This window comes from Pecten maximus, chromosome 4, assembly GCF_902652985.1.
Source record: "Pecten maximus chromosome 4, xPecMax1.1, whole genome shotgun sequence".
Classification (NCBI taxonomy): domain Eukaryota; kingdom Metazoa; phylum Mollusca; class Bivalvia; order Pectinida; family Pectinidae; genus Pecten; species Pecten maximus.
In genome coordinates this window covers 43,490,201-43,778,558 of record NC_047018.1, presented here as the reverse complement: position 1 = coordinate 43,778,558, position 288,358 = coordinate 43,490,201, and the positions used below count along the sequence as shown (strand labels likewise).

The following is a 288,358-nucleotide window of genomic DNA, read 5'->3' as shown; positions in this document are numbered from 1 at the left end:
CACCATGTTGCATACCATCGTCATTCAAACCCCTGACAATCCTGCACGAGGACGCCTATAACAATTTAGTATTTACTGACTTTGCTGATATGATTGTTCAAGACTGCAAATGTGCTTGAAAGGAGTGTAACCATGACAACGCATCTCGTCTCAACATTTTTTGGCGAGAACTGCATTATTTCATTTTATTTCTTGTTCTTGTTTGTTGCTGTGATATATAGTATGTTAGCATTGTTTCGCGCGGTATTCAATTTCAATCCATTCCTTGTAGTTCGGATATTTCCGACTGAACTTTGTACATGAAAGGGTTATCATTATTGAATGAACTTTATACGCAAGCAAGTCAATGATCGACACAGTATTTTTTTGTATGCTTAGGGGAAGGAATGTTGCATTTATGCAAGTGAATGTACATGTAATTTAATAGATGAAAGAATGTCAGTCAAAAGTATTCATATGGAACATATTTGTACACAAAGGGTAATGATATGAATGAAAATAGCGTGGTAGTGAGTGCTGAGAATACAGTGAGTCAGGATTCAGAATCTTTGAGAACATCATTTAATGATTCGGACCTCGTGGTAGGCGAACTTCATTACAAGTGCATGTATTTCGCATGTAAGTTTTTATTCCAATTGTGTTTACAAGGTATCTGCCTCTTTGTGTATATGTTAAGCCCATTGACTTTCAACTAATACTCCGTATGGCTAGATGGGACCAAATCCTTTGTATTGTTGGCTTGTACATTACATCATTAATTTATTCATAAATTACATTACTGTGATGATTATATATGTATATAAGATATCGTCTTTTACCAGTAATACCGATCTTGCATTTAAAAATATTTCTGCCAAAATTTCATGATTATTTTCTCCGCTTTTATAGCCAATATTTTCTTGTCAAATGAGCAATGCCATCGACAAAAAACACTTTCATTTTTATGTTTTCTATTATGAATTATGACAATAATTGATTTGCATGGATCTGATTATTTATTCCAATACGAGAATCACCTATAATGGTGAACCAATAACTTAAGAATATGTTTAATGTCCATTGATTAAAGTTAATCCATGCCTCTTTAACGTAAGTTCAGCTGAGTTTACTGCAAAAATCTTAATTTTAAACAGATTTCAAATTTATTTTTCTATGACACATGTAAATGTATTATCTGACTGTTCCGAAGAGAACCATTGGTCCTGATAGTGTTCGATGGTTTGATTGTGATATTATGTGTGGTAGTTTGTCAGGCGCGGGTATACATTAACATGCAATATTATTTTTTGTCACGTGGATTTAGCCAATATTACTTTTGTCACATGGATCTAGCCAATGTTATCTTTTCTCTTGTTGTCATCAAAATTGTATATAATGTATACTTGTATAGTTGTTAAAATTATAAATATTTGCTGGGTATTTATTTTCGCGGTATATTCAATGACCACTAATATAGCGAAATTAAATTCCTCGCAAATATTAACAACTATACAGTATACGAATGACTGCGTTTATGATGCAGAGACATCAAAAAGAATTCGTTATAATGGAGATGACCAGTTATCGACAGTCTTATGGTTAAGAGTGATCTGTGAGTATATAACTTGTTTCTTAAGAATCATTGTTAGTTATTTTTCCATTCTTATTGTTGTAACGACAGTTATATGAATGTGGAATTTGAAAAAGGACCCAAGGATTTTGAAATTTTTCATTATTGCCAAATCATTGTGTTATCGTAGATATTGTTTGAGTACCTACAATGTTGTTGTTAAATGTCACATTCAAGGAAAACTTTTGACATCCTTGGCCAGAATAGTCCTTCTTTGTTATTATTAAAATTGTTCAAAGCATATACACGATGTTTTTGTGATCTGTTGAATTCTATTTATTGTATGGCATTCATAGTTATTGTATAAAGATGATAAAAGCTGTAGAAGCAATATACATTTCGAATAATCAACAGTTGCTAGTCCTCTTTTACAATACAATAGCTACAGGCATAAATGATTCTTGTAAATCTCACTATTACAAATGAAAATGCAAACAGTTATAGGCATGGATGTAACACAGGATAGATTTAAAATACAGAACCACGACACGATTTACATTGTATATCCATTGTTTACCCTTCGAGTTCACCTATAGCTATATTGACGACATGTTATCTTAAAAAACACAAACACTGTTTTGGCAATGTCGTTTGGATATACAGTGTATGAAGTGAAATTGAACCAAAGACACTACAGACTCTTCAACACCAGTCACCAGCCTCGATTTTACTGACTATGTAACCAGCAGGGAATCTTTAACTAAGCTGCATGATAAGCGTGATTATTTCAATTTCCAATTGTTAACTTTCCTTTCTTAATGGTAACATTCCTGCTCCTCCTACCTACGGTTTTTACATGTTTCCGTTGATTCGATATAAGATGAGTTGTTGCAATTGTGTTATTTTCCGTATCAGATAGCCACTACTGAAAGCCAAATGAACAACACAAGGTTTCACGTGTAACAGGTCGATGGAGAGCATGGTAAAAGCTTAATGGACGACATCATGAGGTGATTTGGAAATATTCTATTTCCTTCTGAGATATGAAGTCAGACGTGCTCGATGCTTGGTGATGTGCCTATTGGTTTCGTTGTCATCATACATACTCTCATATAAAATGGATTGTACTTTATTCATATATTTTTATCCAATCTGTTTGAGGGAGTACACCAAGAACGTCATGAGTTAGCTCTAAGTACATGATTATGTGGATAGGAAATTGATCAATGAAAGCAAATATTGTACTTATCCCTGTCTTTTATCACATGCAGTCAAAGATAATGAATTGTGGTTGAAATCAAACTCCTAAAATGACATTTTGATTTCAGATATCCTCAAAATCCTCTTACTGAACGTTGTTGATTTCCTTCCTTTTGAACAAGTTCTTTTTTGCACAAAAAATTGAAACAATTCATATATCTGCCTGCGTTTTATTAAGGAATTTTGGTCAACTCTTCACACACCATTACAAATGCACACCGCGGGGCCGCGAGTTCGAAACCCAGGTGGGACAGTTACCTGGTATTGACCGTAGGTAGGTGAATTTTCTCCGAGTACTCCGGCTTTCCTCCACCTCCAAAACCAGGCAGGTTCTTAAATGACCCTGGCTGTTAATAGGACGTTAAAATAAATCAAACCAAACAAATGCACACGTTTTTATTAGTACTTCAACTTGCTCTTCACCTACATGTATCTTTACAACACAAGATGTGCCATTTATGTACAATAATCATCGTTAATAAAGATTCGTCAAAATGAGAATCAGATATATTTGGCATGTTTTGTTTTAAAAAATAATTCATGAATTTACAGATAATCTGACTATTCGACAATTCATATCTATTTGAGTATCAACCTTTCACATTATAAAGAGTCCTGTTTCTTCTGTATAAAAACGTTGCTGCTATACGCGAGGATATGTATGTCCACTAAAAATATTTCATATTCTTGCTAATGACTTTTAGCTCCTTACTAATGAATTCAAGTCCCTTGCTAATTACTTTTATGGTTTTACTAATGAGTTATAGTTTCTTGCTAATGACTTTTTTGAGTTTTTTGGAAATGACTTAGTTCCTTACTAATGACTTTTAGTTCCTTGCTTATGACCTTTAGTTCCTAGCTAACGACATTAAGTGTCTTGCTATTGGCTTTCATTTTCTTGCTAATGGGCTTAAGTTCCTTGCTTATGACCTTTCGTTCCTAGCTAACGACATTAAGTGTCTTGCTAATGGCTTTCATTTTCTTGCTAATGAGTTTAAGTTCCTTGCTTATGACCTTTAGTTCACAGTTAATTACATTTAGTCCCTTGCTAATGACCTTTAGTTCCTTGCTAATGATTTTTTGTTCCTTGCTAATGACTTAGTTCCTATGCTAATGACATTTAGTTCCCTACTTTTAGTTCCTTGTTTATGACTTTAGGCTCCTTGATAATGACTTTTATTCCCTTACTAATGACGTTTAGCTCCTTGCTTATGACCTTTAGTTCCTAGCTAATTTCATTTAGTCCCTTGCTATTGTTTCTTAGTACCTTGCATATGACTTTAAGTTCCCTGCTAATGACTTTTAGTTCCTTGCTAATGGCATTTGGTTCTTTGATAATGACTTAAAATTCCTTTGCTAATGACTTTGAATTCCTTGCGAATGACTTTTAGTTTCGTTTCTTGATAATGACATTTAGTTTCATGGTCATGACTTTAAGTCCCTTGCTAATGACTTGAGTGTCATGCTAATTGATTATAGTTTCTTGCTAATGACTTAAGTTAATTGATTTTTTTTTTCAAATCTCTTTTCATAGTTAAATGTACAACTGTATATTACTACAAATAATGAATATCCCTGTCCTTGTTGCCTTGGCCAATTATCGTTATATAGGTAGTTCTTTGTTTTTTTCAAATCTGTTCGATCTTATGTAGCTTCTTATGTAAAAAGAACGAATCATTGGCGACCTTAATAATCACACAATACTCAAATAAAGTCGATTGTATGTCACGGTCCCCAATAAAGTGAGAAAACCACATCAAATAATGTTACATTTCCGACATACTTTCTCGTCTTTTGACGACATCTTTTCAATCCAAGCATTACTTTATATAGCAAGGTGAACCCGTGCTTGTAATTTTAATCAATATACAATATTGGCCAAACTTACTTTGCCTTTATGAAAACCATGCCATGAGGGAAGAAATTATCAAGAATTTTCTTTCTCAATTATCTTCATAATGCGATGTTATTGAAAAAGTACCGATTTGTTAGCCCGCCTATGTTAAATATTTGTTTAAGAACACCTAGCTATAGGTTCACGCTTCGAAAGCACCAGTAGACCTTTGAAACCGGTATATAGATCTCATATAGGATTGTAAACACATTTTGATGCTTCTCAATCCTAACTCACATTATGCTTTACGTTCATTTACATATCTGCGCACTGAGGCGTGAATAAGCGTGTGCACCCCGCGCCACTGAAAACTTTTCTCTTTTTCTATTTTCCCTTTGCTTTCTAATTTTACTTTTAAAGGTGGGCAATTTGCCACCAACGTCAAAGGATAACGTGTTATTCAAATTGTTCACTGACGACAAAGAAATAACGAAATGACAAACATATATACACGAAGGTACTGCATATCACAACACTTAACCAATTGTATGTAATCACTATTTCATGGAAACAATTATTATATAATTACAAATATTAAATAAGATAATATATATGTATATTTATTTCATAATCATATATTTGCGTTTTATTTTCTCTTCTCCCTATGTGCCAATCAAACATCTAGGTACCCTTGCTCTATAAACAGAGCATTAACACCTTAATGACTATTAATAAAAGGAATATGCAAATTAGGTAATTATTGATTAAACAACAGATCAATATTTCATTGCTGTTTTTTTTAATCCCCGAGTCGTATTCTCATCCATGACAAATTAGGTTTTTTTCGAGAATAGTATTACAGGTACAGAATATACACACTTGTTATGTACAATTATCAAATATCTAAGATAACGACATTTATCAATGCGACACTATGGCCAGATTTTTCATCCGATAAGAATTGTTCTATAGCATTTTAAAAGTATGTTCTGCACGTTTTGTTAATTATGATATTCAAAAATTGTCACGTACGGTTTCTAAAAGGTTCAAAAATAGATTTAAAGAAATTCTACATCATTATCATTGGGAATAGTGTAAACAATGCGATTGCTATGCGCGCTGCGGAAATGAAGGTACCATAACAAAAATAGTGAATACCCGACCAAGTAAACGTTGACTACAGATCAGTGGATATCCATATAGGGACATAGAGATACCGATGACACTTTAACGGGTTCGAATCCTGCAAAGCTTTTTCTCTCTCTTGCATTTACTCCAACCGGACAGTCCTTTTGAAGATCCATTGTCATAAAAAGTTCAACAATTTGTTGATTAAAGTAACCAATCAGCGCCAGACATACTGACCTTTGCCCCAAGATAACATCCATTTCCTGTGTTGATATTTTTTGTGTTCTTGCAGTTTTGAAGCAAGTATGAAAGAATTTTAATCAAGAATTCAATTTATAATGACAAGACAAATAATTGTAATAAATCTTTACAGAAGCACGTATCTATTTTATTGTGATTGTATTTTCAAATCAAACTCACCTTTTACTTCACGGTGAAAAGTACATCTGCCGATTCCGTGTCAGTCCTCGTCATACTAGTATGTAAAATATGACAAACTCATCATATGAGTAATGAGTTCATATCTTTCAGGTAGGGGACAATCTGATTGAATGGCGCGTTGTCTATAAGTACAAACATTCACAAGGTATATATCAACGACAGCTTTTATACGACGGCCTTTAGCAATGTAGGGTGTGTCTGGATAGTGAATGGAAAGTTTGCCAATATATACATGTATATCCTGAAATGGATATGTGGATATTCAAGTATTGTACTCTTTGAACAGTTTCGTTTTCCAACATTATTTTGTAGAACATGTGTTTTGGTTTGTCAGATGATACACGCATAAACAAAGATATGGCGATTAATTGAGAAATTTCATTCACTATAAACACTCTGAACTGTGGCTGGTCAAATCTGCTCTATACGTTTGAAACAAATTACTGTGTGTGTTTATATAACATGTTCTTAACAATGAAGGCTAACACTGCGTGTGAATAGGAGTTAAATCGAATAACGTTTAATTCATTCAGTAGTTTAAAGGTGATCACCGCTGAGGCAAATGACCATTTAAGCTTGTTAACATTTGATATCAAATTTCATGTTGTATTTGATTCCGAAAAAAAAAATTGTTTTCTCCAACCGAACTCTTCAGGGTGACAGCCTAACAGGCAAATGATGATGTTTAGCATGGCAAACGAAAATGTTCTCATAAGAAAACAATAACAGATTTCGTCAGATAAGAGAAAACAATCATTTATAGAATATTCAGCATCACAAGATACATTAAAGCCACATACTCCCAAATAACTTAAAACTTAACTTGCACGTATGTATTAATGGCCATCCCAGATGCTCATTCACGCTCTCCTAACATCAAAATGACCACTGGCCTGGACGCTTGACCGGGGGAGTCATTGAGACATCAGTGTATAAAAATAACTCGCCTCATTTATTTTCATATTTCTATAACAACGTGCACTGCACATTAACTACACACATGGCCGTTGTTTACATATCGAGTATACGTGAACTTTGCCTAATAATGCTTTCATTTAAACATATTAACAGAATATTCGCGTGATAACCTAACAAAATAAACAAACATACATCTAAATAGTTAATTTCAAAATGTAGCAATATGCATACAACAAAACATCGATAAAATTTTAGATCGGTGAAGTTGATAATGTTTAAAAGCTAACCAGCAATCCAATAGACGTGCGGCAAAATCGGAATTCGAGTCTATTCCCTTTTCTTCTCTCGCTAAGTTCCAACGAATCACTTCTTCCTAAGGAAATACTCGGGTTGTTCTGATTCCAGTCCCTTTCACGTTACTTTTTTAGCAGAATCTGTCTGTGTTTCGGCAGGCTCATGCATTCAGCGCTCCGCCATTTTGTATAGACCGATCACCCGCCCGTTGCATTATGGGACTATTTCGCATAGAAACTTTGTCTGTCGGACCCAGTTATTGTTTTTGGGAATTTCCCGTATACTTTCATCAATACACATTTTCCTGCAGTTTTTGATTAATCTGAAAACTGTAAAGAGCTCGAAATGTAAACATTTCTTTTGGAATATGTGGCTTTAAGGAAATTAGTTCAGCCGTACAATTGATGTCAAAGAAGAAAAGGGCAGCTCTGGTGACGTTGCCTCGTTTTCGATGTACACGTCACTCTGCCAAATAAAATTTGTGCACAGTAGATCAATCGATCACTTGCGGGTCTTCGTGATATTTAACATATTTTCGAAAACTATGTTAGGCAGGATAAAAAGCTCGAATACAGCTCTACCGATAAGGCTAAAGAAATGTTCCCTCTAAAAAGAAAGCGATTATGATCTGTGTTCAAATGAAACCTGCCGTATATGATAAAACATCATCTTATAGCAGACACACACAGGAAAGACACGTTTTAAAGGATCTAGGCTTTGCCGATCTGTTGTTCAATAATTAGATTATAAATTATTCAAGGATTACACAATGAAACCTTACTCTATTGTTCACAGCTCCCCTTCACTTTTTTCTATTAGCAACGAATATCATATTTGAGAATTACCTGTATGAATTGTCATCTTGTATAAGATGGCCTTTTCAATTCAATCATTGGTTTTAATTTTATGTGGAGCATGCATAATTAAGTCATCGCACTAGCCCCCATAAAGAGGCGAACGCCATGGACTATCTACAATAACGACACGCATATCGTTATACGTCCCTTCAATCCCTATCATCATTGAAAACATTTTAGCGAAAACATCAGTGAAAGTTATGATAGTGCTATATCGGTAGAATGCGTAGGCGTTCATATCTATCACTTTAACTTTAACAAAAAAAAACTATTTGTTATGTTTTGTCATGTGAATTCAACTGGAAACATACCTGTGTCTTTTACCGCCGAGAACAAGACTTTGTTTGCCTCAGGTGTAGATGAAGTACGCCTTCCCCTGCCACGCGGTGACCTTTCGAGCGGCACGAGCTATAGAGCAGACGACACTTACATTACAGCTAAATACATTAATGGAAATGGGGAATCTTAGGTATCAATGTCACATAGAAGAGGCAGAAATGAGATGCTATTAATCATATAGGTAATTGTCGAGTACTTAGTAATTCAACAAATTCCAGGATTGGAATAACATAGGTCCAACAGTATTTGAGAAATGTAACAAAATAAGACATTTTCAGGCATTGTACAAACGCTGTATGAATAAATTACAGACAGGTGCACAGTGTAATCTCCTTTAAATAGAAGCGTAATTATTCATCCCCTGTTGACAGTTTTGAAGCATCATGATGAAAATGCAAAAAAGGTCTTTACTGCTAATTAAACCAATTTGAAGTGCTTTGTTATGATATTATCGCATGCTTCATTATCTAATTTATTCACCCCGTGACAGATAAATAAAGACGCATGACATCAAAAATGTATTTATCAGAACATAAGCAGTATTTGTAACAAATAAATAACTTTCTCTAGATTTATTTGAATGTATTTTCACATATTTACAGAAAAAATATACAGAGTGATTTAACGACTCTCATATATAGACCTACCTAAATATAAAATTAAAGAGGGAATTGGAGAAAGCTTAATATGACTTCACACTTTTTGTATTATCAAAATTTTTCCCAATCATTTTGCTAAGAATTAAATTTCAGGATTATAGGTATATCTAGATATATATCATATTCTGTGCTTTGTATAGACATTCCTGTAATTTTTTTTGTTTTTTTTTTGTTTTTGTTTACCTTCGTAAATAAATATATCCAGTTTTCATGGAAGCGACCCTCAATCTAAATAAATGAATTTAAATATGTCTGACATTGTTTTGTTTCCAGTGTTTAATCAGATTTAAGAAAATCTTCACGATTGTTTTCGGCCAACTCTTTATCATAATACCGTTGATAATTACCAACCGACATTCAAAACTGGTGTTTCTCGCCCAATATTCAAGATAAAAGAAAGCCTCACTACACATTATATAGCTCTATCAATTAAACAGGGACTTGTTTTTGTGAGGAAAAATCGTAGATCGCGTGCTTCTAAATCAGTACATGTGCTCACTTCTTTTCATGATTTCAGGGTGCGGGACAACATTCACGTCTTGAAATCAAACCATCGTAAAGATATTCATTTTTAAAGTAAATGCTCATTTGAATATATAAAGATATATCATACGTTGAATTTTATCATTTAATCTTGCAGTGTAGCCCCCATAGGCACACGCCTTGCCGCAATAACCCTACATCTGCATATATGTTCAGCTTCTGTCAGTTATTGAATTATAAGTAAGTGTTTTATTAAAATGTGACGAAGCAGTTTCCTACCTATGAGAATAGAATAAGGCGCTGTTGGTCGTTTACGATATAATGTATGATAGTAATGCCGCTTACATTGACATGTCGCTATGAAAGTCGACAGAACGTCCCATTACCTAAAATCGTTTCTATTTTTAATTTTCTCTGTTTAATTTATGACAAGAGTTTCAACAGGTGCTAAACCTTTTCACAAAGGTCAATAATGATACCTGCAGCACGTGCCGAAGTTCTCCACCACTGATCATGTGTAACACGTATACTTTACTTAGCCTCACATATCAAGTATGATCACACTCCTCGTATGACAAACATCAAACAAATGATGTTTGAATAGGACTGCTTATGACAGGTGCTCATCACAAGATAAGGAATCAGATTTTAAACTCTGTACTCGATTAGCATGTTTACTGAACACATATAATTCATTTATTTAGCAATAACGCGAAGACAAAAAAAATAGACACACCTACAAATTTACCACCTAACAAGGGGACAGGTGCAGTATACCTGTTGTCAACGAGACAGGTGTGTCGTTTAAAATTGAGCAATATCTTAGCAAGACAAAAGCGATATATTTATAACAAAAGTTATACCGGTTTGGTGTGTTAGTCAGCTGTCCGCCATTTTACGATGTTCAGTAGTAAGAATATATTAAACTTTACTCCTCAGTTATACCGTGAGCTACTTATGCTGTCCTAGTCAACGGAAACTTCAAGTTTAAAAAAAACAACATGCGATTGAAGCCTTTAGTCTCGGTTGACATTTGGATTTATCGACCCAAGAAAATATCATATTGACAGAGGCCGCAGCCTTGGGTCGATACATCTAGGTATGGACCAAAGGTAAAGTCTTTAATTGTTTTATTAGTTTAAATATTTTAAACCAAGATGAAACACAAAACAAAAACAAACAAACAAACAAAACAAAGAAACAAACAAAAACAAAAAACAAAACAAAAATGGTTATAGTTCCCGCCTTGAAAAATTTCAATCAGTAAGAATAGGTCTCTTCTCCATGTATTGATGGAAAACAATGAGGGCCGTCATAAGCCTCTTCTTAGCTTCTTGATGTCAGCAACCGACAAGATCGGAAACGACAAAAGCCTGTCGTCTGCCATCACGGAAACGGAAGTCACATGATAGTGCGCAGACGATGTCTTCGTATAGTCTTGCGCGTGTCCCAAGTTAAGATTACTTTTTGCACGTCCTTCCAAGTCAATATCACGTTTTATGAACCGCATCATAACAAAATTACAAGATAGTTGATATATTCAAAAATGAAAATATTCTGTTTTTGCCTAATCATGTATTAATTGTAAGATATTTTCTATATAGAACAACACATTTTATGGTATTGTGAAACTATGGTCGACAGAAATCAAACAAAAGGGCGGAATTCTACACGAAAATTTTGCGAGAACCGACTAGCTTCCAAAATAGTGTGCACATGATTGAGTCATAGTTTGGGTCTTCATCTAGACTTGCTCGTGTCCTAAGTTAAGATTACTCTGTGCACGTTCATCAAGTCAATATCACGTTTTATGAACCGCAAGATGAACAAAAATCAAGATAGATAAATTAATTATATATATGAATGAATGAATGTAGTTTATTTACTTCATAACTGGAAACTGCGCCGTGCAATAGAAAGTACAACAGATACAAAATATATTATCACATTTTTAACCAATTAAGAATAAGATACAGCAGAGCAAATGTAATTTAACTGTACCATAAAGCTGTTTCTTCCTTCTTGGACACGTCAGTGATGTTAGGGACAGTACACAGTGGGGAAGTGCAACGACCAATAATTCAATAGATTTTATAATTTTTATAATTTACAATATTAGATTTTTGGATATTTAAGGAAATGAGGACATCCACAATAGTTGACTGCTTTGCACAACGAGAATAGTATAATGAACCGAGTTTCAACGAAGCGGGTAACTAGAACGGTATAGGTTGTCTCATCGCTGGGCTGGCTTCATAGATTAAGACAACTTTTAAAGATTTCCTCGTCAATTAAGAATAGAAAATTGACCATAAACTTCATAAAAAGTGATCATGTCTTTATAAGAATATAATATATTATGCAATAGAAGTAAGATATTTTTATGGTTAGTATGCGTTCCATTGTTGATTTTTTTACCATGAAGAGTCTGTTGAAGCTACTCTGATATTTGAAAAACAGTAAACGTGCGATTCAACCGTAAAAGGAAAAGTTGTGAAGATGATGTTTTGCCATAGTATTGTATTGTGTAATAAGATTATTTACTTTCTTAAGTTCCGGATCCAAGTTAATAATGTTTCTCAACTTAAGGAAATTCATAAACTTTAAATTTTCTATTGGAAAGCATGACAAAATCTAAGGAAGGTTCCTTAGCTAATTTCCCTTAAATCCAATGATGGTTTCCTATAGGAAATTTTGAGTTTAAGAATTTCTCTATGTTAAAGAAGCTTAGTGAATCAGCGGACTGATTAATACAAGGAATTGAAAATAAATATCAAAACTTTCCAAGTCAAATACATTATCGATGTATTTTCAGATAATATCAAACCATCAGCCCAGTATCTTATTTAATTTCTTGGATAACCTTAGATGTCAGCTTTGTATAACTACAGGTCGCGTATAGTATCCTCTTTGAAATATGAACAGAAGTCAAAAAAAAAAAAAAAAAAAAAAAAGATGTCATATATAAATCTAAACTGCTTGTACACTGTAGATAACTCACCATTAAGCTGTGTGGAAATCGTGCTGATTTCAACGTACCTATTATAAACTTTCCATTTCCAGTGAGTAACATACCTGCTTCCCCACCCGCCTGCAGATGTCGTCTGTTGACAAAAACATAGAGTTTCGAGAGGTGCGATTTTATGAAGGTTATGGGATGGGTGTTTAGTCGACAACATGCTTTTCTAAAAAAAAAAAAAATTATTTCACTAAAAGGTACTGTATGGTGTTTATATACCTTGTAATATGACGCTTTGATGACCGGACTTTGACCTTGCTTTACGTGAAGGTCGTCATTGAAGGAGAAGGCGGCTATCCTTCCAGAACATTCGCTAGTTTCTTTTGTTAATATTTTACTGTCATCTTTTATCTAATTTGAGTTAGAATTTCGGGGCTTTTCAAGTTGGGCTTTTTTTTCAAATCCTTGATACTATACTTGATAAGTTTACTTTATTTTCCCTTTGATAATTATTAAATTCAACAAGGTTGCGTGCATATATTATTATCATATATATATTTATATCATTTAATTTACATAATTATTATTCTCAAAATGTCTAAATAAAGACATTTAACAGCACGAAATAGGAAATGGTATTCGTGCTAACATCATGATTAATTGTTTTTTAACACCGCCTGAGGCCCGGATCAATTTAATGTATTTATTTTGTTCACTGAATTATCTATATCCGTATGCCATATAGCTTATCCGTGTATTAGACTGCCTCAATGTTTACAATCACACTTCAACAAAAACATCCTCTATATATAACCTCTTCAGAGGTTTATACTCTGCGTAATATAAAATCTTATCTTTTCTAATAATATCTATAACATAATCCTTTGGGTTCATTAAGTGCGTCAAAAAATCTTCAATAATAAAAAAGATTATTTTTGTTCCGCCAATCCTGTTGACGATTAACTGACCCGTATTGGAAATCATTGGTATAATACGCACTGGTTTGTTAGTCTTCGAAAGTAGTTCCGAGTATTTTGTATTTGGACCTTTGACAAGATCAAATTGATATAAATATCTTTAAATGTCGATAAAGGTTCTTCAACTAAAGGCGATGAACTGTGGCCATCGGCCCAATGCGAATAAAAAACGTACAGTGCTTTGCCCATTGAACACGGATTAGTTAGTATCAATTAAAAAATATTTACTTCAAAAAAAAAAAAAAAAAAAACTTCAATTTAAAAAAGTTCAATTAAGATGTAAGGAAGGAAAATATATGCAGTTAATAGTATTTATCATTGTATCAAATTATCAGGTTTTTTTATGCCATTCGATGTTTGTATTTTAAACGGGGTTTTTTCCATTTGTGTAGCAGAACATCAATGTTCCATTCGTGTCTGAGACTTAGGCGAACGTTTAACGCACTGTCGTATATATGAAACATATTTCTTATAAAATGTTTGATAGGGAAACTGTTAAAATAAGAAATCTAGGTACATTATAATACTTTTACATTATCAAACATCACAACCCATGTCTATTGTGGAACTTTAACAAATGGTGATATATCTGTCTGAGCAGGAAACGCCAAGAGGGGTGCCTCATGTGGCGCTTTATCAAATGGTGATAAATCTATCTGGTCAGGAAACACAAGTATAGGCGCCTGATGTGGCGCTTTATCAAATGGTGATAAATATATCTGGACAGGAAACACCAGGAGTGGCGCCTCATGTGGCGCTTTATCAAATGGTGATAAATCTATCTGGTCAGGAAACACCAACAGTGGCGCCTCATGTGGCGCTTTAAATCTATCTGGACAGGAAACACCAGGAGGGGCGCCTCGTGTGGCGCTTTATCAAATGGTGATAAATCTATCTGGTCAGGAAACACCAGGAGTGGCGCCTCATGTGGCGCTTTATCAAATGGTGATAAATCTGCCTGGGCAGGAAACATAAATAGGGGTGCCTCATGTGGCGCTTGAATAACTCATGAAGTATTTGCTTCTAATTCGTTTTCAACAGTTATTGGTGGAATTTTACATCCCAACAAGGGCGAAATGTAAGGTAACGTCTGGGAAAAAAACGTTGGATTAATGCTGTAGTTATGTAATTGTTTGAAGTTTTCTATAAACGTCAGCTATGATGGCCATTTCATTGTTCATATTTATTTTATTTTATTTGAGGAACATAAAGTACATCATACATAAAGTTACCTTGTACACTCATATAACAAACTTTTTATGTTTCTTGTCTATACCGCTATTTTGTTAATAAGAATTTTATTCGTAAACAATCTATATAGAATACATTGTATTCTAAATTTGATCTTTTAATTGTCATCCGTGCAATGGTATTGCAGCATGACCTTTCCGTGAAGTTCCGGCATAGCGCTACCTGATATGTCATGGCTGTGCTCCCGCTAATACCGTTATTTTCCACGTATATAATCTGGTACCCTTTAAAACGCCCACTTTTCATCCATACACATACCTCTTACATACACTTCAGACGGATAGGAAAACGGACTGTTTTAAATCAGCTTTCTTTTAACTGTATTGAATTGCATTTCTATTGGGTGATGTATCTCAATGATACCACGAGAATAATACAATATTCGTAAATAACCTAGCTACATACAACCACACACAATTTAAATGTATTTAAAACTATTTTTGCCGTTCCAATTACATCTGTATTATGAAGTACCTTTTAATGTATACACTATTGAATTAATGAGACGAGCAGGTATGTATCTTAAATTGTATTTTGAAGACGCTTTACTTCAATGGTTCAATTTCACATTCAGCTCTCACAAATTAGCCGACAACACCCTAAATTTCCATAATAGTATAATTTAACCTTTAAACCGGTGTAACACACTTTGACAAGCAGTGACCATTAGGAAATGGTAGACGGGGGGAGCTATTGATAGAATTTGAGATCGTGGATTCGATTATTTTTAATAATCATTGTTAGGACGTACGGTGAGCTATGTCTAACTACACTTAGTTACAGACACTCGTTGCGTGTTGACGTCACACTTTCAAACACGGAAATATGATTACTAGAAATAAATGAATGTTTTCTGTTTCAAATTTAATCTAGTGTAAATGACACAAAAATGAGAAAAGATCAACCACGCCCTAATTATCTATTCTAAGGAATCGTATATATTCTTTATGTTACATGTTACAAACAAATCGTAGAGTACGTTCAAATTTAATGACAAGGCAAGTCCCGCACCCATACTATCGTATAACCCATTTAAAGGGATGCCTTGCACTTTATACAATGCAATCACAAAACGTTTTTATATCTAAAAAAAAAAAAATATTTGACATTTAAAAGAAACCTGTGAAAAGATAAAGTTTCACTCTTTCAAATGTTAACTATGAAAAAAATCTACCATCTAGAAACAAAACGCCGTGTAGATTTAAGATATTAACCATTCGTGTTAATTGGCCGCCTTAATTACTTAAGGTTAATACTTTACCTATTGTTAACGTTGACAGTGGGAACTTGTCTATCGGTGACAATCAATCATGTCATATCATAAGATATCGTATTAGCACGGCCTTAATAAAAGACGGGTTCTATCATATCGAGGTAAATCGATATCATTGTTCTTTTTTATGTTTATTTTTGTTTTCAATATGTATATCTGCATATATGATATATACATGTCTTCATATTAATATCTTTAATCCAATAAGTTTCAAACAATATCCGAATTGACCTCTCTTCTCCCCTTTTTTGTTTTTGTGAAAATGTGTAGAAATGGCATTGTGCTAAGATACCGGACCAATGTTTACTTTTGGAAGTTTATAATAAGCTATTGTAGCCGCTTATCTCTTTGCATATTAGTATAGGGGATATGTCTGTCATTAATTATAGCGCTTGATTTATTCTACTGGAAACATAATTAATAGCTAGAACATTATAAATCTTCCGAGGCATTTGATTTGCACTCTAATGTATAAGATCGCATTCGTTAAAGGTCTCTGTGCAGGCACTTTTATGTTGTACGGGTTTGTCATCTCGTTTTGTGTATTAGTTTAAATATTCTTAATAATGATTTAATCCATTTTTCTATCATTGGTTTTGATATGACACGACTTGATATTGTTTTTTTTGTTTTTTTTATATTTTCTCGTTTTATCACTGTTCAATATCGTATGAAATGCCTCCATTTTTGTCAGAAGATTTCAACTACCTGTTGACCTATATTTTTGAAAAGTCTTCAAAGGATACGTGTATTGTGTACTGGGTTTTGTTTTGACATTAGTCTTATAACAAAGGGCATTCCAAATGATTTCTTATTTTACGGGACGATCTTCGAAATCAATTTAAACTTTTGATGCAAGACAAGAGCATTTGTGCCAATTATCGTAATACGTCACGGATAAGTAACGAATGAGATCGAGATCCACGTGTAGTCCTCTACAGAAATTTAATTCAAGAAAGAAAAAAAATATGCAAAATTGAGAGGCTAAAAACAAAATATAGATGTACATGGAGATACCTGAAAAAATAAAACCAGGCGTTTCGGGATAGTAAGCGACTTTTCAGATGACAGCCGCCATGCAAATCTAGGTCAAATTCGGTAATGTCATGGCGACATAAGTCTCGTAAATCTAGGTCAAATCCCGGTGTTGTCATGACGACACAAGTCTCGTCAATCTAGGTCAAAACCCGGTATTGTCATGACGACACAATTCTTGTCAGTCTAGGTCAAATCCCGGTTATGTCATGACGACACAAGTCCCGTAAATCTTGGTCAAATCCCGAGCAATGCCATGACGACACAAGGTTCTCGTTAATCTAGGTCAAATCCCGAGCAATGCCATGACAACACAAGTCTTGCTAATCTAGGTCAAATCCCGGTATTGTCATGCCTAAACAACTGTCTTGTAAATCTAAGTCATATCTCGGTGATGTCATAACGACACAAGTCTCGCAAATCTAGGTCAAATCCGGTAATATCATGACGACACAAGTCTTGTATATATAGGTCAAATCCCGGTAATGTCATGACGACACAAGTCTCGTAAATCTAGGTCAAATTCCAGTATTGCCATGATGACACAAGTCCTGTCATGAAGTCAAAAAGTTAAGCTGAATATGGGATATTTTTCACTAGGTCACAGTGACCTAGTTTTACGTTGGTCAATGTTTGTTATCATATGCTTAAGCTTAGGGAAAATGACAGAAAACTTTCAATTACCATCCCTAAAATGATATTTTCAACAGTAATCGTGTAGCACATGTATATCATATTCTATGTTTGACAAGTTGCTGACCTTCCAGGGCCCTGAAGCCTGGTGGCGGGCCCAAAAAAGGGTTATTGAAGTTCATTTTTTAGATTTGATAAACTTCTTCCATAAGACCACGAGTCTGTTTTTAACAAATCATGATAACAATTATCCTTGACTTATGGTAAGCTGGTAACATACGATCCCCCAGGGCCTGATAGGTGAGGGGGGGCGGATTCATAGTGTACAGTTTCATACAATATAACATAACACACATCAATCTTATAAGCCACTTAAGTGATCAGTGATAGGAAGGATTAGAATCTATATTCAGCAGATTTATCACCTCTCGTAAGGAGGGGGCGGTGGTTCATCTCCCAAACGACACGTAAACCAGGAAATGTCAAATCTAGGTCGAATCAACCGTATCAATCTAGCTCAAATCCCGGTAATGTCATGACGTCATCAGCAATATAAAAAAAATCCCGGTCGAACCCCGGAAATGTCATGACGTCATCAGCTGTCCAATCTAGTTTGAATCCTGGTAATGTCATGACGTCATCAGCCATATAAATCTCGGTCGAAACAACTTCTTGTACTGTCACGTTTTACAATGTGATACAATCACGAATGTGTTGACAGCGGACCTTTACCTTAAAAAAATTAAACGAATTAATTAAAATAAGAACATGCTGCACACACAGTTTGCAGAGCAGTGATCGGCACACTTTGTCAGGCCTATGTCAGGAGACGCAAAGAAATTAAGGAAAAGGAGAGTCCTCGTGGTTCTTCCACGAAATCCGTCGTGTAAATCTAGTTCAAATACAAGTAACGCCACGATCGCAAAGTATTGTTGAAAAAGACAAAATCTATAAGCGCATTTCTAAGCAAATTGGGAGCTAGATATGGTGGAGCCAAAATGAATTACACTGCACCATACAGCTGTTGTGTCCTTGTAGGACTCATCAGTGATTCTAAGGGCCTTCAAACATCATGGGAGACATTCTATATCATTCTGCATTGAAACTTGATATTTGATATTGTTTTTTTAATTTCAATTGTTAAACTGTTTTGCTTCTGTTTACCGTTAAGTAATATATCTCTCGGATTGATATTGTACAGCCTTTGTCCTTTTATCTTATATAAATCCAGTGTTGTTAATCGCGTTACGGTTGTACCACTAACCCTTCTCGAAGTATCCAGACCTTGCTTGAATAGACTCTCGATGCAGCGACACTCGTGTTGAGCGAAGGTGAATGGATTATCAGTAATAAACAGCGACCCTCCTTCTTCTTGATATTACGCAATATTTTATCGATAAAAATGTAATAATAAAAATAATGCCTTCAGTATAGGACGTTTCGATCGGAATTTCTGACAATAATGTACGAATCCGGATCAATCTTCTAACCTTCTCCCACTTTACAATCCACTGATTTAGACCTCACATCAAGACTTTATTTTATCAATCAAAATGTCATGATCACTTTAGAACAGGTCCCAGTAAATCTCAAGATTTAATAAATCTAGGTTGTATACTCCTACACAGAGGACCTATCTTGTTCCGGAATGTTGTCTGGAAGTTGTGAAGTAATGGATGTAGTTCCTAGTGGATATCCATTTTATTATAATAAGGCGTGGTTTTTTGGAATATATTTTACGATGAATGATACCCATTTATTGACAATTCACTTGATAGATATCTGTCAGTACTCTAATATCTCTTTTGAAAGAAATGCATACTCACTGTACATACATCAGGGAGACTGGAGTGGACCTCCAGTTACTATTCCAGGCAACCATCTAGGACAGTTTTAAGATAAAATCAGCCTTGTGGATATGCTCTGTGTATATTTTCTTGGTTGCTAAATGACATCAAATATAACAACAGAAAAATATTTACCTTTGCCATCGAATAGTATAACCAGAAAAATATTACTCATGCTCAAGTGTATCTTCCGATGTAGTTAGAACCAGCTTGTACCGGGTACTTGTGAACTGGGCCACCACACCTCTGACAGAAAGAAGGACCCCGATGTACATTGTCGGCAAGCATGGATGAGACTGTCTTGCCGTGGATCATATCCGCTGAGGACCGATACCGAATCCCAATCTGAGCAGACGGAGGAGCAGGAACAAGGTCACATCAAATGTGGACTACTTTTGGACAACTTGAAACATGGGGTGTCGAGAGAAACAGGTTGATGAAGATCATGGGAAAGTTTGTGGAGGACATAGTGATCTCGTTGGAAAATATAATCTTTTCCTTGTGTGATGTGATTGTCGACTTCTTGGATAATCGTTTGTATATTTTGTTGTTCCATTGTCACAACTTTGCATGTTAGGGTTGTCTGCCTCTTTTCAATCGACTTCGTCTGTATGTAGACGCCACTTGTGTCAACGCTGTGATTCCCAATCCTGCAACAGATTGTATAGCCCAACCAGGAGCTGCTCCAACGTCTACCGATATGATTTGAAGGCAAAGGTCATTGGCCATTCATGACTGTTAAATGTAATCAAACAACATTGTGTACAACCGAAGAAACAAAACATTGCTTCACCAAGGAGCTATCGTTAGACATGTTAAAATAGAGTGTTGTCAATTACCATCAGTGTTAATGTACCTTGCATATGTTTAACTGATTCTTTTTTTTTTTTTTTTTGTTATGATATATGTCTTGTTTGTTTGTTTGTTTGTTTAACGTCTTATTAACAGCCAGGGTCATTTAAGTACGTGCCAGGTTTTGGAGGTGGAGGAAAGCCGGAGTACCCGGAGAAAAACCACCGGCCTACAGTCAGTACCTGGCAACTGCCCCACGTAGGTTTCGAACTCGCAACCCAGAGGCGGAGGGCTAGTGATAAAGTGTCGGGGCACCTTAACCACTCTGCCACCGCGGCCCCTTATGATATATGACGGACAATAGTTTCGTTGGTAACAATATCATATATTCCGTGATAGATATCTATTAAGTTCAATGTACATATTTGGGTTCTGTTGCTTTCGCTTGTATATTCAAATTCAAAGCAAAGTTATTTTTAATTTCGGAATCTATGGTATTTAAATTAAATTTGAATTGCTTAATTGGTGAAACCATGCTATCAAGCAACAGTAAAGAATTTCTCTTCTTACAAAATAATTCATTATTTATTCAGATGAACAATGAGGGAGTGTGCCATTACAAATCGATTTTAATGAATTAAAACATATAATTGTTCTTTAAATAACAGAAACATTCAGACCATACAGTAAAAGCTTTTGTTTCAGGGGATATTTTACAAAGACACTTTCACTAAAAATTAAAAATGTACCAAGAAAAACAAAGTGAATTCGAAGGGTTAAAGGTCTATTTATAAATCATTGCTAGTACTGTTTGAAAATCCTGTATGTTAGGAAACGAATGTTGACCAAGATTATGAAAATTGACTCAAGCGAAATAAATTAAACATACGAGTTACTTCATGGAGTTGATAGCATTCTGGGACAGAGTACGTACAGATTATACCTGTAGTCGCTAGACAAGCTCCTTCGTCTGTTAATCCTACACATACATTCATCAAACTAACCCATAGTAAATAAACAGGAATGACAAGTAATGATTTTGACGCTAGGAATTTTATAGTTGTATTTATATATAAAAATATACATACATACCTACAACCCGCGCGGAATATGTTGTCACTATCAGCCACCACGATCAACGGAGGTCAAAATGGTCTTGAATATTAAATATATAGGAGGAGAGTTTAACGTCATTCGTTTGTAAGGAGAAACCTTTTTCGTCTTCATATTTGTTCACGATGGTTCTCATTATCTGTTGTTTTAAAATAATTTCTATTTGTAACTGTATGTGTGTTTTCTTCAGTGAAGTTAATCATGAGCGAAGACAATATATAAAGGTAAGCAACACAAACGGAGAAACGTTTTTTTGTAAATTTAAAAAACACAACTACATTAACTAGTTTGTGACACTAGTTCTCACTTTGAGAATGTAACAAAACCCGGATTTGTATGGCGGGTGTGGTTGATGAAATAGAAGACACTTACTTTCCCGGAACGCCTGGTCTAATTGTCCGTACAAATATTTTTGTTCAAATTTATTCTCGTTTTAACGATTTTCAATTGGAATTATGGTTTTGTTATTATTATTATTACATTGTTCTTCTTTTTTTTTACATATAGAGCATCACAGATGAGTCCTAGAAGAACGAACCAGTCGCAATTAATTCATTTTGGATTCTCTAGTTTACACAACTGCTTTAAATTCTTTCATAGGTCTACTAGTTTTGTGTGAAAATAGATCAATAAAAATAATCATAAGATTGTGCTATGCTACATTGTAATTATAAGTAAATAAGTTCAAACATTAAATTTTACCTACCTAAGTAAAGACCCGTCTACAAATGCCTAAAATAACAAACGTGGGCATGGCAATATATTAAAAAGTGCGGCATTCCCGACAAAAACTAATTATGATATGTTGAAAACAGGAATAGGCTGTTATTATCACCCTTAAAAAGATTGAGCTTCACTTTTAATCTTTTTAGATTTGAAATGGACAAATGATTAATTCCATCCCGCAGGCAATCGTTCCGCGCTTATAAATTTTTATGTAAAATTTCAGTCTTAGAAGTGATTATTTTCATGCACAGTTGTTTGTTTTTTGTTGTTTTTTTTGTGTGTGTTTATAGCTTGTTTGTTTATTTTGCGTTAATTATATATATATATATATACCATGGATGCGTTTTTATACATTTTTGTGATAAGCTGTGCATACGATCTGTGCAATATAGAGTCTTCAATGGGGATTTGATATCCAAATGTAGTAAGGTAAATTTGAAAACTGTGGGACATACACACATACAAAACATACAAAAGTCACCCGACCACATCAAAAGACAAGTGGTTTCTTACGTTTGAGACATGCATCGCATTTTACCTGAGTCAACGTCATTCTGTAGCCTCCTCAGTTCCAGACACGTTGCTGTTTGATTGTAGCACTGTTGCAATTTTAACATAGTTTGTGATTTTTTTGATTTTTTTTTTTTTTCGTTACATCTTTCACTTTCTAATTTCCCATTAATGAAGCGAAATGTAATGGCTGTGAACATTTAATATGATTTGTGATGAGATAATGCCAAACACTATCGTTTAAGTGACCATTTATCGCGCATACTTTGAAATAAATGACTTTAAAACATCTCTTCTGGAAAGTTTTTTGTCATTCAAAACAGCGTTCCCTACTAAATTGGATGTCTCTTGAATCGAGCTTTGCTATTTATATTCGCGGATAACCACAACACACATTTGAAATTGCATTTAATTATCCTTCAATGGTAAATAAAGAAAAAACCATATGCCTTATCGGATAAAGAGACCTGCATTCGGGTAGGTATTGACAGTGTTGCTTTTATGCTATTTTACGTTATTGTTTGCACATTCTAGTAGTGATATGTATATAGTTGTGTAAAGACTGATGTGGTATTTCCTTGGCAAGGCACTAAAATCATATTACTCTGTCTGGATTAGATGTAACAAACACACACCCTACACACACTCACATGCACACACTTACATTAACTCGTTACCATAGTTAGCGATTAGTTTTAACATGGAGACCCTGCCTGAAAGAAAATGATCATGACTCTTTACAGAGCAATTTATGTAACATTTATTACTTCCAGAGTAATTTGAAGAATCTTCAATTGAAAACCTTGTCTACACATTTTTCAACATGCTGGAACTAAGGATAGCATTAATAGGTATGATGCCACGGATGAAAGAACCGTTAATGTTTGTGAATGTCGCATACAGTCATTACATTCACAATAGAATTGATAAAATTAATTAAATATCAATATGGAATATCGAGCAAGCACTTAATTATTCATCTTGTGTGTCTTTACTTTAAAAAAAATATTTTAGCGAGCACTTTATTATCCAACGTGTCTATATTCAGCCTCAAACTATAACATGCATGTGTTATAATGTACATGAATATTCTTAATGACATGAATTTATTTGCGTTTTCTCCTAATTAACAAACAACTGTAACAAAGGATCACTTTCTATTATTCATAATTTTGTTTATTGATAATAATAGTTTTTCGTCTTCCTGGTTCCATATCGCCACTTCAAACGGCTAAATGATTGACATGTCACCCTATCTAAAATGCTTAGGTAAGAATTGACAGTAATGAAATATGCATTATCTGTATGTTAACTGCTAACCTCTTCTAACAAGTTGACCTCATATTCAATAAGTCTTTTAAGAGTACGCCGTGACAAAAGCGTACGACAGACAGACAGATGTTTAGATAAGAGGACGATACAATCATTACCTATAGCCTACCCTCTGATGCGTGAAACCTACAGCATATAAGTCAATCATTCTTTTGAAGAGTTTAAAGATTTGTAAGCTTAACAAAGGACGTTTGTTATATCTGTCCTTGAAATAAAAATATATCCTACTAATTTTTTTATTCTTATATAATAAATTTATTTCTGTGTATTTCTTATATTGATAATGATTTTTAACACAGGGGTATTTTTATAATTTGAATTTATATGAATTAAGATACCCATGTTTACATTAATACATTTGAAGTTGTTGATTTCAAAGCTATGTTCTGTTACCTGTAGCTTATGAAAAAATGTATATTATATTGTTCAAGGCTAAAGACAAGGGTGTGGCCGGTAGGTATAGAGCTATCTCGACAAGCAGTGATTTAGGGCGAGATAAACGATAGTAATTTATCAAGCGATGGCAAAAGATAAAATTCCATCTGTTCATTTCTATACCGCTCTTCATTGGTGTATAATGGAAGAAATTGTATGTAATGAGGTTGTAAATATTTTCAACGGTTATAAAGCTATTACATCGGTATCCATTGCATTCCATTGTAGCCTTACTATAAATAATTTTACCAATCCTGTTATAATCCTTTGTTCCCGTTCCACTCCACATACTGTGAATCCCTTACAATTCACTTTTGCACTTCAGTAAATAGACAGTATTGGATAAGTAAATTGTCCATTATAGACAGGATTCTTTATTACACAAGTCTATGTTTAACCCGATGATAGTTGATACGAATTGTCCATTATATACAGGGTTCACTATTACACAGGTCTGTGTTTAACCCGATGATAGTTTATACGAATTGTCCATTATATATAGGGTTCATTATTACACAGGTCTGTGTTTAACCCGATGATAGTTTATACGAATTGTCCATTATAGACAGGGTTCTTTATTACACAGGTCTGTGTTCAACCCGATGATAGTTGATACGAATTGTCCATTATATACAGGGTTCTTTATTACACAGGTCTGTGTTTAACCCGATGATAGTTTATACGAATTGTCCATTTTAGACAGGGTTCTTTATTACACAGGTCTGTGTTCAACCCGATGATAGTTGATACGAATTATCCATTATAGACAGGGTTCTTTATTACACAGGCCTGTGTTTAACCCGATGATAGTTTATACGAATTATCCATTATATACAGGGTTCTTTATTACACAGGTCTGTGTTTAACCCGATGATAGTTTATACGAATTGTCCATTATAGACAGGGTTCTTTATTACACAGGTCTGTGTTTAACCCGATGATAGTTTATACGACTTGTCCATTATATACAGGGTTCTTTATTACACAGGTCTGTGTTTAACCCGATGATAGTTTATACGAATTGTCCATTATATACAGGGTTCACTATTACACAGGTCTGTGTTTAACCCGATGATAGTTTATACGAATTGTCCATTATATATAGGGTTCTTTATTACACAGGTCTGTGTTTAACCCGATGATAGTTTATACGAATTGTCCATTATAGACAGGGTTCTTTATTACACATGTCTGTGTTTAACCCGATGATAGTTTATACGACTTGTCCATTATAGACAGGGTTCTTTATTACAAGGGCATGTGTTTAACCCGATCATAGTTGATACGAATTGTCCATTATATACAGGGTTCTTTAATTACACAGATCTGTGTTTAACCCGATCATAGTTGAAACGAGTTGTCCATTATAAATAGGATTCTTTATTACACAGGTATGTGTTTAACCCGATCATAGTTAATACGAATTGTCCATTATATACAGGGTTCTTTATTACAAGGTCTGTGTTTAACCCGATGATAGTTGATACGAATTGTCCATTATAGACAGGGTTCTTTATTACAAGGGCATGTGTTTAACCCGATCATAGTTTATACGAATTGTCCATTATATACAGGGTTCACTATTACACAGGTCTGTGTTTAACCCGATGATAGTTTACACGAATTGTCCATTATAGACAGGGTTCTTTATTACACAGGTCTGTGTTTAACCCGATCATAGTTTATACGAATTGTCCATTATAGACAGGGTTCTTTATTACACAGGTCTGTGTTTAACACGATCATAGTTTATACGAATTGTCCATTATAAACAGGATTCTTTATTACGCAGGCCTGTGTTTAACCCGATCATAGTTTACACGCAATGTTAATTCTACGATACAAAAAACTGTCTCCAAAGGCTACATATTTGTGATTGCCACTGCTACACAATTTAATAGTCACCTGCTTTGATAAGGTTATGGGCTGTCACTGTTACACAAAGATGTATTGCATTTCATTTAAGTAATGCAGGTGATTTTAACAGGTAAATTTACCTGTTTGCACCGAGACATAATTTAGGAAAAAATACCATAATCTCTATCAAAACAAACTGCCCACCGCAGAAATTAAAACAGTTGGTGTTCAGAGATACACCCATTTAATGGCTACTTGCTTATGGAGACTTTAATCTTAATAAACAGGGCTGATTGTAAATATAATCCTTAAAACAACTTCAAACTGATTGGTATAATTGATGATATATTAATGCATGACAATGTACGGTAGTCTGGTTACAAGTTGAAAGATTTATTTAACATTGATATGATAACATTGCATTTCTCATGTAACTCAAAAGCTCTTGTTGGGACGATTGATCAAGAATTTGATGAACCTTAAGCCAAGTGGCCAAGTTTACTCTAAATTTCACATTATATAGACATTAGTGTAAAAATCTATTTCTCATAGTTGAATTTAAGAGAACATAACAACATAATTACAATGTATTACCAGTAAGGTATTCGATTTTTTTCCATTAACCAGACACTCCTTTAACTGCTTATTGCCATTTCCTTGCTAGAACATGAAAGTACTATTCTGTGCCATGCAGCGCCTTAAACCTAATTGGAAAGCAGCTCGAATATACTTATATGTCATCTGTCTGACCGAGGAAGCAATGTGTATTGTAAGACATGTCCAAGAAGGGAATAATTGTTTAGAACCGTTCTGTTGTAAGGATTAAACAAAGGATTTCAGATTTCGGTGAACTAGAGAGACTCCAGATTAAACTAAGCCACTACAGAAAGCTGAAAAACGATAACCTCTAAAAAAAAAAGAGAGCAAGAGTATGAATAGCCCACGGACGAAATAGTAAAATCTAATATAGCACTACAACCTCAGAATCAGAAGGGTGGACTGAAAACAACACAAGAGGAACTTTACAAGGTTTGTTTATCATATAAACTCGAATAATATACGGAACAAGCATTTAAGTCTAAAAAATCATAAACACTTGAGCTTTCCGGAAATCACAATTTGTTTATATGCGGCACGAGCATTTCATCGCCAAAGCTTGACGTCAGATACCAGGAGGACAACTAAAACATTAAAAGTGTATCAGGGAAAATATAATACTGGATATTCATGAATATCGTCATTCAAACTTGAAATCAATGAACCTAGAATCATATATAAACATACATCTGGAGAATCTAGACTTGAAAACGAACCCGTAATGTTAACTCAAAATCGATATGGCGATACCAAAAAAATGAACAAATTATATATTTTAAAAAGACACCCATCAAACAAGTTTTAGGAGAATCAAACAAGGTTTCTTCCGGAAGCATCTTCTGATATACTAGTACATGACTATCCTCGTGTAAGACATAGGAATCTTTGTAGATATAACAATGTATTAGTAATGCATGGCATTATGTGATAATTAAAGTTCCTTGCATTGTTAATGTAACAGGAAAACTTTGATATTATTGGGTACCAAAGGAGCCCCTCCTCCTATAAAATCGCATGAGTAAAATAAGGATGACGTTTACCAAAACATGCTTGTCGATGAATGTTTATTTATTTATTATTTTTAAGTTTTGATGACTGACTGAAAGGACTTTAACTGTTGAAATTTTGCTTAAATGATGAACCATATGAGATTATGGTACACAAGGACTAGGATACAATGATTCATTGAAATGATAAACAGTATTTGTATTCAAATGGAATCCAATGCATTGTGATTTTGTTATAAAATGGACACGGATTAAATCTGTGTATTAAGATTCAGAGTTTATGAGTCAATAAACCCCTTACCTTCACCTATACGGTGAATGCTCCATACGCTGTTCCAGCAAATCGTATTACCCATAAAACTTCTTTTTTGTATTCAAACATTCGGTGTTCGTGTTTACCGTAAACTTACGGTATATCAGTGAGTCATACGTCGTCTTTATGAGTAATGCATATTCAACGTTTATGCTTATTTAACAACTTTTAAATTCAACAATGACTTAACACTTCAAACGTATCTTAAACATACTTTTTAAAGATATAAACCAAGAAACCTGTTTAACAAAGGGATTTTTGGAGTTGTCTTATGATATCCAGGCTACGCTCATAAGGCACAGTCATCAAAGAAAAGGCTTATGTCTTTGTAAGCAAACACGTGCTTGCAACGGGGGACTGTGTCAAAACTTAAGATGATTTCATATCGAAAAATGGGAAGGAAACGTTTCAAATCAACATAATCTGGTAAATGCACTAAACCCGTTATACTGTAAATCACATATATTTCGAGAGGGATTTATCCTCGCGTAGATGCACGAGGAAAGTCAATCGTTAATTCAAATCTTTTGCGATTATTTATACTAAAATTACACCTGGATGGCGGCCAAGCTATCGACTATCGATACAGGAGTCTTGTTGAGCTCTTGATACTAAAAGCGCATCATTTGCGAATTTAAAGCCATTTCTAGGTCAGCTTGTATTCCCGATTATGTCTGAAAATGTAAGTTCGCGAAATCCTAGCGATTTACAGTATTCCAAACTTTAAAAAAAAATCATCACCTCGGGAATATTTCAAAACTAGAATTGTTGATATTGTGATATTTGTTTCGGACACATTTTCATTTCCTTGTTTCCCTACTTGACTTCAACACCAACGAGTTTTGTATGCTCGATACAAGTGATTTGTGTATGTAAATCGGTATTCTTGTTAAAGAACGATAAGTAGCAAGCATACGAAAACAAACTGGTCATCCCTAATGTAATGATTATAACAGGATCATAACTTCAATTGTTCTTATAAAAACAGTATTTTTTCACTTTTAAACATTCAATACCCTCGGTAATTGATAACCATTACTCTCAATTTCGATAATGTGCTGTATGGTAAATTAATTATCGACCGAGGAGATCGTTTTCACAAACATAACAATATTTTTCGCTGTTAATCTACAAAAAATGTATAAATGTTACATGTTCTATGTCTATATATGATCGTTTGGAATTTGTACGTGTGCATATGTAAGTTGTAAGTTCGGTATTTCGTTATCAAATGTATTTGTTCAACCTAACATACATTGTATTGTCTTATTAATTCGTGAAGTTATGGAAAAAATTCGACCAACAGCAGATTTCGTCATAAAATCAAAGACATGAATATACATTAAAACCAGATAAAATCTCAATTACTTCCCGTTCTAAGTTATCTATGTTTAAGATAAACAATCAGAGCTCACATACAGGTATGCGTATTGTTTACTAGATAAAGTGATTTTGTTTATTTATGTAGATCATAATATCTAAGAGTCGTATATTTTTAAACCGTAGGTAAGGATACAAGCTAACATAGATATATATAGATCACAAACACTAGTCAATGTACATACTCAGCTGCCTGTAACGTTATGACAGCGGTCTATTTTTAAAACAAAAGTTTACTTAACCTACATAGTTACAGGGGTCAGCAAGTGCTCCATACCTAAGTACCATTCGCTACCTTGAAGGCAGGCCATAAATATATGATAAAAGAATACCGCCCTCTAATAACATGTATACATACTTCAATACCTCTACAGCGTTCGATGATAAAAGTAACGGAACTATTTCAACTATGTAGGCGTATTAATATGAACACAAAGAGGAATGCTTCCGATATCCCAAACCTGCACTACTTTGTGTGTTTACGGTATCAGACGGGAACAAACGTAGCCACTTTATCTGTCTATCCAGACTTTAAACAGGATATTCAATCTTAACGGATCGAGTTCATCCTGATTGTGATAGTTATGGATTTTTTTGTTTTTTGTTGTTTTTTTAGTTACTTCCGGATTATTTAGTTATGTATGTCTTTCATCTTTAATACTATTGCGTTAATCGTTGATACATTTGAATTATTATCTTCGCGGAATGTCAATCTGATGATTATATCGAAGGTATTGTTATGATTTAGTAGACCTCCTTTTGAGGAATCATGGATGAAAACAGGATCAAGGTATGACTATTCGACATTAATTGCCAGGTATGATAAAGGGATCAAGGTCAATTTGTGGTTGCGTTCCCACCCATCCCTATACAGGTCAATACTATTTTCAGCGCGTGGTATATAAAACTTTGATCATATATTTAAAGTGACACGAGTCAAACTGGCTCATAGGTAAGTAACGTGCCCGAAATAGGCGATGTTTTATATGAGCTTCATATATAACAGTGCGATTGTACATGTGTAAATAAATATTGGTGTCTTTAATAGTCTATTGTGAAAGGGAAATGTATCAGTTTACTCACGGTTCTGAAGGTTAACATTTTAATAGTAGATAACAGACTGAGAACAATGGACCATGTCCGTGCTTTACATACCTGTTACAGATCATAATAAAAAAAAAAAAACAATGACAGCTCGTGATGTATCAAGTTATCCAACACTTAAGTAAATTTTACTCTCCATTTACATCTACTGTTTTTACATTAAAAACATCTCCTCGGTAAAATTTTGAATTATACCTTTTCCTATATTGCAAACAACCGGCATCATCTTAGTTTAGAACTGGTTTACGAGGAACATGTACATCCAAAGACATACATAGTCTTTGAAATGTATTTGCCGTTCGTCATAGACACCATATTAATCTGAGTTAGGCTGTTTTTACAGCAAGTTATAAATAGAAAATCTTTTTTTTTTTCATATGATTTTGTTGATTAACCCAAGCATGAATTAAAATAGCCATCTTTAAACAATATTTATGATAACTAATATATGAATTTTATACCGGTATTTTTTGTTTGTTTGTTGTTTGTTTCATATTTCCCACAACTATGAAAATCAACATTTAAATTATTCACGACGTGGGTACATTTTGCGTGGGGTAAATTTTACGAGCTTGTAATTTTTGTGAGGTTCAAATTTAACAAAACTATGAAAAAAATTAACATCAATTAACATCATCCACGGCGTGGGTGCAATGAATATCTTGCGGTGGAAAAATTTACGAGCAGAACTATAGATAATTCCTCATATACGATACCGTGCAATTACCCTTGATTTGATAATAAGGTAAACCTGGTCAAGGATTTTCCTCTCCTACAACTCATAGAATACGTTATTTTGTTAAGACGCATGAAATTATATTGCCTACGTTCTCCATTGCATTCAAAGTAGATAAAACCGCATTACGCGCCATTGTTACAGGAAATATACGCCCAATCTCTGTGATGTAAATTTTACTGTATTACAATGCCGGGGCTCTTCAACTTACAAAATTTGTTAATATAAAACTATTTTCTAAGCGCGGGGGTGTAGATTTACAGCACTCAAACATCATTCATGATCTGGAGTTAAGTTGATATTGTGCTTATATCGGCAAGCACAATAGAACAGGGTGCAGTCTGGCAGAGAGGGAGGCGTTCAGATAGAAAATAGATGGTGAATTATTCCATTTTAGGCGTTAAGGTGTTCCTATCAAAAAGGATCGGTTATATGGGGTTGTTCATCATTGACTGTGTTAAATCAGATATTATTCTTATAAATTATGGGTTAATCATTTCTTGAGACAGTATTTTTTTTTTTTTTTTTTTTTGTGTGTGTGTGAATAAAATTCAATTCTGTTTTCAACCTTCTCAGATCTCATGTGATCGAATCTATTTGAATACATATATTTTAACAATAGAACTCAAAAAACGTTCCAAGTAAATTCTCCTCGTGATATAACGTATACAGAGCTGTAGGACTATGTCTAGTTCAAATAGCGGGGAACATAACACAGTTAACAAAATGTAAGACGAGGTTCAGTTCAAATAGTGGGGAACATAGCACAGTTAACAAAATGTAAGACGAGGTCCAGTTCAAAAAGCGGGGAACATAACACAATTAACAAAATGTAAGACGAGGTTCAGTTCAAAAAGTGGGGAACATAGCACCGTTAACAAAATGTAGGACGAGGTCCAGTTCAAATAGCGGGGAACATAACACAGTTAACAAAATGTAGGACTAGGTCCAGTTCAAATAGTGGGGAACATAGCACAGTTAACAAAATGTAGGACGAGGTACAGTTCAAATAGCGGGGAACATAACACAGTTAACAAAATGTAGGGCTAAGTCCAGTTCAAATAGCGAGGAAAATAGCACCGTCGACAAAATGTAGGACGAGGTCCAGTTCAAGTAGCGGGGAATATAACACAGTTAACAAAATGTAGGACGAGATCCAGTTCAAATGGCGGGGAACATAGCACCGTCAACAAAATGTAGGACGAGGTATAGTTCAAATGGCGGGGAACATAACACAGTAAACAAAATGTAGGACGAGGTCCAGTTCAAATAGCGGGGAACATAACACAGTTAACAAAATGTAGGACGAGATCCAGTTCAAATGGCGGGGAACATAGCACCGTGTACAAAATTTAGGACGAGGTCCAGTTCAAATAGTGGGGAAAATAGCACCGTTAACAAAATGTAGGACGAGGTACAGTTCAAATAGTGGGGAATATAGCACCGTGTACAAAATGTAGGACGAGGTACAGTTCAAATAGTGGGGAATATAGCACCGTGTACAAAATGTAGGACCAGATCCAGCTCAAATAGCTGGGAACATAACACAGGTAATACACTTTAGGACGAGATCCAGTTCAAATAGCGGGGAACATAGCACCGTCAACAAATTACAGAAGTAGATCATATATAGCAGGTACTGTATATCAACTTATTTTCGTTGCTGATTACATAAGCGATCTTCTGGGGCCATTGAATTTGCGAAATTTAATAGCTGCCAACATCAGTAATTAGTACTAATTATAATGAAAATGTATTCCAACATAAGTATCCACAATTTATCTGGCTAGCAAATTTGACACGGATATCAAATTGTCACTTGCAGGTAACAGTATAATATACTGGAAGGATTGAGATGGATTAACTATTCGCACATTATAGAATTGTGTCAACGGTTTCAAGTTGTGGAAGAGAAATCATATTGTACATTTGTACTCCTATTTTCTGATAACCAGATATAATTAGATGGTTTTGTAAATTTTATTCATTTTGCAACAAGTTACGAAACAAGTTATGTTGGCCTTGATTGGCGGCCGCCTAGGTTAAAGGCAAGTGTAATTCCACTGTGCCACCCGACAACCCGATGGTTTACATTGAGGGAATCAGCATAATAATGTAACAGGGGGTCTTTAACATTATATCAACTCTAGTTTTTGCAGGTTTATCGATAATGCTATATTTGTATTTTAAGTTGTGTACTGTTATTGTTTAATGCTGATGGGGGATTCATATTGAGAAGAAGAACTAATAACTAAAGGTCAATCGAATCGCCTGAGGGGCCGCGGTGGCCGCGTGGTTAAGACACTTTAACGCTAGCCCTCCACCTCTGGGTTGCGAGTTCGAAACCTACGTGGGGCAGTTGCCAGGTACTGACCGTAGGCCGATGGTTTTTCTCCGGGTACTCCGGCTTTCCCCCACCTCCAAACCTGGCACGTCCTTAAATGACCTTGGCTGTTAATAGGACGTTAAACAAAACAAAAACAAAACCAATCGAATCGCAGATATTATTCTCCGAGCTTCAATTTGTGAAAATGTACGTTTCGTTCCTTTATTTTATTTCTTTATATTAAATTCAGCATAGTTATTGATGTTGTTGTTGTTGTTGACGTAAACATGCTCCATTTTACCTTGAAATAATGGATTCATAGATGAACTAGATATACGTTTTATCTTTTAAGAAATATCAAAAAGCCAACCTTAGATACGGGTCATATTGTTTGATAAAAACATTTACTCTTGGCCATGTAAACAGAGCAATTTTATGATAATCAAATGATAATCAAATGGAAGGGAATAATCACACAAATGCTCAAAGCGATAAATACAACGTGTGTTGCTACCACAACTATTTCATAAACAAACAAGTCACAATATATTCATCGCAAAACAAATGACTAAGCTGTTTTACTAGAAAAAAAATGTTTGAGTAATAACTGATTAAGGGAAGCTTGAAACAGGAAGTTGAACGCCATATTATGTTCAATATTTTCGGGAGTGTCAATATTAATTTCATTTCGACGATTGATCAAATAAAACGGAGATTCAAATCCTTTTAATGTCCTGGATATGGCTTTGTAGCTTTGTTGCATTTCCTCTCACTACCGTCAATCATTTAAAGTAGATATGAAACCTTCTGCTTTTAAGATTAAAACATTTTGTTTTTATTTTTGACGTTTGTTTATGCAATATTAATACCATTCTGTTTTATAAGCAATAGACATTTCCACGCCCCCTCATGATCAAATGGTAATATGCTGACGATGTCTGCTACTTAAATGAGGTAACCACGTGATAGCCATATTTAAGGAGTCATCCTACTGAAATAGCACACCTTCACACAATAAGACGTCATTGTGCAACATTATGCCGACAATTGATATCAGTTAATTTCATCTAATCAACCGGTATAATGTCATGTAAAATGACCAATTGTCATAGCGTGATTTTGAATATAAATTCCATGATACGAAATGGAATCTCGAATAACACACTTGAAATACATTTTTTTTCTAGGTAAGATGATCTTCTGTATGATAGCAGATAAGTTTATTAACTTGTTTATTTATTGGTTTAGAACTATTGTCAGATATTTGATAACATATCAACACACCACAGCAGACCTTGTTACTTTCAATTGCGAAACTGTTATTTTGATGAACCAATCGCGATTATGTATATCCCATTACTGTTGCTAATATTGAAAATAAATGACTCCGTAAGAGCGACTGGATTAAAAGGTCACGGGTGCTCGACCTCTGAGGTACATTTTAATATTGTTGTTTTACCAGCGAGGACTGTAATAAATGCTATCTGTAACATAATGAGTAAAGTTATGATTTGATATTTACCATTTCAAATTTTGCTTCCCCTCCCCCTCCCTTATTTATTCATCATTTGGTATTGGTGTTGCTCGATATGACAATGGATCTCTTACCTATGTTAACGAGGTTTTTCTTCGTACTTGTAAAATAGTTTTATTCTGCTATTCCTATGACAATTCTGAATTAGAATATCATTGAAAGTTCTCGATATCTTCTGTAGAATTAATTGAAAAATTTGTCACTGACGACACATATGATACATAAGCCATGTCCTCCGGAAAAATTTAAGGTTTGTTCGTTTGTTTTTGTTTAACGTCCTATTAACAGCCAGGGTCATTTAAGGACGTGCCAGGTTTTGGAGGTGGAGGAAAGCCGGAGTACCCGGAGTACCCGGAGAAAAACCACCGGCCTACGGTCAGTACCTGGCAACTGCCCCGCAACCCAGAGGTGGAGGGCTAGTGATAAAGTGTCGGGACACCTTAACCACTCGGCCATCGCGGCCCCAACGCAATTGTTCTGTGTTGTAATGGATACATTATACATTGCAATCCTGGTAGTCATACCATGTTATAGACAATTTGTCACTTTGACCATGTCAAGGTATTAGGCCGAAAATCACTTTAAGGCAAATAAATACACTAATTAGACGTTTGCAATCAGGAAAGGTAACAACATGTATATGTAATTAGCCTTGTACACGTCAGTTCTAACAGCAAAGGTTTAAATACAGGAAATGTCTAGGAATCGTTTCACTTTACAATGGTTTTATTCTTTAAATCGTACTGAAGAATATGATTAAAGACCTAATCATTTCCCCTGATTTTGTTATGCGTTTACTATTTTTCCTCTGCGTCTCCTGCCGAGAGCCATCCGGTCAGTTGGCATCCTGGAATGATAGGATGAGCCATTAGTGGACAATGTTGAAATAATTCGATGATTAATGAGACCACCTATAGCTGACTATGTGAAAAAGTCACAGTCTGGGGAGTGGAACAGTGGGGACACCGTCTAATACTCGACCTGAACTTAAACGGTACCACTAGAGAAACCATACATTTCAGGAGTGTTTTCCAAGTTATAAACAGATACACCGGTATCAACAACTTTCGAAAATATCTTTAGTTTAAGAGTCCACAGATTTGACCACACTATCAAAATTCAATCATAGACGCACTAAGATATATGTTTAATTAATAATATGATATCATCAAGTATATATGGCAATAAGGACACAACATAAAAGCGACATCACAGCGTCACTAATGATGTCATGTATTGCTTGTAAAAGAAGTTGTGGAGCTTGTAAAATATATTCTTATTTCAAAATAAATTTATAATCCTATTACATTTTTACCAGTAAAATGATCAACCTCATAAAAACTTATATAATCATTGCTTCGATTTAAGGTTACTGTTTTTTTTGTTTTTTTTTTTTTTTCCCCAATCAAACCCATTTTCCTTTTCACCGCATTGAAATCGGCCAATCTTTCAGTTTCAGTTATAATTTAAGTGAAAGTGGGCTATTTTGCTTCATTTCTGAAACATACATTGCATATTTATTTCATTAAATACTCATTCCATAACAGTTTCGTAAGCAAAATTTACAAGGTATCACCAGGAAAACGTTTAAATTGCGTTGGTCAGTCCATTCAAAATGGCGTCGTAATGTCATAACGGTCCGACGTCATAAATGATCCTACAAATTCCATTTTTTTTTTTTTTTTTTCTTTAAAACTAAAATTGAATGCTATTGTTACCTCATGTGTGAAGTTGTTTATAGTGTGCTTTGTATGCTGTGCAGATTAACCTGTGTACAGCTTGCGCATGCGCAAAAACTATCAAGTCTGTAGGTATGTGTTTTGAAACGGACCTCTTAATATTTTCTGTATTTATATCCGTATCGATGCCTTAATTTAACGCTAGATAAGTTATTAGATATACACGCGTAATCGGTGCTTTTTATATGCTATAAAATCCCAGGTATCGCCGTGTTGAATATTTTAAATGTCTTGACATCATACAGCGGTATCATAAGACATGTGGACAATTGAGCATGAATTGGTTATTATATCACCTTCAAAACATTTTCTTTACTTTACCTTCAGAGTATGACGACGAGATCAAAACAAGGGAAATTATATCAATCATCGCGATTTAAAGAGACGAATGAACATGAAAATAAATAGAAGTAAATAGCTAGTACGTTTAAGTTCAAGCAGTGTGATACGGTTACCAGGCTTAATAACAGGCTCCAGATCTCTTATGGAGATGTAGATTCAAGCGAAAATAATTGTTAATTTGTGTTATACTTGTCACTTCTGTACCATCTAAACACTCACACGCAAATAAATCACTATAGATTTACTTTAAAATTGTCGAGAACTCGTTTGTGAAAAAAACAAGGGCAATATTTGTTTACAAAAGTCTATAGAAATGATTAAATGAGTGCCTTTGACATAAACTCGAAAACTATTTCATAATTAGTTTAATTGTATATGTATGTTTATAAGAAATCCTTATTTAACCGTTAAAGGGGACAGTGTCGTAAAAATGATTATCAGAATAGTTCACTATTAACTCAAGTCACCGAGTACAATGTTTTAAATATTATTATAAAATAATCGAGATGATGAACATAACATCAGAGTTTCTCTTTGAGCAAATGAAGTGAAACTTACCAGTACGATGAGGAACAAAGACGATAGGTTACTGATTTAACATCTAATTCATATCCGGAAGAATGCGTGGTTTAATGGGCTACATCAGCCTAGAAAATGGGGGTGTAGAAATGTATGTATCTTACTATGTTTACTTAGACATGAACAAAGGGTTAAAGCGTAATGCACTGTGTCTTTCTCCACCTGTCGTTATCACGAACAATTCTCGCACCTGACCGACTTCATCGGTAATAAATACCAGAATGTTTATTTAGCCACTAATAGTGCATAGCTGAGATGTTTTGATACTCTGGTCTTACAATAATAAAGTGCAGTATCCTAGGTTGGTAAAGTTGGTGGGTGGTGGACTATTGTAGAATTTATGGGATAAAGAAAGTTACGTTTATAAAGTGAGACAAAAAAGTTAAAATGTGTTATTCTTATTGAGAACCACCACTCCCATAATACTATTATAAATTATATTAAGATATTGAAGTTTATATAAAACAACTTTTTTGCGATATATTTTTGAAAAAAAAAAAGGAAATATTAATTTCATGTTCCGCCTGCAAAAGTGATGAACACTTTGCCCACACACATTACCAGTGTTCCTAATTTTCCATTTACAAATATTTACCGTTCGCAACCCTGACCATTGTGAGCTTGTCCAGCCACAAAAACCACTGGAGCGATGACAAAGGAAGAAACGGGGGGAAAGAGCAATAGAGAATACCGACATAATCACGCTAGTGCAGAAAACAAAAAATGAGGTAAGACATTGAAAATACTCATTACATAGGTTTTTCATTGTAGCGAGCATATGTCATACTATAATCTAGACATATCCATACCTCATGTGTGCTGGGACAGTCCGTAGTTTTCCGAAACATTCTGACCAAAATTTCGAATCGAAAGGATTCCACTGACGAATTCGATTCAAAATTTTGGTCAGAATGTTACTGAAAACTACGGACTGTTCCAGCATGCATGAGGTATCGATATGTCTAGATTATAGTATAACATATGCTCGCTACAATGAAAAACCTATGTAATGAGTACTTTTCAATATCTTGCTTCATTTTATGCTTTGTACACTGGTGGCCACCATTTTGAATTCGTATCTTCAGATCACGTGATTCCCCAACGTGATAATAACAAATCCATAATTCCAACTCAAAATCGATAACACGAGGGCAAAATATGAACAAAAATTGTCATGACGACTCCTTAAATAGTACAAGGATAGGACCAGGTGGTCCGGCCGAGTAAGCGTTTTGTAATCAATGCATCGACCAATGTGCCGACATATACTGTATCCAACAAAACGTGCTTGTTTTAACACAATATAACTTCAGTCACGTTAACATCAAGTGTCTAGAAATGTCAGAAGTAAACCTTTGAAATGTAGGCATACATTTGAGATAGTACCTGTGGTAATGTGACACGTGGTTTGGTTTGGTTTGGTTCATTTTGTTTAACGTCCTATTAACAGCTAAGGTCATTTAATGACGGCCTCCTGTGCGTGCGACATGCAAGCGTGTGGCGAGTGCGTATGTGTGTTTTGGGAGGCTGCGGTATGTTTGTGTCAAGTCTCCTTGTGATAGGCCGGAACTTTTGCCGACTTATAGTGCTACCTCACTGAAGCATACTGCCGAAGACACCCAGCAGCACACCCTACCCGGTCATAGTATACTGGTGACACGTGGAATATATGGTACAGTATATATCCGTACAATTACTGATATGTCAAATATTCGTGATATCATGTTAGATATTCGTAATAAATCTCTATGTATATATGGTTTTATTTGTTTTGCAAATATAGTAACAGGGAGTTAGGTTTGTTATTCTAAGAGTAAATTCGAATGGATATAATTAGATTTAAAGTTAGCATGATATTCAATATATTGATAAAGTATATGTATAATTTTATGGCAAAAAAAAACCAGGAGATGTTATTATACCTTTACGTTTTTTTCTCTATATAAAAGTAATGTGATAATTTGACTATCAGCCTCGAGAGGATTGCGCATGTGTTTCCAGGACTATCACACCGTGTGACACTTCGAAAAAACTGTCACACGGCAAACTGTCACACGGCGAACTGTCACACCCCTGCTGTAACGTCGTCAGAACGTTTGAAAGACACAACGACATGCAAGCGCTTAATTGACACAGATTGTTTGTTGTTGCAGACGGTAGCCTAACATTTTGTTTTCTCTCACGAAACGATCAAACACGGATCAACACACGCGTTTTCAAAACGCCACAGACGTAGATATCGAGTCATTATCAACGGACAGAGATAGCCAAAACACTATAAGGGTCATATAAACGTCTGTCAAGTTAATGGGGGACTATATAGCAGATTCTCATACCAGCACAAACATCTATATAGAGAAAAAAACGTAAAGGTATAATAAAACAGTTATCAAATGGGGCAATTCGGGCAATAGTAATTTTGTCAGCCCCTCATCAACAACGGTTGCCCTCGGGCTAAAGCCCTCGTGCAACAGTTGTTGCTTCGGGGCTGACAAAATTACTATTGCCTTCGTACCCATTTGATAACTGTATATTATGACATGAAAACAAAGCCATACTTTTTACACCAAATCGATGAAACCAGAGCAGAGAACTCACGATCTACGGCACCCAATCGCCTAGCCAGGAATGCCCGCAGTTTATACCTCTAAACCTCTCTACCTATAAACGGAGAACATAAAAACCGTGCAAGGATATTAGACAAGTTGTTCGAGGCGGATTAGTATCTTTTTCTTCCAACTAATGTCAAGTTTTCAAATAGAGAACCATGTCAGATTGACCAACACAATAGTTATACGACTCATCATCATCATCATCATCATCATCATCAGCAGCAGCATCATCATCATTATCATCATCATCATCAGCATCATCATCATCAGCATCATCATCATTATCATAATCATCAGCATCATCATCATTATCATCATCAGCATCAACATCATCATCATCAGCATCATCATCATGGGTATAATTGTCAATCATGACGATATTAAGCGATGTTTTGATGAAGATGCCAATGGTAACTTTTTCATATAGGATTTCATATTTGTAAACAAAATATACAACTTCAAAAAATATTAATATAATACAAAAACACCAAATTTTCCATTCATGTGATTTATTAGGGACACATAATTAAAGATGTTAAATGCGTTACGCAATAAGTTCCATCCCATTTAATTTGCATTCCGTTATAGGAGTTGAGATGAGAGTTACTCTCGATTCCTGATAAACAACTTTAAATTATATTATGTTTTTTTTTTCTTTTGACCCTGTGGTTTATTTGTAAATATGTTTTTGACATTAACGCTAGCAAGTTCGCTTATTCAAAACATGTTATTCCGTGAATGAATTTGTTAAGCACCTAAGTACTCTTTGGCACCAATTCACTGCATTTTATATCAACTTGGACGTACATTCCTGATATCCATAAATACTTACCATAGTTTACTTAACAATGATGATTCAAAATCAAGTTTGTATCCATTTAAACATTTCCCCCAAAACTAGTACACGAATTATAGAAGTATATTTCTAACATATCATATATATTCTATCCTAACAAATAAAAATTCGTAAAATCATGTATGTTTTTCTTCTTTTTTTTCAGCTTTTAGACTGACAAATATTCCAAAAGTTAGCCCTAGTCTTAATCTCATTAAATGTGAAATGAAGTCACAAATCATGCAGAAAGATTCTAGTCTAATTCATTGTTGCATGAATAATTCTATCAAAAGGTTTTACATTTCGAATCCATTTCGACAATACCATAGGGCACGCTTATGAAATTGTAGAGGGCTAGATCAATTGTATGTAAGGACACCTGTCCTTGTCTGCTACCGATATTTCAAAGATAAAATAGATCATGCTTAAAACTGACGTGTGGCGTTTTAAATTCTTTAAAGAAAACATCTTACGGTGGGATTATACATTTATTTCCGACTTAGATTTTGAATTCATTCTCCTGAAGTTCTTTGACATTTCTAGATTCGTTCAGTCAAAACGTAGGCAGTATAACAGGAACTGGAAGATATTTATGTATGTGTTATATACTGTTGTCTGTGAAACATATTTCAATTCAATTCAATTCAACTTTATTAGTTAGGAATTTTGAAATTAATTGCTAGAGATGTAAAAATGGAAATAACAATAAAATGAATACAAAATACTTAATCACACTAAATGCATATCTGTCTTCCTCGGCTCTAATGGCTGTTTGATCAATATAAATATATAAAGAAGGATATCAGTATTTGACGACAACATGATATTTGTAAAAATTGTGGAATCACTTAGACTTTGGTTAAAGATATCCGCAATTTAGAGACAAAACTTCGATATACTCGAATGGTTAGTGGGACTATGGAAAAAGAAATGCAATTCAACATCAATTGAATTACAGGTTGTACATATCACACATAGATGTGTTACAACTGATCACCTTTGAGGGGAGGTGCATCTTTTGAACATCCATGTGCTGCATTTCAATACACAAAATTTGAAATTTAAAACAACGGCTGTTCATGAAATGAGTAATATTGACCAAAACTTCTCCAAAAAATGCAAATTGGAAAATCTAGAAAAAGATGGATGGGCGAAAGTCAATACAATAATATAGGAGGTTGAAAGAGTAATAATTAAAATGAGGATAGGCTGGCAACTGGATAAGGTAAATATGGCATCTTGAAATAAGAGTTTTATTAAACGCTAGTAATCGACAGCCTTAATATAGAGCTACAAATCGGAAATGAACATTGAGAACACCAGAGTCTGAGAAGACGCAAAATACAGTATCCGGTATCAGCATATGTGTCGCCTAACGACAGTTTCCCTATGCCGTTTGTAGAAAGTGAAAAAAGAGCCAAACACGGTGCCGTATTTATGAGATGACGTATTGTCTAATTTGGACATGACACCTAGAAGTAAACTGAGAATACCCATATATATAAACGAAACTGTAATTCTAACTCAAACGCGATACATCGAGGAGGACATAAGAACAGGATATTGTCTCTAACGTCATTCAAATCTATTTTAAAGCACAGGGCATCTTTCAAGCGAACATATATGAAAAATGACAATATAAAAATTATGTAATGAGATTTTACCTGCGTAGTGTTGGTGTCTAATTGAGATATTATCATAGTACAGTGTAACACCAAATACGATATAATTAATATGCATTGATAGGCGTGGTTTTTTTTCTTCTATTTCAAGGTTGGCAAGTCTTATTCCCATTTTTGCGTCATTACACTCATTTCGCTCCCAACTAACCCATTTAACCCTAAACAGCTATTCTGGAAATTTCTAAAAACAGTGTGCTCGATATATCGCAAGGGATAACTATCGCACAACTCCCTAGGGAAGCACAGAATTAGAAGTTTTCAAAATGATCTACAGTCTTCACAGCATTGCAAGGAATATTCAATTTTAAATTTTTGCTTAAGGCCTGTTTCTCTACGCTGTTCCCTCTTGTAATTGATGAAACAGTGCCTCCCCTTTGTACCTGTACAATGTCTACCTTCCAATCGGCTTCAATCTTAGATTAAATTACAGAATCGTGGATATTTAGAATTTATGTATGCAAATCGCTCTTATTCAATCAGAAATATATGCGTATAAAATAAATGCGTTGGTTGGAATTAGGGTTAGAGACGTTTCTTGACGTAACGACATCATAAAGAACAACACACACAAACTTTCAGATTAATTCTGTTTGTTCTAGACGAGATTAAATTTGATCAAGAGCATCATATTTTTGGGAAAAAACAAGTATCACGTCGCACACATAGTCATATTTCATTGGACATTTGATTTTCGAAGCAAATATCGAAAGCAGTTTTTAAACATCAAGTTATTAAATTAAATATCAATTATTAAAATTAATGGTATTGATATGTTCTAAAGATGTTCTAAAAATCACTATAGACACTTAATCATTATAAAGTCTCCATCGATCGACATTAAGTTTATAGTTTATATCCAAGACCAAGATAATATTGATCACTTGTTGACGAAGACGCCTTTTTTACATATATATGACATTAATCAAATTACTGAACGAATGTGTGTAATTTTGTTTCATCATACCAAGGAAGGTATGTTTTAAAAGATTAAAAATGGGAAATCCATTTTCCGCCTCCAAGACTTCCGGGTCACTCTCCTCAACTACATTTGATCTTACGTTTAACGTCTTTCTCCTAGTAATGACCAGATGTACTAGAGAAACCTTCCATTGCTGGACAAGATATCCCAGAGTTGTTAACATCTGCCATTGACTTATATGTATAGGTTCTACGCAGGTTTTACTTTTTTTTTATTTTTTTTCATCTACCTTTAATCATTTTTTTTTTCATTGAAAACTGTGACTTTGATTTTGTTTTGCTTGTCCCAAATTTCAACGGTCACATTATCGTGAGTACAAAGATATTAGAAAAACAATACAATGTGTGTTTTCTGAGAAAAGTGGTAAAAACTGTCAAAATTAAAGATGGCTGCAAGCCCTCCAACAATATGTGTCATGAAAACCGATATAAGAATATATAAAATGACTACAGGATATATGTCCTAGAAATAGCGATAACAATCTTCAATTCAACCCTCAAAAATTCAAAATGCCCTCAAAGAACCCTAAAGCAATATCTAATCAATTTCAATTCTCTAAATCCAAGACGGCTTCCTACCTGCCATCTTTCGGAAAGATCCCCCGGAACCATGGAATAGCTCATAAGAATTGTTTACGGATGGACGACACATGGCGGACAGACGGACGGACGGACAGACCACTAACGAATGATCCACCATTTGGTGACGGTTGGCTTAAATAATAGATTGCTGGACAAAATGTATTAAACCATTGTGTATTTTACTTCAAATTCTTATTTCCATATCAAGTGTTTTTATTTTCCATTTTTAGGTTCATATCCCAATTATCGAATGGAAAACAGTACACCCGTATTTAGTCATTGCCCACTCACTTTCCTTGTGCTAAAGATGCTTCCATATTGTGGCATTAAAATCATGTTCACCATTTGAAACATAACTCAGTATCGTCATGTTTCATCCACTCAGCAATGGATAGTTCTATATTTGCCTGGCATGGAATACGGTTGGGCACTGACATCGGATCAAAGTTCGGTATTTTGGGTAATGTCTCATTTCGAAAAAAAATCATGATTAAAGACAGATCTATTTTTAGATTTGTATCCTTTTAAAGATGAGGTGTAATGGAGAGGTATTCTCAATATGGAATAAGCTCCAGGTGAACATTCGGTGTCGTACATCATTTGTGATGGCTGTATGGCCAAGAACTCAGCAATAGTGGAATATACATTGAGTAGAGTATAAACGATTATGATAGAAAAATGTGTATAACAAAACAAGCTATACACAATTGTTTTCATGTCGTTCCTACAAATATACAGTCATTCATTCATAGAAGAAGATTGTACTTCAAATGTGAGACAATGATAAATTAGTGTACCCACAATATTTCTCGAATCTCGAGTCAAGGGAAAAAATCGAGATAGCTTGAGTATTTGAGATAACCGAGTTTGTTATATTTTTACCGGTGAGATATAAGAAATTATCGATTTGATATATCATCACTCCTTTTATCATCACTGTGATGCTATTACTTTTTAACTTTTGACCAATCAGAACAACGCTTTCTATTCACTGCATTGAAATCCGCCGATTTTTTGGTTCAGATCCGAAGGCAGAAAAAGTAGTTATTTAGCTGCACTTCTGCAATATACGTTATTTGGTGGCACAGTAGTAACACACTCGCCTTTTCACCTATGCGGCCGGGGTTCGATTCCTCGATCGGACGTGAAAAGGAATGGGGTCAGCTGTTCGACCACGTGAGTTTTCCCCGGGTATTCCAGTTTCCTCCCACAGTAAGACCTCTCGCGCACTTCCATCCGGGTCAACAACAGTGATTAATATAAGTTGATATAACTTGTTTCGCAATTGTTACTCATTTGACAATAGTCATGCAAGCAAAACTTACCAGGTAAGGGCAGGAAACGCTAAAATTTCGTTGAGCAGCCTATTCAAAATGGCGTTGTCACCCTGTCAACGTAACATAAGAAGGTTACGGCGTCACATATTATGCTACTGCTTTCTGCGATTTTTTTATGCATATATGTCTTATAGTCTTTAAAAATAGAATAAAAAATAAAATTTATGGTTTCCCGTTAGATATAACATGTTTTTCACTCATATGAGAGATTATAACGACATTTTTTGACGAGTGCGAAGCATCATTCAATATCCTCCACATATTTTATATAAAACTTTTACTGTCTGAACTGATCTTTTTACATCGCGTTATCAGAATTCGAGATATCAAAGTTTCACCTATACTTGTTCCACTATTGGTTTTCAACGCGGATTATTTGTAGATATAGATTTTTTTTCAATTCTTATACACGAAATCAATAAGAAAAAGTAAAACCATGTTTCCATGCCGTTGATTCATTGCATTTGATATACTATGTTATATTATCACCAAAAGGCACATTACAATTGGCTTCAAATGTTGGAATGCACTATCAACCAAAACGCAAATTTCTACTCGTACGTTGATGTAAATGTCTTTCCTTCAACTGAATCTGTTAACAAAAGGAGTTACTTCAAAGTAAAACTACAATGCAAATGGCTTGCAGCGAAATAATCTAATGGACGAAGTTTGACCAATCCAATAAAACATAAAATATCACGCTTACCCTGTATGGAATCATTAGAATTAAAACAGTATTTGATAAAATATATAATGATCAAATGATTGAAACTCTTTCTAATAAATCTTTTATGTGTTGCCTGATATAAATGTATCTTTTTACATGTTTTATTATTAAAATTTAAGTTTTAATGTGTTTTATCAATGGAAATTGATATCAAAATTCCTGTTTGATGTTTCCAAATAGTTGCATTCCGCCTGTTTGGAAGGTTCAAAAGAAATCACTCTTGAGCAAATATATCTTTATTCCGCTTTCGATATCAAAAGAGAATATGTAGGCCCTGCACGATTTAACACCTGTGTTAATACATAAGTACGTATTACAGACAATCCATTACGATAGAATAGCTATTTGATTATATAGTTTCAATATATTTTCTTCTGGAGATGCGCAATGTATGATTTTCTTGCGTTATTTGTGCAGCCGATCCAACCTTTTGAAATGTATCATTTGGTGAATTGAACAGAACAGACAAGTTGGCCTTTTGAAATGTCAGTATATAAGAAGACGATTTATTAATATATTGTGGAAGTAGTCCTCCTATCAAAGGCCAATCCTGAGCTGCAGAATTATTTAAATTTGTATATAAAACATCGCAACTTGGTCTTTGGTCCGCTTATGATAGCGTCTGATTGTATCACGTCACTGGTGTGTGTCAGATCTATTGAGATTTATCAGAGAGTAAGTGGTAGGAAAAGAAGAATACAAAGGGAAAAGAAGACAAAAGGTATTTTAAATCTAGCACTCAGCGCATGTTAAAGTCATACCTCACCCACGCCTGGCTTGGAGAGTATAAAAGAAATCAGTCTAGAACATGTTTACCTGTCCGATAAATTTCATAATGTATCAGTGGTGTTACGGTAGGATTTCAGCAGACAATATGATGAAGTTAGTGTAAGCCAGTGAGATTTCAGACTGATTTAGTAATAAGCCATCTATCCTTTTTAAGCCAACAGGGACACCTGGTTTGGCAAAAAATCAATAGTCGCGACCGACTTGCTCTTACAGCATGTACTTTGGACTAAATTTCATGAGGTATCGTCAAATTTGTCAATGGATTTGTGTGAAAATCCAGTTAGCATAATTTAAAACATATCTACACTGTCATTTTCAGATTTTGTTTTCATTGGTATGTAAATGTCTGAAATAGCAACCCGAATCTTACATTGTAAATGTATTATGCTTTGTACAGAATGGAATTTTATATGAAATTCCTTAAAGTGATATGAAAGAGGCACTACAGACAGGGAACCAACAGCTTAAACAGGGAGTTGCCATTAAAATATTACTTATCAAACTACAAAAATCAACAGCGTGTTCTTTGTATCATTACTTAATAATGTACATATTTTAATTGGATATAAAAACGAATACATTCGAATTTACGAAAGCATAAGTATATATAGATATGTAGGTAATTATATAACGAAGTTTATAAACACATGCATCTCCGTATACGATATTTTCATTTGAAAATTTGGAGACATAAACGCAAAAAAAAAAAAAAAAAAACTCTAATTTTGAATAACAGTTTTTTCCAAGTAGGTTATCTTACAATATGAAAATGATGTTTCGATTGTAACTTCACAGACAAATAATAGCTCTTACCGGTGGTGATGACATTATATGAGTGATATTCAACAACATTTCAGATATAACCGACAATTAAGATGGAAAACAAAAACTTGGCTTGAAAACTAAAAATAAGGCTTAGATAAAAAGAAACTTATGATGCTTCCAAGTTTGACGTGCTGCAGGACACATAACGAGCGTCCTAATCTGTTTTTGACCTCGCTGTAATACTCGAATATTTTATCATATCTTAACCTATTAATGTTCGACAGTAGATATGGGTCATTTCTTCCTTGTGTCTTCTCCCGTCAGGACAAAAGTATCTTACCTAGAATTCCATTTTGCTGACTTTTTGTTCTTTTCGATTCAAAAATCATATTTTTTTAAAACTTGTTTTGATACTTGATCATAAATACATTCTTATTTGTTTGTTTGTTTTGTTTGTTTGTTTGTTTGTTTGTTCGTTTGTTTGTTTCACTGTTACTTAAATGGTGAATTCAACATGGATCAATGCCTAGTAGGATCTCAAACAGCAATAGGCTTACGTTATTATGGAAAGGACAATTCCGGGGCGAGGACGAGCAAGGTCTGGCGTACCGGATGTTAATGTGAGTGGCACTAGACCATTTGATGGGCGGATGATGAATGCTTGACGACGCATAGAAAAGTGTCAGAAATCCAGCCGGAGATATGTTCAGCATTTCACTGAATCACTAGAGGTATAAACCCTTTGATGTCTGCCTTCCGACTTAGGAGTGACGGTCATAGAGCTATCGGGCATAGATGATGCATAGCTAAAGTACAACCAGATCATACTGTATTTCAGAAAGTGTGATCGAAATGACCGCAAACTATGCATATCATATGTAATTTCAAATTACTTACCTCTGTAAGTGACTCACAGACTGTGCATTTACCTATATTACCATGTAAATGCTAAACAGTGCAATGCTCCCTGTAGGTCGTGTAGTCCGTATCTCGCTTAAGATTTCATCAATCAGATTACATCGCGATCAAAGCTTCAAAGGCAGAAACCTATCTCTTAACAAGACATCAAACCTTTCTAATATTTAACAAGACTTGCTATCGACAGGGGATCTCTCTCAGCTAGTCCTTCAAGTCTATATTCTATATTACTACTTTTTGTATTTTATCATGACTTTCAAATTTATCAATTTTACCGTGTTTAAAAATCCAGCACTTTGAATATGATATTCTCTCGAACATGTGTTGTCTTTGTGGATCATTCTAAGCAGTGGACGACCATATCTTGAAGAATTTCCCAAAAACCAATCGAAAGTAATCTACATCCTAAAATATCCGTAATAAGGAAGTCTAGTAGATTGGAATTTTGCTGTTTATAGTATTCCATATTGCATGTATATTTAATAATAGTAATAATAACAGTTTGGTGTAGGTAATAGACTGTAGGCGCACTGCTCATAAACTTTTATTTATAGATTTATCACTCAAGACCGATATCAATCGATAGACACATATAGAAATATCTTATACCATACAGCTTATCAGTCAAAAGGTCATTTGCAAAAACAAAATGTCACAAAGCGGTTCTTAAAAAAATCGATTGTGTGAATCTCAACAGAATTCAGACATGCAAACAACACCACATCAGAGACAGCCATCAATAGAATATCAGGAAAAAAAAGGGGAAAAGATCACGTGATCAGAAAGGTTATTGTCTTCAAGTTATTCAGACAACCATGGTAGATTTGTAGAATCTTGGTAACGTATAATATAGAATTTCCGTATAACTTTCTTTCGTGGTTTGGAGCTTTCCATGGTTAGCTTATGTAATGATGATATAACAATAATACAAAACCAATTTCTGATGTATTTATCTTGGGGATTCCATAACAACTACGAAAAAAAAACGAACGTTTCGTGTTGTTCAATAATGGATACAGTAATGTAACGTTCTCAAACTGAGTTGTGAAATTGGAATCCCAAGGCATACAAATTAATGGAACATTGAGACCATGACGTCGAACAGAAAATGAGCATGGTCTTTATCTCGCACGCGTCTATAACCATTCCATTGTAAGGCTGTCAATTCCGCATAAAAGGGAGGATAAGTATTACCATTTAAGACCGTTATCCAGAGAGCAATGAAATGTATTTTTGAAGCGCTCAGCTGTACGTTAAAGCTTAAATTGAATTAATATCATGTTGCAAAGTTCAGTAAAGCATCTATATGCACTTAAAATCAGTAATCTGAAGATTAATTCAACGAATGATATTGGTATGCCTACTCTGACCATTGAAATCAATGGAAGCAAGAAAAACACAAAGAGTTCTAATGATTTGCGAAACGGTAATAACAGACTATCGAATTCCCAAAATTTAACCTTGGAGAAAACCGGAAAAATAAAATCACGAATATGTTGAATGAAGAGCGATGCAAAAGTATCACAATCCATGTGCTCATCTACATAAGGTTAAGGATATATATTCTTTTAAAATGACCTATTTCGGCCTATCTTTCCCTGGTATGCTGATAGTTCTAACATGTTTTTCAGTAAAACTTTAAATTTGACCAGGTGTGTTTTTTTGGGGTTTTTTTTTTTTTTTTTTTAGAACCTAATGATAAGCTGAAAGCATAGGAAATCATCATTGGAAACAGACACTAATAAAGCACAATACCATCACTGTAAGTTTCTTGAAACACGTGAAATATTTCTTAAAATGTGTACATGTATAATGCATTTTGTATCTACCATTAGATAAGGATAAGAATGTTACTATTTTCCGTCATGGTTTTCTTGAACATTTGCATATATTTTGAAACTATGGAAACAAAACATAGATTTATATTAGTTTAGATCTGATGTTCCGGGGGAGTAACCGTCCTCTGCTTCATCGGCGACGTCGTAGAGAAAGGAAAGACAACTCAATTATAAGATTTTATTCTAGTCGCCGATTTTGTTATATTGTTACCGATGCTATCTAGGAAAGAAAGGAGCCGCGATAAATCAGTCGGTTAGAGCGTTCACTTATGTAACCTCATGATTAGGTGAAGATCCGAGGTGCGTGGCCCGACGCTCAGACCATGTCGATTTGCGTTACGTGGGAAGCTGAGAAACTGGTCGGTCTGTCCTGGCGTGGTTTTGTCCTTGAGCAAGACACTTTACCCTTATTGATATGGATGGCATACGATGGGCCTCTTGTATGTTGTTCAGTGAGTCTGTCACCAACTACTACAAGGAGACCCCCTAAAATGACCCAGGCTGTTCACGGGGCGATAAACCCAGCAAGCAACCAAACAAACCAAGGAAGCAAATGAAAACGTTCGTAAGTAAACGTTTTCATGTTTCATATCAAAGGATGAATGGCTGTTGTAAACAATACGACCAGTAATGTCTAGAAAATGGAGAACAGAATGAGCTCTTATCATATAATACGAAACCAAAATCAGTCACAAAATGGGTAAAACAAATATTGAGTGTCAATGGGATCCAAACATGAAAATCATAATTATAAACTCGGATGTGTCACCAAATGTTGTAATACCAATGCCCTCCTCGAACCGACCGTTTAATGATTCAGTTAATGAAGCCAGGTGTACTGACTAGTCGATCGACAGAGGACAAAAAAAAAACAGAAGATCAAAAAGATCAGTTAGCCGTGTGTTCATAATCGCTAGATAATTTGAGAAAAAAAAGAGCTTCTAAGTAATTCTTCAGTTAATAAGTAATAAAATGTATTTATTGAATGTCACCGCCAACTTAATAACATTTTTAGTAGAAAGTAAGTGCTTCTTAGATTAAGTTCGGCATCGAATATATACACATCATAATGACTAATCATTGTCATCAAAATGTTGCCGAGTCACGCTTGCAATTAAGATGTTGAGTTAGATTTCTTTCGGTAATGTTTATGCGCTGTTATGACAAGGTAATACGGATTATTGAATATGGTGTCTGTAGTTTTCGGAAGTGTACAAGACACTTTAGTCTTTGGCTTAGAAATAGATTAGTTTTAAAATGTGATATTCTGTTTCAGTTTCCCGCTATCGCTATAAAGGGTCTGTACAACTTACTATTTATGAGTGATTGTCAGCCTAAAATTACAATTTGCTGCAGGCTAGAGACCTTACAAAGTCCACCAACTTTATGTATAGGTATATTGACGATATGTTGTCTTTAATTAACAAACTGTTTATTGACCATGTCGATCTGGTACAACCTATAGAACCTGAAACCAATGACACTATAGACTCTTCAACATCAACCGCTAACTTCGATCTTTGTTTGCAACGTAACCAGCAGGGACCGCTTACAAATAATTCCCCAATGTAAATTTTCCGTTTCTGGAAAGAAACATACCTGCTTCCCCAACATGCGGTTTCCAATCGATTTGATATACAAAGACTTCCAGTTGTCGCGATTTCCGTAGCAGATGTCGACTACTGACAGAGAAATCAACAACACGTGGTTTCGAAAGATGCAGGTTGATTAAGGCCACGGGAAATTGTTATGGTCTGACATCATGATTTTATTTGGAAATATTATATTTACTTGTGCAATAAGACGTATTTGATAATTGATGATATGCCTTTTGGTTCCATTGACACTACCATATTTCTCATTTTGAGCATGGGACTTAACCCGGATTTGACCTTGATTTGTATGGTGGGTGTCGGCGATGAAGCAGAAGACGCTTATTCTTCCGAGACACATGGTCTTAATCTCCTTCTACCTTTGCAAGGGTCTCCGCACAAATCTAATCATTTCCCGTGCGATGCTTCATTTAATACCACAGAATCGTTCTACATCTCGATCACTAACAACATTGTCGCACTTGACTTCCCAGCTATTGGCCATTAAAAGAGTGTCTAGTGTTTTAGCTAATCCTGTATAGCGGCAGACATTCAAACAAGGTAATATCATAAAGAAAAACAAAATTCATCTTCACTTTGGTATTCATTAAAATCCCATCCTGACGTAATACGGTTTCTTTTTTTAGAATAGGGAAGTCTACATGCATGTCTTGTTTGACAGGTTTTCAATTTCCATCAAGCTTACCCTACCCGAAACTGTTTCTCATCATTTACGAATGTGTTGCTCGAATCGGCTGTAAATGGCACAAAATGTTATCATTAACCGGCTTAAACTGTAGGTAGAATTTAATCCACTGTGTTGTCGATCCGAAGATTAAAGGTTTGAATTTCCTATCGCAATTGTTTGTTTGTTTGTTTGTTTTTGTTTGTTTGTTTGTTTGTTTTTGTTTAACGTCCTATTTACAGACATGGTCATTTAAGGACGTGCCAGGTTTGGGAGGTGGAGGAAAGCCGGAGTACCCGGAGAAAAACCACCGGCCTACAGTCAGTACCTGACAACTGCCCCACGTAGGTTTCGAACTCGCAACCCAGAGGTGGAGGGCTAGTGTTAACGTGTCGGGACACCTTAACCACTCGGCCATCGCGGCTCCATCGCAATTGTTCTGTGTTGTCATGTCGTAATGGATACATTATACATTGCAATCCTGGTAGTCATACCGTCTTATAGACAATTTATTACTTTGACCATGTCAAGGTATTAGGCCGAAAATCACTGCGCCATTGAAACGTTCTTTTTTTAAGAACGTGGATGTGGCGCAGTTCTGACAATAATGGCGATTGAGTGTCGAAGATCGTGAGTTCGAGGCCCGGTCGGGGCACGAGTACTTCGTTATTTGTGTTACAATGTCATTTATATATATATATATGATATTTATATATGGACGGGACGAAGTATTAATGTAACATTCATTCGTTCAGGCTGTTTTTGCGATACAAGTAAAACCGGGTGTTTTTATATATATATATATATATCTTTCTTATAATGACATTATTTGTTGTACCATTAATACAGGTACCTCGAAGCATAATTCGTTTGATATATAAAATTTGCCAAACTACACGGGTTCATGAGCACGGCACGCGACCAGTGGGTCAAATTGCCAGGTGTGGACACTACCTGTAAACTGATCCACTGGAATCTCCGACAATGGCGGCATTTCGCCAAAGTAATGTCGCGTGTTGGCAACTTGATCCACATACTATAGATATGGTGGCGTCCAGTACTACCGAGACTGTGTGATACACATGTATGATCAATTTTATTGTAATATAAGATAATAATAATACTCAGTATCATTTTATAACTTAAATACTTAATAACCAAAATATCACATATATTTTTGTAAAGCAGATTATAGTTTTATGAATAAAGTTGGGGGGGTTTTCAAGTAACTACATTGTCAAATCCCTTTAATAGACAGTACCTCAACCCTTGGTACGGTATACTCTACTCTAAAGAGGTGCACTCAATTTATTTATTTGATTATGTATTTATATATTCATTTGTAATCTGAGAGGTTTAAGGCCGATGTTAGGGAGAGTGATGAACAATCTTGTCGGTACAAATAGATTCTAACTCTAATATGGATTATTTTTCAGTCGCAATATCGGAAGATGTTGCGATTGATTGAGGAAAATCCGAGCTCGGATAGAATCAGTCTATTAACAAATCTGATAGTTTTACCATAATAGCAATCGGTGTGTCGTATTTGACGTCTAGAAGAACCGCAAATATCGTAAAACACGGTTATAACGAATCCCAGGGGACCAACTGAATCAGTTCGTTATATTGATAGTTCGTATTAAGTGTATTACGAATTTTATTGTTGTTTTTTTTAAACTTCGTTGTATGGAAATATCAAATGAAAATACAAACAAACAAATATTACTTATATATATCATAATATTCTGTATTCCGTTAATAAGTTCGGTGAAGATACCTTATTATATAATAAATTAAAAGGTTGTATAATAAAACCATAATAGTCATTTTAGCCGTGCAATAGTATATAATATATAACAGGGAAAATGTTGATTGAAGTACAATTATTGTAAATAAGTAAATACAAAATCATTAAAATGGGAATGTATTATTGTGATTTTCATCAAGTACAGGCAAACACAGGTAACCCGAGAATCATTCACTCACAAAACAGACTATAGCCTTACCTGTAATTAGTACCGAGAGATGCAATGGCTCTATGGGTTTTTTCCCTCTCCCAGAATGCCTCATTCAAGATGGCAGCCATCTTGAATGAGGCATTCTGGGAGAGGGAAAAAACTCATAGGAGTCATCAATTCTCTCCCCTGTACCTTTTTTTCAATACAGAAGTGACATACCTTTCTCTAACTGTATATTCTTGAGATTTTATCTTTTTCAGGTTCTTTTGGACATCTTCTTCTTTCAATATCTGTTGATGATTCATGTTCATTGTTGTATACCAAAAAACATTGGAACCAGATTCATCAGAGGCCCAACATTGGCAGCCATCTTGAATGAGGCATTCTGGGAGAGGAAAAAAAACATAGAGCCATTACATCTCTCAGTACCTATTGTTCTTTTTCTTCTTCCTTTCCAACCCCTGTGTATATTTAGAAAGTAGTTACTTATATTGAATAGTATATGTTTAAAACATGACGTCTTACTGTCATGACGTCATAGGCATGCATTACGTAAATGCTGAATTGTTATGCATCAATTACAAGTTTTCAAAATCAATATGTAATTCATTATTATGCGTCGTAATTATATTGCTTGTGTTGTGTCCTCTGCCATTTTGTCATTCAATTTGCAGTATGTAACATGTATATGAATATTTTGTTATCCTTTATGCTGTGTTGCATTTGGAAATAAATTGAATTGAAATTGTCCCCAATTTTAAAATCGGATGTGTTGGCGGAGTGGGAAGACAACATATTTCAGATTGAAAAATTTCTACAATTAATGTTTCAATAAGTGTCATGGGACATTGATACTTTGGATTACGATTATCGCAAATGGTAATAGATACGCTAATTCAGATAAGACTTATGTCATTTCCTTGTACATTTTCAATTAGTTTGAAATCAATTATTTGAATTAGAGATACCACTCGCCTTTCACCAAAGCGACCGGGTTCCGTCTGTGCTGTTGTGGTTGTGTCATTGGGCGGGACACTTTACCCTACTACATGTACCAACTACTACATGTACCAACTACTACATGTAGACTCCGCCTTAAAAGTACCCTTCCTGTTCACGGGGCGATAAACCCAGCAAATAAACCAACCAATTAAATCGGGATTCGATTTCCGGAGCAGACATGAAGACAGTGGGTCACCTCCGAGACAATATTTAGTTTCTCTTTGTACGTCGGTTTCTTCCACATGAAGCATAAAACATAAAACTCTCGCTTCCACCTGATTTAAAGGGTTTATCAACAACATGGAATGAAAAAGGGTTTCTTAATTTTTTCGCAGTGAAAGGAAATTATTCAAATTTATTGTTTGAAGATATTATGATTGGTCACGTGCTTTTGATCTAGTTTATATACATGTAGTCTATATTAACATTTTGTCTACTGATATACATTTTACTGGATATCATATTTCATTTTATTCTAGTAATTAACATTATATATGCTAATTACTTGTCAAGCGTTCTAAAAAAACTGTTCTATCTTTAGTTAATTGTAAAGGGAAAGCATACCGAATAATATTTTTGAAGATGCTCGTTTATTACATGCAAATGTAGAAATCGTGCTCCCGCGATTAGGAAAAAATATTTTCTATCTCGAGTAAAAATTTTAAGTGGCGGTGATTTGTATCTTATGATCTGCCTTTGTTCTACTTTAACATTCACACGTCAGTAAACCAAGTTAAAACTGTCTGATATATCTCGTGTGGAAGCTTGTATACAACACAGTGAAACGTAAGAAGTCCTTTAAGTTGTACCAAGCATAAAAAAAAACATGAAGAATCAATCATACAAAATTCCTAAATAAAATTTGTTAGAAATACTAATATTCCAGTGACTTTTCTGAAGGTGTTATTTACGGTTTGGACTTTAAAACAAAGCATTCGGTAAACAAACTAACAATGCTTAAGACACTACGACACAGTGTCGTAAATTAACATCCTAACGGCTATGTTGCTTACCGTTGCTTCACAATTTTTCTTTCTCGTTATATTAGGTATCGCCCACCATAGATCATGTTTGTGACGTTTACATGTGTTCTCCCCTCACAGGTAATTAACTAGCATGTCTGTATTACACGATAACGAACCCTCATGTAAAAACAGTTAAAATTTGATTGGTAATTCACGAATTGTGAAATACAGCTGTGTTATTTTCTCGTAACATTCGCGAGTTTACCAGGAATACACGTTTTAACGAGATGCAATTTGCACCGAGTGTACATGACTGACATGCATAAATGACATGGAGAAGGGTAGCCCGAGTTTCCTCTGGCCCTGTCACCATGTCTGGTGTAGGCCTACAATGACAAAAAAGACAATGACAAAAAAGACAATGACAAAATGACAATGACAAAATGACAATTGTTTACTCTCATAAACAGTACAATGCAGAGAATATGAACATTAACAAATGGATATCAATGATACATGGTAAAACAGTATGGACATCAGTATTGTGAATTAATTATCTCATTTGTATCAATAATAATTTAGTCAATGAAATAAGTTCATTTTGAGTTGCGTTATTGAAAAATGTATGAAATTTAAATGCATTTGGTCTATCATAATAATATCTAGACATATATTTCCATCTGCTATTGAGCATAAGTTGTTGTTCACAATTAAATAAATAATGAAATTGGTCGCCTATTTCTCTTAAATTACATTAAGCACTTATTCTATTTTCACGTGGTATATTAGACCATCTACCACTTTTGATTGGTATTTTTGTATTACCTGTTCTAAATTAAGCTTTCGCTAGTTTGGGAGGGAGTTTTAGAAAATAATTCTCTAAACAGAGTTCAGTCTTATAAATTCTAAAATGGATTTCTTTAGAGGAAGTAAAAAATTCATTTCTCCAGTTGGCTAAAATAATTGCGTTAAGTTTATAAAAACTGAGGTTAACGCTGGTAGCCAGGTAGCTCAAATGGTTTGAGCGTCTGTATAGAGTTCGGAGGGCTTGGGTTCGAGTCCCGGTCTGTCGTTGCATTTTTCCTCTCCGGTTACATTCCGGTTACATTTTGTGCCTAACTAAAATACCCACAGATGTGGTATAGGGACTCGTGTGTGTTCTCGGGATCAGAGACTTTTTGGAAGGAGAGAGGAGCGTAGCGGAACTGCACTGGACTGAAAACCGGTGGCCATGTAGATCAAAGAGTTAGAACGTCTGTCTAGAGTTTAGAGGTTAACAGGGTTCGAGTTCCGGTCTGTTGTTACATTTTTTTCTTTTCTGTTACAGTGCTAGGATCAATATATCTCACAAAGGAAAGATATTTTCCCCATCAGACTTTCAGATACATGACACAATGGTCCTATGCATAAAGTCGCTTGAAACTGCATCATACATGCAGATTCATTTTTTTTTTTCTTTTTTTAAGTTTTACAACTTATCACAATAACACAAGAAATGAAAATATTTATATTCACGAACACACCGCCGCACGTTTAACCTAATTTTACCCACAATTCCCTTCTTCACTTAAACTCTAATTAAAATCAAACGTAATTACTGACGGTGATTGATGGTACAGTACAAAGTAATTACGTAGGATTGCCGTCAGATTACACTCGGACACACTCGGACATCTTCATTCCCCCACATGCTCTACGTCACAAATCGGAACCCCTCGTCATTTTCTTCGAAACCTACGTTCGCAATCGGAACACCTCGCCTCCGTCTGCGAACGTTCGGAGAAAATGACGAGGGGTTCCGATTGCTACGTTCGCAGACGGAGGCGAGCTCGAGGTGTTCCGATTGCTACGTCACCTGCTTCACCATTCGGGGACTGATACTGATATACTGCGGTTGTTTATTTCATCATAAAGGCACAAACCAACATTTAATCATAAATAGATTTAGCTAGTTTTATACAGAATTTCGTCTAAATGAATACCGTTGATTGTTTTACATGGTGAATTGGGGGCGTACGATTTCCATACAGTTGAGTGTAGACTAAAGGTTACACAAAACGCAATCCGAGTGCACTCCGTTTGGACTTATCATAAGTAGGTACCAATCGGAACCCCTCGTCATTTTTCTCCTACGTTCGCGGACGGAGGCGAGGTGTTCCGATTGAAGTACGTACTTTTCGTTATAAACCAAAGGGGTATTTCATATTAAGGTCCTGGATAAAACTCTAAACTACATTATTTGTTATTAACAGATATATATAAGTATTAATGACGGCATTATAGCGAGAAATGGTACTAAAGCAGGCACTCTAGTTACGTCATGTCAAATTAAAACGAAATCACATGTCGAAATAACACGAAGTCACATGTCGAAATAACACGAAGTCACATGTCGAAATAACACGAAATCACATGTCGAAATAACACGAAATCACATGTCGTATAAACACGAAATCACATGTCGAAATAACACGAAATCACATGTCGAAATAACACGAAGTCACATGTCGAAATAACACGAAGTCACATGTCGAAATAACACGAAGTCACATGTCGAAATAACACGAAATCACATGTCGAAATAACACGAAATCACATGTCGTATAAACACGAAATCACATGTCGAAATAACACGAAATCACATGTCGTATCAACACGAAATTACTAGTCGGGTTAAAACGAAGTCACGTGTCGGATTAATAGGAAATTGCACATCGCATTAGCACGAAGTCGCATGTCACATTATTACGAAGTTGCATATCGTATTAACACGTGGTCACAAGTCGAATTAACACATCATATTTTATAACAAAATATTAATGTTTTTTACATGTTTTTATTAGATTTTTATGGTGGCATATTTCTGCCATCGTGTTATTTTAGGTAGCGTTACGGTAACACGACTTGTCGAGATAATTATGTCGACAAGTCGTGTTATTAACACGGCAAGTCGTGTTATTATGACGACTTGTCGCGATAATTTATCACGACCGGTCAAGTTAGGTTATCGCGGATCTCGACCTAAAATGTGCTTTTGCCCAGGTATGCCATCTACTTATGTTGTCGAGATAGGTTATAAATGGACACCCAGCCGTCTCGGGCTTAACATATTTTAAATATAACCGACACAAACAAATGTGTGTGATTGATTTGCGGATACTCCATATATATTTTAATGGTTAAAAATAGCTTTGAATTGATACTGATGACTTTCAGGTTTTTCCAAAACTATTAACAAGTTATTGATTTCCACGGGCATTTAACTATACATGTATATATATATCTATATAGGTTGGAATGCAACATTTGATCATTGATAACATTCCTTTGTAGAACACATTATATGGTTCATTTTTGGGTTTAAATTCTGTTTCTTCAGATTTTGATTGGAATTAAAATTCTATTGAACATTAACTTTTGTTTTAATTTTATTCCAATGTGTTTTGTAATTTCTTTCCATACCTTTTAGATTTGCTTTAAAAAAATAAATGAAATCATACAGGTCACCATTTTGGATAAATAATCAGACTGTGAGTAATTTATTGACGTACTGTACAGTAAGGAAATAAAATTGATGGATAATTTAGTTATGATTGAATACGTTTTAGAATTTTTAATATTTATTAAACATAATGTGTGCTCTGTCCAATGTTGTTTTTGACAATATTCAGATCTGAAGTATCATTATTAATACTTTTAAACCAAATAATTGAGCTGATATACCCATGTCTCAGTGTAAAGCCCGAGACGTTCCGAAACGGTTGGGTGTCCATTTATAACCTATCTCGACAACGTAAGTAGATGGCATATCTGGGCAAAAAGCACATTTTAGGTCGAGATCCGCGATAACCTAACTTGACCGGTCGTGATAAATTATCGCGACAGGTCGTCATAATAACACGACTTGCCGTGTTAGTAACACGACTTGTCCACGTAATTATCTCGACAAGTCGTGTTACCGTAACGCGACCTAAAATAACACGATGGCAGAAATATGCCACCATAGATTTTAGTTCGTGATTATAAAACAGAGCAAAAATCAAAGTAACAAAAAATAGTCGGAAAGCGGAAATTCTTTTCTCAACAGTTAACTAGGACCAAAACAAAAACGTTCCGAATGGAGGTGAATATTCCTTCGACAAATTCTACAGCTGTCAAATAATTGTTTTCAAATTCTATCATACTCCTCCTCACAGAAACTCCACACTGTCATATGTATTTATTTTACACATATCTGCCTCGATCATGACGGCTGAACGCCTTCCCGTGTTCCATTTGAGTCCAATCTGATTTAAGAAATCACACACACCGGGGAGGTATCATCATTGCACCGACAGCAAAGTCATTATCGCTACCAAAATGCATAGAATTGCATAATTTTGTTCTCATTTGTCGATTTTGTCTTCACGGGCTTCATTACATTGAAGTTTGCGTGGGAGGCCATAACAACACTTACAAACGATATTACAATACATCAATTCGCATTTTCTTCTGACATTGAGTAGCCATACATATTTAATCGGGGCGATTCTCGACGAGATGAGATGGAAAATGCCGTGCAAAGTTGCCCCCACGCATGGCAATGTGTGTTTGATACTAAGTACCATATATACAATTTGTGATTTTGCACTGGGGAGTTAAATGTCACTCGATAAAACAAAAATGCAAATGGAAAGCAATAACAATGCCTTCGTTGGTTTTTAACACCTGGTATAATCTGAGATTGATAAAAATGGAACTGAAAAAGAATAGAAGAGTTCTTTGGTTGATTTCTCAAATGTTCATAAGAACCGCAGGTATCCTCCCACTCCTGAAATAGGAACGGAGTAAAATTAAACTCTGTTCGTTTTAACCGAATATACTGAAACTCTTCTTAATGTGAAACAAGAGGCCTTAATGATGAACTAAGTTTTGAAAATACATACTGATGATTTATGATTTTCTGTTTTTATCTTGATCTGATAATTTACATATTTGACCAGTGTGACCTTCAAGGTAGTTCAAGGTCATGCAATTGCACACATTTTACAGTCTCTTATCCAAGCATATTGTCCCAATATCATGACACAGGGTCTCTTGGGTTTGTTTAATCATTAAACACATTTGACATCTGTAACCTTGAAAGTAAACCAAGGTCATTCACTTGAACACCTTCGGTAGCCTATCATCTCAGCATGAAAGTGGACCAATATCATAGCTCTAGGTCTTTTTTAAAACCATTTCCGGTTTGCAATTTGGCCACGACAGGCAACCTCTGCGTAACCCGTGCGATGAGCACTAGTCATCCATGACCAGCTCCTAAACCAGAATAAATTTGACAATTCATTAAAGGATTGAATAATGTTATGTTGAGGTGTATGGGGGTATAAACCTCAATAGGTCTTGAGACAAATTTTATGAACTGCGAAGCAGTTCATAAAATTTGTCTCAAGACCTATTGAGGTTTATACCCCCATACACCTCAACATAACTTTATTCAATCCTTATATTTATATTTTTTTGATATTTTGTACAATATTTTGTCTTTGACAAATAGGAACTTGTGCAAGTCTACCACGGAACTTACCGAAATGTACGTCATTACTCTTCGTCTACGTATGGTTAATACTTTCAGGATTTCTTTCGAAAACAAACTTAATAGCAAATTAAAACAAATATTAGTTTTAAAGGAATTTATTTCATATAAATATGATCACTTTTGAAAAGGAATTAAAAAAAATATAGTCCAAGCTCGACAAATGTATTCCTACGCCGGACTTGATATAGTTCATTGAAAAATGACTCGAGCTAACTGTGGTAGGTTCATTGAGTCTGAATTGAGTGGAAATATAAATATTAACATTTGAAGGTTTAAGATATGAATGACCATTATTGTGTATCTTTAGAACCCCCTTTTATACAACTGGGATTTGAGAACATTAGGAGCAGTTGGGTTCATCGAAGGCCTTTTTCACGCAGATAATGATTAATGATAAACTTCATTTGTAATGAATCTTTTCTTTTTTCATTTTGTGACGTAAATGTATAATCCGAAGCAAAACAATTTTAGTGTCAAGTTTGTCGACGCTGACAGATAGGAATATTTTCAATACAGAGGTACCCCTGTCGATTACTTTAAGTCCATTGCTTCCAGACATTTGAATTACAAGAAAATGCTGTATGTGGAATTCAATGTGGGTTAGAAATGTGGTAAATAGCATGGTACCTCTATCTTTTCTTGAACAATTAGAAAGTGGAACAGTCTTCCTGATGACACTGTGGAGAGTGACTCAGTTGATCTATCCCTAAAACATCAATTACCACACACACACACACACACACCCACACACACACCCACACTCACACACACACACTCACTCATCCTCACCAACAACTGCACACACACCAGTCCCTTGCATTTATGCTTTAGTTACCAAGAGTGATAGTCATCACTATCATGTTCACGTTTGATTTGATAGTTCCCAAGCGAATGTAATGCCAAAAAAAATCTTTATTCGAGGATTCAACACTTCTTAAGGGAGTTATCAAGTTTTACTTGGTATTGGACGTAGTGTACAATTTTTGAGTCATAAATGCTGGTGATTTAGAAAAGTGAAAAAGATTGAATAATCAAAAGATTGAAGTAGCAGATTTATGAAACTTACACAACAGATTTCATCAGACCATGGCGCCAAATATGGATCATAAGAAGCTTAAATTCAGCATCCACAACCGTGATTGACTTCACCACCCAATTAGGTAAAATCTGTGTAATACTAATAGCAGTGTTACAAATATATACCACACAGTTCTTCCTTTCAACTAAGTTCATGGAAATGTGATATTGTAGGTCAAATTCGAATCTCCAATTATTTATTCTAGTTCTTTTTTTAAAGTCTTTGCGAAAAAAAAGATTTACCTAAAAATTGTTTACAAAGAAAGCATAGTCCCAAATTATAGTGTTACACCCCAGAACAATCGAGCCAAAAACTCTAGGGCAAAAATACATTACCTGACTGGCCTGTTGACCACTGAAGAAACCTTAGACCAACACTTTAACCAAATGTTAACGGACATATAGACAGACGGACGGACGGACGGACGGACGGACGGACGGACGATCAAGATCGACTTATGGGGTGTAATGTTTTGTCTGTGAACTTTTGGGGTGCAAAGCACAATTTCTAATTTGATATGGACATCACATTTAAATTCCGTTCATTCCGTTGCTAAAAAAGCACATGCGCAGTGAGATTTAATGATGAATTATGAGAAAAAACACAAATTTGCATTAGATTTCATCTCCTATAGGCGACGAAAATATTTGCACGGAAAACTCGTTAATTCACCCCCACAAGTATGTCTGGACGGACGGACGGACGGACGGACGGACGGAGGCAAAAGGTACACCATAATACTCCTATCGTAATTTGATGGGCGTATAACAAATATATAGGATGGTGCCTCGTAATGTATTCAATGTCGATATATTTGATTTCAGATAACATTAAAAAATCATAGATATGTGTGTAAAGTTAAGAAGCTAAGTATTAAATTGATCGTGTCTAACTATCAATGAATAGAAACATTGTAAGACGTCATGATTTAAAAAGAAAAATCTTAATTTGAGGGGGAACTCCTGGCGACGTTATACGGTACAAATCGTAGTAAATTTATCACTCCCAGTAAATAAAGGCCCTATTTTGTCTGTCACTGACAAAATACTGTCTCTATACCAATAGTGTAAATTCAAGGCCATAGATCGGTATTGTCAGTACCACACCCTCTACGGGTTTATAGACTACCCGAGGTTAATCCCCAAAGCCTGGCCCTATCTCCGTGTACGTATATCACAAGCTGTTCACCTCAGACTCACACTAATAAACCTGCATTAAAGGGGCTGTAGAATGAAAAATGTAACATGATATGCAAAAACATGGCAATGAAAATGAGCCATGGCTTTCATATAAAGACTCTCATGGATATACTTAGAGGTTAGGTCCAAAAGGAGAAATATAAAAATAGAAATTAAGAGTACTTTATCGGAGAAGACGTGTGTCACAAAAAGGGGAAACCTGATGGCACAGATATATTTGTAGCGCGTGCTGGTGAGGTTTCATCAGATCAATCTATAACTGTACACAATAGCAGACAATGTCCGTAGAATATTTTGTACATTGCAGTCTATATAGGATTCTTGTTCCGTAAATTATTTTGTACAAAAACAAAACAAAACAAAAAAAAACAAAAATCAGTGTATGAGATTAATTTTCCGTAGAATATTTTGTACAAAACAGACATTGTATCAGAGGAATTTGACAACGTGTGTTTTTTTTCGCTGTAGAACATTCTGTATAAAACTGGCATTTCTAAAATGAAAATGACACCAATCAAGTCCGGTTTCTGTAGTCCGACAATACCTCAGTCTAAGTGTCAGTTGCTCTACTCCGAAAATACCTCAGTTTCGGCCCGGTCGTTCTACTCCGGAAGTACCCCAGTCCAGACCCGGTCGTTCTACACCGGATGTACCCCAGTCCCGACCCGGTCGCTCTACTCCGGAAGTACCCCAGTCCCGACCCGATCGCTTAACTCTGACGGTACCTTAGTCCCAGCCCGGTTGCTCTTCTCCTAATGTACCTCGGTGGTACCTCGATCTCGGCCTGGTCGCTCTTCTCTGGCGGTACCTAGGTGGTACCTCAGTCCCGTCCCGTCCCGGCTCGACCGTTCTACTCCGACGTTACCTCATGATCAGTCAAGGTCCGGTCGCTCTACTCCGACGGTACCGCAGTCAAGGTCCGGTCGCTCTACTCCGACGGTAACTCAGTCAAGGTCCGGTCGCTCTACTCCGACGTTACCTCAGGCAAGATCCGGTCGTTCTACTCCGACGGTACCTCAGTCAAGATCCGGTCGTTCTACTCCGACGGTACCTCAGTCAAGGTCCGGTCGCTCTACTCCGACGGTACCGCAGTCAAGGTCCGGTCGCTCTACTCCGACGGTACCTCATGATCAGTTAAGGTCCGGTCGCTCTACTCCGACGGTACCGCAGTCAAGGTCCGGTCGCTCTACTCCGACGGTACCTCATGATCAGTTAAGGTCGGGGGGCTCTACTCCGACGGTACCGCAGTCAAGGTCCCGTCGCTCTACTCCGATGGTACCTCATGATCATTTAAGATCCGGTCGCTCAACTCCGACGGTACCTCATGATCAGTCAAGGGCCGGTCGCTCAACTCCGACGGTACCGCAGTCAAGGTCCGGTCGCTCTACTCCGACGGTACCGCAGTCAAGGTCCGGTCGCTCTTCTCCGACGGTACCTCATGATCAGTCAAGATCCGGTCGCTCTACTCCGACGGTACCGCAGTCAAGGTCCGGTCGCTCTTCTCCAACGGAAACTCGGTCGCACCTGGTTGCGATACTACGCCGGTACATCGCGGATCGATCTCCGTTTCAGTCCGGTCGCTGTACTCGAGCGGAGGCGGCGAGTAGTCCCCGGGGCTGCGATGGAACTATCGGCGGGTCTGATAACAGTGGCCTATTTTCTCTGTTGAAAAAAAAATGTCATGACCTCCTATCTAGCGCGCCGACCCGATAGAAACCCAGCCTGCTATACGACGGTGTCACTAGGAACGCCGTGAACATCCGAGGAGTTCCGATAGGGGTGGAACACGGAATTAGCACACGTATAGAGGATGGTGGACCCAAGCTCCGGAAAATATCCCTACATGTAGACCTTCATCGAAACGAGGCAGCATCAAGTTCTCAAAACATTTCGTTTCTTTTATTCAAAGATTTTTTAGCAACGCAAATCTTAAATAATTAATGTTCTTTTATAATTGTTACGCGACTGTCTCTACCTGTAACTACTATTAGTGACCTTAAGATAATCCGCACGCGTTCCTGACCCATGCTCAGCATGTCGCATATTCTCTGATAAAATCAAATTATTGAAGATATGGTCTGGCCGCAATTCCGGTTTGTAAAAAGGTGCGGGGGATGTAAGACTGGCTAGTTATTTACGTCTGGACTCTCTGAAGTAAAACTGCTGTGATCATATAATAATGCTTGTAAAGTCTGTAATATTGTATTCTTCAGAAATTTTTTTTCTAATTTTGTAAAGGAAGGAGTTCCAAGTGTCTACGCTTATTCTTCATTCTGGCGGAGAAGTGTCAAAATAGCTTTCAAATACATTTTTGCTTTTACATTACTTTTAATGCAATTTCTGAAGATAGTGTTTGTATAAAGACCAGCTGAAAAAAAACCGTAAATATAAATATCAGGTATAAGAATGGCATTTATGAACAGTTATTAAAACGATATTACCGCGTGGCGTTTAAATAATGTCATATTCATTGCAACCTCACAAACTCGCTCCCCCGACTTCAGGCCGACAAAGCGAGGGAGCGGCAACGCGATAGTCACAGAGCGAGAGAGTGCGGGAGTGACAACGCGATAGTCACAGAGCGAGAGAGTGCGGGAGCGAAAAAGCGACAGTCACAGAGTGATGTAACGACAGCGCGATAGTCACAGTGATGGAGTGACAATGTCACAGTCACAGTGATGGAGTGACAATGTCACAGTCACAGTGACGGAGTGACAATGTCACAGTCACAGTGACAATGTCACAGTCACAGTGATGGAGTGACAATGTCACAGTCACAGTGACGGAGTGACAATGTCACAGTCACAGTGACGGAGTGACAATGTCACAGTCACAGTGACGGAGTGACAATGTCACAGTCACAGTGATGGAGTGACAATGTCACAGTCCCAGTGACGGAGTGACAATGTCACAGTCACAGTGACGGGGTGACAATGTCACAGTCACAGTGACGGAGTGACAATGTCACAGTCACAGTGATGGAGTGACAATGTCACAGTCACAGTGATGGAGTGACAATGTCACAGTCACAGTGATGAGTGACAATGTCACAGTCACAGTGACGGAGTGACAATGTCACAGTCACAGTGACGGAGTGACAATGTCACAGTCACAGTGACGGAGTGACAATGTCACAGTCACAGTGACGGAGTGACAATGTCACAGTCACAGTGACGGAGTGACGGAGTGACAATGTCACAGTCACAGTGACGGAGTGACAATGTCACAGTCACAGTGATGGAGTGACAATGTCACAGTCACAGTGACGGAGTGACAATGTCACAGTCACAGTGATGGAGTGACAATGTCACAGTCACAGTGACGGAGTGATGGAGTGACAATGTCACAGTCACAGTGATGGAGTGACAATGTCACAGTCACAGTGACGGAGTGACAATGTCACAGTCACAGTGATGGAGTGACAATGTCACAGTCACAGTGATGGAGTGACAATGTCACAGTCACAGTGACGGAGTGATGGAGTGACAATGTCACAGTCACAGTGATGGAGTGACAATGTCACAGTCACAGTGGTGGAGTGACAATGTCACAGTCACAGTGATGGAGTGACAATGTCACAGTCACAGTGACGGAGTGACAATGTCACAGTCACAGTGATGGAGTGACAATGACACAGTCACAGTGACGGAGTGACAATGTCACAGTCACAGTGACGGAGTGACAATGTCACAGTCACAGTGACGGAGTGACAACGCGATAGTCACAGATTGAGGGAGTGACAATGTCACAGTCACAGTGACGGAGTGACAATGTCACAGTCACAGTGACGGAGTGACAATGTCACAGTCACAGTGACGGAGTGACAATGTCACAGTCACAGTGACGGAGTGACAATGTCACAGTCCCAGTGATGGAGTGACAATGTCACAGTCACAGTGACGGAGTGACAATGTCACAGTCACAGTGACGGAGTGACAATGTCACAGTCACAGTGACGGAGTGACAATGTCACAGTCACAGTGACGGAGTGACAATGTCACAGTCACAGTGACGGAGTGACAATGTCACAGTCACAGTGACGGAGTGACAATGTCACAGTCACAGTGATGGAGTGACAATGTCACAGTCACAGTGACAAAGTCACAGTCACAGTGACGGAGTGACAATGTCACAGTCACAGTGACGGAGTGACAATGTCACAGTCACAGAGTGATGAAGTGACAACGCGATAGTCACAGATTGAGGGAGTGACAATGCGATAGTCACAGATTGAGGGAGTGACAACGCGATAGTCACAGATTGAGGGAGTGACAACGCGACAGTCACAGATTGAGGGAGTGACAACGCGATAGTCACAGAGTGAGAGAGTGAAAATGTCACAGTCACAGATTGATGGAGTGACAACGCAACATAACAAGGTTAATTTCGTTCTTTCGTCAACGACCTAAGGACAAGAGAGTGAGATTTTGAGGTTGGCCCTTTCCAATCACTTTAGTACAGGTACGGAGCGGAACATCCCTGCTGTATCTCTCTATACATATCGTGAGAAGCCACTTATTGTGCCCCCCCCCCCCCCCCCTCTTTATCCGTTTGCCTTGTCTGTCTTTCTGTGTTTTCTGTCTCGTTGACACCCGTCCTCATACGACCCTGTCTATTGCGAGGACGTTAAACCCCTAAAACAAACATTCCGCGAGGTTAAGCTCATAAAGGAGACCTCTTGTTGAGAACAAATGTACTCTCTTATACACATCTAGGTAGGTGATAGTATGGTTAAAATTTAACTTTGAAGAGCTATCTTTATTAAAGGGGTATGGTGATATCTGGCGAAAAATAATAACTGTACTATATTCAGATGACGGTAAGTGTCACATAGGTGTCATATTTTGGTGACGTCGGTGAGATTCGATTAAGATCCGTTTGACGGTTGGCCAACATAGCAAAGATTTGAACTCGAACGTGTACTTCCGAGTACCAAACAGGTATGTCAATTGGTCAATCGGCTGACAATTTGCCCGTTTCGAGTCGAGATGATGTTCTCCTTCTTCAATACAGTTTTAACCTAAGACGACGAGTTTCGTAAAAAAAAAAAATGGTTTGACTGTTAAGTACATGTCGTTGGTTGTCAAATGTCAGAGAGAGACTCGAACTCAGGACCGCGGAACTCCGTGTGCCTGACAGACGTTAGCTCCGATCAAAATCAGCTCCATTTCCGGTGTTCTGTTGTCTATATAGTATATATACTTACACAGCAATTGAAACAATAAATCCTTTCGGGAATGTTTAATAGGACATTTTATGGTCCGTGAAAGTTTCAAAATAGATTTTAAAGGACTGATTCAAATATTTCGGTGATACAAACCACCCAGTTTGAAATATGAATGACAACAATAGCACAAATGGAGCAGTTCGTCTATTCCGTTACGAAATATTTGGAACAAAATGATATCGGAACTGCCGGAGAAGTGTAAAATTACCCTCCCGAGTAACGTCGAGAACGCATACAGTGTATTTTAAAGGTGTTCGAATAAAAATAATAAAAATGTGCTTAAAACGTATTTATAATAAGTAGTATAATTATGTATTCAAAGTAGAAATATATATATCATAAATTACAATATAATATAACTCTTTTCTTATTTGAATCATTTAAAATTCTTTGAATTCTTGAACTTTAACGGTGACATTCTTCAACTTCATTAACATGTATGTCTTGTATCATGACAAAGATTGTTTGTTCGAGATTAGCTTAAATCTTTGCACATACCTACATATGAATGTCGATACGATTATCAGAACAAATCCTTCCAGTAGCGTCATCTATAAACACACTATACGTATATATGTTTATATTGGAAACAGTAGTGGAGGTTTAAAATAGTGCCCAGGTTTTTGTTTGTCAGCCGTAAATCTCCCAAAGCCCTCGAAACAGTTCCTTAATAAATGTATGTAAATCGCAGTAAGTAATAGATTACTGCTTAAACAAATATTGTTTTACACTTTTTGTCCAATTGAGAACTCTGGGGACCTCAGCACCAAGTAAACTGAAACAGATATGAGAGGTCAAAGGTCAAGGCAGTGATGAGTCGACAGATATTAAGTTTTATGTGTCTCCGGAATCGTTATTGGTGACGTAAGGAGATTCTATATAACGCGACCTGAAAGGCTCGCAACACTGGGCCTTACATAGCTTATATAGACTATAAAGAATTTTATTTTGTTTACATAAGAAATCACGTATACCCAAATGCTTTTGTGTTGGGAAGATAGAAAGACTGTAATCAAATATTTACCTATTGTTAAAGTACGCTCAACTTAATGCTAATATTGACCATCTCTTGAAATTTAAAGAATAGGAAATCATTCATAAAAATGTTCTCAGCATAAGCATGGGTGTGTCTCGGTTGTTGTGGTAGTTGTCATGTACAGTTGTACATAGACACGGCGTGTGTGTGTCTGTTTGTTTCGTGGGACGGGATAGGGCGGGGTCAAAATGCTCTGGGAGGGATTTCGGACACTTTAGCTCCTCCTTGATACCCCTATAAGGATACTCATATATCGTTTCATTACTAATTGATATTTCATAAAAATATGTTTTGAACCAACTGCTGTTGTGATTTGTATGGAAAACAATGCTGTAACGTGCACATTGTTATTTATTAAAAATTGATGTGATCTTTGAAAACACATAACGTAGAAATCTGAATTTTCGTTATGAAATGTACACAGTATTAGGAATTGGTACCTTGGAACACTCAAGTTGATAAACCCGAATGGTTGTAACCGTTACATTCATTCTGGATTAAGATAAGAAAGAGGGCGTACGGTTTAGGATTTGTCAAAAAAAAAAAAAAAAAAAATTGTCATAAAAAAAAATGAATGAAAGTTAAATAGTGGTGAAATATGTATAGGGAAATGGGAGGGAAAATGGTAGATTTACAGTATATATACACGCAGTGTTCATTATTAACACACGATATTATATCCAGAACAATAGGGATAAAGGTATTGTTCCCGAGGACAGAACTGGCTGGGTCACGATCTCAGCTTCCATCAGAAACACATACCGCCCTCGACTGGGATCGAACCACACAGCGAAGCTCTCGTCGGATCTACTTACACAAACTTTAATTACATAGTAAAAACTTCATATGTTTTAAATCTCAATTACTGAGTACCTGTGCTTGAACACTAAAATTGAACTGAAGCGAACTAATAAAAGGCCGTGATGATTTGAATCATATTAAAGCTTTAATATTGCTTCATTAAAATTTATGTTCTCCGTAAAGATGATTGTCGTTTTTAATTCTTTACAACCAGAAATTAAAAAAAAAAGTTCATTGTGTTTATAGTACCAAAAATTGCCTGGAATCCATCTTGAGAATGTGTTTTCAATTGAATTATCGAGCAAACAATTTCCGTAGTAGCTTGAGGCTACCTCACGGAATAACGGCAGATCCTGCATGCTATCCGAGGCGATCGGTATTAATTCTCCCTGGTATGGATCGAAAACCAAGCACTGCCATCTTAGCTACCCCGCCCCGATAAGCTGGACAAAATAACGGCAATAAGGAGATGGGGATGCGCCGATTTGCTTGATAGTGAATTCGTGCTTTCGCTGTTTCATTATGTCGCCGAGAAAGGTGTTGCGAAAAAACGACATTTATCGTTATTCTCCAAAAGCGAAGTGACGGGAAATCACGCACCAGTCGCCGCACGAGTGATGAACGAAATGTCGGAAGTACAAAATTGCACGATCGCGAGACCAACTGTCTGTTGTGTTGTGACGCAAAACGTAAACTCGTCTGGTACACATACATGTATAACATAATTCACTCAACTGAGATTAAATAAGCCACGGGATTGAATAATGTCTTCATCAATATCGCTTTTAAAATTCTGTATGCTGCAAAGATATTTCTATTACTTTAAAATGTGTTGAGTCTCAAATGACCAATTAAATGTTCAACCAACCGTGTAGTTGTATATATCTATTCGAAGTAAACAAATGTTTGACCTATATTCCATACACGTTCGCCATTTTATTTGGCACGACAGTTCAATAGGGCGCGATCCTGATGTTTATATATGGTGATTATCGATTCGGTTTTATTAATTTACGTCATATTCAAACATTTCTTTTTGTGTGGCTGAACTAAACATGAAGTTTATGGCTATTATAACTAAGTTTATCATTTCAATGATGTTTCTTCAGGTAGAATTTAAACGGTTCGGACGCACAAAACATTGTTCAGACTTTGTATTTGGTATGACTATGAGCACGTGCAGACCTATTCATCTCGCTCCTGATAAACACGAATAATATTTTGATTTTTTTATCGATATTTGTGACCTCATTGTCGTCGCTACCACTTAGCTTTCGGTATGCATGTAGTTACAAAATTATAATGTAGATCAAAAACACTTCAACTTACTGGAATTGAAATGAAATTTAATTTTGACGTTAATTTAATTTCAAAATCACCTGTTTATTGAATTGAAATGAAATTTAATGCTAAAGTTTATTCCTTTTCAAATTCACAAACTTATTGAATTTGAAATGATTTTTTTTTTTCTGAAGTCATTTCAATAACAAAAACACTTTTACTTATTGGAATTGGAAGAATTGAAAAAGTTAATGTTGAAGCTAATTGAATTGGAACTTATCATACTACAAACTTCGTCTGGACAAAGCATTTTTCTTCTTTTTTTTTTTTTTTTTTTTTTGCATTGCACAGAAATTAACAACAGATGTCGTTTCTTCCAAAGTTGATATGTATTGATATTTCATTGTCGACATTTGTGAAATTCATTAATTATTAGTTAAAAAATCTCTAACTATCAATAAAAAGAAGGATATTTGTTTCTTGAAACAATTTGCAATAAACAGTAGCTATATACACTAAATTTACAATCTGGTTGTTTACATATTGATTAACTTGGAATGTGAATTTACATATTTGATAGATGTGGACAAAATTAAAAAAAATATAAAAAAAAAATAAAAAGTATTTATTTACTTATCTATTGTTTAATTAAAACATTTGTCATGTTTTCGAATATTTTAAGAATTTTGTAGTGAAACCATTCGTCCTTGTGCCTATTTATGAGTTAAATCGACCAGCACGTGTGGGTGTCAGTGTGTCAACGTACATGTATATAGGGCGGCCGATACTGGCGGTATTTGGCCTCGAACTCCAACAATCGCCACCCGTACATCACAATGTGACGCAGTGCCGTCCAATCTCACTTATTTACATTAAAATCTGTATTTGAATAAAGAAAATAACATTTAACAGAGCATAAACCCCTGTCAGAAAGCACACGATGAAATTCTTTGATATATAATAGTGAATGTTTTGATTTCTGCGAACTAAGAACTTTGATCATCATTTAATTACTTTCAATAAATGGTAAATGTGTTTACTTAAACTGACTTCATTGTACATTATAACGAACAGACATTTGAATACTTAATATTTCTTACTAAATTGTTGTTACTTGGTCGAGTTTTATTATAATTATTACAGTTTTGTATATAATTGGGGATATTAATTTGTCTTTTTACCGAACGCACCTCGACCGTTCTCAGAGTCAAAAGTTTATTTGCTGACGAGTAAATACATTATACATGTAAAAACTATATTCTAAACATGACGTTCCTAGCTAAACCTTTACGGTGGTTGATTTTAAACTTCAGTACCATACAAAGATTTAAAGACTTTTTAGCCCGAGTTTCCTCTGGCCCTGACACCATGTCTGGTGTAGGGCCCGATCGCACTACTATATGCCAATGTGGAATTCTCCGACACTAGGTGTCGCTAACATTTTGGTGCAGATACAATAAAATCGGATGTGACATAACACCTACCTTACATATATGGATAACTGAGATATTTATTTACCCCCAAAATACCCATTTAGTCCCATATCTGTGTTCTATTCCGTCCTGCAAGTAGGACGTAAGAATTGTACCTGCTGCCCCCATTGCATGATCGTAAGAGGCGACTGAATTTGAGATCTTATCTTTTCTCTTCTTTCTTACAAACTTTCTTCTTCCTAATGTCTCCCGTGACAATGCCTCACTTTTGGCCTTTAGCTGAGCGTTCGCCCCTGTGAGGAAGGCTTTGGGTTCTGTCCCCTGGCCGAGACATGCCAGAGTCTTTAAAAATGGTAGTTGCTACTCCTGCTTAGCGCTCAGCATATTAGGAGTGGGACGACTGGTTCACCCGTTGTCAGTATAATGTGACCGGGTAGGGGTGTCCTGCTGGGTGTCTTCGGCAGTATGCTTCAGTGAGGTAGCACTATAAATCGGCAAAAGTTGCGGCCTACCACAAGGAGACTTCACACAAACACACCGCAACCTCCCAAAACACACATACGCACTCACCACACACATGCATGTCGCACGCACGGGAGGCCGTCCTTAAATGACCGTAGCTGTTAATAGGACGTTAAACAACATAAACCAAACCAAATCAAACCAAACAATTCCGTCCGTGTAGACCCAATAGCATTTACAGGGAGTCATACTAATTGAAAGCAAGCCTCTCATACCAATGTATGCCAACCGTAAATAGATACTAAATATAGTAATACATAATAAATATAGCATAGTAACACAAATGACGAAGGAAGGAAACTTTTTGACTCGTGCCCTGACCGGGCCTCAAACTCACGATCTACGGCACCCAATCGCCTAGCCAGAAATACTCGCAGCCTATACCGCTGCGCCACATCGGCGTTCTTAAAAAAGAACATTTCAATGGCGCAGTGATGGTCGGACCGATACCCTGACATGATCATTGTGGAAGTCGTCTATATAATAAGATGATATGAATACCTGAATCGGAATGTATTTACATACATGGATACGAATTGTACATATATTATATATATTTCTCTCGGTACAACTACGACAGGAAATTCAAATCTATATCTTCGGATCACCAACACATAGTGTATATGATACATTGTGCTAATAAATAGATATACATTGTATAACTTAGCAACACAAATGACGAAGGAAGACAACTTTTTGACTCGTGCCCTGACCGGGCCTCGAACTCACGATCTACGGCACCCAATCGCCTAGCCAGAAATACCCGCAGCCTATACCGCTGCGCCACATTGGCGTTCTTAAAAAAGAACGTTTCAATGGCGCAGTATATATATATATAGTATATAAAAAATTGAAATCTGTCCTTGCGAAGGTGAATGTATAAAAAAAATAACAAAAAAAACAGACTTTGCCGCAAGGCCTTTCTGCCCTCTCAGGCTTCTTCAGGCGGATTCATATATATAAATTGTCATACATTGGTATGAGAGCTTTGCTTTCAATTAGTCAGGTTCCCTGTTGTGAATGCTACGAAACTAACAGGAAATCAGACTTACTTTCAATTTCTAGCCTGATTTTCCATTACAACCCTTCCCCGGCATGCTATATATAATATTTAATGACGTGCGGAATTCGGAGAGTGTTACCAACAGTGTCGGAAAGTTTTGATCAAAGTGTAAAAATAGAGAATATAATCTCACCTTATTAACCCAAACTAGCAAAAATCCTCTTATAGCCAAGTGGTAGTATGTTTGCCTTGAGAGCGAGTGGGCGGTAGTTCGAGCCCCAGCGCGGGCAGGGTATTTTTTAATTACTCCTTCCTTTTACAAATGTATAGGACTTGGGGACACATCAGGCGTTATACAACACCAAAATATTCAGTAGACGGTGATCGAGTCGCTGGCTCGACTAATTTTTATTAAAAATGTATCTTGGTTTTTTTCGGAACGCAAACATGAATATGTCAATATTTTGAATGGAAATTGTTCTTTGAAAAAACTGAAGAGAAGAAACAGTACATGTTGAACTCTGTTTGTTAGTGTGAAGAATATGTAAATGAGCTGCATGTGTAGGTCGGATAAAACTCAGACTATAATATTATTTATAAAACGATACCGGGGTGGTCGGAAACTACATGTATGAAATTTCGAATAAAAACAGATTTTACTAAAGCCTTGTCTGTTCCGTTCTCGGGAATATCAAAATCAAAAATAAAATTCAAATTTGAGCTTTTGAATACGCCTGTCCTAATTTTCGAACTAAAGGGAGATAATTAAACAGGTGTACAATGTAATTTCTGAGTTATCTATACATCTCTTTACAACACCATCTATTTAAGCAAGTCAAGACTTATAATAATTATAACCCAGGACGAAAACATGTGATAAACTAAATATCATATTCAAAATCAATGATATAACGATACATTTGGTGATATGCGTAACCAATTTATTATGTCATTTCATCAATGTAAGATTTCATGACGTAATATGATTATGATTTCACATTTATCATAATGACGATGGCCTGTATCATAAATGTGAAACCGAATCAAAATTATATAATGAAACCATACAGAATATAATGACATTATAATCACATGACGTCATCAAATCATCATTTGATGAAGTAACATAATAAATTGAAAATGATATTCAATACCATGCATTCGTGACAGCTATAGTTACTGTGTATACCCGTACACCGGAAATTGCTACCACCGAAGCGAAACTGATGGATGCACGCGGTCAAACACACGAAAGGTTTTCAATGTTTTTCACCATATATTTTTACACGGCGTATAAGATGTTTCTATGTCAAGCCTTTTATATATGGATGCCAGAGAACCTCCATATGTGACATTTGCTTTCAAAACATGTCTGTTTAAGCTTATAACAAGCTGCCTGGTACCGCTAAATGCAAAGTGTTAACATCAACAGGCAACAATACTGTATTATACCGCACGTTAAAAACGTCCCGTACACCAACATTACACTAAATAAGATCTAAATATAATATACGTGCATGTTTGTCTGTTTGACCAAATTATAGTTGGTCGTTGCGTTATAACAGAAAATAAAATGACCAGATGAACGGCAGGGTTGATCAATCGGTGTATGGCAAGTTATTAACTTGACCAACCTACCGTAAAATATGTAATGATGAAAAACATTGAAAAACTTACGTGTGTTTGACCGCGTTCATCCAGCAGTTTGGCTTCGATTATAGCAATATCCGGTGTACGGGTATACACAGTCATCCGTCTGGAATAAAACGAAGGAGACAAAATTACGAGTAAAGGGGGTTAACTCTTACAGTTTAGTCCGAATTTCTTTCGTTTTCAGTGCCATTTCATTTCAGATACTTTTCTATATGGTAATGACCAACTTCAACAAGTTGAAGATAATGTTGATATATACAAAATAATACTACACGTAAAGTTGTGGTTCCATAACCAGCCCCTGTGTTTAATGCTCTGGGCCTAGTTTTTATATTCACATAACGCATATTTGTCAACAGGATTCAATTGAATATTAAATAAATTGAAAATAAATCCCGTCAATGTCTCAAGAGGAGAATCAAACACCCGGTTCCTCTCGTGGGTATTATGCATACACACGTGTTCAAATGCCCCAAAATAGCACTGTTGAGGCTATGGTGGGTACATTAAATGCTATTTATAGACAAAGGTTATCCACAAGTGATGTCTTCTGTCTATCAAACGTTATAAATAGACAAGAGGGTGATTAAAATCTCATTTGACGATACTCATTTGACACGTTTAAGTCAGTGATATCGATCTGCCACTACAGGTGTTTGTGTAGGTGTCCAGGAGAAGTTTATCACCAGACATGAGAGGATTGCACCTTATAATGACACGGAATGTCAGACTGACCTTGGCCTAATTTATAGAAAGAAAACAACCACTGTAAAATAACAACTTCATATCACAGGGACTTGGAAAGTTGTTAAGTTAATATTTCAATTTCTACTCAAGTTGGACTCAATGAAAATACCAAACTTAATCTGTTTCATTTGCTCATGAATTTGACCAGGTTAACACTGATCAGTGCGTATGAATACTTAGAAAAAATCCTTCCGCGGAACGATTTCACTTTTTCTACATTGTTGTTATAAACATGGCATAATTTTTAAAATTATCAAATATTATGTATTCTTGTATTTTATGAAAGACCAGATATGCTAAATACTTCTATTTTGACAAAATAATGCTGTTTTTTAATCCTAAAATGGCGGACTATTTTACTCATGCACAATCCGGAACTCCGCTTTTCCGCATTTGGATTTGCACAAGCTTCAAGACATTAATGTCTAGCGACTTTTTTATTTGAAAAAAAAAAAAAATTGAAATATAAGGATTGAATCTTGATTTGGTCGATTTCATGGGGTCATGAATAGAGTTGCTCTTGAGACAAATTCAACATGAACTGCTTCGCAGTTCATTAAATCTGTCTCAAGAGCAACTCAATTCATGACCCCATGAAATCGACCAAATCAAGATTCAATCCTTAAATAAACAATAGGATATATACACGGTAAAGTAGAGAGTATAAGGTCCCCTTACTAGCACAGGGACTTGAGAATTAGTTACAGTCTACATGTACATGTTTTTGGAGCTCCCCTAGTGTGTATAGCACATTTTGAAACGTTTTGGGGTTAAGATTTAAATTCGGTAAAAATGACATCATATGACCACCAAGAATGTCAAAAACGTCTCAAATTGTGTTATACACACTAGGGGAGGTCCAAATACATGTAGACTGTAACTAATTCTCAAGTCCCTGTGCTTAGTAGTTCAGACTAGTGGGAATTTCCCTTCAGCCTAGTGGTAGGATGTTTGCCTTGAGAGCGAAAGGTCGCTAGTTTGGAGCCCGGCACAGGCAGGGTATTCTTTAATTACTCCTTCCTATTACAACACTAATACACATAGACTGTAACAAATTCCCAGGTCCCTGTGTTTTATATATACAATAAATGCATGGTTGTCTAAATGTAAATGCTTTAAGATAAAAAAAAAAAACTATGATATCTCATAGACTTTAGATTAATATCATCATAAAATTATAAATCATATTCTGTAATCTCGTAAACTCGTTATCAGTGAATAAGCATGGCCTTTTTTTCCTTTTTTTTTAATCCCTCGCCGTCAGGACCCATGTATCATAAACTTTTCACATATTGAACTTTTTTCATCATTGGCGGATACAGATAGCACTAGTATGATGTTGTCAAAAATCCAAAATGGCATCTTGATAGGTGCGATTTGGTCAAAGCTTGGTGGATATGATCAGGAGCTTTAATCGACAAGGTTTCCAAGCGGAAGGTGAAGCAATCCACTTGATCAGTTCTAGACCGGAACAAGGGACCCATAGATTCTCGCACATCAATGATCAGGCGACAATCCACTTAATCAGTTCTAGACCGGAAGATTCTTGCACATTTATTCTACGATCAAGCTTTAAACAACGCGTAGTCAAATTGACTTCAGTGTTGTTCATATCAACAGCTTAGGTCATTTAACGAAACTGGTGCCGACTTTATAGTGCTATCTCACTGAAGCATACTGTCGAAGACACTCAGCAGGACATCCCACCAGGTCACATTATACTGATAACGTTCGATCCAGTCGTCCCACTCCCAAACATTCTGAGCGCTAAGCAGGAGTAACAACTACCATTTTTAAAGACTCCGGTAGTCTCAGGGACATAACTCAAAGCCTTCCTCACATGGGTGCATGCGTACCAAATTCCAACAGTGAGGCATTGTCAATGGAGACATTAGGAAGAATAAAGTTGCTAGAAAGAAGAGAAAAGATAAGATGCAAAAATAAGTCGCCTCTTCGATCTTACGCCCTACCTGCAGGGCTACTATACATATAGTTTCCATGGAGTGGCCGAATCGACTTGCACACTGATATAGCACTGACTCTTAGCTTTTTGGGGAAGCTACATGTATTAGATCTACTTGTGTTTATTTATATTCCCTACGGCGCCCTCTCCTATACACCCGGCACGACCCTTCCATACATCGTATCGTGTGCCTGTGGTTGGAATGCGAACTTCCAGAGAGAGGGCATCACAAATCTATTTATAGTGACAGTGACCTCAATATAAATAATGACCCCATGCAGGTTGTTGAACCCGAAGGTTGTATTAATACTTTGTACATTCGCAGAATCGTCACGGGAGGATTCACCTGTTTATATTCACGGAATTCAAGTGCCTTTGTTAGGGAGCATATGGTCAAGGAATTCCAGCACCTTGGAGACAACGGATGTGGTGTGTATAGGGTCCGGTACACTGACAGAAGCATAACAGGTTCACACGTTTAAAATCAAAATAAGAAAGGAATCAAGACTTGTACTTGACGCAAATCTGAATCCAGATGGCATAGCTGTTGCTTTCGATCTGTTGGCATGTCACGTCTGTGTTGCCTTAATATCGGAGTTACTCAAAACTCAGATAACGATTATCTGGAACGGTAATAGACAGCTCGTATGGTATGAAACGGTAATATGCTATAAATGAATAAATAAATGAATGAATGAATGAATGAATGAATGAATATTTACATTTGCTCCGCATTTCCCTATTGACACAATGCTAAGAGGCAGTTGCCACCATACCTATAACACTCAGTGCCTCCGGCTATAACACCCAGTGGGTTATGTGACATTAAAAAAGGCGGGATTTTTTTTGTTGGTTCAGTTTTTTTCAAAGTTGGCGGAAATGTTAAGACAATGTAAATATAAGTATTGAACAGTGGTTTTAATGTTGTTATAGTCGATATGGCAGCAAGATGTATGGTGGGCAAATGTAGCATGGGAACCCTAACGGGTTCCCATGCCATTTGCCCACCATACATCTTGCTGCCATATCGACAATAACAACATTAAAACCGCTGTTCATTGCTTAAATGAATGAATGAATGAATGAACATTGATTTGAATTAAGTTCGCTTTCAGGTTAGTGAAAGTCATTGCAAAATACTTTACAGTTTCCAGACATTGATTTGAAAATGAAATCATCCGGAAAAAAATCACTTTCATGTTTTTTAGAACTGATAATGTATTTTGGAGGGACACAGGAAAATACATTTTGTTTTCAGTACAAAATATGAACATAGGAGTATCTAGTTTGAAAAGTAATTTTTTGACGTTCATAAATTAATGATGTTGCGGTTATTCATCGACAAATGCTACTGCATGGCTTGATCAGATATATTGGAATTTGCGGAACCCTGTCTGTATTTTTAACCCACTATTTCAAAACGGGTGGTCGGTTGACGACATTGGTAACACGTTTGTCTTTCTCCTTAACGGTCGAGGTTCGAATCCCCGATCCGACGTGAAAAAGGTATGGGGCTACCTCCCGACCACGCGGGTTTTCTCTGGTTACTCCGGTTTCCTCCCACAGTAAGACCCCCTCCTGCGCTTCAATCCGGGCCAACAAGCCTGGTTAATATAAGTTGATTTAATTTGTTTTCGCAATAGCTGTAAAACAAATCAAGTTTATGAAATAGAGACCTTTTACTCAATATTATTTCGTTCAATCGAGCATGTCATTGTTTTTGTGAAAATTATACTTACGAGGTACTTCAGAATTTACTTCCAGTGCATAGTTCATGATCCCGAGAAAATATATAGGGGCACAATTCATCCAGGTAGTTAACGATTTTCCGGAGAAGGTGTTCACTTAAAATACTAAACCACACCTATGTTATGTACAATACACTACATAGGGCTGACTGCACGTGCATATTACCACGTTCTACAGGTGACAGTGGAACGTGACACCTGCACTCTCGTGTATCCGTTAGGGAATGGTCTTCTTTTCAAGACGGCTGGCTAAGATCATAACATAACATTTTAAGCTACAAAATTACTTATTTAGGAGAATAATATGATTGAGACAAGAAAGTCATTAGTTTAAATTGTAATTTTTGTCAGAAAGAACCCCCCCCCCCCCCCCCCCCTTAAGTTTGAGCTTAAGGATTTTTTTTTTAATTGTTATAATGCGATCCTAAACTTTTATTAAAAATCATAATGACCAATTTAAATTGAATTCAAGAATTTTAAAGATATACAGTGTACCCTAAAACATCAACACTGAAACCTAGGGAAAACAATTGGTTGGTGAGTCCCTAATGGGTAATGGATGGCCCGTTTGCTCAGACATATTTTCCTGGTTTCAAACAATCCTTTCCTTTCAGGTCAAAAACAGTTCCCTCAGTTCGGTTCGGCCGTGCAAGCAGACGACTAAATTGTGTAAGAAGGGAGATAACTCTTACATAACCTGGTGAGAAAATAGTCACCGGACCAGGAAGGCGGAAGTGAATTGGTATTATGCTATTTACTTTGTTTAGGTTATTACAAGGAATTGTTTACATGAGAAAATTGATATTCCTCGAGCAATCATAAAACGATAAAAATCACAGTCATTTAACATACTGTATTTAATCTAAGATTCGCGTAACTTTTTAAACTTTGAATCATGTGTGACGTCATGTGAATGACTAATGATCTTCGTAAAACTTGGTTCAATTGTTCTGATAATTTTATTGAAAGTTTTTTTTCTATGTTTAATTTTCTTCTGTTTGGTATCTCATCGGCACCCGTCTTGATGATGACCAAGGCTAACATTTGTAGTTGTTCAAAATTTGTCAATTTTAGTTTTTTGTTGTTGTTGTTTTTATGTAAATTTACAGCTGAAAAAAAAACCACACACACAAAAAAACCCCACAAAAACAACAGCTGTTTGTTTGATACATTGCACACATTAATAATACGATGCACCTATCCCTGCACGGTTTGTAGATTTCAGTCATATGGGGTTCCCTATCTTCGATAGTACATCATCGATAAAAATATTAAGTTCGTAAATACTCCGGGACTTGAATTTTAAGTGGTTGTTGACCGGGTGAGGTGTTCACGATACCACTTTTATCGATATCGCTCGGCTGTGTTTAGTTTGTCGCTTGGTTTTCTCAAATAGGCAGGTATTTTCCATGTTTGCTTATAATTGTTTTTTGTTTTTATTAATTCGTTCAAAAAAATCTCTAAGGTGGGTAGTTATTATACGGATGTGTTTGTTAATGGTAAGTCATTTCAATGACAAAAACGCCCATATTCGATACTACTAAGACATCTAAGCACAGTAAGAGGAATATTTTCGAGAATTTAGTTCTATTTTCAGAAATATGCATATTTTACCTCAAACTCAACCGCTGAACTATTTTTCCTAGCGACGGGCTTCTTGCTTAGTTCAGAGTGCCTAATAAGAGCAGTTTTAACGGGTTCCCATGCCATTTGCCCACCATACATCTTGCTGCCATATCGACAATAACAACATTAAAACCGCTGTTCATTGCTTAAATGAATGAATGAATGAATGAACATTGATTTGAATTAAGTTCGCTTTCAGGTTAGTGAAAGTCATTGCAAAATACTTTACAGTTTCCAGACATTGATTTGAAAATGAAATCATCCGGAAAAAAATCACTTTCATGTTTTTTAGAACTGATAATGTATTTTGGAGGGACACAGGAAAATACATTTTGTTTTCAGTACAAAATATGAACATAGGAGTATCTAGTTTGAAAAGTAATTTTTTGACGTTCATAAATTAATGATGTTGCGGTTATTCATCGACAAATGCTACTGCATGGCTTGATCAGATATATTGGAATTTGCGGAACCCTGTCTGTATTTTTAACCCACTATTTCAAAACGGGTGGTCGGTTGACGACATTGGTAACACGTTTGTCTTTCTCCTTAACGGTCGAGGTTCGAATCCCCGATCCGACGTGAAAAAGGTATGGGGCTACCTCCCGACCACGCGGGTTTTCTCTGGTTACTCCGGTTTCCTCCCACAGTAAGACCCCCTCCTGCGCTTCAATCCGGGCCAACAAGCCTGGTTAATATAAGTTGATTTAATTTGTTTTCGCAATAGCTGTAAAACAAATCAAGTTTATGAAATAGAGACCTTTTACTCAATATTATTTCGTTCAATCGAGCATGTCATTGTTTTTGTGAAAATTATACTTACGAGGTACTTCAGAATTTACTTCCAGTGCATAGTTCATGATCCCGAGAAAATATATAGGGGCACAATTCATCCAGGTAGTTAACGATTTTCCGGAGAAGGTGTTCACTTAAAATACTAAACCACACCTATGTTATGTACAATACACTACATAGGGCTGACTGCACGTGCATATTACCACGTTCTACAGGTGACAGTGGAACGTGACACCTGCACTCTCGTGTATCCGTTAGGGAATGGTCTTCTTTTCAAGACGGCTGGCTAAGATCATAACATAACATTTTAAGCTACAAAATTACTTATTTAGGAGAATAATATGATTGAGACAAGAAAGTCATTAGTTTAAATTGTAATTTTTGTCAGAAAGAACCCCCCCCCCCCCCCCCCCCCCTTAAGTTTGAGCTTAAGGATTTTTTTTTTTAATTGTTATAATGCGATCCTAAACTTTTATTAAAAATCATAATGACCAATTTAAATTGAATTCAAGAATTTTAAAGATATACAGTGTACCCTAAAACATCAACACTGAAACCTACGGAAAACAATTGGTTGGTGAGTCCCTAATGGGTAATGGATGGCCCGTTTGCTCAGACATATTTTCCTGGTTTCAAACAATCCTTTCCTTTCAGGTCAAAAACAGTTCCCTCAGTTCGGTTCGGCCGTGCAAGCAGACGACTAAATTGTGTAAGAATGGAGATAACTCTTACATAACCTGGTGAGAAAATAGTCACCGGACCAGGAAGGCGGAAGTGAATTGGTATTATGCTATTTACTTTGTTTAGGTTATTACAAGGAATTGTTTACATGAGAAAATTGATATTCCTCGAGCAATCATAAAACGATAAAAATCACAGTCATTTAACATACTGTATTTAATCTAAGATTCGCGTAACTTTTTAAACTTTGAATCATGTGTGACGTCATGTGAATGACTAATGATCTTCGTAAAACTTGGTTCAATTGTTCTGATAATTTTATTGAAAGTTTTTTTTCTATGTTTAATTTTCTTCTGTTTGGTATCTCATCGGCACCCGTCTTGATGATGACCAAGGCTAACATTTGTAGTTGTTCAAAATTTGTCAATTTTAGTTTTTTGTTGTTGTTGTTTTTATGTAAATTTACAGCTGAAAAAAAAACCACACACACAAAAAAAACCCCACAAAAACAACAGCTGTTTGTTTGATACATTGCACACATTAATAATACGATGCACCTATCCCTGCACGGTTTGTAGATTTCAGTCATATGGGGTTCCCTATCTTCGATAGTACATCATCGATAAAAATATTAAGTTCGTAAATACTCCGGGACTTGAATTTTAAGTGGTTGTTGACCGGGTGAGGTGTTCACGATACCACTTTTATCGATATCGCTCGGCTGTGTTTAGTTTGTCGCTTGGTTTTCTCAAATAGGCAGGTATTTTCCATGTTTGCTTATAATTGTTTTTTGTTTTTATTAATTCGTTCAAAAAAATCTCTAAGGTGGGTAGTTATTATACGGATGTGTTTGTTAATGGTAAGTCATTTCAATGACAAAAACGCCCATATTCGATACTACTAAGACATCTAAGCACAGTAAGAGGAATATTTTCGAGAATTTAGTTCTATTTTCAGAAATATGCATATTTTACCTCAAACTCAACCGCTGAACTATTTTTCCTAGCGACGGGCTTCTTGCTTAGTTCAGAGTGCCTAATAAGAGCAGTTTTGGTGATTGAAATGCATCCCTATGTGCTAAAATTGTTTTATATTATTCACAGCCGCCAAACTTCTGTAAGAATCCGCTACGCGGATTCATACAGTTTGCAAACAAAATTTGTTTTATACCCCGATGAAACTAAAAAAAAAATGACATCAATGCTTAAATAAAGTCAAATATGATCAAACAAACGCTCGCACGACCTGCTATAGACACTTGTGAGTATAACGGCATGGCTATTTGGTGCAATATGTCTGATCATGTTTTATTTTATTTTTTTTTTTCATTTAACATTTTATTCAAATTTTCAACATATAATAGCTCACATGATACAAAAAACAAAGACACCTTTCATTTAAGCATTGATGTCAATTTTTTTAGTTTCATTTAAGGATTGATTGTAAATTTTGTTGCTTGCATGGACTGATGAAGGGAAGTGAACCTCGTGCAAATGAAGTGAACTGCGAAGCAGTTCATGTACCATTTGCACGAGGTTCACTTCCCTTCATCAGTCCATGCAAGCAACAAAATTGACGCAGTTCACTTCATTTGCACGAGGTTCACATCCCTTCAATCAGTCCATGCAAGCAACAAAATTGACAATCACGTTAACCAAATTAAAAACCCCGCCGCCAGATTGCAAAATTCGGTCGCAACGGAATGACGTAAGTTCGTCACTTTGTAACATTGTTATACTTATCGTACCTGTGTGTACAGTAGTGGAACAGCAGGCAGTCAGCTATTCTCGTCGCCAAGGCAACACAAAATATAGTCCCATACACGTTTTCATTATTAAGATGTTGATATACATAAATGCGATATGTTCAAGGTAAAATATTCATTTAAAACAAATATTTATAATATTGCATAATAAAAACTTAGCGGATAGGCCTACCTACAGGTGGTAAAGTGAGTCACACGACTTGTACTATCAATCCATGTCGACCATGATCCCATATGTACTTAATTAAATGAAAAATACGTCCGTAGAGCTAGGATACAGACTAGACAAACTTATTAGTAAGGAGGATCCAACTGGATTTCTATCAGGGCGTTAACACAAGGTGAGTCTCTATGATTTGATGCAATTTATAGAAGACCAGGCTTGATACTAACTGCACTTTACCGGATATAATCCGAACTTGTCAAATGAAGAACGTAAAGCAAGATACATATGTATTACATTTATTTTCATATCGTATGCATCAGGAAGCTATGACCGGCCAGCAAAAATGCCAAGACGTTTATCAACAGATACAGTAAAAGATATTTATATATATGCCACACATTTTAGCGTTAGTTCAGTTTTTTACATTGCAAAATACACCACGCACTAGACAGCTCATCTGCTTCTGATTACATAACAATACACGTTCGTGTAGTGTAGTGTAGTGTAGTGTTACGTAATCAGAAGCCTTGGCTAGCGAAGATGTAGACAGCTATTGCAACTTTAGAAGTGCAGGCCCCGAAAATGTATAAATAACGTAGGATCACCGGGTGACACCGGAAGTTACGAATCCGACGGAGAGTATCTACAAATCCGACGGGGAGTATCTACCCGAAGGGCATAAGGACATGGCTGGGGTATGTTTTATAGTGATACATGACATTTTAACATACTATCGGAAATATTATGAAACCCACGGAATTCTACGCTATTTCCTTGATACATATCAGTAATTCGTTAATCTCATAAACTTGTCGTGTTTGATTGATACTCAATATTATCCGGCTGCCCTACTGTCAAACGACGAATTTGCTATGATTTTTGTCAAAAATACCCAATAATCGCGATCAAAACACGATGGACAGAGTTTTGGCATTAAATATTGACTACAATAAACTATTAGTAATAAACAATTCGTTTGGATTACAGCTATAAAGTACCTTAACTGGCTAATTATATTGGCACGAAAAATTCCGACGGGGAAAATCTCTCTCCAATATCTGAATCCGACAGGGGAATATCAGTACACAGGCTTTCATTTGATTTTTATTCGGATATCAAATATTTGTAATCAATATGGCACATGATTTCAATTATTTCCAGATATTTTTTTTTACGTTTGATCCAGGGACTTCTTACCCGTTGACGTTTAGGCGTATTTTTGTAGGCGTAAAAAAAACGATTAATTTTGGAGTTAACGAAATTGGATTTAATCCTTTTTTTGGCGCGTGAAGCCTCAACGAACTCTTTTTACCTGTTGGCATTATCATGAAAATTAAAGGAAATAAGTGTTGACATTATTCAAGTCTCTACTTCAAAATTCATTGGTAAGGGGTAACATAAATTGGTATTCTATATTTGATCAACAATAGCTCGAAAACGAGCACATCGACATATGATTTTTCACCATTTTCTGCTATGGCATGACATCCGATTTCCAAAAATAGATACGAGAAAACAAGTTTAATAAAGGAAAAATCTGGCTTCTCAGAGGTGTACAATTCCTGTTATCATTTATATGATATTTGTCAATTGGACATTTTCACGTGTAAACACAACATATCAGTAATTCGTTACATACAGGATTGAATCAAAGTTTCCCAGAATAGCCAACAGTAAATTGTTTTGCAATCTATATTACGACATTTAAGCGTCCGAGAGAGGCAGTAGCTCCCGGGAGTAGAACAGCACAACCATGCATCTAACGTATTTGATTTAAATGATTTCACTTGGCTTACGGAGGAGGTTAGAAACATTTTCTGTTAGATGCGAATGCTCCGTGGAGCTTTATTCATCAAATTGTTGTATACAGTGTTTAGGTTGTTTCGCTAATTCTGAACAATATCATAAGTGGAATTGAGCTTCATAAGATCGATAGCAACTGGACCCATTCAGTTTTCAGTTAGACTTATTACATTTTGGAAACTGAACCCTGAACACGTCTGAAGGTTACGAGTCCATAACTTCCAAATATTTATTATGGCGTTATTACTATAGTGACGTCATAATTGTCACGTCGGCGATAACGAAAGATGGCTGTTGAAAAGACTGTTCCGTCTTTGACGATAATAATTTGTTCATTCATCGTAGGAACACAATTCCTTGATATACAGTGGAACTTCGTTAACTCGAAGTCGACGGGACCACGAAAAAACTTCGAGTTATCCGAGTGTTCGAATTAAGCGAGTTATCGTTTTTGGTGAAAAGTTTGGTCAATATTTGTCAACATTATATAATCATTATAACTTCGCTCTGTCGCTCATCAGTTTAGTGTGAAGACTGGTCAATACATGTAAATATATATGTAATGTTTCGTTATGTCACTTGTAATTTGGTGTAGTTTTGCCGATATAGTCACGATAAAGTTTCTTTCACTTAGTCACTTCAATAACGATCTGATGTGCAAGTCATGTTTGCAAAAGGTAAACGATAAAACGGAAATCGACAAAATAACAAGTTATTAATGTCAAAACAAATAACCGTTTAAGTTTAACACAGATTGCATACAAAACGTAACAGAACCATTACCTTTTATTGGACATATATAAAATACTGTTTGATCGGCCTACTTACTTTTTATTGATAACCACGCCATTTCCATGTGTATTAGCACCGGAAGTTGGGCTGCGCATGTGCGTATAAAATGTTACTGTAACTGAGTTGGCGTTTTATCCGATTTAATAGACAGCGCTGACCGTTACAGTTGTACTCTGAACACCTCGGCAGTAATTACGCTATTGTTTCAGCAGTTTAAAGATTTAATAGGCGCCGGTGACTGTTTCATTTCTACACCTGTAAAAACATCAGCCGGGTAGATCTACCGGTGTGTCAGAGATTAGTTCCGCTTGAGCGAACGGGTAGATGAGTTGTTGACCGGGACCGGCGAGGTACTTCGAGTTAAGCGGGGTATTCGAGTTATCCGAGTTCGAGTTAACGAAGTTCCACTGTAGTCTTTAAAAATCGTTGTCAAATGTAAATATAAGCATTGAACTGTTCTCATTTGGAAGTTATGGGTTGATGAATGCCAACTGGATAAAGACAAATTCAACATGATGCGCTAGTGGGCTTCATTAAAGTAACCTTTGTCCAGTTGGCATTCATCAGCCCATAACTTCCAAATGAAAGCAGTTCAATGCTTAAGTATCACACAGTCGCGACTTTGTGTACCGATATTCCCCGTCGGATTCAGATATTGGAGAGAGATTTTCTCCGTCGGAATTGTTCGTGCCAATATAATTACTTTATAGCTGTAATCCAAACGAATTGTTGATTACTAATAGTTTATTGCAGTCAATGTTTGATGTCAAAACTCTGTCCACCGTATTTTGCTATCAACTTCCTATTCGCGTTGCTTCGAACATCACGAATTTAGCTTTCACATCTTCCTGTCTGCGACTTTGCGCGGAAGATTTTAAACTTTTCCACTTTCTCCCAATGTCTGATTATTGGGTATTTTTGACAAAAATCATAGCCATTGTCGTTTGACAGAAGGGCAGCCGGATAATATTGAGCATCAATCAAACACGGCAAGTTTATGAGATTAACGAATTACTGATATGTATAAAGGAAATAGCGTAGAATTCCGTGGGCATCTTCATATTTCCGATAGTATATTAAAATGCCATGTATGACTATAAAACATACCCCAGCCATGTCCTTACGCCCTTCGGGTAGATACTCCCCGTCGGATTTGTATATACTCCCCCAATCGCAACATCTCGGGGAAATTTCCGGCAACACTGGAGTAGATTTCAGAGTGTTGCCGGGCTTTGCGCATGTGTGTATCGATGTACTGGAACTTATTCGACATGTTCTGGTTAATCCGCCATTACGTCAGACCAAAACATCGTCATTTTAAATACACACAAAAGCACATCGTTTTATTTTGGCCACTACAAAAGTTACCACATTAACCAAAAACTATCAAACTTATGGGATATAGTCTTATTGATCATGCACATTGTTGTCATTTATCCGTATTTTTGAAAATCCGTTGAGTCCTATTCGACATGTCCAAGTTTGTAATTAAGCAGCCATTACGTCAGACCAAAACATCGTCAATTTTAAACGCACACAAAAAGCACATCGTTTTATTTAGGCCACTACAAAAGTTACCACATTAACCAAAAACTATCATACTTATGGAATGTGGTCTTGTTTATCATGCACACTGTTGTCATTTATCCATATTCTCGAAAACCCCATAGGGACTTTTCGAAAATTGGAGATTCCCGCCGATCTTTCCTGCGGTGTGCTTGACTTTCATACTCAAAATACAAACACTTGGACAGCAAATTGTGATATATTTCATTTTGATGACACTTCTGCACTTTGATATTAATAAAATTAAAGCACATAATTGGATCTTGGTGATGATTTCAAATAGAAATTATCGATAATTATGTGTCTGGTTTTCACGATTTCTCTAATATGGCGTCAAGTGAAGACTGAACCGAGCGACCGCAAAGGATTGTGGGAAGGTCAGGGGCCAATATGTTAACACAAGGACATATAGAGAGTTACCAATCTCTGTGTATATATGTCTCTGGGCAAACTAAGAAATCATCCGTGTATTGATCCGAAGATATAGATTTGAATTTCCTGTCGTAGTTGTACAGAGAGAAATATATATAATATATGTACAATTCGTATCCATGTATGTAAATACATTGCGATCCAGGTATTCATATCATCTTATAGACGACTTCCACAATGATCATGTCAGGGTATCGGGACGTCCATCACTGCGCCATTGAAACGTTCTTTTTTAGAACGCCGATGTGGCGCAGCGGTATAAGCTGCGGGATATTTCTGGCTAGGCGATTGGGTACCGTAGATCGTGAGTTCGAGGCCCGGTCAGTGCACGAGTCAAAAAGTTATATATATATAGTGTTAACTGTCTCTCAGCACATACTCTGTACATTAAAACTGGTCGATATCAAAATACTGCAAGAAATGAGCGTTTGTCTAAAGTTTGCCACTCTGGTGACATAGAAGATGAATATCGCTTCCTCTTCATTTGTCCAAACTTTCAAGCCTTACTTAAGATCAAGATGCATTAAGACTTACATGTGTTACTGGAAGAAACCATCAGTATTTAAGATGATTCAGTTAATTAGTACAACTAACTTTCTAGATTTGGAGAATACAGTGGTACAGCAGATAATACCATTCCATATTCAATGTTGATTAATCAAAATGTGTAAAGGATATCTTTAACTTTTTAACAATAACTCAAGACAACTGGTAAAGCAAATTGGGAGGGGGGAATTTGAACTAACTAACAGAGACTGGGAAACTATCTATAAATTATCATTTCAGGTAATAAAAAATAACAAACTTCAATGGCTGTAATACAGGATTATTCATAACATTTTAACTACCAATTCCAGACGGTTTAAAGCAAGGCTAGATATCAGTCCCTTGTGCAACTTCTATGTAACTCTGTGAGGGAATCAACCAATCAAGTCTTTGGAATGCCAAGAAGTTCAAAAACTCTTATAGATATTAGAAACACTTACTGAAGCATTTTCTATCAACAATCTTTTCTTTTTGGAATTACTAATTACAATAGCCGTAGTCTTCGAGTTGATTACGAAGTCATTTTGATACTAAGTAAATAAACACCACATTTACCAAACAAGATGTCTACTTGAGTTCTTTAATCATGAAAGTTTTAGTTATGAAAACTATACAAAGTCAGTATTCTGTATAAAATATACTTCAAATAGCAAAAACAACACTTTAAGATTGAAATTTGTGAATGAATAGGGGGGAAATTGGAAAACCATACCAAACTTGAAATTTAATCCTGACAATGTGCCGACAAGAAACCTTGTACACTTTGGATTTTTTTCTTCTTTTTTTTTCTCTCTCTCTTTTCATTTCAATATGCTAAGTCATCATTTCATGGGCTCTCCTTCCCCTCTCACTTCCTTATTCGGTATCTTTACTTACAAGTGAATTATATATATAATAGCTTTCCGATATTTTATTACGTGGGCGAGGACGTGAATTTCAGTACCTTTAAATGACTTTTGATCAAACTTCATACGTTGGTCACGTAGGTCCTATGGCAATACCTTAAAGGAGTTTGTGTTTCAGGAAACCAAGGCTAGGGACAACGTTACTATTGCTTTCTAAAAACATGTTTCGTCATCCCCAAAGTGAAATTTTCAAATAAGCAAATAAGATAAGAGCTGTACTTCCTGGAAACTCGTACTCCACTTTTGACTTGCTGTTTCACATTTTTATTATATATTGCATGTGATATGTATTCACGCGCCATAAGACCTACAGTCGATAAACTGAATATTGACTTTCATTTTCACAAGGATTTTCTTCAAACACCATACTTATTGGTAAGTGTTAAAACAAGAATAGTCTTCTTCTTCCTCTTCTTCTTCTTCTTCTTCTTCTTCTTCTTCTTCTGCCGATATGTATGACAAAAAGCTAACAACTTGTAATATATGTTGCACTTATTTACAGAAATGTAACTGGAAAGAACACTTTCTGTTATTTCATTGTCATGTTACAGTTTGTACAAATATGTAATTACCCAAACATCATATTAATATCCTCATTTTTTTCAGAAATGTGGCGAGACCGTACAACCGGACCAAGGTCCTCAAACAGTGGAGCCAGGCACTACCGGAAAAAACAAACTCCAGACCATTTCATTGCATTTCAAATTACAAATCGAGAGGTAAATTTGTATATAAGGAGGAGCGAATGATTAAGTCCTAAATGATAATATACTAGTATACACGTTTCCGGTAGCATTGCTCCAATTAATCAATTTAATCGATGATAAGTTGTTTTGCCACTTAGACTTTTTTTTTCCGAAAGCCACCATGACCGCCATCACAGCCTCTGATTGGCTGCAACATTATGAGCCATAACTTTCTATTTAATTGGGAAATGAATGGTATGTATAAGACACGTTCTATGAAGAAACAAAATAAAATGACATTGTCCACAAAACGGCCTCCCGGTGGAAACTTCTGATTGGTCAATGATGTCTAATGACTGGTTTTCATGAAAATTTGTATATCTTTGTGGTATGACATGATATAAACACTTTGGTGAAATCCTTTTTGTAATTGGACAATTGACAGGCTTCTGATAATTTGAAATGTACATATCAATTTTCATTTACAAATGTTGACTAACGAGATTCTTGACGTACTCCATGGAGAACATTAAGAATCAAAGTACTGGAAGTACTAACATTACCATCTCAACTGCAACTTCTATTTTTGGATTTTAAAATATGACCGCCATTTTCTGGCTTTTGGTTGATAGAAATTAATTTTGCTAAAATTTGGTATATACAATGAACGTGTTTTTAAGGATGCCTAAAACAACGAAAACAGTTTCGAATAGTCTGGTTGTCATGGTAATGAATTGGAGGCATGTCATGGTAATGGATTGGAGGCATCCAATTTGTAAAAAATTAGATTATGTATGATTTTGCCGAAACTGTTTTTGAGGGATTCTGCAAACCAAGCAACAGTTTTGAAAAGTTTGGTTGCCATGGTGATGAAATGGAAGTCTCTAATTAATCAGAAATGTAGATTTTGTCCCATTTTGATGAAATTTGGTTTGTATGAATGATTCATTACCACAAATACAACTGTTACTTCATTTTAAAATTAAAATAAAAAGACCGGAAGATCATAGTCCACTAGTACGTTTACAAAATTGTTTGAGAGTAAAACAATACAGCATATTATGGTAAAAGATTAAGTAAAGTGATATTTTGGCTTTTAAAGAAAGCTGGGAAAATGTTCCTGCTTTTTATTTTCATTTTTGATTTTCATTTTGTTATTATCATTTCATTTTGTGAAGCGGTAAATTATGGGAATGCATTCCAGTTTTGAATCCTTCTAATTTGATTTACTGTACACAATCACTGCGAAAATCTGTTTTATCAATGGGCAATTTTTTTTAGAAATTATTACGCCGCTGTATTAGCCAATAGAAAGCGACGTTAAAAACGGTGACGTCATTTCCTATGTTATTGGTTGATACAAAAAAAAATATATGGTACTATACTATACTTTATAAAATCAAATAAAAAATAGTACATCCTCATTTTACCATATATCTGTTTACAAAATACAAACTCATGTGAAGTAATATTCTATGTAATATATTTTAGATATTAAGAGAGATGGAACAGGTCCAGAAATCAATCGTGTCCAAGAATGCATCCCTGCTTAATGCCATGACATCTGTACATAAATCCCATATTACACTTATGGTCATCAGCTTGACTGACTATCATCAGAAACAAAGGTACAGTGTAATTAATTCATTAAAGAATTGAAAAATTATTTTCTTGATTTTACATACATGTATAATACTGCATCTGCTACTGGATTCAAATGTGTGTTTTCTGTAAACTCCCAATACCAATATGGGTAATAATTAATGTCTTTCCCTTTTTATCGATAGTTCTAAAAGTCTAAAAATTTAATATATATTATATACTAGCTCAGTGTCCGATAAAGCGTCTGAAGATATAATGAAAGCGCTCATGCTTTACATATCGAACGTGTTTTTGATATATATATATATATATATATAACAAAATAAAAAGTCAAACACAGATCTGCTGTCTCCCTAGTACTTTCGCGGCTACATTGTGCCGCTCTTCAGGGGATTATCCACAATGTTGCCGCGAAAGTACTAGGGAGACAGCAGATCTGTGTTTGACTTTTTATTTTATTATTATTTACCGTCACATGGACATTTCAACTTTATTCTATATATATATATATATATATATATAAGGGATAGCAAAAACATCAACAAAAACAGACAAAAAAAAAAAAAAAAAAAAAATATTTGAAAATAATTATGAATTCCTAAATCTACATAAAGACAGTCATTATGAGTTGCAATAAGCATTATAGCCAATCTATTTAATAAAACCATTTCTTAATCTAGGCTTTCACAGCAGATATTAGTCATTTGCCACATGTCAGAGTGAATATTTCAAATATGATGAAATCTTTGTTTAAGAGCAAAAGACGCACTTGACTTGTGTGCGTCTAGACTACATTCGGAGTACAGGAACTCTCCTGTAGTGTTAGACATAGCAGGCATGGGAAGCTTCGGTGACAGAGTGATATTTGCAGAAGTACATGGTAAAGATGCCAAGAAGGGTGACGTCCTTCAACATGCTCATGGTAATCATTATACAATTTTAACTTATTTCTTTAAGAATATTTTAAACGGGATATAATTATACAATGAGGTAGGAGAAAGCCTTAAAATTTCATTACTATATTATTTTTACCTCCCATGTGTCGAAAAGGCGGGAAAGCAAGAGTTAAGTTGTTAGACAATGGCGGAGTCAGTCAACATTTTGCGTTAAGATCCGTTGCATAAAAATTTCAAGTCCAACTTTAACCAAATTTGGTATGTACTTAGACATCCAAGTGGACATCTCAACACAGCCTTCATTTACAGAATATCATCCAGAATGTATGGCCCAGTGACAGTAAATAAGAGATGTTGGTAATCTGGATTTTGTGTGTAGCTCTGTTTCTCCGAAATTACATGTACCTGTGTTATTCAAACGAAACCTGGTACACTGTATATATAAATACCTTTGGTTGCATTGTATTTTGGATACCTCCACACAGTTTACATTGATTTTAATGTTTTGTGATTTTTTTAAAACCTTTGATTTGGGGGAGAATACTTTAGGATCGTTTTCTATGTTATGACTTCTCAAGCTGAACTACAAATTAGTTAATTGGAACAAGTTATGTAATAAGAGAGATGATCTTTCTTCCCACTTCCCAGCAAGAGTGGTATTTGCGTAAGAATATGTCTGGGTGAATTTTGAGAATGAGTAATTTTGCGAAATTTGCTCTTTTCTTTATCAATATTTACACGTCTCGAAACATGTATACAAGTAGCTGCCATATCGTCACTTTATTTACATGACGGTTTGCTGGGTTTGTTTTTTTATGGGTTTATTGCCCCTTGAACATCCATGGTCCTTGTTGGTTTTTACCTCCGTTTTCAGGGAACACAAACCGACCTGATACGGAGTGTTTAAGGGAAATACAGAAACTTATTGCTGAAAAGTTACTATACTGACAAAGTAGGGCATATAATACATAATCACAAGTAATTCTTGTATTTAAACATAATTTCTCTCACAACAAGCAATTATTTTACTATTGTTTAGAATGTAAAAACAATGTAAATCCATGCCATAAAAATGCTTGTCAATGCGAAAATGCGTAAAGAATAATGTATATGCTTTCGGTCTTCAAATCAGATATTGTGCAGGCTTCCTTTGAAGAGTACGGCATTTATACCACAGATACTAGATCACACTTCACTCCACATTTGACAGTGGCCAAGACCTTTACAGGTAAACATGATTTAGTCATAACAAATGGTTACTGAGAATATATAAATATATACAAATTAAGTGTAGGTAGTAAATTTTAAAGACATCGATTTTTCTAAAATTCAGATTTAATTGTCGTAATTGGTTGTTAAAATGTTAATTATGGTGTTTCATATTCATCTATAAACAATCACGGATACCTTGTAGGTCCAGAACGTCTGGAAGTACCAATGTCGTTCTATGACCATTTCTTTGGAAGCGAGTCCGTCACTAGCATCCAGCTTTGCTCAATGAAAGCAAATGAAGGCTATTATGATATACTGCATGAAGTTCAGTTTGGTATGTATATATTGATTCGAGTGTAGATATCTTCGCGGTGATTTAATGATCGCGAAATAAGCGGAAATTTCCATGCTGTGAACATTTCTACTTTTACAGTATATATATATATATATATTATTGCTTATATCAAATTTAACTTGGGGAAGGTTATTTATAATAAAACTATGAAATTAAAATTTGTGCATTACTGTCAATATGTGTTAAGTAACCTAATTATTTCTGGGAATAGAATAACGACAAGAATGGCGAGAGGCCGACAAACTTTTTATAGTAACATGTCTATGACCATATCATCTTGAGACCTCTGTACGCTAAAATTACCAGAGGGCCTGTGTTTTGCTCTCACCTGGGTATTTCAGTGATTATGACAAAAACACTTCCTCTTGGACCTAAATGACCTTGAGCTTTGACCGAGTGACCTTGATCTTTGGTCAGTTGACCCCGGTCCTTGTTTAATTCTGACCAACAAAATATTCATCAGAGAAAAGATACAAAAATTACCCTGACCTTTAAGCTTAATGACCTTGACCTTTGACCTTGATTTTTGAACTCACTATGTCTTTTTTGTAAATGAAATATCATGACAAATTTCATGTAATTTGGTCAATAAATACTAATTTTAACAGCTGGGAACTAAATTTGTGGACCGACAAAGGGCCGGACAGAGTGATTGCACAAGGGCATCCGTATCTCTAATATGAGGACCTTAAGACAAAATCATGTTATTCCTATGAAGGAAAGATTTTAAAGAACTAGCTCAGTTAATTTTGTCTACCCAAGGATGGTTCAGATGAAATTTGGACTGAATCCTGTCGTTGAAACAGAAGGGTTTTGAAAACGTTGAAATATTTCCCCTACTGAGCCAAACCCTTCAGACCTCGAGGGTTCCAGCTTCACCGTTTATCAAAAAAAAAAAAAAAAAATAGGTTCCTATTCACCAAAGCATGCTTCAGACCAAATATGGACCAAGTCCTTTTATTCCGAAGGAATAAGGATTTTAAAGAGTTTGCTTTATTTTGTTGATTGAGCCCCGCCCCTCAGGGTCAGTCCAACCACTTAGGTATAAAAAAAATTTAAAACCCCATCACCTACGGATACTTTTAGTCAAATATGAATCATATCCAGTCCATAATTCGAGAGAAGAAGTCGTGTATAGCAATAAAACCAATAGCCTTCGGACTAGGTGAGCTAATAACTAACTGCAGATGATCCTAAAGGGCTTTTGATAGTTTATTTTTTATTTTACGTTAATAATAACTTCTTATTTAGACTTATTATAAATATCTTGTAAATAACATATTTAAGTTAGCATATTTGTTTCCTAAACTTGTACTGAAATACAGAATGCTATTGGATTATTAAAATGCAATATCATATCAAACGATATAATATCTTGTAAATCTGTTGTAAGTTTCAGGTCCAAAGCCTTCATCTCTATCCTCCCCGGAAAAGTACTTATCTTATAATGATGAATCAGTGAAAGACACTGAGGACGTGGAATCGGCTACAAAAGGCATAGAGAGATTGTAACTGAATTTCGGACATTACAGGCAGACAGAATGCCATTGGATTTCCTATTTGTACTTTTTCAAGGTTCTACATGTAGATCTATTTATTTTTATTTTAAAAATTCCCTGTGACATGGCATATATCATCTAGTCTATAGGAACACATATATACAGTGAACTTGGAGCCTAATGTGTTTCTGGTCACAATACGCTTGTTCAAAATTTTGGTTAAGGAATAATGTCAAACCAACAAAAACAGGTGTTAACATTCCTCTTAGTAGTGTTCATCGAAATACTAGGTTTAGTGTGGTATTATAAAGACAATGAAAACACTCGATGAAAAGGATAATATATCTAGCTAATGAATTTATCGATACCAAAACTCATGATTCTTCAACCAAACTTCTAATACTCTTGTCCCATTGCTGTTGAGACTAAAAATCTGGTAATTTGATCATATAAGCAGCTATGAAATATATTTCTATGTCACTATCTACAAGGTGATTGGCCTATAGAAAGAAATCCAATTTGACACGCAAAATGTCTCGCAGAAGGACATCATTGACCACCTCACACAAATCCGAGATGAAAATGGACTAAGGACAAAAAGGCTGAAAATTAGATTACTCAATCTTTTCAATGGGAAAAATTACAAGTTTACATTACACTGATATTCTCAAAAAGGCTGAAATCAGCCAATCGGCTGAACATTTTCATCTCTGACAAATGTAATTGGCGACACATTTGTTTTTTTCTAGCCATACATTCTTGTATTATGTCACAACGCTGGCCAATTTGGCTTGATGGCTACACAGAAATGTATCAGTGAGTTTGGTATATATTGGCGCATCAAAAAATGTTATTTGCTTTCTATAAAACACTTGCAATTGGTATCAATAATGCTGGTGTAGAGTGTTACTACATGTAAAAGGTGTTTTCATTGGAAAAAGTCTGAATTGTTGTCGAAAGGAAATATACACATGCAAGACTTTTATGAAGCCAATTAAGAACCTGATAATTTTTTTTATACATTGTAGTTATGGCACTCTTATCGTCGATAGTGACTTTTTATGTCATCCATTTTTTATATTTTTATAACAGTACCAAGCTTTTTCATTCACTATGCTGCTGGGATTGTGTTAACAGAATATTTACCACATAACTGACCTAGCTACTCTACCATGTGATACGACTTTGTCATAAATATTGTAAGACATATGACTATTTTGTAAGACTATTGTAATATCGAAGATAGTTTAGGGCGTCACAATTAACATACTGAGTGGGTATGACGTCGCATGACTGTCTCTGTAGAGAAATACATATCATCCAAAAGAAAATGTGCCTGTTTTGTATAGAAATTTATTTACACTCATTAATATGAGTTATGTGATAAACAGATTCTTACACTCCTGACGATGTCATATGGAATTTATTAAAAGTCGTTTGATAAATTCATGACAAAGACACTCGTGTAAAATCCTTTATTTATGGTGCTAAACGGATTAAACAAATATTTTATATTTTAATTCTGCATTTATCAATTCATGAAATGAAGATGTACAGGAATTAAATAAAAAATATCTTCAACAACATTAACTGTTTTGTTGATTCTTTTAATAGGTTTATTCATAATTTTTAAGATTACCATGTATATCATTTTCAAATAATATTACATGAAGTTGACTAACATAAAATAGTTCTATGTATATACAGATTTTGTTTTTCATGATTTTTGTATAGCCTGCAAAACCATGTTATTTTCATAATATCAAGTATTAAAATAAATAAATAATTTAAAATCCTTTAAATATTGAAACTATAATTATCTAAATGAATAAATGTCTGGTATCACACAATTTTATTTTTAAGGTCAGGATTCTTAACGGATTAGAGAGCTGTCCATATAGCAAGTGTTATTTTGTAACAATGATTACATTTCCTGATCATTGCCAGAAGGTATAAAAAGATCAAGATCTTATTATCACAACCACCAAAATGAATCACAGATTTCCAAATAAATTGTACAGCTGCCCTCCAATGAATGTTTTCTAAAGTAAAACAGAAGATGCTATCTACATACCAGAATCCTGGAAAACTCAACAGACACACAAGTTCTAGGCTTGTACAAATTTCTTAGTTCTACGACTTCACCTATTTTTAAACAATTTTGGACGGACTTCTTTCAATCACAGTTATCAGGACGGAATGTTGATACAAGTCACATGATCCACTACCTAAGGCGGATAAGTGAAGCCACATAAACCCAGACGGATGCCACCGAGTTAGGGTAGGCGTGTACATAGACGGCAAGGGCAAATTCAACATCACTCGTCTCGTGAGCATGCACGCCTGTGGAATACACTCGTTCATTGATGTATTCCAGACCTGTAAACGGCATGTTGATGGGGAAACCAGACACCTGAAAGGAAAAAAATACATGTAGGTTTAGTCCAGTTTCAAACTTCCGAAAGAGTGAGGGAAGAAATTGACAAGTACAGCTGGAGTATTATAAATGTACATAATTGATAGTTTTCAGGCAATATTTTTTTTTTCTTAAAAATGCATGGGTGGAAGTATTCAGTATCAAAAATGAATTCATTATCTTGGAAAACTTTTCTTTTAGCATTTCTCTCAGATCTGTAAATAGGGGGTAGAGCCAACACCGGTGAGGTTATGTATTAGTGGAATTCTGGGTTCCCGGGTCCCTAGACTGGATACCCGAAAGTATGCAGGGTGATTGAAGTAAAGAAACAATGCAGAATAAGCGGGGTCAATCACAGCAGGCAAAGGAGACCTCAATTTCATCTATTTATTGTCGACCGGTTCGCCCATACAGTGGACTTCAGGACCGGATCAAGCCCACTGTACGGGCGAAACCGCTGACAATAAATAGACGAAATTGAGGTCTCCTTTGCCTGCTATGATTGACCCCGCCTATTCTCTCAGATCTGGATACATGATGGAGGTATAAGCTGAACAGATTCGTCTACAAGGCTTAAGTCTTTCAGAAAACCTGGTTTAATCTTTCTATGGAAATTCTGTTAAAACGTTTCCAGTTCCATTTTATTTTATATTCTCTGAAACTCAACTGAACATAAAATTTATTTCTCAAATTCTCCATTGTTACCTTATATGTAGAGAACTGTTTCTCCAGTTCAGACAGATGTTGTGCATCTGGTGGTTTTCCAAGGTTTTCCTCCAATCTGTAAAAATATGTAAACAAGACAGAAAATGACATAGCAACAAGACTGTACAAAGAAAGGACATGACTGGATGAGCATCTCGCATCCTAATGTTGACACATGAATCCCCCCCCCCCCCCCCCCCCCACTACTGGTAATTTTATTATTATAAGAATACACTGGATGTACATGTACTTTAACGTGACTTAATTTTATACTTTAACATCAATTTAGATTATGTAATCATAATTTAGATTAATTGTGTCAACAGCTTGAACAAGTGTCAATGATTTATACATTTTTGATGGTTTGAATGAAATGCAAATTTAAATCCTGTATTGTTTGTGGATGGACAGACAGGTGGCCGGTGATGCACAATGTCATAAGCTTCAGGTCTTTGACCATTAGAACTAAAAATACTGCTTTTGTATTGATATATCTTAATTTCATACTCTGCCTTTATTTGACCAAAAACAAGGTCATTTATACTCAACTTCCCTTTATCATATACTTTTTAAAAAGGAGTACCAATGTGACAAAACATTTAAAATAGCACCGGACGGTTCCTACCTTACACCAGACAGTCCCTAACTTACACCAGACAGTCCCTAACTTACACCAGACAGTTCCTAACTTACACCAGACAGTTCCTACCTTACACCAGACAGTCCCTAACTTACACCAGACAGTTCCTAACTTACACCAGACAGTTCCTAACTTACAATAGACGGTTCCTACCTTACACCAGACAGTTCCTACCTTACACCAGACAGTTCCTAACTTACAACAGACAGTTCCTACCTTACACCAGACAGTTCCTAACTTACACCAGACAGTTCCTAACTTACACCAGACGGTTCCTAACTTACAACAGACAGTTCCTAACTTACACCAGGCAGTTCCTAACTTACAATAGACAGTTCCTACCTTACAACAGACAGTTCCTACCTTACACCAGACAGTTCCTACCTTACAACAGACAGTTCCTAACTTACAATAGACAGTTCCTACCTTACAACAGACAGTTCCTACCTTACACCAGACAGTTCCTAACTTACAACAGACAGTTCCTAACTTACACCAGACAGTTCCTAACTTACACCAGACAGTTCCTAACTTCACCAGACAGTTCCTACCTTACAACAGACAGTTCCTACCTTACAACAGACAGTTCCTACCTTACAACAGACAGTTCCTACCTTACACCAGACAGTTCCTAACTTACACCAAACAGTTCCTACCTTACAACAGACAGTCCCTACCTTACACCAGACGGTTCCTACCTTACACCAGACAGTTACTACCTTACACCAGACAGTCCCTAACTTACAACAGACTGTTCCTACCTTACACCAGACAGTTCCTACCTTACACCAGACAGTTCCTAACTTACACCAGACAGTTCCTAACTTACAACAGACAGTTCCTACCTTACAACAGACAGTTCCTAACTTACAACAGACAGTTCCTAACTTACACCAGACAGTTCCTACCTTACAACAGACAGTTCCTACCTTACAACAGACAGTTCCTACCTTACAACAGACAGTTCCTAACTTACACCAAACAGTTCCTACCTTACAACAGACAGTCCCTACCTTACACCAGACGGTTCCTACCTTACACCAGACAGTTACTACCTTACACCAGACAGTCCCTAACTTACACCAGACAGTTCCTACCTTACACCAGACAGTTCCTACCTTACACCAGACAGTCCCTAACTTACACCAGACAGTTCCTAACTTACAACAGACAGTTCCTACCTTACAACAGACAGTTCCTACCTTACACCAGACAGTTCCTACCTTACACCAGACAGTCCCTAACTTACAACAGACAGTTCCTACCTTACAACAGACAGTTCCTACCTTACAACAGACAGTTCCTACCTTACACCAGACAGTTCCTACCTTACACCAGACAGTCCCTAACTTACACCAGACAGTTCCTAACTTACAACAGACAGTTCCTACCTTACAACAGACAGTTCCTACCTTACACCAGACAGTTCCTAACTTACAACAGACAGTTCCTAACTTCACCAGACAGTTCCTACCTTACAACAGACAGTTCCTACCTTACACCAAACAGTTCCTACCTTACACCAGACAGTTCCTAACTTACACCAAACAGTTCCTACCTTACAACAGACAGTTCCTACCTTACACCAAACAGTTCCTACCTTACAACAGACAGTTCCTACCTTACACCAAACAGTTCCTACCTTACAACAGACAGTTCCTACCTTACAACAGACAGTTCCTACCTTACACCAGACAGTTCCTAACTTACAACAGACAGTTCCTAACTTCACCAGACAGTTCCTAACTTACAACAGACAGTTCCTACCTTACACCAAACAGTTCCTAACTTACACCAGACAGTTCCTACCTTACACCAGACAGTTCCTACCTTACAACAGACAGTTCCTACCTTACACCAGACAGTTCCTACCTTACAACAGACAGTTCCTAACTTACAACAGACAGTTCCTACCTTACAACAGACAGTTCCTATCTTACACCAGACAGTTCCTACCTTACACCAGACAGTTCCTTACTTACACCAGACGGTTCCTACCTTACACCAGACAGTTCCTTACTTACACCAGACAGTTCCTACCTTACAACAGACAGTGACCACCTTACAACAGACTGTTCCTACCTTACAACAGACAGTTCCTAACTTACACCAGACAGTTCCTAACTTACACCAGACAGTTCCTAACTTACACCAGACGGTTCCTATCTTACAACAGACGGTTCCTACCTTACACCAGACAGTTCCTAACTTACAATAGACAGTTCCTAACTTACAATAGACAGTTCCTTACTTACAATAGACAGTTCCTAACTTACAATAGACAGTTTCTTACTTACAACAGACAGTTCCTAACTTACAATAGACAGTTCCTTACTTACACCAGACAGTTCCTACCTTACAACAGACGGTTCCTATCTTACAACAGACAGTTCCTAACTTACAATAGACAGTTTCTTACTTACAACAGACAGTTCCTAACTTACAATAGACAGTTCCTTACTTACACCAGACAGTTCCTACCTTACAACAGACGGTTCCTATCTTACAACAGACAGTTCCTAACTTACACCAAACAGTTCCTACCTTACAACAGACAGTTCCTACCTTACACCAGACAGTTCCTACCTTACACCAGACAGTTCCTACCTTACACCAGACAGTTCCTACCTTACAACAGACAGTTCCTACCTTACACCAGACAGTTCCTACCTTACACCAGACAGTTCCTACCTTACACCAGACAGTTCCTAACTTACAACAGACAGTTCCTACCTTACACCAGACAGTTCCTAACTTACACCAGACAGTTCCTAACTTACAACAGACAGTTCCTACCTTACACCAGACAGTTCCTACCTTACACCAGACAGTTCCTAACTTACAACAGACAGTTCCTACCTTACAACAGACAGTTCCTACCTTACACCAGACAGTTCCTACCTAACACCAGACAGTTCCTAACTTACAACAGACAGTTCCTAACTTACAACAGACAGTTCCTTACTTACAACAGGCAGTTCCTAACTTACAACAGGCAGTCCCTACCTTACAACAGACAGTTCCTAACTTACACCAGACAGTTCCTAACTTACAACAGACAGTTCCTACCTTACACCAGACGGTTCCTAACTTACAACAGACAGTTCCTACCTAACACCAGACAGTTCCTAACTTACAACAGACAGTTCCTACCTAACACCAGACGGTTCCTACCTTACACCAGACAGTTCCTACCTTACAACAGACAGTTCCTAACTTACACCAGACAGTTCCTAACTTACAACAGACAGTTCCTAACTTACAACAGACAGTTCCTTACTTACACCAGACAGTCCCTAACTTACAACAGACAGTTCCTACCTTACAACAGACAGTCCCTACCTTACACCAGACAGTTCCTAACTTACACCAGACAGTCCCTAACTTACACCAGACAGTTCCTACCTAACACCAGACAGTTCCTAACTTACAACAGACAGTTCCTACCTAACACCAGACAGTTCCTAACTTACACCAGACAGTTCCTAACTTACACCAGACAGTTCCTAACTTACAACAGACAGTTCCTAACTTACAACAGACAGTTCCTACCTTACACCAGACAGTTCCTAACTTACAACAGACAGTTCCTAACTTACACCAGACAGTTCCTAACTTACACCAGACAGTTCCTAACTTACAATAGACAGTTCCTAACTTACACCAGACAGTTCCTACCTTACAACAGACAGTTCCTAACCTACAACAGACAGTTCCTAACTTACACCAGACAGTTCCTATCTTACACCAGACAGTTCCTAACTTACACCAGACAGTTCCTAACTTACACCAGACAGTTCCTAACTTACAATAGACAGTTCCTAACTTACACCAGACAGTTCCTACCTTACACCAGACAGTTCCTAACTTACAACAGACAGTTCCTAACTTACACCAGACAGTTCCTAACTTACAACAGACAGTTCCTACCTTACAACAGACAGTTCCTACCTAACACCAGACAGTTCCTAACTTACACCAGACAGTTCCTACCTAACACCAGACAGTTCCTACCTTACACCAGACAGTTCCTATCTTACACCAGACAGTTCCTACCTTACACCAGACAGTTCCTACCTTACACCAGACAGTTCCTATCTTACACCAGACGGTTCCTACCTAACACCAGACAGTTCCTACCTTACACCAGACAGTTCCTAACTTACACCAGACAGTTCCTAACTTACAACAGACAGTTCCTAACTTACAACAGACAGTTCCTATCTCACACCAGACAGTTCCTACCTTACAACAGACAGTTCCTACCTTACACCAGACAGTTCCTAACTTACACCAGACAGTTCCTAACTTACAACAGACAGTTCCTACCTTACACCAGACAGTTCCTAACTTACAACAGACAGTTCCTAACTTACACCAGACAGTTCCTACCTTACACCAGACAGTTCCTAACTTACACCAGACAGTTCCTACCTTACAACAGACAGTTCCTAACTTACACCAGACAGTTCCTAACTTACACCAGACAGTTCCTAACTTACAACAGACAGTTCCTACCTTACACCAGACAGTTCCTACCTTACACCAGACAGTTCCTAACTTACACCAGACAGTTCCTAACTTACACCAGACAGTTCCTAACTTACACCAGACAGTTCCTAACTTACAACAGACAGTTCCTACCTTACAACAGACAGTTCCTACCTTACACCAGACAGTTCCTACCTTACAACAGACGGTTCCTACCTTACAACAGACAGTTCCTACCTTACAACAGACGGTTCCTAACTTACAACAGACAGTTCCTACCTTACAACAGACGGTTCCTAACTTACAACAGACAGTTCCTACCTTACACCAGACAGTTCCTAACTTACAACAGACAGTTCCTACCTTACAACAGACAGTTCCTTACTTACACCAGACAGTTCCTAACTTACACCAGACAGTTCCTATCTTACAACAGACAGGTCCTAACTTACAACAGACAGTTCCTACCTTACAACAGACAGTTCCTTACTTACACCAGACAGTTCCTAACTTACAACAGACAGTTCCTAACTTACACCAGACAGTTCCTAACTTTACCAGACGGTTCCTAACTTACACTGGCAGGATTTTCCTCATGATTTGCGTGCAGTGCCTGTTCCATCGAGTGATATAACGTGATCGCCACTCCATGATGCGGTTCTTCAGCATGTTCTCAATTTTCTCTTGGATGTCTCGTGCTCCATTTGGATCAGCATTAATGTACCGCAGGGCTTCGGGCTTTCAAAAGATGAAATTAAAAGGTTATTAACTAACGCCGATATTTTTTGTGGTGGGACATGTTCAGAGTACATGTTAAAGACTGAATTTGTATTATCAAAAGAAACAAGGGCCCAATGGGCCCAAATCGCTCACCTGCAATGCAGTGATCTTTTCATATATGGATCCTGCAGTTATTTGAAAGCATGCTACAGGACCAATATAATGTCTCTCTGCACTTTGGCTTTTCACTAAAAGTCATTTAAAGATTTAAGCATACTTGATCGACGTGACCTTGAATGAAGGTCAAGGTCATTCATTTGAACAAACTTGGTAGCCCTTCACCCCAGCATGCTACAGACCCAATATCAACTCCCTGGGACTCTTGGTTATTGAGAAGAAGTTGTTTAAAGATTTTAGCCTTTTTGACCCCTGTGACCTTGAATGAAGGTCAAGGTCATTCATTTGAACAAACTTGGTAGCCCTTTACCCCCAGCATGCTACAGACCCAATATCAACTCTCTGGGACTCTTGGTTATTGAGAAGAAGTCGTTTAAAGATTTTAGCCTTTTTGACTCCTGTGACCTTGAATGAAAGTCAAGGTCATTCATTTGAACAAACTTGGTAGCCCTTCACCCCAGCATGCTACAGGCCAAATATTAGGTCTCTGGGACTCTTGGTTATTGAGAAGAAGTCGTTTAAAGATTTTAGCCTTTTTGACTCCTGTGACCTTGAATGAAAGTCAAGGTCATTCATTTGAACAAACTTGGTAGCTCTTTACCCCAGCATGCTACAGGCCAAATATTAGGTCTCTGGGACTGTTGGTTATCGAGAAGAAGTCGTTTAAAGATTTTAGCCTTTTTGGCCCCTGTGACCTTGAATGAAGGTCAAGGCCATTCATTTGAACAAACTAGGTAGCCCTTCATCCCAGCATGGTACAGACCCAATATCAACTCCCTGGGACTGTTGGTTATTGAGAAGAAGTCGTTTGAAGATTTTAGCCTTTTTGACCCCTGTGACCTTGAATGAAGGTCAAGGTCATTCATTTGAACAAACTTGGTAGCCCTTCTCCCCAGCATGCTACAGGCCAAATATTAGGTCTCTGAGACTCTTGGTTATTGAGAAGAAGTCGTTTAAAGATTTTAGCCTTTTTGACTCCTGTGACCTTGAATGAAAGTCAAGGTCATTCATTTGAACAAACTTGGTAGCCCTTCACCCCAGCATGCTACAGACCCAATATCAACTCCCTGGGACTCTTGGTTATTGAGAAGAAGTTGTTTAAAGATTTTAGCCTTTTTGACCCCTGTGACCTTGAATGAAGGTCAAGGTCATTCATTTGAACAAACTAGGTAGCCCTTTACCGCAGCATGCTACAGACCCAATATCAACTCCCTGAGACTCTTGGTTATTGAGAAAAAGTCGTTTAAATATTTTAGCCTTTTTGACTCCTGTGACCTTGAATGAAAGTCAAGGTCATTCATTTGAACAAACTTGGGAGCCCTTCACCCCAGCATGCTACAGGCCAAATATTAGGCCTCTGGGACTCTTGGTTATTGAGAAGAAGTCGTTTAAAGATTTTAGCCTTTTTGACTCCTGTGACCTTGAATGACGGTCAAGGTCATTCATTTGAACAAACTTGGTAGCCCTTCACCCCAGCATGCTACAGACCCAATATCAACTCCCTGGGACTCTTGGTTATTGAGAAGAAGTTGTTTAAAGATTTTAGCCTTTTTGACCCCTGTGACCTTGAATGAAAGTCAAGGTCATTCATTTGAACAAACTTGGTAGCCCTTCACCCGAGCATGCTACAGACCCAATATCAACTCCCTGGGACTCTTGGTTATTGAGAAGAAGTTGTTTAAAGATTTTAGCCTTTTTGACTCCTGTGACCTTGAATGAAAGTCAAGGTCATTCATTTGAACAAACTTGGTAGCCCTTCACCCCAGCATGCTACAGACCCAATATCAAGTCCCTGGGTCTTTTGGCTACTTAGAAGAAGTCGTCTAATTTTTTTTTAGCCTTTTTGACTCCTGTGACCTTGAATGAAAGTCAAGGTCATTCATTTGAACAAACTTGGTAGCCCTTTACCCCAGCATGCTACAGACCCAATATCAACTCCCTGGGACTGTTGGTTGTTGAGAAGAAGTTGTTTGAAGATTTTAGCCTTTTTGACTCCTGTGACCTTGAATGAAGGTCAAGGTCATTCATTTGAATAAACTTGGTAGCCCTTCACCCCAGCATGCTACAGGCCCAATATTAGGTCTCTAGGCCTTTTGGTTATTGAGAAGAAGTTGCTTGAATGGAAAGTTGACGCCGGACGGACGGCCGGACGGACGGACGACGGACGGACGACGGACGCCGCGCCACGGCATAAGCTCACTTGCCCTTCGGGCAGGTGAGCTAAAAACAGAACTCCTAAAGCGAGATTTCTAATCAGTGTATTTGCCAAACAACCAGAGTTGATCATAGAACATACTAATTGGAAACATGGCGTCAGGAGTTGCTTCCCTTCTTCTTGATTTTATTTATTTACACTAATAGGACTGTGAATACTTCCTGAAACCTACAAGATGAATACACAGGTACCACTCAATGGAACTTATTTGACACGGATGTTTTCGTTTTCATTTTATTTGAAAGTATGTAACATTTTCAAAGGACTCTTAATAAATCAAACAATTATTATCACTACAAACTCAATGTGCAAGTGTGAGAAATATGAGTTCCAGATCTAGAAAATTCTCAGGAAAGTTTTTGCGAAAGTTCCATCCAACTTTTTACCTGAATAGATGGAAGTGACCTGGCAAAGGATCGTGTGAAGAACGGTTTCCAGTCAGATGTGGCCTTGATATCAAATCTCATCTGGGATGGTTTGTCATATTGCTGTATATTTGCGTAGATCTGTGATAAAAATCAAGTATCCAGTTATTTCTTTGTCTATTTTGTCAATAACCGACCGAATGAAATGGAACATGTTTTGATGATGTTATACACATATGACTAATTTGTTAACGAATCTCCAGTGGTTTTAGACTGACTTGTTGAGGTATCGTCTGCTATCTCACAAAAACATTATTAACATTTGACGTATTGTTTGAAGCTGTAACCAGCATACTTCAAGTTAAGGTGAATTTCTTTTTGATGATTTTGATTTAACTTTTACTTTATTTTTCTCCCAATTTGTAAGTGAAACTGATATGTTACCTAGTTCACATTTCCTTAAATTTAAACAATTCATTGCCATCAACAACCCGTTACAAACTAAGTAAGCTTGACAAAACTGACAAGTCTTGTATATGGTGTGTCACAATGTACTGAGGGATCGAGTTGGTAACAATTAAAAACAATTTTGACTCTACAATAGACAGATATTTGTGATAAGAACCAGTTCATCATCTTTAGATAAAACACTAACATTTTCAGCATCCACCAGACAGCCAACAGTCTGTAGGGGGCAGTAGTTGTCATGAACGCTATAGTGATGGCCTGTCCCAGCATTCCAGATCCAAAGGTCATTTCCTTCCTCCGTCATCACGTAGGCTGTGGGGCCCTCGGGGATAGCAGTACCTGTAATAGGGGCTGATGTTGATGAGACTATACAGGTAGACTTGTACATAGCCCATTACTAAGATACACTTGTATATGCTCCCCCCCCCCCCCCCCCCCCCCCCCCCCCTTATATCTATGATCCACCAATACAGCAGATATATATTTTGATATGCCCCCCTTTCCCCCTTTTAGACATTTATGATCCACCTTTACAGCAGAGGAGATATATTTTGAAATGCCCCCTTTAGATATGTATGATCTACCATTACAGCAGAGATACCTTTTGATATGCCCCTCTTTATACACTATGATCCCCAATTACAACAGAAATACATTTGTATATGCCCCCCTTTATACATCTATGATCCGCCATAACAACAGAAATACATTTGTATATGCCCCCCTTTAAACACTATGATCCACCATTACAACAGAAATACATTTGTATATACCCCCCTTTAAACACTATTATCCACTATTACAACAGAAATACATTTGTATATGCCCCCCTTTAAACACTATGATCCACCATTACAACAGAAATACATTTGTATATGCCCCCCTTATACATCTATGATCCACCATAACAACAGAAATACATTTGTATATGCCCCACTTTATACATCTATGATCCCCCATTACAACAGAAATACATTTGTATATGCCCCCTTATACATCTTCGATCCACCATTACAGCAGAGATACATTTGTATATGCCCCTTTATACACTATGATCCACCATTACAACAGAGATATATTTGTATATGCCCCCCTTATACATCTATGATCCACCATAACAACAGAAATACATTTGTATATGCCCCCTTTAAACACTATGATCCACCATATACATTTGTATATACCCCCCCCCCCCCCCCCCCCCCTTATACATCTATGATCCACCATTACAACAGAGATACATTTGTATATGCCCCCCCTTTATACATCTATGATCCACAATTACAACAGAAATACATTTGTATATACCCCCCTTATACATCTATGATCCACCATTACAACAGAGATACATTTATATATGACCCATTGTATACCTATGATCAACCAAGTCTTCTTCTGCATTGACATGAAGTAGTTAACTAACAAGACAGCATGTTCTTCTTCATCTCCAGCCATCATCTGTAGGAATTGCTGCAGAAGACAAATATAGTCCCGATGAATTCCAATGAAACATGCAAATTATTTCCGAAGAATATAAGTGTCTAGGCTATATGCCTGTATGTGTCTAAACTGAGTTACAATTTTACAGAACTGTTGGATTTATATATCTAGAGGCTAAGTTTCACAATTTTAGCATTTCGCATTTGATATTTTGATTTGGGTACATCACACATACAGTAAACAATTGGGCATTTACTATCTATCTGTTCTTATAACATTTAAATAAATCATCATATCATATAGAATTAAAGAAAATCAGGAGCATGCAGCTCTCTTCCTTTCTGTGTTAATTTGGTCTTAAAAGTCATGTATAACCTAAGTGAGCTGGATGGACAAGGTGAGAGCAATATATATGCCCCAGGCAATTTTATGAACTGTGCTTAAAACTTTACCAAAAAGTTATCCGATTAAAAAAAATGAAAACAAGTCGCTTTAACTTTGTTCAGACAGCAGTAAACCACTTACTGAGCTGGTACTCCAGATGTCACACAGTCCTGGGAAGACGACAGAATCGGACACGAAGGGGATCATGGCTACAAAGTGGGCCACCACCTCCTACAATTACAAAAACAGATATGGTACAGGCATCAAAATTTGAGGGTACATATACACTGGTACCCTACAAACATGGAGATGTCACATTTACAAATTACACTCACCTACCCTGTACAGACAATTACAAGTGGGGAAAAGAATATACAGTCAAACCTGCCTTAGTGACCACCTGAGTTACGTAAGCGACTCCCTCTCATATGTGACCATATTTTCCCCTCCCAATGATAATTACTATTATTGTACCTAGATTAACAGACCATGTGCCATATGTTACCTTTTTTATTACCTCCCTTGGAAGGTCACATACATTATGACAGGTTTGACTGTAGACTTTTGGAGCTGGAGACCAGGAGTCTTACTTGGATTTGATACAGAGATGAGAAAGCTGCAATGTATTTTATCTCATTTAATTATCATACATCATACTGTATGTATGATATCCTTGTATGATATCCTATCAAATGTAATACATTTCAAAAACAGGTTATAGCTCACTTACGTCAGCCTTTTGGTTTTTCAGATCTGCGAGGAGTTCCTCGGGCGGTTTGAGTTCCTTGAAGTATCGTGTTATAAATACTGACTTCCCATTGACGTTGATCACGGTTGTTTTAAATTCTCTCTTGGGGAATTTTTCTTCAAGCTCAGTCTGCCATTTTTCTGCATACTGTAGCACGTCTTCGGCTTCATTTGTTGAAAACTGGAAATTAAATCAATAATCATTACGGTAAAATCCTATTTTATTTTAACTAATCAAATGCATGTATCTCACAACAGCTTGTATAAGAAATGTCAGGCCTCAGGTTTCACTGATAAGATATTAATTGAACCTTTCATCCCCTTAGGAGTGAGACAGGGGGATCTCAACCTGAGGGGGAAGATTCTTAAGTTTAGCAGCTTACAAATCTTACCCTGAGGGTCGAGACTCCGAGTAGCATTCTCAAGGGGGTGAATAATCTTACCCTGAGGGTCGAGACTCCGAGTAGCATTCTCAAGGGGGTGAATAATCTTACCCTGAGGGTCGAGACTCCCTGTAGCATTCTCAAGGGGGTGAATAATCTTACCCTGAGGGTCGAGACTCCCAGTAGCATTCTCAAGGGGGTGAATAATCTTACCCTGAGGGTCGAGACTCCCAGTAGCATTCTCAAGGGGGTGAATAATCTTACCCTGAGGGTCGAGACTCCCAGTAGCATTCTCAAGGGGGTGAATAATCTTACCCTGAGGGTCGAGACTCCCAGTAGCATTCTCAAGGGGGTGAATAATCTTACCCTGAGGGTCGAGACTCCCTGTAGCATTCTCAAGGGGGTGAATAATCTTACTCTGAGGGTCGAGACTCCCAGTAGCATTCTCAAGGGGGTGAATGATTATTTTTCTCTCACTATGTTTATCCTTGTATGTATCTAATATTGCCATCACATCAATGCAAGAAAATGTTGACGTGGCGTGAATTATTTGTCGGCGTGACATCATTGTAGTATGTGTATGTGTAGCTTACTCCAACCCCAGGCCGAGATTAGAAAATCTCAAATCGTTAAAATTGTGAATATACATGTCCAGGGCAAGAGAATAACAAGATATACTATCAAAACAGTCCACCCAGGTTGACAAGCATATGCATAAGCTAATAATACTTCATTATTGTTGGAAAATGAATTAATTTTGATTTTAATTAGAAAAAAAAAGAAAAGAGAAGTGTGGATTGTAAATATTTTGTTTCACTTATCCTCTGGACTATATAGCAAAGATATTCAAGTATGACGATAATGATATGGGTCATGTCAGGAATCTAGCTAATGATGTATAAATTATCTATAATATCTTTGCTGACCAAGACTTTAATCATGTACAGTAACAGGTACTCTAACTGTTGTTGGTTCATAAAAGTAGCTGATACCCATCTGTCTATCTACTCGGAATTTGTCTCCTTTTAATTAACAATGGCGTGTCTACCAATGTACTTACCCGTTCTTTCATTGGCTCGGCGGGAGACAGGGGCGGCTCTATGGTGATGAAGAGGCTGAGGTAAGTGTTCTCCTCCTTACTTCCGATGTTGATGTCCGTATCGGCTCCCATATTTTGGTCGTGCGAATAACCTAGCAATACCGGTGGTGATTTCAAACAGAACGTACCCTCAATCTGAAATATATCAACAGTAGAACTTCCTAAAACGTGTCACATGATCTGGGAAAATATACGTGTGAAATAGAGGAATGGCAATTGTGAAGTTATAGTACAACTGGATGTAGTCCAGGCTGGTTATTAAGATATTGTAATGTAGGGTACGTTACTTTGCCATTGAAGTAGATTGTTGAGAAGGGTATAGTGAGATCACCAAGCCAGCGTTTCTCTATCCTTTGATGGAGGGTCGTGCCTCTGTTCCGGTCATCCTACAAACACAGGTAATGCAACATACATTAATGGAGTAATATACAAAATGTATCTCCGTAGATCAAGTCACCAGCCAAGTTAACATACATTATTGGAGTAATTTATATCTAAAGTACATTAATGGAGTAATGTATCTCTGTAGATCAAGTCACCAGCCAAATTAACTTGCTGTACTTTAAACCAAACCCAATTTTCACCACTTTACCTCTTGTATGTCCACAACAACTTCATCAAATAAATTCAGGTAGAGTTCATCGGTGATGGTCTGAAGGTTGTTAGAACTGTAGTCGTCGTTTGGAGCCCTGTAATATATTTATACATAAAATGCATTATTGAGAAAAATTCTATTGAACACATTTCATATGGAATACTGTCATTAATTACATCACAGTTATGCAGATACAAAAAAGTGGTACTTTCAATTTGGTAATTACTCAAATTAGAATAACAATTTGCTATAATGTGATACCCCTGGCTCCCACAGCTTTCTATAAAGGATATTGATATAAGGGACATAACCCGTTGAAATGAAAAAATAAATCATGACCACACAAATAACTTCGCATCATCAGATTCCCACAATTGATTGCAATATGCTACAGTAAAACTCACTTGTGTCGAACACGGTTGAATCGAATACATCGGATGAGTCGAACGTTTCGTTCGGTCCTGATTTTTTCCCTTCTTTTACTTAGTAAATTAAGCACGGATGATTCGAACACTGTTGAATCGAATACTGCGGTTGTGTCGAATATATTTTGTGGCCCCTCCCTTCTAAACTATACCAAAATTTCCATTTTTGTGTCGAACATCGAGGCGTCATGCTGTCTCAGGTAAAATTTGCTGGCTTCGCCTGATTGACCGAGTGTGACCGATCAGCCGTAACGGTGTTACCAGCCCTATTGTTAGGTTTCGGCTGTCGGTCGCACATCATCCCATTGTTTATACAGGTGCACGGGTGAAGTAAAACGTTCAGGTATACCAGAGACCTATATACTAGTATATAGCTAAGAATAAAATGTGCACGTTTTAATGTTTAATGTACAAACCAATAGGCCTATATGTTTCGTTTACTGTTTTCATACACATGGCCGCCGAAAAAAATAAGGAAAAAGAAAACGATAAATTACATAGTCTATCTTCCGTCGAAAATTGCACAGAAAAAAATACTTGTATGTCATTGATTTATTTATATATGCATAAATTCTGCATGCGACGATGCAATAGTAACAATGATATGCGGGATGTTTTTTTACTCTATTCGAAAGATCGTGGCAATGCATGATCATGCAGCCGATAAACACTGACCGCGGCCTTCACCTTTGATACATGCGTACGGTCGATCAAATTTTCCCGAACTGTTTATTGTTTAAATTCATATTGTTAAATTGTAGAACAATATAAATGGATTTTAAGATAAATAATATGAGTACACTGTATACATTTATATTCTTATATTGTATCATCGTTTTCGTAAAATATTATGCTGTCATTGTACGACTCCCGTGTGTAAATCGCGTATCTATGCCAAAGGTGATTTTACGCATGAACTTTGTTTTGATCCGTAACTGTGCACAATATTGTTTATTAGATAAAGGAATAAGTGTTATCATGTACAATTAATTAATTTCTTTATTATTATTTATTGCTTATTTTCGACTATGTTATCAAGCACCAGTTCTGCATGCATACAAACGATGATAGTCTGGTGTTTTGTCTCCGTATACAAACGGACACGGATAAGTCGAACCATCGGATAAGTCGAATATTTTGCTCGGTCCCGTCGACTTCGACTTATCCGAGTTTTACTGTATTTTACACTTATCATCCATGGGTCAACTCAGTGAAAAATCCTCGTTTCAATGACGTCACTCTATAATAGAGCAATGACATCACTCTATAAATAGAACAATGACGTCACTCTATAAATAGAACAATGACGTCACTCTATAAAAAGAAACCAATCAACATTGATATTACCTTTTCAGTACAAGAATTCTTTAGGTGTGCGTTGCATGTAATTTGTACACCAATAAACTAAACAGAGTATCAAAATTGAACAATGCTTAGCGGTGTTCACATAGGTTGAAATTCCTGATAACCGACTTAGCTATCACCTAGGCCTGTTTTGATTGATAGGAGACATCTTTGTCAGACAAAATGGTATCAAAAATTTTCTGCTGAAATGGTTTAAACCCATTGATTAAAATTCTGAAATAAGTCTTCAAGATCACTCGCTGTCACTGTTGTTGATATGCAGGCTTCTATAATGCATATGTTACCTTCAATCTGATTGGTTGAAATTCCAATGGGAAAATGCGACGTAGCCAATCAAATTGCTTCTATTGAAATGAGGATTTTTCATCGAGTTGACCCACCGGTGGTAAGTGTAACATATTACAGTCGATTGACCACGGGTATCCAATGGTGCTAACTTGAGGACCCTCCATGTGCACCAAACTTAAAAAAATTTGCTTAGAGAGAAGAGAGATTTAGTCCTGACAAATCTTCCTCTACAGACAGACACCCAGACTTAAAGTACGATCTGTATAATATTACAATGATAACAATAATTTTGGAAATAAATTGAGCATTCCTACTAAATGGGATCATTATCTAAACTTATTACATCCTTTCCCAAAAATCACAAATTTTGTAGACATACTTAAAAGGAATCTGTAGCTCCTCATTAAAGCTGGGGTTAGGTCCATCTCCAACAACTGTCCGCATGGACGAATGTTGGAACACCACCTCCACAAATGGTCGCACCAAAGTCTGAAAGGAAAACTCTACTTTATTACCTGGTACTTCAATTTCCCATCTTATTCCAACCAATGCTTTATCATTTTTCTGGGTTTTTTTTCTGTTTTACTAATTGTGCCAAAAAGTTTCAAGTTTGTTTCATGGAACTTAAATTCATACTATCAGTGATATTGCTATCATATTTTATTATTACTGTAACAGTGGAACTTCGTTAACTCGAACTCAATGGAACCAAGAGAAAACTTTGAGTTATCCGAGTTTTCGAATTAAGCAAGTTGTCGTTTTTGGTACAAAGTTTGGTCAATATTTGTCAACATTATATGATCATTATAACTCTGCTTTGTCGCTCATCAGTTTAGTGTAATGACTGGTCAATGTACAGTGGACCCTCGATAATCCGAACACCTTCGTTCCCAGTCCAAACCGTCCGGATTACGAGTTTTCCGGACTGCCGAATTTCGTGTACCAGGTCAAAAAAAATGTCGTGTAAGAGTTATCTCCCTTGATTATATACAATCCGGGATGTTTCATAAACACGTCTAATTGTCAAACTTTTCAACAATAAATATACTTATGTTTCTGATATGATTCTTGTTTTGTTTTGTAGAAAGTAAAAAATAAACTATGTTTTTAAAAGAACATGTAAAGTGAAAGTTGTTTTATTTATAGCGGGCATATGTGACCTACAAACAACACACATGTGTCACGTCCCGGAGGTTCACAAACAAGTAGAAATTACAAAAGTTAAATGCCTTAAATAAAATACCCGGATTTTACAACTTACCGTCAGTCCATGTTTTTTTATGATTTTTACGTACCAGAAACCCCAAGCTATCTATTTAAAAGTACGCGACACCAGCGAGAACTACCCAAGATGTCCGATAAGTATTAAACCCGTATTCACTTAACAATGTGACGCTTAGTTAAGTATCAGACGACTATTGACTAATTTGTGTGTAATCAACCCAGTTCTTGTGATCACTGCTTAATACGTAAATGTGTATGTAATTAATAACATGCATCTTTCAATGAGTCGTCGTTTCACGTAACGGTGTTACAAAGCCGATATCCGTGTTTACCCAATACAAGTGTTAATGATGTTAATTACCGATCATAAATTTATTACATGTATTTGAGATTGATTAATTATCGTATCACGTACTGTATGTTTGTGCATAAATTCTGTAACATTTAGGTCGTAGAGAAAAAGCAATGTACCGTTATAAAAACAAAAGCTACACATTGTAACACAGGTAAACACAGGTAAACACCCGGGGCTATGACCTGGCAGCGGTCGCTATGACTACGCACAGTGTCAAGCGATAGTCTGTACAGCTGTCGACACGGGTGACTTGCCCCGACATTTTTTTCTCCTCGTGGTGAAAAAATCGTCCGGATTATTGAGGGAAATTTACAAATGAAAAGTACGTTCCGTTCCCAAAATGGGCTTCCGGAATCGGAATCCAAATTTCCGGACTGGTGAGTACAAATAACGTTACGGAAATCCGTTCCCGTGCATTTCCGTCCGGATTGTGAGTTTTCCGGACTATCGGCGTCCGGATTATCGCGGGTCCACTGTACATGTAATATTTCCTTCTGTCTCTCGTAGTTTGGTGTAGTTTTCCGATAGACAGTCATGATAGGGTTTCTTTCACTTAGTCACTTCAATAATGGTATAATGTTCATGTCATGTTTGCAATGGAATAGCCATAAAACGAGAATCAACCGAATAATAATTTATTAACGTCAAAATGTAACCGAGCCATTACCTTCTATTAGACTTATAAAATACTACACTATTGTTTCAGTGGTTTAAAGATTTAATAGACAGCCGTAACTGTTTCATTTCTACACCTGTACATACATCAGCCGAGTATCAGCGTGTCAGAGATTAGTTCCGCTTGAGCGGGTAGATGAATTGTTGATGTAAGCAAAGCAGTACTTTTTTATCACCGATAGTTGTTGTTATAAGATTCCACAGACAATTTATTTAATTAATTTATTAAACACTTAAATTAATAGCATATAATAATTGATAGGTTTTTAGTGTCGATATCTTCAGTATTACAAACGGAAGTTTGGTGTTGAAAAACCGATCGGTGTTAGACTCAAAAACGATACTTCGAGTTATTCGATCATTTCAAGAAGGATTTTTATTGTTGGGACCAAATTTTCACTTCGAATTATCCGAGTTTTCCAAATTCAAGTTTTCCGAGTTATTTTTTACTGGGATAAAGAGCAAATTCGGTCAGGACTGACAAAGTACTCCTAGTTAAGCGGGGTATTTAAGTTTTCCGAGTTCGAGTTAACAAAGTTCCACAGTGTATTATTATTATCCAATTTTTTTTCGTCTTTTTTTTTTTGAATTACTAATGTTATCAATCACAAACATTTCAAAGATGCTGAACACAGATTTCACTCACATCGCCGACAATACTTTTGACTGCCTTGTTCTCGCTATCAGTCCCCCTGGCTGTTGTAGATCCACTTGCTTTACTGAAAAACACACAAACAATGAAAGTTTGCTCCTGGTAAAGAATTGAGACAATGCTACATTTTTTTATTTATTTTGTTTATTTTGTAAGTTTGCAAAATTAATATGAATTTATTTGCTTTTTTTCATATATATATGATCATAAGCTAATTTTTTCATTTAGATTTTTAGTATTTTTCTACATCAGACAATCTTATTAGAATCATATACTGATTCTATACTATCATTTCATAAACTATGATCTGCTTGATGTAATGGAAGGTAGTTTACAAAATGTTGGATATGTTCCATTAAATCTTTTATCAAGAATGTATAAAAATTATCAAATGCATCACCTGAATGTTTTGTTTTTAATTTAAAAGTTTTTGATTAAAAAAAAATAAAATAGCATAAATCTCCAGTTTTGAAATACACAACAGCTCTCTGGAAATGTGATTTGCTACAAACAAAAAAGCATTTTGATGACAAATTATTATGACTTTTCATGATATTGTGTGGTGGAGTGTGAAGTTATTAAATTAGAACTGAATGTTCATGCACAGATCATTAAAACAAACGTCATTAGTGATCTGATCACACATCGTGATTTATAACAGAACATCAATCGTTGTCTGTGTCCAGTATCGAAGCATATAAAGACCAACAGCACATTTCAATGGTATGTTTTGTGTGGTTTGTTTTCCGTCTGTGAATGTGAATGAAATGCTCATGCCCAGTGACATCATTGTTATGATTTTTGACACATTAACGTACTGAAAATATTTCCTTTTTTTATATGCATATAATTTAAATCTTAACAATTCTCTATTAATTTGACAATGGGAAAACCAGGAATTAAAAATGAAGATTATAGATGTTCACAGCTTTTAATACCATACGTTTAACTGATGCATTATATGGAAAATGTAAAATAAATATAAAATTGTTAAAAGTTTAATTCTCCTTAAAAGAAATAAGGTCAACTGGAACCTGTTATTTGTAAATTTAAAGGGAAGGGATGAGACCCATCAATTTGGGTAGAGCATAGTTAAGTTGCAGAGAGCAGTACCTTGTATGGTGGGTACTGTATACATATCCCTTTCCATTATTTAGATATATATTAAATATATAAATGGTCCATGCAATGGTTAATCTTTAATATTCATCACCTTTTAATAAAGATGAGGCTGTAGTTCATACATTCAGAAAGACAGATTGAAGAAATCAGAAATGTTACTCTAAACCCCTGGGATTTGTTCTATAAAGTTCAGGAAAGAGAGAGTATCATTAATACATATTACAATGCAATTTCTACTTCATGAGAAAAAACCATTACCAGGGAGGTTGGGGTAAAAAAGATAAAGAAATTCGTCAGTTTGAAAATCGGGAATATCAGGTATTTCCTTTGTTCTGGACAGAATCTATTCCATTTACAGGTAAGAAGTTTTAGAAGTGCATGAAATTAAAGTGTGTAATGATTTTGTTAATACAATACTGGTATTCTCATTCATGTCAAGATCAGCCTCCTGCCCTGAGTTTTAGGTATCCAACATTTCTGCAGATTATTCAATCATTATTAATCTTTTGGTAAATTTAATAATCAAAAAACTCAAAACCAGAACAATAGATTTACTTTTTGAAGAAAAACACATCTTCCATGATTTCAGGAAGAACTTCTTTAATTTGTTTCTATTATTTATAAAAAATGTGAAAATGGCTGAATTCATCATGCAGGCTTATGTGGAGGTAACACCATTAGGTGGGTCACTGCTTGGACAGAATGCCACTTGACATGTATGACTGACATGAATTACACATTGAGTTAGTAAGTGGTCAGAGAGCTTGACCACTGGTCAGCAGGTACGAGAGAATCCTCGTCCAGCTGTTTACATACAAGTACCTTTCATCTGCATGTCTGTTTGTTAAGAATATTAATAAATAAAAGAATTACAAAACACTAATCATTCTAAAATCTTTTCTTCGAGTAAGACATTCGAAATACTGGAGTATATCAATGTACGTTTTAGTGAAATTTTCTATTTCAACACTTTGCCTCAAAATTCAAATTATTTAAAAGCAGTCAATTTTTCAAGTGTTTTATTTGTGGATTGTTGAATATTAAATCATTACTAGGCATACAAAAAAATGTTCAACCCATCAATCAAATATATTGTAAGATTTTGTATATGACAATGGTACTTACATGGAAGAACTCGTCCTGATTGGAACGTAGAGCGCTCGTGTGATGTTGACCAGGATCTTGACTTCATCACCTTTGAGGACCTGGGCCGTGACCTTCTTTCTCTCCTTCCTCTCAGGGTCTCAATGGTCGCCGCCGTTCTGTCACCCTCAGCAGACTGGTTCCAATCATCCTATATAACATGGATTCACAACTTTTTAAAGAAAATTGTTATATAGTCGGCCACTGTCAACAGACGGGTATCTTAACTGAAGGATCTGTACACATTTGATATAGACAAACATACCGTATTTGACCTAATAAGGGCGCAGGGCGCAGGGTAATTGACAGTGGGGGCACCCTTATTAAGATTAGTTATTCTGAAGTTTTATGAAACAGACTATATCTTATAGCAGAATACCCAAGGTTGTGGAAACGAATACCCAAGGTTGTGGAAACGGTAAAATAATCAGTCATAAAAATATTCCAGATGAAGATATCTATTCATTATCATATATTATGCTTAAACATCACTTGAATACTCCTGTAAACTTGTAAACCATGCCAGCTGATCTTTAGACCAGAGAACGTGTGTTCCACCATTTATGTTCAAATGGAACTCTTTTGTGTTCTATTTATAGAAACAGGTGATTTCCCAGATCATATCAGACATCGTTTTCTTTGACCTAATAATTGATTTACAATGTCTTTTACTAGCTTTCTGTTCTGAACAAAAGTTATTTATCAACAAGAATGAAGTCTTTACTTTATCTTCAAATAAAGATGGTAAGTTATTATTTGTATGTGTGTTTAGTTTTGGGTGCTCTTTGCACTGACATGTCATCTGTAGCCTGTAGGAATACACATAAAGTAGCAAAATATTTCACATGAACTATTACTTTTGAACACCATTTTGACACCATTTTGACACTCAGTCAAAGATTTATTTCCTTGAAAAAAGGTAGGGGTGCCCTTATTAGGGCAGGCGCCCTTATTAGGTCAAATACGGTACATAGATAGAAAATTCAAGATAACATAACATTCAAAAGTTATTCTACTATCCAAGTCTGACATAATTATACTGCCTGATACCGCATAAACAAGTATTAAAGTACTAACTAGGAAATCATTAAAGGGGTATATAACTCCCAAGAAAATTAATTAAAAGCTCCTTTAGGTAGTGATCATGGCCGTTTTCGTTTGTGCGGTCCAAACAGACAGACCAGTTGGACCGGTGTTATTCACTTATGAAATAAAGACAGACCTGATGATTTTATATTGTTTTCAGTCGAGCCGTGACAAAGACTCCCAAGGCCTGTATTAACATTTGCAGGTCGGTCAAGATATATGTTTGAAATATTACATTTAAAAACTGACGAACTGGTTTGTCTGCATAAACAAACAGGCCCCTGGTGTAGCAAGTTTTATAAAAACTCAGTGAGAGAGGAAAGAAAAGAACTTAGGACAATATATACAGACAGTATATACTTGATAGACAATTTCCAACAGGGTGATTGAAGAGATGGTCTCAATAGACAAATCCTAATCTAATGAGAGAAAGGATAGTCTCGCAAGACACACACTAGTGATATGACAAAAGGGGTGATCTCAAAAGGCAAATTCTACCTTACTGAGGTAGAGGGTGATCTCATAAGACTAGTTTATAGTGATAGAAGGGATCGACTCACAAGATAGATTCTACTATATATAAATAATTGTGGAAGTTTTAGAAGCTATGTAATGGTAGGAGTGTGAGGTGATCTATACTGACGCAATGTTAGGTACTGCTTCCTCTAGTACGACATCCTCTAGTCTCTTCATATGGGCAAGGATTCGGAATCTCTGGATCACTTCTTCTCTCACCTGTAAATCAACAAGGTCATAGCTCAGTATCAAGGTCAAAGGCAAAATCTTTTTATCTAAAAATAGATCTAGTGAATATCAAGGATTCAGAATAATCTCAACCTTTTCTGTGTTGACAATTTGACACTTTCAATCCTTTGCCAAATAGTGAAATGATCAAAGTCAGTTGCACTCTTTGCTCAAAGAAAGATGTTTTTGAAAGCTTATAAACATAGTTCTCAATGAGGTTTGTGTTATAGGTAAAGAAGAAAAGATGTTCTTGAAAGCTTACACACACAGTCCTCAATGCTGTTTTTGTTATAGGTAAACATGTTACCAAATAATTTGTACCTGTTTACAGTAATATAAGTCCAGCTACATCATATACAAATGTACCAGCTTGCATAGTCACAGTATTTTGTCTCTTTCTTAATTCAGTGCTTTATACAGGAAAATGCACACAGCACTATAATCTTAGATGTCAAATTACATTTATTGTCAATATGCATCTGGATGACTGATAGACAATAAATGCCTATCTTTATATCGTTCACCTTGATGACATTTATACTGACAATAAACACACTCTGGCGGCCATTCATTAGTTAATTACCACATGTACATTGTGTACATAAACATTAGTGGTTTTCAAGGTTAGTAAGAAATCTTGAAAAATAAACACAACAAATATTTGAAATACTAGTTGTTTGTTTTTACGTAGGAAAATCTGTACCAGGAAACTGTGATAAAATAACTTGAAACCACCAAAACAAGTGCTCTCAAATAATTCATGTTAGACCAGTATGTAATGGCTGTAGTTTATCTTACTCTCTGCATGAACTTTGCCCGATCTTCTCGGTGAGATTCAATGTCATCTCTCCTTGCCATTTTGGTTTCCTCCCTCTTCTTTTTCTCATATTCCTTCAAGGATATTAAAACATCTCTGATATATTTTACCTTCAAAATCAACAAATATCATTACTTTTTGATTGAAATGGAGGTTATATTAATATATGTGTTATTAACCTTACTGTTAATAGTAGTTATTCCCAAATTAATATGAACTTGAAAAATTGTAATATACATTAAATATGAAAGCAATGTACAAATTGTAGTTATCTACTATTAAATGGTACATGGTGCTAAACTGTGAAGCACAGAGTATAGAAATTCTGATGATTTTTGAAAACATGACTGCTTAATATATACCTACATTTATGCTTATGGATCAAGTTTTAGTTCCCTATCACAATAATGCCCTATCACAATACCACAAATAACTCATTATTTACCTTCCAATGCTTGTTTGATCATGTAAATTAAGTAATACCAGTACAAGCTTTAAATACCTTAAAGATTGGCATTCTGCCAGCAGCTAACATATGAAAATTAACAAAGACTTAAAGTTGGCAAAATCCCCCCCCCCCCCCCCCCCCCCCAACAAAAAAATAATAAAATAGAAAAAAAATTGACAAATTTCCAAAGAAAAAAGGGAGATTTGTAATAAAAGATAACTATACAAACAGTATTGTATGAAAGGTCATGTATCTTGATCACATTAAAATATCCATTTTATATAGTTTAACAATCATTAGCTTTTCTTAACTACATGTGAAAAAGTCAATATCTAGCCCATGAAATGTTTGGGAATACACAGTGTAATGCTATCTTTTGTGGTCATTTTTAAATGATTAATTAATTTCCATCCAAATGCACTAAAAAGTGGGGTCAACATTTGACCCCCACATCAATTTCTTTCATATTTTCCTCATTGGTAGATAACACAATGATAAAATAATGTTATGGTAATTGTGTCACATAATACTCTGGGGGGGGGGGGGGGGGGGGGGGGGGGGGGGGGGGGATTATATAGCAGCACCTCTAACAGTGACACAGGTGTTAGTCAAGGAGCTCCAGTTTTTCACAGAATTAATTCTTAAACTAACTTTTCCAACTTCTCATACCCATACCTTTTTGTATTTAACATATTTTGACAATCCAAGCGGGGGCTGATACTAATATTAAATCTCCATATATGTTGACCCCACCTTTAATTATGTCCATAAAGACATTTCGGGGAAAGTGAAGCCAATGTCAGGTGGGAACCAGTGAGTTTAATTTCTTCTTAGTGTGGAACTTTGCTTCGACTATGGGATACCTCAGAATTATGCCGGGCGATTCGAGGATATAAACTAATTAAGAGGAGAAGAATAAAAGTAACATACTCAAGCATTACCTGACACAGGGTCTTCATCAGTTTCCTGATGAAGATCACACAACAGGGTTGAAACTAGTCGACAATAAAAGTATAATCCACTTATTGTTTATGCTCGAGTATGTTGCAATTACTCCTCTCCTCTTAATTTGTCCACAAAGATATCATAATAGTGAAATTTAAATCTACTGTACTGCAAAGTAAAAATACGACATAACGTGATCAGCATTTCTCTGATAAAGTATATTGTGTGAAACACTAGTTTCGCTACTGGAGTAACTTTTTTCATGTCACACACATGACAGAGGATGACTGTGAAGTGTTAACATAACTAAAAACACATGGAATAAAGGGCCATCTACTCAAGACTGTAACCTCATTTTATAAAGAGGTTAAATTTTGTTCATAATTATGGAAGAGTGTAAAGCTGTTCTTAAAATGTTCTTTTTTTTTTAATTTTCATGATTTATAAATCATGACATCATCAAAGAGAAAAACATATGATTTGATTAATTTTTACCAGGTCGTTAAGCAAATAATAAATGGAAATAAAGATGGAGCGTGGTCAGTGACATTTAGTTTTAACATCAGGCAGATGTGGGAAGCTCAATACCTCTGGATCAGACAGATCTTTCAACAGCTTGAAGATAAGAAAAGTATTCAGATCTTTTGGCCAACAAGCCAACAATATAATTAAATAAACTTTTTTATTATACATGTAATTGATAAGTTCATCACAGTTATTGTGTTCAGTGATGTCCAGTGTTGACATATTTCACGTATTTTTTCAAAGTTTTTCTAACATTTATTTACTAATGAGATGCTATGGGATGTAAGATTGATGGTGAACGTAAGAGAGACAATCTTAGCAGGAAAAAACCTCTTTCAAATTATATTTCTTTAATACATTTTGTAATGTATGAGTCTAAGAATACTCTAGGTTTGAAATTATTCAAATATGGTGCAATTCATCATACAGGCCGAGGGGATATTTTGGTTGTAAAGCGTATTTCTTTACATAATTACATAATTTTTAATAATTACATAATTCTTATAGTCAATATAATTATACATTGTAAATTTATCACTGATCAGAAGTTTTAAATAACTAGATATCCTTTTCAATGAATATGTAGAAACTTCCTGCATCTAGTCCTAAAAACCTTATATGGGACATTTATTGATTTATCCGTATTCTCGAAAACCCCATAGGGACTTTCGAAAATTGGAGATTCCCGCCGATCTTTCCTGCGTTGTGCTTGACTTTCATACTCAAAATACAAACACTTGGACAGCAAATTGTGATATATTTCATATTGATGACACTTCTGCACTTTGATATTAATAAAATTAAAGCACATAATTGGATCTTGGTGATGATTTCAAATAGAAATTATTGATAATTATGTGTCTGGTTTTCAAGTTTTCTCCAATATGGCATCTAGTGAAGACTGAACCGAGCGACCGCAAAGGATTGTGGGAAGGTCAGGGGCCACTATGTAAACACAAGGGCAAATAGAGAGCTGCCAATCTCTCTGTATATATGTCTCTGATGTGATATTAACCTTACTGTTAATAGTAGTTATTCCCAAATTAATATGAACTTGCAAAATTGTATATACATTAAATATGAAAGCAATATACGGAGTGTAGTTATCTACTATTAAATGGTACATGGTGGTAAACTGTGAAGCACAGTTAGAGTATAAAAATTTTGATGATTTTCGAAAACATGACTGCTTAATATATACCTACATTTATGCTTATGGATCATGAGCACACACATGTAAAATGTTCATGTAGATATTTCCAAAAACATATAAAAGGGAGATCTCTAATAAAAGAGAAGTAATGTATGAAAGTTAATCAAAGTCAAATCAATATACGATTATGTAAAATTACAAGATCGTGAATCTTGATCACATTTAAATATCCATTTTATAGTTTAACAAATATTAGCTTTTCTTAACTACTATCTTTTGTGGTCACTTTTTAAATGATAAATTAATTTCCATCCAAATGCACTAAAAAGTGGGGTCAACATATGGCCCCCACATCAATTTCTTTCATATTTTCCTCATATGTAGATAACACAATGATAAAATAAATTTATGGTAATTGTGTCATATAATACTCTGGGGGGTGGAAATTATATAGCAGCACCTCTAACAGTGTCACAGGTGTTAGTCAAGGAGGTCCAGTTTTTCACAGAATTAATTCTGAAACTAACTTTTCCAACTTCTCACACCCATCCCTTTTTGTATTTAACATATTTTGAAAATCCAAGATGGGGCCGATGCTAATGTTAAATCTCCATATATGTTGACCCCACCTTTAAAAATGTCCATAAAGATAATTCGGGGAAAGTGAAGCCAACGTCAGGTGGGAACCAGTGAGTTTAATTTCCTTAGTGTGGAACTTCGCTTCGACTATGGGATACCTCAGAATTATGCCGGGCCATTCGAGGATATAAACTAATTAAGAGGAGAAGAATAATAGTAACATACTCAAGGATTACCTGACACAGGGTCTTCATCAGTGTCCTGATGAAGATCACACAAGTGGGTTGAAACTAGTCGACAATAAAAGTATAATCCACTTATTGTTTATGCTCGGGTATGTTGCAGTTATTCCTCTCCTCTTAATTTGTCCATAAAGATATCATAATAGTGAAATTTAACTCTACTGTACTGCGAAATAAAAATACAACGACATAATGTGATCAGCATTTCTCTGATAAAGTATATTGTGTGAAACACTAGTTTCGCTACTGGAGTAACTTTTTTCATGTCACACACATGACAGAGGATGACTGTGAAGTGTTAACATAACTAAAAACACATGGAATAAAGGGCCATCTACTCAAGACTGTAACCTCATTTTATGAAGAGATTAAATTTTGTTCATAATTATGGAAGAATCTAAAGCTGTTCTTAAAATGTTGATTTTTTTTTAATTATTATGATTTATAAATCATAACATCATCAAAGAGAAAAAACATGATTTGATCATTTTTTACCAGGTCGTTAAGCAAATAATAAATGGAAATAAAAATGGGGCGTGGTCAGTGACATTTAGTTTTAACATCAGGCAGATGTGGGAAGCTCAATACCTCTGGGTCAGACAGATCTTTCAACAGCTTGAAGATAAGAAAAGTATTCAGATTTTTTGGCCAACAAGCCAACAATATAATTATATAAACTTTTTTATTATACATGTAATTGATAAGTTCATCACAGTTATTGTGTTCAGTGATGTCCAGTGTTGACATATTTCACGTATTTTTTCAAAGTTTTTCTAACATTTATTTACTAATGAGATGCTATGGGATGTAAGGTTGATGGTGAATGTAAAAGAGACCATCTTAGCAGGAAAAAAACCTCTTTCAAATTATATTTCTTTAATAAATTTTGTAATGAATGAGTCTAAGAAAACTCTAGGTTTAAAATTATTCAAATATGGTGCAATTCATCATACAGGGGATATTTTAGTTGTAAAACATTGTATTTCTTTACATAATTACATAATTTTTATAGTCAGTATAATCATACATTGTGAATTTATCACTGAAGTTTTAAATACATTAACTAGATATCCTTTTCAATGAATATGTAGAAACTTCCTGCATCTAGTCCTAAAAACCTTATATCGGGACATTTATTGATTTCTTTACCAAACAGCAGCTTAATTGTCTAGGCTAAGGATACAAAACTAAGTTTGAGAGAAAAAGCAGACTTATACTTAATACCAGTATGAAGCATGTAAAATTTACAAGAAGTTGATTAAATAACACATGATTATTAATATTCAATTACAAAACAATTTTTTTATTTTACTTTCAACATCAGGATTATGTACACAAAACAACAAACTTTAACATACCGTGAAAGTGTCCCGTGGGATCTCCTGAACTTTGAGCGGAACCATCCTGTAGTTGCGGAACTCTTGCACCTCACTGTCACGCAGCTGCAGCAGCTGGAATCGTTTGTTATTCTCAATCTCATCATCTGTTGCCACGTTAAATTCCTCTTGGAGTTGTTCCAGTCTGAAATAGTCGGGGGGCTGGAGGTGGCTCAGGTCCCCTCCCTTGGGCTGTTGACACACATCAGTACTATATCAATGTCTTCTTCAGGCAGTGAATAGTGATAATAAAATTTGGGTAACTTAACTCTTTAACTTAACATCATATTCTGTTTTAAAATAAAATTAGCCACCAGAAAAAAAAAGAAAAAAAAATCAATACATTCTTTTTTGTATCTATAATTACATGTTGTAGTATTATGTTTAGGAAGAATATGTATTTTAAATCATATTATTATCTCCAACTGGATCTAAATAGTGTTGCACTGTGACAGTAACCTAACAAAGCATGAACTTTCTAAGTAACTGTAACAGTTGTACTAAGGTCCAAGAAAAGATTTATTGGAATTTTACATGGTGGTATGCATGTTCACCATGTTCTTTTTTTTTCATAGATAAAATGTCCCTGGGTTGACATTCAGAACAAGTTTTTTTAAAGTAGATCAAAGGTCATGGTCAGGGTCAGCAGGTCAGCGAATGTAGTACCAACGGAAATATTTTGTCACAAGGAACACACATGTCAAATACCAAAGCTGTATCCTCTTTAGTATTGACACAACACTGTTTTATAAAAACTTTAACCTAAGCTGTACCGGCCTGCTAACAAAAGTGAAGATTTAACAATTTCAAAGCTACTTCTCTTCTCTACATTAAACTGAACATAGGTCAAAGTACCTTGAGCATGAAGACGAGGTCAGCATTGGAGGGGTCGTTGGGGTCAAGTCTGGACTCCTCAAACCATTTGGACAGCTTTTCGATGTCCATTTTTCCAGAAGGACTAACTGCCTGCATAGGGTCCATCTTCTTTATAGCACTGCAAAATGTGAATGATGTATTGTTACCATGTATTGTACATATTTTAACTAATAGCTAGTTTATTGGTGTCAAGTACCTTCACACAACATCAACATCACTGACCAGTGGTTTTGGGGCTGGTTGTTTTTGTCAGTGTCACTGACCATTGGTACAGGGGGCTGGTTGTTTTTGTCAGTGTCGCTGACCAGTGGTACAGGGGGCCAATTGTTTTTGTCAGTGTCAATGACCGGGGGTACAGGGGACTGGTTGTTTTTGTCAGTGTCAATGACCGGGGGTACAGGGGACTGGTTGTTTTTGTCAGTGTCAATGACCGGGGGTACAGGGGACTGGTTGTTCTTTGTCAGCATCACTGACCAGTGGTAGAGGGAACTGATCATCTATTGTCAGCATCACTGACCAGTAGTACAAAGGACTTATTGTTTTTGTCAGCATCACTGACTAGTGGTAGAGGGACTGATCATCTTTGTCAGCATCAGTGACCAGTGGTACAAAGGACTTATTGTTTTTGTCAGCGTCACTGACCAGCGGTACGGGACTGATCTATTGTCAGCATCACTGACCAGAAGTATGAGTGATTGACCATACCTGAACACATTATCCTTGCCGACATTACTGATCGGAGGAACGAGGGGCTGGTTGTTTTCGTCCACTGCCCAGGCCACACTGCTGTACAATTCACCAGTGGTCATCAGAGTGATCATCTCATTATCCATCTTAGTTCCATAGCTAAATGGTACACCTGAAAAAAAAAGAATTAAATTCTAATACACAAATTGATTGCTTAAGTGTTGAGAAAAGTTCTATACAGAAAATTTGTACATGATCTTTATACAGCACCATAAATCCATTATTTGGAAAGTTATGAATGTTTTTATTTGTACACAATAATGTGTAAGCTTTTAAAGGTAAGGCCAGAGTTTGTTGTAGTCTATAAATAGAACTAAATCTTAATAGCTTGAGTCGACCCCTTTTAACTTGAAATACTTACACAATTCCTCTTTATCTTTAGCTTAAGTTAGTAATAAGAGCTTGGATGATACAGGGAATAAAAAATTCGAAAAACTAGGATACCCTGAAGCAAAATGTTGGTCCCGACAATGCAAAGCCTAGTAGTTTAAATGTACCACTTATCCCAAAATTAACTTCATGGTCCTACATCCAAATGTCACTTAACATACAATTTGATGTGTCTGACATTTGTCACCATACCAACATGTTTATATAGTAAATACTTGATAGTTTGGTCTGCTGTGTTAAGAGATAAAAAAAACATCTGGAAATGAAAGTCCTGACAGACAGACACCATGATTAATATTGGGCACCTGTATTTCCATTCTGGGCTGAAAAGAACTTGTTACTGATGACTGGGTTGATACTGACCACCATTCATGTTATACGAAATCAACTGACCAGTGACCATTTTGTGTGTGATACAAAATGTTTGACCAGTGACCACTGTGTGTGATACTGACAACTTTGAAGTGTTATAATCCTAAATATACTGACCAGTGACCACTGTGCATGATACTGATCACTGGGGGTGATACTGACCACTTTGGGTGTTAAAATACTATATATACTGACCAGTGACCACTGTGTATGCATATACTGACCACTGTGTACGATACTAACCACTTGGGGTGTTATTATAATACTAAATATACTGTCCATTGACCAATGTGTATGATACTGACCACTTGGGGTGTTATTATTATAATAATACTAAATATACTATCCAGTGACCACTTTGTATGATACTGACCACTGCCCACTCCCTCATGACTGTGGTTTACTCGGTGATCACAGCTGAAGTCTAGATTCTCTAGCTGGACGGCCTGCGATGTGATGGAGACCTCAGGTATACTGGCGAACAGCTCTGCTAACATTTCAGTACTGTAACCCACTGTCTCAAAAATCTGGAACTTTATACTCTCCGGCCACTGGACAATTTTGATGTTGAATATTTGACCAAATGTTACTTTGAAATCTTGTGATAATGTTCTAGAAAGAGAAGTGTTAAAGAAAATTCAGTAAAGATATTTACAGTTAATTTTCATTCTTTTCTATGCATATCATAACAAATGCTAATTCTCAAAAGTTAGTGTATGACCATGGTGGCTTGAAGTTTTAGATAGAATCTAAACTAACCCTAAATAATACATTAAGAATTTTTGTTTATCAAATGAGATTTTTACAATAAATTGACTGTCAGAAAGGAAATACTGCAGTTTTCTCATGCATGTTATAAATGTTTTCAACGTCCTCTATGTTTCCATAAATTGACTTGAATGTTATTTTCAAGCAACAGATAGAGAAAATCACTCTTTTAAATAAGAGTACTGTGCTCAATTTTCTGTCCCCATAATGCTAAAATTTTAATTGTTATAATTAATTTTCATTCATTTAAATATGACTGAAGATTGATCAATTTCTTTAAAAGACTCTCTTCTCTGATAAATATGCTAGGTAGATATTCTAGCCAATCAAAAACGATTTTACAAACAATGACATCATTTTTTGTATAAAGGACCATACCATAATTATTTTAGCCAATACAAGGCTTAATTGTTACAAGCAAGATTTATTTCATTTGAATACTTACTTTGATAACGTGCGTGACACTTCTTTATTGTTGAATAGCACCTTGATAAATATTTTACACCCAGATAATGCTTCTCGTCGCTGTTGCTCACCCCTGTAATATCAAAAAATCATAAAACAACAGGGTTCTGATATCTATATAGCCTTCAATCTTAATTCTGTGTTATTTGAATGGTATTTTCACACAACACTTTAACCTGCAGCAAGAGATCCTAAAGTGATCTTGGTGCAAGTTGAGGATATTGCAATCTAGCTATTATATTATTCAGAATTTCAAGGATCAACAAAAACATTTTTTAACTGTCTGAGTGTTCAGCTGATGAATTTGGTAGCTGTATAGTGACAAAAAAACACATCAGTCTAAACTCTTTTTAAGATACGGGTCTCCTTGTTTCCCAAAATAATGCAATTCATAATAGTTCAACCTCTTGACTATAAAAGGCTATTAGTCTCACTGCTCACTGCTTCCTTAGAGACTGCTTTGACTTTCATTGTCTTTATGTGCAAATATTAAAATTCTCATAATGAGAAATGTACAGAGCAGTTGTTGTTGTTGTGTACAGGATTTGATAAAAACTTCATCAACAAAAGGCCCATGGGCCTTAAAGGTCATGGAGTTCTGAAGAGTACTGATCAATGTTGTTTTGCTTTCAAACTAAGATTTAATTGACACACAAACACCCTGTGACCTTGAAAGCAGATGAAGGCTTATTCATTTGAATAAACTTTGAAGCCATACATTCCATCATGCTAATTGATTAATGTCACGACTATAGATATCTTGGTTGAGAAGACAATATTTAAATATTTCAATGCATTTGAACCATTTTGACCTTTACACAGCCAACTTCTGGCTCAATATTAATCATGACCCTCTGCCTTTGGTTTAACATATTTCACCCCTGTGACCTTGAAAGTAGGTCAGGTCATTCATTTTAACAAATTGGGTAGCCCTGAATCCCAGCATACTACTGGTCAAATATCATAATCCTTGGCCTCTTGATTACTGAGGAGAAGCAAAAATGAAAATTGCTTGTAGACTCATACATATGACAATGACTTACAAACATCCAAGTGACACAGACTTACAAACATCCACATGAAACTGACTTACCGAGGACACTGGGCTGTTGCTGTTATACTGTTGCTATGAGTTAATTCTGGTTGCAGCTTTGGTTCACCTGTAAGAAATTTCAAAACAGAATAATTCCATTGCTCTTCCACAAAAATCTCTCAAACTTCATAATTACAACTTATAATAACTTTTTTTTAATTCTACAACTGAAGTTATTCGTATTCAACCATGTCATAAACATCATAAGACACTATTGTGATGTCACTACAATACTTCAATGTCACAATTAATCTGAGACATTGTATGATATTGTATTAGCAGAAAAAAAACATACTGTCTGAATTGAATTTTCCCTGTCTTCTCTCTTGACTCATGAATACAAATTATGTGATAAACAGATGCTTACATTCATGACTGTGTAATATGGAATATATTTATTAGGCTCGTGGCATAATAAATTATTGAATTAATTTGATAAAATCCACATTACATAGCCACTCATGTTAGATCCTCTATGTAAAATATGTGTATATGCTTCATAGTACAGACGAGTTATCAAATTTCAACAACCCTTCCAGGACTTCCAATTTCAAAGACTCGTACTCCTAGTCTTGTCATGGCCAGTGTCCAAACTGAGTAATATTATGTAACATTGTACAAAGACTGATAATAAACAGTCTTGATTTCCTTTCCTGTGGAAACCATAGTTGTTTTCTAGGGGTCCTATTTTTGCTTTACTATTTTTTCTTTTTTTCTTCTTTTGAAAAGTGATAAAATCAGCAAAAATAGTTACGTTACCAGTCGAGAGATAGAAGTTTCACAATTTAATGTAACTATACATCCTATTTTTTTTTGTTTCAACAAGCTCACCATGAAGCTTGAAATTCAGAATTAGATTTTTAAAAGTAGGTAAAATGTCATAAAGAAGGTCAGTACGTCAGCAAATGAAGTACCAATTGAAAGGTCTGGTGACTAGGTTGGAACGCACATGTCAAATATGAAAGCCCACCTTGTACAGTTAATATACTGTGGCCAAGGTTAAAAGTTTCTCTAAAGTAGGTAAAAGGTCACAGTCAAGGTCAGCAGGTCAGCGAATGTAGTACCAATGGAAAGGTCATTTCACAAGGAACACCCATGTCAAATACCTAAGCTGTATCTTCATTATCACTGACACAACATTGTTTTATAAAAGCTTTAACTAGCTGTCTACGGAAGGCAACGCAGGCGACGTTTTCGCCAGGAGTACAACAATAGCGACACTGGACTTGGTCCCAATGAGCTTAAATTTGGTGAAACTGAATGAAATCTGAACCACTGTGAAATTTTATCAGTGTCTGAAAGAAATTTTAAGTTAAGTCTTGTCTGAGTTACCTGGTCGTCGCCGGATCTCCATCACTTTATTCTTTATCTTTTCTCTTGTAACTGTTTCATCAAATTCATCTGGAAGTTCAGGTTCTGGCAAGTCCTCTTCATTTAATATATCTATGTCTTTTTGTTTGTCCTCCTGAACAAGATAATTTCAACACCTCAGAAAATATATACAACTGTCAAAGTTCACATTAAAGCTGAATCCTAATAAAGGATTACTTAATACATTATCTCTATAGAAAACTTTGTCAGAACGACATGTAATATCAAAGAACTAAGATGTCTCAAGTTTAAAATCTAAGAAACTTACTGTAACCATAAAATGCATACAGATTGTCACCATTTTCTTTTACGGGTAAATTAAATCTTTATAAAATTTCTAAATTCTTCATTACCTGTACATGTATTTGATTTTTCAGATTAAAACTCATAAAGAAATCAATCTTTCACAAATATTATCAAGTAAACCTTTCCACATTACAATCAATTTTGAAATTTCAAGAATATGACTATGTACGTATTCATGAACAAAGTAAATATATTTGAAAATAAAGTGATTTTATAACATATCATTTTTGGTTGTATAGCAGTGCTGCATGAATTTAAAATAAAACCTTCCTGGCAATGCTAAACTTATGTATGAGATTTGGGGAGTATCATACCGGTGACTGGTCCTCTGCACTGAGTTTAGATGCCCGAGACCCCCTAGAAGTCTTAGAAGCTTTACTTCCTCGCTTCTTCTGTCGTTTAGCTGCATCTGCCTGGAGATCAAAAGTTTGTGTGTAAGAAGATATCATTTAATAGTTTTCTTAACAAAAAGAGTTTATATTCAAGTTAAGTCAATCATATCATTGAAGTTACTTTTCCTATATAATTATCCTACAATTTTTTTTTGTCTTTCATCTTTTTTTTTCAAACAAATTTCGTTAAACCTGCAAGTTACTTTTAGATTTAAAGAATGTTTATCGTGAGCACAAAGAGTGATCAATGTTTGTATTAATGATCAACATCTTTCTAAATTATATTTAAAACAAACTGATGAATCGTATTCCAACTTGCTACATTTGTAGATAGTACTTTTCATGCAATACCATGTGATGATCAGAAATATTCATTTAATTAAAAGTTCTTTGTATCAAAGTGCATTCAAAACATCAAAAAATAGTTCAGAATCTACCTATTCACATTTTATTTGGGTGATGAATTCATTTGTCCCTTTTAACCAAAGTCAGAAAACTTCCAGTGATGAAACAGTTACTATTGGTAATGAAACACAGATTTGGTACCTTGGCTTTGATTTGTTTGTCCTTTTCCTTCTTCTGTTCCTGGAATTCCTTCATCTTAATCTGATAATCTTCAGCGTGAGCGTCACGCACCTCATCCACTTCTTCTTCAATCTCCTGACGCCAAACCATCATGTCACGGTTCTTGTCTACCTCCTCCCTGGCACAGAAAATACTTAAATGTTAAGGTCACACCTAGGCGGCCGGGGTTCAATTCCCCGATCGGATGTGAAAAGGTATGGGGTCACATGCCCCACCGGACCATGTGGAGTTTTCCGTGGGTACTCTGGTTTCCTCCCACAGTAAGACCCCACGCACACTTCCATCCGGGCCAACAATTTGCAAGTGTGATTAATATAAGTTAATACATAGAGGATATCTAACAGTGTCTTCAGTAATACCAAATATATTTCACGAGTGGGGCTAATATTTTGATATTTTTCACAAGTGCGCAGCCGCACGAGTGAAATATATTTGGTATTACTGAAGACACTGTTAGATATTCTGTTTATTACATTTTTGATCAACGAAAAACCTACCCTGTATGCTAACTAGGCCTACAGCGAAAGTTTGCATACAAAAAAAGTAGTTCCCCCTGTCCAGGTGCTGACATATATGTCGGGCTTTCTGATTGGTCGAGTATTTTCTAATAATCAATTTGATTGGTCAAATCAGCAAAAGTGATATTTTTCACTAGTGAAAAATATCACTTTTATAGAATGAATAATTTTTGATATTTCACTGGTAAAAATGTAATAAAAGTTGTTTCGCAATTTTTGTAAAATAAATCAAGTTTACACCTTTAAGGTCACAACAATAAACATCTCCCCTAGTACACTAAAAACCTGTTATATTGCCATCACTGGTCACAAAGATATATTATCCTTGGGGCAGTTTTATCAGTGATCCTTCCTTAACTTAAACTTTTCCATAGGAATGCATTTAACAGAATTTAAGGAAAGTTGCTTGAATAATGTTTTTTCTCTTAAACTCTGTATTGATTTTCTATGGAAAAATTAAAGTTAATGAGTTTACTCAAGTTAAGGAATGTTGATGTGACTGAGGCTAGGTAGTACATTGTGGGAGAAAATCAAAGAACAGGTTTTTAAAACTTAACTCTTAAATATGTTGGTGGTATTTTCAAACAACTACTCCTTTATGAATAGATTTACTACATAAAAAAGTGGAACCTGCAAAGAAACAAATTTTAGAACATGATGACAACACTTTCAAATTTGCTGATAGAACAATATTATGTACATTGTATTTTAACTCACTTTTTGAACTGAACTTTAACAGAGGTATTACTGTAGTTTTGCTTCTCTCTCTGTGCTCGAATTTCCTTCCATGTGTGGATAATTCCTTTGAGAACCTGTCTATCTGTTTGTTCCTCTTTGTCTCTCATTTCACGAGCTTTCCTATATCAAGTCACAAAAAAGAAAAAGTCAAACCACAGAGAAATTCAATACAAATGAATTAATTTCTTACACTTCTTCTGGTATCAACTTGTAAATCAAAAGTTTAGTCTTGAAAAGGCTTCTATTATTTTGAAATAGCTGAATCTTTTTCCTTTTTTTTTTTTTTTTTTTTTTTATGAGCAAGATTAAAGATGTAGCCAATATTCATCACATTCTGTATAATACTAGGCTGCCTATAAAAAAAAGAATTATCTTAAATTAACAGCAATGGACATTTATAGTAAATCAATACAATCTATAAACATATTCAGATTTCAAAACATTAATTGAACAATGATCTCATTAATTTCTGCATCTAAAATATTTAACTCTCCAGTATTTTAAATGTACATCAAAATTAACATACAAACCTGGTTTCTAACTTGTATTCTCGAAGTCGTCTCTCATAGTTTGAGCGATCAGCAAAATTGTGTTCTGACTGTTATAATGATAAAACAGCAATTGAAAAAAAAATTAAAAAAGAATACACAAGAAAATTCATACGAAACACTCAGACTTTATCATTAATATTTTCATGAAACAAGAGTTAAGATGGAGTAGGATTTTATAGCAACAAGAGGCCCATGGGCCTTAACGGTCACCTGAGATTTGAAATATTTCAGTTAATTTAATTGACCCTTTTTGAACCCATCCATCAGCCCCTAGGGGTCAGTCAGGGCCAACAGGTGTATACCATTAAGCTGTCATCCAGTGCTGATAATGTTAACAAAGTTAGAATGAATTCCGATAGAAACCAAACAAATAATAGTAAAAAATGTGATTTCCCTATATAAACTATAGTAAAATCTACACCCTCCCTAGGGGCAAACTTGTGACTCCTGGGTCATGAAGTTCATTACACTAGTAAATCACTATAAGACCCTTCCACCTATGAAGAGTATTTGATTCTGTCTTAATTGGGTCTTGAGAAGAAGATCTTTGAAATTTCAGTCTATTTGACCTTTTTTTGCCCCGCCCATCAGCCCCTGGGGGTCAGTCAGGGCCAACATGTGCATACCATCAAACTGCCATCCAAAGCTGATAAAGTTAACCAGTTTAGAATGAATTCCAAAACAAATCAAACAAATAATAGTCAAAAATATGATTTCCCTATATGAACTATAGTAAATTTTACCCCCTTCCCCAGGGGCAAATGTGAGACCCCAGGGTCAGGAAATTCACAATTTTGGTAAAGCACTTAAGACCCTTCCATCTATGAAGAGTGTTTGATTCCACTATGTCTGAGAGCAGAGAAGTAGATTTTTGAAGTTTTTGTCAATTTGACCCTTTTTAGCCCCGCCCATCAGCCCCTTGGGGTCAGTCAGTGCCAACATGTGTATACCATCAATCTGTTATCCCATACTGACACTGTCAACCAAGTTAGAATGAATTCCAATAGAAATCCAACAAATTATAGTCAAAAATGTGATTTCCCTATATAAACTATAGTAAAGTTTACCCCCTCCCCAGGGGCAAACCCAAGACCCCAGTGTCAGGAAATTCACAATTTTGGTAAAGCACATTAAGACCCTTCTATCTATGAAGAGTGTTTGATTCCACTATGTCTGAGAGCAGAGAAGTAGATTTTTAAAGTTTTTGTCAATTTGACCCTTTTTAGCCCCGCCCATCAGCCCCTTGGGGTCAGTCAGTGCCAACATGTGTATACCATCAATCTGTTATCCCATACTGACACTGTCAACCAAGTTAGAATGAATTCCAATAGAAATCCAACAAATTATAGTCAAAAATGTGATTTCCCTATATAAACTATAGTAAAGTTTACCCCCTCCCCAGGGGCAAACCCAAGACCCCAGTGTCAGGAAATTCACAATTTTGGTAAAGCACCTTAATACCCTTCTATCTATGAAGAGTGTTTGATTCCACTATATATGTCTGAGAGCAGAGAAGTAGATTTTTGAAGTTTTTGTCAATTTGACCCTTTTTAGCCCCACCCATTAGCCCCTGGGGGTCAGTCAAGGCCAAAATGTCCATACCATCAATCTGTTATCCCATACTGATAATGTCAACCAAGTTAGAATGAATTCCAATAGAAGTCCAACAAATTTATATATAGTCAAAAATATGATTTCCCTATATAAACTATAAAGTTTACCCCCTCCCCAGGGGCAAACCTGAGACCCCTGGGTCAAGAAATTCAAAATTTTGGTAAAGCACCTTAAGACCTTTCCATCTATGAAGAGTGTTTGATTCCTTAAAACTGAGAGTAGAGAAGAAGATTTTTGAAGTTTTTGTCAATTTGAACCTTTTTAGCCCTGCCCCTCAGGCCCCTTGGGGGTGGGGAACATATAATTCACAATTCTGGTTGACCTTTAGCCATAGAAGCTTCCTGCTAAATTTCATTGAATTTGGTTTAGGGGTTTTGGAGAAGAAGTCGAAAATGTAAATTGTTTACGGACGCACGACGGACGACGCACAACGACGGACAAAAGGGGATTAGAATAGGTCACTTGAGACTTTGTCTCAGGTGACCTAAAAATTCACCAAAGTTCCCCTTTAGGGGCCCCACCCCTGCGGCCCCAGGGGTCAGACCAGCCTCATTTATATACAAGAGATCCCAGAGGGATCTTGGCGCCCACCATTGAATGATCTTTATAGGTTCCATGTCAGATTGATCTTTTCTCTACTTTTCCCTTCCTCTAAGTCTTACTAATCTGTGTAAATTCAGAAACAGCCCTCTAGTACTTTTCAAACAAGGAGAACCTATATATAAAATTTAAGATTTAGCGATAATGGCTGTCTGTTGTTTTCGGATTGGTCCCAAAATGCAACACCAGGGACCAAGGGGAACCTACATATGAAATTTGAGAAAGATCCCTTCATTACCTTCTGTAAAATAGCGATAACAAACTTCAATTGTCAAAATACAAGATGGCTGCCTGTCCGGCAGGTTGTTTTCTGACTGGTCTCAAAATCCAATATGCATAACTAGGCACAGAGGGCAACCTACAAATGAAATTTCACAAAGATCCCTTCAGCAATTTCTGATAAATAGCGATAACAAACTTCAATTGTCAAAATCCAAGATGACTGCCTGTCGGCCATGTTGTTTTCCTATTGGTCCCAAGAATTAGATATGCAGAACTACAGACCATGGGGAACTTGCAAAAATGTTTGAGAAAGATCCCTTCAGTACTTTCTGAGAAATAGCGATAACAAACTTCAATTGTCAAAATCCAAGATGGCTGCCTGTTGGCCATGTTGTTTTCCGATAGGTCTCAAAATGCAATATGCATAACTAGGCACAAAGGGAAACCTACATGTGAAATTTGAGAAAGATCCCTTCAGTACTTTCTCAGAAATAGCGATAACAAACTTCAATTGTCAAAATCCAAGATGGCTGCCTGTCGGCCATGTTATTTCCGATTGGTCTCAAAATGCAATATGCATAACAAGGCACCAAGGGGAATCTACATATGAAATTTGAGAAAGATCCCTTCAGTACTTTCTCAGAAATAGCGATAACAATCTTCAATTGTCAAAATCCAAGATGGCTGCCTGTCGGCCATGTTGTTTTCCGATTGGTCTCAAAATGCAATATGCATAACAAGGCACCAAGGGGAATCTACATATGAAATTTGAGAAAGATCCCTTCAGTACTTTCTCAGAAATAGCGATAACAAACTTCAATTATCAAAATCCAAGATGGCTGCCTGTCGGCCATGTTGTTTTCCGATTGGTCTCAAAATGCAATATGCATAACTAGGCACCAAGGGGAATCTACATATGAAATTTGAGAAAGATCCCTTCAGTACGTTCTCAGAAATAGCGATAACAATCTTCAATTGTCAAAATCCAAGATGGCTGCCTGTTGGCCATGTTGTTTTCCGATTGGTCTCAAAATGCAATATGCATAACTAGGCACCAAGGGAAACCTACATATGAAATTTGAGAAAGATCCCTTCAGTACTTTCTCAGAAATAGCGATAACAAACTTCAATTATCAAAATCCAAGATGGCTGCCTGTCGGCCATGTTGTTTTACGATTGGTCTCAAAATGCAATATGCATAACTAGGCACCAAGGGGAGCTTACATATGAAATTTGAGAAAGATACCTTCAGTACTTTCTCAGAAATAGCGATAACAAACTTCAATTGTCAAAATCCAAGATGGCTGCCTGTCGGCCATGTTGTTTTCCGATTGGTCTCAAAATGCAATATGCATAACTAGGCACCAAGGGGAACCCACATATGAAATTTGAGAAAGATCCCTTCAGTACTTTCTGAGGATTAGCGATAACAAGAATTGTTTACGGACGGAGGGACGGACGGACGGACGGACGACGGACCACGGACGCAGGGCGATTTGAATAGCCCACCATCATCAGATGGTGGGCTAAAAATATGATTGCCCTCCCCCAATGATGTTTCACACCAAATTTGGTAATAATCCACTTCGGGTTAAGGAGGAGCAGGGTTTTGAAAGAAAAAGTCTAACGGCGCATGGCCCACAGAGGATGACGGACGAAGCATGATGGCTATAGGTCATCTTCACCCTTTGGGTCAGATGACCTAAAAAAACTGATAATTAAAGACAGCTTATCTGAAACTCTCAGGGAACAGAAAATTGTTTGGCTAATAATTATGCAGATGCTCATTCATATGACAAATAATATTGGTTTCATAGCTACAAATAATTTTTTATTTGGGGGACAAAGCTAGATTTCAGATAACTGAATGTCTCGATATGTGGTGGGTTTCTAGTAAATACATTTAACTTTATTCATTTTGTCTTCAGTGACAGTTTCTAGTAAATACATTTAACTTTATTCATTTTGTCTTGAGTCACATATAACGGTTTGAAAACATGAGTTGTCAGAAGACAACAGAGCTTGCCTAGTGGGTTGAAATTCAAAATTAGTTTCTTGAAAGTAGGTCAAAGGTCATGGTCAAGGTCAGCAAGTCTGCAAATATATTACTAATAGAAAGGCCGTGTAACAAGGAACACACACGTGAAATAGCTAAGCTGTGTCTTTATTAGTATTGACACAACACTGTCTATCAAATCTTTATCCTAGCTGTCTACAGACGGCGCTGTCAACACCGACGACAGGGTATATGAATAGCTCCCCTTGACTTCGTCCTGTGAGCTAATTAATCATACCGATTGTTTAGAGGAACAAGGACGTATCTCCGACATTGACTGCTTAGAAGTAAAGGGCTGTATCTCAAATTTATCCATTTTTAGATTTTAATAAATTAAAACTATGAGTGAGATTCTCTTATAGAATTTGTACATTATATCAATTGAAATGGTCTAATTCTGTTAAAATACTATGTGATTTAAAAGAATTAGACAATTTCCATTGATATAAAGTACATATTCTATAAGAAAAACTCAGTCGGAATTGTAATTTATCAAAATAAAAAAATTGATAAATTTGAGATACGACCCTTTACTTCACAGCACTCCATGTCGGAGATACGTCCCTACTTTAGTATATTGCTTTAAAACACCTGTTGCTCTTACCTTGTGTGCAAGCATGTGATCTTTCAGATGAAGAGTTGAACTTTTCAGAGCCTTGAGCTTCTCCGTGAGATAGTCTGTCATGTTTTTTATCTGCCTGCTGAGATATGCACTGTAGAGTTCTTGAAGCCGTGTAGCAAGGACATGTTCACGGCTGTACAAGTGGTGATGGGACATCACAATAGAGTTGATATCGACGTCCAGCTGATAAAACCCGCTATTATCAACAGATCCGTCAATATATTTGCTGTCGAACTCTCGCATGATGGCTCCTTTAAACACGGTCTCAAGGTAAGGTTCTTTCTCATCGGGCACTGGGGGACGAGAGGGTGTTGGTCGGAGTGGGTCAGGCAGGGCCAACATACGTCCGTCCTCACCAAACCAACGCCGGCCCTGTGGGCAATATGGTACTATTATTATGAATCATACCAAATCAGAAAAAGGATAGAAGATGAGTCATCTTATCAGACATCCCTGTGGGTAACTGACCACACTAGTTTAGACATACATATAAAACATGATTAAAGTACTTGTGGTCAAGCTTATATTTATATATAAATAAAATTTTGATTAAAATTATGTTTTATTACACTTGTGTTTTAAATCTTAAGAATCTGACAAGTGTTAAATAATTTCAATATTGCTGAATCTCTAGTTTTGTCCTAGCTTAGTGTTGTTTAATGTTGAATTGAATAAACATAGAAACTAGTACAAAATTTATCCTGTATATTGTACCCCTTACAAGCATTTTTGCCAGTCCTAATCTTGACACTTCTAGATCCGCCAAAATAATTTTCAGTTCAGATTTACAACTATATTGTCTAATTGTTGAAATGTATGGTGAAGGAAGTTAATTTTCCTGTTAAAAGTTTTTATCATCAGAGAAAAAAATTATCTGTCTCACACAAGGTCAGCCTAATTCTCAACTTACATCTGGCTCCTTAAGGAGTCTGTGTTCCATCTTATTGACATTCCAGCCTGAAGGATCTGGCCGTGTTCCAACATAAAAACCCTCATCCTCCAGGAAACGGGGCTGCTGCTCTTCTGAAACCTTCTGGTCTGATGGAACTATTAAGAACAGAAAGAAAAAATTAACAACAAAAATCAAAAGATTATAAATCCCCACAGGCCATCCGTTATATCCGTAAATACTGTTTGTGTCTTTATAAATACCTATAATAACTATTTGTGTTAGTTACCTGTAATATTTGTAGTAACCTATAATTACTGTTGTTACCTGTAATAACTGTTGTGTATTTGTAGTAACCTGTAATGACTGTTGTGTATTTGTAGTTACCTGTAATAACTGTTGTGTATTTGTAGTTACCTGTAATGACTGTTGTGTATTTGTAGTTACCTGTAATGACTGTTGTGTATTTGTAGTTACCTGTAATAACTGTTGTGTATTTGTAGTTACCTGTCATGACTGTTGTGTATTTGTAGTTACCTGTCATGACTGTTGTGTATTTGTAGTTACCTGTAATGACTGTTGTGTATTTGTAGTTACCTGTAATGACTGTTGTGTATTTGTAGTTACCTGTCATGACTGTTGTGTATTTGTAGTTACCTGTCATGACTGTTGTGTATTTGTAGTTACCCGTCATGACTGTTGTGTATTTGTAGTTACCCGTAATGACTGTTGTGTATTTGTAGTTACCCGTAATGACTGTTGTGTATTTGTAGTTACCCGTAATGACTGTTGTGTATTTGTAGTTACCCGTAATGACTGTTGTGTATTTGTAGTTACCTATAATTACTGTTGTGTATTTGTAGTTACCTGTAATGACTGTTGTGTATTTGTAGTTACCTGTAATGACTGTTGTGTATTTGTAGTTACCTGTAATGACTGTTGTGTATTTGTAGTTACCTGTAATGACTGTTGTGTATTTGTAGTTACCTGTAATGACTGTTGTGTATTTGTAGTTACCCGTCATAACTGTTGTGTATTTGTAGTTACCCGTCATGACTGTTGTGTATTTGTAGTTACCCGTCATGACTGTTGTGTATTTGTAGTTACCCGTAATGACTGTTGTGTATTTGTAGTTATCCGTAATGACCCCGTAATGACTGTTGTGTATTTGTAGTTACCCGTAATGACTGTTGTGTATTTGTAGTTACCCGTAATGACTGTTGTGTATTTGTAGTTACCCGTAATGACTGTTGTGTATTTGTAGTTACCCGTAATGACTGTTGTGTATTTGTAGTTACCCGTCATGACTGTTGTGTATTTGTAGTTACCCGTAATGACTGTTGTGTATTTGTAGTTACCTGTAATGACTGTTGTGTATTTGTAGTTACCCGTAATGACTGTTGTGTATTTGTAGTTACCTGTAATGACTGTTGTGTATTTGTAGTTACCTGTAATGACTGTTGTGTATTTGTAGTTACCTGTAATGACTGTTGTGTATTTGTAGTTACCTGTAATGACTGTTGTGTATTTGTAGTTACCTGTAATGACTGTTGTGTATTTGTAGTTACCTGTAATGACTGTTGTGTATTTGTAGTTACCTGTAATGACTGTTGTGTATTTGTAGTTACCTGTAATAACTGTTGTGTATTTGTAGTTACCTGTCATAACTGTTGTGTATTTGTAGTTACCTGTAATGACTGTTGTGTATTTGTAGTTACCCGTAATGACTGTTGTGTATTTGTAGTTACCTGTAATGACTGCTGTGTATTTGTAGTTACCTGTAATAACTGTTGTGTAATTGTAGTTTCCTGTAATAACTGTTGTGTTTTTGTTTTTACCTGTAATTACTGTTGTGTATTTGTAGTTACCTGTAGTTACTGAAGGTACAAAGTAGATTTCTGCCTCTTTCTTTTGCATCTCCATTGGGTCGGGGAACTCAGCTCCTCTGACCACGACAGGACGGAAACTATAATCATCCTCCATTACATCATCCAGCAGAGGAGTTTTCTCTGAAAAAACAAAAATTCATCATTAATACCGTTAAATTTGTCAGACAATTTCTCAGGGTTAGAAGTACTGTACATGTAATAACAACATTCATTTTCACTGAATTAAACAGATAATTATATGCCTGGGTAATAATATTAATGTTCATAGAATTAGTACAATTATTCAGAATACTATACACAAGTTACACATAAAGACAATTCAATTTAATAAACTTTCATAAATACATGTATGTACATATAAAGGACTTTTAATCTTAGGTTATCAGCAAAACAAGAAACAAAGGCTAACATGCTTGAAGAGGATTCAATATTTTATCTATTTAATGGGCTATATTCCACTACAATAGAAATGATCTATATGCCCTTTCTAACCTTCATCAGCTTCTTTGTCCTTCTTTCCTTTGTCTTTTTTCTTTTTCTTGGCCTTATCCCCCTAAAAAAGAAACACTTACAAATTAAAATCATGTTCCATCATAAATATGTGTATTTGTATCTATAGTGCCAATCAGAGTGATCAGCACTAATTGAATGTATACTTGTCCTAATTATAAACTCTGTGAATCAAAATTCTTAATATAGTACGGCACATATCTGAGCTACTCAGGGTAGACATAATTTGTTCAAATAATGTACTCTTGAGTCTTCCTAATTATAAACTCTGTGAATCAATATTATGAAAATAGCATGGCACATATCTGAGCTACTTATAAAATAAAATGTTAAAGACTTTTGTATGAAATAAAATGTTCACACTTTGTGTATAAAAAGAAATGTCCATGATTTGAAGCTATCTGGATGGTTTTGTGGTATATAGTTTTGTGGATACCTGATATAAACCTAACAATATTTATAAACATTTAACTAATTTCCCTGTCATTATTTTTGGGGCATCATTTTAATTTATACAGTTAGGTCCTCTGATGTAGTACAATGGCTCTTACTCTAGTAGATAGTGAATTAGAGGAGGGATGTTTGAGATCTGTATATATGTACATGTATATGCCATTCTTTCCTTACCTCCTCTCCTTCCCCTTCCCCTTCACCCTCCTCTCCTTCTTCTCCATCCTTGGGTTCAGTACTAGGACCAGCCTCCTCCTCATCCTTATCTTCTTTTTCATCTTTTTCTGTATCTGCTTTCTCCTCACCTTCGTCTTTCTTTTCTTCATCTGGCTCGGGATCAAAGTTACGAGTGAAGAAGTCAAAGGCCTCTTCCGTTGTAGGAACAAAAATCCCCTAGAAATGGCAATGATATATATAAAGTTACAATGATGTTATAGATGTCAGATTTTAGGAAAATGATTTTGAGATCTGTTGAAAATAAAATTTGATTATTGTTTTTTTCATTGTCTCATTAAAGAAAATTGAATTTCTGCAGCATCACTTTTTGCTTGCTTTGTGTTTGTTCATACAATATTGAATATGTAAACAAACACGGTTACATGGTATTATCCGAGAAATATTTGATACCTTTACAAGCAGACAGTTATTGAAATTCAAAATTATTTCAGCTTTTAGTTAGTTGTTTTTCTTTTTTAATATTTCATAATACTTTATATAGTTTATAGACACAAGCAAAAGGTCACCCGCTCTTAGCCAAACCACACCATTTATTTGAACATGGCACAAACATTAAATGAACATTTTTTTTTTATTTCAAATCATTTATTTTGATTTTTAGCGTAGACACATTTTTCATATTAACCAATTTTATTATATTTTTATTGGGAGGTTAATTAATAAGCAAACCACCAGTATATGTACTTATCTCAGTTTGAAATCACAAATATACACATCAACATATTATAATAAACAAACATGTAACTGTATTAAAGCATTCTTTCTGGAATCAGTTATTTTTAATAGAATAATCCAATAACATATTATAAGTCAATTGTACATATTATGTGTATTACATTTTGTAGATAATTTTTTACTTATATATAGTCATTATTAACTATAAACCCCAATATTAAACTCTGAAACATACAGAGCCTTATGGTAATTAGTCAAAATTCAAAGGTAAGTATTATGTATATAAATATAAAATTTTGTCATACAGCAAACAGAAATCAAACTGATATCATAGATGCAAGCTACCTGTCAAAGGTCAAGGTTTCACAAGACACCTGTCAAAGGTCAAGGTTGCACAGACACTTGTCAAATGTCCACACAGGTTCACACCTTACCACTCCTGAATTAAACAGGTAATAAATTACAAGTATCAGGTGTTGTATTCTAAGGGAGATAACTCTTAATTGCCAAGCGTATCGCTCCTTATACATTTCCAGGAACACCCATGTTAACTGACTTATACCTATGTCTTGTGCCAAAGATCATTATCTTGAGTCAAAGGTCAAGTCTAATACAACTGAGACATCAAGCTATCTCTAACATGGAAAGATTTGCAGTATGACAAAATTTTATACAGGTTTCATGCAGGGAGGTAACACAGGTTCGCACTACCTCTTAAGAGTTTTATATTTTTTCTTTCTATTGTTAAACACAAATGGCAAATATTTGTTGGCTTAAGTTATCTATCTGAACTTGAGCCTACATCCACAAAAGTTTCTGCATTTTGATATATTAATCAAATTATTATCCATTTTCATTATCCAAGTCAATATTGACCACAACACATTAGTGACACCCTGCCTTACCCAGCTCTGATACATTTCCTGGAACGGAATATAAGGTTCATTTAATTACCGCTGAATTGTATTACCATTACCGGAACACAACGGAATATAAGGTTCATTTGATTACCGCTGAATTGTATTACCATTACCGGAACACACTTACCTGGTAGACTGTGTAATGGTGACAATATGGAAATACTAAGTAAAGTGTGCAATTATAGCAACAACAAAGATGTCACAATCAACAGAAATGGGTACATGTGACTAGTTTGTGAAAATGTGCTGTTTTACTTACCATTATATAAAATTATCAAATCTCTCATTTTATAAATAAATTGTTCAGGATACATACTTACAAGGCCTTCCTGTATGGGAGCGAGACCCAAAATATTGGTCCCTCAATTTAAGCATAAATTATCAGTAATGTTATTTTATTTTTCGATCATTTTTAATTTCAACTAAGTCCAAGGGGAAAAAAACTTGAAAAGTAGTTTTAATGTAGGTAATAATTTGTCTGACCTCAGATCTACCGGGTCTACCGGCTGACCTATCTCAGCTTCTCCTCAATTCTGTTGACATTCCCCCACCCATCCCCCTTTTTTTTTTTTGATTATCCAGTTGTTGTTTTTCTGAGTATGTATAGATAATGTGAATTATTACAAAATAAAATAACTGATCAATAAATAAATTTAAAATTGCACGTTCTTTAAGACATGTACAAAGAGAACAACCTAACACTTATACACTTTCAGTTTAAGGAGGTGCTATGATAAAGTACAATTTATCTACATCATCCTACATGTACTAAGTGATGTGCTATTGGAATAATTGGTCAGGAGTAAGTTATGTACAATAAAACCTTCTGACACTGACAAAGCAAATTAATCAATGATATTTCCAGAACAAGCTGTGCAGAAAATCTGTGAAATGAATGTGTCAATAATTTCAATGTTTGATTATTATTTTTATTTATCTTTTCTTTTTCAAACCCTAGAATGGGAAATGAAATAGTCTTACAAGGGAGAGAACTCTCACCGTAAATCCTATTCGAACAGTGATTGACAGAGAAGTGAGGTATAAACAGCACTTACACCAGTACATTTAACAGTGATTGAAAGGGAAAGTTGGTGTGTTGCAAATCTAATATTGAAATTTATATAGATTTTACTTTAAATGATTTTATCCTGAAAACCATTGCAGTTAACAAATTGTTGGTCACTTTTGATAATGAGGTAAACTTGTGAATAACAACAAAAGTTAAATCCAATCTTTCTATAATATAATATGATGTGACATCAACAACTCATTCAAATAATTGAAATTCAATAAAAGCTAATCAAAGCAGAATATCAAGCACTAAGACCCATGTGTTGTACGTGTTTGAGCAAACAGCACTGGGTGGAAACTGGAACAGGAAGAAACTAAAACACGGGTACAAACATTGGTGTGCAATCCTCACACTGACACTTTACCTTGGATTCCAATATTTGTTTCCTCTAAAATAGGAGTTAGGGTTTAATACAAGGGGTCTAAATATACAGGGAAAATCCAAATATACTGTACTATCAAGTCATGCAAACTTAACATCATTATCCGAGAAAACAAATCAATTAAATATAATATCAGAAAAATAAATTTAAAAAGAGATTATGTGTAGCTTGAAGACATGAAACTGTTTACTCTGACTCCCTGTGTACTCCAACATCCTGTCAGAATCAACACAATGCTGTATGTAATTCACATTTTAATGATCGGCACTACCAAATTAGCCCTCTGTGTACTGACATTTGGTTAGTGGTACCTGTCTTTTGTGTTGTGCAAACAGGTCAACCATAATGACAGTGTGTCAGATATAACAGGGTGTCAGATAAAACAGGTTTCATTCTATGTAAGATAAAACTCAGAATATATATATAAAATGTATATATAAATGTATATAAAATCAAGGTAAAATATAATTAATAATATTATATACTATTAGGAAGGTTAAACTAGGACAGGGATCAGCAAGGTATACTAGATACATGGTTATATGTCGTAAATAATACTCTATAGAGCCTTAATGTTAAAACCTTTTTACTTTAACAAGCCATTATCTCATGTTTTTTGCAACTTTCTTTTTGAGAAATATTTCTTAAATTTCAATAATATCATAAACAATGTATCTTGAAAGTCTTCAGGTCATTATTTTGAATATCAAATATTTCCATTTTCTTAAATGGTGATTTGTAAAAGTTGATCCACAATTCACAGCCAACCTTATAGAAATTTGCATTCTTTTCCATATATATTTTTCTAAAAGCTTGAAAGATAGCTACCTTATATCAAATAAAAAAATAGAGTAATTTCCTTTTGCATATCAGACACATTTGAAAAATCGTATAACCAAAAAAAATGTTTTGGCTTGTTAAAGAAACAAAAGTTTTGTAATCTAGGCCAAGACATTTTGCATTCTGATAACTTTGTACATACCCTCTCAGATGAAGGTTGCTGACTCAGCTTTTTCAATCGCATCCTAACTTGTCTCGATCTTTCTTCCAGTCTCTCCATCTCAGCCTCATCATACTACAACGTTACAATAATAGTCAAAAATTATCATTAGAAATGATAAAAATAATTCTTTGATATGATTTTGATAATATCTTCTTTTTTTTTTTTGTCTTTTAACAGTTTAGCTCTGAAAATAAGACATGGAAATAATTTGGACCATCAGTATTTCTTTCATTTCATTTATTACTAGAACTCCTTTCTGAATTGTATATCACATACAAATAACAGAAAAGATTTTATCAAAACCTTGAGTACCAACATGTGCCCTCCTGCCCCATTCACCTGGAATGCCCATGATAGTATAATTATACCTATTTATATTTTTCATTAATATATACCAATAATTCTTTAGAGTAAGTACATGTATTTAAAAATTTGGAAGTAAGTTGGGTTTTTTTCCTGTCACTTGATTGCAATTTGTTTGCAAACCCTAAACTTTTGATAACAATTTTAAAGGAAGAAATGTTCGACACCTCATGTATAAACATATTTGATTTCCTTATCTGCACATCGTTACTCAGTTTAGCTAAATACCCCAATTCCTTCAAAGATGTAACATATTTAAAGAAATCATGTCTAAACGAAACTGTATGGCTTGTACTGTATGCTTTTATCAATCCTATTATTTCTATTAGAAAATATGAATACATGTGATTTATATCTTGAAACATAAAATTTTAAAATAATAGACAAGTATTTCTCTGAAAATATAATTCTCACATTGAAATAAAAAAATAATTCAAATTACAATGTAAACAAAAACAATTCAGTAACGGAGAAAACATTGAATATAAATAATGTAAACAATCCAAATAAAATATGGAACCCAACTGTACTGCCTATATTTTAGAAATACTCCTCAATCATCCAGTAAATATTTGCCTTAAAAAAAGACTCAATATTTATTGTGTAATAAGCCCAGGACCCCGACACAAACTGCAATCTCAGTAGGGGGTGGGCTTATAACAGGGCAGTAGCAGATCTAGATAGGGCTCGGCTTATTACCATGTATGGGTTACAGGCATATCACAATAGTGCTAGGTTTCAGTTGTAACCCTAGTTTTGCATTTTGATGAGATTGATATTTTGGATTTTGCAATGGGGCTGATGACGATAATTCTGGTATAATGATAAACATGTGCCAGTAGAAATGCGAGTGATAAATCATATTAAATAAAATTGTTTTGGAAAAAAATGCATCTTTATTATATTATGTGTTTTTCACATTTTTGTAATTTTCATTTTTGGTGTTTTTCAACTATGGTATTTTGAAATGAACAGATCTAAATGTCATTTTTTATACAAAAGTTAAACTATAATAATAAATCGATAAGTAAGGCATGCAATAAGTATGACCACAATCAAACTGCTCACCAAAATTATGATAATAGATTTGCATTTCTCATTTCTTAGCTGGCATCAACAACTTTATTTTTTAACAAAACATCATTGACAAACATTTGATAAAAAAATTGAACTTTGTAAAACATTTCACAACAAAAATATCTGGTACATTTTTATGCAGCCAAAATGTCCTTATCCAATGTCATCTGTTTTGAAACATCAAATATGTACATGACCAGGCCCACAGTACTTCAGATTTGTTGTAGGTTTCTTTGTATTTTTTTTCTCCTTTTTGTAGTCTGCAAATGTACCAGTGAATTTTGTGTATATCTTTGAGTTTTCCTCATTACCTTGCGAAATAGATTCATAGTCTTTTTGAGATAAGACATCTAAATCACGTACAAATTACAAAGATGTTAGATCTTTATACAACCATTACAATACAAAACAGATAAAACATATATATCAACTAAACCTTATGTATGTAGAAACAGACTGTTCATATTAGATCAAAATATAATTTTCTTAAAATATTATAGATTAAGAGTGGGGGGGTGGGGGGGAATGTTAACCTTTATGGTGAAATCAAATATATACTTGTATCATAATATTCATAAATTCATAATATGTAAATGATTACAGAAAATTTAAATACGAAGTATTCAGACCCAAGTTCAATCAATATCATTCACTACAAATTTTCCATCAGAAAATAAAAAAAGGTAGAATTTAAAGAAATCTCCGGGGATTTGTTCACTTAAATCCAAAACTGCTTTCCTAGGGAAAAAAAATCATGGCAATAAATTTCTAAACTTAAGGAAAGTTAAAGAAACTGGAGCCAGACACACTATGATAGGTAGATGGATTGATAGATATGATAAATGTAATGTTTTATACCTCTGTATCAAATCGTGTGACTTGTTGGTCACGCTTGAGTCGTTTCTCACGGCGTTCCTCCCTCTCCTTTTCCTGGACCTCAGACACAGCCGTTTCCTGTTTTTAAAGTTTCATGAAAGAAAATTTCAGATTTGGTTTTTTTCACTCTGCCATTTTTTTTCCAAATTAGAATGTGTCTATCACAGAAACTTTTCATCCTTTTGGTAATCTTTTATTTAGAAAAGAATACATTTTGTATTTAAATTGCTTCCATTATTTTTCATAAAGAAAATGTGCAAGATCAGCTAAAAAAAACTCTTTCTTATTGAGATGCTTTTAAAGAAAAATAATGTATTTTAAAAAATTGTATACCTTATTCGATTTAAGCCTTTATATAAAATACTTGATCTAAATATTAAATCAACTTAATTTTAAAAAGTAATAATTTTAAATGTTTTTGATAATTTTGTAATTTTCTTCCTAAACGTTATACTTTTCCCAAATTACTAAACACCTTGGACATGTACAAGTATCATTAGGTAAAAAAAGGTAAATTACATGTAATTACATACCTTAGCCTTCTGTAGCCTGTTCTTCAGGCGATCCTTGAGGGACTTTCCCTTAGGGGTTTTAGTATCCTCCTCGGGTGGTTTGGGAGGGGCAGGCTCCTCTGACTTAGCCTCATCCTCTTCCTGGGTAAGAGGCGTAACTGTGGCACAAGGAAAGAACCATTACAAAATGAACATAGGACCCTTCTTTAATGGCGGGACCAAATGTTTTTTATTAAAATGATTCATAAATAAATTCATTTTATACGACTGCAGATATTTTCATATTGTGTTGCTTGAGATGTCCTGCTATTGTTGAGGACATAATGTTCATGATGTTTTGGGGTCAGTCAAGGACACTGCTCCCTCTTCCCCACTGTATTCACATCTGGAATGGGCCTAATAATATTGACTGTTAAAAATGTCTTTGTGATCTTAATTACAAACAGTAATTGAAAACTGTGTTTGCAAGCTTTCAAAAATGTCTATTTCCTTTGTCAAGCAAAGAGTACATTGACAGAGCTTTGACAATATTTCAGTATTCTGTGATGGGACAAATGTGCAAAGTCAGTTATCAAAATGTCAAGGAGGGACAGATGATGTTTTAACCATTTCGCCCCTTATTGGATATTAAAATGAGAGTCTTTTCAAACAATTACAACACTATATACATTGTACTTACTTTCTGATTCTTCAGTCTTTTTCTTCTTTTTCAATTTTTTAACTTTACTCTCTTCATCTTCCTCCTCTCCCTCCGGTAGGGTGGGTATCCCCTCCCCTTCTAGGGTGGGTATCCCCTCCCCCGTCTCCTCCCCCTCAGGCATGGGAAGGGTACCATCCTCGCCCACCTCCGTGGCAGTAAGATGGGTTGTATCCTCTCCAGCACTCTCTTCCTGCTCCTGTCGGATTGTTTCCTCTACTTTCTCTTTGCTTTTCTTCTTAATGGTGCGTAGTTCCTTGGCCACGTCATCTTTGGGTGAAGTGACCTCCGATAACTGAAATAGCATTGTACATTGTACCAGCCTCAGTCTCAGTCATATGATCAGGATTTTTTTTTTTCAATGTATACGTAGGTACTACAGCATCAACAAAATTTAAAACAACACTATAACGAAACATGTGTCAGCACAATTCAACAACAAATGACAATGGTTTCTATTGTCAATGTAGCAAAAAAAAAAAAAATCAAATCAAGAAAGACTATATTATATGCTAAACATTTATGTTTTAAACCTTCTTTTAGCCTTTTAAAACACTGCCATAAACGTACCTCTCGTTGTTTTTGTGCATGTTTTGTTTTCAAATCTTGAGCAAGATTTTCTGCTTCCTCAATGTCTTCAGCAGTCTGTAATGAGATACAAATCATGATGTATTCGCAATAATGTAGTGTATGTCAAAACAAGTTCTAACCGATAACAGGATATGGGCAAACAATCCAATATGCTTGTTATTAGTTTAGTTTCTGGACATTATTTTTCAGGCACTATTCTGTTTTTTCTTGCAAACATTTACTACAATCTAACCTTTGGAGGTGAAATTTTAAATGCATCTTCATTACTTAATAAGTCATTATTATTTTTATAAATTTACAAGGGAAGTCGAGCCAAAATATAGGTACCGTTATGAATGTGATATGCTTGGAAATATAAATTGGACATTTAGCAAAGTACCCTTCTGTCAATAAATGAAGGAGATCTCCAGACAAACAAATGCAGGACAGAAGGATTGATGCATGATGTCATAATTTGATGGACATATAAAAAGGGAGAAAATATGTTATCGTTAATATTTCTGATCATTCAAGAAGTATTCACTACATGAGCTGAAAATCAAACCTTTTTATCATAGGAAGTGTGCATCAACATTTCTGACCTACCTCCCCTCCTGAAGTTTCCCCTCCGCTGTACACCAATCCAGTGTCCGATTCCTCCCCTGTCTGATAAAAAAATATACGACATTTATTAAGATACAAGAGATCCCAGAGGGATCTTGGCGCCCACCATTGAATGATCTTCATAGGTTCCATGTCAGATTGATCTTTTCTCTACTTTTCCCTTCATTTTACTAATCTGTGCAAATTGAAATTCCAATACAAATCCAACAAATAATAGTCAAAAATGTGATTTCCCTATATAAACTATAGCAAAGTTTACCCCCTCCCCAGGGGCAAACGTGAGATCCCACGGTCATGAAATTCACAATTTTGGTAAAGCACCTTAAGACCCTTTAATCTATGAGGAGTGTTTGATTCCACCTTATCTGAGAGTAGAGAAGAAGATTTTTGAAGTTTTAGTCAATTTGACCCTTTTTGGCCCCGCCCCTCAGGCCCCTGGGGGGTGGGCACCATATAATTCACAATTTTGGTTCACCCTCAGCCATGGAAGCTTCCTGTAAAATTTCATTGAATTTGGTTCAGCAGTTTTTAAGAAGAAGTTGAAAATGTAAATTATTTACGACGCACGACGGACGCCGCACGACGCCGGACAAAAGGCGATTGCAATAGGTCAACTGAGACTTCGTCTCAGGTGACCTAAAAAGTAATAATTTAAATTTTTTTTTATAACTTTGTAATTTTCTTCCTAAACGTTATACTTTTCCCAAATTACTAAACACCTTGGACATGTACAAGTATCATTAGGTAAAAAAAGGTAAATTACATGTAATTACATACCTTAGCCTTCTGTAGCCTGTTCTTCAGGCGATCTTTGAGGGACTTTCCCTTAGGGGTTTTAGTATCCTCCTCGGGTGGTTTGGGAGGGGCAGGCTCCTCTGACTTAGCCTCATCCTCTTCCTGGGTAATAGGCGTAACTGTGGCACAAGGAAAGAACCATTACAAAATGAACATAGGACCCTTCTTTAATGGCGGGACCAAATGTTTTTTATTAAAATGATTCATAAATAAATTCATTTTATACGCATGCAGATATTTTCATATTGTGTTGCTTGAGATGTCCTGCTATTGTTGAGGACATAATGTTCATGATGTTTTGGGGTCAGTCAAGGACACTGCTCCTTCTTCCCCATTGTATTCACATCTGGAATGGGCCTAATAATATTGACTGTTAAAAATGTCTTTGTGATCTTAATTACAAACAGTAATTAAAAACTGTGTTTGCAAGCTTTCAAAAATGTCTATTTCCTTTGTCAAGCAAAGAGTGCATTGACAGAGCCTCGACAACCTTTCATCATTCTGTGATGGGACAAAAGTGCAAAGTCAGCTGTCAAAATGTCGAGGAGGGACAGATGACGTTTTAACCATTTCGCCCCTTATTGGATATTAAAATGAGAGTCTTTTCAAACAATTACAACACAATATACTTACTTTCTGATTCTTCTGTCTTTTTCTTCTTTTTCAATTTTTTAACTTTACTCTCTTCATCTTCCTCCTCTCCCTCCGGTAGGGTGGGTATCCCCTCCCCTTCTAGGGTGGGTATCCCCTTCCCCGTCTCCTCCCCCTCAGGCATGGGAAGGGTTCCATCCTCGCCCACCTCCGTGGCAGTAAGATGGGTTGTATCCTCTCCAGCACTCTCTTCCTGCTCCTGTCGGATTGTTTCCTCTACTTTCTCCTTGCTTTTCTTCTTAATGGTGCGTAGTTCCTTGGCCACGTCATCTTTGGGTGAAGTGACCTCCGATAACTGAAATAGCATTGTACATTGTACCAGCCTCAGCCTCAGTCATATGATCAGGATTTTTTTTTTCAATGTATACGTAGGTACTACAGCATCAACAAAAATTAAAACAACACTATAACGAAACACGTCAGCACAATTCAACAACAAATGACAATGGTTTCTATTGTCAATGTAACAAAACAAAACAAAAATCAAATCAAGAAAGACTGTATTATATGCTTAGTATTTATGTTTTAACCTTCTTTTAGCCCTTCAAAACACTGCCATAAACGTACCTCTCGTTGTTTTTGTGCATGTTTTGTTTTCAAATCTTGAGCAAGATTTTCTGCCTCCTCAATGTCTTCAGCAGTCTGTAATGAGATACAAATCATGATGTATTCGCAATAATGTAGTGTATGTCAAAACAAGTTCTAACAGATAACAGGATATGGGCAAACAATCCAATATGCTTGTTATTAGTTTAGTTTCTGGACATTATTTTTCAGCACTATTCTATTTTTCTTGCATATATTTACCACACTCTAACATTTGAAGGTGAAATTTTAAATGCATCTTCATTACTTAATAAGTCATTATTATTTTTATAAATTTACAAGGGAAGTCGAGCCAAAATATAGGTACCGTTATGAATGTGATATGCTTGGAAATATAAATTGGACATTTAGCAAAGTACCCAACTGTCAATAAATGAAGGAGATCTCCAGACAAACAAATGCAGGACAGAAGGATTGATGCATGATGTCATAATTTGATGGACATATAAAAAGGGAGAAAACATGTTATCGTTAATATTTCTGATCATTTAAGAAGTATTCACTTCATGAGCTGAAAATCAAACATTTTTATCATAAGAAGTGTGCATCAACATTTCTGACTTACCTCCCCTCCTGAAGTTTCCCCTCCGCTGTACACCAATCCAGTGTCCGACTCCTCCCCTGTCTGATAAAAAAATATACGACATTTATTAAGATAAAATACCATACAATGAGATTACTAATAAAAAAAAACATAAGAAGTACTTTTACAAATTTTCAACCTTTCATAATATTCAAAATTCCATGGTTTTTCAAGCACTGCTCTAATTAAGCATTTTTCAAGGTCTGTATTCAAGCTCCAAAATTTGGGCCTCAAAAGTTGTATCCAAGCTCCAAAATTTGGGCCTCAAAAGTTACAGAACTAAGTTATCATACATACATATGTATAAATGAACTATTTTTCAAGATTTAGTAACCTACCAATATAGGGTTGGCTATTCCATCAGCGTCTTCACCTCCTTCTTCTGTCAGCAGACGTTGCTTTTGCTTCCTCTTCTTTTTCTTTGGTTTTGTGTCCCTTAGAAGAAACCATGCTAACAATATATATATATATATAGGTACACATCTAACTAAGTTCAGTTCATTGCATATAATTACAGTATAGTAGTAAATTGTGTACAACCTGCACTGTATTGAATCAACTTGATATAGAACAAATTCAGATTCTCCAAATTTTATATATTTTCAGCTTTTACTTTACCATTTAGATGAAGTACTGTAGATAATGATTTCTTAATTGGTGTTTAACAAATAATTTGACAAACTAAAGTTCCCCACAGGACATATAACACTAAACAGCTCAAAGGTCAATATGTAAATCAATGCGACTTATTTTATACATGACACACCATCTTTCTTATGTGAAATCATACCCCAAATATGAAGTTAAGATGACAAGTAATGTGGGAAATTGAGTGTCAGTCTAGCAAGATTTTTCTTTGACGTAAATCAATGTCAAAATATAGGTCAAATTGACCTATTTTTGGTACAGGTCACACTGTCACATGTGAACTTATTCCATAGTCCTAAGTAACCATCAATGACAAGTTACATGTATGTATAACGTAGCAGAGACAAGCAATTAATCCTATATTGCACCCACCCCACCCCTCCTCCCCTTATCTCTTTCGTTCTCTGCCTTTCATTCCCCGTGTGACTTGCTGTGATAATATACTGCCAGGTGTCTTGGAAAATCAAATTCATTCTTATTGGATTTCACATCGGCCCACACCAAGCTGTCCACTGTATTGAAATTCTAGGATTTTATTGCATTGATAACAGGAAAAGGGAACACGTTTTTGATATATATGGATGGGCGATGCTCTGCACTGTATACATAAACTAGTTTCAGCTCTGATGTTATAGTAATACTATGAAATTACAATTGTAAGCCGTACTGTATTGTTATGCCATATATTGTACGGTATGTTATGTGAATGCAATGTGATTTCAGGTATTTTATTAGTGGTAAAAGGTTGTAATGAATTCAAGAGGAAAAATATCATGATGTATATATATATATATATATACATGCAGTATCATTTAAGATGGCGTTTAACAATCTGTATGTGACAAGGAACGATGTAGTTATACACAGTAACATCAACTTACGACATCTCTGATGGTTCCTCTGATGTAGGATTAGACGGACAGCGTGCGTAGCAACTCCTTGTACTTCAGTGTTCTCCGACTTTCGGGATCTATGCAGGATAATCCTACACAATCTTAATCAAAACACCTAAATAGAGCTAACTGCAGAGAGACAATCACACACTTGTCTTCAATGACCACATAAAGATGACATGTTTACATTCTTTCTTCAAGATAGAACTTGAATTTCCCAAAGGCGCTGGCCAACCATCGGGTCTTCAACACGAAAGACTTCAACAGGGGGAATAACTCGAACGCAAGGCGCGTTTTCTGATTTTTACAATACACGTGTCTACTTCAGTACCGTGTATAGGCCTAATTCAAGAAGCAGTGTCCGAATTAATATGAACTAAAGAAATGCCAGGATTAATTAATTGAAATTTGTTAATGAAATATATACTAACTAGAGGATATCTAACAGCGTCTTCAGTTATTGCGCACTCGTGAATAATTTCCAAATTTTAGCCCGCCTCGTGAAACATATTTTGTATTAATGAAGAAACTGTTAGATATTCTATTTCATTACATTTTTAAAGAAAAAGATCGGCTTTTAATTTTCACCGTCGCCGCTTGAAGTAGTGTTTTGATTGGCCAAATGAGAAAAGTAATATTTTTTCACCAGTGAAGAATTACAGGAAAAGTGAGTGAAAAATATCACTTTTATAGCATTGATTATTTTTCGATATTTCACTGGTAAAAAATGTGATAAAATTTTAATATTCAGTGCAATTACAAAAGCGTTCATATGATATTTTGTTTTTGGCCATTTAACAATGAAGAATTTGATACTATCTCAAAATTTAGACCTATAATGATACATGTATATCTCATGAAGTGGTGTGGCGTGTATGGCATGCATTTAATGAAATTGAATCTAATGGACGCAGGCTCAAAGCTTCGGTGTCCATTTCAGTAAAAGTTTGACAAATTATAATGTATAAACATAATTATATATCAGAATATCAATAACCATGTATTACATCCTTGAAGTGATCATATAGATACTTGTTTTTCAAACTGAACTTTACAACAAGTATAAGGAGACTATTCCAAGTATTAACCATTCACTCTATATATGTGAAAAAAGTAGCCCGAGTTTCCTCTGGCCCTGACACCATGTCTGGTGTCACATGGTGTCAGGGCCAGAGGAAACTCGGGCTAGTGAAAAGGGTTCGCCTCAGTTGTGTATTGCAGAGGTTTTGGTATACATCTTAAAATTTTGGGCCCTAGTTCGATGGTTGATGTCAAAAGTAAATAAAATTGTTATCGAATCCCATCGCATCCTCCTGTATTTCAGTGTAGGGAGTTTTGACTTCTGTAATTGCTCTCTGTATGATAGTTCCTTTAGCCCTGGTACGAGCTCATGCAAATTCGAATCGCCAGCCAAGAATACTCAATACAATACTCTCCTTTGTACCCTTGTGAAAAGGAGAGTATCGCTTGCAACACTCTTGGCAAGCGAAGTTGGAGCTTCCGGTGATGCCCAATACCGAATTTTCTTTATTGATAAGAGTTTTACATGTGCGTTCGAAAGAACAATTTTCCAATGAAATATTTTCTAGCGCGATGTGTTCTCCGTTTTGTCCTTTTACATTCCCGATGCTCAGATCCTTTTATGTGGAGTACTCAAATTTGTTAGGATGGCATTTTAATTACCAATTATCTGACAATTTCTGAATTTTATCTAAATCCGATTGAAGATTGCTTATATCGTTGTCATCTATGAATTTGCGGTATAATTTTGTGTCATCTGCGGAATTAAGGGCACGGCGATATTGCATTCTCCGGAATATCGTTAATGTACAGAACGAAAAGAATGGACCTTAACGCAACTGTACAACTTAAGTATGAGGCGACGATAGAGTACCTTGTCAAAGGCCTTCATATAGCCCATGTGAATAACATCTATTTCTCCTCCTCTATCCAACATCTGGGTCCATTCGTCCAAAACTGTTAACAATTGGAGTGTTGTTGACTTTCCCGACAGAAACCCAAATTAATTGTTCATGAATAAGTTATTTATTTGTATATGTCGTACAATACTGTCTCGAATGAGCGTTTCCATTGATCCAGCTATGATACTCGCGAGACTGACTTGGCAGTAAGTTCCTGGGTCGGATTTAAGACCTTTTTTGGAGGTGGCTGTGACGCGTCCTTCCAAGATTGTGGCAATTTCCTGTCACCGGGGATTTTTCAAAACATCTCTTGAGTTGAGGAGCAGGGACTTATATTTTTCTTATAAATACTATCCAGAGGCAGATCCCTGTGCATAAAGTATCTAAAAGTTTAGATGTACTTGTGTCCGAAGAGGGATTTGTTCAGTTTGAATAAAGACGTATAGTAAATAGTTCGCGACAAGAAAGTCGACTTTGTTGCCGTGAACTGCTGTTTGGTATACGTGACGCGTCATGCCACGAAAAAGTGCCGTTCTTGGTCAATTTACTTAAAACGCTTTAACTATTTCTTAATATTAAATTGAGACTGGTGATCAGATAACTCAAATGGACCAGTATTCGTCGATCTAGAGTCCGGAGGTGCCAGGTTCGAGTCCTAGTATGGTCTTTTACATTTTCCGTTACACAGAAGGTTGTGAAGGGTCTCGTGTATGTCTACGTGTCTTCGCGGTCGAAGACTTCGTGAAGGAGCGAGTAGTGTAATTACTATCTATATAGCTCAGACTGACGGGGAGTTCCATGTAGCCTAGTGGTATATTTTATATTGTTCAAGCATGAGCGAGACGTTTTTCGTTACTCTTTTCTATACTTCAATTTTTCATACTAAGGAAATTGTAGGTATGATGGACGGCAGAAAACCAAGGATTATCTATCCTGACAATCAACAACAATTATCACTGGGTTTACCTTCTGACGTACAATGACTATGACGTCACAATCACATAAACATAGGCATTTCGGGATCGCGCAACTTTAGTGTTTACTAACTTGCTAAGAAGTGTTCATAGTTGCGGCAAACAATGGGTTGCACAGAATCGAGGGATACACTCTCTGCTGTTGGTCGCAATAACGGAAAGAAGTTTTCTTTGAGATGGAGAAGATGGAGAATAAGAAAAATTGAGGACAAACCAGATTCAAGAACATCTTCCCGTATTCAAAATGTATCGGAAATACTGAGCAAATCTCCTATTGAGATGAAGCGAAATAGCCCGAGGCCAAAGTCGAAACAAGAAGCTACTATGGCCGAGGTTTTACAACAGAACAAGTCGGATGAAATACCATTAGCAAAAGCTTTAGTCGTCGAATGTATCCATGACGATGATGATGAGGCTTACTTACAAGTCATAGAGGATAAAATAAAAATGTGGAAGATCGAGTCTTGTTTGAGAGTCAACAATTCTAGACCTCAAGCTGCCAAAGGTCCGAGGAAACCTGTCAGCGAGAACCCGATTGTTAACTTCACAGAAGATGTCCGGAAACTGGAACAGGACATGCAGGCTGTGATTGATGGAGTAGATCAGGTGAAATCTTTACCATCACTATCGAATGACAATAGAATCCGAATAAAAGCGGGTCAAGACTTCTGTATCAGTCAGATATCCAATGATAAGAGAGTTCGCCCAGGTGCAGCACGTGGGTTTCGAACCCCCTCCACCGTGGTGTCAGCCGAGGAGTACGTTTTGCCGGGCGCCATCCTGGATTCATCGGACACTGCAGAACGCCTCCACTTTGGGAATGGATCAACGACCAAACAAGATCAGTGTCTTCGGGAATGGATGGAGAGGCAGACAACAAAAGACTCATCGGAATAAAGACTCTAGAATGAAAAATAATTACCCATATCTCTCCTAAACTAATACGCGTTCATGTACAGCTTTCTTTATATATTTCTAAAACTAATACGCGTTCATGTACAGCTTTCTTTATATATTTCAGTTTAGTTTGGTTTATTTAGTCTCTTACACAGAGTTCGTGTGACTCTTTAAGGTGGAGCTTTCCATAACAATGTTGTACACGATTTCCCGATAAAAGGCTGGCTCTAAGTGCTATTCTATTTCTCTGTGTATTACGTTTGAGGTGCTTTTACCTATATGAATAAAATTATTTATATACGAATACATTTTTTCTTCGTTTTTCCTTCGCCTTGTTTTATAGGCAAATCCCATTATTTCGTATAACGGACAGAAAAGGATGTCAATCGGGCAACCCACTTTGGAAAACTCTGGGAGAATATGAGATATACTAAAATATGAACAAATGACACAAGAGAGTGCGACACCTCTATTATGCAGGGTGACAAAATGATTATTTTTTATGTATCAAGACTGTAGATTACAGCGAACACGAGGCGAAAGGATATACTAATTTAAAGTCATCTTGAGATCAGAATTCGCGAAATTATGTATTCGCGAATAAGTGTAATGGGGTGAGTTCGCGAAATAAAATACTCGCGAAATATAAGTGATTTACAGTATTAGGGAGGGGATGTAGCTGGTTGTAAAAGAATGAGATTCTTAACAATCAAACCTCGTTTTCTCGAAGTCAGTGGGGCTATGACAAAGCTTCGTGATATCCTGAGTACTTGAGGTAATCGAGTTTATCTTATATGGAATTTTTACCCTCAGAACTATATTTTCGCTCGAACGATCGCGGAAGCAGTGTCTTCGAATTACCAAATTTGAGATAACGAGATTTCGATATTTTGGTGGTTATGGATTATTGATATTATATACCGAGATACCGTGATTCTTTTACTCTAATTGGATTGAATGAGCTTAAAAAACGGGTTGATTTGTAAAGCAATACCGTTTATCTAATCAATGTACTTTCCTCCTAAAGATATATAAGCAATGCATTCTAGAATGAAATTATAATTATGTTGCATTCGTCAGATAATTAAGGGCGGACGCCACATAAGCTATTTCGAATTCGCTAGTGGCACTAGCAGGCTTCGGTGCAACTCATTTTGCCACAAAAGCTAAACATTTTCATATTCTATACACAGTACATAGTACATACAATTGTAATTTCAAAACAAGACAAAAGTAAGTATAATGCCATTTTTCAGCGTTAGAAAGCAAGATCTAATTTGTTGAGCAACTTCATTTTTCAATCTTTGTTCGCCTTCTCGTCTAAATATCCTCTTCCCTCCGAGTAAATGTGGTGTGAAATGGACACCCGTCAGTGCTGAAATGAGATTCATAAGAAATGGATTATCTGCGACATGAGCAATACGACTTACACTTACGAAGACATATCTGTACAGAAACATATTTACCAAAGATATAAACAGCAATTTTAAGCATGCATGCATGTGTGTTGTAGATCCAGAATCTAAGACCTTTAAAGTTATATCAATGTGAGTTCCAGGTAACAAAACAAAAAGGGGTTCAACGCTCATTAGGACAGTTTTTTCCCCAATTTCCTGTTTTATACTTTTTTTATCGGATTACATGTACGTACAAAAATTAATTTCTAGCGCACAGAGTCTGTTTTCTGTTATTTCTGTATAACATGAACGTCATTCTTACAACATTTCTCGATATTATTTCGTACAATCTGTTTCGAATTTTGAAAATGCCAGTGCTTGGATCAATATGAAACAGTCAATGCCACCAACGTTATCACAATGAAGTTTGAGTCACAAGACATCCATCCCTATAAATTGTATAATGATATCATCATTGGACACGGGCCCCAATATGACGACATGTTGGATATTGGCGGGATAAAAGTCCTGTGAAACAACTTCGTTTGGAATTCGATGGCGCCCACGCTCAGCTCTGACGAAGAGTTGTTTGGAAAAATGTTTGTATTTAACACAAAAATAGATCAAAATAAGATACAATACCGTCATTCATTGTCTGAATTAATTTCAATCAGTTTATACCACCATTTTACCATTGTCTGAACGTTGTTATGTATTTTTCAAAGCACAATTCCGTCCGCATTCTCGTTCAAGCTCTTGCAATTCAAAACTTTTAAATATGGCTGACCTCTTTGTGCACACGGCACCGTTTAGAAACAAAACTGTGCAATTCCACGCATGCTCATTGAAATTCAAATCTTCTGTGACATCTGATTGGTCCATTTTAATTGACAGATGATGTCCATTTCAATTAATAATGACGTTGTTGTTATATCAACTAGATGATGATGACATATACCTTGCATGCAAAACAATCAAATGGCGTCACAACAAATTTGCGCCGCGGGTAATTCACTCATCTTTCCCCAAGACGACTACACTGTGTATCATCTCAAGTGCCACCGGATATTGCATTAGCTGAAGCGATAAAGTTGAAGCGGGCGTCTTTGTTGATGGTAAGATTTCATAGATTTTCCCTATAAACTATTGTTCTTGCAAATTAATACTATTTGTGTGTATATAAGAGTTCCATCTTTACTATGTATTAACGATAGAGCCTTGATTACAATTCAAATGTCGTTTTGTCGAAAAAATGTATCGCCTAATGCAATCGAAATGTCACTGGTGATCATGTTGTGTCATACAATCTGTGTCAAAATTAATTAGTTTGTGCTTTTTATTGACGGAAGACATTTATATAACACAGATTGCATGACACAACATGATCACCAGTGCCAGCAACATAACCAAAATGAAGTTTGAATCACAAGACATCCATCCCTATAAATCCCTATAAATTGTATAATGATATCACCATTGGACACGGATCCCAATGGCACGATATGTTTGATATTGGCGGGATAACAGTCCTGTGAAACAACTTCGTTTGGTATTCGATGGCGCACAAGCAAGTGGTGCCGTTTTACTATTAAATTGCATCAAGTGACATCATGCATTCAATAGCGTTTAATCATATACATGTACTATACTGCTTGAACCCATGCCGTGAGTATTAAGTTTCAGTAGCGCAAACTGTTAATGGAACCTTGAAAAAACTTGTATTTCATGTAGGTGTAAGATCAAATGTGGAAAGCCCACTTGAACAACCCATCATCTGATGATGGCGGCTTTAAAAATCATGCTGCTGTGTTTGATGTTGTCCTTTCAAAGTGACATCACCATTATAGATATGCAATACTGGCAATGGTTAACAATATACAGATCCTCATGTAAGTAGAACTTGACCTACAGACAGAAGTCTTTCTGTATGTTTACAGATACATTGTGGCAGGCGTCTCCTAATCCACGCCAATTCCTTAGTAATGCTCAATAAGAATGGTCTCCGTACAGTATATATACAAACAATATTGCCTATGGAAATATCCAGTGTTTCAAGTCAAATGAACACTGAAATTAGCAAAACACTTCTAGAATATCCTCTGAACCACTGAATCTACAATGAATTCTTTCAGAATATCCACTGAATAAACAATGTACAATGAACACTTTCAGAAATCTGCTGAATCTACAGTGAATATTTTCAGAATGTCCTCTGAAAATACAATGAATATTTTCATAATATCCAATGAATCTACCATGAATGCTTTCAGAATATTCACTGAATCTACAATGAATGCTTTCAGAATATCCATTGAATCTACCATGAACACTTTCAGAATATTCACTGAATTTACCATGAACACTTTCAGAATATTCACCGAATCCACAATGAACACTTTCAGAATATTCACTGAATTTACCATGAACACTTTTAGAATATCCACTGAATCTACAATGAACACTTTCAGAATATTCAATGAACACTTTCATAATATTGACTGAATCTACCATGAATGCTTTCAGAATATCCACTGAATCTATAATGAACACTTTCAGAATATCCACTGATTCTACAATGAACACTTTCAGAATATTGACTGAATCTACAATGAATACCTTCAGAATATTCACCGAATCTACCATGACCACTTTCAGAATACATTTTGTATTGACAATCTACCATGAACACTTTCAGAATATTGACTGAATCTATAATGAATACCTTCAGAATATTCACGGAATCTACAATGAACACTTTCAGAATATCCAATAAATCTACCATGAATACTTTCAGAATATTCATTGAATCTACCATGAACGCTTTCAGAATATCCACTGAATCTACCATGAATACCTTCAGAATATCCACTGAATCTACAATGAATACCTTCAGAATATCAACTGAATCTACCATGAATACCTTCAGAATATCCACTGAATCTACCATGAATACCTTCAGAATATTCATTGAATCTACCATGAACGCTTTCAGAATATCCACTGAATCTACCATGAATACCTTCAGAATATCCACTGAATCTACAATGAATACCTTCAGAATATCCAATAAATCTACAATGAACACTTTCAGAATATCCACTGAATCTACCATGAACACTTTCAGAATATCCAATAAATCCACAAAAATACTTTCAGATTATTCACTCAAATAATTATTAATAAGTTTTTAAACAAGTAATGAAAAACAAACACAGAAATGTATCATTAATATTTTAATATAAACGGTGCACTAATTTTAGGCACTTTTTGCTTCAGCAACCATACATGTTATTAGCACAGTATGACATGTATTGTTAAATTGGTTTTAATTGAGTTTATATCACATAATTGTTGTTGTTGTTGTTCAGGAACAGAACCGATACATGGTATGTATACAATATACAAGAGTAAATTAGATAAACGTCTGTATTGATAACGCATAAGAAGAAGCATTGATGTATGCTTGTGTAACTAGTACTTGTAAATAAGTTATCTATGTACAAATCACCTATCTAGTTTAAACTGCAGGCTAACTGGCAATGAGACATTCACATCTGTACTGTGACCTTTGACCCTCAGTTCCATATTCCCCATTCAAGGTCATCAAGATGTCTTTTAGTGTTTTTTTTTATGTATAAAGTAAATAATTATTTACATGTTAATATGTTGTACAATTGAAGTTAATATTTGTCTAACCATCTCCCATTTCATAAAATTATCCTTAATATAGAGTTTTGATGATGTCCAATACCTGAATTTCATGACTAATACTTGATATGAAAATGATAACATCAGAAGACTTTTTAAAATTAAACTGACATGTATACATAACTGATTCTAGGACAATTTCAAAGCATTCTCTAACTAGAAATGATGATGATGAAACACTGCAAATATTCTAAAATCTATCTCTAATAAAGTTGGGCAGTGAATTAGTAGCAGTGGATTTCTTGGAGATGTAACACAGTGTGATACTGAGGATTACAGAGGCAAGGACATTTGTCTGAATGCCCATGTAGGAAATCGGAGAGTTCCTTAGGAGGTAGCTGACCCATGGTCAAGCTTAGAATCCCGTCATTTTAGAGACAATTCACAGATAACTCCTCTGAGATCAGACAAATCTCAATACCAATATTTCATAATGGAGAATCAATTTCAAATCTGAGTAAAATGAATTAAAATTTCTTTAATAAATTTGATGTTTTTTAAAGAAATGTGACAGAGGCTTAATATAACAAGGTCATTTTATGGTAGAGAAATTTCTAACAAGTTTGAACATATTACCAAGTCGAGTCTTCAAATTTACATTAAAAAAAATAATAGAGAAAGGTCACAAAAATAACATCAGAATAGTCACAACCATACAGACTGAAAATGTTCAGCAAGCAACAATCATGAGGATTGACTCCTGATCAGTTGACAGAGAGATCTAGAGAGTTTTCTATAACAAAACAAGATCAACAGAATTAATGGGGGAAATGCTTTACAGAGAATAACCATGACGACTTTTAAATTGACGGTTTTAGTCCCATATATACAGATGATAGTATACAGCCATTTCAACATGGAATCAAACACCTAAAGATGCTAGAAGCGCAGAATTGAAGCGAGTTACATCAAATAGCAAAGGATATCAACTGGGGTTTATATTCTAAGTTTACTCAACCTATATTTGGAAAAATGTCTATATTGGGGAAATCCACACATACCAGCTCCCATTCATATAAAACTGCACACATACACTCTCATATACACACACTTTCGTTTACACCCCTTTATCAGCGTAGACTGCATTACTTATCATCAGGTTGACTACCAATTTTTATCATCACACTTCATCGTTATTTTACAGCACAAAGCAGATCTCCTTGCAAGTTTATAAATGTTTACGTAATATTGGAACATGACTGAAATAACTGAACTATTGTGTCTCTAACAAAACATAACACATAATATCAACAGTTACGTAAACAGTGGCAGCACCATGAATTATCAACAATGTAACACAACAAGTCCCTGTGAACACATTAGTGAAGCCAGTGAAGCCTCCAGATCACTGTAACATCAGTATAACTACGCACAGGGACTTGGTACAAACTCCCAGCCTCACTGTCCTTATTTGTGTATAACACTGACTGTGGGGATGGGTCTTTGTGTCAAGTCTCTGTGCCACTACTTGTCCTACCTATAAAAAAACTCAACATTAATATACACAGGGACTTGGTACAAACTCCCAGCCTCACTGTCCTTATTTGTGTATTACACTGACTGTGGGGATGGGTCTTTGTGTCAAGTCCCTGTGCCACTACTTGTCTTAACTAAAAAAAAAAAACAATAATACACACAGGGACTTGGTACAAACTCCCAGCCTCACTGTCCTTATTTGTGTATTACACTGATTGTGGGGATGGGTCTTTGTGTCAAGGCCCTGTGTCAATATAAGTCTTACCTAAGAAACCAACACTATTAATAGACATATACCCAGGAAGTTCTGGCCTAGAACTAGCCTGGCATGTTTTAGTTTCTGATCGAAGCCGAATATAACTCCAAATCTCTATAACTATCATTGGAGTTCAAATCAAAGTAAAGGCAAATTGAAGGATCTTGTTGATATAAAATTACTAAATATTTTAAAGAGGATATCTGTTCACAAAATTAAATAGGTTTTCTAATAGATATTCAGCAAGTATGAGATTAAACTTAATTAGATATCATTAATATCTGTTCATAGAAGTCAGATATCTAGTAAATTTATTAAAAACTAGCTTTTCTGTATCTATTGTCATACCAAGTTTAGAACAAAGCCCCACTCAATTAACAAATTACCTGAACAGGCAAAGCTGCAGCACAATACTTAACTCATATCAAAAGTTCAACAAAGCCTAAAGCACGAATAAACAAACACAAGTTTACGACACCATCGACATCAACCAAAATATAAATAGTATCTCTGCTATAGCACTTCAATAATAGTAAGTTAAGAAGTTTGATCTAGTCTAATCAAATGGGAGAGTTAAAAAAAATAGGTCATTACAAACGATATCATGGAATGCATTAATAATTAATTTATCTAATAATTACAAAACACTCTTTGAATTTTATTTCAAACTTAACAGGTAAAGTGCCTTTTATGAGTATATTTATACGTGAGAGTACTAGGGGCTATATCTTACACATGACATCTGAATTTACACACTAAGATACATTAACATTGAAACTTCACACACAAAGGCCTTGAAACGTACAAGCTAAGTGTAGAAAGGTAGTGAACAGATAAAATCTGTTTTGAGAAAAGGCTCTTTAGTTTGGGTAAATATTATTTTTGTTCAAATATACTTAATTTTGAGCCAAAGAAGTAAAGACAGAAAAAAGAGGGACACTTTTAGCATTTAATAGTTGAATCAGGTTCAGTGTGAATACATGTAATTCCAACAAAAAAATATTGCACTTGTTTACATTCCAACAATTTGGGAGATTCCGCTGGATTTATACTGTATTGGATTGTAGGGAGGACCCTGGGTCTCCGCCAGATAATTATAATTGGTAGGACAAACCTTTGAAACTAATTAGCTCTGATTACAGGAATTTCTATATTTCACAATAATTTGAAGAAAGATGTTTCAGTTCTCATTTTTCTGATTTTTAAATCAACTTTAGATAAAATATTGCTTGTGCATCAATTTGATTAACCACATCATTCACTTATCATTCTTACTAAATCGCTGGATTTGTAATACTTCAGCTGAATATTTTCTAGGAATGGTATTCAAAAAGACATTTTAAAATCATCTGATATAAAACATTGACCTTTTACTATGTACACACGACTGGGTAAATAGCAAAACAAGTGGAAGAATGGTATATATGATATGATATAGATAAATTTCCAATAAATTAAATGTTCTGGAATATCGAAAAATTGTGCAAACTCATTATCTTGGACTCATATTGGATACCTGCATGGTATGGTTTCCATCATATTAATCCAGAAAATGAATTTTATCTTGCGTGTGGACACCGAGGTTACACACTAGCACTGTGACCAGGTTCTCCTGACAGTAAGTAGACGAGTGAAGACACAGCATATGTACAACACAGACATAACGGGGACAGAGGCAATAACATAGAAAAACAAAAAATATTTACATCAAAATTGTTCTTATCTCATTATTGCTACATCCATACTCAATATATTCCTCAAACCATGCATTTACAAATGCATTTACACTGGCTTTATAGGATAATATCTGTAAAGTCTTTATTTTCATGGACTCACAAATTTTTTGCTGTTTTGCAGATTACAGAAATGTCAAATTTAACATTTTATGGCAATGCATTACGACATTGCATGCAATTCTGTTTATATTCCAGAGATATCTTTTCAATGGAAAAACTGTCGCTGCAAAGACTTCAAAATTGAGAGCTTCAAGAAACTAAAGACCTTCAAGTATCATTTGATGGAACGTGGTGGGCATTATAAGGGGAAAACAACTAGCAGGTATAAACACTTTATCTTACAACATGTACATCTCAACAGTAAAATATGTCTTGTTTTGGTGAGTTTTTTAATCAGAGGTGTCATGAACAAGAATTGGCCTGAAGGCATATATTTTATAGGAGTTGTACTCCAAATCCAACGATTGAGGCAGTATTTTACACAGGGGTCACAAAAACCACACCGGTATTTTAAACCAATCCTGGTTTTCTTACACATTCATTTAATGAAGAGAATGTATGAATGGAAAAAGCAGGTTTTCTCATATGTGGTTTTGTTTTTATATTTGGCAATGAAAATTTTTGATGTACCATGATCTTAAAAAAAATTATATTTATGTCAGTATTGCATATTCTATGATATAACATTCTGACAATAAAAACAATTACACTTGTTTGGTGTTTTATCCTGGAACATTGCATCTCACAGCAACTACAAAGAATTTAACGAGCTACACTTTGTGCTAAGATAATTAGTGTACAAATATGAAAGTTCATATCAAGAAAAGCTTTTCTTTTGTCCAGCACCATTCCGCAAAGGGCAAGAACAGTTGGACGGTGGCCATTATTTCGTTGGAAAACGTAGGAAAATATGTCCTCACAGTAGCCAGACATGTCCCTATTTGATTAACCAGGTCCTGACTGAGTCCACAATCCCGTACCTCAAATGATAAATGATTAACAAAAATGTCACCATAAACTTTGTATCCTAATTTCTCTAAAAATGATGATGAATTGATGATTTCAATGAGGCTGCATCACACCGGCCGGGTGTTTGGAGGAAGTGTTGATGCCGATCTCTGATTCCCAATCTGGCGTTGCATTCCAAACGACGAGTACTGCCTTGTGCCACGTGATGTGCTATGAAAAGAAGAAGTATATTTTCAAAACAAAATTACAACACTTTTTAACGATAAAACTGGACATAAAAGCCAGTGAAGAGTTAATTTTCAAATGAGTTTCATATAACATCACTTGATATTATTGGAAAAATTTTTTTTTTAATAATTTATGTTTACAATTATAATGAACTAATTACCCAAGATTTCCGGAACTGACTATTCCTTTTTTCGTAATCTTTTTACTCAGATGTGTGACCCAATGTTTCTGTTTGTCGATCGTCTCGGCTAGTAACAGCATCTCCTTAGCCTGAATGTTCTGGTCGTAGTTCACTACAAACAGGAACGGACAATCATACCAGGACTATCTTATTTATAATCAATTGTCCGTACATAAAACATATTATACCTTGAAGACAAGTGGGTAAAATCAGGGATTAACAGATCAATTTTTTTTATGATAAGTAGCAACTCTGCCGCTCTCCACAAACATCTCTGCTTCATCGCCGTTTTATTTTTAAATTCTCACAATACTTAACTGAGCACAGCAACCAATGGAAATTTAACCAACTGAAGACTACATCCATAATATACATCAAACTATTGACATATTCGATTGTATTCCTCTACATTCACTTAAGGGCAAATTCAGAAATTTGAGTACAATTGTGTGCTAAGCTATCAATAGTTTTAATTGTGATCGAACTTCAGTAAATCGTAAATCTACGATTTACTGACGGCCATGATAAGTAAGTCACTATCACCGACATAGTTTTCGTAGATGCAGCTTATACTTGATTGTAAGAGTGATCATAAAGAACCAATACAGAAAAGTTTGGCCATCAGACAGAGTTTTCTAAACAACACTTACTATTAATTTGTTATTTATGAAATTAAAATGTCCCTGGCTGTTAATAGGACATGAACAAAATAAACCAAAAATTTAAATGATGATTTTTGTAGAATAAATTCCTTACCTTTACAATATCCTACAAACTCCTCATTCTTGTCGTAGTGGTCTTTGTGCACTTTGATATGACACCCTGCATCAGAAACAGTAAATGTTACACTTTCACTTTAAACAAAACAAGAGGCTCAACAGACCTGCATCAGTTACTAGAGACACTCAGTGATTTAACAAATATGACCCCTGTAACCAGTCAAGGTCATTTCTTTTCCCAAAATTTGTCAGACATCATTCCAGGAACCTACAAGTCACATATCTTTCATTCACAGCAAAAGTGTTAATCAGAAGAAATCATTTGAGCGTTTCAACACATTCAATATAAATTTTAACCTTCATACTGTTAACGTGGAAATTTATGCGAGGGGGGGAATTTACGCTAATTACGCGGAGATCTGGTAATTGCGAAAATTTCCCCTGTGCATATTATTTTGATATCAATTTGTATTCTCTCGAACTTCAAATGAAGGTGGATTGATTGCGAAAATTACCCCACACTTAAAATTTATGTATCAAAATCACAAAATTAACACCCCGCGAAAATCACGTTTACAGTAATGAAATACTACCACACTACACCCAACGTCCTACTCACGTTTACAGTAATGAAATACTAACACTACACCCAACGTCCTACTCACGTTTACAGTAATGAATTACTAACACACTACACCCAACGTCCTACTCACGTTTACAGTAATGAAATACTAACACACTACACCCAACGTCCTACTCACGATTACAGTAATGAAATACTAACACACTACACCCAACGTCCTACTCACGTTTACAGTAATGAAATACTAACACACTACAACCAACGTCCTACTCACGATTACAGTAATGAAATACTAACACACTACACCCAACGTCCTACTCACGATTACAGTAATGAAATACTAACACACTACACCCAACGTCCTACTCACGTTAACAGAAATGAAATACTACCACACTACACCCAACGTCCTACTCACGTTTACAGTAATGAAATACTAACACACTACACCCAACGTCCTACTCACGTTTACAGTAATGAAATACTAACACACTACACCCAACGTCCTACTCACGTTTACAGTAATGAAATACTAACACACTACACCCAACGTCCTACTCACGTTTACAGTAATGAAATACTACCACACTACACCTAACGTCCTACTCACGTTTACAGTAATGAAATACTAACACACTACACCCAACGTCCTACTCACGTTTACAGTAATGAAATACTAACACACTACACCCAACGTCCTACTCACGTTTACAGTAATGAAATACTACCACACTACACCCAACGTCCTACTCACGTTTACAGTAATGAAATACTACCACACTACACTTAACGTCCTACTCACGTTTACAGTAATGAAATACTACCACACTACACCCAACGTCCTACTCACGTTTACAGTAATGAAATACTAACACACTACACCCAACGTCCTACCCACGTTTACAGTAATGAAATACTACCACACTACACCTAACGTCCTACTCACGTTTACACTCCAGAGCCTGTGGCGGATGAAGTACATGCCAAACTGCCTTGTTGCATGCATCACAATTGGTTGGGGTACGAAAATGTAAGGGTATGAATTCATGACCTTTGTGCTGAACCATTGCAGATTTGTCCTGTGTAGAAGGAAAACACACTTTTATTAAAACATCTGACTGATGCGTAGTCCCAAAATCATCAATTATTCTGCACGAAAAATATTTTTTTCTTTTTGAATTTTGGCAATTTGCCTTTTCTCATATGTAATTACCGCAAAAGCAACCCTTTAAAGCAGTATATTTTAGGCACATAAGGTTAACGTTGTGTACCAATTTCTTGCAAAATAATAAGTTCAAAGAATTTTGTTTTCGAGTAGTTTTATATTCGTGATCAATTGACATTTTTTCTTCTTTCTCAAAAGTTTACCTGATTCATATCATGAGTTATCTCGTCAGGTCGTCTATTTTCCCCTTCAGTAGCATACAGGACCTGAAACAATATTGTAAAAACATCAGGTGTCTGTTACAAGAATACCACATTGTAACTTACAATATTGGATTACTACATGTCAGGTGAGTGTGAGAAAAATTGTTCATGTTCATATCTGTATTTGTTTCAAATTCTTTATTAATTTTATTCCGACAATTCATTATTAACTGTATGAAGATCAGAGAAACCTTTCCATATACTTGAGGTCAATGAAATTTCAAGCAGAGCACTCACAACCGAGATGTTACATTCTTTTTGACAACCCCTGAAGATTAATCTTACAGCTTTTCAGTACAAAGCACTCTAGACCGACATACAAACAAGCTTGGAGTTTAGGTTTATAGCTGATTTTCACTGTAAAACACAAAGGACCAAGACGTTACATACTTTTTGACAACTCCTGAAGTTTAAGTAGTTTATTCATTACATTAGTTGTGCGAGCTAACTTGGACATACCTGGAATATCCGTGGGATATCTTTGGCATCTGCTCTGTAAACATCACCCTGGCTCACAGGACGAACATGGAATAATTTTCTGTGGAAAGAATCGCAAAATTTAATCATAAATACTACCTTTATTTTCCTACATAATAATTACGAAACTTCTTGTAAATCCTTTATTCTTAAACACTATATAACAATAATCTGCCGACATTTGTAATTACAATCCTGGCTACTTGTGATTATCTATGAGTGGTATATATATAAGGTAAACTGGAACAACCTGATTCCTGGTATACCCCGGGCCTGCCCTTGCCCACTAACATTGGTGTGGAAATGTTTTAGGCTTTTCAAAACACAACCATCATATACTGTATGGAAAGGTGTAGAGCTAAAGCATGCAAGTTGAAAATAGATGCAACAAGAAATACAAGCAAACTCATACAACTAGCAATGTTTCTTTTCTGCCAGTATCTAATTTTCACTGTTTTTCTTCTGCCCTAAGACTGTATGGCAAGATATATTAATATAGCAGATTTTAGTTGAGAAAGAATATTAGGACTATTTCAGTTAATGAGTCTACCAAACAGGAGAACCCCATGCGAGTCAAACTGAGACCACCCACAGAAGTGATTAAATTCAAACAGTAATGTATTATAATAGACTACATTATCTCCAGCACCCATCATGTATAGAATTTCTTTATTTCTGGATTTCACCTCGATGGATTAATATTTTACTAGAATAGCACTATAGTGCTGCTGAATCAGATGTGATGTACGAAGGATTTATGTAGAAACAATTTGTAAAAGGAACAATGATCAGTTAAGGACATGTGATGATGTGATGTTCATAGACTGGAATCATTATAATTTTAGACTCTCTATACACCGACAGATGTTGGGAGACCTTGTGTTTTCAATCATTCAATAAGGCCAATCTGGGCAGGTTAAATGTGGCTTACTACTTAAGTCAACCACACCAATGATCTTTTCCTTAAGAAAGCCTATCAGTGTTAGCGAACATGAGAATCATGAAAATTTGTGTCTGGATGTCTTAGCTTAATGTGCTGTTTCAACAAGTATACTGTCCTGTTCTGTAATGTGAATCGGTACCAAAATGCCTGTACTATATAACAAAGTTTAAGTCTGCTATGTTAACAACGATGTAACAATGTTGTAAGTCTACTATGATAACAATGCTGTAAGTCTATTATGATAACAATGTCGTAAGTCTACTATGATAACAATGTTGTATGTCTATTATGATAACAATGTTGTAAGTCTACTATGATAACAATGTTGTATGTCTACTATGATAACAATGTTGTAACAATGTTGTAAGTCTATTATGATAACAATGTTGTAAGAACAATGTTGTAAGTCTTCTATGATAACAATGTTGTATGTCTATTATGATAACAATGCTGTATGTCTACTATGATAACAATGTTGTATGTCTATTATGATAACAATGTTGTAAGTCTACTATGATAACAATGTTGTATGTCTACTATGATAACAATGTTGTAACAATGTTGTAAGTCTATTATGATAACAATGTTGTAAGAACAATGTTGTAAGTCTTCTATGATAACAATGTTGTATGTCTATTATGATAACAATGTCGTAAGTCTACTATGATAACAATGTTGTAAGTCTACTATGATAACAATGTTGTAAGTCTACTATGATAACAATGTTGTAAGTCTACTGTGATAACAATGTTGTAAGTCTATTATGATAACAATGTTGTAAGTCTATTATGATAACAATGTTGTAAGTCTACTGTGATAACAATGTTGTAAGTCTTCTATGATAACAATGTTGTAACAATATTTTAAGTCTATTATGATAACAATGTTGTAAGTCTATTATGATAACAATGTTGTAAGTCTACTACAATAACAATGTTGTAAGTCTATTATGATAACAATGTTGTAAGTCTATTATGATAACAATGTTGTAAGTCTACTACAATAACAATGTTGTAAGTCTATTATGATAATAATGTTGTAACAATGTTGTAAGTCTACTATGATAACAATGTTGTAAGATTTTTCCAAAAGTTACACTGTAATTTTTGTTCATCAATGGCAAACTATGATATTTTTAGATTTTGTCTCCCAATAGCTGAATTTGCATGTAGCGAAAAAACACCCTATGAGTTATACAGTATCTCAAACACTTAAGTCTAAAATCATGTATGCAACAGAGTTTTTAACACGGACATATGACATATCCTGTCGATCTCAAGTGTTTTTTCCTGGTCTGAATGACATTATCAAGTATTACTAAAATGTACAATACTCACTCAATATCTAGCACCAATACAGGGTCAGCATTCTGTTTGTCGTTCTCCGAGTTGTAGAACAGCACTTTGCGACTACTGACCACCACATATTGCTTCTTCCAGCCGTACTTTTTAATGTTGGACTTGTTGGGCACGGCCAGCCAACCCTCCATGAGCGTGTCCGATGGTACTTGAGATATACTTGTAATACTAATATCGCCATCGTTTTCACCATTACCACTATGCACTGATGCTGAGTCTACGTTTAGGAACGTCAGCTTTTGTCTCAATAACTCAATCTCACTGTCTTTTGCGTCTAGTTCCATTTGCAGCTTGGACCGCTGTTGTCCTTCCTCGTACAACGCAGCCTGGGTCTCACTCAAGTCGCGCGAGTACTTCTCGATCATCTTGTTATACTTCTCTCTTTCCTTGAGGAAACAACAATAAATATTTTTTTCTGTATAAACTTTAATGGCCAATTCATCAATATCATACTCAATAAAATTCTTACGATATCAGTTCCATTGTAGACGCCATCATTATCAAGACAGCAAAACTATTGAACATCACCAACCAACTATAATGAATGACTTTCTATTACTAAGTAATCAATATTTGAATTAAAGGTGGATTTTGATAAATTCAGAGGGAAACGAGAATTTTTTCTATTACTAAGTAAACATGTATACATAATATTTGAAATAAAGGTGGGTTTTGATACATTCAGAGGGAAATCAGAAAATTTTCTAACAAAATATTTCATAAATGGTATATAAATGTATCAATCTGTTTTCTGTTTTTACAGTAAATATGAAGACCAATTAGACTTGGCTGTATAAGACCTCAACACTAACGTACCATCTGAAGTTCTTGTTGTGCTTTGCGTAGTTCACGTTCCTTCTTCTTCATATCTGCGTCTGGTGTGCTCTTCTTGTTCTTACCCGGAGGCTTGAATTCCTTCCTATTCATTATCTCAGCTAATTTATTAACGGCCTGAAAACATTTGAAATATATATAAGATATTCCGTAATCAAAAATTCACTTCTGAATTAATACATTTGAACAAAATATTTAAGCACAAAAGCAATGAATGGAAATTAAATACCATAAATTTTTATCTTTCAATAAAATCCATATATGACGTGATTAATAAGATCTGATGATACTGATTTACACAGCATTATTTCACCAGAAAACTTTGTGGTGACTCAACGTTATACTGTAACACAGTGATAATTTATGTAATAGTTGCTGCATAATCAGAAAACATTTCTTGCTATGTTTAATTAATGACTTTAAAGAGCTAGACATTAATCATAGACTTTTAAGAACTAGACTATAATCATAGACTTTTAAGAACTAGACTATAAGCAAAAGGTCCTCTTTCATCAGGTGTCTGATTTATCCTACAAATAAGTTTTTTTCTTTAAATAACATTGAAGTATAATCTTCAATTTAGTTTTATGTTTACTATAAACTGAAGTGTAAACTTTCAAAATCATTTCTCCTCACCTGAATCTTTTTTATCTTTTCCTCTTCAAAATTCTTTCGTAATTTTTCTAGTTCACTACCAGCGCCCTCTGCATTATGGGTTTGTATATTACGGAGCTCTGCGGAGAAACAATAACACTTTTAAAGACAGATTCACAAACAAGACACAAGAACTTAAGTTTACTTTGGTTTATATTCCAGAGATTTCTGCAGCCCAAGATCACAGAGTTATAAAAGTGTTGATGCCATTTCATGTCAATAAATGGAGTATTCAACACCGCAGTTAACCTTTATATGAATCACATAACACTAAAGACTGAACAATCATTAAATTGAAAATTTCATATCATTATTATTATTTATTTTATTTTGTTTGTTATTGCATTAAGGCACCAACATTTTTATGTTAGGCTGAAAAAACCTTTTTGATCGTATCAGACAATAACTGTTTCTTTGCACCTCACCTGAAAAGTATTTACAATATTTGGAATGGTCGTTACATTTTACCATGATAATGCATAATTAGTAAGGAGTAATACAGTATTTCTACAACAAGTAATCTTACCTTCGTTCTTTTTCTTGACTTGCTTACTTAGTTCATCACATTCTGCTTGAATCTCCTGGTTTCGTTTTACAACGTCTCGCTTCGACTCCTCTAACTGTGAGAAAATAACAAAGAAATACTTACGTTTGCTTAGTATAAATTATTCATTGTAAACATCAAACTGTTGATACAATATATCTCATTTGAAATCACAGACACTTGTCAAAGAAAACATGACATCATGGAAAAAGGTATTTAATCCATCAACCAATCAGAAAGCCGCATTCTGCATACAAAGACTGGACAATTAATTATTGTAAGATAAATAAAGTTTACATTTAATATATAAACATCAACACAGTGTGTGTATAATCGCCCCACTTCAGACTGAGGCTCCTTACCACTTGATACTGGTATTCCTTTTTGCCAGTGTCACTCTTGTGTCGGCCCATTAATTCTTTTATTTCTAATTCTAAAACAGTTTTTTCTTTCTCCACATCAGACAGTTGTTCCTCTGCGATAGATCGGGCCAGTTGTTCCGAGTCTGCTTTGGACAGTGCAATCTCTAACTGAACAGCCATAGAGTCCCTGAAATTACAGACAGACAGTATAAATATTAAAGTAAGTAGTTTAAAGTCTAAACATCAAATCTTACTGTAACTTGTATCTTCAACACTACAATACAGTATACAGAGCCGGTTTTATTAATCATTAATAAATGTTTTTGTACATTTAGATGTATTTTCTTGTATTGACATAAAACACCACTAAAATTTATTACGTTTATTTCTCATAAATTTCAGAATGGTCTAAACCAGTCACCAGTTACAAGAGATGTTCAAATTTGCTGATATATCTCAACTCACAGACCTTGTAAGAGGTCAAACTCATAAACTGCTTTAAAATTTTTGCAGATATGCACTTCAGCTAACAGTATCTCCTTACTGAGAACCATAAATCTACGCCTCAAGAGTTCTTTTAAAAAAGGTTTTCAGGGAAACATTGACATTGCAAGCTGAGCGCGACCTCAACATACATAAAATCAAAGGCGCTTCATGGTCGGTTTGCTAAAACATGAAGATGGGTTTGGCTTTGAGCATGACATAATTACAGGTGAAACAAATTTTGCTTTCAAAATTCCAATGAGTATGTGTTAGAACTATATTGGTCCTGAGGTCCCTCAGAAGGTATCTACTATTTCTTACTTTTCCTTTTCTACACTCTTCAGGTCCATGACAGCATCCTGGTGTTGTTTGGTCTTCTCCTCCACATCCTCCTTCAGCTCCTTCACTTGTGTTCTGTACAGCGACTAAACAAACACGTCATAATTACTATCACTTGTGTTCTGTACAGCGACTAAACAAACAGGTCATAATTACTATCACTTGTGTTCTGTACAGCGACTAAACAAACAGGTCATAATTACTATCACCTGTGTTTGGTTTGGTTTGTTTTTGTTTAACGTTCTTTTAACAGCCAGGGTCATTTAAGGACGTGCCAGGTTTTGGAGGTGGAGGAAAGCCGGAGTACCCGGAGAAAAACCACCGGCCTACGGTCAGTACCTGGCAACTGCCCCACGTAGGTTTCGAACTCGCAACCCAGAGGTGGAGGGCTAGTGTTAAAGTGTCGGGACACCTTAACCACTCGGCCATCGCGGCCCCTATCACCTGTGTTCTGTACAGCGACTAAACAAACCAGTCATAATTACTATCAAATCATTGCCAACTGAATTGGATTCGGAGACAAAGTTTTCAAAGTCAATTTTAGTAAATCTATCTCCACATTGTCAAATACATTTTCTCTCTTTTGTAGATTGATGTTAAATTTCTTTTTGCAAAGACTTGACTTTGTTACAAGTTTGTAATAATGATTTGTATTAAATGCATTTTCCTGTGTAAATACTTACAGAGAAATACTGTTCTGCTTCCAGCTGGTCCTGAAGTTCCTTCATTTGTAGATCTGTGACTGACATATCTCTGTGAAGGTAAACAGTTTTTGTCAAATTCTAAATATATTTAACGATTCATTGATATTTGTTACTGAAAACCTCTGTGAGGGTTTAATGCTTAATTTTTTCAAGGATTAACTTAGACCTGTGACAGACATATCTCTGTGAAGATAAACAGTTTTTATCACATGCTTAAAATCTTTAATGATTAATTTAATTTCATTACATAGTCTGTTTAAACAATTGACTGATACAATTTTGCTACCTTACTTGATGAAAATATCCCAATATATTAAAAGATACAAGTTTTAAGTAACTAACTAGTTATAAAGGTCAAAACTCACTCTTTCACTCTCCGTAGCTCTTCTTCAAGATAGAGCTTCTCCTCTTTGGCATCATCAAGTTCCTGAAATGTAACTTAAGTATTAACAGTGATTCTGATCTTAAACATTGTACTACTCTGAATGTGTTTAAAATACTTGTATAATCAAGTCTCATTAGAATCCAGATAAATCTGTTTCAAGTGTGTGGACAGGTCCTGTTTTCAATGATATTCAGTTACTTAAGGAAATCCTTAACTTCAAAATTCTTTCATCGAAAAGCATCACAAAATTTAAGGAAACTTCCTTTACTACAACTTTTCAACTTAAATCCAATATTCAAATATGTTCCAATAGAAAATTTGAAGTTAAAGAATTTCCTCGAGTTAAGGAATTTGAGCTGAGGAACATTGTCGAAACCGGGCTACAGTAACATTACCTTTTGGATATGTCTTTCTAAGCTCTTTGCCTTGGTCAAATCCTGAGCCTGGACTTTAAAATCACTCTGCATTAAATTACGCCGCTGAATCTCTTGTTCAACTTGTAAGGATAAATTTCTTGACTGGAAAGAAACAAATAAATGAATTTATATATAAATGGTTGTTTTTAATCTTCTATCAATATTCACCCTTCCTCAACTATCCCTGTTTGCGAAGTATGACTGCTGACCTTTCAACCACAACAAACAACATTTTAGAATCTAATATAGCTGTACAACTTATAACACTGATGGTGTGAATGTAAGCTAAATCTTTGAAGACAGAATATCTTGTATAATATAATTGTTTTACAATGATGAGAAAGAGATTATTATAATGTGTGGGAGACCGTGGGTCTGGCAGTCGACAGGGAAAAATATGTCTAAAATGGCACTTAAAACATAAGCATGTGCATGCTGTTGAATTGTAAATTATTATCATCTTCATAAATCGTGGATGATCATTAAATTCAAAAGGTTACTTCAGCAGATTTTTTCAAGTGGGTCCATGGAATTCATCATTCAATACTTGGTAAAAATTTCAATACTTTTAGTAGCTAATAACCTTTGAATACTCCTGTTCTTAGTGCTGTAATTCTAAATAATAAATCATAGTCTCTAACAGTGACAAAATATAATGATATCCATCACCCTGAAAACCTCCCTTACCCTAGTAGTGGTATATTTATTTCTCTAAGTCTATCTCTTTAATAATTTGTAAAGTTTTCATTAAAGAGATAGCTATAACAATCAACTACAGTTTTTTTACCTTGTCTTGTTCACAACTCAGTGAGTTTTGCAATGAAGACACCTGTTGTTTGAACTGAGAAATATCAACTAGAAGTTCTGAATTTTTCTTTTCTATATCCATCAATCGTGATTCTGACATTGTCCGTGTCGCATGCTCCTGGTCAAATTTCTTCTGGATCTCTGTAAGAGGTCAAGGTCACAGTAAACATAAGAACATTTTACATTCATTCATGTTGAACTGTGACATTAAATTTGACAGATAATTGTTTAAACCAGTTTCAGCTGCAAAATATTTGAAGAGATTTTTCCGATGCTTCAATTAATTTTACATGATTTGCTGCAAAAATGTTCATTTCATAAAGATTTTAACGAATACACAACTTTCAATGGGTATTGAGGCAACATGCTAATGCCCAGATAAGCCCTTTCCCTTACAAGATAAAAGATTTTAAAATACATCTTTTTGTAAGACAACAAATCACAACTGTCAAAATATCACAAAATCTCAAAAGTACAGGATAAACACAATTACAAGATAAACTTTTGCAGATTTTATTTCTATCCAAGACAATACCATAAAATTAATATTTTAAAATTATCCCTGACTTTATGTGAACACAGACCTTTCACCGCTTCCATATTGGCCTCCTCGGACGATATGAGCAGAGTTCTCTTGTCATCATTAAATCTCGCGACAGTGTCTTTATGTGAGACAACCTCAGTGTCGAGCTTCCTTCTGTAAGCCTCCAGCTCAATCTCCATGTATTTCTTGTCCTAATAACATAGACAAATATAAGATCAGTTCACTGCAAATTCTGGAAACAGTGTTTCAGAGATTTAAACCGTCAAGGATGATTTTTTTTAAATGTCTCCATCAGAACCATTGAGAGTACAATTAAACCTGTTAAAGTGAAAATGCATGTTTCCGAAAAAGATTCCAAATTATATCAAAAGAGCAATCACACTGCCTTCAATTATCTACTATAATAAAGCTAGAGTCAGAGATGGTTTGAGATTTGATTTGATGAGTTTTACCTTTTCTAGTCGGACAATGGATTCATTCAGGCGTTTTAGTTCATCGCTGAGATTCTGTTCTTTTTCAATTCCTCTTTCTTTTTCTTCCTGAAGTTTAGCTATTCTTTCTGAAAAATGAAAATCCCAGAACACATCTAACTAAATGCTCAATTAAATTGATGGTTAATCATCTAATAAGAGTATGCCATTAAGAAACTGTATTTGCTTTAAATCTTACATAGATTTAACCAACTACAATTAAAAATAGATTTTAAATGACTAAAGACTCACATTAGTGACACATACCGTTGAGTTCTTGTGTGTGAGCCGAGTTTTGACTGTGTGAGTTACGCTCCTGTCCTAGTATACATACCGTTGAGTTCCTGTGTGTAAGTGGAGTTTTGATTGTGATTTACTCTCCTGTTCTAGTATACATACCGTTGAGTTCCTGTGTGTGAGCCGAGTTTTTATTGTGTGAGTTATGCTCCTGTCCTAGTATACATACCGTTGAGTTCCTGTGTGTGAGCCGAGTTTTGGTTGTGTGAGTTACGCTCCTGTTGTAGTATACATACCGTTGAGTTCCTGTGTGTGAGCCGAGTTTTGACTGTGTGAGTTACGCTCCTGTTCCAGTATACATACCGTTGAGTTCCTGTGTGTGAGCTGAGTTTTGACTGTGTGAGTTACGCTCCTGTTCTAGTATGGCCTGTAAGTCTATCAGTTCCTTCTGTAATGACTGTCGGATGCTGACCACTTCTGTGTGCTTTGTGTTAAGGTCTGTGTAATTGGACTCCAGGATTGAATATCGCTAGAAAACATTACCACAAAGATGAGTATATATCAGTCAATCACACTTACACTCAAATAAACAATATCTAGCCACTCCATCTTAGTGATAACCTACAGATCTAATTATTTGACTTTTCATTCGAAATATTGTTCAAAAAGTATTCCATGTTTTATTTCACCTCAAAAACTGTAATAGTTATCATCAATATTTCCCAAATAAATTAATCAGTTACAAATATCAATTTGAAAGCTATTACGAATTATATCCCACACAAAAAATGTGAAATTGTGCAAATCATATAAATAATCTTGCTTCAAGGAAAGACAGCAGGCAAGGCACATTTTTGTTTTGTTAACCTCAACTTCACCACATACTAAGATATTGCTCGAAGGGAAAACAAAATTTTCTACTGCAAATTAAGACTACAACAGATCACAATTTTTGACTTGAATAATAGCGACCTTGACTTTTGACCTGGACGGACACTTCAGTGAAGCATTGCGAAGTTTGACTGTCAATTAAGTAATTACATCGAAAGCTTTATAAGGATGAAAATAAAGCACTTTTTCTGGTGTGTCAAAAAGATTCGTATCCAATGACTACCTCCTAATAAACATACAAACATACTTACCTGTTGTAGTTCTGAGCAATTTTTCTTGAATTTAGCTGCATTATCAGATTCTAATTTTAATCTCTCATTCAGGTCTGCAATCTGTAAATATTGAAAATTATGTTAATTATTTCACACTGAATCTATTGGAAATATGTGAGCGACCAGGGAAATGATGCAAGTTTTCGCTGTAGTAGCTGGTGGCTACCTCACTGAACATATGGGAGCACCATCACATGCTATATACAGCAATTTTTCTAATTATATCAAATATTTTAATATGTACATATTTTAATATGTACAGATCAACCACATACGCAGAGTCAAGATGATTTATTTATGACATTTTCAAGATCAAAAGTATTTCTGAAATTTTCAAAATCATATGGTTGATATATTTAGCAGATACATATTATCAGTGAAATGTAGATCTGCAAGTACAATTTAAAAAGTAGTGCAAATCAGCTGTTGTGAAAATGGACAAATGACCACCCATAGGTGTTGCGTAGCTGGCAGATATAATTCAGATTTGTAAGATGGTACTGACCATTTTTTCTAAAGAGGTGAGCCGATCACTGGTGTTGTTTTTACTGCTCTGCTCCCTCTTGCGTAAATTCACCTCTTCAGCCAGAAGTTGGTCTTTCTCCTTAAGTAGTACCTCCAACTTCCTTCTGTTCTCTGCCTCAATATCTGCTTTCCTCTGACTCTGTTAATACACAGAATATGTCAAGCTTAACAAGTAACTTGACACTCAGGGTTTCTTGTATTCTGGGGGTATGGGTTTCTTGTTACATTTTTCATATTTAATATTTAAACAGTTGACACTCAGGGTTTCTTGTATTCTGAGGGTATGGGTTTCTGGTCACATTTTTCATATATATATTTTTTTTTCAGTAATAGAGTTTTTATTACAGTGAGTACAGTCCATATTGAATTCAGAACATCCTAGAAACAAAATCTCCCTTATCAAATGTTAATCAGAAGCCCTGAATATGGTATGATAAAGCATTATATACATGAGCCATGAATTCAGAGACCCCTCCCCACTTCAAACCTTCCACTGACACCCTATTGTACACTTCCAGCGATATGATACCTCTTTCTGGTCATGCTTCAACAGAGCCATTCTCTTTTCAAATTCGCTGCACTCTCGTCGTAACCGTGACTCCTCCGTTGAAATTCTATCCAAATCAATCTTTAACATCCTGTAAGACACAGATACTATTCACTTAAACATAGATAAATTCTCCACTAATACGCAAAATTCTGGATAAAATTAAAAACATATATTAAAGATATTTTGTGAAACTTCTAAGAAAACAGTCCAAAAACCATTTAAAAGTACCTGAATTTAATTGACAACTTAAATTTACAAATGAGTACTATTGACTTACGAAAACTTCTTTTCGACCTCGTCTTTAGATGATCTGAGGGATCGGACCTGATCGTGGAGATGTTTGTCATCACTCTCCTGTCAAAGGAAATCACAGTCAACATTTCTATTGTCAACATCTGTACGGTACAATATCTGTCAGTGTCAACATCTGTACGGTACAATATCTATCAGTGTCAACATCTGTACGGTACAATATCTATCAGTGTCAACATCTGTACGGTACAATATCTATCAGTGTCAACATCTGTACGGTACAATATCTATCAGTGTCAACATCTGTACGGTACAATATCTATCAGTGTCAACATCTGTACGGTACAATATCTATCAGTGTCAACATCTGTACGGTACAATATCTATCAGTGTCAACATCTGTACGGTACAATATCTATCAGTGTCAACATCTGTACGGTACAATATCTATCAGTGTCAACATCTGTACGGTACAATATCTATCAGTGTCAACATCTGTATGGTACAATATCTATCAGAGGGAAAAAGGGGCAATTTGAGATTTATTCAACTTATTGCTTCCAACATCAGCACACAATACTTATTATTTTTACATTTCTCACATTAAATAAAAATTTCTCCATGTTAAGTCATAGTTTCTAAGTTCATGTTGAAAGCTACAGTCTAGCTCGGATACTCCAAGAAAGGATTCAGAACTGAATCAGGAACTATTTCACTTGGTGTAAAATGGCATTTTTTCTATTGTACTGAAAAGATCTGCTCAATGATATTTAGGTTTTTTTTATGTTAGTTTAGATTGCTTCACGTTTCCCCGAGCCAGGAGCTATCAGTCCACTTACCATCCTACGTCCAACAGCAGACTGAAACACAGGGAAAAGGCAACATGCAGACATACATTCACAACATGCAAAAACAAATTGTTGTAACTCAAACAAAGCTACAGAGGGAATTCACTTAAACATAAACTACATGCATTTCTGCTTATTGATTAATATGAAAAATTTGTTGCATTGACATTTAACTGTTACTGAATTAAGTCTCTAACATAATGATTAAGATCTGTATTTGTGAGAAGAAATTCTACAGAATGAAGGACTGATCAAGACTTGCCATTCGAGTTAAAGTGTGCTAGCTATTCTAAATGACACATTTATAAACACAGGGTGCGAGAACTTCTACAAATGGTGTAGATACCTTATATGTCATAAGGTGCGAGATATTTCAAAGATAATGGTATTTCTTACTATCACATTGTCCAACAGTCATTATACAATTATTTAGTAATTACAGTTTAATTTCTATCATCTTGATTTCTGTTTACTAAGTACTGTTAATGGAATCTTGTTTATATAACAATGTACATTATATATACAGAGGAGCCCACTTATTTGCATATCGGTTATTTGAATATCCCGCTTATTTGCATAAAATTCTCAGGTCCCGATTTTTTTCTTCTTTATCTTTGTATTTTAATCCCGTGTATTTGCATCGACTAAAACACCGACTCCCGCTTATATGCATAAAAAAATTCCAAAAAATCGAAAATTTTTAATTGATTTTAGGGTATTTTTGTGATTTTCCCGTAATAAAAGTTTTATGAAAAGTGTTTTTAACTTACATATTGATTCGACACGATGTACGTTATCTAATCATTGGTTCGATGCATCAATATCGACATTTAGTTATTATCCAGACCATATCAGTAGCATTGTGAAGAAGAATTACTGAATGAAATATTGATATGTCTCCTCTTTTGATGAGATTTGTTTATTTATTATAGCATCGATCCAAACCTGTGTTCTGTGCAATTGAACACTCGCTGAGGCAGGTTGCGATCGCCATGATTGTTTACTAGGCGCGTTGCATTGTGGGGGCATATGTGTAAGGAACGACAACTCTTTGTGTGTGTGCGCCATTTTCCAAAACAAACCCAAACGACAATGCACATCTCACGGTCATTTAAGACAGTCTATTGCTTAAGCAGTTCATCATCTATGATCAAACAATTAATATACTCATAGCAGGAACAAAACACATCTCAAGACGATAATGAATGTTTATTGAAACGATCACATTGTACATCGTAGTGCCAACCCACGCGTGTATGACCGATTTCGGACCCACAGACTCGGAGTGACAAGCAGTAAACGATGAAGTACAAATGTATATATGCAAATATTTGTACATTTACAAAGAATAACAACCCATTTATTTCGTATTTACTCTTATATTTTAAATAATGTTTTTTTTTAAATATGTTTTTAATGCAAATAACGTAAACAATCATATAGCGCCCGTTTTGAGTACCTACCTGACGATCTACATAGTGTATAAGAGGGGCCAAAACCCAACTCCGCCTATACGAATACTCCGGTTATTTGCATATTTTGTCATGGAAAAAGTGCTATGCAAATAAGCGGGTTGCTCTGTATATGTATATCAGTTGATATTGAAATTTCTTAAAGGAATAATTGTGCATTTCTTTTTTATAAAAAGAATAGCAGTGAGCAATCACATACTAAGGTGCTAAAAACATATTTCATACCATGAAGCACACAAAAATGGTTTGCTTACAGCACAATCATTCGCTTATTTTCGGAACCATTTGCTTATTCTCAGAACAATTAACTTATTTTCAGAAAAAGTTACTTATTTTCAAATCAATCTCCTTATTTTCAGAACCATTCACTTATTATTAAAGCCGTTACCAGCTTGCATTAATTGTTTTCCACATTTTAAATCTGTGTCAATTAATTCCATAGCAAAACTTGATACATTTACCTAAAATAAATGCCAGGTGAGGAAAACACACATTTTAAACACACATTACAGGATTTTTCTTGTGAATTCATTCTGGGCCTAAACCAGTCCAATTTACTGATAGACTTATAGACTTAGACACTTTTTGTTCATATTTGATAATTTAAAGAGGAGAAGCCCCAATAAAAAATCATTATTTTTCCAAAATTTTCCAATTTTTTTTTGTTACGATGATATACGGTAAACCTCCGGTTAGTTCGAACAAAATTATATAAATATTGACGAACCAGTTCGAATTAATCCAAATTATGCTTCAGGAAATAAGCGTGAGTTCGAACTATTCGAGTCAATATCGGCGAAAAATCTCGGCAGACAGAAATCATTAGACACAAATACATCCATCATAAATCTGATACGTAACAACGGCGGTCTGAACAATGGCACATTTATAAGTAAGTGAAATGATAGTATTTTATTTAATTCAATGTTAATTGATTGTTAAACGTTCTTCATTTCGCGATAATTATTATGGTTATTGCGCGAAGCCGCTCGGTTAATGCGTAGCTACAGTAGGCCCCAAAACAGTACAGTACTCACGTTTCATTTGTGACACAAAAGTTAAACATTTGTACAGTATAATCTTTGCATGGTTATATTTTTTATCTGAATCAGAAACTATCGCTATATTATTGTAATAAATGGTATCTTTAATACATCGAAAGCAGTCTGCATAACCTGTTGCGTTTACGAAAGCACTGCTGTAAAAATATGCGATATGTTGGTAAAATTAGGTCAGAACATCAACATGTCTGCTTTTAAATATGCCCAGTCGTATTATCTACCAAACATAGTTGATACCTGCAAACTTATCCATCACTAATTGGGACACCTATGGATTGTTTTGACTGGATATGAATGCTCTTCAAGTCACTCAGCACGATCGGGCAGCCGATCCTTTCAACTTTTCCGCAAGCGACACCTCCTGTGGCCTGCTTACCTAGCGTGAGGTCGCAGGTTTTCAGGTAATACCTTGATTGGCAATACTTAAGAGATGTCCAGTCACAATTAAATAATCATAATGCTAAGTTAACACTAGTTATATGTGAAAATACAAGGATGATTTCTTAGTTTGCCATACAGCGTGCATACTGTACAAATATCGCATGTTATTTATACATTGTCGGGGCCTTTTGCCACCAGTTGTCTCGTGCGTGATGTATTTTGGAATGTAAAAAAAATTAAATTAACGCTAAAATATGTGGCATATATTAAATCACAGACGCATTCTAATGATCATGCATGCAATCTAATAACCTAGCGCTAAACGTGCTTGCTGATCAAATTTAAATCTTGGCATTTTTTCTGGGCCGGTCATCGGGGCCGAGTCGTCGCGAGCTTTCAATGGAGTTTACGGGGAAAAAAATCTTACTTTACGTTCTACATTTGACAAGTTCGAACTATCCGAAATGGTGTCAGTTATATACAGCTTGAGTTTGAACTATTACTAGCTAAGAAATTATTGTTTTTCTTGAAAAAAATGTGTGTTCGAACTATCCGCGTGTTCGAAGTAATCGGAGGTTTTCCGTACTTTAGGAAATCCTTTTTTTAAGAGAGTGATCATGAACACCAAACAATAAGTATATATATCAGATTTTAACATTTTGATATATATGTCATCCTTTTTTTATAACTTAAGAACTGTGACAATTCCCCAGAAAAATCCCTGTATCAGTCCGGTTTGTTTTAGTGTCACACAGGCGGAGAGTAAATATGGGTGTAAACAGGGGAGTAACTGAACACTAAGGAAAGATTAAAGAAACTACATATCAAATTGGGTCATCAGGTCTCATTCAGGCCTTTCTCACTTCAGTTTTCTATACTATATTTTATGTGATTCCTGCATACCACTTACAAAAAAATAAATATCTTTCCAAACTTAACAAAGTGGTAAGTCAGAATTGACAATATGGAATAATGATTAATTTACTCAAAAAAAAAAAAAAAAAAAAATATTAATCATTGAAAAAAAAACAATTAAAAAAGAATATGTCCTTAATAAATATCTGCATAATAGCAAGCATACAAGTTATATAATATAGAATAATATACCCTTGAATCTCTGTATTTATATACATGCAGTAATAAAAAAAATAACATGCTAAGTCTGTTGATAATCTTGTTGTAGGAATTGGAAGTTTGACAAGTGCAATAATATAATATACATTCTGTTGGTAATGGAATTTAAGCAAAGACAAATCAAACATTCTACCAAATATTAGAACTACTCTGACACCAGGCTTTGTATTGGACAGTACACAAGAAACCTACAGATATACTTACATCAATAGTGGATTGCTAAAATCAGGTCAATATTAAACTCTTAATGTTAGCTCATAATAATCAGAAAAATAATTACTGATTAAAAAGATTGAAATATAGATTATCTTTAAAAACATGAACCTCTCTGTTTTCAAATATTCTTCTCTCTTTAAAGATTCATCTTCATACTTATTCATTTCTTTGAAATCTTTTGATTGAAAAATTGGTAAATCCTATTCAATATCTATATTTAGAACTTACCCCACCCCTCTTAGATGGCTGTCCTCCAATTCCCTCCTGTAGTAATCTGGAAAGTACAGTACGTCACAAATTAAATTCTCATTAATATAAAATAAGATGATTAACAGCCAGGGTCATTTAAGGACATGTCAGGTTTTGGAGCTGGAGGAAAGCCGGAGTACCCAGAGAAAAAACACCGGCCTGCGGTCAGTACCTGGCAACTGCCCACTCGCAACCCAGAGGTGGAGGGCTAGTGATGAAGTGTTGGAACACCTTAACCACTCGGCCAATGTGGCCACTGATGATGATGATGATGATGATTGTAAATAATTGTAATGATTGCAAAAGAGGCTATCAAATTATTTCACTTTTATCAAATTATTTCACTTTTAAGTAGATTATTTCACTTTCAAGTAGATTATTTTATCAAATACAAAGCATCTGCAAGTATTAAATAGTCAAAAACATCATGTTGTTTGGTATTAAAGTGAAGACTGGATTATATATATAAACTTACTGATAACTTCTACTGTAAGTAAAACCTATAAATGGTAGATGGTTCCCAGAAAAAGCTTTCGGAATCGCAAAAGTCTCATCTGGTGAATCGTCTTTCTCTATGTCCTCAAAGTTACTCGTGTCAACATCACTGACTAGCTCTGGTACTACTGGCGGTACATCTACAGTTACCAAGACAAAAACACAAATTAGTCATAAACATTATACATGGTACATATTATTGTCTTAATAGATTTGATGTCTGGAATATTTTCATTTTAGTGAAAGTCTGGTGTGGCTCAATCAAACCCCACTTTATATTGTTTGTTTTCCACTAACAATGATGAACATATCGTGTAATCAGGTAAAAAACAGAGAGAAGCAAAAGCAGAAAAAACACACGAGTGACAGCTACCGCCCACACACGAGTGACAGATACTGCCCATACATGAGTGACAGATACTGCCCACACACGAGTGACAGATACTGCCCCACATATGAGTGACAGATACTGCCCACACATGAGTGACAGATACTGCCCACACATGAGTGACATAAACTGCCCACACACGAGTGACAGATACTGCCCATACATGAGTGACAGATACTGCCCCACACATGAGTGACAGATACCGCCCCACACATGAGTGACAGATACTGCCCACACATGAGTGACAGATACTGCCCACACATGAGTGACAGATACTGCCCACACACGAGTGACAGATACTGCCCACACACGAGTGACAGATACTGCCCACACACGAGTGACAGATACTGCCCACACACGAGTGACAGATACTGCCCACACACGAGTGACAGATACTGCCCACACACGAGTGACAGATACTGCCCACACACGAGTGACAGACACTGCCCACACACGAATGACAGATACTGCCCACACATGAGTGACAGATACTGCCCACACATGAGTGACAGATACTGCCCATACATGAGTGAGATACTGCCCCACATATGAGTGACAGATACTGCCCCACACATGAGTGACAGATACTGCCCACACATGAGTGACAGATACTGCCCACACATGAGTGACAGATACTGCCCATACATGAGTGAGATACTGCCCCACATATGAGTGACAGATACTGCCCACACACGAGTGACAGATACTGCCCACACATGAGTGCCAGATACTGCCCACACATGAGTGACAGATACTGCCCATACATAAGTGAGATACTGCCCCACATGAGTGACAAATACTGCCCCACACACGAGTGACAGATACTGCCCATACATGAGTGACAGATACTGCCCATACATGAGTGAGATACTGCCCCACACACGAGTGACAGATACTGCCCATACATGAGTGACAGATACTGCCCACACATGAGTGACAGATACTGGCCACACACGAGTGACAGACACTACCCCACACACGAGTGACAGGTACTGCCCACACACGAGTGACAGATACTGCCCACACACGAGTGACAGATAATTCCTCACTTACACTCTCTGATGTTGTCCCAAGACCACTGATCATTGACAAAAAACTTGTGTGATTGTATCTCCTCAATACCATTCCTCCCTAACCGCTCGTTCCTGAAAGTAAACAAGATATTAGATTATAATCAAAGCAATGAGCCAAGGATAATCTAATCTATTTTGAAGGGCCATAAAAATGACTGGAGAAAAGGGACAAAAAGGACATTGTCACTGTCCATATTGTGTGGATACCAACTTGATCCACTGATTCTTGTCAACCTAATCACGTACTCTAAATGCAAGTAGCCATATGTTGGAGAAATCAATCAAGAACTTTGTCTCTGCATGGCAGAACTTCTATGAGATTCAGAAAATGTCGAGACAGCCCAGTAGCTCTTGATTTCCACCTCCAATCACACTCACTATGTGATGTAGAATACCAAACCACTGACATCCTCCCTACAGACCCCCATAGGAAATAGGTAAACCGATCCTCCCTACAGACCCCCATAGGAAATAGGTAAACCGATCCTAGCTACAGACCCCCATAGGAAATAGGTAAACCGATCCTCCCTACAGACCCCCATAGGAAATAGGTAAACCGATCCTCCCTACAGACCCCCATAGGAAATAGGTAAACCGATCCTCCCTACAGACCCCCATAGGAAATAGGAAAACAGAATCAACCCTCATAGGAAATAGGAAAACCGAATCAACCCCCATAGGAAATAGGAAAACTGATCCTCCCTACAGACCCCCATAGGAAATAGGAAAACAGAATCAACCCTCATAGGAAATAGGAAAACCGAATCAACCCCCATAGGAAATAGGAAAACCGAATCTACCTCCATAGGAAATAGGAAAACTGAATCTACCCCCATAGGGAAGGATTGGATACACCAACTACACACCCTGACACCACTAGGGATCAATGTCCAATGGTAAATGTTGCATCCCCAATCAGTTTCTCATTTATTTTGAAGGACCATAATTCAGATATTTTTAAGTTTCACAGAGAAATATGTTCTACTGAAGATCACTTACATTCTAAAGAGATACTTATTTTTGAGTTAATTTATGATCATATATCACAAATAAACATGAAAATCTTGTCACAATTCAGAATATAAAAACATCAGCTTTTCAGTTTTTTATTGGGTTTGATAACTCAATGGCTTACCGGTCAGTAAGGAAGGCACAGATAAGACTCTTAGCTTCATTAGACATCTCCACTTCTGATGGAAAGCTGAGACAGTTCCTGTGATCCATAATTTTCCCGTAAGTTCCAACTAATGAGTCTGCATAAAAGGGTGTGTCACCTGCAAAGGAAATTTGATGGTAGATTTATAGAGTCCTGAGGACAAGATACCATATATACAAGTATCTAGAAATATTTATATCAGCATAACTTTCCCTCATAACCTCCACTCTCCATAACATGAATAAATTTATTGTGATATTGAATATTAATACACTGCATACAGACATCAAACAGTGAACTGAAGGGCAAATGTCTAAACAGTGACTTGTTGAAATTTTCTCAATACATACAAAATTGTTGATCAACACAAACTCTAAATTTCCAATAAACTTAAATCAATGAACAGTTAGCAAAGGACATAAATCTTGGAACATGAACAATAACTCATGCAATTACAGCTTTTTTTCTGCATTCACATTTTTTTTTATACCAGCCATGCCCAATTTTTGTATGAAAAATGTTTTTTATATTAAAATCTTTTTTTTTTTTAAATTTCAACTTTCCAATGTCCCACTTCATACCACACAATGTATTATCCTAACACAATATTGCAGAATTACAGCATTATAGAATCCAAAAGTGATTTCAAGCTTCCATTCTTACAAAAACTAAAAAGAATGTTACTAACAAACTGTCTATTCAGAATCCTTGACTAACTATTTCCAGATGAAATATGTTTTTTTTTTTTTAGCAGTTTTTTTTGTTGTTGTTTTTTTTTATTCTTTTTTTTTTTTTTACAAACCTGCATCTTTGGGAGACAATTTTTCGTATCAACTTACCAACCAACATTTCATAAAGGAAGACTCCGACTGACCACCAGTCACACTCGCGACCATAGTAACCCGGCCGGCCCTGAGACTGAAGCACTTCTGGGGAGATATAATCAGGCGTTCCTACTGCTGTATCTGATCGAACCATCCCATCCTGTCAACATAACAAAACACTGCAATCAGAGGGATGTTTTATAATTACTGCCTGTCATTGAGAAATATTGACAATTCCACTGACTTGCCTGTGGTTACATGGTTACTGGAAAAAGCAAGATTTTATTGAAATGAACTACTCCACTGTTATGTACAGTTATCAAATTTTAAAGATTTAGTTACTAAGAGAGCAGATAATGTCTGTAGAATGTATCATGTTGATATAGAATGGTGATGTCACAGAGAGTATTAACACCGAGTTAAGATGTTAAAATATACTCCACTCTTCCCTCAAAGTTTTTACCAAACAGACTAGTCATTAACATTTTGACAATACTTATTACCTAAGTTATGATTAAGAAATTTTCTTCATGGTAACCTTTCATAACTATCATTACTATCGTGACTGGTACAGGTCAGTTTGACCAATGGTCATCATGCCTACCTTGTCCATCCTCATACAGGTCCCAAAATCAGCGAGCTTCAGATGTCCATGCGAGTCCAATAACATGTTATCTGGTTTTACGTCCCTACAGAAAAATTATGCATTCCATTAAGTTCTTTAAACATTTCTAAAGTCTGAAAAAAATTCTATACAGACAATTTTTTTTAATATTTAATTTATATATATTTGGAATGAATTAAGCCTCAAGAATAGAATGGAGAATTCTTATTGATGGTAAGTTCTATTGATTTTATTTATCAATGATCTACAAGTGTTTTATAATGACATACAAATATTGAGTCATTAATTATTCTCTTAGCCGAGACAGGTGAAACAACAGTTTCACCCTAGGGTTGAGACAAGGGGACTCCTGCAACAATTGAATGATGTCACGACAACAATACAATGATGTCATGTCAATAATACAATGATGTCACGACAACAATGCAATGATGTCATGGCAATAATACAATGATGTCATGGCAATAATACAATGATGTCACATTGTAAATTTAATCATGTCATGTCAACATTGTCTTACATTAATGTAACATCAATATTTGATATATAGAGAGTAAAAAGGGAAAGAGAAAAATAATAATTTTCCCTATTGGGAGTGGGACAGGGGGATATCAAATCTCGGGATAAGATTCTCAAACTGTCTAATACTCAGAAAGGCTCCTGTTTTTCAACTTAATCATCTTCTCCCTTGGGTTGAGATTTCCCTGTCTCATCACCAAGGGGATGGAAGGTTCTATTAGTCTCATCACCAAGGGGATGGAAGGTTCTATTAGTCTCATCACCAAGGGGAATGAAAGGTTTTATAAGTCTCATCACCATGGGGATGAAAGGTTCTATTAGTCTCATCCCTATGGGGATGAAAGGTTCTATTAGTCTCATCCCTATGGGGATGGAAGGTTCTATTAGTCTCATCCCTATGGGGATGAAAGGTTCTATTAGTCTCATCACCAAGGGGATAAAAGGTTCTATTAGTCTCATCACCAAGGGGATAAAAGGTTCTATTAGTCTCATCACCAAGGGGATGAAAGGTTCTATTAGTCTCATCTCTATGGGGATAAAGGGTTCTATTAGTCAATAAATACATCCAACATTTCCCACAGCAAATAAACTCTGTAATGAGAATGACTATTACCTGTGTACAAATCCCATAGAATGGATTGCATTGAGAGCAAGAACCACTTCTGCACAGTAGAACTTGGCCCACTTCTCCGGAACATCATAGTTACTCATAAGGTTGACTAGATCTCCACCAGGCATGTAGTCCATAACCATGTACAGAAATTTGGTATCTTGAAATGCAAAGTGTAGCTGAAAAAAAAATTAATGATAAAAGTTTGGTCAAAGAAAGTCAAGTGAATGTTTGTTCAAGTTTACTTAATCTGCTGTTTTAGTCTAAAATATGATGTTATAAAGTGGACCCATATCCATTGGAGTTTGTAATAGCTATTTCAAATTTTAAGTTCTTTCTAAAATATAGAATGTTGTCATGTGTAGGACCTTGTACATCTCTTTAATTTGATTTTAAACAAGCAGGTCAAGGCAGAATATAGCAACTAAACAGAGCAGTAATTCTGAACAAAATTTCATTACAAAATGGTAAATCAGGTGACCTTATTTCAATTAGCAATTCCCAGTTGTAAGTGGCAATCACATACTAAAATTGCAAAATAACTGGAATACATACGACACATTACCCACACCTTCCCCAGATAAAGGGACACACAATCGGGAAGGGGAATAACTCTGTATAACTTTGGATACAAGATGCATTTTTTGTTATGCAATACTCCACAATACCAAGAGGAATGATGTGTTTAATTAGCAGTTGTTGGCAATAGAGTACAACAGATATGCCCAGGATAACAAGGACATATAAATGTCAAGTTCCCCCGCCCATGAAATAATACTTGAAATTTAAGTGGACAGCATGCACAAAAATATGAAACACAAACATTTAGAATCAAAATTACATGTTGCAATAATCAAACTTGAGCTAGGGACTTATATAATGAGTCTACCAAGCAAGTTTTATCAAAATCTTATCATTCTATCGAAAGATATTGTACGGAAAGCAATCAGCCAATTGGCAATCAGGTCACAGCAGCCTCATTAAATATGCGCGAAATATGATGATAATCAAACTTGAGTGAGGGGTTTAGGTAATAATTATTCAAGTTTACAAAGCAGGTTTCATCAAAATCCGATCATTCCTTCGAAAGATATCATGCAGAAAGCAATTAGCCAATCAGATCATCGCAGCCTCATTAAAAAAAAAAAATTCTAAGATCTAAATCAAAACCACATACCTGGACAATCCATGAACTGTTGGCATTTGCCATAATCTCTCTCTCTTCCCAGTAGAATGCTGATTCTGATCGCTTTATCTGAAACACAATCAAGTTGACTTGTCAAAAAACATACAGTATTACTATCATAACTCTTCCATTTCAGAATCATGAATATTCACAACACATACAGCTCATCCCTTCCATCGTTTGACGCGGTCCTTTAATTTGGATTTTGAATCATGTAACTTGAAACCAATACACTTGATCTTTAACAGAAAAAAAGAATATCCCAAAAAAGTGAAGTTCAAAAACGAGTAAAAAAATATTTTCAAATACATGTAAAAACATGTAAAAAAATTTCAAATACATGTATTTCAATAACTTTGAATATTTCCCCTTTTCCTTGTTCACCTCATATCCCTCCCTTATATCTCATTTCTCAGATTTTTTGTAGCAGTTTTGCCATCTGGTGGAAATTGCTGGTTATGTTTTTGTTTTTTGTTTTTGTAATAAGTCAGCATAGGTTGCTGGATTTCAGGTCTAAACCGTAAAATACCAGAGTTTTGTTGACTTCGAATTCCATGGGAAAAATAGACAACTTACAAAAGTGGAAATGGGATCTTAATTCAGACCCAAATATATACAGAAAGACAGGACAATAACTGATCTCCCAAACAATGATCGATTTTCCCACAGTTTTTAACATTCTTTCTCCAAAGAATGATTGAAGAACCATGCCTATTACGTGCTAGAATGGTCATTGGTGTGTCCAGTATTGTACTTAATATTCTAACAGAGTTTGCCTTGTGTCCTGGAATCGCTGCAGAATGCTATTAGTGAAAGAAAACGGCAAAACCCGAAAGCCATTATCAAATTTAGGGAAGAGGAGTCGAGACTACTGATTAAATTGCCCACACAAATTCGAAGTGACGAAGCCGTTCCTATCACCTAACACATTCACCAGGGAAAATGGTGATGTTGCATGAATCATGATGAAACTCATTTTAAAATTGTTTGTGTGCTTGATATTTTTTATAATCAATAAACAGTTTATATATTTTCCTAGAATGTCTAACAGTTAAAAACTTCAGGAAATAAGACTTGCAGCAAATATGATTTTATCAATGTGATCTTTAGCGGGGAAATATTTGAAGGTTTACATTACTCTGCACTGTAGCATCAAAATAATCAATATTTCAACCATTTCCAGTATGTAAAATTTCAATGTTGTTTAAAAATAGTTCATTGTAGACAATAAAATTGTTTCGGGCAACTATACATTTACTATTTCTAGGTACAACAATGGCATGACCTTATAATTAGATACAGTTTTTTTTTTAAGTTGACATCTAAAAGTTGTAATTGTTTGATATTTTTATTTTTCACTTTCACTTATCAATTGTGCAAATATTTCATAATTTCAATTACATAATTTGATGACAATAGGAACAACACACACCCCTCCCCTCCCCCCAGTGTTAATTGAGCTCCTTGCTTTGAGATACTGACCATTTTTATTAAGACAATTACTTTTGCGTTAAACAAATTGTACAAGAGACTAAGATCCCATCTCTGAAATCTGGACCAGAAAAGTCCCAATGTCTTAACACTAGATAATAGTTGACAAAGCATGTAGTGAACATGTTACAAAATTGAGCTAAGCAATGGAAACTAATTGATGAAATATGATAATAATATCATAATTGTACTTTAAGATGGTACTCAGTTAACAGATTCTAATCTATTTATTTATTGTCTTAGGCTAATTATCAACAGTCTTGCTCAATTTAATCTCTAGATAAAAAAAATAAAATATTATCAAACAGTTCCTATTCTCAAATTTCCTAAAATCATCAATTTAACTTAATTAATTATTTTAAATCAAAATTATCATAATTGTAAAAAAAAAAAAAAATTGTCAAAATACTATAAAGATCCTAAAACTACATTCAGAGCTTCACAAATACTTTAGACAAGGCATTGAGGGAAGCGAAAACCCAAAAACTAATTCTGCTTGGCCTAATGGTCTAACTTCTGATGGTTTTGATATTTTTCCAGAGAAGGCCTCTACCAGAATCAGATTAATCATGGTCGGTAATATTCCTAAACATCATCAATAGGTAGATTCATTATTTCATTGCAGAGCATTACACTTATATGCTGGCATCGACGGAAAACATCTAAGCAGAGACTGCTGGGCCAAATTACTCCTGATTGGGACAAAACATAAATCTTATTGTTCCCTGTTGGATGTGTATTGCAGCTCTGTATGTATAACGATGTCCAAACGTCTGATGTTTGCAAACAGTCTGTAGAGGTGTTTGTAAGTATGAGGACTGTATATTGTTTGTACAAACATGCATAACTGCCTACTAGCTAGGTATCCCTAATTTCCTGGATGTATTCATTTTTCGTATGAATTCTTGAACAAGAACTCTGAAGCACAGACTAACAAGAATACACCCCCCCCCCCCCCCCCCCCCAAAAAAAAAAACTAACTTTCATTAAAGTTTGGTTAGAGCTAATAGTTTAGCAGAATTACTCTTTGACCAATTTCTGTCAGATTGATAAACCTGATTCTTAGTATAAGCTCAAGAAACGTTGCTGCTAGCTTATCAGTGACTATGTTACTATCTGTAAAAGATGTAAAATATAAGTTTCTGTGTAGATAACATTGACTAAATTACTGTGTAATACATATAAAAAAAAAACACCAAAAGGTAATCTGACTTGCTGTCTAGGATCTAAAAATGTCAAAACAGTCTAGACTCAGAAAGCATTTTGTATTAAAAACACCATCAATATAACTTTACTTTGCTGCTGAATATGTTTCCTAAGTCAGAAAGCTGCTGAATATGTCTCCTAAGTCAGAAAACACTATAAATACCAAATAACTCGGACAAATAACCTTACATAATATACTTCTCACATAAACTGGTTCAAAAGTCCATTATAGCATTCATCAATATCAGCATCATCATTTGACACACATCTTTTGGTGTCCTGCCAGAGATGCTTTTGGATAACACTAAAATATATACAGAGATCTAATCTTAAAGACCTGCCAACCCAAATAAATGAAATGGAGTTAACCTAATCATTTGATCTGGACTGATCCACTGTCACTATAGGGGTAGGATATACCAATATAATTTATGATAAAGTCTACATGAGGTAACAATAACACCAAGATACATTAGTGATGCTACCAGTAAAATTAATTAAAAAACAGGACCATGGTTATTTATTAATTAATTCACAAGGAAAACAAACAACATTTTCTCTAGGTCAGTGGATGACATGCTATTTGCATGAAACCACCTGCCGACAGACATATGTCCGTCACGATTCAACTGACGTTGTACCAGGCATACTTTGAGCTGAGCATGTATAGGTACCATTCCTATGTACTGTTGCAATGGAAATCAATTTTCACATCGTTTAGATGATGAGTTTCTATTTGTGGTCGAGTAAGATGGGACGGTAATGGGTTCCTCAGCCATGTCCCTGCAAACATCGTTAAGCCATTCCATGTTATTATGGTGCTGGCTATTTTGGGCCCTTGTTCTGCTATACACTATCAGAGCGACGTGCTATAATTACGTTTATGCAAATCTGTGTTATCTTTGACTTACCTCTAAGAATTCATAACACACATAAATCAAAGATAATATTTTCTTCACTTCATCATTAGCCCTTCCTACACTGATATTACCTCGACAACATTTTAAGACAGGCCAAACTTTCTTCATTGTACATAAACTAATGTCTAGAAATTCTACAATTTCTGCTTCATTTCTATCTCAAAATAGTAATTTTTCATTGTCAGATTTCATTTCAGAATTTCAAATTCATATTTTTTTTCATTTTGAGTGTTCCAAACTTCAATTTTCTACTTGCTTTCATAGTCAGATTTCACAATTTCAAATTCAAACTTTCTTCCATTAAGATTTAACAATTTGAAATTCATACTTTCTTTCATGATGAGATTTCATAACTTCAAAAGCTGTGGTGAGCTTTCACAATTTCGAATTCATACTTTGGTGAGATTTCATTATTTCAAATTCATACTTTGGTGAGATTTCACAATTGCAAATATATACTTTCTTTAATGGTGACATTTCACAGGTATAACAAGATATCTTTTTCTCAGTGAAAATAAATATATCACTTATATACTAAAACCTTCCTTCTGCTCTAGTTTAATAGTAAATGAGAGACCTACAAAATAATGAGGTTAAACTCTCCCTATCACATATATAGTAAACAAACACAACAGGTGCCTTGACCAAATGAAGCCTAACCCTAGGTATATCATATCCAAAACGGCAGGGAGAATGGGTCATTAGTAAATAAGATGAAACAGTTTTAAGGTCTGCCGTGGTATTTCCTATAAAGAGGAAGTGAGGATTAAGGCTAATCCGTCAGAGGAAATGTAGTTGTTCAGGCCGTGACTGAGAATTGAATCAGTACAGGTGATGTGTACACAAGATGGATCAAAACACTCACCATTTCGTATTTACTTAACAGCTTCATGGCATACACCTTCCGTGTGGATCTGTGCCTCACCTGTAATATAAACAAATTAAGCTACACGCACTGTTTTCTTTTACGGAACATAACCACTTGTAATGAAAATATGTATCTCTTCTTCTCCGTAGAGACAGGACTACCAAGTCTGTAACTCAGGATTTCCTTTTAATTTGACCACCAAATGTGATTAAAACATTTTTATAAAGTTTTGATAAAAACATACTTTACCTAGAGTACAGATGTAACAAAAAATCGTGATTTCAACAATCTCAAATATCCCAATATTTCACTCATTGTTCAAAAAACTTTGCACTTCAAAACAATACAATACAGACCAAAAATATAATGTAAGCATAATTTTTTGCTTCATAAAAAAGTTTATGAATTATCAAAGTTAAAGACAATTCAAACTTACCAGTTGAACTTCCCCGAATGCACCCCTTCCAATGACTTTGACAACCTCAAAGTCAGAATGTCGCATACGACAGCTGTTGACGAATTCCACTGCCTTTCCATCTGGTATAGAATACACAAAAACACTTCACAGTGAAATTGTATCCCCAACATCAGTTCAGAACAGAAAATATCATTTTAAGCAATTGATGTTCCTTATAAATAATGTTTTATTGATTAAGGAAGGTCAATACTAGATATATTAACATTTTAATTCACTGTTTCATATAGAATCGGAGTAATTATTACACTTACATTTGCCCACGAACTGGTCGACACTCTTGTTTCTCCGGATAGCCGGATAGTCCAAGTCTGCGATCAGTGAGCTCAAGCCATCCTGAAATTAGAAAGAATCATCAGTAGAGATTTGACCCAAAGCAAACATCACACTTGGAAACTGTATACTAGTAAGCAAAGATTCATCAGTTGAGATCAAATCAGCTTATTCTTCAAACTTCACTAGTACTCCATGCAATATTTACTGTTGAATGAAGGATAAAAACTTCTGGCATGCTATTTCACAAAGAATAAACATTTAACTGTTAGTAAACAATGATTTATAACTGTTAGTAAACAATGATGTACATGTGTACTACATGAACCTTTTATGTTTTTATCTTGGCGGGCTATTTACTCATCAAAATGGTACTGATCAGTTTTTGTGTTATAAGAAATGTTGGTTTGTATATTATAATTATATTGCTTGCAGTTTGAAAGGCACAGCTTGTTACTACATATAGGCCAGGTATACGTAAAATACATATGAAATTCTTGTACAAAACATGTTTTAACATTTATTGAATAACACCACTCTTTCTTATGTACAGAGATTGGCCTTCTATTGAATGTACATATTCATAGCTAGACATTTTTGACAAAAATGAAAACTGGGGACATGTTTCAACTGAAAAAGGGGCACTTGAATCAGAGAAGACAGTATTAAATCTGATGAATATTCATAAGAATGATGAGGTAAGTTAGTCACCGATGAGTGTTTATGATGAGACGCAGTACAGGTATCTGATGGGCATACACAGGTGCGAAAAGAGCTGATCAAATCAGACCCTGACTACACCTGTATGTATGTGCATGGTTGTTGCATGTGATCTGATGCGGATCTAAGTTTGTGTAACACAGCCACCAGAACAAAACAATTCACCCACAGCCTGATGGAAACTGGCGAAAACATACCCAGTCTCCTGATGTAAACTGGCGAAAACATGCCCAGTCTCCTTTATCAATCAATGTGCATGAAATAAACACAAGCCGTTAAAGTTTGAAGGCAACAGAAAAAAAACATGCATATGGAGAGATAGCATATAGCTATAGGAAAAATTTGGATGCAGTATATCGGTGTTCACTGGAGCGTGACATTACACATGTTTTCAGGTTCCTTAACAATGTCTACACTATATATATCAACACCTTTATAGATTACAACTGCAACAGATAGAGGGGCATAAAATTGTAAAGGTGTATTTCAACCATACACGAATTCAAGCCAGATCCAGATTGTTTGATTTTTAATTTGTTTTTATTATCTGTGCATAAATTTACCTCCATTTATAATAATTATTACCCAATAAAATTTTTAAAGATGAGAAACATTGGAAGTAACTTTTTTAAGAAACACCAGCAGGCTAGAGCATTTATTTTCCAGCGCAAAATATAAATTGAACTTGGAAGAGAAAGGGGTTTTAAACATTTTTTTTTTTTATTAATGTTTAGTGCTTGTTGTCATATATATTCCATCTGCATTTTTAAATTATATGAACATAAGATGACAAATAAACACTACACCTTGTGTATGACTGAGGTATGTATCAACAGTCGGGACAAGGGTCCACATAAAAATAATCAGCGCCACAGTTTCTATGAATGCTAATCACCAGGCTTGACCACTTCCTGTGAGTGACGGCACAACCACAGTGATGTCCAGCCTTATCTGAAGTGACCACTCCAGGTCCACAGGTATACATTAGGTGCTTCAGTCCAGCGTAATCACTCGGCTGATAATCACTATTCAGGTGTTTATGGCATTCATGCTAATATGACTGTCACTTAATGTGGAGGAGGATCTTGGTCTGGGGCACAACTGTCAAACAGGTACTAGGTACACACCAGGCTAAAACTCTGTATAATCACCGCGGGTGTTATCTACCCGTATACCCGGCCAAACTTGGACACATTTCCGTGGTCAGTTACTACCAATCTCATGATTCAGCATACACGGGAGTATTCACATACCTTACCGGTCAAGACAATAACTGGGAAGAAATACACTGAATTCTCAGTTGTAAAATGGCATAATCTTGGTGATGACACAACCAGGTGCTGGGTTTTCTGGATTATTTACCGTTCGTAGGGGACTGTTACTGAAGAATCTGATCAGTTACTTTTGTTTTAAAAACACATTTCAAATTCAATCTGTAAAAATTAACATTACTGAAAAAATGTCTTGATTTCTAATTTTTTTAATATCACCTTTATTTTTAAGAAACAGGCAGCACCTATAGGATTAGGACACCAAAGTGGTTGAATGTAAGCCTATGAATTGTTCAGAACATGTGTGATCAACACTAGTAATATCCTTCAAATTGTATATGGGTATATCCAGCATTTACTGGACCACACAGGCAAAAACAAGTCATTGAATGGGAATTTTGAGCAACATCTTCAACATATTTTTTTTTTATGCCAGACATTGAAAGACTCGCTATTTGAAGCCTGTTTTCCACAAAAGGCATGGTGATACAAAATATGTTGTACTTTTAATTCACCAACATGCATACACTTATACTAAAAAGAATACATGTCTCTCTCAGCAAACATCATAATGAAACAAAATTAAGATTCAAGCGTGGTACAGACAGATATCAATTAAGACATTTTCTTTCATCATCTTTTCATGACAAAATGTAAAAGCATTTTTTTTAGAAAGAGAGCTAATGGATGGTCTAGATCTACACGGGATGGATTTTATATCTTCACACAAGTTAACACACTTTATTATTACAATTGTGCAGGACTTCTATCACTAGCTCTCCTGTTGTCCATTTTTAACACAGCTTTTCATTTCTAGTGTTGATGGGCTCTTCAGAATGTGATAACTAACTTTTGTATTCTGTTGTATGCACCTATTCTGTAATAAACATGCACTTCAAATCCATTAACATAATCAGAACAAATTAGCTAGACCCTTAATTATAAACATTTGATAAAAGTCCCAAATCAAGAGACTGAGATCTAGATGCAATTAAAGTTTTAGCATTTGAATCCATAAATAATACAAAGGTAGCTATCACCTAATTCCTGAATTGATTCTTGACCATTGTCCAGTCTGGTCAACCGTACATTAAACATTAATGTGTTACTAGGGATGGCCGATGGAGTGGAAACTGGGCAACTTTTATTGTGTGTTAGCTGTCACAGGCCAAATACTTTCATGTGTCGTTGTGGAAAGATTAAGTTGTATACCAGAAAAGGGCTATATTTAATATGACCGAAAGATTAAGTTGTATACCAGAAAAGGGCTATATTTAATATGACCGATACATTTGTAAGAAGTGAATAGCTGACATGGTTGAGGAATGCGTGGAATGTGATTTCGGATTCTCTGTCTCCTTGCATGTCTCTGAACTCTATAGTACACTACTAGTGTTCTATAAAGTTTGGTTAGCTTAACCTAACATCAACTACATTGTTTATCATAGAGTTCTATAAAGTTTGGTTAGCTTAACCTAACATCAACTACACTTCTTATCATAGAGTTCTATAAAGTTTGGTTAGCTTAACCTAACATCAACTACACTTCTTATCATAGAGTTCTAAAAAAGTTTGGTTAGCTTTACCTAGCATGAACTACACTTTTAATTACCCTGAACAAAATCATTTTTCATATGATCAGAATATTTTAATAATGAAAAATTTCAATATCTTAGAAATAGGACAAAAATAGACGATCCAAACTAAATCATAAGAAAATTTGAAATTGTAAAAAATAAGGAAACGAAAAATTTAACCTAGCAAGTAATTGAGAAAAAACACTGTTAGTCTAGTGTTCTGTAAGCTTAAATTACTATATCAACCATATGAGAATATATATAAAATCCAATTCATCAATGATCGCCTTTTTCTGGACATGTTATAGGCACAATGTATACACATATTACATATGTTTTCATTGACTATCATCTCATATCACTATTTATATCTTATATCAATGGCCCCTGCAGTTACAGTTGAATTTTAACAGCGCTTTCTATATATATCTTAACTGTGGGTATGAATTCAGAGTCAAACAGCAGGAGACCTGGAAAGATAACAACATCTAGCTAGTAAACAACTAGCTGGCCCAGTCCTTGACAGGCTCCTATGTCCAACAACACTGGATAAGGGTCCCATGGCATGCAGTATACTCTATAGTTTGTATTTTATGGGCTGTAGTGTCTGCATTCAGTGGTTTTTTATTTTTGAGGTTTGATAACAAAGACTTTCTCTATTAACTTAAGCTCTCCTCCAATCAGATCTTATAGATCTGTCCTCCAATCAGATCTTATAGATCTGTCCTCCAATCAGATCTTATAGATCTCTTTTCCAATCAGATCTTATAGATCTCTCCACCAATCAGATCTTATATGAACTTTAAAACATCAACTTATCTAACATAGATTAATAGTAGTCCTTAGATAGATAATGGGTATAAAACCAGGGTCATTTTGAGTAATAGCTGTTGGCTACCATATCGAAGAACAGCAGGATAAAGTGTCTGGCTATCACAAATTAAGGCCACCTACCGACTTTACTGGCCACAAGCCTCATACAAACCTGTAGATCTGGCAACCAAGCTTTCACTGCCCCCCATAGACCTCAATGTAGTTATAGACCTCAATGCTTACTAAGCCATCGCAGCTCCCTATAAACCACGCAATGGCAAGCAAGCTATGGCAGCCCGCTATGGCTACTAACTAACTATATATATAAGCTATGGCAGACCCCTATAGACCTCAAAGGCTACGTATATACCAAGCTATGGCAGACCCCTACAGACCTCAAAGGCTACGTATATACCAAGCTATGGCGGCCCCCTACAGAACTCATGGTTACCAATGCAAGCTATGACAGCCCCCTACAGAACTCAATGGTTACCAATGCAACTTATGACAGCCCCTTACAGAACTCAATGGTTACCAATGCAACTTATGACAGCCCCTTACAGAACTCAATGGTTACCAATGCAAGCAATGACAGCCCCCTACAGAACTCAATGGTTACCAATGCAAGCTATGGCAGCCCCCTACAGAACTCAATGATTACCAATGCAAGCAATGGCAGCCTCCTACAGAACTCATGGTTACCAATGCAAGCTATGCCAGCCCCCTACAGAACTCATGGTTACCAATGCAAGCTATGCCAGCCCCCTACAGAACTCATGGTTACCAATGCAAGCTATGGCAGCCCCCTACAGAACACAATGGTTACCAATGCGAGCTATGCCAGGCCCTACAGAACTCAGGGTTACCAATGCAAGCTATGCCAGCCCCCTACAGAACTCAATGGTTACCAATGCAAGCTATGGCAGCCCCTTACAGAACTCAATGGTTACCAATGCAAGCTATGCCAGCCCCCTACAGAACTCATGGTAACCAAGCTATGCCAGCCCCCTACAGAACCCAATGGTTCCCAATGCAAGCTATGCTAGCCTCCTACAGAACTCATGGTAACCAAGCTATGACAGCCCCTACAGAACTCATGGTAACCAAGCTATGACAGCCCCCTACAGAACTCATGGTAACCAAGCTATGACAGCCCCCTACAGAACTCATGGTAACCAAGCTATGCCAGCCCCCTACAGAACCCAATGGTTACCAATGCAAGCTATGCTAGCCCCCTACAGAACTCATGGTAACCAAGCTATGGCAGCCCCCTACAGAACTCATGGTAACCAAGCTATGGCAGCCCCCTACAGAACTCATGGTAACCAAGCTATGCCAGCCCCCTACAGAACTCATGGTTACCAAGATATCGCAGCTCCTATATATATATAGACCTCAATGGCTTCCAAGCTTTACTCAGGTCAGATGCAATCATGTATATTATCTTATTTGGATGTTGAAAATGTTTTATTTATGTCATGAATACTAATGAACAAATCGATCAAAAGGTTGTAATATTATTGATCATGGTAAATACATATATAGATCACATCCATACTTGTGAACAATCAAATAGATATATATATATATATTATATATATAGCATTTGATACACCATATAGAAGTATTAATAAGCAATTTGATTCTCAAATAATCTAATACACAAGGGCTGTGACGTTAAATAATTAACATCTGCTTAAACTAATAGTAAGTACACACTAATTGAGAGTGGCAGACAATACAACCATGAGTCATACCAATACAATTCTCTACCAAGTATCTCCGTGTTATTAATTGCAGCCACAGTGACACGCTGGTAATCAAGACTAGGTGATCTAATGAGCCTCAGAACATAGCTAGTGTTAATGGTTGGCAACAATGATGGGGATACCTCGGACACCTCTAACCACATCATATTGGCAGAAACAATCAAATATCTTTATTCAGTCTCCAAATTATATTGGTTGTTATTTAGAAACAAATGCAAGTAAATTGTGCCTTGTATGGGATTTTCTCATTTACCAAACAAAGGGACAAATTCCACATGCATACATGTATTTGTTTATGCATTTAGCATGAAACATAAAAAGTGATAAAATTCCTACATACAGGTCTGTAAAATCTTAACAAACCAAACAAAAAATAATTTAATATAAAAGTTGTTTTATAGGATTTATTCATTCTAACATAACCGTCACATACATTATTCTTTATCCTTGATTCCTTTGTCTACTGTTCATGTTTTATGACTTTAATCTCCAGATTATGCTCCAGCCTCAATCTGAGATTCATTGGCAACTTGACCTTCACCTTACATACATGGCAATCCAGTCTACATATCTGATCATGAGGTCCTTTGAGAACCTGACCTTAACCTTTCATGTGTATGGCAATCCAGCCTCTATCTATATAACCATATCCTTTGAGAACCGTACCTTCCCCTTAGTACACACGTAAAGCTCCAAACTCTATTAAGAGATATTTTGAGAACTTGACCTTCACCTTACATACATGGCGCTCCAACCTCTACCTAAGGTCTTCTGAGAATATGACCTTCACCTTACATGCATGACACTCTAGCTTCAATTTGAGGTCTTCTAATTAAGAACTTGACCTTCACCTACATACATGAAACTCTAGCCTCTATCTGAGATCCTTTGAGAACTTGACCTACACCCACCAACACAATTTATCCATACACTTTCCTAATCAACAAGTCCATATATTCAATGGAATGCATGACACTTTGACATTAAACAACGACTGTATGACCTACACCACAACCTGATCTTGTCTGAACAATAAAGTTTAAACACTTCCTCGGACCATTAAAACCCGATACCTGTAATATTATGTAGAAATTTATGTATTACGTTGACCCTGACATTACAAAGTCCTGAACATTCCGACTCAATGCCATACAACTTTCAGTGGTAAGACAATGATGAATGAATTTCTGGCCAGACCACAATATAAACACGATGTACAACTGATTGGTTAAGTACCGTTATTGTTTACCCAGCTCATCACATGACTACAGACAGATCTCCTACAATCCTTCAGGCAGACTCACAGCTGGTAGGTATTGTTTTAGAAATAAATTCATAACTTTTTCCCTGTGGCCATTATATCCACTTCAAGAATGCAATAATGAAGAGAAGGTCAGACAAATCCGATTTTATAGCAAGGATCATTTGTAGGAAAGTTTTATAAGCTTAACGTCATAAACTGAAAAAAAGAATATTTGCATATCTTGTAACTGTTATTCAAAAGACTCCACACTAATATTATAATACAGTACTAAGCAAATACACGCAGATGCAAAAAGAAAAAAAATATTTCAAGAAAACTGAATTTAAAAATTTTCACTCTAATGAAGCTATATCTGGTTCTATGTTTTCAATGAAGAAGGTAGAGCTGGTTAGTGGTAGAAGAGAGGAGGCATCTAAATGGCACAGCAATGGGGGCACCTAAGTGTAGCAAGTGGTATATATATATAACTTATCTGAACCATATATTTATATTTAGTAATTCAGGTCTACTGCACAGGCAGATTCGGGTCGTACTTCACCAGATAAATGGCATTAATGTTTATCATTATCTGACATTTCTACTTGGATATAAACAATTTATATACCACATCTATATTTATTTATATTTTAAAATGCTTCGGTGTAAACCTGCTCCATAAAACATGCATATAATTTTTCTTTTTGCATGTGCAAGATCTACATCAAATTAGATAGATTTACATTTTTTTTTGCTGAGTATGGATTAAATATTCCAAAAAAGATTTTTAAACTGTTTTGCCGTGTTAGGACTTTCATGAAAATAAATATTCCATGCTCATGATTACTTATAATTTTTTTACAAACAATCTAGGATATGCTTGTAGATAATGGTGTGCCAATAATGATCAATGCAGTTTTAACATAACAATGATTCAATAATCAAGTTTACTTGTGACAGATTTATCTTGTACAATTGTCCATCAGGAATTAAAGTTTCAAAACATAAAAATATATAGAAATTAATATACTGATTTGTTTTTTTAATTTTTGCTGTTGGATAATCTACAAATATGATTAATAAAGCATAATCTATAAGGTGGTATCTTATCAATTTATTCCTTATACCAAAGTAGAATCCATAAAATTCAAACGTCTTGTAGCCACATAGTCCTGTTTAATATTTATCATGGGCAGTGAAGAGCTTTAGACACACTGGGTAATAGCTACCTCAGTTCAGACAGATCATAGAACTGTCTTACCTGGGGTAAGATATGGTGGTTACCTCAGGACTGTCATACATGTACACCACACCTGGGTAAGATGTTGTAATTAGTTGAGGCTACCCCACAAGTATCTTAAAAGTGTACACCACATTTCTCCCCAGACCCACTATGTCAGCATAATAGTAAATTTTAAGCAAACTCCAAAATCAAAACAACTAAACAAACCTCAATATGAACAACTTATAATATACATGGGAGCACCTTAAAAAGTTCAAATTTCCAGCATCTCTATTTTCCAGACTCACTTGACCATAAATTCTGGATGATATTTCACAAATGAAGGCTGTGTTGATCAGATGTCAACTATAACATCTAAATATACCAAGTTTGGTTAATTGGACTGATACTTTTTAGCAACAGATCTAAACAAAACAAAAAAGTTAATTGTTGAAGAGGATGTGGTTGTATCGTAATGCCACTCAGAGGTTGGCTTTCATGACTTTTTGTTGCAGTGAAAGAAAAGATGGAAGAACATTGGGAGTAGGTTGTTAATTCAGGGAAGAGTTTTCAGCAATTATCCAGTTGGAGGAAACCACCAACTTGTGTATAAAACACAAACTCACATATTATGCACCAGTTGGATTTTGGATATGTTTAATACTAAAAACAGCCAAAATCACTTAAACAGTGAATTTAGCAGTATGTTATTTAAAGTCAAATGAATTTGAGACAAGGTAAATAATAGTTTACAGGAAGTCGTTTACAGAAAGCATTGTCTACTTAAAACTGTTACTCTACCAGAAGTGTTGTGTCAATTTTTGGTACTTTATTATAAATGTATTTCATTTTTGCATTTGTGTGATGTTTCATGACTAAGTAAATGCATCTTCGACGATTTTTTTTGAAAAGTTGTGTTTAAATTACGTTGAGCTATTTTTAGTAACAAAGCTATACCTCCATTGGCATATAATAGACAAGTTTGTGTATTAAATGCAAGTATTGGTGTGATAGGAGTTATGCCCCCAGACCTTGAGGAGTTTTCCCCTGAACTGTACATGATGTTAACAAACAGTTAGACTTCCATTAGCACCACTCACCCAATAATATGCAAAGACCATTTTTTTTACAACTAGGATTTCAGGTGGTGTGAAACAGAAGTCGTTCTCAATCAAATATTAAAATCATTTCACTGTAATAACAATGGGTTGGTGAAAACAGGAAGTGTTATGTTAGCAATCATTTGTCAATAACCTGCAATAAATTGATGTGTCGTATTTGAATGTCAACAATAGCACTGTGTGAACTTGCAAAATTGTAAATAAATGCCCTTAATGCATTCTATTATAGAAAAGTTTATACGGTATGAAGCAGCCATTTTTGTTATTAAAAACTATACAAAGTTGTCACAGTTATACTCCAGACAGCATCAACAGATTAGCATGTGATGACAAACTTGACAAAAATGTTGACGTCTAGCCAACCGTGACCACAGACACAACGCAACTTACCAACAGTCCGTTTACATTCAATTCGGAATTGGAGTCAACCAGTTTTTCCTCCACCTTTTGGAGCCGAATTCTGTATTCTGGGTCGAACGATGCCATCTCTCTGACTTGTCCGTGTACGAGAGATGCTGCCCGGATGTATTCAGGATTCAATCAACTTACTCCATTCACTGTCCAAGTTGTCATTTTGTCCTATCCGCATCGCGACATTATCCAATGTTCAACTGATGCATATTAAATAAACTTGAACATTTACTATCTCAATCTCCCGATCTTGTATGATATTACCAGCTGTCACAACTAATACCTGGTTTATACACTTACACTGTCCAATTTCTTTCCGACATGGGGGTTTCAACTGTCAACATCCACTATATGAATATCCACTTCCGTATATCTATACATATGTACTGCAACTCAACAGTACCTTTCTTTGTGAACACAATTTAGTACAAAGTCGCGCGAAACCCTCGCTTTACGTATGAGCAACTTCCCCGGCGAAAATGTGACCTGGAAAGAATGAAGCACCTGTCCTGCAATTTCAACCGCCATTAGTGTCCGGGCCAATATGGCTTCCAAACTGGTTTACCACAGTCGCAAATGATTCTCGAATACACATCGAGTAGGAATCAAAGTTATATTCATGTATTGCTGTTACAAATTGTTAATTTGAAGATTTTACTAGCTATATGCGTAGATCTTATTCATATCGAATAATTAAAACAAAAAATTAACCCAGTATTGATAGAAGAATAAGTATATCTTTTCTGACCTAGAACGCATGGTCATGTGGATATAAGGTAGATTAAAATGCAAATATGGGAGACAACTCGTACTGGTAAAATGACATCACCTAATATTATGACGGTCGACAAATTAGCCCTGCAGATGTTGTTATCAGTAAAAGAGCATACTGACGCAAGGTCGCTTGACATTGATCTAAAGTGTTATGATATATATTTCGATGAATAATGGATCGCCTGAGTTATGTTCATATGGCACATATATATATATTTAATGACAAAAAAGTGGGCGTGGCATGTTTTCTGAATATCCTAGCACATCACAGCTAATGCCAATATTGTGATGGTAGCAAATGATTATTTTTGACAAACGTTGTCAAATATTGAATAATATAAATGAGTAGATACATGAAAAAGTCAACACCAGTATAACGATTCCTGTCATTTATAATGAAATGGATAAAAGATATTATAGGTTTTATAACATTTTCATAATTACGATCTCAAAATTTAGAAAGGTATCAACCAAAAACTTGCCGACAAGAACATACTTCAGAATCAATTTTGATTCTTCTTTCTGTTTATTGTATCTCGAGTTTCCTCTGTATTTTGTTTTGATTATTTACCTAAAAGATGCATAAATGGAAGCAACACATATGAGTTAATTGACGTCATTAATTAACGCCATATATGTTTCTCTTATTTGATATGGATATATTTAGCAACCATTCCAAATGAGATAATGTAAACATTAAAAAACATTTTTTTGAAGAATTGTATTTTTGCTTGTAATAAATTTCTGAGTTTATTTATAGATCTTGTCTATCTAATTTTTGCTCGTTTTTTTGTTTTTTTTTCTTTCTTGAGCATAAGTTAATTACTCTTCCGCTTTAATAATGTGATTTTCGGAACTTTCATTGTATATACATCTCTGGTATTACGAAATCGGACATCAATTAATAAAAGCGCAACTCAAGGGATATAAGTCTTTCAAATTATTGGGAAAGAATTGCTGAATGTCGGACGTTTCGCTCTGACGTTGTTTCCCCCACGACATTTCGTCCCAGTCTAGATGATTCGCTCTATCTAGACATTGTTTCAATGTTACAATAGACAACATGCTTAAAAATTCTTATAAATATAATATTTCATTTTCACACCACACACGCGAAAAGCTACGAGTCTGGCAGTCTATCAATATAAATCTATAATCTCTATAAGCCCATTCTACGATAAAACGGAGACATTTTCTAATTCATTTACCGTTTTGTTGTAGACCTGTTTTAGCTGTATATATGTACATTTGTATTGTATTGTATTTTTACATTTTAATTATGTTTTTAATAACTTTTGTTCGAAACTCAGTACGAGCGATATTCGTACGGAGTTTCAGAAACAGGGAAAATTTTTACAAAAATAATTAAAAAAAAAATAATAAAACGAAAAAAAAAAAAATTAAAGAAAGATATTGTTTTGCCCGGATAAAGACTTTGTGACTTTGAATGTGTCCAAGGGTACGTTGTTATACCAATGATTATTTCAAATGTCAGGTTTTGTTATGAATTATATAGTAAGCATGAAAAACACGTGTACAATAATTTTTATGGCGTTTTAGATTTAAAGGATGAAAATAGTCCGATTTTCCTCTGACCTATACATAGGAGAGGAGACATTTTGATGGTAAGATTTTTTAACAATATACATTAAAAAGAGAAAAACTATTTTTCTTTCACACACCCACTCCTTTTCAAACTAATAAGACACCATATTCTTGGCTATATAATCAGAGAATACAAAACTAAAGATAGATGAGAGGGTGGAAGGGTCACATTAGGATATGGCACGTTATTTTGATAAATTGTTAAATTCAAAACAAATTAACCTATGTAGTATAGGAATAAGAGAAATTTTCTCTTACTTTTATAATTTTTACTATTATCAGATATTTGAATTTGTATCTTTTCATATAAATCATATTAAAGATTTATACAGAACACTGTGTATTTGTGTCTGTTTGTCTCTTCTATGTGATACGGATCCAAAATTGAAGAGCAGGATGGTAATTTCTGGTCGAGTTTGTCAAAGTCACAGATATAGGCCTAAGCACATGTACCTGTTCTTTGGGGTCTGATACGTTTACTTTCAGATTGTGTCTACTGAGAAGCCTAGGAGTTGATTTGTTTGCACAGGAACTGATTGTTTCTGAGATTAGAGATCATTGTTTAATCTTAGAATTATTGTCGGAGGAAGGAATCTAAAGATAAGTTGGAGGCCCTAACACGACCCCAATGTTCACTTAGCGGTGACGTATCTGATGCGAAACTATTATTGGGGCGAAACGTCCTGATACGAAACCAGTCTGGTCGAAACGTTCGGACACTGAATTGTCTACCCTGAACAAGTAAACGTTTCATGAACGCATGCGATATTTTCATATTTGAACGAGTTTTTCAAAATTATTGATATCCAGCAAAGAATTAAATGTGAATAGATAAATATTCAAACAGTGTTTTTATTTGTTGAATCAACAGAAATAAGTCTGTAACTGAGAGAAAATTTTGAAATGAAGAATTTTATTAAAATTTTGTTCATCGCATGATAACACACCCACAATAATATATATCACGCGATATATATAATTCTGTCCTACCTTTTCTCGGCAGCTTTGCGCAGTGGCGGTACCATAGTCGATGAGGATTTTCCGAGACGTGGTTATTGCTAGTTGAAAACTATACCCAATACCCCGCACTGTGGCCTGAAATATGGCCGCAAGTGCAATTTTTGTTAGCTCCTACGGGAGCAAACTAATAATAAACAAACAATAGTAAATAAACAATTCTTTCAGAAGGACAACTACAGCTCTCTGTTGTGTATTATGTGTTATCACATTTAAAATTGAAAATGTATTCCCAATAATTACTTCATCTTTTAATCAATTTATTAATCAATCGATTGATTGATTGATATTGAAACATGGGTTTCGGATAAAGAGGAATACATCACTATCTGATAATTGGATTTCCCCCGAAACACACAAATGTTTATGCTTCACACGATGAAAACATTTATATCTTTGTGCATTTGGGGGCTGTAAAAAAGAATAACGATGAAAAGGAAAGAAAATAATTATCTCCCCTTTCCCAGAAAACGTACGTATCATGAACGTCTATAAAACTCTCAGTTTTACGTACGATGAACGTATTTTGTAAGTAACATTAACTGTTTTAATGATTTAAAATCATTATTTCTATCCAGAAAACAATTAAATGCTAATAAACATCAATTTGAAATAATGTAATTATCTATAAAAATATAAACGAAAGTCTGAAACAGAGAGAATTTATTTTTTTAAATAACGAATTTGATAAAATCTAGTTCATCGCTACATTGTAAGACACCCACAATGATATACAACATATGATATATATATATCTGTCCCAAAATCTTTCCTTAGCTTTGCGCAGTGGCGGTACCATAGTCGATGAGGATTTTCCGAGACGTGGTTATTGCTAGTTGAAAACTATACCCAATACCCCGCACTGTGGCTTGACCACAAGTGCAATTTTTGTTAGCTCCTACGGGAGCAAACTCATAATCAACAAAGTTAGTATTTAGTTTAAATTTTATTTTATTTGTGATTCGATACAACATGTAGTAGTACAGCAACATAAATGAAAAAAATGATCGGATTCAGAAAAAAGTAGTGTACTTATGTTAATCTGTCTCCATAAGTTGTAACATATTGGCAAAATGACGGTACTGACAAAGTGGACTACATTATTTAATACAGGTGGTGCGGGGAGGGGAGGAAAGCGTGTGGGGTTGAGAAGAGGAAACTGTTACATGGATTTACCGATAGGATTAATTTGTTGATATATATATATGCATACAAATATATTTGCACATGTATTAACCGAAATAATTGTATTACAACCTTACAACCTTATATCGGTAACCAGGTCTGCGGTATGGAATCGTATGGTGTTTTCGGTACGTATAGATATTGCGCATATAAAAAGCACACGTTAGTATTTAACCATTCTCCAACGTTGTTCCTCCATGAAATATAGCCATCCAGACCATTTATATTTTTTTCAACATCACAAATAACTATTCTTAGTAATACGTTCTTTATTTACATATGTGATCCCTGATTTTTGGATTTCACAAATAAACATCTTCCACGAGGAACACAAGGATCATATGTTGGAGCATGTTAAAGCGACTTTCGCTGTAGTAACTGTACAAAGAAATGAATAAATAAATAGATAAATAAATAAATCAAAAAAAATATTTATCAGTTGGAATACTTATTATAATTATCTCCCATTAAAGCGTTCAATTATTTTTTTTATTCAGCGACAAGATTATGTCGACAACATTCACTCTGATTTCAAATGAATGAAAGATAGCGATGCAAATCTTGATACCGTTTTCAGGGTACAAATTTATAATGCGATGATGTCAGAATAATTAGAGATATCATTGATCATACATGCTGATATGCAGATTTTTTTCTCATACAACATGTTCCATCTAAATATTACATAATATTGTCGGATAGTCGAAACTTACTACTCTCTTTCAAACAGCATCTATCACAGACTTCATTAGCTTTCATTGTGTGAGTGGCTTTAATTTTCTAACATTGCTTTTTGAAGAAGAGTTAGTTCTATAAATTTGAATATTCCCGTCCTCTAATAATACTTTTGAGGTGTATATAATTTTCTAAAGTAATTGAACATAGTGTACTGGGAAAGAGATGATAGTCGTCTTCAACTATTCCATACTATGTAGTCATTATACTACTGCTACACATAAACGGTGAAAGGACACTCCGTTTTTAGTTAATATAGTTCTAAACATGATTTTTATATTAATCAAATCAATGTATTGTTTAAATGTATTAAAGTATCTGATAGATGTAGATAGAACCTCGCTCTTGTTGAATCTAGTGGTTCACTCTGCCATTTTTGGAAAAAATATCTCAATTCTTTGTTTCTCTGATATTTTTTCGATACCTGGCGTTTTCAAAGTCACCAGACATACACATGTAAACCTATAAGGGATAGGCGTACATCGTAGGTAGACTTAAATGTTAGAATCACTAAAAAAACCAATAATTATACTCGGCAAATTATTAATGGCAATTTGATTAATCTAATTATCTATTAAAACAGTAGATGTAATTCTGAAGCAGAGTGACATTTTTAAAGTAGCGAATTTGATTAAGATTTTTATAAATTGGTATAAAAACGAATAAAGATAAAAAAAAAAAGAAAGAAAACAATTATCTCCCCTTCCCTAGAAAGCGTATCATGAACGTATATAAAACGATAAGATTTTACCTATCATAAACGTATATTGAACGTAACATTAACCTGTTCAGAATGATTTAGAAAACGTGTTTTATATCCAACAAACAACCAAATATCAATAAATATCAATTTGAATTCATGTAATTATGTATTTTAACAATTGATAAAAGTCTGAAACGAAAGAAACAAAAACAATAGTGAATTTGATAAAAAAAAAATGCCATTCTTTTATAAAACACCCAGAATTATATATAACATGTGACTTATATAGGTCTTCACCAGTACTTATCGTTAGCTTTGCGCAGTGGCGGTACCATAGTCGATGAGGATTTTCCGAGACGTGGTTATTGCTAGTTGAAAACTATACCCAATACCCCGCACTGTGGCCTGAAATATGGCCGCAAGTGCAATTTTTGTTAGCTCCTACGGGAGCAAACTCATAATTAACAAACATTAGTAAATAAACAGTTCTTGCAGAAGGACAATTACAGCTCTCTGTTGTGTGTTATCACATTTAAGATGCACATATTCAAGCTGTTACTATTCCCAATAATTACTTCATCTCTTAATCAATTAATTAATCAATCGATTGATTAATTGATATTGAAACATGGGTTTCGGATAAAGAGGAATACATCACTATCTGATAATTGGATTTCCCTCGAAATACACAAATGTTTATGCTTCACACGATGAAAACATTTATATCTTTCTGCATTTGGGGCTGTAAAAAAGAATAACGATGAAAAGGAAAGAAAATAATTATCTCCCCTTCCCCAGAAAACGTACGTATCACGAACGTCTATAAAACTCTCAGTGTTTACGTATCATGAACGTATTTTGTAAGTAACCTTAACTGTTTAATGATTTAAAATCATTATTTCTATCCAGAAAACAATTAAATACTAATAAACACCAATTTGAAATAATGTAATTATCTATAAAAATATAAACGAAAGTCTGAAACAGAGAGAATTTATTTTTTTAAATAGCGAATTTGATTAAATCTAGTTCATCGCTACATTATAAGACACCTATAATGATATATAACATTTGATATATATACATCTGTCCCAACATCTTTCCTTAGCTTTGCGCAGTGGCGGTACCATAGTCGATGAGGATTTTCCGAGACGTGGTTATTGCTAGTTGAAAACTATACCCAATACCCCGCACTGTGGCTTGTCCACAAGTGCAATTTTTGTTAGCTCCTACGGGAGCAAACACATAATCAACAAAGTTAGTATTTAACCATCCAGACTATTCATATTTTTATTCAACAACACAAATAACTATTCCCAGTAATAAGTTATTTATTTGAATTTGGACTTTTGATGAGGGGACATGTATTTGGATTTCGCAAATAAATATCTTCCACGAGGAACACAAGGATCATATGTTGGAGCATGTAAAAGCGACTTTCGCTGTAGTAACTGTACAAAGAAATGAATAAATAAATAGATAAATAAATAAAAAAATATTTATCAGTTGGAAACTTATTATAATTATCTCCCATTACACAGATAAGCGTTCAATTATTTTTTTTATTCAGCGACAAGATTATGTCGACAACATTCACTCTGATTTCAAATGAATGAAAGATAGCGATGCAAATCTTGATACCGTTTTCAGGGTACAAATTTATAATACGATGATGTCAGAATAATTAGAGATATCATTGATTATAAATGTTTATATGCAGATGTTTTCTCAGACAACATGTTCCATCTAAATATTACATAATATTGTCGGATAGTCGAAACTTACTACTCTCTTTCAAACAGCATCTATCACAGACTTCATTAGCTTTCATTGTGTGAGTGGCTTTAATTTTCAAACATTGCTTTTTGAAGAAGAGTTAATTCTATAAATTTGAATATTCCCGTCCTCTAATAATACTTTTGAAGTGTATATAATTTTCTAAAGTAATTGAACATAGTGTACTGGGAAAGAGATGATAGTCGTCCTCAAATGTTCCATACTATGTAGTCATTCTCCTACTGCTACACATAAACGGTGAAAGGACACTCCGTTTTTAGTTAATATAGTTCTAAACATGATTTTTATATCAATCAAATCCATGTATTGTTTAAATGTTTTAAAGTGTCTGATAGATGTATATAAAACCTCGCTCTTGTTGAATCCAGTGGTTCACTCTGCCATTTTTGGAGAAAATATCTCAATTTTTTGTTTCTCTGATATTTTTGCAATACCTGGCGTTTTCAAAGGCACCAGACATACACATGTAAACCTATAAGGGATAGGCGTACATCGTAGGTAGACTTAAATGTTAGAATCACTAAAAAAAAACAATAATTATACTCGGCAAATAATTAATGGCAATTTGATTAATCTAATTATCTATTAAAACAGTAGATGTAATTCTGAAGCAGAGTGACATTTTTAAAGTAGCGAATTTGATTAAGATTTTTATAAATGGGTATAAAAACGAATAAAGATGAAAAAAGAAAGAAAACAATTATCTCCCCTTCCCCAGAAAGCGTATCATGAACGTATATAAAACGATAAGATTTTACCTATCATAAACGTATATTGAACGTAACATTAACCTGTTCAGAATAATTTAGAAAACGTGTTTTATATCCAACAAACAACCAAATATCAATAAATATCAATTTGAATTCATGTAATTATGTATTTTAACAATTGATAAAAGTCTGAAACGAAAGAAACAAAAACAATAGTGAATTTGATAAAAAAAAAAAAATGCCATTCTTTTATAAAACACCCAGAATTATATATAACATGTGACTTATATAGGTCTTCACCAGTACTTATCGTTAGCTTTGCGCAGTGGCGGTACCATAGTCGATGAGGATTTTCCGAGACGTGGTTATTGCTAGTTGAAAACTATACCCAATACCCCGCACTGTGGCCTGAAATATGGCCGCAAGTGCAATTTTTGTTAGCTCCTACGGGAGCAAACTCATAATCAACAAAGTTAGTAACCAAGCAACTAGGATGTTGATAACGGAACCATTACGCATATAAAACAAACATCAAATACACCTGGCAGATTTCATATCGCTCAAGCAAATAGAATTATTCAAATGAGATCATGATGTTGATCATAAAATTTTCACGTGACCTTAATTGAACTGCATCTTTCGAAACATATTAATTTCTTCGTCGATAGTCGATATCTGGCATGATAATGGGAACAAGCACTTACACATCAAAAAGACGGGAATCTGGGATGTTGCTATTCAGAAATGGAATATTAGCAATTGAGAAATTGAAAACACGTTTATTAAACGTATATACTCGCCTTGCTGCCTAGTCGTGCAGTGGGTGATTCAATCTCAGAATTTGAAGTTTTATATTCTCTCCGTTTCATGAGAAGTACCAAAACGTTGTCAGATTCCATGTGTACAGTATATTCCCTTGGTTCCTAGTTGTGCAGGCTCATTTTTGAAAATTTGGCGATCATTTGTATTCCTCCTGAATTTTGACAGCCGAGAGAACATTAGTGATCTTAGATCTAAACGTGTTTCTTTTGGTCCTAGATCAGATAAGGAAGATAGGTGGTCATCTAGGATTTTGGAAGGTGGTGTTATAGCTACTTCATCGATTTTTATCAAATGTAATTCATGGATCTTTCCAAAATTTCTGTTTGTCCCTTTATCGTTGAGACATGTTTAATTTTGGAACTTATCAGAAGAGTACACCATACTACGAGACTACAAAACTTATCAATTGATTAAGAAAATGCGAAATTGGAGAAAAGTTCAAACTTGCATGGAACCATACGGTGGTTGACGCTAAGATTATAAAGAATGTTGCATGCTTTTAGAAATACACAACTATTAACGAACGGCAGGCGAATTTAAAATTGTTGATCAGCAGACCGCGGGAACAACGAAACCGGGACATTTAGCACTTGGTACTAAGGTGTAAGAATTATACCTCCTGTCTCCATTGCATGGGAAGGTTGTTGTTGTTGTTGTTGTTGTTGTTGTGGATTGACCAACATTCAGTAAAACTGACATCCCTCTGTGTTCATTTTAACCATAAAGAAGGGAGGAAAGCTCAACTGAGGAAACCGCTTAAATTTTTTTTTCATGAATAAATCATATTTCAGGTGGGGGATTAAAACACACATTTCTCATTACTTAAAAGGACAATATACACATAGATTATATTCTCAATACGCCGACAGCGCCCCTATTCATCACAATAATTTTACCGAATGATGATCTAGCCCCATAAAACATGTAAAATCTGCATTCGCACCTGGATAGGTCCAAATGGACATAGACTGTAATGATTGTACTGTCCCTGTGGTCATGACATGCCTATAGCTAGTCATTACTCTGGCTTAGCACTCAGTATTTCGAAACTCCAGAAATGGACGACTAGTTGTCAGTATAATGTGACTGGATGGACTGTGACCTGCTGGATATCTTCAGCAGTATGTTTCAGTGAGGTAGCACTATAAAGTCGGCATCACTTCAGAGCCTTTTCATGAACATACTACAAACACATGCGCACTACATGCAAGCATCTCGCACACTGAGGAGACCGTCCTAAATGATCAAAGCTGTTGATAGGACGTTAAACGATACCAAACCAAACCAAATCAATGACATGCCATCCTGTCACATTCTTCTGATAACGGACCGATCAGAAACCAACTACGCGCATGCGTAGCCGAAGAAGTCATTGAATGCACATTTATGAAATAAAAGTCGTAACAATGATATATATTTTCTTTCTTTATTATTGATTAATATAATGCAAAATTGCCGAAATTATCAATTTTAATATCGAAAGTCATGGCATCGCAGAATATCTAGGTACCAATAATAGTGATAATTACTGTGATAATACAAAAACAAGATAAGCAACACTATAATACGTAATGAGTATATACATATTTTGACATAAACACAAAGCTGTATACATTAGTTATTACAAAAATGAAAATGATGAATTGTGTTATACACGAAAGGGACAATAGTTATTATGATATACATGAACATATTATTTTGCACAAAATTTCACTAACATAAATTTGTGAAATGAATCTAAGACTATTCACTTAAGCAGCCTCTGACCACTTGAAAATAATGCATAGTAAATTGTTTATGAAACGGAAACGAATATATGTAATATGTTTTTACATCATTGTCTGGAACTTTTCAGAATATTGCGAAAAATATGTTTTTCGAATCCATTCAAGTCTAAGATTCCACCATTTTGGTTCTATAATGATTGCACAAAATGCAAAAGGGAAATTATTGATGTCATATTAATTTATTGTTATTCAATATAACATAACTTAATACAATATCAAAAATAATATGAGTATTCACTTAGTCATATGGTATTCGTATGATAGATGCTTATATCAATTTTCAAAACATGATATGCATCCATGCACCTTAAATAATAATTTGATGAGAAAACTTCTTAAGAGTGATTTTATTTATCAATCGTTTCTCAGAATCATTTTCTATGATATGATTTGTTCCCTCCGATGGAACTAACATTTTACATTATATCAAGGTTTGTATTGTAGTGAGATATACATGTACATACAACAGTATTTTTAAAGCCTCTTAATCTATCGGTTGAAACAAGGACAGTATCTTTCTGTCCGGTATTAACCATAAAAATTCTTCTCTACTTGCATCGTTGATGATCTAAATTCTGCACAACCTGCTGAACTCATTGACCATACAATTTACAATTTTTTAGAGATATCGGTCTTCTTACAAATCAATTTAGATATCTACCCTGCGATTAAATATTAGTTTATATGCCAATTTTTATACCAGCAGTGGTAAAGCCATGATATTGCTACATAAAACCTATATTTAATGTATATGAATATATGATTTATATTACAAAACCATGCAGAGGTACCCATCCTAACAGTTTAACAACCTTTACCGAAATAAAATATGTTAAGGCTAAAGAAAAAAATGTTCTGACAACATATCTATTATATTTACTAGTATAATGCAAGTACATGGTTAAAATGAGAAATTAAAGCGAAATTGAAATTTTTTGTAGAAATCATGGAATTTCAAAAAATTTAATAAAAGTTCTGCAAACATGATATTCTAAGTTACGCATATTTAAATTGAGGTAGAAAGCGTTATCATATTTTAATCAGAAAACACATATGTTATATTGTACATTGAATATGTGATTTTTAGCATGGCATGTATTTTTAAAATGTTACCTTACAACATTTTAATACATTATATATATATATATATAAATTCTGATTAATTGTAACAGACAATGTGTTGTCTCAATCATACATAACCAGTATAGATCTTTGCGAAACATTCACAGATAACCACATGAAAAAGACACTTCCTTAATCAGGAAATTCTGATCAGTCAAAGTACATTTCCGAAAACTAAAGCTCTGGCTGTTTATTTCTTGCCGTTATTTCCGAGGAATCCGAACGAGTTGCTTCCGGTACCCTGAGGGTTAGGGGAAGGGGCGGGAGTTCCGAGGTCTCCCTGCATATTGAAGTTGAACGCCGAACCTTGATTCCCCTGGTTTCCTACAGTATTGGTACCTAATAAATAGAGGGAATTTAATGGATTATTATCATGAAAATGTTAAAATATTGTATACTGTTTCGACAACTAAGAGCCATTTACCCAGACAGCCATATGTAATATCAATCCTGACTTAAAAGTCGTCGATACGGCATAACATTTAGAATCATTTTTCAAAAAACAAATTATTAACTACCAAAATATTCAAAATTGTGATTGTCCCTTCCCGTTTGACGTCTGAAATCGAAAGATTGTACGAAAACCTATTTATATAATTCACCAAAGTTCTAAAGTAACCAATGTGCTACGATATTACGCACCTGTGGCAGCGTTCGGCATTCCGAATGCGCCTTGGAAACCAGAACTTCCGCTGTTAAGTGCCATGAGTTCCGCCTCTGTGTACGGATCGTTCCAGTTGGACGGCCCTGACCGCGCAATGGTACAGCACGCTATGGGAGTCCTAGCGTTTCCGTTTTGTAGACTGTCCACATTGGTACCGAATCCCTCATCATCTCGCTCGTATTTGATCTGTTTAACAGAAGACACGTTACGACTGTACAAAGGCCATACAAGTCAAGATATTAGTACGTTACAATACAAATTTGGTATTAGATACATCAGAGGAAAAAAATGAATTAACTGCATCATACTGCTGTTTCGTCTTTCTTAGGACGCCTCATTCAGTTTATCTATCGCCTTCTGGATATCAACACCTTAAGCCCTTAACATCAATGATGTTAAGGGCTTAAAGTGTTGATATCCAGAAGGCGACAGAAAAATCTCGAAATGCCAAAATCAGGACGGAGAGATGTAATGGTCAATATTCAATACTTCATCATTTTCGTTATTGGGTTTGAAAAGAAGATATGCATTTCATCTTACATCTTTGTTCATAACACTTTTTTTTTTTATTGAACTGGATAATAATGATCTTGTAGTTTCAGGACTGCTTTTCATCAGGGATAACGTGTAATCAAAGCCTTGTAAATGGCCTGGATTGAGATTTATGTTTCAACCAGGTAGTAGTTGTTTTACTTACCACTAAAGAACGTCCGATGACACTTGTTGGTCCCTGAAGGGATATGATTCCGTCACGGAACTGGGTTGACGTCACGCCCTGTGGGGATTGAAGCATGTTCCCAAGATCTCCGATGTGTCTCAAGCTGGAAATACCCAAAAATAATATCATACTAACTATTTCAATGCCAAGAGAGCATATTAACAGGGACACATATATGTATATATGATAATGCATGTTATAAGACATATTTATGGTTTCATAATACATTTTAATAGATATTTTTAATAATATGTAAGACGCTATTCCTCCTGTTTTTGTTTTGTTTTTGTTTCCGTTTTGTTTTGGGTTTTCTTGTTGTAGTTTCTTTTTATATCATTAGAGCTTAAATTAAAAACTGTACCATGGAAGATGCTTAAAGAATGAAATAAATTTCAAAAGTGCCGAATTGCACATTGACGAACAGTACATGAGTTCGTAGCTGCTTCATCTAGAGGAGGACTTTAAAACTGTGGCATATGTGACTCGAGTATGGCACAAACCAATACTTACAAGGCGAATGTGTTCCTTCCTCCATGTCTTGTCTGGGCGGGGTTGAGATGAGGTCCAACACGGGAACATTTGGCGCCAGTGTCTCCAAACTCGTGGATATGGATACCCCTCTGTGTGTCTACTGGAGAAGTCGGTAGGCCCCAAACCTGGATACGGATGTCTACTGGGAAATCTCCGAACACCTACGACAAAAACATTTTAAATGAAAACTTGTATTAAATACGAAGAAAGAAAAATGTTCGGATAAACTTCTGTGCGTAGTCGCGCCTACGACATGCGACCATGATTTTTGTCTTGCAATTCAGAAACTTTCGTTGACATACAATTTTCTGATCCCAATAACAAAAACCTAAATGGAAAAGTTGGTGAAAACGTAACTTTTTTTTTGGTTTCATCATCTTAATTTAGGTAACTGTTATACATATATAGCATATATTTTATATTTTATATTTTCTGTCATAGTTACATTGAAATTTACCTTGGTAGAGTATAGAAAGGACAGGATCATCGTACATTCAAGCTAATGTGAGATGATCATTTAGTGAAAATGGACAATCAATTTACTCTAATGGAAATAATTATTGATAAAACTCAGAAATGAAAACGCCTTAAACCAAACTTCTATATTTCGAAGACGGATTAATAATGGTTTAAAGATATGGAAAATGTTACCAATTTGTTTCAAGGTGCGACTTATCAACATATCTTAGTTGTTGTTTTTTTGTTTTGTTTTTGTTTTTTGTTTTGTCAAGTTATGACCCAAAGAGCAAAAAAATTAACCAGGTTGTCATATTTTATTTAATGTTTACATACAAATGAATATAAGTTATGTATCTAATTATACTTACAAATTGTCGGAAGTCAGCTCTGCCAGCGATGTTGGTTTCTGTTGAATTAAACCGACATGTAGCGTATCGGTAGTTCATTGGATTCTGTGATAGACTCATGAACAGCTGGCCTCCCAAAGAAAACTGTCCCCCAGGTCCACCTAAATAAAAACAAATATGTTAACTATGTATTAACCAATCACAGTGATACATATTTACCATTTAGTAACGCTAACTATAAAGCATACCTATGTTTCTATCTGGTTCAACGATAACAATACGCATTGAACAATGGGCTGATCCTATGGAATACATTGTAAAAGAAATTGAATACCTTGAACAAATTAATGAAAAGGAAGAGTGTTAAGCAATACCGATGTCCATCCTGTTTTACCATATCATTGTTAACCATTTGTTAATGTTCATATTCTCTGCACTATCCTGTTTATGTTAATGAGAATAAACAATTGTCATTGTCCAGTCAGCGGTACCAGTTAATATAAAATAATGAACGTGATGTTATAATCGCCATTTCATGGCACTTTCTTTTTTATAAATTCCCTCTGAAGAATCTTTTGTTTGGTTATCATGTAACGTGTGTTTTTGTCATAGCTTGCTCTGTACAGTTTGGTGAGGTCCCAATAAATGTGAAATAACTAATCCCCTTGTTTAATGTTTGAAGCAGTAAGAAATGCTTAAACAAAAAAATTTTATGACTAATAAAAAAAACTCTTGCTAGTAAATGTTAGGCCTACTTGTGGCAAAGCCATGCAAACTTTACTACAAATTTCGTATGCCTGGTTGTTCCTTTTTTTACCACCCTTGTAATTTTTATTTCTGAAATCAGATGAAAATAACTTCACTGATTGACTTAGTTTAAATCAATTTTTATAGCAGATAAAAGAAAATGGAATGGACAAAAGTTATACAACTTACTTACGTCCTTTCCGTAACAAGGGTTTATATACAAAATTTGTCACGCAACAGATTATTTATACTGATATTGAATTTTAACGAAGACGGGGATTAAAATAGAACTGAGATGAATAGATAAGAAACACCAACAAAAATAGAATGTAGAGTTTTGTAAGATGAAGAACATGTATATGGTTTATCTGGTCTTGTTGACGTAAGTATAGATTGTTTTTCTAACAAACAAATCCTTCTGATTTCTAATGTTCGTCACTTTCCTGTATTGATTAGCTATTATCCTCCCATTGACGTAAGATAAATTTGTAAACTCATGTTTACTGTAGAGAATGTTTTAACTATTTATAATTGGGTTTTTAAATCCAAATCTGATTACATTATTTGCAATTAATATCAATAAGTCATTTTGTTAATACTTGTTCTATAACAATGTTCGACTTTTGTGTATTATTTGGATCAACAAAGCAAACTGATTTGTAAAAATATATATCTTTTTTTTTGTGCACAAATATTCCGATTTCACTGAATTTGCGGCACGTAACTAGCGAGGGAAACGTATAGATCCCTTTAAAATGGAGAGAAGTATTTATTAAACAATAACTCATAACTATTGGATATCCCCCTTTTGTATCCCTGTTAACTTATTCGCAATCAATATCAATTAACCATTTTAACAACAATTGTTCTATAAAAATGTTCGAGTTTTTGTGTATTCGGTTAGGTAATTTTTTAAGGTCAAATCAGATCAAATACTATTTTTCTGTATTAGAAATTTTATGAACAATCTAAACAAATTCTGCCTAATTCTAAGAATTACTGCATTTGTTAATTTGTATAATTAGGGAATCCCGCGGTACATTTTGTCGGGCTGAGTATAATATGTAATTCAATCACATCATAATAATTTGATATAAGTTTTTGGCGAAAAATATTATTTTGATACACTATGCTATTTTTCTCAATCCAGATTTGAATGCGTTTCTTTACTTGCTAATACATGTAATATTTGATTTAAAATGATAACATTTTAGTAAATTTCGATACTTTACAGGCTATTTATCACGATAAAATGATAACATTTAAGTTTATTTTGATACTTTACAGGCTATTTATCACGATAAAATGATAACATTTCAGTATATTTCGATACTTTACAGACTATTTATCACGATAAAATGATAACATTTAAGTTTATTTCGATACTTTACAGGCTATTTATCAAGATAAAATGATATTATTTCAGTATATTTCGATGCTTTGCAGGCTATTTATTACGATAAAATGATAACATTTAAGTTTATTTCGATACTTTACAGGCTATGTATTACGATAAAATGATAACATTTAAGTTTATTTCGATACTTTACAGACTATTTATCACGATAAAATGATAACATTTAAGAGTATTTCGATACTTTACAGGCTATTTATCAAGATAAAATGATATTATTTCAGTATATTTCGATACTTTACAGACTATTTATCACGATAAAATGATAACATTTCAGTAGATTTCGATACTTTACAGGCTATTTATCACGACAAAATGATAACATTTCAGTTTATTTCGATACTTTACAGGCTATTTATCACGACAAAATGATAACATTTCAGTTTATTTCGATACTGTACAGGCTATTTATCACGATAAAATGATAACATTTCAGTATAAATCGATACTTTACAGACTATTTATCACGATAAAATGATAACATTTCAGTTTATTTCGATACTTTACAGGCTATTTATCACGACAAAATGATAACATTTCAGTTTATTTCGATACTGTACAGGCTATTTATCACGATAAAATGATAACATTTCAGTATAAATCGATACTTTACAGGCTATTTATCACGATAAAATGATAACATTTCAGTATAGTTCGACACTTTACACGCTATTTGATTCCACTCATCATAACTGTGATTACCTTGGTCCGGTCCCTGGATAGGTCCCGGTGTTCCTGGTCCGACTCCTAACGGACCTCCCATTCCAAAACTATTTCCGGGAATAAAAGGGTTGCCGAATTGATTCCCTACTGTATTAAAGCCTCCAATAGGGTTTTGGAAACCTACGACATTGTTTTGAAAGTTAAAAGGTGGTTGTGCATTAGGACCGGCAAAAGTAGGAATCCCTCCGGGTTGTCCGAACTGATTTCCTTGGAATGTAGTTGGAAACGCTCCTTGCTGAGTGTTTGGAAACGTTCCTGGTTGGTTGTTTGTAAAAGTTCCTTGCTGGTTGCCTGGAAACGTTCCTGGTTGGTTGTTTGTAAAAGTCCCTTGCTGGTTGCCTGGAAACGTTCCTGGTTGGTTGTTTGTAAAAGTCCCTTGCTGGTTTCCTGGAAACGTTCCTGGTTGGTTGTTTGTAAAAGTTCCTTGCTGGTTTCCTGGAAATGTTCCTGGTTGGTTGTTTGTAAAAGTCCCTTGCTGGTTGCTTGGAAACGTTCCTGGTTGGTTATTGTTTGGCGTTCCCTGTTGCGTTCCTCCCTGCTGTGCCTGATTGTTTGTAAAAGTCCCTTGGTTAGTTGTAGGCACTTGGTTGTTACCAGCGAATGGTTGTCCATTGCCTACAAACTGACCAGCAGCAACAGGTGCAAATTGGCCGTTATTCGGTTGTCCAAATTGTTGATTATTTGGAAATTGCTGTCCATTTGAATATTTCAATATTAGCACAACACATAGGTATACATACATCACAGTTTTTCGTTCCATGTTTCCGGGTTTTTTTTAAATATAAATATCACAGTTTTCTTTGGGTTGTTCGTAAGTCTTTTCCAGTTCTTATAAGGAGACCGTTCTCTCCGCGTTAAATATCAGTCTATCAATAACGCAATTCACAAGTTGAACATCCGTCATTAGGTTGGAGGAGCCAATCAGAAGCGTTGATTTGTGTCACATGTTTTTCGTCACTAGGGAATGACGTATGTAGCCAATGTAGGAAGTGTCAATATTTTCGACTGCTTCCGGATTTTACGCCCTGCTTCGGGCCATATAGAATTTAGTTAGTACGTAAAATGAAGTGTTACGTACCAACCCAAATAAATTTCATTACAAAAATATTTCAAGATGTTTGAAATGGGTGTTTAACTTTGGAAACGTTTCCATACCTGTGTAAAATTAACAATAACTCACATTTATTAGTTTACGAATTTGTTAACGACAATTTCTGAATACCATAATATGATATTTAAAGCGGGTTGCGTATAATATCAAGCAGGTGTGTTTCCAAAATCAAGTTTTCATTATTACAACTTAAAGGTAGATCATTCTGGCATATACACAACAAATTATGTCAAAGACAATGCTTATTAAAAAAACAAAACATTGACCGTTGTGTACAGCATACAGGTATATTAATACACGTGCATTTCATGCTCTTTTTCTACAGCGGGCCTTGATTTCCTTTTGTTTATATGGAACAATTGGTATATGCCATCATGTTAGACATTTGAAACACTACCTTCCAATTTTTGCGGATAGCACTCTCTCTATGGGTACTTCGAGAGGAAAGGTATGTATGTATATATTATTTCATAATGTTTTGTACAACACTGAAAACTCACGAATCAAATCCCAATTCCAATACTTCAATATTCTCAAATAAAATACGGAATATATGTATCCTGATTTACGGGCTAACTTAGTATTTGTGATCATGACAAGTCGAGGAAGACTCATCGTTATGGATTTTAGGTTATACGATAGTTTTAATACATTCCAGAATTCCGCAGATTGTATCGTAATTTAGTCATGACTTTTTTGTCGTTTGATGGACCAGTAAGAAGAGCTACTTGCTTGTCAATCATACATATATACATGTATGTACCAAATCAAACGTTCTATATTTAGAATTGATATTGGTTTCAGAATTATGTTATGTTAAGTTATCACGTTAACGAATACAAACGGAACAACTCGTTAATCATATTATATAAGTTGCGTAGTAAATATTGTAAATAATAAGTTTTGGAATCAATTTGTCAAACTTCAAATATTATCATCGCTGTAAATTAAATGATTTCGTTTGAATATCATTTATGTCAGGTTCTTTCCGAGAAACTACTCTGCTAAATGCTTTAACTTTAAAATCAAGTTTTGCCAGCATCCATATTAATATACATGTATATGATATTCCATAAATGGCGGCTGGGTTGAGATAAGTGAAATATTGACTACGACGCTTTCGCCATCGACGCCAGCAAAGTAACACCAATTTATTGATCGTGGTAGAGGTTAAAAGAAACATACAGTGTATATTTTTAACGAAATATTTCTTTAAAATACATTTGGTAACAATTTCGTTATAAAATTCATCCGCGCCTCAATTTCATACAGGCTGAAATCTATAAGGGTATTTAATCCTGGATTTGATAAAGAAATTAGCTGAACTAAAAACAAATGCATGGATATGCACGAGGTTCTATAAAGCTATAAAGATGTCCACTTGTAAATATTTAATTAAAAAATGATCATCAAATGGTATCGATGATGAGGAATACGCCCCTAGCTGGTCACTATTCATTGCAGTGGTACTGGAAATTGATTTTATCAATGGGGTAGCTCGTTTTACGCTAAGTCGCCCCAGGTACTACAAGTCTTACAAGTTAAGTTCCATTGCAGATTTATTGCGATATATCTCTGTTAGGGTGTAAACATATACACGGAAGTGATAATATCCGTTAGCCCCTCCGGGCATGCGCGTTTACGTGTCACCTAGTGGTACCGTTCGATGCATCAACTTTGACAAGTGCGTGTTTCGTAACTCTGTGTTGATAAAAATTACTGTCTGACGAATTCCAAATCGATCCCTGTAAACATCACGGCATAGTTTCGACATGCGTGTCGGAGCGTACAAGAGCATAAAATGATTTATGGATACATTTTCGATTAGAGGTATTTGATTACAAGTTAACAATGATATTTAAACACAAAAAAATCATTGAAAAACATTGTTTCAAAACGGTTTTCCAAGTGATTTGTAATATATCTTGTAGAAATTTAGTGCAGAAATTATTTTTATAAATTATAAATTCAGTTGTATCGTTCGTGCACAAATATTCCGATTCCGCAAAATGAACACGTACATGTTTCAAGCGGAAGACTTCATTTAAAACTGAATTGGCGCACGTAATTAGTGAAGAGGGTTACTGTGATAAGTTTAGAAGAGGGAATAAATGGAGGTTCAATCACGAACACCAATCGGAAAATCACTCGGGCCTTTCCGTCAAATCGTCGGTGTTTTCCGGAAAGAGTCGAAGGTTCCCGAGTCAATAACCGTTGCGCAGAACGAGTGTTCGAGATTGCCATCCCACCCTCACGAAAGCTTACACCTAACAATCTGTTTGAACCGTCTAGTAGCGTGTTTATCAGAGAAAATCCAATCGCTTTCGGTAACAAAAGATCCCTTGGGAGGTCTTGGCGCCCATCATTGAATGATCTTTATTGGTTCTATGTCAGACTGATATTCTCAATACGTTTCCCTTCTTTCTTCTTTTCCTCTTAATAATCTGATAATATGCAAGATCAAGTGGAACCTGCATGTGAAGTTTGGGAGACAAATCTTTAGTTCTTTTTAAGAAAAAAAGTGATAACAAACTTCAATTATCAAAATTCAAGATGGCCGCCTGTCAGCCATTTTTTTTTCTTGATCAAAAACCTCAAACAAGTTGGAACAACTAGTGACCAAGTGGAACCTACTCATCACATTTGAGAAATATCCCTCTGGTACTTTTTAAGAAATAGTGATAACAAACTTCAATTATCAAAATCCAAGATGGTCGCCTGTCGGCCATCTTGTTTTTCTGACAAACAATCTAAATGGAAATGGCACAACTAGGGATGAAGGGGAACCCATACATGGAAGTTTAAGAAATATCCCTAGCGATAACAAGGACAACAGACGACTGACCGACCATGGATGCAGGGTGATTTAAATAGCCCACTATCTGATGATGGTGGGCTAAAAATAGAAATAAGACATGAATCAAATGACAGTGTTTTATTTCATTCTTATGGCCACACATCCTATGATTGACACATATTGAGCAATTCTTGACAAAAGTTAAAACAGTGACAATTCCTTTACAAACAAAAAGTTTGAACAAACAACATATTCCATTCTCAAAGGGTTATTTGAAATCTTGATAGGTATATTTTGGCCCAGCTGATATTTTTAAAGTGTGTGAACGTTACATTAAACGTTATAAATTTTACTATCTAAATGGCACCATAATTATTTTTAATTGAATCTTAAACTCTTCTCAACTGTCAATACCTTTCAATCTTGAGTCAAATTTTCTTTTCTTTCTTGAATTGAATTGCTATTAAGCTTTGATACATGGGAAACATTTTCATCAAATTCACTGTATTTTCCAAGGTTGTTTCTGAAAATTGTAAATCCAGTGGATTCTCATGTACTCAATCAGAAAAAAATGTCATACTCATAAAATGTGAATCAAAAACATTGTTAAATACAAAATTTACTCACATATTTCAAATATGATATGGTCATTTTCTGTGTCACATATCTTTAAACAAAATCTAAAAGCATTGATCATGGGTTTAATTGGCAATGGAGATGGCTTATGGAAGCATAAACATGGGATTGTTCTTTATTATACGATTGATCACTGATGAGTCTGAAGACATGTTCTGATACAAATCGGAAGTAACCCTGCTACCAGTATCACTAACTCCGGCAATGGGTGCAACAACCGAATGCTGTTTAGTTATTCAATTTCACAGGGCAAATATTTTGTGGTTGTCCAATCAAAACTATTTCGCAGGTATTAAATTTCGCGCATCACCGCTATTCACTGTTTTTTTTTTTTCGCACTACATGCCTATTTATGATCGCAACCACAGCGAAAATAAATCCCCGCAAATATCAGCGAAAATAAATGCCCGCAAATATTTCTAACTATACAGTAGAGTAGTGTAGAAGTGTATACAGGTTATGTCCACCAATTATTGTTACTTACATTTCTAAACCAATTTTTTATCACACACACTTGCTTTAGGTACAGGTGTACCAGCATGAAATCATGTGGAGAGTAAGACAGGAATCCTATTCAGTAAAACCTTGTTATAAGGTCGCCTCTCTACCAGCAAAACCACTGACAATACAACAATGAATCGTTAAGATAAATGAGGTGGAAAATACGGGCATAACTTAGGCCACGTGATGTGAGGGGCGTCATATTGGAGGATGTATTGTATATTTACTCATTGTACTCAAAGAGGGAGAGGAGGGGGTGGAGGCATATATGAAAATTATAAAATTCATTTTATATAAATGGGTGATATTATATAAAAGAGTTTGTAAACCAGGGACCAGGGGCATTAATCAAGATTTGTATGTAAATGAGGGGCAGTATATCAAGGCATATTCATTTTATATAAATAGGTGATGTTATTATATAAAGGAGTTTGTAAACCAGGGGAGTTAATCAAGGTTTGACTGTATGTAAATGAGGTGGTTTATATCAAGGTTTTACTTTACAGTTTAAGATAAAAACTTACCACATCTCTCTCACCCCACATCAGATATGATAGGTCATGAAAAAGAGGTCAAAGACTGTAGACATTCACTCATTTTAACACTAAGACATTGTAAAGGAAAAAAATGGACCCGTTCGTTCTAACATGTACACAGAACACTAAACAAACACATTCATTCCTCAAATATTTCAATACATATAGATTTTTTTATCAAAATGATAGTACGTAGCCGATCCGTTGATTCCCAACCCTCCCTTGGTTCAGACTACAAATCACAGTTATAATACCAAGATAATATAACAGATGATTTTTTTGTGATTCCATTTTACCTCATTGACAATTCAAATTACATTGTACAGTATTACAATTTAGCTACTTTTTACTCATTGCTGGGATTTTATTATTTATTTTTTTTTCTTAATTTTTATTTTCTTGAAAATATTCCTACTGATACCAGTATTCATAAAGTCTGCTATGAACAGTCCTCTTACCACATACATTCTCCAGATGGCTACTTCATCCCTGAAATATTCCACAAACTTTGTGTATTTCAGAATGATTTTCAACACAACAAGACAATGGAAAGACACAAAAAGATGTGGAAAACACCACTTCCATTTTCTGATCAAAATCTTAGAGACATCATTGAACAAATTTAATCCATCTTAGAAAATCAATCAGATAATTTCAAATTAAACTTGATCATTTGCTTTTAAATTACTATACCCGGTAATTAGTTCTTATTTTAACTGAAATTAATCATGAAGTAAATCTTTAAATTTTTCTCAGCATGATCGAATTAATAATGATAATTTTACACTTCAAGCTATAATAAAACACTTGATACAAATAAATCTCAATGTTTTAAGAAAGGTACAAAATGTCTTCCGAACCTAACTTTACTGTCCAAGTATTAAATTCTACAGGAAAAAAAATTTATCAAAAAAAAAAAATGATTTGCTTCATAAGGCCATATTTTCACGACTGAAGAAACTTTGATGCACAAATATCAAAAACGAGAAGTGTTCATAATGACCATTCTGCAGAAAAATAAATTTCAAAATGGTCATAAATTTAAATAAACATTTACCCATTAAGCTTTTAAAAGCTTTCAGCTTTTGTTGACAAACTTGGCACAGTATTCACTTAAACCTAATAAAGTACAAAGGAAAAATATAGGTAAATTGATATACATGTACATGTATAATGAAGTTTTAGCTCTCCATAAAAGAAACATCCCCACACAGGGACTTGGTACATCTTCCCAGCTCATGTTCAATATAAGTATTGCATGTATCAGGGGCAGCAACTCCACAAAACAGCAAACCAAATAAATATTTTTTCTTTTTTTTTGTGTCATACATCAATATATACTGTACAAGAACAATTATCATTTTTTTCTTTCCAACAAGTGTTCACATAATTAAGGAAACTGGCCGAGTATTGAGCAAGTTATAACACAAATTTAAAAATTTGCCTGTCCACCTAAATTAAAGTCTGGTCAACACTAATGGGTAGTTTATTAACAAAAGCAAATAAACAGATTAAAAATGTTTGTGGAGCCTTTATGTATATATATATACAAAACAATGTTCATATACGTTGCTGAAATGTTGTTTCCATCTGTCTGTGATGCAGAATTCGGGTTGAAATCAAATAGCCATGAATTTCACTACCAAGGTGACCCATACTCGTATATGGACAGTAGGTCGGGAATTGCACCAAGTCCCTGTGAATCAGCACAATAAACAATTCTCATGCTGATGAGGGGACTTAAATGGAATAAGTTTTCACCAATTCACCTAACATCCAATTGTTGGATTAATAACTAAAGTTTCAGGTTCAGTTTCCAAAGGGTAAAATAATGCTGAATATAGGGAGAGAGATTTACCATGTAGTCACAGGGGACTGTCAACTTAAGGGATCATGCTATCCTGCGCTCTACACTTTGTATCTCTCTAAATGAGACTATGTATCCCACAATAAGCCCATGCCTGGTAATAAGCCCACCCATATTTTACAGTTTAACAGAAACACCAACATGTTTTTTAATTATCCTGTAATAAGCTACACTCCTCCAATAAGTCAGAAGGTTATACTTTGATGGCCCAGGCTTCTTACATGATCAGTATACAGAACCAGTTAGCTATCTCACCAAACAGCAATGTTGTTGCTATCATTGTTGTTTCCTTTAAAATTTAATATTTTACTGTGCGCATTATACCTTATAACCATCATATTATCTTTGTTCATCTTTATCAAACATTTATGTATGCAAGTTATTGGCATGAAGTTGCATTTCAAAACATCCAAATATAAGTCTTAGCCAAAGAAAAAACTGATTTAATGAGTCAAATCATGTTCTTATGCATATTGGTCCTACATAAAATGTGAAAAAGCATCTAACCTCAAACTGTTCCGAATGGGGATTGACAATTTGGGGTAAATTTACCCCATTCTAACAGTCCAAAAATTTGTTACTCTATATGGGTCTTCTTACCCTGTTCTAACAGTCCCGAATTTTTTACTCTAGGGGTCTTCTTACCTTGTTCTAGTAACAGTCCCATTTTTTTTACTCTAGGGGTCTTCTAACCTTGTTCTAACAATCTTGAAATTCCTTAATAGGTTTCTAGTAAATTCTACTTACCCTGTTCTAACAGTCCCAAACTAATTACTCTAGGGTTGTACTTACCCTGTTCTAACAGTCCCGAACTAATTACTCTAGGGTTGTACTTACCCTGTTCTAACAGTCCCGAACTAATTACTCTAGGGGTGTACATACCCTGTTCTAACAGTCCTGAACTAATTACTCTAGGGGTGTACATACCCTGTTCTAACAGTCCCGAACTAATTACTCTAGGGGTGTACTTACCCTGTTCTAACAGTCCCGAACTAATTACTCTAGGGGTGTACTTACCCTGTTCTAACAGTCCCGAACTAATTACTCTAGGGGTGTACTTACCCTGTTCCGAAATTCAATAAATCCATCACATGTCTGTCTTATAAGAATCTCCTACCCATATTAATGACGTTTTGCATGCCCAGCATATAATCATGACTTATAGAGAAATTTTACAGGAAATATGGTATCACAATTAATGCTTAAAAAGACAAAAACAAGTATCAGGCAAAAATAGAACATGCATCAGTTACAACACTTGTATACTCTTATTCAAATACATACTTGTTCACTCTGTAACACATTAATCATAATTACCAATGAAAGGCATAGCAAGATAATTCTTTTGTACAACATGTAAATATCTCAAATCCAATAAACTAAAAAATAAATACGATGAGAATCTCATAAAGCACACAGCTGAGAAATATTCTCCAAAGCTCACACACATACAATAATTAAAAAAAATATATTGGCCTTTCATCAATGGAGAACATATGACTGCAACCACGTTGCTAAATATCACAGACGCTTCGTATCCTTCTACAGATAAATGATCGAGTATTCTGGTTAAATTTCTTTACTGTTCTGCAGTAACAGACACTCAAATATTGATACTCAAGTGTTCATGACAAATCAAGTTAGAAAATTTTAATCATTCTACTTCTGCTCACAAGTTCTTCATTTATAGAGGACATCAGGATGAGTGAAAAACATTATTTGAGTATAAAAATGTTATCTTTATCAGTTTAATGTACATATTTTAGATATTGGTGTTGTACTTCATATAATCTACAGGATAACAATAAGCTATTTATTACTATTTTTATAATATACAGACTGTAAAACAATCATTTTAAATGTCTGCACATTCTAACGAATTTAGATACTGATAGTGAAAGTTTAACCAGATTTTAAGGGCTTGGAATACATTATTGTTCAGAGGCAAAAGACCTGGGTCCAAACAGCTCACCTGTTTTGTTATATCGAATACATTACATGATGATAGGTAGTACGAATAATCTTATCCTGTCTCTTTCGTTCCGAATGACAACTGAGACATTACATATTTAACATCTCTTATTAAGGCTACGTTATCACAGTTATGAAAACATGACAGGATACGGCAACACTCTTAGTTCCATTAACCAAATTATACTTCATGTATCACATCAACTTTTTTTAATGTTCTACACGAGTAATTTTTAATGTCATACTGACTGACGGACGATAGGCCACAACGTAAACTCATCTACATTTTGGATGACTGAGATAAGCATTGTTTTCTTAATACATCTAGCTGTATATAGATTGATATTATACGTACCAGTCTTTACACATAAGAAGACTTTTTATTAAATATACAAACGATGACTAGCAATGAAATTGAATCTCACTCATATTCTGTATATATAACAACAAAACAAATGTTTCAATGTGAAAATCCTCTAATACATTTACAACTTCATGCTCTTCCATAAGACTTCCTCTTCAAGATTTATTCCTATAGAGCCTGAAGTAGCAACAGTTTTAGGGGATTGTTGAAACTTTTGTTATATATTCTCAATCACTAAAAGAACAATTTAAACATTTTTCCTATATAAATACTTTTTAAACATCTTCCAGTAGTTCATCCATGATTAAAAATTCTTGAATTCTCTCACCAACATTGGCTTAAAGAAATTAAATCCAGCTTTTGAGAATACTTTGTATCTGTCAATCTGGATACCACAACAATCTTTAAAGCATCATTGGTCCAAGTATAAGACAGAAGTGTGGGCTATAAAATTTGGCTAGCTGCACTCTGGCTCAAATAAATGATGGCACCAACGAAGTTGACCCCAGCTGCGATGATGAAGACAGGAAACCAGCGTCCGTGGCTCTGCATCACCAGCTCAGCTGTCAGAGGACCGCACAGAATGCCAGGGATAGTAGCCTATAACACAATATCAGTGAGTTTATTTATGTGATCTGATAATAGTACTTCATTCGATTAAAACTCTAATTTGAATTATTCCATTTTCTCAAAAGTTTACCCCATTCAGGACTTCAGCCCCTTATATTAGAATTGCCACTGAATTGAAAAACAGTTGAGTGTTGGGACAGATTTTTAAATATATGTACTAATTTGCCCCTTTAAAACCATAAGAAACATTAATGGACTCTGCCATTCAGTCATCATTTGAAGTCCAATATGGTCAGAAGGGCTGAAAGGGTTAAAAATTAGAATTGCTATTGAATTCTAACACAGTTGAGTGTTTGACAGATTTTTAAATATATGTACAAATTTGCCCCTTTTAAATAAAAAAGAAAAATGGTTTAAAAATTAGAATTGCTATTGAATTCTCTAACACAGTTGAGTGTTTGACAGATTTTTAAATATATGTACAAATTTGCCCCTTTTAACCCTTTCAACCCTAAGAAACATTAATAGACTCTACCATTCATTCATCATTTGAAGTCCAATATGGTCAGAAGGGGTGACAGGGTTAAAAATTAGAATTACTACTGAGCTGTAACACAGTGAGTGTTGGACAGATTTTTATACTTACTAGTGTATTTGATATGGCGAATGTAATGCCAGCGTGGTTTGGAGCTATCTCAGCGTGGTTACTAAGATGCCCCGAAGAGTTACATGCACTCAGACCAAGTGATATGGAAACAAATCTGAAACAAGCAGAGTTCACGATTAACATGGACTTTGTAACGGTATCATACAGTATCGTGTTTTCAACTTAATAGATAGTAACGTGTGTTCAACTCAGTATTTATGGCTTCAAATATTATTTTTGTCTGGTATGATTGTAAATTCATGAAAGTTTTTGCAGTTTCACAAATATACTGTCTTGTAATCAACTTTATTTTGAAATTCACAAACATTTTTGCTGTTTGCAAAAATATACCAGTTAATCCTTATAAAACCATTAAAATGAATGCTACAGACTTTCAAAAAATTTTAATTAAATAGTTTCACTTAAAAAATTTGAAGCACTTACATAACTGCAAGAGGTAAATTATTTACAGCACTGAAAAATAAAATAAATAGTCCCGGTCCCAGGAGTCCGATACTGGTCATCAGGCGTCGGACTGACAGGATCGTCCACTTATGGCGAGTAATTAAGGAATCGGCATAATGGCCAGCAACTGCAATATGAAGAAACACTAGGTTATGGAGAATCATTCACACCTGTGGTAATCCTAGATCTATGAAACAAAGTCCTTAGAAAATGGTTGCTATCAAGACAGCTACAAGAATTGTCACCAGGAAGGCGTTGGGATTAACAAGCGTGAATCAACACATGAATTGTTGAAAGCTAGTAAGATTTTTTGTTTGGTTGATCTCCCTGTGAACATGCAGCTATTATCATTTTGAGGTAGAATCTCCTTGTAGTAGTTGGTGACTACCTCACTGAACAACAGACAGGAGGTCCATCACATGGCATCCAGGGCAATTAGAGCTTCTCGCCCACGGACACAACCACAACAGCACTTTTTATCTGTCTCTTGAGTGTCCTTTATAGACAGGTTTGACTTTAGGTTAAATCCAGAGATTTAACAAAACTTACCCATTCCTACAACAGAGTTCATTAAGTAAGGCACAGCGGTGAACATGATGTGACTCTGGTCGGCCCCGAGACTTCGGGTCATGTATGTAGGAAGCCACTGCATGATGATATAGTTGGACCAGTTCATGCTGAAGTGGGCAATGTATGTGGACCAGAGCGGCCAATGGCACAGGAAGGCGCTCCACGATACATTAGTATTGTTCACCTGAATCATACGAAATTTATTGTACTTAAAATTATTTTAATGAACTTGATATGTAGAGGATATCTTGCGCATTTGTGAAAAATATCAAAAAACTAGCCCCACTTGTGAAACATTTTGTATTGCTGAAGATACTGTTAGATTTTCTGTTTATTACATTGCTATAGCCAAATATATCGGTCAGTTTTTAATTTTCCTAATAGTCGTTTGTAAGGAGTGTTTTGATTGGTCAAATGAGAAAAAGTTATATTTTTCATCAGTGAAAAATATCACTTTTTCTGATTTGACCTATGTATTTTCAACAGTAAAAAATATCATCAGAAGTTATATTTTCACTAGCAAAAAATATCACTTTTATAGAATGAATAATTTTCGATATTTCACTGGTAGAAATGTAATAATAATCCACTATCATACAATGACTGTAAAGAAATGCTGAGCATGACCATTAATATACAAGGTACATATCACTAAATATTAATTTACATATAGGTATGAAATATATCATTCTATGTATCGTGCATCACATCCTTTGATTTTTTATTCACTTTCACTATACCTTTGGTGGTTCTACAAACTCCTCCTCAAAAGGCCCCCTCACTTCCTTATAGACAATTGTCCACAATATCACCCAGAGAACTCCTAGGGAGCCAAACAAATAAAACATCCACTGCCAAGACAGGTGGGGGCAAATCTGAAAACAGAAGTTTAAAATCGATAAATAAGTCCAATTACTAATTAGAATATGATAAAAGAGGAATCCAAAACCGACTTACAAAAGAGGTTCTTCTTCTATTGGGGATTTACATCTTAAAACTGATCTTAATGAATACAGAGTAGGGGGAAACTGAACGAGATCCAGATAAATCATTATAATTATACAACTATTTCAGGGCTTGTAGCTGTTCATTAGACAACTACCTAATCTCCTCTCTCTATCTCTCTTTCACACGTGTCACTCAATACTACATGTACATCTTATTATTTTTGATGGGCCCAAAAGGCCAGATCAGAGGAGATTGAAGCCGTTAAATAAATAGATAATAAGTAATTTCAGAATTCAAATCACAAATCTTATGAGACAAAATAAAACACACAAAACTAATTCTGAAGAGTCTAAAACATATTCTTAAGTGTCAAATGAAAGGCTGATAGACTGATTTTTTTATTCAATACATGCCTTTTTAATTTGGACAAAATCTATCACATGCAAAATAGAGAGAATCAATTATTTGAAGACAAAATTCCTTTTCCAACGATTACTATATAGCTTACTGTAATACTCTGTGTACTAAACATATGATGTTTTAATTACAAAGACCCCTCCCCCCCCCCAAATAAAACATATATATATCCCTCCAATAGGGATCGAACCCGGGACCTCTGGCTTACTAGACTTACGCTCAACCAATCGAGCTAAAGAAAAGATCTTTTCAGCCGAACAGTATATTGCAGCTGGTATTTACCAGGGTTACATATATAAATATATAGAAACTATTTAAAGCATGAAACTTTATCTACAGATTTTATAAATTGCATTCACCTGGTTAAAAGTACTTACAACAGATGCCATAGTCTGACCAATGGAACCAAATGCCACCAGGTAAGCAAAGGCCCGCGATCGCTCCTCACTCGGTATTGCATGTGAAAATATGTGGAAAATTGTGGGTAAACCTACAGAAAAAATCAAACATCCACAAAAACTATTGACTGAGGTCAAAACAATACTTCTCATGCTTACAAACAAATTTCAACAATGTGAGGAAAAAAACAATTCCGAGATATGTATGTACAATAATGTAGGTTTGTTGTTGTTTGTTGCTGGGTTTAATTTATTGCCCCATGAATAGCCAGGGTCATTTTGAGGCAGGGTCTCCTTGTAGTAGTTAGTGACTACCTCACTGAAGGACACAACCACGACAGCTCAGACTGGCCTGTTTCTCAGCTTCCCGAGAAGCATGTAAGTCAACACGTGTGGGGAGCGTTGAACCATGGAAACTTCAAATTTTCACATGAGGTTACATGGACGACGCTCTAACCATCTGTGCTATTACTGTCCCAATCATAATAATGTCGGTAGGATAAGAAATCATTTAAAGTATTTATACTACAAATTTCGGTAAGTGTGCGATATAGACAAAAAATAATTCAATCACACTCTTATATAAAAACAAATATGGGGGAAAATTACGCATTTTTTTTCCCGTACATTTTTTAAACTTTTACGGGAGTGGGAGATCCCACTTCCGTGTAAAAAGTTCAGTGTGGTTCTGTGTTACCCAGGCGACGGATTCCACAAGGAATACAAGAGTCCTGGCTGTAAAGTTGAGTAGTGAAAGGGTAAAGATGACCATAACAATGCTGTGTTGGGTGGATCACATACAGAACATCTCGATATAATTTTCTCGCATTTTATACCTTATACCTGTATGTTTGTATTTTAATTTGTTCTGATGACGACACGCCTAAGTGTCAAAACTAGTGCAACTGCTTGATTAAGGCTGATCCACCCAGCATGACATTGTTATGGTCATCTTTACCCTTTGATTTTTTTAACTAGTTAATATCATTTTGACATCCCTCTCCAATTTGATTTATTATTGTTAGGCTTTGTCATATGGAGTTCTATAATTTCCTACACCACAAAAAACAATCAATTCCATACGACATACCCATGAGTGCAAGATTCTGTTTATCATATAAATCCTGTTGATGAGAATATAAGTGAAAACTTCTAAATTAGCCTCTACTTAAGGACAGGCATATTTTGACAGGGACAGTATGCTTTTCTCGACAGTGACATTTGTGTGACGTCATGACATCATGAATTATCTGCGACGTCATAAGAGTTATTACACTATGTCATGTCTTAAGATATTGATGACAAAGTCATATTACATTGTAGAACGGGTCGGTCATGTGATATAATCATTTCTTACCTAGTCCCTCTCCCAAGCCGAGTAAAACTCGTGACATAATGAGAGCGTTGATAGAATGAGCGAAGAAAGGGACAAGGAATGTGGAGAAAGACCAGAGGAGGACTGCAATGGTGAGGATAGTCTTTCCTCCATACTTCTTAGCCCCACTTCCACCAATCACCTGAGAGTGTAAAGTGAATAAATATAGTTATGATACAGAGCTACAGAAATAAAGAAATAATTTACTTCGTAAATAAATGTACAATGCACCACATAGAATTATACTAGGCTACAGAAACAAAGAAATAATTTATTTCGTAAATAAATAGTACAATGCACCGCATGGAATTATACAGATCTACAAAAATAAAGAAATAATTTACTTTTATGTGTAAATAAATTGTACAAAGCATCAAAACTAACTATACAAATTAATTAAAGCTACGGAAATATTACTGACAATGTTATTCAAATAATTCCTTTTAAAATAGATAATTAAGCTGATGTTGAAATGATTTATATAGCTTCCTACCCAGTGTGACACTAATGAAGTTACTGCTAGCATGTTTAAAATCATTATTGTTTTATAACAGTTTTTTCTTATTAATGAACACGGAAAAGATACATTATTTAAGGATGGCTTTTTCATTATATTGAGACCTTGTGTAATTTAGGAGGTGGGAGTCAATTTATTTACCCTAAATGCATATTCCTCAAATATCAGGGTATTTTTATATTAGTTGTGATGAAACTTGTTTAATATTATAAACAGTATTTAACTTTGCAATCTAGATCCACCAAGATTAAAATAGTTAATATTTAGATGTCCGTTATAACCAGTGATTAAAACTATCATTATCATGATCTAGATCACTTTGGTCAAATAATGTAATTACATTCATAAATACATGTAAAGATTAATGGCATCAACATAGTATATACATGTACAGAGTACTGGTGTAAAAGTTTAAGGAGTAGTGTGCAGCCAGTCGGGATCAAACCCACGACCCTCGGCTTACTGGTCCGCTGTTCTACCGACTGAGCTAAAGGGAAATTCCCCCTACCCCGAAGCTAGAAGGCGACCATACCCTGCCTGCTACACTGGCACCAACACATCGTATATACATGTACAGATTACTGAGATCTACATATATATACATGTACAGATTACTGGCATCTACATATATATACATGTACAGATAACTGGCATCTACATATATATACATGTACAGATTACTGGCATCTACATATATATACATGTACAGATTACTGGCATCTACATATATATACATGTACAGATTACTGACATCTACATATATATACATGTACAGATTACTGGCATCTACATATATATACATTTATCCTGCAACTGCCGCCGCATTGTCGGAATACACCCACCGTATATATTTTTGCTGTATACGGCAGTGACGGAAAACAGCTGTATTTTGGAATCTTAGCACGTGCGTCAGTTCGACTGACCTACTTCAAAGTGAAACAACGTTTAAAAGGCGAACATATTTCTGTCATTTTTGACACCGTTTCACTTCAAAATTATTATTTTTGATGATTATTTTTATGACTGTTGCAGGACAAATAGAATACATGGTCAGGGTCTTAAAATATAAGCTGTATTTTTGGCTCGGGACAGAAAGACAAAAGTGGCTCGCCACTTTTGTCTTTCTTTACCCTCGCCAAAATATAGCTTATATTTTAAGACACTGACCATGTATTCTCTATGTATAAGTCTAAAATATGTTACTCAGAAGTCTCACACTATAGGTAGAATCTGGTCTGGTTGAAGTCAATGACAAAATGTTAAGTCATTCTTTTAATTAATCAAAGGGATAATCCACACAAAATTTCTGGTTGTTTGGTACCTTTTAATTACTCTTTCTAATGACTTCTAAAACTTCACGTATTGACATCATCAAAGTATCTTTCCTGTGGTCAGATTTGACAAGTGAAACTGGTGGGAATACCCTGATCAGTGATATAAAATTACACTCCCTTAATATAGAATCTGGAACTGAAAGCTCACTTGATCATAAATATTGGGTAAATAAACTACATGTAGTATGTATGATGTTTACTCATATTTTCCCCGCAGATTGCATTTTGATTACTTCATTAGGCTTATTTAAATACCTGTTGATTCACTGATACATCCACAAAAAGGTGTATTTAATAATTTTCGGCTAATTTAACACTAACCTGTTATGAAGCAATCAGAGAGGTGCAAATATTCATAAATTTCCATGAATTTAATGGCATATGTTTGTTCACATGATAAATTAAAGGGATTTAAATTCCATTTGAATATAAATAGATTCTTTGTACAATTTTTATAAAAAAAACATCTTATGAAATTCTTACTTGTGCAGAAAATCCCTTTGATGCTTCCAGTCTTTAAATCTCGAATTGGATTTCTACATTATTTGGAAACATTTAGTTGTAAGACTTCTGATTTTTTTTTTATATCCCTAATGTATATAGATGATATCTGAATAAACTTTTAAATCACCAAAAATTATATATTAAGAAGAACAGGATAACAGATAGCATGTGCATTTAATGAATGAACTATATTTCGTGTACATTCATGTATATATATAGCTACGAACTTGAAAAGAATATCAAAATTAAATCAAAGTACTGAAAGTACTGAAGACACAAACGAAAAACAAATTATTTTAACTGCTTTTGTTTAGTGGGGACATGGTCAGCTTTGTATGGAACATCACCAATACCTGATTAGGACTAGGACAAAATATTGGCAAGAAAAGAAATTCATATCTACTTTTGATTGCAAGTGCGTCTTGGCAGCTAATTGTCAGAATAGGTACTCAGGTAATCTTATTTGACATCTTCAATGGGTTAATGTATACGTAGTTGTAGATGTAATATGAAGGTCCTAGATTACCAGTAAAATTAATGAGGCCTTTCTTTTCCAACTTTTGAGGATCCCATGCCTATAAGCGCTTCACAAATTATCATTATCATTAGCCATTGAAAAGATATTTATACATTTGATGTAGCGCCCCATCTAGCTACCAGCTTTTAGATCAGAGCTCAGGTTAAAAACACTTGTGTGATTGTTTTAGGATGTTATCGTGTGTGTGAGCCCTGGTTTGAATGATGTTATGTCAAGGTTTTGAATGATATTTTGTGGCAGATTGTTCTATCCCTTCAGTACCTTCTGTAAAATAGCGATAACAAACTTCAATTGTCAAAATACAATATGGCTGCCTGTCGACCATGTTGTTTTCCGATTAGTCTCAAAATGCAATATCCATAACTAAGCACCTAGGGGAACCTACATATAAAATTTGAGAAAGATCCCTTCAGCACTTTCTCAGAAATAGCGATAACAAACTTCAATTGTCTAAATCCAAGATGGCTGCCTGTCGGCCATATTGTTTTCCGATTGGTCTCAAAATGCAATATACATAACTAATGTAAGCACCAAGAGAAACCTATATATGAAATTTGAGAAAGATCAATTCAGTGCTTTCTGAGAAATAGCAATAACAAACTTCAATTGTCAAAACCTAAGATGGCTGCCTGTCGGCCATATTGTTTTCCGATTGGTCTCAAAATGCAATATGCATAACCACCCACCAAGGGGAACCTACATATCAAATTTGAGAAAGATCCCTTCAGCACTTTCTGAGAAATAGCGATAACAAACTTCAATTGTCCAAATCCAAGATGGCTGCCTGTCGGCCATGTTGTTTTCCGATTAGTCTCAAAATGCAATATGCATAACTAGGCACCGAGGGGAACCTACTTATGAAATTTGAAAAAGATCCCGTCAACACTTTCTGAGAAATAGTGATAACAAACTTCAATTGACAAATTCCAAGATGGCTGCCTGTCGGCCTTATTGTTTTCCGATTGGTCTCAAAATGCAATATGCATAACTAATGTTAGCACCAAGAGGAACCTACATATGAAATTTGAGAAAGACCAATTCAGTGCTTTCTGAGAAATAGCAATAACAAACTTCAATTGTCAAAACCTAAGATGGCTGCCTGTCGGCCATATTGTTTTCCGATAAGTCTCAAAATGCAATATGCATAACTAGAAACCAAGAGAAACCTATATATGAAATTTTAGAAGATCCCTTCAGTACTTTGAGAAATAGCGATAACAAGAATTGTTTACGGATGGAGGGACGGACGGACCACGGACGCAGGCGATTTGAATAGCCCACCATCTGATGATGGTGGGTTAAAAACACCTGGGTCTGATAAACAGACTCTGGAGGCGTAGAATGCGGATGTAGACAGGGCAGGGTATACCATCACAACGGCCACATTAAACTAAGCACTATATTCAAAACTTAGAATTACATGCTCATATCAGCTCAGACTTGAGACAGTTTCTTAATCGCTCATTAGAGTGAACATGATTTTCATATAGCACTCTACGTTATATGTTTACACTCCATACTGTGTAGCTACAAATAATCTATACAACAAAAACACATTCATTCACATGTACAGTTCAAATCAATTTGAAGTGGAATTTTGTTTTTCACCTATGTACATTGCATCAAATATTCTCTGCAATAGTATATGTACCATATACATAACTGTAACTGCATGATACATATATATATGTATGGTATATATATCATGTTAATTAATGTTAGTGAGATGTGAATGTAGCTATATGTATTGATATCGTCGATTTCAAAATCAGAGTTTTTTTTTTTAATCTGCAGCATCTGTCAGATGAAAATGTAGTTCGAATGCCCAAACTGGATGAACTGTACATGTAGTAGCCTTCTTCAAAGTCCATTATGAATGCTTTTCATACAAATGTATTTCTTTCAATTGTTCATGTGTTTAAATTATTAGAACACTGAAGTAATTTTTATTTTCATAAAAATGGAAGTACTGCTTATCTTTAAAACTAAATTGGATATTGATAAGATAAATTTGCCAAAATGTTAAAAATCAAACCTTATTAAGTAGAATCTAAACAGTTGTAAATGGCTAAGCCCACTATTCTTAACAACAAAATTACTCATTTTGATTCTCTGTCAAATATAATCAGGTTACTTGAAGACTTTGTCAGAAAAGTTAACACATATATACATTATTAATAGTTGCTTTAATTAAATTAATCTGAATTTGAACATTAAACCGACTTAACAATTTAAATGAAAAAAATGTGTTTTCACCATTGACCATAATTGATAAGAAGAAAATAATTATTTAACTCAACCTATGATATAGTATGTAACAGCCATCAAGACAATACTATTATCTTTAGTCATGCCAAGTTATTTCACAATAGGATATATGCACAACACAAACAAGTTTTACACATTTTTGTTGTTTAGAAGAATAATGAACTTAGTAATTTTTGCTGTTCTTCTCAAATAATATGTACTAGTGTTGTAAAGAAAAAAGATTAAATAATAATAATAAATCTAAGTTATAATAAATTATATGCATTGATTTATCAATACTTTACTGTGCATTAGTTTAAAGGTTAATTTAATTCAGAAGCTGAAATGATTTAAGACAGAAAAAACCGCAGATGTAGGAATATAACATTTCCACTGCCTTTAAATATCTCTGGTTAAATTTAGCAATCAGTACATTTCCATGAAAAATGGTGTTTTCTAAAGAGTTACTGCCCTTTAACCATCCCTGAAGCGTTCAAAACTCCACCAAACATAATAAAGGTCTATGTAGATGTACATCGTAGACCCCTTTCTTTTTTATAATATGCTTCGACTGTTATGTAATATTTCAAATGATAATGATAGATCATTTTCTTTTTTTTTAAACCATCACGAATATTAGAAAAAAAGAATCAGTCGCTATAATTAGAGATGAAATTTTCAGTGACGTCTAAATCTGCATGCAGACAGCCACGTTAATGCGGTACGCGTTCTGTAAACGAAAAACTTCATGTGCATTACGTAGGATATAATCAATAGATCCGAAGTCAATATTAATATTCACAAGTCCATTTGCCTTTTCGAAACCCTATTCAGTGAGAATTTATTTAACTTTTTATTTGCAAACATGCGTATGGTACTCGACTGCCGTTGTTGTGATATTGTCATGATGAATAGACAACTTTTTTCTTTCGTAAAAAAACATCTATATAATCTAACCATCTGCAGACTACATCAATCACATGCAAGTTATTATTTCAGTGAGAAAATGGCAGTCAAAGTTGGGTTTGATCACCTACTCTTGCTTTTATTATTGTTTACATTACTGAAAGATGGCGGACAAAATCGGATGCTGGATGAGTGATTTTCAATGTACAAAATAACAACGATATTCCGACGAAACTTTATCAATATTATAACCCATTCAGTAACATGCCACCAAAGAAAAAAAAACACATAGATGTCGATGATGAAAATTCAGCGTGATATGTTAGTAGATTTTTCTTCCGGGTCACAGGTAAGCAGCAATATGGCGCCAGCGAAAAGTCGATTGTATCATTCCGCGTGAAATCTAATGCGTTCAACGCGGGAAAATATTCTTACGTATCATCGACAGAACATACTTAAATTAAATACTTTGAAAACTATATATTTGTGAGGTTCTGTTGTTTTGTCATATATCTAACGAAAACTGCAGTGTTGCATTTAACTCCGTAAGTCACGGGACTATTATTTTTTTGCGATAGAATATGATTGTGAAGTGGCAGTGGGAGTTGTGTCAGAGCGAACGAAAATGCCAAAAAAAACCACATTGTCCTGTCAGCTTCTATATTTTTTTAATAGCTGAACTTCACTGTATGTCATTTTTTATCGTGAAGTTAAACAAATATTTACTGCATAACATTACGGAGTTACTGTAAAGCAACGTTTAGATTGGCCAACAGCAGTATCCGCCGAGATTTTGTCAGCTACCCTCAAAAGCGCTGACATAGACTCAAACTTACGTTTGTGTCTACGTTTGTGTCAACAAAACAAAAGGTGATTTTTTTATAGCTGAACTTTACAATATGTCATTTTTTATCGTGAATATTTACGATATTTACAAATATTTACTGCATAGCATTACGGAGTTACTGTAAAGCAACGGTTAGATTGGCCAAGGCAGTATCCGCCAGAGGGCATCGTAGATTTTGTCAGCTACACCTCAAAAGCGCTGACATAGACTCAAACTTACGTTTGTGTCAAAAATATATAGGTAGGAGAAACAATTTTACCTGGCTGCTCATATATCCGACAGCAAATGAACTGAGTACCCAGCCCTGTCCATGAAGGTCCCATCGATACTCATCTGTCATCGGAACGATGGCGATCGGCATTATAACTCGATCTGCCGAGTTGATGAAGTTGGCAAAAGAGCATAGTGCAATAGTTTGTGAAGTTTTGCTCAGCATGTCTCTGGGCTCTTGTGTCCCAGAAAACTCAGGATAGAAATCAGACAGGAAATGCCATGTCGTTCATTACATAATGAATGCCTCCTGAATCACATCCTACTGATTCACAGAATATCCTATGAAAAACAAAACAGAAAAGTAGTAATATTGTGTTTTAGCAAATGAATAATGGTTAATCTGTCTACTGTTTGTATGTTTATACAATGAAAGTAAGAGAAAAGGGCTTACTGTAATGACATTTACACATTTAATTAGATATTATTAGATTTCCTCCTAAATATTAAAATGATTTATCCATAATTTCAAAATTCACAATTCCTGAATTATTTTTTTCTTTTCTTTGTTTTCGTAATTGCAAAGTGATTAAATATTCAGTAGTCAAAGGTTTTTAAAAATATCAAAAAGCTATATTTTAGTTGTTTTTTTTGCATACTATAAAAATACAAAATCCTGTTAAAATTGATTACAAACACCTCTAACCTGCTGTATATGTTCTGGTTAAGTGTGTGATTTTGTGATGCATGTATGCAACTTGTGACATCAATCATGTTTTAGGAATGTGTGAGATCATAGTCTATACAGTGTCACCAGTCTGTAGTGATCAACCATCAGGTCATAGCCTTTAAAATCAGGGGTGAAAGAGTGTTGTAGAGAGTCACTAAGAAAAAGGTCTTGTAATCAAATTTATTTTATATATACAGTGATAACACTACATGTGAGTCATGGGTCATGGACTCAAAAAATTTTGTTGGGACTCACAGAAATTCTTTAAATATTGAAAGTTTACTAGTGGGACTGGTATAGGAATATGACCCATACAAATATTAATGTTGGATTGTAATGTATATATAGTTACCATATTTTAATAATTTTTTTATCAATACACACAGATTTGATAGTAATATCAGGTTATTCTAGCATTGTTCACCTTTTAAGAATGTCGTGATAATACTATGGTCTGTCAATTTCAGGTTAACCTGACAAAATTAAATCAACTGTACATAAACTTTAGCGACATCAAATTATGTCGGGAGAAATTCCACATTTTCATACCGATCAATGATTAATGTTTATTTCACTTGAAGCTTTACAGCTCATAAGCATGCAAGTATATATAACAACATTGTAATCATCATTGCAAAACATGATCTTGTACATTGTATACAGTCGTTAAATTTTCAAAAAACATTTATACAAGAAACATTACGAAGATATACATGTCGTAGTGCACTCTAGCTGTCCCTACACAAGTTATAATTATCTCGCTAACAGGATGTCCAGGTCAGGTGTCAGGGCGAAAGGAAACTTTGGCTAGGGAATAGTAGTGTACATGCTCTTGTAACTGGTATTTAAACAACATAATTAAGAAAAAAACTATATACAATATATACATAACTGTATATTGTGAATATTGGATTTGTTTTAACTTAGGGCTAATACCGGATACAAATGTCTGTGGATTATATAGAAATTGATATGCTACTCTTTAAACGCTATGCCTTTTCCTTAACATCTCAACATCTATGATACAGCAAAAAAAAATATGTTAGGCCTACCAGTTAAGTTTTCTGTTATCGAATGAAAATTATAGTAAAATACACGTCATGTTTTAATCCGATAAGAGTACGTCGGCTAATAACTGCAAAGAGAAACTGCCAAATCACGTAGTATATTCTATAATGAAGTAAGCAGCCGTGTCAATATATGTTATACTGTTCTGTTTAGTAACTGGTGAAAAAAAAACGAGTTGTATGCCAATATGATGTGATCAACATGACTTGTTCATAGGCGTGACCAGATGGACGCTCAAAATGCTATGAATATATACGCTTATTAACCTTAATTTGTAATTATTTATCACCAATTTACAGAAGAAATTGTTCTTATGATGGCCAAAGACACAAATCACCCCAGAAATACATCAAATACATTGAAAAGTTTTAGTTGAGTGACGGTATGTCAACTTACGTGGCATGGAAGCCGCCATAGTGTAGGTCGCTTAGGTCTGCAGACATCTGTCAAAAAAACAAATATTTTTTCTTAACTTTATCTAAATCACAATTTATCATACTAAAATACTATTTTAATGCATTATTAAATATTGCATACAATATCTGTACTTATCATTAGCACATTTGCTATCACGTAAGAAATTTATTTTGTTTCTAATGATGTAAGGGTCATATCGTTTGAAAAGGTCAAATGGGCCCGTGTCTTTAGAACAAGATTGTCCCGGGCTCCATCATTGTTGATGAGTATGCCCTCGGAGTTCCTGGCACACAGGCGTGAAAGGGGTTATTTACAGTGATTTTTTTTTATTTCTATTTCCCCCTTTTTTGTTCAGTGTACATCGATGGATACAATGTAAAGAAAACAGCAGTGTATTGTAGGCTTCAATGGTGAACAATTTTGTCCAAAAAAAGGTTGAAAAACGAAGATGATGGAGGAGTTTTATTTCTCATGTGCAAATTTTATTTCCTATCTATATATGTTCAAACATTTTATTTAGTATGCCTTGTTAATTCACACAATAGGCCCTTGTCTCAAGTTTTCCAATATAGCCTTCCTGGATACGAAATGGTATAGATAGCTCTCTGAATGTCTCTTGTATTGAAGTGCGTTGGCATATTTGAGCAGGCTGAGCCAACGCAATTGAAAGGGAATTTCAACTGGATAAGAAATGTTAATTATTTGTCGATAATATGCAAGTTCGAATCAATGTGTAAATCATGTGTGGGAAACGAGAAATGATGCATATATCTAGTGGAGGGTGGTTGAAAATCACCTGTCTTGTAAGACCCACTCTGTTTCTGTACGGATTGAATTACATTTTTTACATTTTTGCTTTGGCAGAAACTGTGACTTTGCCTAAAGTGCTATTGTTCTCTGCTCACCTTAAATTCGTGGTTTAAATATCATCGTTTGTTTAGATCTGTATTATAATCATTTTTCATCCTCGGAACAGAAAGGCGTTATATAACATGCCGAGTTTCCGAGTTTCGGGTTCAACCCCCCACTCGTCTCGTTAAAATTTACATGATCCACACCCTCGTACCAATCCCTGTGCCCAGTTCCGCCCGCTGAGATGGCAAACATCAAATGGACTACTAATGATAATACGGAGTAAAAGATAATTAATATATTAATTATGGATACGATATTCATATCTCTTTAACAATTAACGTTACTAGCACAGGGACTTGACACAAATTCTCAACCCCATAGTCATTATGAGTGCATTGGACAATGGACTATGTTGCCAGGAATTCCTATACATATATATGTACATCGTATGAACCGTGGGCTGGGAATATGTGCCACGCCCCTGTGGGAGTTCTGAGCATGCCAAGTCCACGTGGCTGTTAGTGTCATGATCGTACCATAATGTATAATGTATAGAAAAGGAAACAGTTACTTAATTAAATTAACATATATATAAATATTTAGAAAATGTTTAAGTTGACGACATGCAAGTAAAATATATATAAAACTGATAATTGACAAAAGAAGACGTTATATATATATATATATATATATATAACTAATAATTAATCTACCCATGTAATGTAGACCCCGAACACGGTGGATGCACAGGGTCTTGGCACGATTTTATAAATGATAGTCCATATATACATGTATATATATTATAGTCACTATAATACATATATGGACTATCATTTATAAAATCGTGCCAAGCCCCTGTGAGTGGATACAGAGATAAAGGGTATAGATATGACGGGGAGCGGAAGGATAAACAATGTAACTTTCAGTGATAAACCAGGTAAAGTAATTCGAGCTGGTTTAGAATGTTTACAAATCTATTGATAAGCGTACATTAACGTTTATTTGTAAACCCGGGAACGTAAGCTTGTTTGATTACCATGATAATAATACACCAGTATTACGAGATCCGAGTTATGTATAAGATCACAGGGGGTTGGCGGAAATTCCTAACCCAATGATTCGTACTCATGCATAAAAAAGGACCAGGGGTTGGAAATTTGTGTCAAGTCCCTGTGGTATAGGTCAAATCTATACATAGCGTCCTCGTTTCTCGACCTAAAATACAAACTATTTATTAAGCCAGACCCGCAGTTTGTGACTTTATCATAGCTACCTATTGGTAATTTTCTGATTTATATATATTTCTGTATATACATTATTAATTTTGAAGATGTATGTTTTGTCATATGCAATATGGAATAAGACAGCATATTCCGGAAATAGTACAAGTTTGAAACTGCATGCATTATGTCTTATTTGATAAAAAAATAAAATGCTAGATTACGATTTTTGAGGTAAATCGTCAAGAGGGTTGTCACAAACCGGCATCTGTGAAGGAGTTACTTCCCTTAGACCATGAACAACCCACGTTTGCCCTTCATGTCCTTAGTAAAATACTATATACTAGTATTACTAAATCAAAAACTGAAAGCCTTCCGTGAAATTCGATATAACGCAGACAAAGTAATTCGATCTTCACAATAGAGAGAAATTAAAGGTATCTTAAAAGTTTAATAATTAACTTGATGGCGAAACATATTTTGGAAATAGACATTAAGGACCCCCCACCCCCACCCCCTACAAAAAAAAAATGGTAATATTTTAACAACTTTCAATTTGCATGAACCATTTCCCCACTCCAGACAGCTTGTTAGGAAAATATAACAAAATTATATTGATGATGACAATATACAGAGGAACCGTGTTGGACCTTTCCCTATAAATGCGTCCAGAAAAGATGAAAGAAGATCGCGGATTATCGGGACAACTTCTGGTCACAACATCTTGGCCAACCGAAGATTTGACGGAAAGACTCGAGTGGTTTTCCTATTGGGATTGGAGCAAGTACGAGCATTGACGGAATTTGCCGAGATGTTGTGAATATTTCTACAGAGTCACCTGATGCCATTATTCCAGTTTCGATATTTCCATAACTTTTACAAGCTTTACTGCTACCACAATTGTGTAATTGTTTGTGGGACATTCAAGATATCAGTTAGCCTATCCTACACACCAGCTGTGATCACAGTAATCCACATTTACATTTAAGCCGACAAATATTTCATTCACACAGCTGTTTATCTTCTTATTCGATTTTTAGGTCAATTACGTGAAACGCCAAATCGTACTGAAATCCTACACATCTGTATCCCATTCATTAATTACACGTAGAAACTTTTTCGTTTAAACAAAATCTGCATGGTAAATGTATTTGTGCTATGAATGAAAGGCTGAAAGGCTTGGACCAAAGTTTCAAGAGAAAGCACAATCTTATCAGAACTATTCTCAAAAGCGTTGTGGAATGTAAAGGAAAATAATTGTGTATGCTATGAATAATGAAAAGCCGACCAAACCGTCCTTTCGTGTCAAAACTACTATTTTTTCGAGTGTTCTCAGGGTAACAAATTATATCTATATATGAAATGGTACTTTTCATGAATGTCAGTGTGTCTTTACTTATAATTATCAATATTTCTAATGGAACTTAAGAACCTAAATACAGCAAACCCAAACCTTTAGTAATGTATAACTCTATAATGTATAACGCCAACACGAATCATATACACTTTATATAGTAATTTATAAGTTAGCATATAACCTTAACTCTAGTACAAATCACAGGTACAATGTAGGGTAATGGTGACATATAACCTTAACTCTAACACAAATCACACGTACACAGTAGGATAATGGTGACATATAGCCTTAACTCTAACACAAATCACAGGTACAATGTACAGTAATGTATAGGGTGACATATAGCCTTAACTCTAACGCAAATAGGTATAATGTACGATAATGTGTAATGTAGCATATAACCTTAACTCTAACACAAATCATAGGTATAATGTGTAAGGTGGCATATAACCTTAACTCTAACACAAATCATAGGTATAATGTGTAAGGTGGCATATAACCTTAACTCTAACACAAATCATAGGTATAATGTGTAAGGTAGCATATAACCTTAACTCTAACTCAAATCATAGGTATAATGTGTAAGGTGGCATATAACCTTAACTCTAACACAAATCATAGGTATAATGTGTAAGGTGGCATATAACCTTAACTCTAACACAAATCATAGGTATAATGTGTAAGGTAGCATATAACCTTAACTCTAACACAAATCATAGGTATAATGTGTAAGGTAGCATATAACCTTAACTCTTACACAAATCACAGGTATAGTGTGTAAGGTAGCGTATAACTTAACTCTAACACAAATCATAGGTATAATGTGTAAGGTAGCGTATAACCTTAACTCTAACACAAATCACAGGTATAGTTTGTAAGGTAGCGTATAACTTAACTCTAACACAAATCATAGGTATAATGTGCAAGGTAGCATATAACCTTAACTCTAACACAAATCACAGGTATAATGTACAGTTATGTAAAAGGTGACATATAGCCTAACTCTAACATGCACTGATTAAGGGTATAATGTACAGTAATGTATAAGGTGGCATATAACCTTAACTCTAACACAAATAACAGGTATAATGTACAGTAATGTATAAGGTGGCATATAACCTTAACTTAACTCTAACACAAATCACATGTACAATGTACAGTAATGTATAGGGTGACATATAGCCTTAACTCTAACGCAAATTATAGGTATAATGTGTAAGGTAGCATATAACCTTAACTCTAACACAAGTTTGTTTTTGGGTTTGTTTTTGCTTAACGTCCTATTAACAGCCAGGGCCATTTAAGGACGTGCCAGATTTTGGAGGTGGAGGAAAGCCGGAGTACCCGGAATAAAACCTACGGCCTACGGTCAGTACCTGGCAACTGCCCCACGTAGGTTTCGAACTCGCATCCCAGAGGTGGAGGGCTAGTGATAAAGTATCGGGACACATTAACCATCGGCCACCGCGGCCCCTTAACTCTAACACAAATCATAGGTATAATGTGTAAGGTAGCATATAACCTTAACTCCAGCTCAAATCACAGGTATAATGTACAGTTATGTAAAAGGTGACATATAGCCTAACTCTAACATGCACTGATTAAGGGTATAATGTATAATTATTTATAAGGTAGCATATAACCTTAACTCTAACACAAATCACAGGTACAATGTAGGGTAATGGTGACATATAGCCTTAACTCTAACACAAATCACACGTACAATGTAGGGTTATGGTGACATATAGCCTTAACTCTAACACAAATCACAGGTACAATGTAGGGTTATGGTGACATATAACCTTAACTCTAACACAAATCACAGGTACAATGTACAGTAATGTATAAGGTGCCATATAACCTTAACTTAAACACGGATTAAGTCTCGTAGAGGTTTATTTTAATAAAACCCGTCACAAAATGTAACGAGCCGGAGATCAGTAATCATGGCGACCCGTGACCTTTTAGACATGAAAGGGAAGTCAAAACATAGCAACAACTTCCCGAGATTTATTTTAAGATTTCCGGTTAGCAAATAGTATCCAGCTATTATTGACGAGTAGTATTTACTTACTTGTGAAAAGTGTTTCCGGGAGTTATAAAATGTAAAGTGAAAACCACTTAGGAAGATTAAGCAATGGTGACATCACTATGTCAAAAACTGGGATAATTTCTACATTGTCCGATTCAAAGTAAGGTTGCTGGATTACGAGTAAATTCAATTTGATAGCGACAATATGCGTTCCTTTAAAATGTGTTTTTTCGTCGTTGTTGTTTGCTTCATGTTCTTATTAATATTCGAGTAATAATATTCTGATTTAAAAGTCTGATAAAATGGCTATTATGCTATTTAAAATGACTTTGCAGTGTCATTGAAAGCCGTGCAAGCAGAGGGATGACCGCACTCATTTACATAATGCAGGATGCGAGGTCATATCCGTCAGTTTCAAATTCATTTCTAATCAAAAGCAACTATACTTTTTTTTAAATAAAAAAAGAAGAATACGTACTGCTTTATTAACTCCAAAATAACATATTTTAGGATAAACTACAAGTATTGTTATTTTTGTTGATAATATGCTAGTAAAACAAGCACACCAATCCTGTCATTTCATCCTGGCTGTTATAGGACGTTAAAAAAACAAACCAAACAAACCCCATCCTGTCGGAAAACACGAACAAGTTTCCCGCTTGCCGGAAAGGCCTAACTGGTGTCCTCATAACAACGGTCATAGACGAGGTTAGCTCCCTTTGTACACATTTAATGTGGGAAGTTGTCGTGTTCAATTGCAGCAATATCGATCGCAAGAAACATCTCACACGGGCTAAAAAATCACGCGTGTACAACATAGACCCGTGTTTCGTCATTAATGAGTGCCCGTATACAGGCAACAGCTACAGAGTGACAAAGAAATTTGACAAATTCTACAAATGAGGAAGAAAAAAAAATCGCGTACATGTGATAAAGACAAGGACATTTTTCTTAAAATTGCTGATATAAAACCGGAATAATCTTAACATGAGCAAATGCCAAACATTTACATGTATATTTATATATTTTATATATGTGTGTATTACTCATAAAGGAAGTTACATAATCGATAATAAGAAAACTTATAGCCGATTTACACTGTGGCAAGTTTTACTATTTCTTGAAAAATCAAGCGATAAGATATCAACTTCACTATAACTTCCCTTTAAAGTATGATGTATATCAAGATAAACTGTCTTTTTAAAATGAAATAAGATACACATCTCCACTTCAACTGTCTAGCCTAGTTTGTTTCACGTTTAATGAACGTCACCCAGGAATTGATAATACTAAGGTTGACGACTCTAATCACAGGGACATGGCACAGTGTCGTCACCCACGTCTCATATATTATAAGCACATATATACGGACTGTACAGTTGAGAATTTGCACCAAGTACCTGTGTCGCCAATTACCGCACACGATCACGACTGTTACACAGCGAAAACCACGTGACCGAATTATTGTCACACACGACATGCACGAACACATGTCAAATATTGATAAAATGATATTTCATCTTAAATGCACTTAACGTACATCTATAGACTAAACAAAGCACCATGGGGACCCTGATGATATTTTTTATTTGTTATTTATTTGTTCCGATTGGAATTATACCTGAAAACATAAAAATAAATAAAATGATGAGCATTGGTATCGACAACCGTATCGATCAGCATCCGTACCCTTATTATATAGTTCCCGCCTCCGCAGACACTCACAACAATAACGACTAAACCTCGCGCGATTCGAGCAGACGATCGATATCGGGGAGACGGAAGATCATACGATGTTGTTGGCGTCTGCGCCGGTTTCAGCAGCTGGGTCAGACCACCTCATTAACATAAATCAATTGTCTTACGGCTAGTTGTAAAGGTATGCGGTGCATCAACATCAGTTCTGCTTAACAAAACACAGGCCACTGCGAACAGGAAAAATGGTTTACAGAGCCACAGGCCACTACTAACGGGGAAAGGGGTTTATAGAATCAAAAGGCCACTGAGAACAGGAAATGGGTTTATAGAACCAAAAGGCCACTGGGAACGGGCAAGGGGGTTTATACAACCACATGCTACTGAGAACAGGAAATGGGTTTATAGAATCAAAAGGCCACTGGGAACGGGAAAATGGGTTTATAGAACCACATGCTACTGAGAACAGGAAATGGGTTTATAGAACCACATGCTACTGAGAACAGGAAATGGGTTTATAGAACCACATGCCACTGGGAACGGGCAAGGGGGTTTATAGAATCAAAAGGCCACTGGGAACGGGAAAATGGGTTTATAGAACCACATGCTACTGAGAACAGGAAATGGGTTTATAGAACCACATGCTACTGAGAACAGGAAATGGGTTTATAGAACCACATGCTACTGAGAACAGGAAATGGGTTTATAGAACCATAGGCCACTGGGAACGGGAAAAGTAGTTTATAGAACCACAGGCCACTGAAAACGGGAAAATGGGTTTATAGAACCACATGCCACAGGGAACGGGAAAAGTGGTTTATAGAACCACATGCCACAGAGAACGGGAAAAGTGGTTTATAGAACCACATGCCACAGAGAACGGGAAAAGTGGTTTATAGAACCTCAGGCCACTGAGATCGGGGAAGTGGTTTATAGAACTACATGCCACTGAGAACGGGAAAAGTAGTTTATAGAACCACAGGCCACTGAAAACGGGAAAATGGGTTTATAGAACTACATGCCACAGAGAACGGGAAAAGTGGTTTATAGAACCACAGGCCACTGAGATCGGGGAAGTGGTTTATAGAACTACATGCCACTGAGAACAGGAAAAGTAGTTTATAGAACCACAGGCCACTGAAAACGGGAAAATGGGTTTATAGAACTACATGCCACTGAGAACAGGAAAAGTAGTTTATAGAACCACAGGCCACTGAAAACGGGAAAATGGGTTTATAGAACTACATGCCACAGAGAACGGGAAAAGGGGTTTATAGAACCACAGGCCACTGAGAACATGGAAAGAGGTTTATAGAACCACAGGCCACTGATAACAGGGAAGTGTTCTATAGAACCACATGCCACAGGGAACGAGAAAAGGGGTTTATAGAACCACAGGCCACTGAGAACAGGAAAGGGGTTTATAGAACCATAGACCACTGAAAACGGGAAAGCGGTTTATAGAACCACAGGCCACTGGGAACGGGAAAGGTGGTTTATATAACCACAGGCCACTGAGAACGGGGAAATGGTTTATAGAACCACATGCCACTGATTGTTACTAGGAAACACAAAATTCTTTAAATAATTTATATAAAGAATACATATAATTCACATTTGCGAAGTATGAACAAACATAGCAAACTTGAAATTAACCGCGTCGAGATATTTGCACGTTCGCTACATTTTTTTAAAACTTCATGGAAAAAAAACATATAACATAATATGATAAATAACGAGTAGTTTGAGGAAGAAATAGCTACATTCGAACAAAAGTAATACCCCAAAAATAGTGATTAATTCAAAGTTTTTATATGTTAGCGTGGTGTAGTAAACTCGTCACGATGTCGCACAAGAAAATCGACATGTTATTTAAAACTTGCTATTTTCCCCGTGTGGACTGCGCTACTTTGGTGAATTGATATCTGTATACAAACGTTTTATTGATAAGATACTTCGATCACGGTTTTTCTTCTTCTAAAATACCTGTATTTTTCTCTAACTTAAACTACATATACAGATGAATTTATGAATTGGGCGTAGCCAATTATTATTTACACCATTTCATAAAACACGCGAAGATAACTGCCGTCTTCTATTTTTGAAAACCCGAACGGTGATTAAGGTTATGTACAACTACAGTAAATAGATTAACGACAGAACATATTGTTTATTTTATGATTAATTGTAATTTAGAGACAATATTATTTTGGTTCACAAGCCCCTGTGTGTAAAATGCAGCCAATACACATTTCTGCATTGAAATCATATGATCCCTAAGGGCAGACACAACGATTCTCAATTCAACAACTTGGCACGTCTGAACCCCCCACCCCCCCCCCCCCCCCCCCCCCCCCCAAAAAAAAAAAACAAAACAAAAACAAAACAAAACAAAACAAAAAAAACACACGCACACAAAAACAAACGAAATCAACATCAAAATAAAGGATATGAATAACGAACGATAACATCAATGATGCTACCAGATCTTTCATAAGACAAAAATAAGAAACTGACATGACAGATCACTTCCTTTGGCGTATATCCCATTCATATTTTAAACATATATAATTTTTAATTACGGCTATTCAACTATAATTTACATAGATAACATTATTTAAGAATAATAAAAGGTCGATCGTCTAATTGGGATATTTTCCGTTAAATGACTGAGGCGGATATTAGATAAATCTTGATTTGACGTATTTCCAGGTTCGTTTTGTACACTGTACACGACTTTGTCACACTGGGTATGTGTATTATCTCGCTGGACATCCGGTGCACGGCATCCGGGTTCGTATCTTTTAAAAGTACTCGAGTACGAAATGCTCGTCAGTAAACTAATCTCTGTGCCAACAGAAAGATATTGAATATGAAGATCACGACAGTTTTTAGTGATCTTATAAAAGAAATATACTAATATTGGGTTCGAGATCCGGTAAATACGGTAGAAAAACGCAAATAGATAGTTCTTAATTAATCAACAATCCTATAATCAATAGTTTTTAATTATTTAACAATAATATAACTAATAGTTTTTAATTATTTAACAATCATATAATGTCAATTGTTTACACCAAAAACATCCAGGCAAAGGCCTATATTCCCGTAAAAATAATATCAAATTTAACACGTGTTACTTTTGTATTGAATTGTTAAAGCCACATACTCCCAAACAACCTAAAATTCTAGTTGCACACGTGTTCCCCGTAAACTTTCATCAATTCACATTTTCTTTCAGTTTCTGATTCACGATAGTCTGTTAGGTATGTATCAAGTCCGAAAACTGTAAAAAGCTCAAAATGTAGACATTGATATTTGTTTCTTCGTGAGTATGTGGCTTTAACTTTATTTATTTTGCAACAATTTTGAAACAAGTTTTTCCAGCTTATATCAACAATCTTGTTGGCCCGTATGGCACCGCGCGATGGATCTTAATGTTGGGGGGGAAACCGGAGCACCCAGAGAAAACCCTGGTGGTCGGGCAGGTAGCCCCCCAATATCTTTGGACGTCTGGACGGGGAATGGAAGCCGGGCTACCTTGGTGAACTGCAAGTGTGCCACCCGACCACCCGGCCATGTTTCAGATCAATTATGTCTCTAGACTATCATGACAGTTTCAACACCACTACTCAGCCAGAGACGTGTTCGGTGCCAAGTTTGGGTGCTGATGAAAGTAAACTATACCTTGAACTGCGGTTTCAGCAACAACATTGTACCATTCTTTGTATCTCCCAAATCAATATTATCGAAGGTCGAAGGACGTACACGGAACGATAAGGAAATAGATACAAAATATGTTAATATTTAATATAAATGAAAGAACGTTTCGGGCAATACTAGTACGTGACGGTAAACTGTCGCTGGCAAAGTGCGCGCGATAAATGTCAATTGCGGTCATTTAAATCACACTTCTTTCTTTTAGTTCATGTCATTGCCAGGCAAATGTATAAATAGGAACAAAAAAAATTAATAAAGGTCATTCTTCATGGGTATCATTACAACAGTGTATATCAATGTAATAAGATCGAATGCAGAAAAAAAAATAAAAATAAAATCCAACAAATGTCTTGAAAATCTATACATGATTCCGGCAACATAGATATACGAAATACATTTCAATGTGTAGGCATAGTTCTTCTCTTTCTTCATGATGTTTGTTTGTTAGGCTACACTTCGAATATGAATTAGTACTTAATAAACTAGACTTTCTGCCTAAGAACCATTTCTCTCCGCTAGACTGCTATATAAGCGTTTTTCTCATCTCGTCAGATTTTATTTCCGAAGCATAGCCTAGCGGGTAGTTGAAAAAAACTACCACAGGACCCAGTCGAGCCTCAAAGTCGTCATGCGCGCGTGAGCCACATTAAACAATCTGAATCGAAATCAGAATCATTTACTTATATACAATGTATATTTGATTTTTATATCAGTTAATTATCATTAAATATGCTGTTGAACATTTCTTAACACTTTCTTTAGGTAGGAAAGTATGGTTTAGGATTTCGTTACATAACCGATTAATGTTTAGGGCTCACACAACTAAATATTTTACTATATGCTATTACTAATGACTCCATCCATTCATTCGCTCGTTTGAAGTTCAAATTATGTGAAATTTACATCAAATTAAAGTTTGAAGTTTTTTTTATCTGATAAATGTTGTTATTGTATAGGTTTGATGGCAAATAAGAACACATGAGTACTCGAGAGATAGCAACCCTGGCATTTACAGTGCACTGGGGAACCCCCACCTGGGGGATTTCCGCCTTTTTACACTTCGCATCTTACGTCATCCTATTTTCAGTAGGAGTGTATATCTTTGATTTTCAAATCTCAAGACCCTACTCTTTATTCTCGTATATAGAAAGTACCCATTTCATATGTTATTTACTCAGGAAAACAGCTATAAACCTGCGAAACACATTTTCCTCAGGGACTTGGTTCAGGCGAAACACCAGTTGATGGGCTAATTTAGTTGCGCGAGGTTTCGATGACTAGTACGGTATGTACACTGTCACCTTCACCAGACAAATGACCAGGGCAGTATGTGTACGCAAAGGTTTAAAATGTGTACGGGTTGACTTCGAAACTCGAAGATGTTGTTGAACAAAATTAGTCATGATTAGCACTCCCCAAGTTTTATAACGGACTTATATATATATATACTAAGTAATATAAATTCGTGGTTCTATTATCCTGATCGTATTCTTGATTTAGTTACCCAGAATCCTCATCACACGTTTTCTGAAGGTGACCGATGCCTTCACGCGATCTAAAAGGTTCAAGGACGACTCTGACCAAATCATAACACCGTGCAAGGCTACGGTGACGTGTGCAATGTCCTACTAATTTGATCAACCGGCACGATTCCATGTTCAACAGTGCATCAACATGATAATATCAGCTACCAAAACGTCTATGCTTTTGTTACAATCGGAAAACATCGCCTCCGTCAATCGGAACACCTCATCTCCGTCTGAGAACGTTTCGAAGGAAATTACGAGGGGCTTCGATTGCGCCTCTGTCTGCGAACGTAGAAAGTGACCAAGGGTTCCGACTGTGCGTTGATAGATGTTTACGTCAGATCCAGAAACCCTACCGTATATCAGAAAATCAATGACGATAAGCACCTATAGGCTTTATGTTACCATGATACCAGGGGTGTAGAGGAGATTAGTAAATCGAGAGTTTAATCCATGGATTAAACAGTTTTGATTTAAACATATTTTAGTTGTATCTTTGTTATACAAGGGAATTGGGCACAAGTTTTCCAACTTGTACTTATAGCCCCTTTCTCTATATAATTTGACAACATACATATTTGCAGGATGACATATATACACATATCTACATATTTTCAAAGAATGCAAAGAGAGAGAGAGAGAGAGAGAGAGAGAGAGAGAGAGAGAGAGAGAGAGAGAGAGAGAGAGAGAGAGAGAGAGAGAGAGAGAGAGAGGGGGGGGGGGTATGGAGAAATGCCAGGGTTGGAAGCCATGCATGGGTCTACTCCATTGAACCACTGGGACATGGCACGAATCCCGACCTACGGCCCATGTTATATATTATATATATTACATATGTATGTGTGTATTATAGTTAAATACATATATATATATACGGTGTGTCGAGAATTCTTCACTCATAAAATTAAGCTTCTTTTCCTTATTATTAGCTCGTCACTTTCATTTTTTCTCCGTTGCTTTCTTTTTGTTGCAACCGTAATTCACATTTGGAATCATGTTTTTTTCTTCTTATATTTCTCATTTTTGAATGAATAGTTAATTAATTTCATCTGTAAATTGCGTCGATTCGTATGGCATGAGGTTCCAAACTCTACTAAGAGTTGTCGTTCCTATCAGTGTAACGAACGACAACTCTGGGTATTAAAGGAACAATGACAACGGTAGCATATTTCTGAAAAGTACACAGTATTATTGAGTCATGTGACTCATTAAACAAATCAATAAAAAAAACTTAATCATCAATGGGACTCTGTAGGAATCAAACGAGGCGATATCGATTTGCTAGCAAAGCGAGTTTATCTGAATCATCGCACCTGCGTGAAATCGGACAGCAACGAACAGTACTACAAACAGGTGCACGTATGGTGTTACACAGTGTTGTTACCAGACATTAGGTGGGGGATTTAATGTATTCAGGATAACCCGTGTCCACTCCCGTTAGGTATATGTCACCATATACAATAAGTACATGTATGTTTGAATTAAATGTATCGCTGTATTTGACTCCCTTACCTGATTTTAGATTTTTAGATATTTGAATTCAATTGTATTTTTTAAATTTTTTGAAGAAAATTGTAAATGTGAAAATTCAGCCTCGATTATGTCCCCTTGACGACAATGGGTCACACACACGACAATCGGGCTCGCACACGACAATCGGGCTCGCACACAACAATCGGGCTCGCACACGGTAATGGGGCACGCACACGACAATCGGGCTCGCACACGACAATCGGGCTCGCACAAGACCATCGATCTCGCAGAGAACTTTATCATATAGAAATAGGACTCTGGCTCTGATGAAAATCTACCACAGGAGGTATAATATCCAATTCATAAAAACAAAAGCCTGGAAAAAACCCAAACCAACAGTATATAAAATTTCCATGTACATCTATGGACCGCGGAATTGGAAAATTGTGCCAATGCCCTTACTCCATTGTGATTGTGTATTGAATAACAAAGAAAAATGGGTCATCATTACCACCTGATATCTTTATTTAGATGTCCGGTAACACACTAGATATTCATTTTATAATAAATCTAAAATACGTACAGACATGAAATAAATACACTACTTGATACCATACAACTTATACGCATTAATCAAAATACATTAATGGATCATAGTGTATCAGTAAATCTGTAGAGATGTTTAATAAAACAATTCATATTTAGCACAATGACTTGTAACAATGTTCCTGGGGCGGGGGGCAAGTATAGTATAATTAACCCCCCACCCCCCCTCAAAACGTTGCTACATGCCCCTGTAATATCTGGTTCTAAACTGACTAGGTAGTTACGTATATGTCACATGGGGCTTGACACATTCCCATGACAATGACAGTAATAAGTGATCTGGGGGACGGATCCTGGGGTAATATTTAATTATGGGTCATAGGCATGTGTCAAGCCCCTGTGTTATAGACCAAATTGTTCCCCTGACGATGTGTCGTCTAGACATTGAGACCGATTATTCTAACATAGATGTGTTTTTTCTCTTTTTAGCTTAAGGATTAACAAACCATTCCCTTCACCACCAGAGGGCCACACAAGATTCATAAGTATGGCCATCGTCAAATTCGCTAGCCAAGGGTGTTCAATACGATACTCTCCTATTAGGAGAGTATCGTATTGAACACCCTTGGCTAGCGAAGTTGGGCCATCGTCTTCTCCTTGAAAACTATATAATATTGCTACAATCTACAGAGCTGTTTCAAAGGATTAGAATTTAAAGGAAAACAAAATTCCAGTATAAACCAGTCATTCGGGTTTTGGGTTATTTATTTATTTATTTATTTATTTATATTTTCATAAAATTCAGAGAAAAATAAATTATCTGCATTGTTGTATTGACGTACTTCACACGTGCTGAATAATAGATAAGAATCGCGTGACATTTTAATTGAGATATGGACGTTTACACATCGTTCGATCGTGAACTGAAAGGTTAGATGTTGTGCTGTGGGTTTAGTACGAAGACTTTGTGTAGCAGCGGGTATCTTTAATCCTGACGTTATAACCACCCACAAAGGTCAAAGGTCGTGGTACTGAACACGTGTTTATCAGGCCCGAGTTTATTTTATTGTTTGCCGATCCTCCTTATAAGAATCGTTTCATAATCCAGCTTTTCACGCACAGTTGTTTATTTGACAAAGAGGATAATGAATTTATTTATATATACTACGGATAAGTAAGCCGAAACCGTGTCTAGTCATTCAAGGTCACAAAGAATCTGAATTGCAGTGCAATACAAGATGTTTCATAGCCTAGACGTTTAACGTCAAAAAACAATTAAAGATATTATGGTATGCTTCTTATGTCTGGAATTCAAAGGGCAAGGTCATTGTTACTTGTTAATATAAATTTGGACCCAATGACCCATCTTGCTCGAATAGCGTACCGCGCTCTTTTTCCGGAAGGTGCCTCCTTCTGATAATGAACTTTTCAGATGTGAAGGTCAAAGGTTATTGTATCCATACAAATGGTCTCCTCTTGATAAATTGAGTCTCGTAGGGCAATGTAACTAAACTGAAAGCATTTATATGAATTTTTATTATTGTCAATGGGGATCTGTCCTTATATAATATCATTGTTGGCCTGACGATGACCATATGTCAGAAATTGTCCGTCCGTCGTCCATACGCTACATTATCACAGCTATTAGCTTGATAGAACCATGCATGCAACGTCCACACGCACGGTGTCCTTCATATATCACACAGGCTCTGGATATGACCATCATAAGCACAGGGGCTTGACACAATCCTATGATCCAAAATGAAACATTAATCCCAGGGTCAGACCCGTTAATCACACATTTACAATAATAAGTGACCTAGGTATCGGGCCCTGGATGGGTTAATTTTTCATTCTGGGTCATAGAATGTGTCAAGCCCCTGTGCCCCGAAGGTGCAGCCTACTTATTCACCCGATATTGTGTAACACAGGATGCTATCACACATGTTATTATTTAACGAAACTACTACTTGTAACAGCAGCCTTCGTCATTGAGAGAATCTTGTGTCATCTGATGATAGTACCAAAAATCGGAATGCCTCGGCTTATTACTATGTTTGACTTGTACTAGACGAGATCTTCCGAATCTAAGTCTTTGATGTTAAGCTAGTCTCGCATTCCCCAGACTCTCGTCCTCGCTCGAGACTGCCTCAAACGATTCCCCAGACTCTTGTCCTCGCTCGAGACTGCCTCAAACGATTCCCCAGACTCTCGTCCTCGCTCGAGACTGCCTCAAACGAGAGAGAGCCTCTCGTTAGAGTTTCTCGTTTGAGGCAGTCTCGAGAGAGACTGAGAGTTTCTCGTTTGAGGCAGTCTCGAGCGAGGACGAGAGTCTGGGGAATGCGAGACTAATGTGAAGCACGATTTATCACACACAAAACATTAATACAGTATGTATATATATCTATGGTGTATACTATACATCTATGAAGACGAACCCCGCCAGGTGTCGACATCTCGTATACATAAGTAACTAAGTAAGTATTTATGTACCTAGTACGTAAATTACCGAACACAAGGTCAGAAGTAAATAAAGCTATGGTAAATGTAGATTTGCATTTAAATAGGAACACATAATCCATCTTTGGACGTAAGATGGTCGCGGAAGATCACAGCAATTGTACAGGTAGCAAGGTCAAATTATTATGAAGGATATAAGGTCACGTGGCGAGGCGTGTTATGATCCCGTGAAATCGGGTGTCAAGGTGATGGAATGGCGGTGTCAATATCCTGTGAAGACGATGAAGGTGGTAGTATGATGGTAGGTGAAAGGGTCACGTGAGGACGAGTCCAATTTCACGAGATGGTTGTCAGGTGATGTAATGACGGACTGATACAATGTTTGCAGAATGTTAAGCAATAGTACACAACAAACACATTTCTCCCTAAATTGTATCCTTAATCCGGGCGGTTTCTGGTTGTAGTTTTGAGTAAAACATTTTACCTCAATAGGTAGCAGACCACAGTAGGATCTCCTGGCCATGGATGATCTCATTGTAAACAAATAATAAAAAATAAAAATAAATCAATACTATAATTGGTCTATTCATTATGAATTGTGAAGTAGTATATACAGTCTTCACATTCATAAAAAAATGGGTTCGAGATTATGAATTTACCGGAAATTTATTTTTGCCTAGGTTCTACAGCTTAAAACGGTACGTAGCAGACAAGGTAAGAAAGCGATATCAAAACAAGATTAATTCGGTAGTTGGGATAGAGATATTTAATTTCAAATAAGTTTTAAAAATATATCCAGGAAATCGTGCCATTTTGAATCCAAAATCCTGATATTTTGCAATTTTAAAGGTTTTTTGAAGTGGCTACCATGGTTTTAACAGGTATGAAAAACCTTATCCTTCACAGCTGTATTAAAATTGCAAATGTTGTATAGATGACAAATATATATATATATACTTTATTGTCGGTAATGTGTAGGGTTAGCTGGCTATATTTACATATCTAAAGGATGTGCATTCAGACTTTCAGACTTTGGATTTTTTTTACTATACACTGCTACCATATGGCCTACATACCTGTAGACCCCATCTTGAAACTATCACATGTAAACAAACAAGCTTGCAAAGCATTTTCTACCAGAATGTATTTCATTTGATGTACATTTTGAGAGATTACTTGCATGGGTGACCTTTCCTGCTTAATGTTTGAATGGCAAATTCGTGATAAACTTAAACGATCAATCATAATTTTCAAACCAAGACAAGCCCAAATGATGACAAATACAGTTTACTCGCGAATGTTTTTTTTTTTTAGCAATTGAATTGCTTTTACTGTGTATATGCCAACACACCATAATTACATCTGACAACTTAATATCACAAAAGATAGTTGACATGGTATTTCACAAGCGACATTTTATTCGAGACACTTTCTGAAATGAATTGCATAATATTGTGCTACCTCCCGGAGATCCGCTCTCATTGCGCCATCCACGGAGCAGACGACAGCGACGAGGGGTCGAGATATATATACAAAATGTTTCCTGTACTACAGCACCGTTTGGATACACAGGGACTCGTTACCTGAATATTTTATTTAATATGATATTTCTAAATATTTCAATGCTATGGCATATAATTTGATGGGATTTTAAACAATTTTGGTGAATTTTAACTCACTTTTAATTTTACCTCAACATATACCAATGCTTTATGTCCGATATTCACGAGTGAAAAAGATATGTCTGGAACACGCTATAGTTTTGTACAGAGTTTATTACCTATATTACTTCAGGTCCCTGTGATAGCAACGAAATCACATCAGCTTGTTTGTTTGTTCTGTTTATCGCCCCGTGAACAGCCAGGGTCATTTTGAGTCTCCTTGTAGTAGTTGGTGACTACCTTACTGAAAAAAACCATACGGGAGACCCGTCGCATGGCATCTAGAGCAATAACACAGACAACACAGACTGGTATCTCAGCTTCCCGAAAAACACAAATCAACACGGTAGTAAGCGTCGAACCACGCACCTCGGTTCTTCATCTGAAGTTACATGGCCAGCGCTCTAACCGACTGAGCTATCGCGCCCCGATCACATCAGTCAGGTGCATGTTATACGGTTATTTCGACCTTTCACCTCGGAAAAGACGAAAATCCAATATCTTAACTCTCGTTCTTTATGTTTGTGCCAACTTTATATAATTGACATTTCAATATCGTTTGAAGATCGTGAAATTGATAACGTATTTTGTAAGAGAAAAAAATACATTGTGAATGATTTCATGTGTTTGAACTTTGAAGGGTAGTCTGTGTATTTTAAAAACACCATGTGATCTTCCTCTTGATTATTCTAATAACGATTGTCGTGATATTCTGTAAATTTTTATCAATTTCTGGATTGTTACCCTGGCTTAGTAAAGGAAATAGATTGAAGACATCAGAAGGTGTTCATATAAGAAAACCTGCAAATATGGGTTCACAATTCAAAGGAAGACTCCCAAGAAGCTCAGCCCACTGCAATTAAATGTAAAATTACACCATTGAAATGAAATTGAGGCGGTTTTAATTTCCAGTCGTTAAATTATACAACAGCAAAAGTAGGCCAAGCCCAGCTGATATGTCAAGCGTTCTTAATTGAACTATCAGGCGAAATATATCACAAACATACATCATTGTAAATCTACAATTTAGGTTATGTCACACAGATCACACTCGTGGTCAATCAGGGCGACCTGAGTTCGACTTCTCGGGAGGAGAACATATCGTGTCACTGTCTGACCACGTTTTTCTTTTTTTTCCTCAATAAAAAACGAAATGCTTACTATAAATTAACTATAATTTGTAACATAGTTTGTGCAAAAATAGATGATAAAATAAATAGATAAATAACATGTAGATAAATAGATAAATAGAAATGTTCAAACAATGTTGTTGAACTTTATAACAACAAGAACCATTTTATACGAATGTCTTCTAATTCTGCAGTGTTTAAACTGAACATTTCGTACCATAATAGATGCTAAAAAGACATTTTCCCGTCAGAAGCACAGGGGCTTGACATTCTGGGTAACCTTAGGTGTTAAAACGCAGAATGAACTCTGGGTTTAAGGTCCCTGTGATCTGGATTACATTATATGATACCAGTATAGAAATGGCGGCCATTTTGTCAACACCAGTCAGGCGACAACTAACTCGGCAATCTAGGTATGATCAAATATTCTGTTCGAATGTAGAACAATCTAGACACATAGCTGTGTTTTGTGATCTGAAGTACATGTATTGATATATAAAACACAGATCTCCTACACAGTATTTGAACTCTTTATCAATTGGCATTAAGGATCCCGACGCCTGCCAACAAACGTACAAACTTATGTCAACGCACTTTATGGAATGCCGTGTATTTGTTCTGTTTAAAATTCATGCGAAAAAGGTCAAGGTCACTTGGCACCAGATTCATAACACAAACAAGTCGAAATATAAATTCTACCAGCAAAACTATCAAAATTATTGTGCCTTTGTGTGAAATTTAAAACGAATCCTGTGAATACAACATACAGGCACTACGAGCCGGGTATTGTGTAATGTGGGCTGGAGATTTTAAATGTTGTCGACACGACTATTAAGTTCGCATGATGCATATTCCACGACTGACATTTTACAAACAAACAAACGGCGTTAATTGAATACGACAATTTTAAATCCAAAACAAATGGATTTCGTTAAGTATAAATTATTCAGAAGAGATATCGGGAATCGTACAACGTGTACGAAAGATATATAGTAAACTATGCATTTCAACTGTATTTAAATCTGTTGACAAAGCTTTTTCAATAAGTTTTAAAAATCTAATATCTGCATCAAACACTGCAAACAGAGATGTTTATTTAAACTCGGTGTGTGTATAGAATATATGTAGGTACGTATATATAATGTACATAATGTGTGAACAGATGAATCATTTATGCATAAATTTACATGGTCTGACAGACCAACAGATAGAAGGGAATGGCGTATCAATATCAGGGCACAGGGGCTTGGCACAATCCCTTACCTTCAAATTTATATGCTATGTAATACAAATACCGTATATTGACCGGAATTAGTGCCAAGGCCCGGTGTATCTGAGCTATGGGGAATACCTTTTTATTATACTCATAGTTGTCGTTCCTTTTGACTTTCTATCAAAAGTTGTCATTCCTTATAATCTACATTCAGATTTGACGTTCCGTTTATTTTATATCAAGAGTTGTCGTTCCTTATAATCTCCACCCAGAGTTGTCATTCCTTGTAATCTCCACCCAGAGTTGTAGTTACTTATAATCTCCACTCAGAGTTGTCGTTCCTTACAATTTCTACCCACAGTGGTCTTTCCTTACAAGCTCTACCCACAGTTGTCGTTCCGTTTATTTTATATCAAGAGTTGTAGTTCCTTAAAATCTCAACCCAGAGTTGTCGTTCCTTACAATTTCTACCCAGAGTTGTCGTTCCTTATAATTTCTACCCACAGATGTCTGTTCTTACAATCTCTACCGACAGTTGTCGTTCAGTTTATTTTATATCAAAAGTTGTCGTTCCTTATAATATCCACCCAGAGTTGTCGTGCCGTTTATTTTACACCAAGAGTTTTCGTTCCTTATAATCTCTACCCTGAGTTGTCGTTCCATTTATTTTATGTCAAGAGTTGTCGTTCCTTATAATCTCCGCCCAGAGTTGTCGTTCCGTTTATATCATATCAAGAGTTGTCGTTCCTTATAATCTCTACCCTGAGTTGATCTTCCTTGTAATTTCTATCCAGAGTTGTACTTGCTATTAATTTCGACCAAATGTAAAAGTTGGAGGGTATATATAGTGTCACCTTACTAGCTCAGACAACTTTTGAATAAAATTTCTCCCTTTGGGTATCCAAGGGACAACAACCAGTATACACATGGAAACAGCAGTCGGCCAACAGAAGGGAGAGAGAGGCCGTTCAGTGTAAGGAACGTCAACTCTTTGTACATGTATATTATTTGTGTGCTTATCAGCGGAAAAAAATTGCCATCCGGATTTTTTTTTAAATCTCAGAAACCAAAACTTTTAAACGATGTTTTGCCTATTCATCTATTCATACCGCTTATATTATGATATATTAAACACAGACGCAACATTACAGGAGTTGGCACAAGGGCATGTAAACTGCGCAATTTTTATGATGTAATCTAAAATAAACCCAGATGCATTAAACTCAAAACAAAGGGCAGTATCCTATAAATAAAATCCGGTTTATGAAATATATAAACACAAGCTATCGGTCTGTAATCGCACACAGCGTCTCGCTGGTTTCCTGGGACCTTGTACTACAGTGTTTACCTCGAACGTAGGAGAGCAAAGTCCTTCTATACGGTACAGGATTATCGATAGGGTGCCAATTTTCTTGAATTGACAATCTGTTTAATTTTTTACCGTCCTTTCTTGACGTCAATTTCAATACCAAGTGATTGACGGTATTATAGATAAAGAAATATGATGCAATTAAGGCAAACTGCCAAGAAGGTGTGTCTTGTAATCATATTCACAATAGATAAAGTATTTATGTCTAGATAACACATGCTCTGTCTACAAAGAATGCTACTCCGACAGCAAATTTAAATCTATTGATACAAGAAATCCGATTTTTTTTAAATCGCGATATATACAGTGTGAATGCTTATTTGCAGCGATTACCATTAAAAAATCAACCCTCTTCACCAGCTTTGTTCGAATGACGTGCTCATGTTGAATTAATACATGCTCTAAGCTAGTTTTCCAATCCCAATAAAATATTTGTAATCATGAACTATGAAACTATTTAATAAAAAAAATTAAGCGTTTAAAAAGCTCCGTTGATTTTTTAAGTGGATTCAAAGCCTAGCCAACAAAACATGACTCCTTTTTAATCGGAATTGATCTGACTTTAAAAACCAAATGTGTGGTTTATATGATTGAGACGGTTCTCAAAGTTTGTAACGTTTTTTGTCGAACCAGGGCCTGCAGTTCTTCCTGTTACCTGTTTTGACGAATCTTTATCTCTACTTGTTTTGTGGAATCTTTACCAATGTTACCTGTTTTGACGAATCTTTATCTCTACTTGTTTTGTGGAATCTTTACCAATGTTACCTGTTTTGACGAATCTTTATCTCTACTTGTTTTGTGGAATTTTTACCAATGTTACCTGTTTTGACCAATCTTTATCTCTACTTGTTTTGTGGAATCTTTACCAATGTTACCTGTTTTGACGAATCTTTATCTCTACTTGTTTTGTGGAGTTTTTACCAATGTTACCTGTTTTGACCAATCTTTATCTCTACTTGTTTTGTGGAATTTTTACCAATGTTACCTGTTTTGACCAATATTTATCTCTGCTACTTGTTTTGTGGAATTTTTACCAATGTTACCTGTTTTGACCAATCTTTATCTCTACTTGTTTTGTGGAATTTTTACCAATGTTACCTGTTTTGACCAATATTTATCTCTGCTACTTGTTTTGTGGAATTTTTACCAATGTTACCTGTTTTGACCAATCTTTATCTCTGCTTGTTTTATGGAATCTTTACAAACATCGATAACATACTCGCATATTATCGTGCCGAATTTGCCGCTTGATTTTAAAAATAGTATTTTGAATTTGATGAAAATTTTCGAATTTTGGTTTTCTACGTCATCTTGTACTAAACTCGTTTGTTTTTTCATGGTCAACTGTTTATCATTTTAAACTACAATGTATGTACAATACCTAGTCGTGAGAAAACCTCTCAGTGACAAACAGAAATACCACTTATGGGTCTGTGAAAAACACAGGTATGCTTGTAAACGAAAAAGTGAAGTAGATGGCGCTATGGGCGCGCTTATGGGTCAAGTGGAAAATAACATCTTGTTCCATATGTATTTTCCATAGCTTTACTGGAAAATATAGTCGATTTCAAGAAATCGCTGTGGGCGGTTCTGCAACAGCACCTTTAAACGTCAGTATCCTTCGTCGAAATTTACTTTGGCAAACTTGGATTTCATTGACATTTACTTTGGTAAACTTACTTCATTGACATTTTCTCTGGCAAACCTGAACTGCGTTGACATTTACTCTGTCAAACTTGGATTTCATTGACATTTTCTCTGGCAAACTTAACTGCGTTGACATTTACTCTGTCAAACTTGAACTGGGTCGACATTTACTCTCGAAAACTTGAATCTCACAGGGGCTTGGCACGAGCCCCTGTGCATTTACTCTGGCAAACTTGGATTTTGTCGATATTTACTCTGGAAAACTTGAACTACTTAGATTGTTGACATTTTCTCTGGTAAACTAGAACTTCGTTGACATACTATTCTGGTTAATTGGACTAATGCCCTTCGGCCCAGCCATGCATTAAATGAGAAAACATGCTTGTTTTGACAGAACTTGTTCTACTTTACGCGCAACTAAAGGACACGAACTCATATTTATTGCATCAGCATTGTTTACATAGCTCGATCATCAAAACATATATCGGTGCCAAGTAGGACAAAATGTTATAGACCTTCTACAGAACGGAATGGGCTGGCTCCGTGTATTACAAATGCATCTGAATGTATGTTGATATACACGTAACTAGTACACTAATATTGTATACACATCGTGTATATTCGCGACGGCAATGCAAATATACAATAGACAATGGGATACTATCGGAATGTTAGGGTAAAGCTTATTACATAGGTAGTACAACACATCACACAACTTCAACAACGAAATAATCCCTCATTCAATTTCGTCTGATAAAACATATCACACTAATTAAAACGCTGCATTTTAAATTTTGCCTATAGAGAATATCATTTATGTGTCATTATAATATATGTACTTTTTATATATAGGAGACACCACTATGTGACAATGTGAAGTTACACAGGCGTGTACGCTCTTTGATGTGTCAGTGTACACCTGTACAGGTGTGACACTCTCTGATGTGTTAGTGTGCACCTGTACCGGTGTGACACTCCCTGATATGTCGATGTGCACCTGTACAGGTTTGAAACTCTTTGATGTGTTACTGTGTACCTGTACCGGTGTGACACTCTCTGATGTACCAGTGTGTACATGTACAGGTTTGACACTCTTTGATGTGTCAGTGTAGCTGTACTGGTGTGACATTCCCTGATATGTCGATGTGCACCTGTACAGGTGTGACAATCTTTGATGTGTCAGTGTGTAGCTGTACAAGTATGACACTCTCTGATGTGTTGGTGTGTATTTATGAAGATGTGACAATATTTGATGTGTTAGTGTGTACCTGTACAAGTATGACACTCTCTGATGTGTCAGTGTGTACCTGTACAGGTGTGACACTCTCTGATATGTCAGTGTGTACCTGTACAGGTGTGACACTCTCTGATGTGTTAGTGTGTACCTGTACAGGTGTGACACTCTGATGTACCAGTGTGTACCTGTACAGGTATGACACTCTCTGATGTGTTAGTGTGTACCTGTTCAGGTATGACACTCTCTGATGTACCAGTGTGCACATGTGCAGGTGTGACACTCTCTGATGTACCAGTGTGCACATGTCCAGGTGTGACACTCTCTGATGTGTTAGTGTGTACCTGTTCAGGTATGACACTCTCTGATGTACCAGTGTGCACATGTCCAGGTGTGACACTCTCTGATGTACCAGTGTGCACATGTACAGGTGTGACACTCTCTGATGTACCAGTGTGTACCTGTACAGGTGTGACACTCTCTGATGTACCAGTGTGTACCTGTACAGGTGTAACACTCTCTGATGTACCAGTGTGTACCTGTACAGGTGTGACACTCTCTGATATGTCAGTGTGTACCTGTACAGGTGTGACACTCTCTGATGTGTTAGTGTGTACCTGTACAGGTGTGACACTCTGATGTACCAGTGTGTACCTGTACAGGTATGACACTCTCTGATGTGTTAGTGTGTACCTGTTCAGGTATGACACTCTCTGATGTACCAGTGTGTACCTGTACAGGTGTGACACTCTCTGATGTGTCAGTGTGTACCTGTACATGTGTAACACTCTCTGATGTGTCAGTGTGTACCTGTACAGGTGTGACACTCTTTGATGTGTTAGTGTGTACCTGTACAGGTGTGACACTCTCCTATGTACCAGTGTGTACCTGTACAGGTGTAACACTCTCTGACGTGTCAGTGTGTACCTGTACATGTGTAACACTCTCTGACGTGTCAGTATGTACCTGTACAGGTGTGCCACTCTCTGATGTGTCAGTGTGTACCTGTACAGGTGTGACACTCTCTGATGTGTTAGTGTGCACCTGTACATGTGTGACACTCTCTGATGTACCAGTGTGTACCTGTACAGGTGTAACACTCTCTGATGTGTCAGTGTGTACCTGGACAGGTGTGACACTCTCTGATGTACCAGTGTGTACCTGTACATATGTGACACTCTCTGACGTGTCAGTGTGTACCTGGACATGTGTAACACTCTTTGATGTGTTACTGTGTACCTGTACCGGTATGACACTCTCTGATGTACCAGTGTGCACATGTCCAGGTGTGACACTCTCTGATGTACCAGTGTGCACATGTCCAGGTGTGACACTCTCTGATGTGTTAGTGTGTACCTGTACAGGTGTGACACTCTCTGATGTACCAGTGTGTACCTGTACAGGTATGACACTCTCTGATGTACCAGTGTGTACCTCTACAGGTGTGCCACTCTCTGATGTGTTAGTGTGTACCTGTACAGGTGTGACACTCTCTGAT

The 288,358-nt window shown here is 35.5% G+C and overlaps 6 protein-coding genes, 3 non-coding genes and 2 pseudogenes across 12 annotated transcripts in view; 7 read left to right on the top strand and 4 right to left on the bottom strand.

Moving 5' to 3' along the window:
* Positions 1-1,852, top strand: part of LOC117326175 (bone morphogenetic protein 2-like) — a 6,983-nt gene extending 5,131 nt beyond the window's left edge. The window contains exon 2 of the mRNA XM_033882814.1: positions 1-1,852. This exon is cut by the window's left edge and continues 762 nt beyond it. Within this exon, the coding sequence (XP_033738705.1) occupies positions 1-119 (119 nt within the window). The 3' untranslated portion in view covers positions 120-1,852.
* Positions 1,853-87,775: 85,923 nt separating this feature from the next.
* On the top strand, positions 87,776-101,606 carry LOC117326173 (A-kinase anchor protein 7-like). The gene is made up of 7 exons (XM_033882813.1): positions 87,776-87,901; positions 94,377-94,489; positions 95,948-96,084; positions 96,814-96,980; positions 98,087-98,182; positions 98,369-98,500; positions 99,915-101,606. The coding sequence occupies exons 2-7, from the start codon at positions 94,379-94,381 to the stop codon at positions 100,031-100,033; spliced, it is 762 nt and encodes a 253-aa protein (XP_033738704.1). The 5' UTR covers positions 87,776-87,901; positions 94,377-94,378; the 3' UTR covers positions 100,034-101,606.
* Positions 101,358-163,489, bottom strand: LOC117326172 (coiled-coil and C2 domain-containing protein 2A-like). The gene is given in 44 exon segments (XM_033882812.1): positions 101,358-102,433; positions 103,142-103,217; positions 108,850-109,010; positions 111,771-111,890; positions 112,405-112,556; positions 113,591-113,687; positions 114,183-114,272; positions 114,772-114,969; positions 116,232-116,405; positions 116,558-116,656; positions 116,863-116,959; positions 119,323-119,432; positions 121,844-121,916; positions 123,794-123,808; positions 124,097-124,212; positions 124,214-124,265; positions 125,844-125,935; positions 126,743-126,835; positions 132,012-132,221; positions 132,885-133,023; positions 133,611-133,764; positions 134,788-135,026; positions 135,628-135,720; positions 136,741-136,807; positions 138,073-138,205; positions 138,732-138,830; positions 139,356-139,512; positions 140,630-140,770; positions 141,181-141,248; positions 146,298-146,687; positions 147,226-147,362; positions 149,073-149,213; positions 149,586-149,646; positions 150,231-150,446; positions 153,322-153,345; positions 154,322-154,414; positions 156,094-156,132; positions 156,641-156,736; positions 159,839-159,975; positions 160,490-160,802; positions 161,075-161,149; positions 161,679-161,738; positions 162,035-162,131; positions 163,226-163,489. Coding segments are annotated over 44 exon segments (5,388 nt in total). The 5' UTR covers positions 163,231-163,489; the 3' UTR covers positions 101,358-102,244.
* A 12,223-nt stretch (positions 163,490-175,712) lies between these two features.
* Positions 175,713-219,938, bottom strand: LOC117326171 (rho-associated protein kinase 2-like). Of its 2 annotated transcripts, XM_033882810.1 has the most exons (37): positions 219,352-219,938; positions 209,210-209,291; positions 208,917-209,017; positions 208,478-208,537; positions 203,987-204,064; positions 202,813-202,988; positions 201,660-201,744; positions 201,071-201,215; positions 200,211-200,349; positions 199,056-199,147; positions 197,595-197,754; positions 197,099-197,144; positions 196,859-196,873; positions 192,598-192,618; positions 191,784-191,860; positions 191,486-191,594; positions 190,937-191,095; positions 190,411-190,491; positions 189,632-189,797; positions 189,014-189,120; positions 188,602-188,752; positions 187,998-188,158; positions 187,190-187,312; positions 186,775-186,836; positions 186,389-186,458; positions 185,688-185,791; positions 184,884-185,070; positions 184,504-184,597; positions 183,960-184,057; positions 183,306-183,440; positions 182,469-182,875; positions 180,171-180,249; positions 179,652-179,714; positions 179,230-179,362; positions 177,738-177,803; positions 176,961-177,093; positions 175,713-176,782 (listed from the first exon to the last, which is right to left on the bottom strand). In XM_033882810.1, the coding sequence occupies exons 1-37, from the start codon at positions 219,445-219,447 to the stop codon at positions 176,680-176,682; spliced, it is 4,164 nt and encodes a 1,387-aa protein (XP_033738701.1). In that variant the 5' UTR covers positions 219,448-219,938; the 3' UTR covers positions 175,713-176,679. The 2 variants fall into 2 exon arrangements, with proteins under 2 accessions (XP_033738701.1, XP_033738702.1); XM_033882811.1 differs by lacking the exon at positions 192,598-192,618.
* Positions 219,939-222,752: 2,814 nt separating this feature from the next.
* On the top strand, positions 222,753-222,891 carry LOC117326640. Its single transcript, XR_004532490.1, has one exon. It is a non-coding gene; the product is annotated as a U4 spliceosomal RNA (small nuclear RNA).
* Positions 222,892-223,543: 652 nt separating this feature from the next.
* Positions 223,544-223,675, top strand: LOC117326641 (annotated as a pseudogene).
* Positions 223,676-225,702: 2,027 nt separating this feature from the next.
* Positions 225,703-225,841, top strand: LOC117326639. Its single transcript, XR_004532489.1, has one exon. It is a non-coding gene; the product is annotated as a U4 spliceosomal RNA (small nuclear RNA).
* A 656-nt stretch (positions 225,842-226,497) lies between these two features.
* On the top strand, positions 226,498-226,629 carry LOC117326642 (annotated as a pseudogene).
* A 1,583-nt stretch (positions 226,630-228,212) lies between these two features.
* LOC117326634 lies at positions 228,213-228,351 on the top strand. The gene has a single exon (XR_004532484.1). It is a non-coding gene; the product is annotated as a U4 spliceosomal RNA (small nuclear RNA).
* A 1,929-nt stretch (positions 228,352-230,280) lies between these two features.
* Positions 230,281-238,104, bottom strand: LOC117326170. Its single transcript, XM_033882809.1, has 6 exons — positions 237,212-238,104; positions 234,370-234,509; positions 233,522-233,703; positions 232,991-233,114; positions 232,272-232,479; positions 230,281-231,968 (listed from the first exon to the last, which is right to left on the bottom strand). The coding sequence occupies exons 1-6, from the start codon at positions 237,990-237,992 to the stop codon at positions 231,820-231,822; spliced, it is 1,584 nt and encodes a 527-aa protein (XP_033738700.1). The 5' UTR covers positions 237,993-238,104; the 3' UTR covers positions 230,281-231,819.
* Positions 238,105-241,263: 3,159 nt separating this feature from the next.
* Positions 241,264-261,796, bottom strand: LOC117326169 (sialin-like). 3 transcript variants are annotated; one of them, XR_004532435.1, is made up of 10 exons: positions 261,702-261,796; positions 259,557-259,849; positions 252,387-252,546; positions 251,009-251,121; positions 250,007-250,141; positions 249,246-249,450; positions 248,676-248,823; positions 248,232-248,346; positions 245,374-247,615; positions 241,264-245,325 (listed from the first exon to the last, which is right to left on the bottom strand). XR_004532435.1 is itself a non-coding variant. In XM_033882808.1 (9 exons), the coding sequence occupies exons 2-9, from the start codon at positions 259,731-259,733 to the stop codon at positions 247,460-247,462; spliced, it is 1,209 nt and encodes a 402-aa protein (XP_033738699.1). In that variant the 5' UTR covers positions 259,734-259,849; positions 261,702-261,796; the 3' UTR covers positions 245,333-247,459. The 3 variants fall into 3 exon arrangements, 1 of the variants encoding a protein (XP_033738699.1); XR_004532436.1 differs by having other exon boundaries at positions 245,473-247,615; XM_033882808.1 differs by lacking the exon at positions 241,264-245,325 and having other exon boundaries at positions 245,333-247,615.
* Between the last annotated feature and the right edge of the window lie 26,562 nt (positions 261,797-288,358).

Bases quoted from the DNA above. Each gene is read 5' to 3' on its own strand.
- LOC117326171 (XM_033882810.1), bottom strand. From the start codon at position 219,447: ATGGCATCGTTCGACCCAGAATACAGAATTCGGCTCCAAAAGGTGGAG. The intron at 209,292-219,351 runs GTAAGTTGCGTT...TTCTAATTTCAG, and splicing joins TGAATGTAAACGGACTGTTG to GATGGCTTGAGCTCACTGAT. The intron at 182,876-183,305 runs GTACGTTAGTGT...TGTTTCCTCAAG, and splicing joins CACAACAAGAACTTCAGATG to GAAAGAGAGAAGTATAACAA.
- LOC117326170 (XM_033882809.1), bottom strand. From the start codon at position 237,992: ATGGAACGAAAAACTGTGATGTATGTATACCTATGTGTTGTGCTAATA. The intron at 233,704-234,369 runs GTAAGTATAATT...TTTTTGTCGTAG, and splicing joins GAGCTGACTTCCGACAATTT to GTGTTCGGAGATTTCCCAGT. The intron at 232,480-232,990 runs GTAAGTAAAACA...TCTGTTAAACAG, and splicing joins TCATCGGACGTTCTTTAGTG to ATCAAATACGAGCGAGATGA.
- LOC117326173 (XM_033882813.1), top strand. From the start codon at position 94,379: ATGTGGCGAGACCGTACAACCGGACCAAGGTCCTCAAACAGTGGAGCC. The intron at 94,490-95,947 runs GTAAATTTGTAT...AATATATTTTAG, and splicing joins TTCAAATTACAAATCGAGAG to ATATTAAGAGAGATGGAACA. The intron at 96,981-98,086 runs GTAATCATTATA...TCTTCAAATCAG, and splicing joins CGTCCTTCAACATGCTCATG to ATATTGTGCAGGCTTCCTTT.
- LOC117326169 (XM_033882808.1), bottom strand. From the start codon at position 259,733: ATGCTGAGCAAAACTTCACAAACTATTGCACTATGCTCTTTTGCCAAC. The intron at 248,824-249,245 runs GTAAGTTTTGTT...TTCATATTGCAG, and splicing joins GAACTCTGTTGTAGGAATGG to TTGCTGGCCATTATGCCGAT. The intron at 247,616-248,231 runs GTAAGTATAAAA...ATTGTGTTATAG, and splicing joins TCGCCATATCAAATACACTA to GCTACTATCCCTGGCATTCT.